This window comes from Pelodiscus sinensis, chromosome 9 (genome assembly GCF_049634645.1).
Source record: "Pelodiscus sinensis isolate JC-2024 chromosome 9, ASM4963464v1, whole genome shotgun sequence".
Classification (NCBI taxonomy): Eukaryota; Metazoa; Chordata; order Testudines; family Trionychidae; genus Pelodiscus; species Pelodiscus sinensis.
In genome coordinates this window covers 1,588,072-1,870,870 of record NC_134719.1, presented here as the reverse complement: position 1 = coordinate 1,870,870, position 282,799 = coordinate 1,588,072, and the positions used below count along the sequence as shown (strand labels likewise).

Genomic DNA, 282,799 nt, shown 5'->3' with positions numbered 1-282,799 from the left:
TGGGCTTAAATTGCAGCAAGGGAGGTTTAGGTTGGACATTAGGAAACCCTTCCTATCAGGGTGGCTAACCACTGGAATAAATTGCCTAGGGAGGTGGTGGAATTGCCATCCTTGAAGAAACTTAGATGTTTATCCAACCTGCTCTTATCAGGGATGATCTAGTGCCTGGTCCTGCCATGAGGGCAGGGGACTGGACTTGATGGCCTCTTGAGGTCCCTTCCAGTTCTAGGATTCTATGACTTCATCTCACTCCCCTGGTCAATCAACACCAGGTGAATAGCACAGCTGAAGTCAACATACTTCCGCAGTGTTTTCCATATGGTAAGGTCAGCAGGAGCTGTGCTCCTGTTGACTTTAGCTACTCTTCTCATCCTGGTGGAGTACCCAAATGGACAACGCTTGGTGGTCAATTTATTGGGTGTAAGCCAGTGTTTCTCAAGTGGTCCATGAAATCACTTTGAGAAACCTGGTAACTGGCCACTCGGGGGGGGGGAGGGGGGGGTTTACTGGCACTGTGGCCATGTAGCCTCACTGCTCCCTTTGGCTGCAGACAGCAAACCAGAGCCAATGGGAGCTGAGAGGCACCATGGCACCAGTAAATAAACACACCAGAGTGGCCAGTTTGAGAAACCTGTTAAGTGGTTTTGTGGACCGCTTTGGGAAACACTGGTCTAAGTAAAAGTTGATGGTAGGGATGTCAATAGTTAACTGGTGGGCCTGGCCTGGCCAGAGCAACTTGCCATGCCACAGGCTGGGGGCCACTTAAGCAGTTAACTGGTTAGCCATTATGTTTAACTAAACAGGATTTTACCTCCCTAGTTGGTGGTCATCCTTTAAATTACCCACTTATAACATACATGTGCAATAGTTTGGTTAAATCCAGAGCTGGCATAGTAGGGTTATTGCTAGTACAGGTCAGGCTTCATTTACAAAGCTGTGAGGAATCTGGCAATATTAGCCCTTTTTCTTGGTTGTAGCAAATGCTGCAGATCCCAAACTTTAAGGTTAAATTTTTAGAATAACATCCAAGTCCTTCATGGTATATCTAACAATATATTAAGGATATTAATTATCAGAAGATTTACCCGGCATTGCTTGGGTCCTTAATGGAAACAAGTTTGTTTTTCCTTCATTTAAATCATTATTTTGGGGCACGGTTCATTCATTATGCAGATTGCCCCACAGAGGAGAGGACAACCTCAGCCCTCTCTCCAGCAGCATGGAGCCAGGTGGGAAGTACTTCTCCAGTACCACTGCAACTCCAGTGGGCACAGCTTGGGGAAGCATGCCTGTGCCCCGGCTGGGAGACACACACACACTCTGAAATATATAGTTGATAGCTTTCCCGTTTTCCACTCTTGCCCCCTTGTACTCCAGTGGGGTTATAGCTGTCCTGATCCCTTGCTGGCCTCCCACCCCCTGCCTCCATGGTCATTCTGCAGTATAACTCTCTCCTGCCAGACCCTTTTTTTTCCTAAAATGGAAAAGATCTAATTACACACACATCCCATTGTCCTGGCACAACCAAACCCTGACCTTGCTTTTAAATTTTTTATAACCGGAAGCTGCATACGAAGTTTGTGGTCCTAGCTCTTACCATTTAGGAGTTCTTAAACAGACTCTCGGACACACTTCTTAAATTCATAAGAAATAATATAGTACGATCTACTATGGAACTGAACATTTCATAACCAGAAAATACATACAGCTTCTAGATGGAGGTTAACGGTATACCTAAAGCAAATGACCTCCTGGTCTAAAGGAGAAACAGCCTGTTCCTAAGTAACTGTAACACACAGGGTGTCTCATTGTGCATGTTTGTACTTTTGAGACTAATGTAACTACCCAAGGAAGTCTAATGTACCCAAAGACTAACTTGTGTGTGTTTTTGTTGTTTTTTCTAGGAAAATATGTTGTGTTCTTCTTCTATCCCCTTGACTTCACCTTTGTTTGTCCAACTGAAATTATTGCCTTCAGTGACAGGGCTGATGAGTTTAAGAAACTTAACTGTCAAGTAATTGGAGCTTCTGTTGACTCTCACTTCTGTCACCTTGCCTGGTAAGAATCTGAGGTTTATAATTTTAAATTAATTGCTATACTGGTTTTGAGTTGAAACTAAATGACATATTGGGTGTCTTCCATCTTTCATGCTTGACTTTTATGCTAGGTTTTCTTCTACATGGATCATTTGTTTCTAAGGTTACTATCTTCTGCTATATTCATATCTACAGCAATGCTGGCAAGCAGAATGTTACTAACAGAAATGTTCTGTTGAGATCAATCCCAGTAAATAAAGCAATATTCTTGGGTCAGAAGCCAATCTCATCTACTGCAGTTACCTTCTTACCCCAAGTCATTAACTATGTAGTTAATTGTGATATTCTGCAAAAAAGTGTTTTCCACCCCAAAAGTGTTTACTGCACTCATGTAAATTCCGCCCCCCCCCCCCCAAACTATGTACTCTCCTCAAGATTTCCTCTTCCTTTTCAGGGTCAATACCCCTAAAAAACAGGGTGGATTGGGTAACATGAACATTCCACTGGTTTCTGATACAAAACGCACCATTGCTAAAGAGTATGGCGTATTAAAAGAAGATGAAGGTATTGCATACAGGTAAGGCGCCTGGCAGAATAATATCATGACTTTTGTGATCCACAGATTACTTCAAACAAAAGAGAAATATCTGGAATTTGTTTGTGTAGCTTTTTTAACTTGCATGGACTTGGGAGATCTTGCAAACTAAAAGTTGTTCGTTTAGCTTTTTTGCTGCCCTGCACACAATTTCAATATGCTTTCTTTCTCAGACATGTCTGATGGGTTTGGATGCCAAAGGCCCCCTTTCTCAAATGCGGGGACTTGCCTTGGTTTCTTTCCTTAGCTAAAAGTTACTTTCCTAATGTCACTACAGGGCAGTGTACTGGCTAGCTGCCACTCATCACTATGGAAACATTCAGTGAAGCACTCTCTAATCCCCAAAGTGCACAAGACTTGCCAGGATAGCTATAAAAACTAACCTAATTAGAGTAATAGCTAGTTAGGCATGTGTGTGAACTTCCTGTACACACACGCCTCATGACTACATTTTAGGCTAAGGAACTGGAGATCTAACACATTTAGAAAATTGACATTCAAAGTATATGGTAAGGCTAGAAGACTGCCACATTCTTTGTGGCCTTAAGCAACAGGTAGGGACTTTTTTTTTGTGTGTGTGTGTGGGGGGGGGGGGGGAGAACTGACCTGCAGAAAAATCAGTGGGAGGAGCTGCACACATGTGAAAAGCACCCAAAAAAATAACCCTTTCACATTCTCCACTCTCCACATTCCTCTTGCACACCAGAGCCTAGGGTGGCCCAGCCTAGTAGCCATGGTGGGACTAGGGAGGGCGGCTGGAATGTCAGTGCTCCTCTCCAATCTTGGGGGTGGGCCTTAAGCCTTGGGGGCTGGACCCAGGAAAGCCAGGGGCCGTATCTCACCCATGGGCCTCTGTTCACCCCTGCAAACCATTCAGAGCTTTAACTCGAGTCTTTATTTCAGTGGCCTCACCTCTGATGATCAGCAGGTATTTGATTGCACTAATGTAACTTTGAAAGGAAACTGGGCTATGGCTTCATTTGGTCAGACATGAGTGTTCTGTTTATCCTTATGAAAGGAACTTCCTTGTCTTTGCTGCCTTCCCCTATTCCCTCTCCGCTCCCCCATATGGATCCTTAGGCAAGGAAGGCTCTACTTTCCTGGGTATGTTCCATATGGCAATGGGAGTTGTAAATGATCTCCAGATGAGAACTTGTTCTCCTGTTTCCTCTAGCTGGCGTTGAAGATGAGCATACAATGTAGCATTGTGGGAGAAATCCTTGTTTGACTATTATGTGCAGTGGATAGTATTATGGTCAGAAGCTTTTTGAGAAACTCAGTTACTTAGTGTTACACTTTAAAAAAACAAACACTTGCAGTGCTCCTGTGTGTGTGTATTTTTTTTCAAAGTTCATTCTCTGTCCTGCATTGCATTCAAAACTGCTTTATCTGCTTTTTTGCAGAGGCCTGTTCATCATCGATGATAAGGGAATCTTGCGTCAAATCACCATCAATGATCTCCCTGTTGGCCGTTCAGTTGATGAAACTCTCAGATTAGTCCAGGCTTTCCAGTTTACGGATAAACATGGTGAAGGTAAGCTCTCGAATCAGTTGACCTGAGGCATATAAAATTACCCTCTCTTCCTCCTGTGAAGAGAAATAGCCTTATCAACTGAAAGCAATGTCACTTAGTCAGGGTTTTGGTAAACTTGGGGCACTTGGATGTTTTTGGATAAAGCGTTGTGTAAAAACTTAGTTGGAAGTAACTTCAAGATGCACCTCAAAACAAATCTTACTTTCTAAAAGTCCTCTTCTTAGCTATAAAAATGCAACAATATTCTTACACCCCCCCTACTGTAGTTAATCTATAAAGCATTGCTTCATCTAGTATATAATCACTTAGAAATAAGTCTGATTCTAGCATTGGGCACTTACTGGCTGTGTCTACACTGGGCCACTTATTCCGGAAAATCAGCTGCTTTTCCGGAATAAGCTGCGAGCTGTCTACACTGGCCCTTGAATTTCCGGAAAAGCAACGATGCTCTACTGTACAAAATCAGCCGCTATTCCGGAAAAACTATTCTGCTCCCGCTCGGGCATAAGTCCTTATTTCTGAACACTGTTCCGGAAAAGGGCCAGTGTAGACAGCCCAGTCTTTTCCGGGGAAAAAAGCCCCGATCGCGAAAATGGCGATCGGGGCTCTTTTCCGGAAAAGCGCGTCTACATTGGCCACAGACGCTTTTCCGCAAAAAGGGCTTTTTCCGGAAAAGCAGCCTGCCAATATAGACGCTCCTTTTCCGGAAAAACTGAAAACGGAATAGTATTCCATTTTAAGCATTTCCGGAAATTCATGCCAGTGTAGACACAGCCACTGAGTAATATCAAGCAAAGTCAGTAGTTAGCAATTGCTTGATCTAGTTCAGTGGCTTACGCCTTCTAACATTTGAACAAACGTACTGCTAACCAGTGGCTGTACAATTTGTCCTCCCGGGATGAAGTAGACGTATTGATGAAAATACAGTTAAGACATACTGATGAAAAGTACTATGCAAGACATGGGTGATACTGGAGTGGTCCTTAAGTTCCTGCAGTGGCTGCATTTCCCACTGGGTTTTGTAGGACACCCTATAGAAAGGCTTGGGGAGATGGTGCATGGCAGCTCTCCATGCCTCTGCCTCTTCCCCTCCTTGTAGTCATGGGGCAAGTCAAATTAGGAAGGTCAGAAGAGCAACTGGCTAGCAGCTCAAGGCTTTCTTGTATTCAGTCCACAGGTTCTGTGGTGTTGGAGGTTGGAATCTGTTGCACTGATATAAACCCACTGAAGAACTGCTAATAAAAACTTGCCATTCTGGGAGATAATTACATGATACTCAAGACTATTGAGTTCTTTCCAACCAAACAATTGCTACTTAATGTCATATGCTATTAATTATGGATGGGGTTAATCATTTACCTCACACTTTCCATTACAAGATGTGAGCTTAAATGGCATAGCATTAACGTTAGCTACCCATTCTGCAACTTTCATTCCAGGTGTCCCCCTCAGGCTGAAGCTTTGTCTTAAAGATTCTCCTCTAAATATGTCCGAACACAATTAGGGAAAACTACTGTTGCCCATAGTAAATTCCTCCAATCATTTAAAATCACTAGTGCCTTTATGCTTTAGGGCAGAAACACTGGCAGGTTGAGTCTGCCCTGGTTTAAGGTATGTTGCCTTTTCACTAGAACAGCCACATTTTGAGTGGATTGCTAAGCTAGAAGGCTCTGAAATCAGTTGCTATAGGCTCAGATGCTTATTGTTGAAGTCTCCAAAAATTCTGCCTGTCCTGGGCATGTGCCATTGCAGCGCAGTTTGTGCTGACCAGGCTGTGTCTGCATCTCCAGAAACTGAGCCGTACTTCCGCTGCACGTGCTCCTCCTAGCCCCTGTGGACTAGTGGAGCCAGGCACTAGAACTGAGCAGGAAGACTGTCCTATGTACTCACTAGCCCTCTGGTGGTACCCAGGCCATGAAAAAAGAAGCAGCCTGTACTGGAACTTTGGGGGAGGGGAGAGAAGCAGAGGAACAGAGCCAAAATGAGGACAAAGATGTAAAGTCACTAGAGTAGCAATTCTAACTGGTGTCCATGAAGGAACTCTGTGAGGGTCCATGAGCCCCACTGATCATCTTCCCCCATCCTTCCAGTGTCTCCTGGGGCCCAGAGCTAAGGTAGGTTCCCTACGTGTCCTGTTTTGGTGTGGTTCTTGGAAGCAGCTGTCCAGTCCCTGGGATGGCTTGTAGGCATAGGGCTGCCCCTGCAGCAGCTCAGCTGCTCCCATTGGACAGGAATAGCAACTGGTGGGAGCTGCAGGGGCTGTGCCTGTCGGTGTGAGGGCAGCACGTAGAGCCTCTGGCTGCCCATGCACCTAAGTTGGGGTAACTTGACAGCTGCTTCTAGGTCATTGTAAGTAGGTCCCACACTCCCTCCTGTGTCCCAAACCACTTATCCCTCGCCCCACCCCAGATGCCTGCATCCTCAGCAGAATCACATCCTAGTGAAAGTGAGTAAGGGTGCAGGAGAACAGGATAGAAGGAGGGGGGACTGAATGAGTAGGGGCAAGCCTTCTGACAAGGTGGGGCAAAGGGGCCCCAAAAAAGTAAATCAAAATGAGGGTCCTAAGCTTGTTAACGTTTAACTGCATTAGAGTACGTTCCCCTCCCAGGATTCCTGAATCAGCAAATAGCTATAAACGCATTCAAAAGTTAGGAAATGTCAGAATTAAGGTTGTCCATAGCTTCCTTGGGCACTGATAACTGAAGTACAAAATAGAAGTAAATTAAATCAAACAAAGGTGAATAGGAGTGACAGTTGCTTATTGCTGTAATCATATTGTGTATTTGTAGTGTTCATGTGAAATGCTGGCGCACACTGTTCTCTGGGGGGGGACGGACAAAAAAAACCTGTCTTACAGAAACTTCTAATAACTTGTCTTTCAGTTTGCCCAGCTGGCTGGAAACCTGGGAGTGAAACAATCAAACCTGATGTTCAGAAGAGCAAAGAATTCTTCTCAAAGCAGAAGTAAATTTGTACTGTCTGTGCTCTACTGTGTTAATCTGAGGATAGTCGTGTCTGAATCCTGGATAAGAACAGTGTCAAGTGTGTTTTGTATTTTTTTGGTTAACTTTCTGGCTATTTAAAGATTGTATACTGTAAGTTAGGAGAAATCTTGTCAAATAGCTGACTTGGTGTCAACCATCCTCTGTACTAGTTTTACTGACCAGTACTTTCATATGAATCCTACTGATCAAACACTTGTGCACCACGCCCTTTTGACTTCAGTGACTATGGCAGTGTAAGCAGTTGGGTCAGTGTTGCAAATAGAACAGCTGTCTGACATTTTGCAGCGTTATTAAACTCGTGGAAATAAATAGTGTATTGTTTTCTCTACACTTCAGCAGTGACTGAGGGATGTGAAGTAACTCTGGAACATAACCTTAGGTTTGGTCAATAGTGCAAGTGATGAGACTCTTTTAAATTAAATTTGTCTCTGTTCCAATCCCTGGTTTCCCCACTTCGGGCTCATCTCATTCTTTAAACCTATTGAGCCCTTTCTTAAGTTTCATTTTGGTTCCCTTGCACAGTCAAGTCTAAGTCAAGTAAGCACATTTTCCCCTTGAGTCAGAATAGTTAACTTCTTAATGTATTTGTAGACAAGACTGTTTCTGGTATTCATGAGAAGATCCTGGTATACATGAGGAGATCACTTCTTGACTGCAGTGTCTGGGAGGGGAGTGGGGATATGCATAATGTAACAATCCATATATTTGTCCACACGGATTTCATTTAGTCATTGACAAGGAATTGGTTTTTAGATATGGGTATAAGATTCTTACTAAAATCATCTGATGTGGAAAAAATTACTAACCCTACCTTTTTTGTTAATGGATCTTGTGAAAGTTGACTCAGCTCTACTGAGCTGCCCGACAATTTGGAAATTTGCAGGGTCTGCTGCTCTTTGAGGAATGTCCCTGATGAATACTAGTGTAATGAGCTCTAATGCCTAGACATAAACATGTTCATTCTACAGTAGGATGATAGCCACATTACTATGTACATATCACTGACCATTAATTTCAAGGTGTCAATCCAGCTGTCTTCAAATAGCTTTCTCCAAGTGTAACTGTACATGTTTCAGATGTTTTTACTGTATCAAAGCAAAGAGATTCTTCTGCGCAGGTGGAATGCTGAAATGCCTATGGGCAGAACCTTGGGATAAGTTATGAAAGAAACAGAGCAGAGCAAAGCCACAGAGCACGCGCCGCTGCCCGCATGTTCCGCCGCTTTGCTTCCTCTCCCTGGTCTGCTGGAGACCAGGGAGAGGGAGGGCCCCGTTCGTAACTGCGGAGCCGACGTAAGGCGTAACTCGGGGACTGCCTGTATTATCAGCCGATTTGTTGTTTGTTTTTCCTGTTACAGACTGGTTTGGCTGTCCCTTTGAAACATATCTACCAATAGCCTCTTCCCCTCCCCCCTTCCCTTATTTATTTTTGGTTCTGGACTTCCAACACTCCAGTCATCTGAAGAAGTGGACTGTGCCCATGAAAGCTCATGATACCATCTACATGTTTTGTTGGTCTTTAAAGTGTTACTAGCCTATTTGTTGTTTTTCCTGTTACAGACTCTCGGCAACCCCTCTGATACTTCATAAAGGCTCACTCCTGCAAGCCAAATAAACCCATGTGCCCTGTTACAATCTTCAGCAATACAGTAATGAGATATTTCTAAAACAAATTTTAAACTAAGGTCCTGCAGACAACACAGTACATTCAGAAACAGAGGGGCTGGCAAATGCCTGTTTAATGGCTTCATTACTACTTGAATGGTTTTCACAGATTCTGTAATAAGTTTGGCAGGTTTTTCACTTTTAAGTTAACTAGATCCTCTCTGGAGGAAGCAAAGCCACAAAATATGGACAGGAATTGGTAGGTAGCTGGACACTAAGATCCAGTCGTGCCCTAAATCTTAGTGTCCTATCCAACTGTGTATGGATTAGGAGGGCTCTGCTGTTCATGCTCATACACCCTCTTATCCCATGACAACTTACTTTGCTTAAGAGCCTTTGTTTCCCACTCTGCCCTCTCAATCAGTCCCCTTGAGAATCTCTCCCTAAAGTGGAGAGCTGAGACAAGAGATCAGAAATAGTCTTCCCCCAGATATGTAACTGGACACTCTCATGCCTGCTAACGGGTTCCATTCCTCAATCTGATCCTAGGGTCTGCTTTTCAGGAGAGAGATAAGAGGAGTCCCTTAAGAATTTCTCCTTTCATAAGGACTACCTCCATACACGGCCTTGCCCTAGAGCAGTGGATCTCAATGAGGGGCACATGTACTCCTGGGAGTACTCAGCACTGTTCCCTCTACTCTTTTCCAGCCATATGTAGTTTTTTTTCCCAATCCATGTATAGAATAATTTTATGTGCACTGAGGCACAGGCAGTGGCAGGGTGTGTGTGTGCATGTAGCCGATAAGATTAACCGATAAGCCAAGGCTTATCAGTTAATTGTGTTGTGGACTACATGTTGCCATCCCTAATAAAAACTAGCAAAGTCAGTACAAACTGAACTTTTATACAGTGCCCCATTTATACTGCTCTATATACAGAATCTTAGAAGAATAATCAGGATATTTTGGCCAAATAAAATTTCCAACAAAGACCTATTGTCTCAGTGTAAACAAGAAGACATGGCCACTATAATTATGAAAAGACGCTGGCGATGGATAGGTCATGTGTTACGAAGAGAAGACGGATCTATTATGAAAATTGCACTCCACTGGAAACCAGATGGGAAGAGAAAGAGAGGAAGACCAAAACCAACCTGGCGCCGAACGGTAGAACAAGAATTAAAAGACCATCATCACACTCGGGGAACAATAGGCGCTTTGGCCTGCAACCGACAGAAGTGGAAGGTCTTTGTTGCTGCCCTATGCGCTTGGCGTAACGGGCAGTAAGTAAGTATATACAGAACACCTGGTCATAACTCCATTTGGTCATACGTCGGAAATACCCTTATACGCACTGCCCATGCTGTTTGAAAAACTTGGCGTACGTGGTTTTCAACTTGAAAATATTATAATGGGGTTAATGGGAGGTTGGGCGTAAGTCGGTGTGTTCATAAGTGGGGGAGTGGCTGTACAATGACATGGAAGTACAGTATATCTCAGTTGAGTTATAATTCTATGGTTAAAAATGCAATCCTATGCAACTTTTCAGGCATAGTGTGCTGGGCCACTTTGGCATGTTATGTCTGTGAGTAGTTTTGAAGTGAGGTGAAACTTGGGAGCGATGCAAGCCACAGCAGCATCCTGAAGGGTGCCAGCAGACTGGAAAGGTTGGCAAGCACAGCACTGGAGAGCAGAGGCGGGAGAAGGGCTTTAGGTTCAGGGAAAGGCTTTCAGGCGCCTCCTCTTCCCGCTTAGGAGCCGAGAACATCTCGGTCCCCAGCTGTTCGGCTAACTAAAGGGTTATTTTTTAATTAATCGTGCTTGCAAATCTCAGGGTTGGTTTGTTTTCTTAACGGGAAATTGCAGGGGGTGCATGGGCTCCAGTAGCAGAGGTTCTGCCTCCCTGCACTCCTCCCCTCACGCTGCGAGAAGGGGGAAGAGCCCGCGCTGTTTCCCGCCTTTTCTCTGCGGCGCAAGCGCCTCTCAGTCCCCCCGGGTCAACAGCCGTTCAAGAGCCGTTGGGAGCGGCTCGCGGGCGCGCGCCCTGCAGCGCGCAGGGGAAGGAAGGGAAGCGCTGCGCCTCCCTCCTTGCTGCTCTGCAGCGCTGCTGAGCCTGGGTGCATGGCCCCCAGCAGAGTTGTGGGCTGGGCTCCCCCATACAGTCACTTTGCAAACCGCCCCGCCCAGCTGGGCTGTGTATGTTAATGAGCCATTTAACATTCAAATGGCACTGTGGGGGGGCAGTTTGTGTGGTTTCATTCGATTGCAATTTCACTCAGGTGCATTGGCATCCAGTTGCAACTTGCCACCCCCCTCCATTCAATCAAAACGTGAATTGCCCAATATTGGGGGAGGGGGCAGGATTTAATTCCATTTAAGTCTGGTTTTAGAGCTGCAGATTGCACTGATGCTCACATGAATGCTCGTTTTTTTTCTGGAGCTTCAGCGGGTAGCAGAGTTAGTCTGTTACAGAAAAAAAACCCAAATGGTCTGGTAGCACTTTATAGACTAAGAAAACATGTAGATGGGATCATGAGCTTTCCTGGGTACAGCCCACTTCTTCAGACGACCGGAGTTATGAGTAGGGGATATGAAAACTCAAAATAAATAGGAGAGGAGAAAGGAAGGGGGGAGAAAAAGAAAAAGGGAAAGGGGTGGAAGACAGAGCATCATTAAGTAACTGGAAAATGGGTACGGATTTGTTTTGATGAGGTTAAAAGGGTTTTTTTTTTAGTGACCGTGTTGTTTTGGGTGAAGTTGCTGTTGTTTTTTGAATGTCAAAACCTGTATTGAATGTCAGACATTACAATCCAGCAAATCTCAATTAAAAACTCCACTTCTAATTAAAAAAAACAACCACCCAAAACAGGTCAGCCCTAAACAACTCACATTCCCACAAGTGAAATTAAACCTGTATCAACATTGAAACAAAATATGCAATGTTCTAATTCTAATTTCTTGCCTGAAGCAGGAGGAAAAGTGTTTTGTAGTCCCAGTATGTGTAGTAGGTTTGTTATTTGAAGCAATGGGATGCACCTGGCACTTGGGAGCGTTTGGTGATGGTGAAATTTATGTTAGTCCTTAGACTGTTCCAGGAGGAGGTTGTTTCACATAGGGAGAGGGGAGTTCAAGCCCATGAGAAAGCAAAGACAAGCTTTTTACCCTTAGGCTATGTGTACACTACAAGGTTTTTGTGCAAAAACAAATCGGCAGAGCGTCCACACCTCAAGCGCGTTTTGCGCAAAAAATCCAAACCAAACCAGTACATTGACAGGACAGAGGGCTTTTGCCCGTATAGTTATTCCTCTCCCCATGAGGAATTAACTCCTTTTTGCGCTACAGCTCTTGTGCAAAAAGGCATGTGTGGATGCTCTGCAAGGGTTTCTTGGGCAAAAAGAGATGATCAGAAAAAGCACAGATGCTCTGGTAGCCATTCTAACGGCAATCAGAACTTTCTTGTGCAAGAGTATCCATGCAGTGTGGATGCTCTCTTGCGCAAAAGCACATAGCTTTTGAGGTGTGGACATGCTTTTGTGCAAGTTTTTGTGGAAGAGAACCACCGGAGAGTGTGTACTACTCCCTCAGCCTCTGAGGGTGGCCACTATGCCTTACTATACCCCTGAAAAACTGTTTTTGTTGTTGTTTTTTAAACTCTGTGCCTGTTATTGTTAGGGATGTGACTAGTCGACTAGTCGCTTGCTGGCTCTGTTACAGAGGTACCAAGGGGGGGTACCAAGAGCCGGTGCTGGGGGAAGCCAGCTTAAAAGATGGCTCCGCCCCAGCACCATCTACACAGAGGGCAGGGCAGGCAGAGGTGCAGCGGGGAACCCACGCTAGCGGGACTGAAGTGGTCCCGCTGGCATGGGGTTCCCACTTCCGTGCCTCTCCCTTTGAAATGTACATTTCAAAGGGAGAGGCTCAGCAGTGGGGGATCCCGCGCCTCTCCCTTTGAACTGTACAAAAGTCCTGGGCAGCTCTTGTACATTTCAAAGGCAGAGGCACAGTAGAGTGCCCCCCTTATTGACTTATCGAGTAGTCGATGGAAATTCCAATTAATCGACATTTAACATCCCTAGTTGTCATACCTTGCCTGCATTCCAACTCCTTTCATCTTTCACATGCAAAAACTGTTTGCTTCAGATGTGTAAATATTTTCAGTGTGTTAAAATCACAATGGTCAGTTCTCGGTTAAGCATCTCAAGCTCCCCAACAAATTCACTATCATGTTGCTTACATCAAAGTACACTCAATACTCAGGACGACTATTTAGACATTTCTAAATTTCATTAACTTAAACAAAATATAGTGATAAATAAGTTACAAAAAGCAAAATACAGATGAATAGAATAGCATTAACATTTAATTAGTTATATTCAACACAAAGTTTTCAACATGGGCAAAGGGATAACAACTCGATCAATAAACCAAAGCCTGATCACAAAGTGGTAAATTTATCTAAATCCGTTGTATATTATTCCAGTTGAGTGGTCTGAATTAGTAACGGCTCTTTAATATGAGCCATTATTACCATTATATTTCAGTTTTATGGCAATCAACAAATAGAAGGAGCATTTGTAACAGTTCAATCAGAAGTAACTCCGAAGTAAAAAATGTAGAATTTAAATAAATACTCATAATCCCACGACCACACGATTAGTAACAGTCAAATTGCTCTCTGACATATGCAAATATATATTAATATAACTATAACCTCAAATATGCAGAATGATTCCAAGGTGCTTCTAGTGTCTCCTGAAGCTCACCAGAAAGAATATCTAGAATTATTTTGTAACAGTCAACTACAGCCACTAAACCTGTCCTTGTTTTTCTTGTGGAGAATCAATGAAGGGCCTAAGGCAGAAGACAAGGCAAACAATAGTTTGTGATCTCGGCCTACACCAAGTATGCAAAAAACTGACCAAGAACTTATTTGCAATTCCAATCTTAAGCACTATGAACTTAAAAGAAATTAGTGTTATAATAAATGCCCGTAAAGCAAATTATATTAACAGCATTCACTTACGGGCTCTGCTAAACTATGTGCTTCAGTATGTTACTGTCTCAAATGTTACTTGAGGTGAGTATCATTTCAACAATTAGTGTTAATCTTCATTACTGAAGATTAATGGTCATCTTGGGAACGACTTGGGATGTTTCCCAAATGAATGGCTGGGGAAGACAGGTATAGGAAGGTAAAGTGATTTGTCTTGTGCAAGAAAGCTGATGGCAGAACACTGTGATTAGAACTTGGGAGTCCCTGTCTCCCACCCCCAGACTTTGTCCACCTGGGCTGTTCAACCTGAGCCCTGAAATTGGCAGGGCTCCTCATTATGACTATGCCTTTGACACACACTTGAATCTAATCCTCCTCTTCAATATGAGTAAGGATTTGATTTGTAACCAGGTGACTGTAGGCAAAGCTCACAATCACTGAACTAAAATGACTGATAAAGCAGACACTGCTGGGAAGTAGAAGGATCCAACTCTTCTAGGCTGCGTGAAGAAGGGCAGAGAAGCATTGAAGCGTCTAGCACTGCCATGAGAGGACCTAGGGTGAGCAGAAGATCCTGACTGTGGATGTTAAGTAGCAAGTAAATGGCTAATCATGTAATCAATACAATTTGTATCAACTACACGATTAGTTGATAAGGGGAGGTGCTCTGTCCCAGCTCACACCAGGTCCAGGAGCTATCCCTACTGCAGCTCTGCAGTTTAAATGTAGTAGGAGCCAGGCGCACAGGCAGCCCAGCTCCTACTACATTTAAACTATAGAGCTACACCAGGGGTAGGTCTTGGACCCAATGCAAGTTGGGACTGAGCAGTCCGAACTCGCGTCGGGTCCGGGACTGCTGCAGCTCTGCATTTTAAGTTGGCTCCCCACCAGCACTGGCTCCTGCTCCTCCCCTTGCTGCCTCTGTATCAGAGGTAGCAAGGGGGGGGAGGGTAAACAAGTAGTCGAGTAGTGAACTCAACTAGTTGCTTATATCCCTAATCCTGACAGAATACATTAAATATCGGCTGTGCATGACCTGGGTGGAAGGCCTCAGAAAGAAGAGTAACACAGAAGCAAGATGAGCTGGAAAGACAGAGAACTTTCTGATCCAAGCAACCTAGCAGGTGAGCATGCTGACTGCTCTATTTAGAATAAAACTCATTCTGATCTATGACAAAGTTTTCTACTGAGGACAACTTAGGCCTTGGGCTCCAAACAGTAAGCAGTACAGAACTACAGAACAAATTACAAACTAGGGGCTTGACTCTGCAAGGTGTAGGTTACTTCCATGTTCCTTCTTACGTCAACAAAAGGCGAAGGTGGTCAGCACACCTTGAAGGATTGAGCCCAAGAAGTTAGCCTTTCAAGTTGCATCATTAATTGTGAATTTACCATACAAGATTCTGGCCTCATAAATGATTTCTAGCTAAATCAGTCCCTGAAAGACATCTTACCTAGTGATCCAAGTCATTGGTGAACATTGTCAGTCCACCAAAAGCCCAGCCCCCCAGAGCCAACCCTAACTCCTAGAGCCCCCCACCCCTCCACTGCCAGGCACTGACCCAAGTCCCCTACAGCCAACCCACCCTGTGCTTGCCTCCCATCCTCAGAGTCCCCCAGTGCCAGCCCCCCATCCCAAACATCTCAGTGCCAGCCCCCATCCCTTAAAGCCCCCCCCACCAGGCCCCCAGTGCCAGTCTCCTGTTTCTAGAGCCCCACTGCAACCAATCCCCGCCTAGAATCTCCCCCAGTGCCAGTCCCCAATATTAGCCCCATCCCCAGAGCCCTCCAGTGCCAGCCCTGCCCCAATAGCCCCCCACTGCTAGCTCAGCCTCAAGAGCACCCCAGCACTAGCCCTGCTCCTGAAGTCCCCAGTGCCTCCCCCCCCCACCTAGCTCTGCAGAAGAGCAGTTTGCTGCGTGGCGGGGGGGGGCCACACAGCGCAGGGTCCCCTCCCAGCGGCGGAAAAGCGCTTCCCAGCACGGCAGGAGGGTTGTGCGGAGCAGCTCTGTATGGCCCTCTCACCGTGTAGCGAAGCGCTCTTCCATGGCTGGAAGGAGACCCTGCTCCTGCCTGGTGCCGGTTGACTGAGAGGCAGGGCAGATCATGCCTTTCCTAACAGCTAGGGGGAGAGCAGTGTACCCCAGCCCCCAGAGCCTCCATGGTCCAGCAGCCAGAGGTCCACAGCCCAACAGCGGCCTGGTGGTTGGGAACTGCTGATCTAACACCTCTGATCACTGTAAGAGAAAGATCAGAGAAAATCAAAATCTCTCCTTTTCAGCAGGTTTACTCTACTTTTATCAGCACTTCACCTATGATCAGCTTTGCAGATTTACCTTCTCATTCACTTTTCCATCTCAGCTTTTTCCCCTCTCACACAATGTGGCAGTAGCAAAAACCTGAAAAGCTTGAACTTTAGCTTAACTTGATCTTGATTGAAAAGCCCATTCTGCACAGACACAGCACAATTGCTTTAGCATCATTTGACCGTGTCAAGTTACAGCTGAAACACGATCCGAACATCAGACTAAGCGTGTAGAACGGTCTACATCAGTGTTTAGTGTTTTGGTCTGTTTGTGATGGGGGGAGTGGCAGTAAGAGGGGTTTTCAATCAAGTTAAACCAGCTACTTTTCCTAGTTTGAGTGAAAGAGACTAGATTTGAAAATAAGTGTCTTTTAAAACATTCAATCCTCTGAGAGACTGCATCGCAGAATAAAGTGTTTGAAAAAGTCTGTCCTCTCAAAAAGGCAAGTGATTTCACATGTTGGTTGTAGACAATTCAGTAAATCCTTGTTATTAAATAGAATAATAATAACCTTTTTTTAAAAAGTAAGTCTGACTAGAACACAAATAATTAGTGTTTCTAAAAAGCAGACTGGATTTCCCAGCTTCAAGGAGAAATGGTAACATACAAGGAGCCAGAGGGATATATCCCTAATCAGCTATAACATGGAGCAGACTGTAACCATCTTTCTCTATAAATACGTGGCCAGACTACAAACCCCAGCATCTTGATCTATGAGGTAGGCTTATGGATTGAGATGGAGCATATGGAATCTGCCATCACTGAACCATCACATACCCCTTCATCACCGCTATGAAGGATGAGGGCATCTGTGAGCTGCCCTCTGTTCATTCCTTGCCCCATACTCAGAACCACATTACTCAGTAAAATGCACTTTTCTGGACAACTCCTTGCAGTTCTAGCAATTTGAATCTTTCCGCTGGAGGAGCTCCAAAGTAGGCTCTCTGCTCCTCTGAGTATCGTTCCTTCACTTCAATGATGTCCCTGTAGCTCCAGTCCCGCCAGTGGAAATTGAACTTCTCCAGCAGCTCTATTCGCTTCTCCTCTGAGGCCACACAATCAACAGGGGCAACTTGCTCCAGGAATGGCACCTGAACATCTGGGAATATGAGAAGACCTCGGATAGCAAACCAGCCTCCGTATTGGGGATGAATACAAACACCATAGATCTTCTGAAAAGAAAGAGAACTGGTATGAGAGTTGCTGTTTTATTTCCGGGGGTAGCCTGTCTCTAGCAGTGCCTAGTTTCTGGCACTTGGAGAGAACCTCTAATGCACACAACCAACTCATGAAGCTCAGTACGAGCAAGAAAGATGATTTTCCTCCTTATACTTGGAAGCATGCTAGATTTGATTCCCCTTATTTTGTTCATGCACATGCATGCGGACATAGCCCTCTGCTCACATCCTCCAAACATGATGTGCTGGAAAGTGGATCTTGTGAGCCTCTTGTCAGAATTCCAAAATAAAAAAATTGAAGACACTCAAGTAAAACTTGCACTAAGGATTGCAGGATTTAACCCAGATAAATGGAAAAGACCTATCTGGTTCTCTAATCCATCACTTCTGTCCTCCACCTGGATTTTTCCCTATGCCACATTTCCCTGTGCTTTTGTCTAATCTAGATTTAGATGTCCCAAGAAATTGGTCTTCCTCTTTTTCCCTTGGAAGTTAATAAATCTCATTAATCAGGACATTTCCCCTCCAATTTAGCCTACATTTTCCTCTACTCAATTTAATCTCTTCTCACCTAGTTATGCCCATTGTCCCACTCCAAAGAATTACCCAATTCCTTAGTAGACATATTTCAAATAACTATCATTTGCACGTCATCATCTCCCCGAAGAAGAAATCAGTGAGTCAATAGAAGTTTTACATTCATAGAATCATAGAATAATAGGACTGGAAGGGACCTCGAGAGGTCATCGAGTCCAGCCCCCCTCCCTCAAGGCAGGGCCAAGCTCCGTCTACACCATCCCTGACAGATGTCTATCTAACCTGTTCTTAAATATCTCCAGAGAGGGAGATTCCACCACCTCCCTTGGCAATTTATTCCAATATTTGACCACCCTGACAGTTAGGAATTTTTTCCTAATGTCCAATCTAAACCTCCCCTGCTGCACTTTAAGCCCATTACTCCTTGTCCTGTCCTCAGAAACCAAGAGGAACAAATTTTCTCCTTCCTCCTTGTGACACCCTTTTAGATATTTGAAAACCGCTCTCATGTCCCCCCTTAATCTTCTTTTTTCCAAACTAAACAAGCCCAGTTCATGAAGCCTGGCTTCATAGGTCATGTTCTCTAAACCTTTAATCATTCTTGTCGCTCTTCTCTGTACCCTTTCCAATTTCTCCACATCTTTCTTGAAGCACATTCTGTTGCTTCAGAGAGGTTCTTTGGGCTGTAGTTTGTATCTCACCTTTTCTCCCCAGGGATCACACTTCACATCCTTCCTCTGGTAGTAGTATGCTGCTCCGGCCACATGGGCAGCTGTTTGTGCCAGAAACTTGGGCTTCCTGTTTGGCAGGATCTCATAATCATAGATAACATCCATCCTCTGATCAGAAAGATTCTGGAGAAAGAAAAGTATCGACCCAGAATTACTGAAAAGCATGAATTTGAAGCACTCTCTCTCCCTTTCCGACCCTATAGTGACAAGTGCATTACTAATGAGTTTCATTCACTTATAAGTGAGTTAGTTCGTATGTCCCTCTCCTTGTCCCTTCCCAGAATAGAGCTCAGTACATCTAGTGGACACCAGAGAACTGGGAAACTTCTGACTGATTTTATTTTTTTAATAGAAACATAGAATCCTAGAACTGGAAGAGACCTCAGGAGGTCATCAAGTCCAGCCCCCTGCCCCCTTTTATGAAAAGTTATCTATGATTCAGTATCCCCTCTTACCTTGTATTGTAACCTACCAGGCATGGGATTAATAGCTTCTTTAAATCAGAACAAGCAATGCAGTAGCAGGTCAGACCTCACAAAAGCATGAACAAACTATCAGCCAGGTGAACTGAACTATCAACCTGTGAACTTGAACTATAGTGTAAGCATATGCAAAGATACTATTAGCTTTATAAATATGTACTTGTCTGAGCTGGGGGCATGGAAATGGCAGGAGTTTCTAATCTAGAGGAACTAAAATCACTGGAGGGCAATTAATGCAAATCCTTGGGCAAGTAAACAAATCTGGAGAGGCCGCCCTGGGGGAATGACATATCCTGGTATAAATGATTGAAGGTGGCTAGCAAACAAAGAAATGAGAATAGCTGTAACCAGCCTCTCAAGGGGAGTGGTCATTCTCACTACATCCAGGAACTGATAGGAGACAAGGGACAGAAAAAGTCTGAACTAAATACTTTGAAATCTACCAAGGTCTTATGTGGTAGACACCTGGTAAGTGTGCGTGTAAGCCATTACACATCTGTCCTGTTTTCTCTGTAAAGCTTTCTATGCTTTATTGCTGTTGTTCTGATCAAATACTCCGCTTTATTGAGGAGAGCTGGTCACTGATTAACACTGTCATTGCCCTCCAAGAATAGGTCTACAAGCTGCATTGAAGTCAGACTTGCTAAGCTGATCAGGGTGAATTGCAGGAAAAATAGAAATCTAAATCCCTGGGCTCACCTGAAATTAAGTTAGCTTCTGCAGCGGAAATGCTAGCATCCCAAAAATGGAGGATTAAGGTGACAAGGATTATAGAGTAAGACCTGCAGTCTTCCAGTACTGTATCACTGAATTACATTTAAAGATACTGATGAACAACCCCTGCAATATGATTAATTAGCGATATTTAGCAGGAAAGTTTTAAATTATTTTTGTAAATCTCCATCCTGAAATCTTCTGGCACTCCTTGATCTCTGAAGTCATAACGTGGGGTGTTGCCTATGTAGTTCTGAGGATTTACAATGTCTTGATTGGGGTGTGCAGTGGGTGTGGAAGTCGAAAGAAAGGCTCTGATGACCTCTGTCAGCAAGTTCCCTGCTGTATTTATGGAGGTATTTATTTATATACTTGCATGATATGTTCAGCAGGATGATCTCCACTAAGGGACTGTTCCAAAGCCCAGTGATGTCAGTGGCAAATTAGCCACAAGGGTCGTGGGGCCTGTGTCCCAGGGTGTTTGCCAATCAGAGTGGGTGGGTGGGCCCCCAAAAAACCAGCAGTTGAACCCCAGAATACTGGCCACCAGGCAGGCGGATGGGGAAACCCTCGTGCCCCAAACTGATTCCATGGCAGCAGCACCAGGCACGGGAAGCCCCCACTCCCTAATCCCCGATGGCAGCAGCACTGGGTGGGCAGGGGAAGACCCAAACCATGGGACAGGGGAAGCCACCCCCATGCCTTACAGCCTCCAATCCATCCCTGGCAGAAGCTATGACGAGTCAGGGGCCTGGAACTGGAGACGTTCTCACTCCCCGCTGCAGCCCGTGGGCTCTGGCACAGGGACAGTGCTCCTCTGGTTATGGGGCTGAAGTGGAGGCAAGGGGCAGAAAGGGGTGGCGGGGCTGCAGTGGGGTGTGAAATGGGGGAGACCCTGGGTGAAACAAGATCTGGCCCTGGGGAAGGGGCAGAAAGGGTGGGGCAGTGGGTAGAGTCACAGGTGAAAGGGGTGGAATGAGGGCAGGACTGCATGGAGAAGGGTGGTGGAGGGCCCTCTCCAAGATCTCGGACTCCTGCCTTGAGCTTTTTGAAGCTTCCACTCCTAACTCCTTCTGGTCCATTCCCTTCTGGTGGGGCAGACCCAGGCTGACCTTGTATGATCCAGTGAACAACCTTCAACCACACGGCTGCATCACCAGTCCCGCCCCTCCAACACCTGAACTCATCCAACAACAGCTTTTCTTTTCAATCCATGCCCATAGAGCACCATGTACATATAAAGATTACCACGATAACAGAGGCTGCATGCGAGTTCTTACCTCCTTCACAAGGGACAGATGATAAGAAACACATTGATCCACTGGGTCATTCATTTTTTTCAGCAGCTGTTTGTTCACGAAGGGTTTAAAGGCCTTGTCAAACATTGAAGGGGTGCTGAGGACAACGAATGCGAGCGTGTCCTCAGAGTACTGGAGGTGAAAGGATGGCTGAAGAACAGCATTGTACCACCCAACCTTCGGCAAATAAAGACAAACATCCCTTAGAGAAAAGACACCTCGATTTTATCCCACTGTGGCTGCGCAGAATTTCATAAAGATGAAAGAGACTGCTGCCCATCTTCATATGTACCATAGATGTGCAGAAGGCTAGATCCCAGAAGGCACTACCCCCCGTGCAAGTCAAGGAACGCTGCTGTGGAGAACATTTTTTTAGTCCAGGGTCACTGACCCACAGAAAAGTCAGTCAGGAGCCACACACAAGCTTGGGGAAAAACAAACAAAACAGAAGACCTCACTGATCTGGCCACCAACTGAAAAGCAAGGAGAAAAAAGGGACACTCACCAAGTCTGGATTAACTCTTCTAGGGGCGTAGGGCTAGTACATTTTGTGGGGCCCCCTAGACTCTGGGATGGGACCAAAATGAGGGATTCAGTGTGTGGGAGGGGACTGCTAGAGAACAGGCTGGTGGTGGGGGTGCAGGGTCTTGGTGGAAGGCAGGGTGCAGAGGTAGGCTGGGGGTGCGAAGTCCGGGGGTAAGGGGGAGGGGAGGAGGCACACAGGTCTCCTGTTGGTGCTCCCTGGGCCTGGTCTGGGGGAAAGTGGGGCCTCAAGCCAGTGTACTATAAGTGATGAGAAACTAACATAATAGGAGGCGGGATGGGGGCATTGCGGAGCATATTTCCTGGCACTTTTCCATTCATGTGTTGGAACCAAGCTATTCTGCGTAGACTCCACTGCCTCTCTGGAAGGAGTAGTGGATACTATCTGGGATTCTCTGATTGGTGTCCCCTCTGGATCCTTTCTTTGGACCCTCTGATCTGATTCCTGTTCTTGGATGGGTGTGGGGTTTTTTTGTGTTGTGTTGTGTTTTAGAGAGGTAGCTGTGTTAGTCTGTTTCAGCAAAAACAACATGGACTCTGGAGGCACTGAACTCCTTGTTTTTGTTGTATTTTGTTATTAGTCCCTCACTGTTTGGTTGCTCCTTGTCTTTTGCGGCCTCTCCTTTTTGTCAAGAATGGATTTTACAAGGATCAAATTAGTGTGCTCAGTCCCACACACTCACCCTGCCCCTTGTGATGTCATAAGAGCCATGGCAGACTGCTGGAAAGAAATCCATATTTCTGTTCAGTCACGTGAGAGGCCACATTCTTTTTCTTCTCCAGGCATAAACATTTATTTGTGAAGAAAAACGACATGATGCTCCCAACAGCCCAGTAATCCCTCAGCGGAACATTAGGTGCATCACACACATTATGACGCTCCCAGATTTCAAGAGTTACCTTCATGGCTGGATGTGTCATAATGCATCCCAGCTGACAGTATGAGAAATTAGGGAGCAGATCAAGCCAAGACAGCAGGGAGATGTGAGCAGGAGAAGAGAGACTCAGCCCCAGGAGTGCTGAACACAGCCAGGTAATAACTCAAAAAATCCTAGCCTAATCGATGAACAGCAGGCTATACAACTTGAATACACAAGGCACATTTATTCTCTCTTACAGGCCCCTATGATTTCATAAGTGTCTTGCAGTTTTGCCTCCTGGGAGATCTTAAAGGCCAATATTTACTGTCCCTTAATATGTTTTTTGGAGAACTATATTTTTAATATACTATGTGGAGTTTTTCATCAGGAAGCAATAGGGACCATCCCACATATAGACATCTTGTATGTTTGAGTTTTTACAATAATAATAAATTAAAACTGCATGATTAGCCATGCAGCATGCTTCTGTAGGCATCTAGGTTATAATCTGCAGATCATTACTCCTGGTTGCAGATGGAGGCATAGGAAAGGGTATATAATTTTCTGTCTAAGGAAGGTCTTCAAGTTCCCCAGAAAAATTGTGATAAGACCCCGTGCAATTCCTTGCATTGTCAGGCCCAGGACCTGCAAACATGAACTTTACAAGGAGCAGTCCCTTTGAACCTAGAGGTAGAGATAGAGACAGAAGAGCTATTTCTTCTGTTCAGTGCTAAAAACTTGGCGAGGCCATGGCAGCGCCATCTACTGTCTCTTAGTAGCTATGGCCCTGCACTAGTACTCCCATAGACAGGCTCGAATGCCCCCTAAAGCGAGCACAAATCTTTCTGTTGGCTTTCCTGAAAGCAGGACTGGGCCAGTGTTTAGTCAACTGAAGCCTGTGCAAGCTAAGAATGCAAAGGACCTTCTCAAGAGACACTCAGCACATTTTATGAGGTGCTCTCATATAGTAAACAACATACAAAGTTAATGAGAGTACAATCTCTAGCATGCATGAATTGCTTTACATGCTTCTGAGAGCTACACAAACATTAATACAACACCAAAGGAAGGGAAACAATTCCCATTCCCATTTCACAGTTAAGAAACTGAGGAAGTCAAGGGATGTCACCACATCATTAGAAAAAAAAAGCTTGATCTGAAGTGTACCTATCACCTCCTAGTCTTTGCTCAGTCCAGGAGGCCAAACTACCTAGTAGGGATGTGAAAGTGTAACCAAGAAAACGGTCTGAGCTTATCAGTTAACTTGTGTAGACAGCGCCAAACTGTAAAATGAGGCACTATTCCGACAAATCCCTTACCTAAAGGGATGCCGGAATAGCGCAAGCGCTATTTCAGGAAATAGCAGGTGCTTCTAAAGATGCGGTGTTGCTATTTCGGGATACTTCCCGTATCCTGAAAGAGTAATGTACTCTAGACGTACCCTATTATCTCTCCTAAAATATTAGTTTACAAAAGATTGGTTTCAGAAATGTATAGTTTCAAGGAGGAGATTTCTGATGAAGGCTTTCAAAATGTATGTTGGCCCATACTGAACTTGAAGATCAACATTCACTGACTCTGACAGCAAACCTTAGTTTCACCTTTGCCTAAGTTAATATTTAATTCTTGGGTCAATAACGATTTTACTTCTTATAGCGGTCAGTTTCTAGACTATTGTCAATATTTAACTTTCAAGTCATACAGTTTGATGTTAATCTCAACAGAAGTCAATTATCTGATTACTATCATTTTGTGTAGCTCATCTGTGAAGTTATATAATCCCTTCTCACACTTTCCTCCAGTTTTTATCTCCCATTCTTGCTATTCTCCAGCCAACTACTCTGAATTTTTCAGCTTCTAATTTCCCTGTTCCTTTCAACAAAATTACACATACTGCAGCATATATGGAGAACATTTTCCTACGTATTTAAAAAATTGCACATGGCCTCTCTCAAAAGTCTACCAGTATCAACTGCCACAAATAAAATACTGTCCCATGATGCACTACACAGAAAACAAGGCGGTTTTGGAAATAATCTGGAAGAGTGAAGATGCAACACACTTAGGAATTCTCAGACATCCTCCAGGGGACAGATTGTTGTTTATGGTAGGACTAATGGCACTGGGTGCAGCTTTCAAAAGGCACGTGGCTTCTCACAGAATCAGGCCCTTTAGAAAAAGGCATTCGTGCCAGTTTTAAAGCATACTAGGCACTTCACCTGCCAGCTAACATCAATAGTGGGATTAGATATAACGAGACAAAAATAATCAATGGGAACAAGTGAAGGAAAAACAAGCATCGATATGCTTTGAGCATTGGTCTGCTAAACCCAGGGTTGTGAGTTCAATCCTTGCAGAGGCCATTTGGGGCAAAAATCCATCAGGGATGGTACTTGGTCCTGCTGAGAAGGCAGGGGACTGGACTTGATGACCTTTCAAGGTCCCTTCCACTTCTAGGAGCTAGGCAATCTCCATTATAAGATATATGGGACAAACTCAGTGATGTCTGGTCAGCAAAATGCAGTTCAGGAAAAGGAGTTACAGACTGGTGAAGGTTTCTGGGTGAGAACCTACCACATCTTGCGGGTTGACGCGTCCCTGCAATGCTACCTTTTTGGCCGTGGTGAGGCAGGAACTGGGCCGTATCGTTTCCTGGCAGGGTCACAACATGCACTGGCGGATACAGCCTGCGGGGATGGGGTGTGGGTGGAACCACGTGTCCCACTGGTTCCCCCACCTCACCCCTCCAGGACACGGCCTCGTGTGGGGCGCCTGCAGGCAGCACCAGGTAGGAGCCCGGATCCACTGGGGCCCCCCCATGACACAACGTATCCGGCAACCGCTGCCCCCCCCTCCCCTCCTGGCTGGCAGGGTGATGTGATGTCACAGGGCGGGTGCGTGATGTCACAGCCCCGGTGTGATGTCACAGCCCACGAGGGGAGGAGTCTGGGGGTGGCCATAGCAGCCCCCCCCCCCCGCGGCCTATGTACCTTGAGGGGCGAAATCTCGAAGCCCAAGTCGCACAGGCAACCGCGGACCCGCCTCTCCAGCGCCGCCACGCTTAGCTCCATGAGGCCCATCGCGCGCGGCCTCACGGGAAATGTAGTCACTCGTCCGCCATGGCTGCGCGCGCGGAGTATCATGGGAAAGAGAACCCCCCCCCCCCACCTCGCGGCTGCACGCTGGGAACGCTGGGCCCTGTCCTCCCACCGCTCCCGCGACATGGCTGCGCGCGGTGTCTCATGGGAGGCGTAGTCCTCGCCGCCGCCACTGGCCATTGGCGCGGGGGCACGATGGGATGGCAGGCCGGCCTGCCCCTCCGCGTGCTGGGAAGTGTAGTCCTGAGGCCGTTGCTCTCTGCGCCAGGCCGCGCCGGCTGGACTCCATCCCCCAGCAGGCCCCGCGGGCGAGACGGCGCGGCGGCGGCTGCGCGCGTTTGAAACCCGCAGAGCGACAAAGGGGGCTGGAGCCGCGCGCCAGGTGCGGGAGCTTGGGGGGGGGCCTCTCCTCGCGCCGAGCCGGTATCGCCGCCGGCACCCCCCGGGCCGGGCCGGGCCTCGGCCCCACAGCGCTACCGGGTCCGCCCCGCACAGAGCTCCGCGCCCTGCCCCCCTCAGCCAGCCCCCCCCCCCGCCCTGTACCCGGCACCCCCCTCAGCCAGCCCCCCCGCCCTGTACCCGGCCCCCCCTCAGCCAGCCCCCCCCGCCCTGTACCCGGCCCCCCCTCAGCCAGCCCCCCCCGCCCTGTACCCGGCACCCCCCTCAGCCAGCCCCCCCGCCCTGTACCCGGCCCCCCCTCAGCCAGCCCCCCCCGCCCTGTACCCGGCACCCCCCCTCAGCCAGCCCCCCCGCCCTGTACCCGGCACCCCCCCTCAGCCAGCCCCCCCCGCCCTGTACCCGGCACCCCCCCTCAGCCAGCCCCCCCCGCCCTGTACCCGGCACCCCCCCTCAGCCAGCCCCCCCCGCCCTGTACCCGGCACCCCCCCTCAGCCAGCCCCCCCCGCCCTGTACCCGGCACCCCCCCTCAGCCAGCCCCCCCCCCCGCCCTGTACCCGGCCCCCCCCTCAGACAGCCCCCCCGCCCTGTACCCGGCCCCCCCCTCAGCCAGCCCCCCCGCCCTGTACCCGGCCCCCCCTCAGCCAGCCCCCCCGCCCTGTACCCGGCCCCCCCTCAGCCAGCCCCCCCCGCCCTGTACCCGGCCCCCCCTCAGCCAGCCCCCCCCGCCCTGTACCCGGCACCCCCCTCAGCCAGCCCCCCCGCCCTGTACCCGGCCCCCCCTCAGCCAGCCCCCCCCGCCCTGTACCCGGCACCCCCCCTCAGCCAGCCCCCCCGCCCTGTACCCGGCACCCCCCCTCAGCCAGCCCCCCCCGCCCTGTACCCGGCACCCCCCCTCAGCCAGCCCCCCCCGCCCTGTACCCGGCACCCCCCCTCAGCCAGCCCCCCCCGCCCTGTACCCGGCACCCCCCCTCAGCCAGCCCCCCCCCCCGCCCTGTACCCGGCCCCCCCCTCAGACAGCCCCCCCGCCCTGTACCCGGCCCCCCCCTCAGCCAGCCCCCCCGCCCTGTACCCGGCCCCCCCTCAGCCAGCCCCCCCGCCCTGTACCCGGCCCCCCCCCTCAGCCAGCCCCCCCGCCCTGTACCCGGCCCCCCCCTCAGCCAGCCCCCCCGCCCTGTACCCGGCCCCCCCCTCAGCCAGCCCCCCCGCCCTGTACCCGGCCCCCCCCCTCAGCCAGCCCCCCCGCCCTGTACCCGGCCCCCCCCCTCAGCCAGCCCCCCCGCCCTGTACCCGGCCCCCCCTCAGCCAGCCCCCCCGCCCTGTACCCGGCCCCCCCCCTCAGCCAGCCCCCCCGCCCTGTACCCGGCCCCCCCCCTCAGCCAGCCCCCCCGCCCTGTACCCGGCCCCCCCCCTCAGCCAGCCCCCCCGCCCTGTACCCGGCCCCCCCCTCAGCCAGCCCACCCGCCCTGTACCCGGCCCCCCCCCTCAGCCGGCCCCCCCCCGCCCTGTACCCGGCCCCCCCCCCTCAGCCGGCCCCCCCCCGCCCTGTACCCGGCCCCCCCCTCAGCCGGCCCCCCCCGCCCTGTACCCGCCCCCCCCCTCAGCCGGCCCCCCCCGCCCTGTACCCGCCCCCCCCTCAGCCGGCCCCCCCCGCCCTGTACCCGGCCCCCCCCTCAGCCGGCCCCCCCCGCCCTGTACCCGGCCCCCCCCTCAGCCAGCCCCCCCCCGCCCTGTACCCGGCCCCCCCCTCAGCCAGCCCCCCCCCGCCCTGTACCCGCCCCCCCCTCAGCCAGCCCCCCCCCGCCCTGTCCCGGCTCCCCCCTCAGCCAGCCCCCCCCGCCATGTACCCGGCCCTGGCCCCCCCCCTCAGCCAGCCCCCCCCGCCCTGTACCCGGCCCTGGCCCCCCCCTCAGCCAGCCCCCCCCGCCCTGTATCGGCCCCCCCCTCAGCCAGCCCCCCCGCCCTGTATCCGGCCCCCCCCCCTCAGCCAGCCCCCCTCGCCCTGTACCCGGCCCCCCACCTCAGCCAGCCCCCCCCGCCCTGTACCCGGCCCCCACCTCAGCCAGCCCCCCCCGCCCTGTACCCGGCCCTGGCCCCTCCCTCAGCCAGGCCCCCCCCGCCCTGTACCCCACCTCAGCCAGCCCCCCCCGCCTCGGCTCCCACTCAGCCAGCCCCCCCGCCCTGTACCCGCCCCCCCCTCAGCCAGCCCCCCCCTGCCCCGGCCCCCACTCAGCCAGCCACCCCGCCCTGTACCCTACCTCAGCCAGGCCCCCCTCTGCCCTGTACCCCACCTCTGCAGAGTCCCCCGCCCTGTATCCCAACACCATCCAGAATCCCTCATCCCACTCTTCTGCCACCCCCCCATTCTGATCCTCTGCCATGCTCCCACCTTGCTGCCTCAACAATACCTCCCCATAGCTCCTCTTTCCCCATCTGCCCGGGCCCCAACACCTCCCCAGGGACCTCCCCTCACCCTCTGCCATGCACCCCATCCCACCCCTCACCCTACCCATTCACCACACCCTACTGGCAGCCCCCCACCCCACAGTAGTACCTCTGCAGATCCTTCTGGAACCTTATGCTCTGTGGTGGGGAGGATGGGGATGGGAGATCTACCCCCCAACCCCAAATACCCTGAAACTGGCAGACTTCTGTTGTCTGTAGTGGTGCAGGTGGTGGGAGCCGTGGACTCCGCCGGCTCCTTCGAGGGCGGGGCATGACCCTGGCCTAGAGTCCACTTCATGCTCATACAAAGTGGATGGGGGAATATCTGCATCACTAGTGCTGTGGCAAGGTGCTGTGTTTTGCCCCAGGGGATGGTCCACATGGAAGTATGCTTCTGCTCTGGGGTCTGTACTGCTCTGTTATAGTACTGATGAGCCTCCAGCAGAAGGCCTACCTCATGAGATCCATTCTGGATGTGAATTTTGTAGGAATCTCAGAATTTGTGGACTCTACTTTGTCCTCGGTGTATGACCTCCCATTTATTTCTCTTGCCCATACATGTCTGTGATAGACGTATAGGTTTATGAAGAGAAAATCTCTTTGCTGCTGCTTTTGCAGGTGAATACAGCTATCTTCACCCCACTGGGCTCTGTTCCATCCCTCTGCTTTAGACCCAAAGGGCTGATTCTAAGGTGACTTTGGAATTGGTAAACACAAGCACCTGCCTACCAGACACATGAACTGGGACACACAACTCAACTCCATACTGACTGCAACTGACAGCAACGTGGCTAAAATAAAGGCAAGTTCAGATGCATTGTCATCTCTCAGTTGTTACTTAGACTCTCACTTCAAGAGAGTCCTGTTTAAACAAATGATGGATCCCTTGATTCCTTGAGCTATGACAGTAGCATTGCTGTAGGTGCAGTCACTAGATAGCTGCTTTGGCTGGTATTGTAACTGTTGCAGAGTTCCCTTCCTTAAAGGCTGATTGAATGTTTCATGCTGACAGCTGGATTCAGTTGATAAATGACTTTCACACAGGTCTTTCAGTGCTAGACTGGAGATATCAAGGTTCCAGAATCCCTAGAAGGGATGAAAATGGAAACACTTCTGCAAATAATTCAAGGATGTAAATAGCAGGGAGGGGGAATGAGTCTTTGGGATGATCAAAGGCTCTGTAAGAGAAAAGGGATGAAATGGGATACAGCATGGATAACATACAACTGAGAGGAAGCACCTAATCCCTATGTAATAGGCAGCTTCTAGAATTTGATAGGTGTCCACTGTTTGCTAACATAACAGTCTGGTTACTTTACCAAAATAAAATCTACTTCCCTGTTTACTGCAGATACATATGGAAATTATGTTCTCAGGGTCTTCAGTGAAGTGAGATTCTCTTTTCTTCCCCAAGAAAGTTGAATCCTTTGTTGAGAGGCATTATTCTATCAACTCTGCAGAACCTTTGTTACACAACAATTCAGAGGAAGGGGCGTGCTGTTCTGGATTAGATGCAAGTGGCCTTGCTGCAATCTTTGCCCTGTAAGAGCAGGGATTGACATGGCAAGGGAGTCAGTTTGTGGATAGTATGAAGTGCAGCTCTGAGCTGTATTATTTTATTGTTAGAACCAGGGGAGAGGGCTGTGCGATAGGAAAGGCAAGCAGTAACATTAGGAGTCTAGTGCTTAGGAGTCTAGTGCTTAGCATGGGGGAACTGTGCTTTGGGATTGCTGAGTTTCATTCCCATCTTTGCCCCTATTTCCTGTTTGGATGAATATCTGAACTATTTTTTTCCTCCATTCTCACCCATCTATGAAATGGAAGTTTATGGGCTATAGAGGGTGCTAGAGGTACACATATTGTTTTAAAACTACCGGGCTGTGTCTAGACTGGCATGATTTTCCGGAAATGCTTTTAACGGAAGAGTTTTCCGTTAAAAGCATTTTCGGAAAAGAGTGTCTAGATTGGCACGGACGCTTTTCCGCAAAAGCACTTTTTGCAAAAAAGCGTCCGTGCCAATCTAGACGCGCTTTTCCGCAAAAAAGCTCCGATCGCCATTTTTGCGATCGGGGCTTTTTTGCGGAAAACAAATCTGAGCTGGCCCTTTTGCGCAAAAGTTTTGTGCAAAAGGACTTTTGCCTGAACAGGAGCAGCATAGTATTTCCGCAAGAAGCACTGATTTCTTACAGTAGGAAGTCAGTGCTTTTGCGGAAATTCAAGCGGCCAGTGTAGACAGCTGGCAAGTTTTTCCAGAAAAGCGGCCGATTTTCCGGAAAAACTGGCCAGTTTTGACACAGCCCTGGTGCTGCTCCTAAGTAGTCAGTCAAGGTGGAAGGGACCCACTTAACTCTGCAATTTTAGCCTTGCTAGAGATCATACAGAGCTTGAGGAATGCTGGTTACATTTTACCAAGCTTGATAATTATTCTGATGTACCTAATATGGTAATTGTCTCTCATACTTAAAAAAAGTATTTTCTGAACATTTTTCATAGATGTAAAAAGTCAGAAGGGGGACTGCTTTGATAATCTAGTTTGATTTCTTGTATAACACAGACCATAGGATAGCCCTGAATTCCTGTTTCAACTATTTTCCCCCCTGCATTTGCCCCACATACCTCACCCCGCTGCTTCCCTGTCCACTCCTCACTTAATCACTGCTGTGGCAACTTATTGAGGGGTCCCCATTGAGAACAAGAGGGAACTTCCTAATCTTTAATGTTAACACCCCATTCTGCTTTGATTTGAAGAAAGATCCTCTGTGAAAAGCAGTGAGAGGTACCCTACCATACCTTTGTGTGTGTGCAATTGATCCTTTGTGTGAACATGTGAGTGTTGGTGTCTTTACCATGTAATGTGGTTTCTCTTTCTCTTTTACAGCAGCGTCTGAGCACGACAAGCATCTCTTCCAAAGGTAATAACCTGTTTGTCTCAAGTATTTCCAAAAGCACTTGCTACTAGGGATGTGACTGGTTAATTGGCAAGAATCACCCTTACCAGGTGATGCTTACTGGTTCGGGTTAACCGGCAGCCCGGCCAGACTGGAGCAGCCCTCTGCCCAGCTCATGCCCCAGCTGGAGCAGTCCCCACCCATAGCAGGCCAGGCCCCGCCTGCCCCCTTTTAAGCAGTTAACCAGTTAAACATAACACTTAGTTGGTTATCTGATTAAATGGGATTTTATATCTCTACTTGCTACAGTAGCATTGAGGTTCTGTAGAAAAATCCATTGCATTGTACAATCATGTGTTGTTGCAATGTCTTGAAAGGATGATTAGACCTGTCTTTAGCTTGATTTTCTAAGAGCTGTAGGTGCCCTGGATTTAAAATCCAGGCAGCTTCTGTAACCTTGTAGCAAAGCAATGGCCATTTCAAGCCCCTGTTATTGGAGACTGGTTATCTGTACAGCAGTTCCAGAGTGGACAGACCTCCTTGTTCTCATGACTATCCATGTGATTGAGTAGTTCAAGCAGAGATAAGAAATAATCTAGTTTCTGCTTTTTACAACTGCAGTTTGGCCTTTCCAAGTTTCCTGTCTTGGGCACTAGCTGAGGCAAGTTTAATGCTGTGGCAGACAAGTCGATTCCCTTCCCTGCCCCCCTGATAACTCCAGTTGCCTTTGATCTTTTAGTGGATTTGCTGCTTGACAGAATTAACACTGAGAACGTAGCATTTGATGAGTCTCTGGCTGGATCTCGGCAGCTGTGTCCTACCTGCCCAAATCTTCCACACTGTAAGATGGCAACAGAGGAGCTTTCAGCCATCAGCAGTCAACTGCTTTCTCAAGCTAAGGTAACTACAGAGCTCCAATGACATTAGCCCTCTCCACTAAGGGGAAAGAGACAAGTTTCACTAGTGAGCTTGAAATACATACAACTTCCATTGGATGCCCTGCACTGTGAAGATTCTTTCTGTCACATGTTGGGAAAAGCCTGTTGGTCTTTGAGACAGCTAGGAAGGTTTTCACATGAAGATTTGAAATATTCCCTTCTCTCTCCATCACCTTGGTTCAGAGTGTTGCTTCTGGAGCACCCCTGGTTCATGCCAAGCCATGGCTGAAGCTGCAGGGACCTTTCACATGGCCTGTGAAGCAAAGTAACCTGCTAGGATCATTTATTTATCCCTTTGAGTGCTGAGTCTTTTACCCTGTCCCTCATCACAGCCTTGATCTTTCCAACAAGGAGGGTCATAGCGCGTTCTGTGGGAACCCTGCTATCCTGCTCAGATGAATGCAGTTGCTTTAGAATCCGTCTGTTGGTGCCCCACCACATTCCCAGCTTCTGAAACTGACCTAACTTGCACAAAGCAACTGAGTTAGTCCCTGCGCTAAATTATTTCCAAGTGAGACTTGTTCTCGTCCTGCTCTTCCCTTCAGGTCATTGAGTCCCTCACCCAGTCTGTAAACCGACTGAAGCAGGAGAAGGAGCTCCAGCAGCAGCGGATCCATAATTTGGAAGGTATTGAAAAATCACTTGGCTTTGCAGTCATTCTGGGATGTTCAGAGATTTCCCTCCTCTGCCTGTTTGGGGTCCTGTTGATGAGCCAACAGGCTGTGAGTGCAGCATGTCAGCGGGGCACATTCCAGTCCCCTTCTCATAAGAACGGCCATACTGGGTCAGAGCAAAGGTCCATCTAGCCCAGTATCCTGTCTGCCGACAGTGGCCAATACACATGCCCCAGAGACAGGAAACACAATAGGTAATCATCACCTGATCCCTCTCCCTTCATCCATTTCCAGCCTCTGACAAACAGAGGCTAGGGACACCATTCCTACACATCCTGGCTAATAGCCATTGATGGATCTAACCTCCATGAATATAGCTAGCTCTTTTTTGAACCCTGTCAAAGTCCTAGTCATCACAACATCCTCTCGCAAGGAGTACCACCGTTGACTGTGCGCTAAGTGAAGAAAAACTTTCTTTTGTTTGTTTTAAACTTGCTGCCTATTATTTTCATTTGGTGACCCCTAGTTCTTATATTGTGGAAATAAATAAATAACTTTCCTTATTCCTTTTTTCCATACCAGTCATGATTTTATAGACCTCTATCATATCCCCCCTTAGTTGCCTCTTTTCTAAGCTGAAAAGTCCCAGTCTTTTTAATCTCTCTTCATATGGGACTGGTTCTAAATCCTTAATCATTTTTGTTGCCCTTTTCTGAACCTTTTCCAATGCCAATATATCTTTTTTGAGATGCGGCAACCACATCTGTACGCAGTATACAAGATGTGGGCATACTATGGTTTTATACAGAGGCAGTAAGATATTCTCGGTCTTATTCTCTATTCCTTTTTTAATGATTCCTAATGAACATATCAAGTTCCAACCTAGGTAGAGCCCTGGTGTCCCACCTCTTAGTCCTTTGCTCCAATACTCTTACAGAGCACAACTTCTACATGGCTCATATTTGAACTCTTGGTTTATATCTCAAACATGTTCTACCCAAGAACAAGGAGGAGTCCTGTGGCACTTTTAAAGACTAATAGATTTATTTGGGCTTAAACTTTCGTGCGTAAAACCCACTTTGTCAGAAGCTTATGCCCAAATAAATCTATCGTGCGTCTACCCAGCACTGTAACTGGAAATAAGATATGCAATTTGAGCTATGCAAATTGCATATCTTATTTTGGTGCTATTTCAAAATCGCTGATTTTGTCATTTGGTGTTTACACAGCACCAAATTTCGAAATAAAACGCTATTCCGAAATGTCCCTTACTCCTCGTAGAATGAGGTTTAGAGGAACATCGGAATAGTGAGCCTGAAATAACGGGCTTGCTATGAAGACGCGGGATAGCTATTTCGGGATACTCCGGTATCCCGAAATAGCGTTGCAGTGTAGACGTACCCTTAGTCTTTAAGGTGCCACAGGACTCCTCGTTGTTTTTGCAGATACAGACTAACATGGCCATCCCTAAGGACTTCTATCCAAAACTATCAGTTCAGAATAGACTGAATTCCCCTCCTGCCCTTGGAGTGTGGTTGCAGAGTGGTGAAGGGAACATTGAGTGAGCTGGACCTTTACAGAGGATCAGCAGAGGCCCCCAATGTCCTGGGCTGTCAGTCCAGAACCTTACATAAGCAGTGAACTGACTTTTGAGACCATCATACTGTGTATTATCCATTCTCACCCTTCCCCTTTGCAGGCTGAAGCTTAATCATTTTCTGCCCTTTTGCTTGCTGTTGCAGAGGAGGTTAGTCAATTGCAGAACAGCCCTCACAGTGGCTTGGAGTCCCTGCTGGGGCGGAGAATGGAAGGGATGAAGAGCGAACTTCGTAACCTGCGACAGCAAGTGTTTCACCAGCCAGATGGAGATTGCACTCCAGATCTGTATCCCAGCACCAGCGTCATGCAGGAGATGCACGAGAGGTCAGCTCAGGGGCTTTGCGGCCATTTGGGTCATGAAATTGAGGCTGTTGCTTCCTTTCCCTGATGGTAACCCCCTCTCTCTTAATTTAGGAAAAGGCTCCTGTGGCGAGAATATGAATGTGTGAGGAGAGAGGTGGAGCAACTGAAGCACAAGCTTAGTGAGTGCAGCTCTGCATTGCTCCCGGTTGGGGTTACTTCTCTATGGACCTGAGAGATGACTGGAATGGGGAGGGAAGCAGCCTGCAATTGGGAGCTTCATGTTGTTTGTTGTAGTGGACACTTTGCTGAGGAGTGGAATAGTAGGGGGTACTGTGGTGAATCGGCAGAATTGGAGAGGACGTGTGGGAGTCTGCACTGGGGATGTAAAATCCCGATTGATCAGTTAACTGGTTAAAAGTTAGGTTAACTTAATGGTTAACTGGTTTACCAACTAAGCAGGATCCCGGGCTGGGGACTGCTGCAGCTCAGCTGGAGCAGCCCCTGCCCGTGGGGCTCCTGCTCCCAGCCCTATGCAGGGCTGGCTGCTGGCTCCCAGCCCCAGCCAACTCCCAGGTCCAGCCATCAGCCATGTGGGGCAGGCTGCTGGCTGGCAGCCTCACATGGGGGCCCAGCAGTGCTGGAGCAGCCCTCTGGCCACAGCAGGTTGTGGGTAGGATGATGCTTACTGGGTAAGCAATTAACCGGTTACTTGTTTGTATCCCCAGTCTGCAAAGGACTTGCTAGCTCAGTCAGACTCTCACCAGGGCATTGGCAGAGCTGTGGGAGGGGAGCATGCACAGGGTCTCCTCACTCTGACTTTAGCATTGTGGTTCTTTGAGAGATGAGGTCCATTCAATGAACGGTTGGTCCTTTGCAATACCTTTCTGTCACTGTTTTATAAACGTCAGCCCCATCCTATCCTTAGAGATAAGGATACTGATAATGATACTGACCTCCAACTTAAAGTGCTTTGAGAGCTACTGCTGAAAAGTGCTATGTGAGAACTGGCTGGCACTATTGTTACTGAGCCTTCCCCAAGGATGCTATGGGATGTCAGTACCTTGACTAGGCAAAGGCCAGAGATAGTCCTGAAAATACTTGGTTCTAGAGATTATCAAACTATGTCTATCTTCAAAGCAACTGTGAAAAAATGATCCCTTCATACTCCTAAGCCACCCCTCAGTCAGATCGTCTTTGTAGTAGCTAAGTTTTAACTACTTCACTCCTAGTGGGGTGTAGAGCTGACATAACCGGGGAAGAGGGAGCTGGATTCTATTCTGGCTCATAAATCATAAACAGGATTTCCAATTATGGGCTAAATTCTACTCTCCTTGTACTGCAGCAGTTCTGTGGAGGCATTCAGGTGTCTCGCATGAAACTGAGGGCAGAATTTGAGGTGCAGGATCTTTGGTAACTACATGAAACAGAAGGAACCTAGCTTGATTGTCAGATGCCAAACTGAGTTTTCTGCAGCAGCTCTTCTGCATTCCAGTAAGGCTGAAAGTTCCCAACCAAGATCAGATCCCCATTCTGCAAGGTGTGGTATAAACACATCCCGAGAATCAATCCCTGTTCCAAAGAGCTTGTAGTCTGACTAGACAATACACGGAGTGGGGGAAAGGAACATAACCACCTTTTTACTTATAATAAACTAAGTATGTAAAATATAGTAATTGAACAGCAATAAATGGGGAACTGCCAATGTCATTTTCACAGTCATCTGTCCGAGTAGAACTGTAGGTAAAGGGCTTTCCGATTTGTGCCCAGTATATGTCTGTGAAAGTAATAGACCTGGGCACTGTATATGATTCCCACGGAGATCTGACAGCTGTTCTCATTGTTCATGTGAGTTCCTCAGAAGAATGTTGTCCTGGCATGAGAGGGTGCCCACTGTGTTTAGACTGAACATGCATAGAGAAAAGTGAATGCTGAGATGACTATTACAAATCAGGCACCAAATAGAAGTAGATTCTGCTAAGACTCAGCTCTGTGCCTGAAATAAATACAGTTCATTGAGTAAAGTTACATTGCTTTCCTCCTTAGACCAACAGGGGGAGGATTTATTCAATCAGATGTCTGAAACTGATGAAATGAAGAGAACTCAAAGTCGATATTGCAAGGTACATAGCTTTAAAGGTTTACCTTCCCCAGGCAAAATCATTACATGCATTTTTAAAGCATGCGATGGTTTGATAATTTGCGGAACTCACTGCTTCCAGATAATAGGAACATTGTAAGTAAAATTCTTAAAAGGGGGATTAGGCACATGTATGAATAGCATCTGCAATGCAAGGAGCTATAGTAGAAATGCTATGGGCTATTGACCTGTATGCTTCTGGCATATCATGATCATCAGCTACGGGCAGAAAGACTATCTTCTCTTTGGATTGTATTGAAAAAATATCCAGGAGATTCATGGGAGTTTTATATCCTCCTCTGAAGGCTGGTGAAAAGACAATGAAATTGGTGATCTGTTTCCATATGGCAGAGCTGTTATTTCTCAGGCTTGCTGCATTAACATCATCTAAAAGGTTCATGGGTGCTACATTAATAAACATTGGGATATTACTGTGTATTCCAATGTGCTTCATATTTCACTATTTATTCTTTAGGGTAGAACCAACTCCTATTTTACCTGGAATTATGTAATTCTGTTTATAAGGAATCTTGTTAATGAAATTAAACACTGATATAGTGAGGCCCAATGTACGTATTTCCTCTTTCCTATGTATTTTAGGTGTTTATCACACAATACTGGCACACACACAGTATTTCTAAGACACCTGTCGTGCATAGCTAGGTGTCATGTAGAAAATTACGATCAGGATGGTTATAGTCTGCAGAGGATAACTTATTTGTATTTAATATTGATATTGTAGTAATGCCATTGTGCAAGTTGCTGTACAAACAGTTAATGACCCAAAGAACTAACAAGCTAAGAAGAAAGTGATATATGAAGGGTGAAGGAGAAGGGCATACTCAAAATATACACAAGTGTTCATGTTCGCAGAAAAAAGCAAGTAGATATAGCTAAAAGTTTGATTGTCCCTATTATAACCATCAGGGCATGATTGATTTCTGGGTGTCACAGTGGAAATTGGAGGGATTTGGAACAAAAGGTGCCCTTATGGGTAACTTCAGGGAGGGCATCTCATGTGTAAGGTGTGAAGATATTTGTGGTTGAGGCTGGCAGAGCAGAGGGAGAGACGGGAAAATGCGGACCAGGTAGGGAAAGGCAGAGTTGTGAGGGACCTAAAATACAGTGGAGCCAATGACCAGACCTGGCTATACCTCTCAGCTAGCAGCAGCCCTCGAACCCTTTTAGAAACTTCCTGCTTTATAGCGCCTCTGGGCAAGTGGCTCCCATAACCTTGATTCTGGGGGCACATTTTTCAAACTGATTAGTGTGTTTAGAGATTATGGTTGGCCTAAATCAGGGATGTGCCAAAGGGCCTCCACAGGCTGGATCCGGATCCAATTAGGGCGAAGCCTCCTCCCACCCTGCCAGAGCACATGGCGCTTTGAAGCGCTGCTCACGGGATGCGGGGAGAGCAGAGGAGGCTTTGCACGCTCCCCCAGGCCCTAATTGGCCAAGGGGCAGGGGAGTGAGGGAAGTCTCCTGCACCAGGGGCATGGGCACATTGGAGGAACATGGGGTGGGGGCAAAGGCACTCCCTCACCCCCAGACCAATCATTGTCTGGGAGTGGGGAACCTGGAAATATCTTGGCCCTGCCCCTTCTGCTCGATGCCCTGTCCCTTCCTGTGCAGCCTGGGGTCGCTTCAAAAATTTCTGAAGTGGCCCCCGGCAAAAAATTATTGCCCACCTCTGGCCTAAATGCAGCCTGAGGGGCAAGTATGGACAGTAGAGATCTACAGCGTGGCCCTGATGTCCAATAAGGAGGTTGGTTTACGGGGTACAGGGGCCAGTGTGCTGCATTGCACACCAGACTGTAAAGGAACATAAACCCATAGTTTCCTGTGCTGGGAAGGTGAAGTGCTCATTGCCATAGATAGCATGATTTGTGTTGGCTGTGCTTTCCAGCTGTTCCAGGCCCATACAGAGAGCAAGTCACACATGCATGTTCTGCTGGGCTCAGCACGGCTGTGAGGAATCAGAAGCTGTCTATGGGGAGCCCTTTTGGCAGTGACTGACGGTCTCTTTCATCCACAGCTGCTGGAAGATTTGATGAACAGTCACAAAGCCCAGTCTGATGACTTGGACAAAACCAGGCTGGAGGCACGGAGCACCCAGCAGGAGCTTGGCCGCATCAAGTAGGGGAAATGCACCTTCCAAGGGTCTTGTGGGAACTGTGGCACCACGTGTGTGCATTCCCCATCATGGCTGGCAAGGTGGGGTGCATTCCCCACTCAAAGGAGCTCAGCTCATCGGCTGCAAGTGCAACTCATTGTATATCCAAGGGATCTTTTATCCCAAACCACATTGGAATGACACAAGGGTGTGTGCTGCTGTCGGACCACTGTTCAGTACCCATGTGGGGAATATCAGCTCTGTTGCTAGTGGGCAGGTCCCACATCACAGCTAGCACTAACAGACCCTCTTGGCTTGTACCCTCAGAGAAGGCAGAGCTGAATTCCCCTCTTGCTGTTAGAGGGGGGCCCCTGCAGGTCATGACTGAGGCCTGTTCTCGAAGACGTGTGAGGGAAGTTGTCATGACCTGCTTGGTGGATAGAGAACGTCCCGTTTTTAAATGCATAAAGTGCTGATGTGCGAGCCCTGGAGGTTCCAGTATATGGGCAGCTGCAGTTCAAGTTTGCTTGGACAGGAGCCTTGACTAAGGGTCGATGGAGCGTTCAGTCTCCAAGGGCCATTCAGTTGTTGGTCTCTGCTGAGGCAGCTAAGAAGGGGAGTATCTGTGATGGAGACATTTATATGCTGGGAACTAGACTGAGTATCCCAATTCACTTCACACAGGCCAGAGTAGCCAGCCAGAGTGAATTACTTCCTGCCATTCCTATTCTGGGCTGACCCTAGACTGTTGACCTGGAGATGAAAGGCTCCATATCTGAGGGTGTGTCTAGACTACAGAGTTTTGTCGACAAAACTATACCTGCGTCTACACTACCGCTGAGTTCTGTCGACATAACGTCGACAGAACTCAGCAGTTTTGACATAACGTCGACAGAACTCAGCAGTTTTGTCGACGCAGGTAAACCTCATTTTACGAGGCATAACACCTTCTGTCGACAGAGTTCTGTCGACAGAAGGTGTTATCGCATGTAGGGTTGTGTCTAGACTACAGGGTTTTGTCGACAAAGCAGCTTGCTTTGTCGACAGAACTGAATGTGTCTAGACACTCTTTGTCGACAGAAGCTTTGTCGACAGTATCTGTCGACAAAACTTCTGTCGACAAAACCCTGTAGTCTAGATGTACCCTAAATCACGGTGCTCCTGTGCCCTCTAGTTCCTGTGGAAGGTGTAATCAAGCATGCTCATGTTCCCCCTCCCCAAATCCTCTGCCATGAACACAGGCTGACGTCTGTAGCTCCTTCTCTTGTCAGTCCCTGAATGAATCCACTTGGTGGCATTCAGAAAGTGGTGACTCTCTCGTTCTTTTGCTTTCTGTCACGTCTGCAGGAATTCCCTTCTGCCTGGGGCCTCTTCTCTTGCAGAGATGCTCACTTGTGTCCCTTAAACCTCTGCCCTTCCATGTATCACCCACTCTCTTCTTGCAGGCCTGTGCTGTCATATTCCCATGAAAGAACACGGTGAGAAAGGAAACTGACTCCTCTTCTTGGCTGTGATCTCCACTCAGCTGGCCCTTGCATGCTCTGGCCTCTTCCCTGGCGAGGATGGTGACATTTGAGCTTCCCCTTCAGTGATCCTTAGCTCCGCGCTATTGTGTCTCTAACTGTGTCCTTGTCTTTCCAGTCCTCCTGGCTCTGGGGTATCAGTGAGCATCCTAGCTGACTTGGGCTTAGCTGGGGATTTTGTATCACTTTCCCACACACCCTGGAGCCATAATGATGTACAGAGCCAGTCAGCCTGAAGGATCTCAAAACACGCGCAGCACGGTGACACCAACGATCGCGCCACCCACCTCTGCAATGTGTCACTTTCAGCATAGCACATGGTAGGCTCTTTAACAGCCAACAGCAGCGCTGGGCAGGGTGTGAAGCATAGTATCCGAGGAGCCTCGGAAGACAGTATAACTATTGCAAACAGAATTGAGCCAGGACCCTGGAGACACATGCATGGCCCCCGCTGGGAAGAACTCTTCACATCATGCGGCAGTGCCCCATCTGACGGCACTGGTTGGCTCTGCGAGGAGCTGTGTTGAGCTCTCTCCTTGTGATTCAGGGCCTTTGAGGTACACTGGTGGGGAATGATACTACAAACATGATGCATTCCCTAGAGCTTTCCAGCCAAGGGTCGCAAAGCCCTTTTCAGACACAGTTCACTTCTGCAGTCTTCCTCCTCTATCACCGGTGAGGTGCATGTGACAATGTTTACCACCCATGTGACAGATGGAGAAAGAACAGTAACAGAACTGGGATTGGAATCCATGTGTCCTGACTTGTTCTCTCTTCTGATACCTCTCTTAGTCCCTTGTGTTCTCGCTTGCCCTCAAAAATCTATAAATAACGTGAGTGTTCTTAGTGGAAAATATTGGTGAAATCATCCATGGTCCAGCATGGCTCTGTTGCTAGAATCGCCTTCATGAATTTGCTCTGACATCAGAAACCAAACTCACCTCCTGTACTAATAACTCACCATGGAGGATGTTATGGGAACTTGGTGAGTCATCTCCAATAATGAGCTTTAATTGCAAGTTGTCCTCTAATTAAGTATTGATTCTCTTTCCCTTTCTGTAGTAGCCTCAGGTCTTTTCTGCCTCCCCTACCACACACCCTGCATCCAATGAGTTGCTCAGCAGAGCTGAATTCCCTTTGAACCACGAGTTTAACAAAACACCTCACTGCAGAAAACGCCATGAATGAATTTTGTGTCTCTCCTGGTAGGCGTTGCAGTCCCTGGAACTAATCAGTGGTGTTGGTTTTCTTTCAATCAGATCCACAGTCACTGACCTGAAAGATCAAATGAAAAACCTGCCCTTGGAGAAGCCATACACTAAGCCCATAGGAAAGGAAAGTGCTCATGGGAGTAAGTGATGCTAGTTCTCTCGGGTAGAGCTGATTGGGAATTTTCTGACAAAATAAGAGTTTTGTTGCCAGTGGCTGGCTTGTTGAACCTGAAGTGTTTTGTGGAAACATCTTAGGTTTGACAAACATTCACTGAATCACAGACAGTTACTAGGGAAATCTGATTTGCTGGTGGGCTGCTGAGGGGAGCCCAGGACTTCCAGCATCTGTGGCTCTGGGGTAGCTTTGTCTGTGGATTGCCTGGGGGCTAGGGAGCAGGGGGTTTCCAAGGTGTGTGATTCTGGGAAGTACTGCAATGTTAAGGCTTCTGGGCTCCCTGCCTGAAAATCTCAGAAGTCCTGGTTCTCACAGGCTCAGTTCCCTGGTTTGCATCAGAGAGCTGCGAAGTCCAGAGAATTCTAGTAATGTCACTTCATGGAACTACTTGCCTTGGGAAGAGATTATGGTTTGGAGATAGCCAGGGGTGTGGCTGGCTTCTCTGTCTCCTTCATCTCTCCTATGGTCCTGCTTCGTTTGTCTTTAACCACAACGGAGTCAGAGATGGGAGAGGTCGGTGCAGGTGTTGCCTCCAGGACACGTTCAGCATGTGTCCAGTGCAGGTCCTGTCTTGGTTTACTTGATTCAGGGCCTGGCTCTCCATCCCTTTGCTTGGCAGAGTAGGTGCCAGAGACTGGGAAACCAGAATGTATGTATTGCCTTGAAGGCAGTGAGGAATCAGGCCTGTGGTCTTTAACCATGAGCTCAGCTCTCGACTTACCCTGCTTGCTGGCATGTTTCTCATAGAGGAAGGCAGTGATTTGTTGAGAGAGGAGGAGACACTTTCTTCATCCCTGTGTGAAGAGTCTGCCTCTGAGCTCAGTCTCACAGATGTCAGCTCGGATGAGCTCTCCAGCTCCACAGAGAGTAAGGAGCTTGAAGGTAAGAGGAGTATGGCTGGCTTAAGAGTCCTTGATGCCCTGAGAGTATAGTTGTCAGTGGGAGTGTGGATGGTAGTAGATGTGTGACTGCCTTGGGATAGGGGTCAGGGATCTGTCTGACCAGTCTCTGTTTGGAGTCCCTAAAAATGTTTCAATATTTGTGATGCCCTAAGATCCCACTCACTTGACTAGAGCCCTAAGGCTGTGTCCAAATTTGGTGTATGTATTTGGGAGGCAGCATGGTCTAATGGTCAGAGCATTGGAATGGGAGTCAGACTTCTTGAGTCTAATCCCAGCTCTCCGCTTGTTAATCGATTTACTTTCCAGAGCACCTTGTCTGTATGTTGTCAGGCTTACTCAGTTGGAAGGTGCTATGCCGATACAAGTGTTATTTTGCATAAAACAGAGCAAACTGCAGCCTCTTACACCTGTATTAAGGGGCAGCCCAGAGGAGGGAGGGACATCATCTCCCAGCATACAGTGTTCCAGGGGCCTTCCTTTGCATCCTGGGAGTCTAATATGTCCACGTGGTATACTAAAGATGGAGGCTGTTTGAGGTCTGCATTGTAGAACTGCACTCTCCCCGCCCCCACCAAAGTACCTTGTTCTCTGATCTGATAAAGGGACTCTAGACTGCTGGCTATGATACTTTGGGGACTCCAGCTGCATAGCTTGTGACTTGACTAGTATTGTAAAGTTGTTAAGAAATGTTTGTATCATGGAATACCTTTGTGTAAATATCTGGTATCCACCACGCTTATCAGCTCTCTCCGGCCCGGGGACAGTGGTGGGCAGCTAGAATGTAATGGCTGCCTATCTAGGGGAAATGCCTGAATGACAGTGGGTTAGTTGGGAAAGCATCTTCTGGCCTCAACTTGTCTGCAGGGAGGGAGGGAGGAAGTGGAGACAGGAAAGGACAGAGACAGGAGTGAGAATGGAGTTTACGCAGCCTCCGAGAGCCACACAGGCGGTTTTGGGCAGGGGAGGGGAAGGAGATAGATCAGCCAGGGTCAAAGAGGTGAGGTGGGGAGAGAAGGCTTCGTGTGTTGGAACACAAGCCATGCACTGCTGCAGAAGGACCCTGGATGGCCCTAAAGGATTCTGATCCTGGCCCAAAGAACTGTGTCCAGGGGCTGGGCAGCAGGCTGCATTATGAGAGTTCCCAGGCGGGTGTGCTGGATAATAGAGCTGCACCCGGAGAGTGAGCCCAGAGGCCCCAACATGGGGACAGTACTGGCTTCGATTCAGACTTTGGAGGCTTAAAACAGGCTGGTGAGCGGCCAAGAGGGGCGCTTGACTGGGCCTGTGACAGTAGCTTCCAAAGCACTTAGATCACAGTTAAAATTGTGGTGCCTGTAGGCAGCATTTCCTTGCCAAAACTGGCTCCTCCCTTCCAGTCTTGGTTCAGGATAACATTAAGCTGCAGTATGAGGGACACATATTCCTGCTGTTGATAACACTCAGCATTCCCCAGTGGTGCCAGGGGGTCAGTTTTTAATGTCACTCCCAGTTTGGTTAGGTGCTGGCATTCAACCAGTGAGGTGGAAAAAGGAAAATCACCTATTTTCAAAAGTGTCATCTTCCAAACTGTATAACCTTTGGCCTGCAGCATTGCTTCAGGATGAAGACCCTTTCATTTGCATTAACACTTGCATTAGCTTTGGGGGAATTCCCAGCTCCAGGAACAAAGGGGTTAATGTTCTTTTAAAGTAAATTCATGCCCTACTTCAGTAAGACGCTTAAGATTCTTGTGAATGGGGGCTTTACAGGCATATAAAACTGCCTTGTGTTCTGGTTTTTTCTAAATACAAAATCCCACTGAGTCGGTCTTCACTAGTAAAGCTGCTACAATTAACAGCTTTGCAGATGCAGTTATGACATGTCCAGTTGCTGTTAGGATGCTGCTAGCCATGACTCATCATAGGGAAATTCTCTTCTCCTGTATAACTTGCAGGCACATGCCAGGGACGGACATTTGATCAGCAGAGCCCCGTGTTAGATAACGTGCCTAATTTCATAATTGGAAACTTGTTACTCTATATTAGTTACAGTAAACATTTATATCCTGATAGAACCCATAGGCCAGGATCGGGATCATAGTAGGGGTGCCCAAAAGTTGCTAGCAGGCAAGGGACTACGATTAAAATATATATTAGTCATTGTGTTTGCTTGTACTTGTGTCTGCCTCAATAGATGATGAGTTGGCATTGCTTGGAGTTCTTTGGTGACTCCAACCCAGCAGATCGGCTTTGGTTACAGGGAGGTTGTGCTCAGGGGCTGAAGTTTACCCTTGGGCCATTTTTCTTGGTTGATGATGATGACTTGCGCCTCAGAGTCCAGAGCATAGCTAACTCCTTGCAATGTGTCCATAGGCTCCAAAGACATCTCAAGCCTGGAGCTGGAGGAAAACTCCACCAGGGAGGAGGCTGGAAGCATCTCAGAGGAGGAGAAGGACCTCAGCAGTGACCTGTCTGACAGTCTGCCAGAACTTAATTTGAGTGATCTTTAATGCACAGCCACAGAAAGGCCCCTTCTGTCACATAAGAAAACAAATTAAAGATGGAGAGGGAATTGGCATCTCAAAATGGACAGGTTCCTTGTCCGAACTGTCAGCCACTTAGGTGGTTGGGGATGGAGGGGTGTTGCAGCGTCTCAAAGTGATCCCCTTGCTGGGAAACGGGCTGCTACCGGGCCGTACTCTCCAGAGGAAACCTATTGGGTTGTAAGGTTTGTTCTTTGTTAGCTACAATGCTGGGCATGTTTATGGAGACGTGTTCTGCCCTCTCTGTGTGGGTGGGGAACAGTGCCCTAGTCGGTCAGATAAGGGCCAAGAAGCCTCTAAGACTAAGTGGCAGCTGAGTTTGCCAAGTGCTGGTAAATCCCTTCCCACTCAGGCAACTGAAATGGCTTAAAAGGCTCCATTCCTGGAACAGTGTTTTCATGTCAATCATAAAGGGAAATTTGCTTTAATGCAGGAGAAAACGGCTGAAATGGAGAGAGGCTACAGCCTAAAATCCTGCCGTTCCCATTCTTTGGGCCTTGCACATCCGAGGTGTTTAAATAAAGTTTTCCTAAGTAACGATGGTGATTTTATAACAGTTACTTTATGGTGGGGGAATGAATGAGTGTTAGATGAAAGTTGGAGAGCAACGGTGGAGAGCTAATGTGCTTGACGTTCCAAGCCCAGCGCTAGAGAGGTGCACGAGAGGGAGGAATCCAAGGGTCTGTGTGACTCTTTGGGGGGAGGAGTCTAGTGCAGTCTGGCAGAGTCCAGTTGGGGCTCTGTTTGAACTGCCAGCAAAGGAAATAAATATCTTGTTAATGAAATTCATTGTGGTGCTAAACTAGCAGCAGCAGCTAGGTCAATCATTGAGGACAGGTAGATCGGGGCCATGGCAGAGAGTGCTCCAGTGTCATGGGGGGAACCATGCCCCCAGTTCCCACACTCCAAGGGACAGAAAAGCTAGATAGCAGTGACCCTCATTGCCATGGGGGCTACGTCTACACTGCAGGCTTCTTGTGCAAAAGTGCGTCCACACTGCCATGGATGCTGTTGCACAAGAGAGCTCTTATTGCCTTTCACAGAATGGCCACCAGAGCACCTGTGCTTTTTCCGAAAGGGGTGTCTTGTGCAAGAGACCCATTGTCCGTCCACACCTGCCTTTTTGCACAAGAGCTCTTGTGCAAAAAGGCTTATTCCTTGTAGAAAGAGGAATAACTCTTGTGCAAAAAGCGCTCTCTTCTCACGATCTACTGTACTTTTTCTGGTGCAAAAACGTGCTTGTAGTATGGATGCTCCACGAGTTTTTGCGCAAAAACTCTGCAATGTCAATGTAGCCCTAGTGTGGTGAGACTTGCATGACTTGCAATAGCGATCATTGTCAAAAAGGCTGGTGCAATCGCCATACTGAGTGAGTGGTCGGTATCTCCGTACCAGAACTTTATTCCCCATCTGCAGGGAGTCCAGAGAGGAGCAATGGAAATGAAAAGGGGCTGCAGGGAGTGATGGGGGGCAGAGTACAGAGTAACTCATTTACCTCTTCCTCTACTTGAGCTGTGCCTAGTCAGGCAGGGCTGGGCCGTGAGATGGCCGAGGGTGCAAGGTGGGAACTCTACAACGTACCTCCTACTGCGGCAGCTTCCTCCACTCTAGAGATTAGGCGGAGAGTAGTCAGCATCTCCTAAATGGGGAGTAGCTGCTTCCTGTTTGCCCAGCAGCCAGGCCTGCTTCCTTGGGAGGACCCCAGTGTGTGAATGACAGCCATGAGATGCTGCTGGGGGTTCCAGAGCCTGCCTGGATGGAGATGACTTTGTTCTCGCCAGGTTGGGACATGGTGCTGTCTCAGGGCCTGGGATTCCAGAACCTAAAACGGGACAAGACCCTATGGAACGATTGTGCCTTGCCCAGCACCTGGGCTCGCAGTGCTCGCCTACAGTGAGGCTGCCTGAACAACAAATGGCGTGATTTTTCCTGAAAGCTGCACACAGTCCCTTTTGGAAGATGCCAGATTCCCCTTCCCTTCCGCTGAAGCAGGCGCAGGCAGCGCTGTATGTCTCACCCACTGAGTTCACGCTGCTTTACAAAGGCAGGCAAGAATTTTGACCCCTCCCCCCCTTTTTCAGATGGAGAAACTGAGCCATGGAGCGGTTTACTAGTGAGTCAGGGCAGTGCAAAGATTAGACCTGTGGAAATCTATACTAATTTCAATTGTTTGAAGCTGCGCCCACTAAAACACTTAATGAGCCTCTGAGGAGTAGCCATGGTAGTCTAACTTTGAAAACAACATGTGGTCCCGTAGCACCTTAAAGATTAACCAAAATCTAGAGAATCATGAGCTTTCGTGGGCAAAACCCACTTAATGAGTCACGCTAATGTCTTATAGCAAACTGAGGGATGCATTCCAGTGTGCAAGCTGCCTCTTGTTCCAAGCAGAGCCTCTCACTTAGCACCCAGAGGGGTTTTTTTTGGCACTGACACAACAGTGAGTTGTTAAGACATCAGATAGGGCTGGCAGTGCTCATCTCCCTTCCTGCAGCTCCTGGGGATGCCTCTGTGCACAGGATGCTCACTCTTGTCAGCCAGAACTGTACAGGGCAACCAGCATGTCCAATTTCAGAGGAAAAGTGCTTTAGAAGGCGAGAGGATTAAAGTGTGGAGGAGGGGGAAATTAGCCTGCGGGAGATTAAGTCAACAGATGTTGTATTACAGTTCAAAGAGTTGGCAAGTGGCCGTGCTGCAAAGGCATATTAATTCTGGGCAGTTCCTACCAGACCTGGTTTACAGCTGGGGGAAGTACAGGGTAACTCATTTACCTCTTCCTTTACTCGAGCTGTGCATTTGGGGCTGGAGCTAACTGCAAGTTCAGAGGAACTGGAGTTCTGCAGAAATTGTCTCTAATCTATGATCAGCACCATGCCCAGGGTGCGTGCTGGGCTGATTCCCATATTATTTACTAGTTAGGGCCTGTTGATGTTGCAAAATCAACCCCAGCAGGGGATCTAATCCCAGTCTGGGAGTTCCAACCAACATGAAACAGGATTCCTGTTGTACAATGAATGGGGCCGACCTTCTCAGGTCTCTCTAAAGTTAGCAGAAGTGGGAGCTAGCATGCCCTCTTTAGCGGAGTGCAGGGAGATGACTGAATTCCTTGTGAGACACAAGGGCTACTGTGTCATCATTGACTTACAAGATTCTCAGTAAAAAAAAAAAAAAAAATCCATTCCCATTGATCAGACTGAGCGAGCATTAATTGCCTAACCCTGAATGCAACGCATGAGCGTGGGCTTTGGTACTGATAGGGCCCATTCTTGGGCAATTGTATGTCTCCACCTTTCTTTTATGTTTCGGCACCTGGTCATTTCCTGGGACATCAACATGGTCACGGGTTTAGGGCTTTTTTGCAGATGATAAACAATTCCTTTTCTGTTTTACAGGGAGTGAAGGGAAGAGCAGCCTCTTTTCCCCTGCTGCAACTGACAAAGTGATATCAATTATAGACATGGGGGGGGGGGCAATCTTATTTTCCTGAACCCACACGTGTAGGTGACGTAGGAAAAGGGAACCGTATTGTGCTGCTGTCCCCAATTTCCCTAGTGGAAACTACAAACTAATGCTAGGAATTGTCCATGCTCCAGGGGAAAAAAAAATTTGAGTATGAGCTCAGATCAACTCGCTGCTGATGGCCTGGTTAAAAAGTCCTGCGTTTCATATGAATTCATAGCACCTAACAGCAAAAGGAAAGTTCCCAACTTTCTCTCTCAATCTGGTTAGTGCTCCAGCTCCCTGAAACAGCGGTTCTTGGAAAAACAGGCAGAAACCCTTTTAAAGTTTCAGCCTTCAGCATTGATGAGTGACTACAGCTCACAGGAGGAAGACTGTATACTTGTGATACTTGATCACAGAGCAATAAAAAAAAGAGGTTACTCACCTTGTGCAGTAACTGTAGTGCTTTGAGATGAGCTCTACTTAAGTGTGTGCACACCTCTCGGGCCTCAGATTTTCGGTTAAGTTTCCATTTGCCTCCCCCCCCACGATCTTATGTAGACACAGCTGTGCAGGTGATGAGCCCTCAGTTCTTTCTCTATCCAAACATCCAGCAACCGACAGTCAAAAGCATAGGGCAAGGAGTATGGGTAATGGTGCACCCACAGAGGGACACGTTTTGAAGAACCACAGTTCCTGCACAAAGTGAGTTACTTCCCAAGTCTTGTCCCTGTGGGTGCTCTGCTTTCAGGTGACCTGCAAAGGGAGGCAAAAGCTTTGCAACTCAGTCCAAGACTGAAGACAGGACGGCAGTACCAAGCGCTCCGTCCGAGCTGACACCATGGACCTCGGCAGTACGCGCTGTGGCCATGCAGCACGTCTGCATAGCTCCGAGATTGGAGTGCTCTCAAAGCTGTGGCAGAGTATGTTCTTCTACCCTGGGGTGGGGATAGGGAAAAGAGTGCCGTCTGCGTCACCGCAAGTGATGAAACACCCAGAGAGGCACTCCTAAGTCTCTGTGGACCCCTTGGATCTCTCTCTGGTGGAGATGAACAGACCGGGTGATTTCTGAAATTGCTTGATCCTATCTAAAGGCTCATCTACTATCTCAAATACAACAGATGGTTTTGTGGTGAGATTTATGTGGTTTAGGGAAAAGTAGTGGTAAAGGGATGGCCTAGTAAAGAGATAAATCTAAGAGCACTTGTGGGAAGAATTCAGAGTCTGTCCATAAAGAGACCCGGTCCTTGAAAAATGCCATAAAAGAGGATTCTGTCATCCGAGTCCCCAACCTGTGATCGTAGAAAAGCCGTTTTCATAGATAAATGAAGCGAGTGCTGTAGGTTCAGATGGAGGTTTCCAAGTACCATGCTGAGATCCCAAAGACAGGATCCTTAACCTTGGAGGTGAGGTTCTATAATCCCTTAGGAAATCTTGAGGACACTGAGTGAGCATGCAGGGAAAGCCCTTCTAGGAGGGGAGATGCTGATATCATACCCTGATGAATCTCAATAGAGCTCATGGATAACCTGATCTTTTCAGGTTGTTAGAGCTCATATTGAAAATCAAAATGGAGTTTGTGAACTAAGGAGGACTTTAACATGGAATCCGAGTGACTTTGCTGCCAAAACATCATTTTGCACATGGCTATGCTCACGACACAGTCAAGGTGCACACGGCACCAAATCTGCACAAGGCTCCTATCGTGTACTTGTCACGCTACGGCTTTGCACTCGGGACCTTTAATGTTTTCCCGCCTTAGGTTCTATAAAACCTCAATTCCTGAGGGGATCGGGTCGGCAGTGTTTCCTGTTCCACCTGGAGGAGAGTCGCTCGGCGTCGTTATCTGGAGACCATGGCGAAGGCCGGGATCGGCCCAGTGACGAACCAGACCCTACTCTGCTACCACCAACAGGGTGCTCTGGTCCAATTGCCCAGCCAAGTGAACCCCAGCTACCTGCTCCCACACTACCAAATCGTGATACTACACAGACCTTCGTTCTGTCGGTTGTGGCGAATGCCCTCCACAGCACCGTCTACCCCAGTGGTTCCCCAACCTTTTTGGCATCACGCCCCCCTTTTTGATTTTTGAAAAACCCTCCTGCCCCTCCCCCCAAATAGCAGCAAAACTTAAGTAAAAAAACAAAAAAGGAAAAAAGCAACTGAACAACAGGGCAGCAAAACTTGATGGGGGGGAGGCTGGGTCGCCTTGTGCCCCCCCCCGGAATTTCTTCATGCCCCCCAGTTTGGGAACCCACGGTCTACCCTGTAGTTCCTGAACAGTTTAGTAGTCTGTTGCAAAAGCAGGGACTGATTCCAAACTGAACTGTTTTCCTCATCATAGGCAAGTCACTAGTTTGAAGGGGAAACCCTTCCATGGTCCAAAAAGTCCCTTTGCCCTCGTGGCAGCCTACTGGGCCTGGGAAGGGTTGGGGGGAACCTGGTCTCACCCACTTACTGTAGGTTCCAGCCCAGGGTCCTAGGTAGCAGCCACAAGTGGAGCTCCTGCCCTTATCCCCACAGAATAGCAGCCTCTCCCTGGGCCAGTTCCCCAACCACCCCCCAGCACCTTCTCCCTGGCATCTAGGAGAAAACTCCTCCTGCTTCCTTCGCTCCAGTCCATCCTTCTCCTTCCCCCGCCTTACCTGAGGGGAAGCCTTTTCTAGTGGTGCAGCAGGCCTTAACCGGCACAAGGTGCCCCATTAGCCTGCTGCTGCAGGCCAGCTCTTAATGAGTCCTAAGTGCCCACCTGTCTTACTTGCTGAGCAGCAGTCTCTGGCCGCTGATGCAGGGAACATAAACCCACACACCGAACTGTCTGTGTACCTGCCCTCCACCAAACTCCTGCAGCCTACGGCCTTGGGTCTGCCACAGGGGACAGACACACCTTGCTGCTCAAAGAGGGCCACTTCTGGAAGCCCCCATCTTGGAATATCCCATGAAGGATTTGAGAGTCCAACTCCACGTTCCTATTCCTGGGAGAAAAACGTGCTGAGCACATTGGCGGTGACAGTCTAGGCTCTAGGAAGGTAAATGACTCAGGTCTGAATCTGATGGGCTACACACCAGTCCCATAACTTTATAGCGCTGGTGCACAGGGAGTGGGAATCTTGCTCCTCCCTGTTTGCTGATACAGAGACCAGGCAAGCCACATGGACACTGATTCAATTGCCCCTGATCTGGGGAGAGAACTGAAGGCAGGTGCCCCTGCCTTCCAACTGGGGGATATGGAAAGCAGTTTCCTTGCAGTGACCCTCTGCCCGGAGTGGCAGGGTATGGAAGCATGCTTCCCAGTCTAGTCAGTTGTCAGGTGCCTGGAAGGGACGCTGACACACACACAGAGGTGACTGTTCCATCCGTCTACAGCGCTGTTCACCTGGAGGAGAACCGTGGACCTGTTTTGTCCAAGCTCTTTCTGACTGAGGCCTGGGTCCTTCTGAAGCAGCAGGGGTGCGATCTCGCATGTTCTTTCACAAACTTGCAAGCTGCCACATGATCCCACAGCTGTAAACGGCTCCTCACTGTAGTTTGGGGACTGCCTTGAATAGGAGTATGACCAGCTTTGCCAAGGTCCTGACTCTCCATCAGAAAGGCTCTGGCTGCTGCTGAATTCAAGTACGCCCCCTTTAATTCTCTGTACAGGAGCTCACACGGATTATTTTATATTTAGCTGGAAACCCCAGCACTGGGAGAAAGCAAGAATTTCTGGGCGAAGGTCAGCACTGCTCCGTGAGATCAGCCTTCGTGTAGCCTGTTGTCGAGATACTAGAATGCTAAAATTGCCTCTTGCTAGAGGTAGGCATCCACTGCGGCTGGAACTCTGGAGCACTCCCTTGGAGCTGGAGAGAGGCAGGAGTGCTCAGTATTGAAAATGCTCCTGTCCCAGGGTAAAATACAGTTATTTCCTATGTGCAGGATAAATTGCTGCTTGGAAACAGATATCCTGTAGGCCAGAAAGCCATCTCCTGCCTTTAGAGAAGTCAATTTAGCTGCCAGAATCACCAACCCGACCTTCTGAGAGTGCAAATATGTTCAGTCATCTTAGGTCTTCCTCCACGTCCTCCACTGGGGCGTCCCAGCGGAAAAAGGAGACGAGTCCTGAGGTACCAGGAAGCAACAGTAATCCGGAGACCAGGGCCTCCATCACGTTTGAACATAAAAGTGGCCAGTCTGACATCAGACCAGCTGGCCCAGTGTCCTGTCTTCCAATACTGGGCAGTGCCAGGTGCCCCAGTGGGAGGGAACAGAGCAGGGAATCATCCAGCGATCCATCCCGTCGCCCATTCCCAGCCCCTGATAAACAGAGCTAGGGACCGCCCTGGCTAAAGCCATGGATGGACCCAGGCATTCAGTACCTGTAAGCAGTGAGGACTCTGGCTGGGTAAAACTGACAGGCCAGTGGTGTAGCAGAATTCCTGCGCTTAGCAAGGGAGGTGTAGAGGAGGGTGGCACCGTTCGTCTGGAGCACAGAGATGCTGGGACTTCAATTGTTCCTAGTAGTAATGGTGCCAAGTGAGAGAGCAGATGTAAGTCTGATGCAGACTAAAGGCATGCGTGTCCTAGGCCTCCTGGTATTTCACAGATGGTACCAGAGGCCTGCTGGTGCTGTGCTTGTCCAAAGCATTCGGGGATCTCTCGGTCCTGCCAGTAGAACCCTTCACTGTATCAAACCAAGAAGTCGAGGCCTTCTACACCGCGGATGTAGTGACTGATTGGGGCTTTTTGGGAGCCTCCCTCTTGTGGTGGAAAACTGAGCGCCTCTTTGGAGATTCCCCTAAGTCCTCTGAGGGGAGACATGAGCCAAGGTGGACAGGGCACCGGGTTGGAGACAGATCTATGGGGCTTGAGGCTCTAGACCGGACTCAGACGCAGGGAGCGCTCCATCATCAGGAACCTCTGTTTGGTCTCTTGATGCTTCTGTGTTCTAGCTCAGCTGTTCCCACACTGGAGTCCGCAAGGGTACTCCTGGGGGGTCAGGAGTCATGGGTTGCTGCCCTGCTGATCAGCTCCTCTGCCTAGTCATGGAACAGCTGTTCAGCAGCATGCCGGAGGCACTGAGAGGGTGGGATAGGAGCAGGAAGGTGTGCTCAGGGAGAGGGTGGGCAGAGGCGGGGCAAGAAGAGGTGAGGCAGAATCGAGCCTTGGGGGGAACAGGTGGAGCCGACGCAGGGTCTGGGTCTAAGCAGCCATTGAGTACCCTTACAAAAAACTAGAAGCTTCAGGCGGTAGCCAAGTTAGTCTGTACAGGATAAACTTAAAAAAACCCAACAAATGGTCTGGTGGCACTTTAAAGACGAACAAAACACATAGATGGGATCATGAGCTTTCGTGGGCACAGTGGGTCATCTGAAGAAGTGGGCTGTGCCCACGAAAGCTCATGATCCCATCTCCACGTTTTGTTCGTCTAGAAAGTGCTACCAGACCATTTGTTGAAAAATTAGAAGCCAGCCTGGGGATCCATGAAACATTTTAAATCAAAATGGGGGGAGTCCTTGGGTTGCTAAAGTTTAGGAACCGCAGCTCTAGCTTTGAGAGCTAGGAGAAAGATCCAGTTACACAGATATCAGACGCTGCCTAGCAATGGATACGCAGACCGGGATAGCATTTGGCAGGAGAGGGAACGTTTGGCGAGCCAGGCCTGCTCAGCCAAGTCACAAACTTCCTGGAGAAAGGAAGCGGGGAGGCCCCAAACTGCTCACTGTGTCTATTTCTAGACTGGCAACTACACCACAAAACGGAGTAAAACAACTGAAGAACATGCTCTGGCCCAGACAGCGCTCCCCCAGGCCGAGGCTGTAGAGAAGGAACTGAGGACACTTCGCCTGTGCAGGTCTAGCTACCCTTGTGTGGCATGAGTAGCACAGGCAGAACCCACCCTGTCAACAGAAAATCTCGGATGAAGGACTCAAGCGTCTGCCCATTGGGATGCGACTCGAAGAGCCTGAATTTATATCCCTTTTCATCTGGACGAGTTTTATAAGCTAGACACTGTGAGCACCGACACCCAGAAACAGGAGGTGGAAAACAAGCGTGACTGTGAATTGTACTAGACAAATCTACCACTTAACATATTTTAACTTCTTATAATTTAGTAGATCAGCAGCACTAGGTCATTCCTCCCATGTATGACCAGGGCAGGATTGGTGTTCCCTGCAACCTGTTAATAGAAAAGTAGGGCCGGAAGAGACCTTAAGAGGTCACTTAGTCCAGCCCTCTGCTGTAGCAGGGCTAAGTAAATCTAGACCCTCCCTGACAGATATGGGTCTTAAAAGTTTTTAATGATGGGGATTCTACAACCTCCTTGGGAAACCTGTTCCAAAGCTTAACTCCCCTTAGAGTTAGAAAGTTCTTCCTAATCGCCAACTGAATCTCCCTTGCTGCAGCGTAAGCCCATTACATCTCCATTCACCTCCAGTTTCTCTTAACAGACTTGAAGACGGTTACCACAGCTTGGCCGGCCTTGTTCCAAAAGTGGACTGTAAAGCGGGGGAGAATTGCAGAGGTGCCAAACACTAGCCCTAGCATTATCAATGCCTGGGTTCTCTAGGGAGCCTGGAAACCTACACCCTGAGTCCCAGCACCGTGTCCATGTACAGTGGCTTGCAGGGGGCTGTTTAAAGGGCATCTGGAAGCGCAGTGGAATTGTGGGAGCAGAGGTCAGAGTCCCCTAACCCCTGCAAATGGCAGCCACGTTTCTCTCACTCCATGCCAAAGCGTCAGAGAATGGGGTGTTTCTGGCCATTGGGTCAGGAGACCGAATTTCATTATCCCCCGTGTTCCTGCGCACTCCCTGGGCCAACCACAGCATCGGGTGTCACGGCCTCGTTTGGGGCCATTATTAAAACAAGGTGAGTTGCAATCACAGGTGGGAGAACTAGTGAGAAGTCGTGCGCTACAGGATCCCAGGGCTGATGCTTCCAGGTAACCTAGTGCCAGGACCATGGAGCACACTAAGGTAATGCAGACCAGAGCAGCCCGCCCCCGCAGGTGTAACCAGGATTCTGGGGACCATGAAGGGGAGAGCCAACGGTGAGCTAAGTTGTGGGTCTTGCCTACCTTAGCATCGCACGCTGCACGCTAGCACACAGACCAGGATTTCAAGCTGGGCACAGTCAGGCTAGCCAAGGTGTAACGGTGCTATTCGAATGCTGCATGCTTGGCAGGGTAGGACATAATAACTAGGACTGTGAATGGTTAGCTAGCTAACTGGGGGGTTGGGGGGGGGAGGGGAGAGAAACCTGGAGCAGATCTCATCTACGGCAGGTCCAGCCCAAGCGTGCTGGGGGAAAGAGATGCTCCAGCCCAGCCACAGCAGCCTGTGGGGGAGGGGGAAGGCGCTCCAATCCAGCCACGGTGATTGGGGGGCTGCTCCAGCACACCCAGGCTGCCCCCGCCCACCCCCATTTAATCCGTTAATCGGTGAAACTTAATGCATGACTGGTTAACTAATTAAACACAATTTTACATTACGGAGGTCAAACCCACCAGCAGAAGCCTAGGCCCGGACAAGACAGACCAATTCATGGCAGGCAGACACTGAAAAGGTTCCCCCCCCCCGCTGGGCATGTGGAAATGCTTCACCGCTCCTGCTGATCCTGCCTCACTTAACAGTGCTGATAGGACTTCCAAAGACACAAGGGGCTGCTGGGTGCCCACTCCCACTGGCTCTCCCTCGTCCCCAGGCCTCTACAATCCAGGCTCTCTTTAGCTTCCTTACGTTGACGTCATGATGTTGAATTGCAGATGCCATTTAACCATCACCGGGTTTGCCGTGCAACAGCAGCCCTCCTCCGCCCGGTCGCTAGCGCTACGTGTGCTCCGCACGCACGAGACTGTCAGCATCCGGAACTTTATTGCAGAAAAATCCACTATTAACATATTTTACAGAGGAAGTTGCACTTGGGTGAGTTCTCCCCCCTCCCCCGGGGAACGACGCAGGAGTCGGTCCTTGCCACTCACTCCGGACAACACAGCCCCACTGACGCCAGCTTGCGCCCGTGTTGGCCAGGAGAAAGTTCTGCTCTTTCCCGCACGCTCTGTACCACTCTGGTTGCCAAACATTGGCAGCCTCCTCTCCTCCGGCTGCGGAAACAAAGGTGAAACTTCTGAAGGCCGTAGCGTTGGGCGTTTTACCCCTTTGACAACTGCCCTCTAGTTTTCATACAGTTTAGAGAGGGGGAAAAAAATCAAATACGTTCCCTGCTGCATGTACTTCTGGGCGTGTCTCAGCACCGTAACAGACCCAAGTCCACAGCCGACAAACAAACATCAACTACCGTGTGATCTCTCCCCAGCTACAGCCAAAGGCCCACTGCAATGCAGGGAGTGGGGAAGTCGCTTCTGGTTCCTCTGTCCCGGTTGCAGAAGACCAGTTCTCCAGCTGCATGGCCTGAATCGTCGCCATTAAATCCAGCGGTAGGACTTATCTGGGTCCTGCTAGCGGGCAACCACTCCCTCCCAAAGGCTAATGTGGTAACTAGCACAGCTGGGCTGCTGTGCGTCCAGGGGGCAAGGGCCTCACCGGCAGATTGCTAAGCTAACAGCCCACCAGTCCCCTAGGCTGTTCTGGCAGTGCGCACAGGCTGCCTTGGAGCCAAGACGACTGTCCGAGCCCTGAGAAAAACACGGCTTTTATTTGATACTAACTCCCCCAGCATCACGCTCAACAGAGAGACCTCGCCAACGTCCCTGGTAGGGGCTGTGCCCAGGCACAGCTGAGCGGGACACCAGTGAGGCCTTCAGAAAGGCGAAGAAGATACAGAAATAGGCACGAGCCGCGGTATGGGAAGGGAGAAGACCTAGAAACGGGCATAGGTGTGAGGGAGAGAACGGGGCAGGAGGTAACACCGAACAGAAAAAACCCACACGGCCTCTGCACACATGGAACAGACCCATCCTGCCCCAGACGCCAGCTTCTGTCCCCAGGGAGCCCAACGGCAGCTGGCTGGCTCCAGCCCGGCGTCTCTCTGTTTACTTATTATGCAGCCGCAAAAGCGCTCGGGCGACGCAGGTGCAGAGCTGTCAGCCCCTGGGATTGGTCGTCAGAAGCAAGGGAGCCCCGTAGGCTGCCCTTCCAAGGCTCGAAACAACGGCAAAGGCTCTTTGGAGGGAGGAGGGGGGACAAAGTGCCCTACCACGGGAACGGCCCCCTGCCCACGGAGCAGAGCAGGCGAGGGAGGTCACGGCCCAGTCCGGGCAGGGCAGTCTCCAGCAGCCGGAGCTCAGAGCAGGTTCCAAGTGCAACAAATGACTCTCCAGTGGCCCGGACACGGGCTTGCACGTTCCTTCTCCACGCTGAGGCTACCCTGGCAACGGCCCAGCCTTGGGAAATGGCTTAGGGGTGTGCTGCTGCCCACAGGGAGAGAACCGGAGATTTGCTTTTGAGACAAACAGGCAATCCCCTCCTCCACCCCGGACAGTGCTACACGAGCCCCAGGTACGTGGGTCCCCTCCCTCTGCAGCGTGATGAAAAGCCTCCCCATTACCCCCACCCCCGCGACATTCTCCTCCCGCAGCTACCGGGCAGCTTGCCCGGGTGGGCAGAGGCGGGCTGCCGTTCACCTCAGTCTCTGGGGAGCGAGGAGCCGATCCCAGCCCTGCAGTGGAGAGAGGAAAAATGTGCAAAAAACCCACAAAGCAAGAAGGAGCCAGCGGGAGCCAGGCTGCTCCCCACCCTTGTTTCCCAGTGGGAAGTAAGGTCCTTTGCTCACGCTGTGCAGACCAAGACCGCATCCCCGTACTCAAGCCCTGGCCTGAGAGCAGCGCTGCTGAGACTTCCAGGTGAGTCCTCTTCGGAGGCTGTCGGCAAACCGTCAGCTCAGCTGCCAGGCTTAAGACGCAAGGTGAAACACCCGGCGCCCGTCTTCTTGGTGTCTGGAGGCGGTGGGGATGCTCGGCGCACAGAGCAGAGGGAAGGGCCAGAGCTGGGCTCTCGCTGGCCCCAGCTCTCAGAATAAAACTTTAAAACCAAACGTTTACACAAGTTTAAAACAAACAGGCCAACCCACCCATCTGCTATGAGTGTTTCAGTCAAGTGCAAAAATCAGAGCCACCTTCTCCCTCCCCCATCCCGTAGGGATCTTCCTGGGCCAGATCCTCGGGGGCCGACTGCTCAAGGAACTCCAGAGCTCCCCCAAACCTGGATGGAGGGTCCTCTTCTGGCTACCTAGTAGCTGTAGAGGGAGAGGGGCGTATCCTCCATCATGTCGTCCTATGAGCAAAGGAAAAAAAAAGGGACCATTAGCATCTGCCAATTCACGGGCTGGAGGGGGACTGGTCCAGATCTGGGGCACGGCTGCACCCAAGGATGTGGGATCCAGCCAGTACCAGGCCCCCAGCCCTTCTAGTCACAGTGCAGCTGTTTTGCCATTTCCAGCCCCTGAGCTCCCCAAGCAGCGTCCTCAGCAAGGGATCGCCCTCTCTGGAGGAGCTGCCTTGCTTCCTCCCATGGCCGTCGGAAGGGGCCGGAGCAGGCACAGGTGGGAACTAAGGATGTTAACGAACGAGTAATTTACTAGTCGAGTAGTCGATGGAATTTCTATTGACTACTTGATTAGTCGATCGGCACTTCCACATTCCTCCTCCGAAATGTACAGGGGCCCCCCCGCTGGGGTTTTTGTACATTTCAAAGGAGGAATCCGGAACTCCCCGTGCGGCTGGGGGACAGCGGGAAGGCCCGCTGACTCTGGGCTCTACGAGGGCTCCTACCCTTTGAAATGCACAAGAGCCCCCGGGGTAGATAGAGGCAGTGGGGGAGGGTGTGGAAAATCGACTAGTTGTTAACATCCTTCATGGGAACACGGCTGGGAGATTCCCTTTCCCCACAGGCCCACTCGTGCAGCTCAGATGGCAGAGGAAAGAACTCTGGAGAGGTCCTGTCCTAGCTGCTCTCCAGAGGTGTTCTGGGACCAGGATCCCTCTCCTTCCTCCCACCACCACTCCAGCCAGGCTGGTCTCCCGTCCGCAAGAGTCAGTCCAGCGGAAGGGCGAGGTGCAAACATCGCATCCCTCCCCACCCAAGCCGTGCGGTTCTCTCTGTTCTTCTGGGGCGCCGCGAGGCAGGACAACCGGTACGGAACATTCGCTGCAGCTGGTTCCTGGAGACGCGAGGCAGCCGTGTGTTCCACTTGGGTCATGCACACCCAGCCCACAAGAGCTGGGGACATCTGCCTAGCAGCTGTAGAGGAGCAATGCTCGTGCCTTGTGGCCATAGCCCTTCCCCGGCTACAGGAAGGGCCCCTATGAACGCCAGGACCTGAGTCCTGCTGGGATGGTGGGTGGGCTGTGGACTGCACATCAGAGCCAGTTACAGAAGGAGACCCCTTGGTCGCCTCTGTGTAGATGTGGGCATGCAATAAGCAGTACCTCCGTCCACCCCAAGAGGCAGGGCTTAGAGCTGACCTCCTCCTACTAGAGTCTGCATTCACCCTGGAAGGTGCCGTTATGGTGTAATGTGAATGTACATAACGATCCCCACGTTATGTGCCCTGCAAACACCCAATACAGAAAAGCCACCAAGGAACGTTATGGACGTTGTTAGTGCCGGAGCAGAACGAGCTCACGTCTCCCGAGGGGGCAGAGCAGAAGCTGTTTATTTTGCTGTCTTGGTGCAGAAAGTTATCCGTTTGGAGACTGCCTGTGAAGAGACCATGTGACCTTGTGTGTGATCTGCCTGTAACACAGATAGGCCAGGTGAAGCATGAACCGGCTGAGTCTGGGGTGCAGCCAGAAGGCTAGATAGACATCACCTGACCCCTACGGTATGGAGACGGTGCTGAATGCAGCTTAGAAACTCACACGGGTAAATATTCCCCCTGGTTCAAATGAAACTGAGAAGCCACTTAAGACTGACGTTTCAGATGCGGTCGTAAAGTTACTCTGTCTTTGGAGAAGGTGTACAAGGCTCCTCTGCCATCCGAGCCTGCAACTCTCACGCACGCCTTGGGGATCTCCTCAGGGCCAGGAACACAGTGTTCTAACACCAGAGTGGGAAAGGGCGAGATGCCAAGGACTCGACCAGAGGTCTGATTAAGGCCACGAGGACGGAGTTAACGTTCCACAGAGGAATGGGCCCTGGGACTGGGGATTGTAGAGGGAGTAATTTTAAGACTCTTCCATTGAAGAAGACTGATCTTCCTTGAACGGGGGCGGGGCGGGGGGGGCATGAAATGCTGCTACTGCTGCCTGATGCTCTTTCAATGAGCTAAACGCAAGCTGCAGCGGCTGAAGTTACTGCAGGTACTTCAAAACATCCCGGACAGACGCCAGTGATGGTTGGATTCTCCAAGCTAATGACCATACTGAAAAATCGATTCCATTTCACTGACTAGGCCATCCTGGTGGAGGGTCTTCCACTGTTCAGGAGGACTTGGACCACACCAAATGCTGCTCTTTCCTCCCCTTCCACCACGCAGCAACCACACTGTGGGATCCAGGGAGCCGAGCACTGGGTGCAAGACGCCGCCTTGGCTCTGAATAAGCTGGGATGGGGATGTAGTGGCATAGGAGGCCAACTCAACAGTGCAAGAGGGTCACTGAGGCAGAGTGAGGCCTCTTGCTCCAGCCACAATCTCTGTCCTCTCCGCACTCAAAGATGACCCAATCCGACCCACCCCAGCAGGGAGGTGTCGGTAGCAACCAACCTGGTGGCCCAGGGCTAGACAAAAGGAATAAATGTCATTGGGACACATCCCCCCTGCAAGGAATCCAGGCGCAATGCAGAAAGACACACCAGTCTGTCTAGAGGGGGAAGAGTCGGACAGCAGACTATCCTGTGCCACATTTAAAGGGGGCAAAAGCGTAACCTCGCAAAATCGGACCACCTGAGTGCAAAAAGACGTGTCTGAACCATTGTGGGAGACTGAGCCTGCAGACCAAGGCAAAGATGGGACATTGTCTGAAAATGGTCAGTTGGAAGAAAAATTCTCAACATCACGGAATCTAATAGGGTCCCAGTGAACTCCGTTTTCTGAGTGGGAGTCCAGGTTGACTTTCCAGTGCTTAGAAATGAGACCCAGATGGAGCAAGCACACTGTGATGCTGACATGAACGAGAACTTCCTGTCTGGATCTGCCCCTCAGTAACCAGCTGTCCAGATGCAGGAAGGTGTGAATTCCCTTCTTCCTGAGAGATGCTATAATCACCACCAAGCATTTGGTAAAAATCCGGGGGACAGAGAAGAGGCCGAATGGAAGCCCTGTGTACTGAAAGCGGTATGCTGCCACAAACAACCTTTCTGTGGCTTGGCAGAATGGCCACATTTAAATAGGCATCTTGAAAGTCGAGAGCAGCAAATGAGTCATTCTGAGACAATCGTAGAATCACAGAATACTAGAACTGGAAGGGACCTGGAGAAGTCCTCAAGTCCTGTCCCCTGCCCTCACGACAGGACCCAGCACTGTCTATATCATCCCTGATAGATGTCTATCCAATCTCCAGTGTTGGAGATTCCACAACCTCCCTAGGCAATTTATTCCAGTGTTTAACCACCCTGACAGTTAGGAAGTTTTCCCTAATGTCCAACCTAAACCTCTCTTGCTGCAGTTTAAGCCCACAACGCAGGGGAGAGGAGTCAATAGTCACCATTCAGAACCTCATGTACCAGATAGATTTGTTGAGGCTGTGAAAGTCAAGGGCAGTCCTACTTGTGCCATGGATTTGGGTACCAGGAAGTATTGGGAGCACAAGCCATGACCCTGGTGTTCCAGCAGAGCCTCCTCTACTGCTCCCAAAGCCAGCAGAAAATGGCCCTGCTCACGGAGCAATATCCCGTGAGACCGGTCCCCGAAGAGGGATGGGGAGGGCGCGTGCGGAGGAACTGGATAGCATGACCCAGCACGAGAGTACTTAGGACCCACCGCTCGGTAGCAACGGAGCCCCAGGCACTGTGAAAACGAGCCAGCGTGGGGAGGGGCGGAGCTACAAGCGGAGAGTGCCCTGGAATCGAAATGGGCACCCGACGGTTCCGGGGAGGGAATGAGGAATGGCTCAACACCGAGCCCCCCACTTCCCTGGGGAGGACACTGCAGCGGCCCCCCTGCACCGCCCGCCTGCCATGACAGTTCTGTCCAGAATGGCATCGGGCTGTCCAAGGCCAACTCCCCAATTGCGGACGGGACACTGGGCGCCAGGCCTGAATTCTGCAGCCTCCTCACAGCGCTCTTCCACGAGCTCAGCCGCAGGCCGTACGCAACCCCGCCTGCTCCAAAGGGCCTGAGCTGGCTGAAGGGGCGTGGCGCTGCTGGGGAGGGGCAGACGGCTGCAGGGTGGCCACCCATGCGTGCGTGTTGTCCCGCAAGAGCTGCACTTGGATACCGAGGGAAGCAGCCACGTGCCACCAAAAGTCTCGGTTTGCCTTAAAATCCACCAGGATCAAGGGGAAGGGGGAGCCAGGCAGCACAGCATCATCTGGTGACGAAGACGTGGTCCTCAACCGCACCAAAGCTGGGCCTTGTTAAAGACCACAGAGGTTACGCTGGTGCCTGGGCCTGCGGTGGATTGACAGTCACAGAGCCGGCCAGCGATTCTGTATCTGAGTGAGACAAAGCGGGACCTCCGCAGGGGAGGAGCGTCCCATGGATGTAGCAGGCAAGTAGTCACCAGGCCGGAGCCTCTGTCTTGGCTACGAGAGGAGCACAGTGCTGATCCCCATAACTGCCCGTCAGCAGCCCGCAGTGCTGGTCAGGTGGCGGGGAGCGGCAGGAGGACGACCCCGACTCAGGGGATAGGGGTGGAGCGAGGCCAGAAGCAGCGAGTCACCAACGCATCCGTTGCCCAGAATGAGGCAGGAAGTGGTGCTGCTGATGGACGCAGCACGGTGGCAGCCGCATCACTCCCAAAGCCGGCAGCCCAACAGGCGTGTTTGACGGCACTGACATCAAGGGAGGCGACCGCCGCCAGGGAAGCATTTGCTGGGCCGACATGCTGAGGAGACGCCCACGACCAGATCCCCTGCACCGATTCTGGTCCTGGCTCTGCTCCCGTACCCTGCAGAAGGGGAGCGCAGGGGTGCGGATTGGCAGAACTCAGAGCTCAGTGCCTCGTTCAGTCGACCGACAGGGCTACCGGGGACACAGCCCTGGACCAAAAGGGAGGTCAGGGCCAAGAGACAAGAGCTGCCTGGTCTGCTGCGGACATGGAAACAGTCAGAACTTGCATCTCCCTCTTCAGTGCCAGACTCCGCGCACCTGAACCGGCATCAGCTCCCTACTCGGAAGAGTTAGCGGAACTCGCGCCATCCCATGGGGAGACCGACTCCGTGCCAGCTCGCGCGTTTCCTGGGGGAGGCAGAGTCACCACCGAGATCTGGCGCAGAACAGCTTGCCAAGACGAAGGCAGCATAAAACTACTGTCGGCAGGGAAGGGCTCTTCTGCTTCTTTGGAGAGGCAACGGCCCCGAAATACGAAGCCGCAGCGCTCGGAGTCCGAGAGATCTCCCGCCCGAGAAGGGCCTCGGGACGGACGCAGGTCCCAGGCCATGTCAGCCCGTCTCTTGTAGGAGCGGCAGATCACACAACACTCTTCCATGGGCATCACCCAGGGGAGGGGACTGCGCCCCCAATGCAAAGGATGATGTTTCAACCCCAGTGAGGGCATCGTGGAAGCAAACAAACGAGTACCACGCACCCGCAGGGTCCTACCACGCATGTACACACCCCAAGGGAAAAGCAAAGCTCCTCGAGAGGTTGAGCTCACAAAACTCTGATTCCAGCCACGACAGGTGATGAGGAGGAACCGAGAGGGGGCCAGGGTAGTATTGCCTCCTGTAGCCCAGAGGTGGGGTTATGGCTGGGGCTGTGCATGCTGCTCCTGGATACACCTGGCAAATTTCTCTGCCTCCGGTGCGCCAGGCGTGCAGACCCCAGCAGAACACACGGTGCCATCTACTCCATGGAGAAGTTTGCAGCCCAAAGGCTAAATAGTGCTCACCTCGCCCACTGTGGAAATGCAGCCACTTCTGGGGGGAGGGGGATGGCAGCGGCATGACAGCCACCCAGCACCACTGCCTGACACAGCAGGGCAGGGGTGGGGAACGCCAGGAGCAAGGAAGTGGGGCGCTTGGGCGGCCTGCACACTGTCCGTCTTCTGGAACGGGGACAGCAAGGCGCAGCCTGCCTCAGTCTCCCGTCACCCGACCTCCTGGCAGCGAGCCTTGGAGGCGGGTCTCCAGATCTCACCCCAAGCCCCCCTCCCCTGGCGTGAGGGGCGACCGGAATTCCCTCGGCGCGGCTCGTGGCCCTCGCTGCGAGCACAGCCGAAGGGCAGCTACAGCCCAGCCTGACCCCACAGCGGGGAGCCAGCCCTGAGCTGAGCTGGCGGGGCGGGAGGCATTGCTCACCATGGGCAGGTCCTGCAGGCGCCGGAACTCCACGCGGCTGTTGCGCTGCCGGTATCTCAGGAGGCCCACCAGGGCGAGGATCCCCACCATGACGGCAAACATGGAGACCACCCCGATCACCAGAGGGTCGGCTCCCATCGTGCTGGCTACGGCGGAGCTGGGCAGGTCTGCGGGGAGGAGGAGACGGTACAGAGAGGGTAAGGCCCTGGGGCAGGGCCCAGAGCTGGAACAGCCGATCCCCAATCTCGCCCAGGGCTCCCCCAGCTCCGACCCACTTGTCAAATTCCTCTCGCACGTCCCTAGTCTTGCTGCCTTTGGAATAACCCGGCTTGGGGAGCAGAGGGGGGGGAGCACGTGGGTGGGGCCTGGAGGACACGTACCTTGAATATCGTCGTCTCCCACGTCCAACACAGAAGGCTTCTCATGCACGGGATCAGCGGATGGCTCTATTCTGGCGGTGGTAGCTGCCCCGGTGGTGGGGGAAGCTCCGGGGGTTGCCACCGTGGTGCTGGCGGTGGTAGCTGCAGGTGTGCTCCCTGTCGTCACGGCAACGGGGACTGTCGTGGGCCCTGCAGTGCTCTTCTCGGTGGTGCTCTCAGGGGCGGTGTGTGGCCTGGGATCAGGGGTCCCTGGCCTGGGCTCCGAAGTGTTGAATGCAGAAGACTCCAGCTGGGAGCTGCCAGTTGTGGCTGCAAAGAAAGAGGCCGTTAGGTGAAAGCCTGAGTGTGCCCCCCCCCGTCCCCCACCCTGCCCTGTGCAGCCTGGAAGGGCAGCAGGGTGGGAGGCGACATCGCTGGCCCCTAGGGGACACATCCAGCCCCTCGTGGCCTGGCACAGCCCAGCACAGCAGCAAGCGTGAGCAGAGCCAAGCAGTGCTCTCACGGAGACATCACTGCTCTGGACTGATGCTGGGGTACAGGAGACCCGCGCTTGGCCCTGGGTGACGGTGCACGTACTTGGGAAGGAAAGGGCGAATTCGTTGTCCTTTTGGGGAAGAGAGGGTTTAGCAGCGAAGGTTTATAACTCTGCCCTTCCCCTCTCCAGAGACAGCTGGCTGATGTGGTACCGAGCGGGGAACAGCCTCCCCATCTGCAAGACTTTGCGGGGAGTCAGGGCACCCAACCCCTCCATGGGGCCGAGCCCTATGTCCCCAGGTGGGCGGTGCTGGGGGAGAAGGTTCTCCCCACGCGCGGGAATAGTAGGAAGCCTCACCCAGCGAGTCCTTTGGTGGCAGAAGTGTTGGAACCACAGCCGTGGTGCCAGTCGGCTCCGTGGTGCTGGAGGGCTCGGTTCCTTCCTGGGCGGGCTGGCTGGCATTTGTGGCGTTGGCCGCCGGAGCCAGAAGCTCAGCGCTGCTGTTGGCCGACAGGTTCTTATCCCGGAGCCCGGGCGTCGTGTTCTCGGCGATGGCTGGGGCAGGCGTGTGCAGCCTTCCGTCTGTGGCGCCGGCAGTGGCGTTGGGACTGGGTGGGACGGGGGACTCGTCCAGCCGGAGAGTGCTGTTGAAACGGGGCTGCGCGGTGGCCGCGTTCTCATCAGTGCTAGTCGCAGGAAGGGCAGTCACCTCCCGGCTAAAGCCACCAGCCTCACTGAGCGGAAATGAACCTGGCACCGTGCTGGGCTGAGCTGTCAGCGACTTCTGCCCATCTCCTAGTGCTGGAAAGAAGAGAGAGAAATGCTGAAAGGGATGATGTCCCTGCCACATAAGCCAGGGGCCCCAGGGTGTATGGAGGCTTGTGTATGGAGGCTCGGGCAGGAACCAATTTCCTTGGTGCCAAAGGAGGTATCTGGCCAGCAATCCTGCCCCTGCAGCAGCAGGCGCTGGTCTCTCCCTAAGGCAGCGCCACGGTCACACCTCACACTCCCATCATGGTCTGGAACCTCTCCACTCGCGCCTCAAAACTGGGAGTTCATGAAGGCCAAAAAGCCACAATTCCACAGTCAACAAAAAGGGTGGCCACAGAACAACGCCCACCCCGGTTCAAGTGGGGGAAGTAAAGTTACCATTTAAAAATAAAATAAAAAAATGCCATCCCAAAAGGACAAAAAGGGTAAGTAGACAGCAATCCTAAATCGCAGATTATAAAAGGGTAAAATATTGATAAGGGAAGCTAAGGACACCAGGACAAAGGAAATTAAAAAAAAGTGTCTACATTAGAAACAAAAAGTAATGTTATTGATAAAGACTCATTACTAGATGAAGATGGTAAAATAGTTAATGATACAGAAAAGACGGAAGTGTTCCACAAATATTTCTGTTCTGTGTCTGTAAAGAAGCAGAATGATGTAGTTATAGGAGGATGATTACCGAGGGACTGGGAAAGTAAGTATTTAACTAAGGAGAACGTTAGACAGCATCAGTAAGCAACAGATACTTTAAAATCAGCAGGCCACATGCCTGGCACCCAGGAATTCCAAGAGTTGGCCGAGGAAATTATTGGTTCTCTGATGTTAATGTTTAATAAATCTTGGACTGGCAGGGAAATTCCAAGACTGGAGGAGTGCTAGCGGTGGGCAAATACCATATGCAAAAAGGGCAGCAGGGATGACCTGGCTTACTGTATGTCAGTTAGCTATTTATTGAATGCTGCACCAGCTTTTTGATTATTTTGCCCAGGATTGACGTCAAGCTAACGGAAATATAAATAATGCCAGTCAACATGGTTCTATGGAAAATACGTCTTGTCAAAACAACCCCGATTTCACTTTTTGATGAGATTAAACATTTGGTTGATAAAAACAACCGTGTACATGTAGTAATATCTTTTGTACTGCATTTGATTCAGTACCACGCATCGCGGATTACAATATTAGCACCCCGCAATATCGACACACATGGTAAAGGGATGGAGAACTGGCACACTGACAGATCTTAAAGAGCAGCTGTCCATGGAGATCATGGGAAGGGGGCATGGCAGGGATCGGACCAGAGCTGACGCTATTCAATAGTGTCACCCGTGATTGGGAAGTAAATATAAAATCGCTGTTGATAAAAGTATGACGCAAAGGCTGGCAAACAGTGCGGAGGACAGGGAAGTCATGCAGAGCAGGCTGGATGACTCAGTAAGCGGGTCTGTTCCAATAAAAATCAAATGTGATTTAATATAGTGGAGTGCAAACGTCTACTTTTAGGAACAAGGAGCAGAGCCATAGCTACATAACGGGGACTGGTAGCTTGGACGGCAGTGCCTCTGAGAATACTGCAAACACTCATGCCTGTGCTTAAAGTTAAGAGCATGACTAATACCGTGCATGTCAAATACACGTACGTATCTGCAGTATCAGGACCATCGAGGGGAGCCTCCGCTGGTGCACCTTACACAGCGAGAGGCCTACACACACATGGGCCTTGCCCCAATTCCAGCCAGCAGTGGCTGGGCACAGGTCCAAGTGCCTAGGGTAGGGAAAGCTCGCTGCAATCTGCATTGCTCCAGCGTAGCACCCCCTCACCAAGCGGGCTCCTCTGGAACACTGTGGAGGAAGGCTGCCCGCATCATGCTGGGACCCCGCGTAAGTCCTGAGACGGCACGGTGGCGGGTGACACCAGGAGAGCCCGCCCGTCCAACAACAGCGGAGATCTCAGAAGGGAGAGACGGAGGGAGCTAAGTTTATTCCGGCTCACGGAAAGGGTACCCATGGGGTTGTGAAAGCCTATAAATCTCTGAAGGGAAAGACACAGCCAAGGACTAAAATCTAGTAGCAGCAGGGGTTCTGGGGGCTGGCAGGACTGCTAAGCGCACACTGTGTGAGGGTCTGAGACAGCCCAGATGTCCCCCGACAAGTCAAGCTGGGTCTGAGGTGTTGTGCGCCCACCCCTACCCTGCCCTACTCATAAGCGCCGGGGCCAGCAGCTCTCAACCATCCAGCCTGGGAATAAATAGATTCTCCCACGTCTCTCTCTCCGGGCACACGCTGAGAGGCTGCCCGGTAAACAGGAAGTGCTTGTATGGGGCCAGAGAAGGGGACCGGTGCTGCTGCAGGCCCGCAAGGCCTGTTCCCCCGTGGGAGCTGCTCGGCACAGATGCTCACCCAGCTGGCGAGCTGGAGAAGGGGAACCGGTGGGGCAGGGGCAGCCTGACAGGGCAGCGTGACAGAAGAGCAAAGCGCCCCTTCCCGCACGAAGGCGTCAGTGAACCCGCCTAGACCAAAGCAGGGTGCGGGGTTAACCCAGGACCTCCCGCCTCAAGGTGCGGCCCTCGGCGCTGTGCCGGGGGTGGAAGAGGCCGGAAGGAGGGACGCCAAGGAAGGGCTGAGCTCCGGTTTCAGGGGGAGGCAGAGGCCAGGAGACTTGTGCCCTCGGACCACACAGGCACGATGCAGGCTCGCAGAGGCTCTGCGCCTCAGAGGAGACTGGCTGAGCCCTTCTCAGAGCAGGGAAGGCCTGACCCGCTGCGGGTTCCCTGGCCAAGGGGAAGGGGAACAGCTGGCCCCCTGACATACCAGCTCCTCCCCTTTTTCAGCCAGCTGCCAGGCAGCTGGCACTGGGGCTCAGGCTGGGGGCGTGGTTGACAGAGCTCCAGGGAGTCGGCGTCTCGGGGGTGCAGGGAGGGGCTCACCTATTCTAAGTGCCTGCGGGCTCAAGCTGCTGCCGGACTGGGGGCAGGCCTGTCTCCGAGATCGAGGTTGCTTGGGGGAGCTGGTCTCTGCCGTGTCCCATGGTGCAATCGACTCCTTCATCGGTCTCTTTGTATGCCCCCAATTGCGTGCTGGGCAGCCCCCCCAATACTGCAGGGGTGGTGCTGTGCCTAGTGTCTCAGCATGCAGGGAGAGAGCACCCAAAGGGGAGTCCGGGCCACCTGACCACGCCGAGGGAGCATTTGGCTCCCAGCAAGGCGCTGGGATGCTGTTCCCACAACAGCTGGGGGGCAACGGGGTGGCGGTGGGGTGTGTTTCTCTCCTCTCTCTGAGAGCTCTGCCTGCGGGCCCCTGCCTGCCGAGGAGAAAGGGGAATATGGAACCAGGGGGGTGTCTGGAGGAGATGGGCTGGACCAGCAAGATCACGGAGGCGTGGGGTGGCCCACGGGGATCTTAGCGCCACGGTCTTCGACGGACACAGTGGCTAGTAGAAATCTGCCCTGGGAGCTGTGGCATAGAGGCCCGATCCCGGGGAGCTGCACACAAGGCAGCCCATGAGGGTACTCGATCAGAATACCTGTTGCCGCTTTATCCCTTTGGCTGTCCCCGTGGTGCACACCCAGGCTCCCAGAATTTCACCCGGACAGCTGGGGTGGAACGCTGGGCCGAACCCCCTACCCCGCGCTCCATGAGAGCCTTTGTGCCAGAGCGCCAGCGCCAGAACCCCTCCCCCTGCCAAAATCCTGCTCCTATCCAGGGATGTAAGAGTTCAACCAGTGCACCGATCGGGTCCAGCGAACGGTTAAATGCCCGTGGGCCGGCAGCTGCCGGGAGCGCCCGGCTGTGTGTAACCGATGATGCGAAGAGAGGCTTATCGCCAGGATTGTAATCGGTTACATGGCTAGTATTTAGCCGTTTTTACATCCCTGCTCCTAACCAGCACATGGCTACAGCCAGCTCGGAGGTGGCTGAGCAAAGCGCAGCCTGTAAACTTGACTGGGGTACAGGCCACTAAGGCCGAGGCAGTTATGGGAGGAGGAGAAGAAAGTCCCAGAGGGCAGCTAGCGTCAGGGGGAGGGGAGCTACAGGGCTATCCTAGAGCTGGCATCAGGGGCTTTGTCGAGAGGGCAAGGCTGGCTCCCTGCTCTCCCAGCCAGGGATCCTCGGGCTGCCTTCAGTGGCAATCATAGGGCAGGAAGCCTTTTCTCCCCCCTCTGTCCAGTCCCTCCCATGGGGAGGGGGGTCTCTGGGGAGGGACCCAGCAGAGGGTGTAGCTCAGCCTTCATAAACAAGGAGTCTCTAGTCTCGTGTTTAACACTTCCATCATTTCCTGCCCCCTGTCACTGTTTCAGTCTCGCACATTAACAAGAGCCCCCTCCCTGCAGGGGTGGGCTGCCCTTCCAGCCCGGACCCCTATGGCAATGCCGTGTAGAACTGGAAGTCTCACGCTGCAGGTTCACACACAGAGGGTTTAACCAGTATTACCCACCTGTGCTAGGGATGTTAAATAGCGGCTAACTGAATAGTCGATTAACCTCATGAATTCTTATCGGTTAGTCGACTATTCTATAGTCCCCAGGGGTGGGCTGGCAGCCAGTGCGCTCCAGCTCCACGCCCAAGGAGCTCCCTGCCAGCCCGCGCTGCTGCCTCTGCATCAGAGGCAGCAGTATGGGGTGCCAGGCGGGAGCTGGTCCACGAGGGGAGCCAGTTTAAAAACCAGCTCCCCTCGCAGACCAGCTGCCTGTTGCCCCGTGCTGCTGCCTCTAATACAAAGGCAGCAGCGCAGGGTGGCAGCAGCCTTGGTCCGGGACAGGAGGGTTCTGAGCTCCCAGACCGGCACAAGCCGGAACTGAGCCAGGCTGCCTGCCTGGCTCCTAATACACTTTAAATGCAGAGCTGCAGCAGGGGTAAGTCCTGGACCAAGCCAGGACTAAGCCAGGCTGCTGGCCAGCCTGCTAAAAAATGTACTGGCAAAGGGGATGGGGGGAATGCGTATAGTCACAGTGGTTCCCAAACTTTTCGGCATCACGCCTCCTTTTTGAGTTGCGAAACCCTCATGCCTTCCTCCCAAAAAAATAGCAGGTGGGATTGATGGAGGTGTGTGGGGCTGGGTCGCCTCGCGCCCCCCCTGGAATTTTTCATGCCGCCCAGTTTGGGAACCCACTGTCTATACATTAACCTAGAAGCTTTAGCTTATTGGTTAATCAGTTAATCGACTACACGATTACATCCCTAATCTGTGCGTAAATCAGACATTTTGCTTTACAACATCAAAAGTTGCCAGCTTCCGGGGCTCGGAGCCAGCTGCACCACATCAGTCAGTAGCAGCTGAACTCCCTCTTCTCATAATGAAACGGTGTCTTGGTTGTTTGTGCTGATTAGCAGCAGTCACCCAAACACGACCCTGGAGCCTCCCCTAGCAGCCCTTCTCCAAACTCTGAACAAAGGGAAGGGCAGGCTGGCTGGCTGTCAAGCCAAGAGATGTGCCAATAGCACAAGGTGTGACCACGGCTGGATCCTGCAAATCCAAACACTCCCCCTAAGGGTATCCAGGTTCCTTAAGCTTCGAAGGAAATCACAGGTGAGTTGATGCCACCAATTCACGCCCAGGTCACCTCGATACAGCTATGGAGTCTCGCCTCGGCTCAGATCCAAGGCCGGTTCTAGAGGTGGGTGAGCCACGTGACCACCAATCTCCAGAGAGCCTGTGCGAGGAAGTTACCGAACATGGGGGGAGGGGGGTACGGAGAACCCCTCCCCACACCAGAGAAGTAGGACACGCTGCTCTCAGAACTGCAGCCTGGTTCACACGGGCGCTTTGCAAAGTGCTAGGGTAGCCTCAGGCTACGTTTGCACTAGCAACTGATCCACAAGCCTTTTGTGGTCCAGGGGGTGCTTAAACCCCTGCCTCCGAACAACAGGCGTTTTGCTGAGGCAAGTGCAATCCCTGCTTTGTCGCTCTCCTGCCAACGACGCGCAAGCTGCTCCCAGGGGCAGAAGCGCTTTGTCGGCCAAAGTGCCGGTGAACATCGTCCACAGGTGCTGAGTTTTAACGGCGGGGCTGTGCCGACACGGACTTGTTGCTAAAAGCTGCCTCGTGTAGTTGCCTGAAGGGCCCCAACTTCGGGTGGGTGGGCAACGTTGGGGGCGGGATTAAACCCCCGGTCCCCCCAGCCAGAGCACAGAGAGGTAAGCCCTGGCCCCGCCCCCCAGCCGAAGCAGGGGGTGAGCCATGGCTTACTCAGGGCTATGCCCCTGTAGTGCAAACGTACCCTCAGGGCGCCCACAATAGGGTGATAAACACTCAGCAGCTCCACGTGACCCCTCCAAGCCCTGAGCAAAGCCTCCCAGCTCACTAAATGCCACACAACTGACTTGGATCTTCCTCCAAACGCCAGGGAGCTGGAGGACGTCCCAGCAGTCGCTCATGCAGGTATTTCCTGCTCCCGTCCACAAAGCACCTGCAGCCGGGACAAACCCCAATGGAGCAAGAGTTAGAGAGTGGTGGGCGACCCGCGGCCCACCGGGGTTCTACGTGGGGCTCGCGAGACGTTTCATTTACTCTTGCCCATGCACGGGCTTGCCAGATTCCACGGGTTTCCATCCGCTATTGTTTTTCCTGCCTGCGTTACTCCAGCGACGCACAAGCGAAGTGTGAGCTGACTGCATGTGCCACTGATGGCGAGAGCCATATGCGTCCTCTGCAGCCCATCACAGCCCTGCTACAGTCCAATCGGCACAGCCCGCAAACTCTAGGCACGCAAGCGCACTCAGCAAAAACTACCCCAGCCCGGGAGACGCCTTGATCCCGACAATCTTGCGGCCCACTGGGATGAAGGAGGCCGCCTCCCCAGCCTGGGTTGCCCATCGCTGAGCTAGGGGGACTCCGACGTGTCTCTGTTACACAGCTGACAGATGATGGACATGGCACTAACTGGTCTGACGGGTTTATGGGACCTTTACTCCACGGCAGCATCTGCCTTGGCAGCATGAATGCGTCTCTCTCGTTCCGGGACTCGTGCCACGCTCTTCCCACTGGACTCGCTGCTGGTGAAAGATGCTGGCTTGCCCCCTTTACCCACCGAGCTGACACGGCCCAGGGCAAGCGGCCTCTCTGCTCCTGGGAAGGACCGTGCACGGGGAGAGCGAGGCAGCCATGGGCATGGACGCTGCCACGGAAGCCAGCGGGGCGGGGTTGTTAGACGGGACACCTGCCCGTCAGGCTTGGGCCTGCCCAAACAGCTCCCGACCCGGGGGCCTTGGGGAAAGCTTTCAGGCACGGCTGGCCTGGCTGGAAGTGAACGGGCAGCCCTGAGAGGCTGCCTGTGCCCTCTGAGCCACTGCCGAGAGGGGGTTAGGTCTGGAGGGTTTCAGCAGAAGGAGGTAGCACACAATGCCGCACCTGCAAGGAAGCAGATTCCTTCTCCGCCTCTACAGCAAGTGCAACCCCCCCACCCTCCGCTCTCCATAGGCTGCTGGGTACCTGGCCAATACTCGGTGGTCATGGCAGGGCTTGCTTGAGGGATCTAGCAGAGTGGGTCGCTGCTAGCCCAGTCCAGGAAGCAGGATCCACCCAGCCCAGGGAGCTGCTAGGACACCTCAGCTGGAAACCCTACCGCTAAAACCTCAGGAAGCAGCCACGCAGGAGCCTCGGCAGCCGGCCTTAAAGAGACTGTGTGTGCAAAGGGCTGCATCCCTCCTCCTCCCCAGAGCTCGGCTGCTCCTTCCACTGGCCGCTCTACCCCAGTCCTGGGGGAGCGGTGGAAACGGGGGGCAGCACAGGCAATCGTGGGGCTCCTGATAAGGGGTTGCGAGTGCGAGTACTGGGCTGCGGGGAGGGTGCGGAGAGCCTGGAAGACGCTGATTGCCTGGGCAGAGAGGAGTAAGCGGGGGGTGGTGTGGGGGGGGAGCTGGGTCCTGTGTCCGGCAGGTGCTGGGTTTCACAGCTTTCTCTGGCAGAAGATGACCCATGAGTCCATGCTGCAGCCCTAGGATTAAGGTTCCTCTCAGAGAAACCTACTGTACTTCAAGGCTCGGTAAGTCCCCCCGGCACTTCCTGCAGCCCGCGGTAAACGCACCGCTCAGCGGAAGTGGGGAAAGCACAGCCACGCCGGGGAAACCAGCGTCCCGACGACACGCGCTGGCACCCTGCCTCCAGCCACCCCTGACATGTTCCAACCTGACCCCGCTTGCCCAGAGGAGGGTCCCTGCCAGTGTACGTGCACAGCCTGCCGGCAGGAAGCATAACCTGGCACCGGGGGTGGGGTGCCTCACCTCAGGCTGCAGGCCCTGCTCCCTGGGGAGCTGGGTGGAAGTGCTCCGAAGCCACAGCCCAAACCAAAGGCACAGGTGGGTGGAAGAGCAGGGAGGCACTCGGATAAACCGGCACGCTGCTCGTGGAATTACCCCTGCAAACATTTGAAGACATGAAGACCAGGCTAACGAGCCACTCCGAGCCCTAACGAAGCAGACACAGAGCCTGCACTCCGGGGCAAGCCCGAAAGGCGCCGACGTACCAGGCTTGGAAGGGAGAGAGCATCCAAATCAATGCGGCGGCCGCTACTGGCAGGGACAGTGGGGAGCCAGGAGCCGTCTCCTGGGACCACGGCAGGAGGAAACAGCCTGGCTGCCCCCGCGGGCGCTGACGCTCCCTCCCAGGGAAGATCACACCACGCAGGGGGCTGGAACAATGGCTGCCGAGAGCCACTGAACCCAACTGCAAATCCCACAGGAAACTCCCCCATCCCCTCGCTCCGGAATCTGGGCGAGCAACTTCCCACAGCCGGCCGGGTGCCGGTGGGCAGCCATCGCCCCACTCCCGGAGGCTGCGACTGCACTTGTGTAGCTCACACGCTACAGCGCATGGGCTCTCCTCTCCACACGGCACTGCTGAGCTTGCCCGCCGGGTACCCACCCTGCTGGGATTTTAAAGTTTGTTCTCTGCTGTCTCTTGCAATCTTAATACATCTAAAAGCAGCTAAGACCTGGCTCCAAATCTTCAAATACAGGAGTCAGAGCCACCAGCAAGAAAGCAGTGGGAGTGTTACCAGAAAACTAACCTCCGAAGGCCCATGTGTGTCAGCAGGGAGGCCAGACGGCTCCCGAATGTGTCCACATCCCACCCGCCTCGCCACAACAAAACCAAACCCCGCCAGAGGACTGGGAGGATCCAGACGGCAAGGGGACAGACTGCAGCATCCGTCACGAGCGTCCGATGGCAGCTTGGGGACAGGTGGGAAATGAGCTGGTGGTTTTGTAAAGGGACAAGCGTCCACATCACAAAACCTGTCCCTCATATCTGGCAGCTTTGCTGGTGGTGCCCGTGATGGTGGCACAGGAGCCATGGAGATGTCTGACCTCAGCCTGTCTTGTAGCATCACAGGATGGGGCCCTGGCTCTCCCATCTTACTCTGAGCATCTTTTTTCTTCCCTCTTCAGCACCGCTAGTTCCCGTCACTTCCCTCACTATGACAGGCCTGCTGGGAGCGGACGGGGAGGGGAGCTGGTTGTAACACAGACGCCTCCCAGCACTGAAGCATTTCAACCTCAAAGGAAACCCAGGTCGCCCTTTCTACGAAATCACAATGGATCGATTCGAGAGCACCAGAGGGGTCACTGCAACGCCACTCGCATCTCCCACCCACCGCATCACAGGCCCCCTCTACTGCCTCGGGAGAAGAGTCTCTCTGGCAGAAATGCTCCTGCTGCCCGCGCGCCTGCTGGGGGACTGCTCTCCAGGGAGAGCGAGGGTACGACGTGCATGGCCACTGTGCCTCTCCGAGGTGACCCTGTTCGACTGCAGGGAGGGAATTAGAGGAGGCCAAACACTGGCAAAGATGCCGCACAGGCCAGCGAGGGAACAATGGGGCAGGTACCCACTGGGGAAAGCCCCCGGCCTGACTAGCAAGGCTCAAAGCAGGGTTACTCAGACCTGAGAGACGCCGAGCTGGGGAAGAAAGGGAGGGCTCGGCGACTGGCGGACGCAGTAACTGCAGCCTCGGGCCACAGGTAACTGGCCTGACTAAGGCTCCCCTAAGAGGAAATCAATGGGCCAGCCAAGCCTCCGACTTCCCCGCACCCTGGAGCGAGTGGCGCTTTGGTCTGAAGGAGCTGCCGGAGGCCCCTCAGCCAGCTGCTGTCACGGGCTCCTGGAGGGGAAGGCTGGCAGGTGCACACTCGGGCCTGTTAGTTCAACACAGCTGGTACACAGGAGGCTGCAGCCCAGGGAGACAGCCTACGAGCGATTGTGAGCCTCCCCGTGTGGATGTCAAGGAGCTGGCTTCATGGGCTCCATTTCCTCCCTCCATGGTAAGTCTTCTGTCTAAGCTGGGCTGTCAGCTCAGGCTCAGTGTTCCCTGTAAACTGAGCACTTGGGCGGCCTCGCAGGAGAGATTCAAATGCCACACAGCTGATTAGCAAGACCCCCACAGCCAGCAGCATGTGCTTCTACTGGTGGTACACATCTGCACATGCCTCGGTGCACAGAACACAATTTATTCCGCACATTAATGGGAGGGAATAGAGGGAACACTGCTCAGGCTGTCTTAGATCACAGGCTTTCCACCTCACTTGCAGAGCTGGCAAGATGAGCTAACGGTGCCTGCTGCATAGCGACTGTGCACACTACTCTTCTGTGTGTGTCTAAACCTTCGGGACTGCCATCAGACAGCCCGGGAGGGAGCCGGAGCCGTGACAATCCAAGCTTTATGCCTTGCTGCTGCCCCTCCTGCCCAGACTAGCAGAGACTTCTATCCCGGGAGAAAAACAAACAAACAACGCAACCCCAACACAGCCCAAGGAGCAAGCCTATGGACCAAAACATTCGACAGATTTATTTTTGGAGTCACGGCCAGCGCTGCCGAAGGAAGTGGATTTCCAAAGGCAGCAAAGAAAGACACTATTGAAAGCTGCTAAGGCAGGCAAATACTCGCTCCCTCAGCCGAGAGCGAACGGACGAGTTACAACAAATGGCATGTGGCAGCCGGAACGTTTCCAGAGGGATCCTCCCAAGCCCCTTGGTTTTTTTTAAACAAAAGAAAGAGGTCTTTAAATGGGTGTGCATGCATGTCTCTGCCACTTTACATACCCATCACCGAGCAGACTTTGCCAGGCTGCAATGATGGGGCTAGAGACGTACACATTTTCCTATCGGTGTTAGCAACTTTGGAAATCTCCAGACAGACATGCTGGCTGCTCCCAGAGCCATTTTTAGAAGTGTCATGTCGCTGGGTCTGGGGGGGAACGGGGACAGGGGGACATGTTCAAACATGACATCAGCTCACACAAAACTTTGTAGTGGTTTAATTCTCTCAGTTGGGGGGGACTTAACTGAAATACATAAACCAGTATAAGCCATAATGTGGACACAGTTCCATGGGGGTAAAGGTGCCTAGCACAGTAGAGTTTATTCTCCTTGCCACACAGGAACAAGCTATGCCAGTATGAGGCAGTTTATACCAGTATAACTTAACCTATGCTAAACCTTGTACCGATCTAGTTAGAGGAGTAGAACTCCTGTGGCCAGACAACAAGTCAAAGTCTTGCTGAACTCCAGGAGCTGCGTAACGTCTGCAAATGGGCAGTAAAGACTTGCTGCCGCTGAGAATTTCTGTAAGTTTCCTTGGTGGAGACAAGGTCTCGGAGGCCAAGGGGTTCAAAGGATGTTCCAGAAGTCCTGACTTCTACATGACTCACACTCACGAAGAAACTACGTTAAAAGAACATGAACGTTGCACAAACAAGAACTCCAAAGTTAGGAAGAGTCAGGGTTAAAGCTGCCCCTTCAATTTTAGCTCCCCAATGCAGATGCATTATGACCCAGTCTTCAATATTACACCATTATTTTATCCACGGAACTTCCGCCTCTTTCAGGGAGCAAAATGGATGGTGCAAAATGAATGAATAGCTATTCAATACGGTTTCCTCCTTATTCTTGGGGCTGGGCCTTATTTACTATGCACTGGGCAAACCCTGCTCTGAAGACAACACGATCAATTTCCTTGTGGGCTCTTCTATGGGGCTCCCTCTGCATAGTATCTTAGTGCTTCACACGCCACAATTACTTTCCCTGGTCCCTGTGAGACGAGGAAGTGCCATTATCCCGATTAGAGAGAGAACTCAAAAATAGCAATTAATTTTGGAAGTGCAGTCGGAGATGCCTGGTATGATATAGCACCGGGTGTGTTCAAAGCCCCTCTCCCACTGCCGTTGGGAACGCTCGGCCCTTCTGCAAATCAGAGCCCAAGCTCTCAAGCCAGTTACCCAGAGAATGAGGAACCCCCAGCTACTGACCTCCTGTGAGAAGTGGGGTTTAGGGTGATTTGACTGGCAGTGTGATGCTGTGACAGAGGCAGAAGCCAGTTCTCCAGGGAAGCACTCCCCTGCCTTAACTATGTGATCCTTTTCCTTCCTGCGTCCCCTGCCTCCTCCTGACAGATCTTCCACCTTCTGTAACAGAGGAGGCAAGGATCCTCCTGATAAAAGCCTCCTTCACGCACAATCCTGCTCCACTCCAGAGCAGGGCTATTCTGCACAATCAATGAGATCCCATGGGAAAAACCGCACACAACTGTGTGATTAAAGAGCGGAACATAAAGCATAAATTATGGCTGCAGGGACAACTAAATCAGCAATATTGACAAGAGAATGTTGGGGAATATAACAGCCTACGCTACGGGTTTTGCAGGGACAGCGGTGGCAGTTCCCTAGGTGGCGGATTTTTTTTTCCACGTTCCCAACCAAAGCCACAACGCCCGCAAAACCCTTGTGTGTGGGCTGGGCCTGACTTTCAAGCTCACACGGGAAATCCATGGCAAAGCAAGAATTGAACTGTTTCCCCCAAACCCAAGGCCGGCGCCTGAACTACTGGCATGTCCTTTTTCTCATTCACCAGCTGTCTACGAATCCTGCCTGGTGTAACAATAAACCTCCCTGTCCTGCAGCAGAGCGGTTAGAACCAGGAAGCAGCCTGTACACGGCGCAGCCGCATGGTTAGGAGGCAGGTGTTAACATGGATCAACGTTAAGTCAATCAAGTTGGAAATTCAAGCTCTGCCTGCACAGGCCATGCACAGGGATCGGAAGCCTGGCCCAAGCACTCACATTAGCTCAGGCTGGCTGTAAATATTCCCACAGCAAAGCCACCCCCATGTTCCAGCATCCTCCCATCCAGGTATGTTGGGGGGGGGCACTACAATGAGGGCCGACGAGAAGAATTACGCAAATCCAGGGTCAAAGTGGCTCAGTGGAACATGGTGGCTTCTAAATTCAAGTTTCGGAGAGCTCTGCCATTCTACAGTAAGTGAAAATTAAATGGGAAGGGGGGAGGTTCTCTCGCCTGGACAACAGCATACACGTCATGCAGGGCACGTCCCAGTGTTACACCCACAACAACAGGATCATCCTTGGTAGGTTTCTCCTTCCCGAGGACCCAGATGCAGAGGGACTCTGCATCAGCCGTAGTGCACACGCCTACTCTGGCAGGGGATGCACGTGTCACCTTTGGGGCAGGGTTAAGTCATACGCAGATTTTAACATAGGTCTAGCAGGAGGTATGAGAAAGGTGTCACATCCCTCCTGACAGCGGATTCTGCAAGATATTGCCAACGAAGTCCCAGGCGCTCCCAGGAGTTGAGGGCCCTTGGTACTGGTCAGGGCTCTGCACACTGAAGTAGCGATGAGCGGAGCCTGATGTGCAGCTCCAGCAAGAGCTGGCTGAGCCACAGCAAAAGCCAGCAGGGAGCTATTGAAAGAGCTGGCAGAGACCCGTGTTACACTAGGACAGTGCCTGTAAGAAACCGTAAGTTACTTTCACTGCAGGGCCCGAGCTGCAAAGAGGTTTGGACCCCTAACTAGAGCTTCCCCAAAGTTCCAGGGATTTGCTCCTTGGATTCTGGTGAAGGATCTAGGAACACAGAAACGGCTACATCACAACAGACACCGGGCAGACCAGCCCAGCCTCCAACAGAGCCCTGGAGCAGACAGCCAAGAGAATGGAGAATGCCACACACTGTGGCCCAGCAGTGGAGACTTTCTGATTCGCAGCTGGTCACACCCACTTACCCCTTGAAACAGGTTACCAGGGGATAGGGGAGGAAAGGAGCCCCCTATGAGGGGGCGTCCATCCCACACTGGCACAACAAGGGTTAACCTGCAGCTAAGGCACCCGGTTACAGCTGGAGGGAAGGCTGGGCCAGGCCCATCTGAAGAGGAGGCTCAGCTGCAGGAGTACAAAGGGAGAAAGCCCAGGGGGCAGATGACTGGTGCCTGCAGAGGGAGGCCCACCTGGGGGCACCCCATTTAGCAATTAAGATTGGTCTGAGGGACGATGCCTGCAGCCTCCGATTGCTAGAGAGGGAAGGGCGGGCCCAGAGGGAGGCAGATGTACCCTAAGCAGGGGGGGAAGAGAAGGCCACAGTGGGAAGACATCAGGGAGGCAGTGCAGAAACACCCTAGCGGGGGGGGGGGGGAGCGTTGCTGAATCAGGAGCGGGATGAGGGGGCAATTGCTCAGCGCAGGGCCAGGAGACCAATCCTGCGGACGCGTGCCCTGCTGGGGCTGAGGAGATAGACGGTACTGAAATCTATCAGCCCACATGGGTCAAAAATCTGACCCGGCTGGAGGGCTGGCATGAGAAGAGTCTTATCGGTCCAGGGCCCTCGTAGATGGTGGAGGGGCGGGCACCAGATGGGGGGGGGAGGCTGCCATGTGATGCCCAGCCATGAGGGGAGGGAGGGTTGCTCCAAGGACAAGGCAACTGATCCATGCCCCCCTTTTAGTGTGACATGCAGAATATTCTGCCTGGCACGGACTGACTAGGTCCAGCTCCAAAAGTCAGATTTTCCCCTGATTTCACTGGGGTGGGGATCAGGCCCTTGTACCTCCCCATCTCTGCTGCTTCCTGTCTCTGAAGGCGCACAGAGACCACACTCTTCTCCCACTCATCTGCCCCCCTTGTCTGTCATAGCTCCCAAGTGTGCCAGGGCAAGGCTCGAACCCTCGACCTCGCCTGATTACTACGGCAGGAGCACGAGCGGTGCCCTGATGCTGTGGCAAGGAAGGTTCTCTGAATGTTCCGGTCATACAGCCAAGGGAAAATCCTACCACTGAAATGCACCTTCAAAAATGATTCTCCCTTCCGGGATAAGGAAACACTTGAACGGGATCAGTATCGGGCCAACTTATTCCGTGGCATGTGACGTCTCGCAGCGACGGATCTTTCACAGGGAGTTTTGAGAGTACCCAGTATAAACTGCAAGAACCTCTCTAATCATACAAATTGAGCACTTCTTTCAAGTCAGCATTCCTGTTTTCTATCCTCCCCACCCCAGGCCTAAGAGCTACATGCAAATCTGAGCAAAGAACACCAATCGCTTTTCCAAAGGGCCGAGTTCACGTTACCCCAACTCTGTGCTGGGAAATGGTGGGTACGATATCTCCATAGAACCTTTAATCCAGGCTTCAAAGCACTTTGTGAAGGTGAACCACTCCGCCCTGTTCAGTGGGGCTGCGCTGAGAGTTCAGGTCTCCTAAACCTGCCATCCCGCCTGGCACCTTAACTTCAAGAGCATCGCCCCTTCCAGCGCATGGAAGGGGACACAGGCTGGTTTGGGAGGCACTCAGCTTCAGATACTGCACGTTGTCTTAGCTTTGCTGATCCCCTCGAAACATTATTTGATCTGAGGAAGTGGGTCTGGCCCACGAAAGCTCATCCTCTAATAAACCATCTTGTTAGTCTTTAAAGTGCTACATTGTCCTGCATTTTGCTTCCTCGAAACAAGTGATTTGTATTTGACTGTAGCACTTAAGAAGAGCCTGATGCATGGACCAGGACAGCACAGCGCTAGGCGCCGAACCGACACCGAATCATCCCTGCGCACAGGCGGAGAAGCAGCCGACAGCAGCGGTGACTTGTCCGGCCCTCGAGGGCGGGTGTTCTAGGGAGCCTAGGAGAGCTGCAAGCAGCAGGGGACAGCACCCTGGGGCACAAGGCAAAATCCAGGGTTGAAGATTCAGGACTTGGCCCCAGCCAGGGAGGCGCCCCCCAGCAGCAGGCTCGCTCTGTGCCGCCAGCCCAGGGGGTCTCGTGCCTTGTGCTGAGCACGCCTGGGCAGGGCGCTGCAGGGCCCCACCTGGGACGGGTGCAAGGGGGGGGCCCAAGAAGTCTGGACACCGCGGATCGACAGGAGGGGGGGCGTCGGCACCCGGTGCAGGGCCGCTCTCCCGGGGGGGGGGACAGGAAGCCCTTTGCTCTGCCTCGTGGCGGCTCTGCCGGGGGGGCGCCCCCCCGCAGCCCTGGGGGGCCGGCCCGGGCAAGGGGCGAGCCGGGGCCAGGCGCCCCCAGAGCGAGCCCTGCCCGGTGCCAGGCTGCAGCCCCCCCCCGCGGACAGCAGCGAGCGCCCGGCCCGGCCCCGGCGCGGTACCTGGCGGCGGCAGGAGCAGCCCGGGCAGGAGGCAGCAGGCGGCGGCGAGGCGGAGCAGGGCGCGGCCGGGCCCCTCCATGCCGGGCGGGGGCTGCAGGTCCCCGGGCGGGGCGCGGAGCCGTCGCGTCTCGGTGCCCGGCGCGGAGTCCGGCACAGGCGGCTGCTGCCACGTGGGTCGGTCCCCGCACGCTGGGCGGGGCCCCCCGCCCCCCCCGTTCCCGCCCTCTCGTTCCCGCCCACGGGCCGCCCCCCCCCCCGTTCCCGCCCTCTCGTTCCCGCCCACGGGCCGCCCCCCCTCTCGTTCCCGCCCACGGGCCGCCCCCCCGTTCCCGCCCTCTCGTTCCCGCCCACGGGCCGCCCCCCCCCCGTTCCCGCCCTCTCGTTCCCGCCCACGGGCAGCCCCCCCCCCGTTCCCGCCCTCTCGTTCCCGCCCACGGGCCGCCCCCCCCCGTTCCCGCCCTCTCGTTCCCGCCCACGGGCCGCCCCCCCCCCGTTCCCGCCCTCTCGTTCCCGCCCACGGGCCGCCCCCCCCCGTTCCCGCCTTCTCGTTCCCGCCCACGGGCCCCCTCCCCGTTCCCGCCCACGGGCCGCCCCCCCCCCGTTCCCGCCCTCTCGTTCCCGCCCCCCCTGCACACCGCCCCTCCTTCTCGCCCCCGTTCCCGCCCACAGGCTGCCCCCCCCTGTGCACACCCTCCCCCCGTTCTTACACCCTGTTCCCGCCCTCTCGTTCCCGCCCACGGTGCACCCCCCCCCCTTTTGGTCCCCTGTTCCCGCCCATGGGCTGCCACCTCTGTGCACCCCACTCCCCCTCTTCTCACCCTCTGATACTGCCCACGGGCCGCTCCCCCCGGGCACACTGCCCCCTCCCGTTTCCTCCTTTTGCCACCTCCCTGTGTACACCTCCCCCCCCCCCCCCCCCCCGTTCCTGCCTTCGGCCACACCCCTCTGCTGCCCTCCCCCTGTTCCCGCACCCAAGCCGCTCCCGCGCCCCAGTTTCCCCCACCCCTCGCCGCCCCCTTTCCATGCCCCGCAGGCTGCCCCCCAGGCCGCACAGCGCTTTCTCAGGGAGATCTTCATCCACTGGCAGGGCCCCATGGAATCGTGCCGGAGCCTGGTTTATTCCCAGCTCAGCAGACTGGCTTGGGGCAGCGAAGAGGAGGTGGTGGGGTGGGGTTTTTCACCCCTTCTCCCATCAATTGGGACAGATCTCAGCCGGGTCCTCCTTACCTGCAGCCAGGCTTTTCGAAAGTGCGCAGCCCCTACACGCGGAGATCCAGGTTCCCAGAGAGGCACCAAAAGGCGTGAACACGCGTGTCAAAAGGGTGCTGCACATCTGGGGCGCAAAGCTCTGGCAAATCCAGCCACGGAGCATCGCCATGGAAGCTGGATCCAATCCCAGGTGAGAATACTGGGAAATCTGCCCCTAAGGCGCTTTTGAAAACTGGCCTCACCTAGTCTAGTTAACGTTTCAAACTAGGAAAGACTCTAAAGCCAGGCTGCCAGCCTGCTGAGGTGGGCTTGGACTTGGCATAGTTCAGTTCAGATAACTCAGAGAAACAATCCCAGCCTACTATGAAATTTGCCCTGTTAGCCACCACAATTTCACCAATGGGTGGGTGTGACCTGGCCCATGCCAAGTAGTACTAGTGCTTCTCTGATGTCCTCTCAGCTTTTGCAGACTCAAAGGCTACGTCTAGACTGGCATGATTTTCCGCAAATGCTTTTAACGGAAAAGTTTTTCCCTTAAAAGCATTTGCGGAAAAGAGCGTCTAGATTGGCACGGACGCTTTTCCACAAAAGCACTTTTTGCGGAAAAGCATCCGTGCCAATCTAGACGCGGTTTTGTGCAAGAAAGCCCCGATCGCCATTTTAGCCATCGGAGCTTCTTTGCGCAAAACAGTTTTTAGCTGTCTACACTGGCCCTCTTGCGCAAAAACATTTCCGAAAAAGGGCTTTTGCCCAAACGGGAATGTCAAAGCATTTGTGCAAGAAGCACTGATTTCGGACAGTAGAACGTCAGTGCTTTTGTGTAAAATCAAGCAGTCAGTGTAGACAGCTGGCAAGTTTTTGCGCAAAAGCACATGCTTTTGCGGAAAAACTTGCCAGTCTAGATGCAGCCAAAGATTTTATTTTAAAAATAAGTTAAGTTTCAAGCCCTTGCGGTTATGAGGGAAACCTCACCAATGGGACATAATGCAGTCTTCTGCTGGAGTCTGCAGACAGGCACCTGGAAGCAACAGATCCAAGAGATATGAACTTCCCTACTGCATCTCAGTGGGGTTTTAACTCTGAAGCCTAAATCTTAAACTACTCTGTTTTGGATCACCTAGCAGATACAGCGAGCTGTCCTGATCTTTCTAATGGGCAGAGTTTGGGACTGGGGATTAATGGAGCTTGAGTGTAGTCCTCTAGTATCTTCCTTCCTCACTCTTCAATCTGACCCTAAACGGGGCCCAGATAAAAAAGGTGGAAAACTAATTTTCCCCGAATGGTTTTGCCCTTATTTGCCAAACACTTGGGCTGTGTCTACACTGGGCCACTTATTCCGGAAAATCAGCCGCTTTTCCAGAATAAGCTGCAAGCTGTCTACACTGGCCCTTGAATTTCCGGAAAAGCAACAACGCTTTACTGTACAAAATCAGCTGCTATTCCGGAAAAGCTACGCTGCTCCCACTCGGGCATAAGTCCTTATTCCGGAACACTGTTCCGGAAAAGGGCCAGTGTAGACAGCCCAGTAGTCTTTTCCGGAAAAAAGCCCCGATCACGAAAATGACGATCGGGGCTCTTTTCTGGAAAAGCGCGTCTACATTGGCCACAGACGCTTTTCTGGAAAAAGGGCTTTTCCAGAAAAGCAGCCTGCCTTTTCCGGAAAAACTGAAAACGGAATAGTATTCTGTTTTAAGCAGTTCCGGAAATTCATGCCAGTGTAGACACAGCCTTGGGCTGTGTCTACATTGGCACCCTTTTCCGGAAATGCTTAAAACGGAACAGTTATCCATTATAAGTATTTCCAGAAAAAGCGCATCTACATTGGCAGGATGCTTTTCCGGAAAAGCACTTTTTCCGGAAAAGCGTCTGTGGCCAATGTAGACGCGCTTTTCCGGAAAAAAGCCCCGATCGTCATTTTTGTGATCGGGGCTTTTTTGCGGAAAAGACTACCGGGCTGACTACACTGGCCCTTTTCCGGAATAGTTTTTCCGGAAAAGGACGTTTGCCCGAACGGGAGCAGCATAGTTTTTCCGGAAAAACACTGACAATTTTACAGTAGATCGTCATTGCTTTTCCGGAAAAGCAAGCGGCCAGTGTAGACAGCTAGCAAGTTATTCCGGAAAAGCGACTGCTTTTCCGGAATAAGTGGCCCAGTGTAGACACAGCCTTGTACAGTTCCGCCAGTGGGCCCTACAGTGTGGGCAAGGCACATGCCTTGTGGTTTTACTATCATGTCCTTTAACTGTGCTCTGACAGGAGTTAGATGACATACTAGTTCAAAACCACCCAAGTTCTATTTGCAGTGCAGCTACCGCAGGACAAGAAACAATGGGCTTAAATTGCAGCAAGGGAGGTTGAGGTTGGACATTAGGAAAAACTTCCTACCTGTCAGGGTGGTTAAACACTGGAATAAATTGCCTGGGGAGGTTGTGGAATTTCTATCACTGGAGATATTTAAGAGCAGGTTGGACAGACATCTGTCAGGGATAATCTAGACCAGTGGTTCCCAAATTTTTTGGCATCACCCCCTCCCTTTTTGATTTTTGAAAAACCCTCACGCCCCTCCTCCAAATAGCAGCAAAACTTGTTGAGAAAAAGAAAAAAGGAACTGAATAGGGCAGCAAAACTTGATGGGGGGAGAGGTGGGGTTGCCTCGCGTCCCCCCCTGGAATTTCTTCATGCCCCCCAGTTTGGGAACCCATGATCTAGACAGTGCTTGGTCCTGCCACGAGGGCAGGGGACTGGACTCGATGCCTCTCGAGGTCCCTTCCAGTTCTAGTGTTCTATGATTCTGTGATTCTATGAATGCTGATAGATTTTCTTCCATTGAGTTGTGAATGGGATGGAAATTAACACAGCTCTTATGGCTTAACAGCAGCTGAAACTATTATTGAAACAACTTTGTCCTCAGTGACTATGGACAGAGCTTTTGGAAAGATGTTTGGCAGCTCTTCATAGCAGCGGAGCCACTGACAGCAGTACATAGTGGTATTTATGGGGCTCCGATAAAAACAGAAGTAATTGTTCTTCTTCTAATTTCTCAGGAACTAGGTGGTAATCTCATTTAGAAATCATCGTCAGAATCTGGTAAAAAGTTAAAACAATAGAGAGAACATGTTTGGGGCGTAGTAGCAGTGAGAGTGTATATTTTAATGGGGAACAAAAGACAGGACTATACAGCACTTTAAAGACTAACAAGATGGTTTATTAGGTGATGAGCTTTCGTGGGCCAGACCCACTTCCTCAGATCAAATTCTGGAAGAAAATTGGCATGACCATATATACCAAAGGAATACAATAAAAAAAAAGTGAACACAATATAAAATTGACAAATCAGATTTTAGAACAAAGGGGATGTATGGGGGGGGAGGTTAGTGTCTATGAGATAATGATATTAGGGGTGATAATTGGGGAAGCTATCTTTGTAATGGGTAAGGTAGTTAGCATCTTTCTTAAGGCCCATTCGTAAAGTGTCAAATTTAAGCATGCATGACAGTTCTGAGGTTTCCCTTTGTAGTCTGGTGTTAAAGTCTCTTTGGAGCAAGATACATGTAGTGGGGGTCGCTCTTAGGAGCAAGTTCTGTGTTTCTACACGGTCCTAGCACCATGGCGTTCCAATCAGATGTTACTACAGTACAAACTCTGGCTACTCTGCGTCTCAGTTCAGGACAACGGCATCCGGATGCTCCCTTTTGGGCCCCCGAAAGCACCCATACTAGGGCCTCGGCTCATCAGTTCCTACGGCTCTTGGGTAGAAACCCAAGTCCGTCTCCCCATCCTGACCAGGGTTTTCGCAGGCTGCACAGTTCCCTACACCGTGATATACCCAGCAAGTTAGACAGCCCAAACTTTGCTGTTTTTTTGCAGGCTTATGAACAGCAGAATTACCAGCCATTCTATGTCACTACCCTTTCCTGAGGTAAAAGCAACATACAGAAAACCTATTAAAACACTCAAAGATCATACAGGCATGCTAAAAGCTTACCAGAGGTTACCCATGAATCTTAGAGGTGCCAAAGACCTTTCCAGGAAGGATTGGAGGCCCCCTTAAACGGAAAGACCTTTCCATTGACTGGATCAGAAATCAGCCTTGAGTCAGTTTAAACTCAACTATTCATCCAAAAGTCCTTCCTTTGTCTGTTGCTCTCTGGAGAATCCAGTGTGAGCCAGTCCAGGCAAGTTTCTCCAGGTGGTAGTGAAATTGCTTAATCACCTCCCACTATTCTTAGTCCCTGGAGAAGCTCTGGTTCCCTTCCCCCATGCTATCACATACAATCCCCAACTCACAATGATACACTTCATACAGTAAGATCTCCAGAAGATATCACAGGAATTTGCCCTCTTATGCCATCTGTGTGCACTGCTGACCTCTACTGGATATAATCGGAATTGCTCAAGTTTGTGTTGTACATAGACCCTTTATTGCCAACATCAGCAGGAGATTTATCTTGTATATTAAAGTAGTTTGTACTTCTGGAATGACAGCATCCACATTTTGTCTAGCATAATATTCTGTGTGGTCATATTGTGCAACATAAGGACATCTAAGTAGATAGAAGTATGAAGGCAGCAGGTGGGATTGAACTTGTGACCTTAGGGGCTAAACCCATGTGCCTCTACAGCACGAGTTAAAAGTCAACTGGCTCTCGGCTAAGGCTGTAGCGCACATTTCACGCTCTCTTGTCAATGGTCTCGGTGCCTCTGGGTTACAGATGTAAGATTCATTCAAGGGCAGCTTTTTCCAAGCAAGTCATTGACTATATATGAGCCATTGCCTCTTTGGTCTCTAACCCCTGTTTGAATACGTGCCAACGTCTTGCAAGATCCTGACTACTCACTTCTCAAGAAGGTGGTCTCTCTGGAGATACTGAAACTGTATCTGTCACAGCTGTCCTCTGGCTCAAGAGGCTTTCGGTTGTCAAGGTTACTCATTCAGTTGCTTTAATTAAGCAGCGACGCTTGGTATGAGATATTTTCAACAGCACACAGAGATAATGGAGAGCATCATGCTGCTGTCATGCCCTAGAGGTGGGTAGCAAATATCCAGAAAAATCTGTGCAAATGAGACCCCCTACAGGTCACTGCTGTAGCTTACCCATTCTGCTTGTTATTAATTATTATTAATAATAGAGCACTCTCAGTATGTTCACATGTAGAAAACAAAGTACATAGGAAGCTACTGTATTGAAGTAACCCCACCTTTGTGATGACACTCTTCCACCACTGAAAAATAACTTTCTAATCGACTGCATTATGGCTGCAGGGATAATTATTGTGATTCAATTACATTGCCATGAAATGTCATGAAACAGCATGGTGATCTGCAGAAGAGACAAAGGAAGCTACCGGGAATCTAGTCTTTCATTCCATTTAGCAGAAGTCTTGAAGCTCGCACCCAGAAGTACATAGAACCACCATGAATACAGGGTGAAAAATGTCACATGCTATCCACAGCAGCTTCTGAAATAAAGTTACGCACACAGTGATCAATGCAGTGACTCCTGCCAATGTCATGGTCTGGTTTGCAATGTGCGTTAGCTTCTGTCCTCTTGTTTCTGGCAGACAATCAATGTGTGGACCAGACCAGAGACCATAATAATGATGGTGTAATTTAATATAAAGGAAGCAGATACACCAGGGGAAAACAAGGGAATTAGAAAGAGATGGGGAGAGAGAGAGAGACTGCAATCTTACCATCCTGAAAAGAAGTTAGCGTATCACTATGGAAGAGACACATAAGTACAGTGATGTGACCTTGGTCTATACTGGAGAGCTCAGCTGTGTCACAGGTCCTGTACAGCTAACAGCAAAGATCTTTTGTTTCATCACAAGCAGAGCTGACAACTGAGTACTATTCCCACTGCTGTCGTGAAATTCCATGTGGTCACTGAGCGCAACACAGTGACAACTCTGAAGTCCTCGGTGGCCACAGATTGGTTGCACTGCAACACACAGGACAGCTGTTCAGGCATCAGTCATGAAGATGACTGGGCCAGGGCCAAGCTCAGGATAGGAGGCTGCACGGGATAAGTGGGGAGAGAGAACAAGGACAAGGAGCAGGGGTGCCAAGCTTAGGAGATCTACAGTCTCTTTTTTGTCTCTGTCACAGATCTGCTGCATGACCTAGGGCAAGTCGCTTAATCTCACTGTGCCCTATATAAACAAACGAAGGTGGTTCTGTTCTGCCTCATGTGCTGTCAGTGAAATTAATGACTCCGTTCTGATCGCTGAATGGTTGGTGATGATCAGGATTCCTCTTTGGTCAGGCAGATAACGGCGGGCATTCTCCTAGGGCTGCTTTCAACCTAGAGTGCTACTCAGAAGCTGGACTGTTTATAGCTGAGTTATAAACCCTCTGCCACAAACGGATTCTCTTACCAAAGGGAACATTGCTCGTATCAGAATAACAAAAGCAGAAAAGATAGCCTGGGAGATTTTTTTTTTTCAGGGTCAGTGCGTAAGACAAGAGCAAGTTTTGATAAATGGCAAATCACCACCCGGGGAGAGGAATTTGTCAGAGAAAGGAAGATGCCCCCGGGGCACTGACAGCACCCTAACAGGGAGCGTTTGCTCTGCATTTTTTTCAGGCCATGACATCTCCACTGTCATTTTCTCCGATGTTGAGAGATGCCATTGATCTATTTTTGATAATTGTGACGCAAGCAGTGAGCCTAGCAACACAGCTGGAGGTTTCTCGTCTATCCCGCCTCATTCATATTTTTCCCTCCCAAGGACTCTGCATGGCTGCGTACCTAGGCGGAAGGAAGGGGTAAAAACAGTTAAATCAAAGAGATCAGACAGAATAGCTCCAGAGCTGGAGTAGTACTTGGAGAAATGTAACAAGCATGGTGGCTCTGCTGAATTAGGACTCTGACTAGAACTGGGCTAAACACCTGGCAGGCTAGGGTACCACCAGGTCCGGAAACTTAGACACAAACAGGGTCTCCTTTTCCTTCCTTCCCTTCACTCAGTTTTTCTTCACTCAGCGCACAGTCAACCTGTGGAACTCCTTGCCAGAGGATGTGGTGAAGGCCAGGACTTTAACAGGGTTCAAAAAAGAGCTAGATAGATTAATGGAGGGTAGGTCCATCGATGGCTATTAGCCAGGATGGGTAGGAATTGTGTCCCTGGTCTCTGTTTCTCTGGAGGTGGGTGACAGGGGAGGGATCACGTGAGGATTCCCTGTTCTGTTCCCTCCCTCTGGGGCACCTAGTATTGGTCACTGTAGGCAGACAGGATACTGGGCTGGATGGACCGTTGGTCTGATCAAGTATGGCCATTCTTATGCACCCTTAGGGTATGTCTAGACTATATGGCTCTGGCGACAGAGCCATGTAGATTAGTTTACTAGACATACCCAAATGAAGCGGCGATTTAAATAATTGCCACTTCATTTAAATTAAAATGGCTGCCGCGCCAAGCCGATCAGCTGTTTGTCGGCTCAGCGCGCTAGTCCGGACGCTCCGTGGTCGACATCAAAGGCATTTGTTGACCACCCCGGTAAACCTCATCCCACGAGGCATAATGGGGCAGTCGACAAATGCCTTTGATGTTGACCGCGGAGCATCCGGACTAGCGCGCTGAGCCGACAAACAGCTGATCAGCTCGGCGCGGCAGCCATTTTTATTTAAATGAAGCGGCGATTATTTAAATCGCCGCTTCATTTGGGTATGTCTCGTAAACTAATCTACATGGCTCTGGCAACAGAGCCATGTAGTCTAGACATACCCTTAGTGAGGAAGAGCGGAGAGTTCTGTTAAGGAATCGCTGTGTGCAGCTTGCGAGGACTCAAACCACAGCAGACGGTTTATGCAGACAACCACCGAATGCGTCTGAGGCAGCTAACATTGGGTCAACCGGGTTTGGATTCGAGAAGTCCGTGGCAGTGCGGCCCGCCGGCTCCTCTTTCAAATGGCTCTCTCCTTCTAAAGAACCTCTGCCTGCAACAGGGACAGGAAAGTCTCGAGCTGTTGTGGTTGCAAAGAAAATGCAGTGAACGCGAGGGGAAGGCCAGCAAAGCGGAGCTGAGCCTAGGGAGGTGTGAGCTGCCCCTGTCATCACCGAGAAGTGCTAATTCAGCTGGTCCCTGAAGAGCTGAAATGTCAACACTCTTAACGGTCCCATTCCGCCTGTAGAAAAGGAGGAGCAGGAGCCAGTTGGCATCCTGCACTGGGACCGACCTCTCAGAGCTTGGTGCCACACGGCCTTTGGGAGATACTGGCACTTATTTTCTTTCCTCCAATCAAAGCGGTGCCAAGCCCAAGAGCCCGGCGAAATCCATGGGTGTATTCAGGCCTCCCAGAGTGAAGGCTCTGCTCGGGGAACCCCGTGGAGCTTGAGGAGCTGTGTGAGCTTCCTCTGAACATCCGCACAATCGATTGCAACTTGCACGGCAGCGCATGGGTGGAGCTTGGCCGTTTTCCCTCCCGTTTGACCCCGGCGTCGCACAAAGATGCTGCCCTGAGCTGCAGGAGTTTGGAGTCAGCGAGTGTGGCATGGCAGGGCCAGGGTGAAGAATGTTCCTCTTTGTGCAAGGTCTCTCCTGCAGGCGAATGAGGAGGAGGGGTTGGGGCCAGGCCCTGGCCACCCCACGTCCCTCAGTGCTCACAGTGGAGGTGTTAGCAAAATAGACAAGTCTATGACCCTGAATAGGCTCCAGATAGAGGGAGAGGAGGGCTGTGCCCTCATGAGCACCATGTGGTTGCACCCAAGCTGGCTCATGGTTATCACTGGACAGGCGCTCTCCTGCTGGGATGTGCCGCTGTCCCGGGCTGAGCAAAGTGCAGACAATCAACCGCCCAAATGGGGCGACGCAAAACCTGCCTTTTCTCACTCTGTCCACCGAGCTCATCTCCGGGCTCATTGGTAAGAGCATTTCAGATTTCTAACCTGAATGTGTCCCATGGGATGGCATGGGAGGGGAAAACACAGTGATCGCAGCCCCTGTCAAGAGTACATTGCCTCAAGCCAGCGGTTGTTATTGCATTGTGACATGCTATTTGTATTGTAATGTCTAGGAACCACAACTCCCTTGTGTCAGACCCCACGGACAGAGGATCCCTGCCTCAAAGCCCTCACAAGAATAAGGCAAGAGACAACAGATGGGTATGACAAAACACCCAGGAGGCGCACCAGGGAACAGTGAGCAAAAAGCAGTGCTCACAGCACACCAGCTGCCTAGCCAGTAATAGCCATCTGCCTAGTTAGTTCTTTATTTGGTCCTAATCCAGGCGTTCCTCATGCTGCAACAAACCTCCAGCCGCTCCGCACAGGTCTTCACAGGGAAAAAAACATACCTCTTACGGCAGCAAATCTCAGAGCTCGGGTCAACTGACTCGCGCTTGTGGGGCTACAAATACCCACGTTGAAGCTCTCCCCCTCGCTGGGTTTCAGAGCCTCCGTACTAAGTCCAACCCAGCTGTCTTTACTGCTAGTTTTAGCTCCACAAACAGGAGCCCAAATCAATGGACCTGGACTCTGAGGGTATGTCTACACTGCGGCTCTATTTCTGGATACTTCCGGTATCCCAAAGTGGCTATTCTGCATCTTCTAAGCAAGCTCGTTTGAAAAAGCTTTCAAAATAACAGGCTCGCTATTCCAACGTCCCTAGAAACCTCATTCCATGAGGTTTAAGGGACATTTCAGTATAGCGGTTTATTTCGAAATTTAATTGCAAATTAACTAGCTGCAAATAAGCTATTTCGAAATACACTCGAAATAAGCTACGCAATTTGCCTCACTCAATTGGCCAGATAGTCACATGTGGCTAGTGGCTAGCGTATTGGACACCACGGACCTATGCCAGCAGGGAAACTCCTCTGGACCATCAGCATAGGTAGCATCTTCGCTGATGCACTGAAGTGGCTGGCACAACCACACTGGTTTTGAGTATAGACAAGCCCTTAGCATTTGCTGCTTTGGCTATACTAGACTTTTCCAACATAGTAGCTAACACCTTCTCTCATCAGAGCCGCAAATCCTCATCTATGCAAGGCTCACAGAGGAAAGAACTCAAATTGCCAACACTCAGAATTGATCCCGTGGCTAGTAACAGCGCTGTACCCAAGTATTTTTGCACCTGGGGAAAAACATTACCGTAAAATCGTGAGTATAATGCGCACCTATGTATAATGCGCAGCTGCCTTTTAAACGTCAGTATTCTGGAATAAACTGAACTCTTATATGTAATGTGCACCCCCATTATACTCACGATTTTACGGTATATATAGGAAGGAAGGGGCTCACGCCTGCCGCAGGGGCCCCCTACCCAGCTGAGCTCGTGCCGCACTGAGCTTGCATCTGCTGCGGGGGCCGCCAGGCGCAGCCTGAAGGATCACCAGGTAGGCAGCAAGCCAGGGTGCTTCAGCCTGGTGGCACAGCCGGCTCCTTGCCTTGTCTGGGAGCCTGGCATGGCTGTGGACCCTGTGCCGCGCTGCAGCGGGAAAGTTTCTGTGCAGAGGGGAGGGGGAGTTTAAAACTTTTAAAAAATAGCTCTTATGTATAATGTGCACCCCGGCTTTGACCCTAAAAACCTGGGGAAAAAAGTGCACATTATACTCGAGATTTTATGGCAATTATGCGCCCCCTCTTCTTAGGTTAGCACATGTCACGCTTTTTACTTTTGCAGCTGATTCTTTTTACTTATTGTGTCTTTGTGCCCGGGGCGAGCACCCTGCTTGCCCCACCCTTGTTACGTCCCTGGCTAGAAACATATAAACATTTTAAGATAATTAGGCAGAGTAAGGAGGACCAAGTCTTGCATCAGCTCTTAGCTCTACCACTTGAAAGCAGAGTGGGAATTCTTTGTCTGCAAATAAATCTCATCTCATCTGAAAAGCCCACCTGGAATCACATCAAGGGATGTGGAATGGAAAAAAAAATCTTCCAGATGAGCCCATCAAGAAGCCTTTTGAAATCGGTTGCTGAAACCCGGGAGGCTTAATTCCCCATGCTGCTCTATTTGATATTCAGCAAGGACAGCAGATAGTAAAGGGACAATGTCAAAACACTACAAAATAGGCAAAACCAGACAGTCAACACACAACATGGACCAAATTCTACACAGTTGCCCAGATGTAAATCTATTGGCTTAAATGGAATTACTGCAGATTTAAATTGGTGCAAACAAGCGTGGAATCTAATCTATTACATTTAAAAATAAAATATTTTTAACCATGCTTGTTATACAGAAGCTTTTTCCATAATTAAATCATATCAAATGTTGATTTTTCACTGCTGAATGCCGTGGTGCCTCTGTACCGCTTATGTCCGACTAAAGGTTTCTGCTTAAGAGCAAGGTGATTTTCGCCTTTTGTTTGCTGTTTACACTTCCCTTAACTTGAATACTGAAACCAGGTTAGGCTGTTTCTAGTCAGTTTCATTTTTATGATGCACCTTCACTAATACAATGCTCTGGTGTGGTGGTTGCATACATTATATGGGGATAGTAAAAACCTTTTTCTCCCACCAAATCTGTCTCTGTTGGGAGAAAGAATTTTCATTAAAATGTGTCTGATCTTATTAGGTTGTATAAATATTCCATTTGTAAATTGCTTAGTACAATGGCTTTGATCTCTGGGATTATTTGGCCCTATCGGAACAGAAATAATAAACAGCAATATCTTTTGGTTCTAAATGATTTTACAATGTCTGTTTAACATTTTTCCATTGAATTGGATTCTGTTTGCTTCCAGGAAATTTGTGAGACATTTGAGTGACATATTGTCCCCTTCTGTGGAGAAGTCCAGGAATAAATTCCACGGGTAACTGAGTTTTTATTCCTAGCTTTCCTACATGGGGAGGTTATCTCAGTATAAGGTGTAAATTTAGAGTATAATTCTCTATGCAGACATTCTTATTCACATTTACAAGTGACTTTCTTTTCAGGTTAGTTTAGGTTGCTTTGGAAATGCTTTGAGCTAAACTGAAAAAAACAGAACTCTCTTAAACTGGACTAAAATGTCTACACTGGGGCTGCGTCTAGACTGGCATGATTTTGCGGAAATACTTTTAACGGAAAAGTTTTTCCATTAAAAGTATTTCCGCAAAAGAGCGTCTAGATTGGCACGGATGCTTTTGCACAAAAGCATCCGTGCCCAGTATAGACGTGCTTTTGTGCAAGAAAGCTCTGATGGCCATTTTAGCCATCGGGCATTCTTGCGCAAAAAATTAAGGTGCCTGTTTACACTGGCCCTCTTGCGCAAATATTCTTGCGCAAGAGGGTTTATGCCTGAGCGGGAGCATCAAAGTATTTGCACAAGAAGCCCTGAATTCTTACATTAGAACATCAGTGCTCTTGCGCAAATTCAAGCGGCCAGTGTAGACAGCTGGCAAGTTTTTGCGCAAAATCTTGCCAGTCTAGATGCACCCTGGGGTTATACTGATATAACTATAACTACCAACTATATAGTTTAGAGAGTTTGTGCGTCTGTCTGTCTGTGAATCCATTTGTTCAAGAACTCCTCCTAAACAGCAAGGGCTGGGACCACCAAATTGGGTAGGCAGCCTCCTCTTATCTTAACGTACAGGAAGGTCAGGGTTTGGTTGTGCCAGGAAAACAGGACGTGGCTGGAATAGGATTGTTTTCCGTAACATGGCAAGAGAAGGCACTGCTGGGAGGGACACTTACACTGCAGAGTGACCACAGTGGGGCAGCTGTACCTACAGGACAGTAGCTGGCTGGGGGAGGGGCTCTGAATGTTACTGTCCACGGGTAAGGTTCCTGTGCTGGTGCTGAGCATGGTTGTCCCCTCCCCGGCGGACCCCCATGCCCAATCCTCTGCTCCCCCACCCTCGGCCCCAGCACCGGAGAGGGGGAGGGGAGAAGCCCGAGCAGGCAGCACAGCCCCCGTCTCCCCTCCTTTTGCCCCAGTGCTGGGCAGCTGCCACTAGTGTGGCCCCGGGTGTCCTAGGAAGCTGCCATTGAAGGACCAGTGTGGTCCCAAGAAGCCACCATTGCTGGACCAGTGCCACCCTCTCCACTACAGGCAGCTCCAGTGAGCCCTCCACCGCCCAGCCCCCTGCCAACTCCTGCACCCTCCACTTCCTGCCCTGAGCCCCCAGTCCCTGCCCTGACTCCTGCACCCCCACTCCCTGCTCTCAGCCCTGCGCACCTCCCAGCCCCCTGCCCGGACTCCTGAACTTCCACCCCTGCTCTGAGCCCCCACACACTCAGCCCCCTGTCCTGACTCCTGCACCCCACCCTGAGCCCCCAACCAAACCCCACCCTGACTCCTGCATTGCAGCCCTCATTCTCTGCTCTGAGCCCCCCCAGCCCCTGCCCTGACTCGTGCATCCCTCTGCTGCCCTGAACCCCCCACTTCCCAACCCCCTGCCCTATACAATCGTCGATAGCTGTACTATAGGAGAGGTGTCCGTCACAGAGAACACTTGAGAATACACGGCTGGAAGACTTGAGAGGTTTCTAGAAAATGCCAGAAGGAGTGAGAAATGATGAGACGAGGGGAACCCTGCCCTGTGGCAGGAGTGGGCGCAGTGGCGGGTGGCCCAGTGGGCCGGGTTGGCCAGGGCACAGCCAGGGCCCCTCTCCTTGGGCTGCCATTGGCACCTGCCCAGCAAGTGGCCGGTGGGTGCAGCAGGGAGCCGATGGCTGTGGTGGTACCATGCAGACTTGTGCCTGCTGGGGTAGGCAGCTTGCGGGCCAAGGCCTCACGCTGCTGCTGCACCCTGGGGGCGGCTTGTCCGGCGGGGGGGAGCAGCGCCTCGCGGTCCATCCAACAGCTGCTGTTGTGGCACAGTGACTTCTCCGAAGGGCACATCAGGCCCAGGGACAAAGAGAAGCAGGAGATGCTGCGAGCGGTGAGACCGGTGGTAAGACCCTGCCTGTCATACTCCACCCGTCCCTCCTTTGGCCTCTCCAAGCCGGTGCCACCCTAGGTCTTCCCACCCTCCTCTGCGCCTGCTTCCATGATGCCCACTCGCCCGCCTCATCTCGCCGCCACATCCTCCCGTCTCCGCTGTTCCTCCGCCTGCTGCATGCAGCCATGAGGTGGGGCTTAGCTACTGTAAAGGAAGAATGTACATTTTTCTCAATTTCCAACCCCCCCTAACGCATTGCTACAGCTAAGGACCTGAGCAATAGCTGGTGTGTCTGCTAGCACTGATATAATACAGCAGTTACATAGATAAGCCAGAGCTAGCGGTGCAGTTATATCAGATGTAAACTGACATCTCTCTTGTGGGGAATGAGAGCAGAATTTAATTGGAACGAGAAGCATTCAAGCCACTAATTATAACTAAATATGACACCCCTCCCTCCAGCCTTCACTATAAACATTCTCCCTTTTTCAGGAGCTGAACAAGTTCTTTTAAGTTTTCACCCAATTTATTGTCATTTTTGTGCATCCCCCCAGTTTCTGGTACCAAGGCAGGGATCGTGGGATTTCTCCATCTGCAGGGAAGTCGAAAGTCCAAGAGGCCTGGATTCAGGTTTGTTCACATGATATTTCCAACCAGGAGGAACCAGGAAACAACAATGAAATACTGCATCCTTGGGACAGTGTGGGTTTGCAAACCAGAGAGGCTGGCAAAGCACTCAAAATATTGGTGCTTATCTAAATAGAACTGCCAACCTTTTAGGTGAGAAGTAAGTGGGTGTGCCCTGCTGCTCAGCTCCAGCAAGAGCTGGGTGAGCTGCGGCAGCAGGGAGCCATTGAAAGAGCTGGCAGGGATCTGGGTTGCAGTAGGACAGGGCCTGTAAGAAATTGTAAGTTACTTTCACGGCTGGCTGTGCTAGTCCATCATATACGGACCCACGGGGACACTCTTTTTGAAGGAAGGTTGGAGATCAAAGGGAGGTGAAATGGTCCATGTCCAGAGTAGGGTCTGTGAGTCTGTTTCTAGCTCTACCACCCCTCGGCTGTGTGTTAGTAAATCAAGGCCCCTGTTTCTGCCTCAGTTTCTCCACCAGCAACACGGGAATACTTTCCTGCATTTGTAATATCTACAGGATATTTATATGAAAAGGTATTATATGAATGTAAAATAATGATGATTTTAACAAGTCCATGGCTACTGATGACTAGTTGCTAGGAAGGCCATTAGCACTTTGGGACAACAGCAAGGATAAAGAAAACCTCCTAATGCAGCATTGTAGGTATCTGCCATTTAAACGAAAGGGAAACTGCATTCGCCGTTTGTGCTATCGGAGCAATCATGCAGTTGAGCAGGTCTCCCTAGGAGGGAGCAATTCTGACCGTTATTGTCTCCTTGTCATTCCCCCGTTGCTCTGTCTGTATCCATCAGTTGTCTCATCTTAGATTGTCAGCTCTTCGGAGCACAGCCTGTCTTTGCGGTCAGTGTTCATACAGCCCCTGGCACAGCGAGGGCCTGGGCTGTGAGACAGAGCAGCTGAAGCACACTGGCCACTGGCAACCCAATGAGCTTCTCCCAGAGTGTCTGATTCAAGGGAAGTGGGGTTAATGACAAGATCAGCCTGACCTGGGGAGAGCTAAGGAGATAATTAGCCCGTTAACGGCAGAGGAGGAAAGGGAAGGCCATGCAGGAGAGAGAGGCAGGGGGGTTCAAGTGAGACCTCTGGCAGAAAGCAGTGATGATTGAATGACTGCAAATAGAATTGCTGCTGGGCACTGGGAAAGGGAGGGTGGTTGATAAAACATAAATAAAGTACACAACCATGGCTACAAACCAGAGGCGTCAGAAGAAGACCAGAGCGGAGGGCACTGTGCAGCGTTCCCTCTCATTTTTTTTCTGCCCGTGTGTGGCATAAAGTTTGTTATGTGTACACCAAGAGATGTGCACCGCCAAGAGAAACACATGCTGCCGGCTGTGGGCGCTCTGCTAATCTGAATTGCTTCTGGGTGGCTGCTCAAGCACTCAGCTTTCAGGGAGCGCTGGCGGAGGGCCATGCCCCTCCCCCAGGCTCCTGTGTAGTGCAATAAATACATATAAAATATAATACTAGTTAATTTACTATGGATGCGATCTCACAACTTGCTGAGTGCCCTGGCCGCTGTCCAGCAAAGCACTTACACAGGTGTTGAACTTCAAGTGCATCTTAAGCACTTAGCTGGATCAGGCCTGGCTGCATCATTTACCCGAAGCGGGTTTGTGATAACATATGCAGTGATTAGGATGTGCTGTCGGTGCAGAACACCCCAAGCTGAGATGCGGCAAGTACCAGAAGTGACCTCCTTATATTAAGAGATTTTCAAGGCCAGAAGGGACCATTACGATCTTCTTCTTTGACTTCCTGCATGTTACAGATCCGAGGTCCTCACCCAGTGGCTCCACATCACGCCCATCACTTGTGGCTGAGCTAGAGCGAATCTTTTTAGAATGCAAAACTTCAGGTGATGGAGAACCCATTGCCACATCCCTAGGTAAGTTATTCCAATGGTGAACTCCCTCACTGTTAAACATGTGCCTCTAATCTCTTGGGGTATGTCTACACTTGCACCCTCTTTCAAGAGAGGGATGCAAATGAAGACATTCGAAATTGCAAATGAAGCCGGGATTTAAATATCCCGTGCTACATTTGCATATTCACGTTATGGCACTATTTCGAAATAACAGACGCTGTTAAGACACGGTTATTTCGAGAGAAAACCCTTCTCTCGATATATCTGGTAAACCTCATTGTATGAGGAATAAGGGTTATTTTGAGAGAAAGGTTTTCTCTCGAAATAACCGCGTCTTAGCGTCTATTATTTCAAAATAGCACTATTTAAAAATAGTGCCTGTGGCGGCGCTTCGGGGTTCTCCCGACTCCTGCACCCCCGTAGTGGCACGAACAGGTTCCGCCAGCCAGTAGAATAGAGGGAGTTTATTGCTTCTCCAGGATACAGCACAGCATAGATGTAATCTGGTTACAGGGCAGGCCTAGGATGCCTCAGCCCCCCTTGAGATGGGGAGACTGGGCCCCTAAAACCCAGTCCCTTGCTTAGGCTGCTTCCTCCATGATTCCAGACAGAAACTAAAACTCTCTTCCAGCCCTGCCCCCAGCCAGGTGCTGGTCTCCGCCTTCCTTCCTTTGTCTCCCTCTCTGGGAGGCTCAGCCTGGTGTCTGGGTTAATCCACATTTGGGAGAGTCAGTGAGAATCTCCCATCACAGCGCAGTGGGACCACGGGTCACAGAGCAAACAGCACACCCGCTACGCCACAGCACCATAACGCGAATATGCAAATGAAGTGTGGGATATTTAAATTCCGGCTTCATTTGCAATTTCGAACGTCTTTATTTGCATCCCTCTCTCGAAAGAGGGTGCAAGTGTAGACATACCCTTGCTTTCATTTGTCTAGCTTCAGTTTCCGGCCACTGGACTTGGTTCCGCCTTCATCTGCTGGACGGAAAGTGCCTTTTACATCAGAAATGTTCTTCTCATTTAGGTACTGGGATCAAGTCCGTTCTTAAGCCTCTTTTTGTTAAGCGTCTTGTATCTCTCACGACAACGAACATTTTCCAGTCCTCAGATCATCCTTGTTGCTCTTCTCTAAACCCTTGCCCCTTTGTGAAACTTCTTTACAGGCTGTGGACCACGGGACTGAGCACAACATTCCAGTAATGGTCTCAGTAATGCAATGGGCCCCAAATTTTTGAGGGCCATGCCCCTCTTCATCCCTGTTCATGCCTCCCACCCCTGCTGGGCCGGGAGCAGGGCTAGGGTTACCAACTTTCTAACTGCACACCACCGAACGCCCCTTCCCCTAGACCTGCATTCCTCACTCCATCCTCTTTCCCTCCACTGCTTCCTTTTTCCCACCCTCGCTCACTTTCACTGGGCTGGGGCAGGCGCTTGGAATGTGGGAGGGGGCTGTGGGCTCCAGGTGGAGCCTGAAATGAAGGGTTCATTGTGCAGGAGAGGGTGCTGGACTCGGGCAAGCAGCTGAGGAGGGGTAAAGGTTCCAGCTGGGGGGGGGGGTTCTGAGGTGGGACTTGGGGTGCAGGAGGAGGCTTAGGGCTGAAGCCGGAGGTTGGTGAGTGTGGGGTGCAGGAAAGGATTCTAGATTGGGGTGTGTGAGGTGGCTTGGGTTGCAGGGTTTCGGCAGCACTTACTGCAGCTCCCGGGAAGTGCCACCCCTACAACTCCCATTGGTTGCAGTTCCCACCAATGGGAGCTGCGGAGCCAGCATTTGGGATTGGGGAAGCACATGGAGCCTCCCTGAGCCTAGGGGCTGCAGGGAACTCGCAGCTACTTCCTGGGAGCTTCATGGAGCAAGGGCAGGCAGGGAGCCTGCCTTAGCCCCAGGCCCCAAATGCACCCCTGACCGGAGTTTTAACAGCCCAGTTGGTGCTGGTCAGACTGGGACTGCCAGGTTCCCTTTTTGACCAGTGGTTCCAGTCAAAAGCTGGATGCCTGGCAACCCTAATTGGGGCCATGGCTGGGGATGGTGATGTAGACAGAGGTAAAGGGGCCAAGGCTGGAGCCGTAGCTTGGGGGTGGGTCTGGGGCAGGAGCAGAACTGTGGTCCAATTCCTGGACACTCCCGGCCAATTCTGAAAGGCTGGCAATCCTAGTGGACCAGAGGAAAGGGGGCTGAGGCTGGAGGTGAGGGTGGGAGCAGGGCTGTGGCAAGAGGTTGATGCTGGAAATAGGGAAGGAGCAGAACTGAGGGTGAAGAAGGGCTGGGAGGTGCTCCCCTCCCTGTGAGAGCTGACCTGGACTGTGCCAGGCCCCCTGAATGTTCCTCAGCGTGGAGACCTCAGCAATAATACACTCCTAGACAGCAGTAATGACACTTCCCTACTCTGGCTTAGAATACCCCCTGCTTATGCATTCATGTTAACAGCCTGAGAGTTGTCCGAGAGTTGATCATTTGTAAAGAACAAACGTCCTTCTTTCAATCCACTGTCCCAGGTGCATTTCAGATGCTCGGAGGCAGGGAATTCCTCTGCTGTCTCCTATCACCAGAGTTCTTTTTCTCTCTGTTCAGTGCCACTGGGTGTGTGAACCATTGGCTGCTCTTTGCAAGGCCTGTGATAAAGGAATCTCTCTGGGGAAGGCAGCGATATTGAAAGCAGAAAAGCGTCAACCACAAACCACAGAACTGTTTTCTGGCGCATTTGATCTTGAAGCTGGACAGTCGGTACAACGGCAGCACGACGAGAAAAGGGAGAGTACCCCTAACGAAGAGAGCTTCCTGTAGTGGTGTGTTCAGGATGTCTGACTGTTGCTTGCGCTTCCTGGAGGCAAGCAAAAGATCATTAACAAATGAAACAGCAGTATGATCTCGGCAGACCTTTCTCTTTAATCTCTTTCCATCCAACATGAGTTTCCCTCCTTCCAGGAAACAATGGAAAGCTCTATAAGCAATTCACCTGCAGGCGTGAGGGCCAGTTTTGCAAGTGTCGCTCATTCCTGTTTGCCGGGGGAGCTGCAAATAGTCAGCATCTAACTTGGGTTTCCGACAAGGCTGTATGTGGACATGTGTGTCATCAGCTAAACTCGTGCTCTTCTGCTCCAGGCAGGGGCGGATATAGGGCAGGGTGAGCGGGGTGGCCGCCCCGGGCCCCGCGCTTCAAGAAGCCCCGTGCATGTGCCGTGTCAAAGGGGGGGCCCTGCGAAATTGTGCTGCCCTGGACCCCACAAAATCCTCATCTGCCCCTGGCTCCAGGCCTCTAGCAGTTGAGGTAATGAAGAGTTTCCCTCATCTGTCAGCTGTATTGGGGATCCAAAGAATACCCTCTTTCAGCCCTCTCACAAATGTGGCTCATTTCCTCCCATAATTATGAGCATGTCACATAGGATGGGCTCATTAAAACAGAGAGATGAACAGTGTTTCCATAGCGAGTTATCAACAAATGAGGTTTGTGATTACTACATTTTACTGGCATAGGGCAGTAATGTCACTGAACACCTCCACTCCATATAAATTCCAGCACACGAAAGGTGCCAGCAAAGACAAGGCATATTAGAGATTAGGGATGTGAAAGGTTAACCGATGACCTAGTTAATGCTCACCAGTTCTGGTTAACTGGTAACCGGTGGAGGCTGGAGCAGCTCCCTGCCTGCTGTGAGGAGGGGGCTGCTGCAGCCCCACTGGGGGCCTGCCACGGACAGTGGCTGCTCTCATCTGGAACAGCATCTGTCTGCTGGGAGCCTGGATGCTTCACTGGAAGGGGCCAGGACTGGCCTTACCATGAGGCAAACTGAGGCTGCCACCTCAGGTGCCAGACTGGGCGGGGGGGAGGCGCCCTAGGACTCAGAGTGTAGAAAATTGTGTCTGCTGCTGGTGCATATGTATTCTCTCTGCTCTAAGTGCACAGAGCTGGTGGAGTGCTGTGCTGGAGGAAGGAGGGCACAAGAGACATAACAGGCAGGCAGGAGAAAAGGTGGCATGGGGGCCTCATTTGAGCTCCCCACCTCAGGTGCCAAAATATTGTGGGCCGGCGCTGGAAGGGGCTCCTTCCTGTGAAGCAGTCTCTGTTTGTGGGGGCCCCAAGCTTGCTGCAGATAGGGGCTGCTCTGGCAGAAGCTGGCAGCAGCCCCAGTGCAGGGCTCGGGGCAGGAGCCCCGTGGGCTGGGAGCTGCTCCAGCTGGGCTGAAGCAATCCCCAACACTGATCCCACTTTAGTTGGTTAATTAATTACATTTTAGATCAACCTAAAGCGGAACTGGTTAATTGATTAACTGGGATTTTACATCCCTATTAGAGACACACACAGATTGAAAACATGTTGAAATGCAGAAACTGGTGACATTTTTGGAAGCACAAGAGTGGGAGAGAGAATGTTTTTGCTTCAGTGTAATAGGCATTCTATCCCAAATAGTTGGAATGGTTACCACAAAGTGTCATCATGGAGCTAGTTAATAACTGTATTTACAATACCAACTGGGGACTAGCTATATTCAGAAACAAGTGTTGCAGTTAGTTTCACTGAGAATGAAGCATCAATCAACACTTAATTCTAGAGCATTCCCACCTCAATGAATAGTCACAGTCTGCAACCTGTACATGAAAACACTGAGTTCTTTGAGAATTTAGTTTATGGAATCTTTAAATTTTGCTTGAGAAGGAAATGTTCGAATAAACGGCACTTGAATGTAAAGCTCCAAAATGCAACTTAAAGGAATTTCATTTGAGTTAAAAGGGCCATTCTCTAGCCCATGCTGTCAAGAGGACAGATGCTTGTGGTTTTGCTACAGAGGCAGCTACCCACAGAGGGTGAGAAAACAGAAAGCAGGCGACAGATCTGAGCAGTTCTGTCTGCTTTATTAGGGTCTGATGAATAAGTTCATAATTCTCTATATGCTTAATTGTAAAAGTTGGATAATGCTCTGTGGATGAGAAGAGACACTGGGGCATGTGGGGAATGTAGGAAGTTTTAAATTTGTGGTAACAATGGATTTTTTTAAAGCTAAACGATGCCAAAAGAAAAATGGGGAAAAAAAGAGAGAACGCTTTTAAAAATGTCTCCTCAGCAAAAGTTAGTAAAGAACTTTTCCATTAAATGTACATGGAAGACTCAGTTGACAAGTTGTGCAAAATGTGGAGACTAAATTTAGTTACTAAAGCACAAAACAGTCTTGAATCATACTTTAGTGTAAATCTCAATGCAACTTGGTCAATACAGAGTTGCTACTGATTTGTCCATGATGAATGTGAATCAAACATTTTTAAAACTAAATTAGAGAGAAAATATCTTATATTCTGGGCAGAACTGGTTGCATTGCGATAGTTAAGATTGCCTGACATTAGGAGATGCTTTTTTAAGTTGCCCATAACTTTGCTAACCTTTAACTTTTCTGGCTGGAATTTTATGTTGTTTATGCATCAAAAGCAATTAACTGAAGCCTGGGATAGGTAGGTCTTATTTAAGCGGTAATTAAGTGACATTTGTTGAGAGACTAGCCCTGGAGAAGTCATTAAAAAAAAGATGAAGAGGTTTTTGCAGGCAGTTTTTCCTTTGTTATAGATGAGTGTGTTTGTTTATAATATTTTGCCTTTCTGTCTAAGAACATCAAATCACTTTTTGGACAGTCATGAATTAAAACTTACAACCCACTGTGAGTTTGGTAAATGTTATAATTCCCATTTAAGAAATGGGAAAACTGAGGCTAAGAGGGCTACATTTCTCCCTGTTATAACTCCAGTGAAGGCCAGGGAGGCAGGACTGGGGGAGAGCTACTCTTCATAGCATCATGTCCCCACAAACCTGAACAGATTAATACAGTTCAAGCTAGTACAGACACCGTATTATTCTGTGCATATTTCCTTTCGATGCACAAAGTGCCCACTTCTAGTTTGGTATATACAACATTTCTTCCCTTGCTTTGTGTGTCCAATTACTCCAAAAAGGCTGAAATCATTACATCCCTCTTGGATTTGCCGATATGTGACCTAACATACTTTTCCTCTCTATTTTCTATGTAATTTCTGTCACTACACATGTTTATCTGTTTGAACACTAGGTGTCACCATAACTTAATACACGGGTCAGGAAGCTTGGCACACATGGCAGGAGTAAATACCCTCGAACAGGGACATCTAAATTTTGCTCACATAATGGAACCATGATAACTTGCCAGAAGCCCAACTAAACTAGTGTAAAATGGATGAGACTGCAGATACTGATATTTAAAGTAGAGGTACCGCCCAGTGGAGACAACAGGTCCTGGCATGCAGAGTTCTATCTCAATCTGATTGGAGATGTGGCCTGTAGAGAAGGCAGGTACCAACAAGCCATCTCAATACTTCTGGCTTAAATGCATCTGCTTATGCCTTTAGTAGCTGTCTGCAACAGGGATAACAGCCTGCTACCAGCTCATAGACAGGGAACTCTTTAACTGAGCTAGGAGAGAGAGATTTTTGGGAGCTGAATGATGAATTCCATCCCCACTGGTCACTGTGATGTCTGTATCCAAGTAACCAAAGGTGATTTACAAGGTGCCCTAGCAGGAATGTAAATTAGTAGGAACCTTGGGGCCATGTTCTGGGGAGCAATATGTGATACACCTGGTGTGTGTGGCTATGCCCTTAGGGCTGTGTCTACACTGGCAGCTTCTTGTGCAAGAACATCTTGTGCAAGGGTTCTTGTGCAAGAAGTCTTGCGCAAGAACACGTCCACACTGCCATGTGTGAGCTGTGCTTTTGCGCAAGAGCACGCATGGCAGCGTGGACGCTTTCTTGCGCAAGAAAACTCTGATGGTCATTTTAGTCATAGAGCTTTCTTGTGCAAGAAATCCCTGCTGAGCGTCTACACTGCTCTCTTGCGCAAGAGTTCCTGTGCAAGAGGGCTTACGCCTGTTAAAAAAGAGCATAGCTCTTGCGCAAGAAGCCCCCTCTTACTATGCCATACTGTAAATTTCCTTGTGCAAGAGCGGGTGTGCAGTGTGGACGCTCTGCGGATTCTTGTGGAAGAACGGCCATACTTGCGCAAGAAGCCGCGAATGCAGACATAGCCTAGGACTATAACTACTCACTAATTACTAACACTTATAGGCTCTGTCTAGACTGGCCAGTTTTTCTGGAAAATCAGCCGCTTTTCCAGAAAAACTTGCCAGCTGTCTACACTGGCTGCTTGAATTTCCGCAAAAGCACTGACTTCCTACTGTAAGAAATCAGTGCTTCTTGCGGAAATACTATGCTGCTCCTGTTTGGGCAAAAGTCTCTTTTGCGCAAAACTTTTGCGCAAAAGGGCCAGTGTAGACAGCTGAGATTTGTTTTGCGCAAAAGCGCGTCTAGATTGGCCACGGACGCTTTTCCGCAAAAAGTGCTTTTGCAGAAAAGCGTCTGTGCCAGTCTAGACGCTCTTTTCCGAAAATGCTTTTCACGGAAAACTTTTCCATTAAAAGCATTTGCGGAAAATCATGCCAGTCTAAACGTAGCCATATAGTTCAGGTGCTACTCAGGCCTGTGCATTTAGAGATAAAGGTCACAGGACTGAGTTCGGCTGACACCTCTTGGTGCTTAGCCGTGGCCAGATACACTTATAAACCAAGCAGAAGGCATCCGTGTTGTCTGAGGCATAGTGCCTCTGGGCTCACTATCTCCATTAGGAGGCTGTCCGAGTCCACTGCCTCCATGGGCTAGCTGGGTAGAAAACTGCCTGCTGTGGCTTGTGGTTTCCCTAGGGATTGGGATGGAGGAGGGGGCAGAGAAAGGGTTGCAAACCCAGCATAAATAAATAAATAAATAAATAAATAAAAAATCAAGCCAATTACTGAGGGATGCAGTTTAAGCACCTTACTTTAGCTGCTGCCCCCACAGTATGACAGACCCTTTCCATCTTTGGTGGGAGATGCTCCCTCTAGCTCAGGAGTGGGCAACAATTTTTGGTTGGGTGCCACTCCAAGATTTTGGAAAGTGGTCAAGGACCTCACTTTTCTGTGGAGTAGGTGAGGGGACTATGACAGAGGTTGGGTGCAGACGGATGCCAGGGGTAAGGGAGTGGGGTGCAGGAGATGGTGTGAGGTTTGAGAGGGAGTTTGGATGAAGGAGGGGGTTGTGACCTGGGTCAGGGGATTGGGATGTAGGGTAAGGGAGGGAGTCTGGGTGCAGGAGAGGATTCTGGCTTGGGGGAGAGGTGTCAGCGGGTACAGGGCCTGGGAGGGAATTGTGAGCTGGGGCAGGGGGACGCAGAGGGTTTGAATGGTGACATTAGAGAGAAGGAGGGGCGGGGTGCCAGAGGCAGGCTTTGGCTGGGAGGCACTTACCTAAGTATCTCCCAGCCTGCAGCACCCCCAAGGCAGGGTAGACTCCCAGCCTGCTGCAGCCCCAGACTACTTAAAACTGCAGTTCCTTCCTCCAGGGGGCGCTCAGCTCTGAGAGTGGGCAGAGATTTGCACTGACCCCATCCTCCAGGCCAATCGTTCAGCTCCTATTGGCCGTTTGTTTCTGGCCAATAGGAGCTGAGAGATTAGCTAGGGTCAGTTCCTATTGGCTGTTTATTCCTGGCCAATAGGCGCTGAGAATTGGGCTGGAGGCGGGTGGAGGGGCTCACCAGAAGCCTCCCCTCCCTCCGGAGCAGAGTCACATGGAGCAGCCTGGCGTTTAAAACAGCAGCTGCTGCTCCGTGCCTGAGGGTCCCGGCAGGGGGTCCGCGGGCCCTGTTCCGCCGCAAGGTCTCTTGCCCACCCCTGCTCTAGCGGCTTGAGGTATTTACACAGCCATCGTCACTGCTGGAGCTGAGCACTACACCACTGTGGACAGCTGCCATTTCCCCTCCTCACCTTCCCCAGTTCTCCTCTGGTGCGCCCCACCAGGACAGGCCCTGTCTTGCCCTGTGGGTCCCCCATGCACCACCCATCTCCCCTGTGTGCCTCCAAGAGGCCAGGGTCCCCCTGTGGGTCCCACCCAGACAGGCCCTGTCACCCTGTATGCCCCCCTTCAGCCAGACCCTGTCTCCCCCCGTGCCCCTCCCCCAGCTAGTCCCTGTCTGCCCTATGTCCTTCCCCCCCCAGCCAACCCGTCTCCCCACCCCGTTCCTCTCCCCCCCCAGCCAGCCCCTGTCTGCCCTATGTCCTTCCCCACAGCCAGCCCGTCTGCCCTATGTCCTTCCCCACAGCCAGCCCGTCTGCCCTATGTCCCCCCCCGACAGACCCTATCTCCCCCCCCACACTCCTCCCCCAGCCAGACTGTCTCCCCCCCGTACCCCTCTCCCTCCCCAGCTAGATCCTGTCTTCCCCCTCCCTCAGCCAGACTCTACCCCCCCCGTACCCCTCCGCCAGCCAGACCCTGTCTCCCCCCGTGCCCCTCCCCCAGCTAGTCCCTGTCTGCCCTATGTCCTTCCCCCCCAGCCAACCCGTCTCCCCACCCCGTTCCTCTCCCCCCCAGCCAGCCCCTGTCTGCCCTATGTCCTTCCCCACAGCCAGCCCGTCTGCCCTATGTCCCCCCCCGACAGACCCTATCTCCCCCCCGCACCTCTCCCCCAGCCAGACTGTCTCCCCCCCGTACCCCTCTCCCTCCCCAGCTAGATCCTGTCTCCCCCCCCCCCCGTACCCCTCCCCCAGCCAGACCCTGTCTCCCTCCCCTGGCCCTTAGAACGGGGCTGCGCAGAGCCTGCTGGGTCTCGTCCCCCGCCCCTCCCACACTCTCCTCCGCGTCTTAGATGCACGTAGCCGTGTTGACAGCTTCACGCCCTCTCCCCTCAAAAGTAATTCTTAATTGGCTTTCCCGCTTGTCACTCACAGTTAGACTCACTTTCATTGGCCACTTCTTTATTTACACTCCGCCTTCAATTGCCGCCCAATCGGTTTGAGGCGCCCCTAGCAACGCCCCTCTCGCTAGTCCCTCCCATCCAGTCCTTTCCCTCACTTCCCAGTGGCTCCGTCTGTTGCCGGAGCTTTGTTGCATTTCAGAGGGACCGGCCGAGACGGCTGTCAATCAAATAATGTTAGCCAACCACACGGGGGAGCTCTTTGATTGGCCGAGCTGGCCTGTCAGCGAGGCAGACGGCGGCGCCGATTGGGCGCAGCGGGCCCTCGGCCGGGCCCGCCCTCTGTTGTGGCCTGGCGGCTCAGACGCAGGCGGGCGCGCTGTGGCGCTGAGGCGAAGGGGGCCGGGCCGGAGCGAGGCGGGAGCAGGGCTGAGGGCGCGCAGCAGCCCGCCCCGCATGGCCCCCCCCCGCTGGCGGCGGACGCTCCCCTGGACGCTGCGGGGCCCCGGCTGCCTGGGCGGGACGCGGCCATGAGAGACCTGCCGGCCGGCGCGCGGGCCCTGCTGCCGCCCGCGCCGCGCTCCAGGTGAGGCGGGGAGCGCCCGCTCCTGTCACTGCGGCGGCGCCTGCGGACACCGGGGGAGCGGGGTTCCCGGGGCTCCGGGCCGGCCTGTCGGGGGGCGTGGGAGCATGAGCGCGGGGGGGCGTGCTGTCGGGGGGGGCGTGGGAGCAGGAGCGCGGGGGGGTGGCTGTCGGGGGGGGCGTGGGAGCATGAGCGCGGGGGGGCGTGCTGTCGGGGGGGGCGTGGGAGCAGGAGCGCGGGGGGGCGTGCTGTCGGGGGGGGCGTGGGAGCACGAGCGCGGGGGGTGGCTGTCGGGGGGGCGTGGGAGCAGGAGCGCGGGGGGTGGCTGTCGGGGGGGGCGTGGGAGCAGGAGCGCGGGGGGGTGGCTGTCGGGGGGGGCGTGGGAGCAGGAGCGCGGGGGGTGGCTGTCGGGGGGGCGTGGGAGCAGGAGCGCGGGGGGTGGCTGTCGGGGGGGGCGTGGGAGCAGGAGCGCGGGGGGTGGCTGTCGGGGGGGGCGTGGGAGCAGGAGCGCGGGGGGGCGTGCTGTCGGGGGGGGCGTGGGAGCAGGAGCGCGGGGGGGTGGCTGTCGGGGGGGGCGTGGGAGCAGGAGCGCGGGGGGGTGGCTGTCGGGGGGGCGTGGGAGCAGGAGCGCGGGGGGTGGCTGTCGGGGGGGCGTGGGAGCAGGAGCGCGGGGGGGCGTGCTGTCGGGGGGGCGTGGGAGCAGGAGCGCGGGGGGGCGTGCTGTGGGGGGGGCGTGGGAGCAGGAGCGCGGGGGAGGCGTGCTGTGGGGGGGGCGTGGGAGCAGGAGTGCGGGGGGGGGCGGCCTGTTGGGGGGGCGTGGGAGCAGGAGCGTGGGGGGGTGTGCTGTCAGGGGGGCGTGGGAGCAGGAGCCCGGGGGGGTGTGCTGTCGGGGGGGGGATGTGGGAGCAGGAGCGCGGGGGGGGCATGCTGTCCGGGGGGGGGGCCTGGGAGCAAGATTTTGGGGGGTGGCTGTCGGGGGGGGGGGCGTGGGAGCAGGAGCTTTGGGGCGGCCTGTTGGGGTGTGTGTGTGTGTGGGAGCAGGAGGTGGGGGGACGGACACAGCCTGTTGTGCAGGACATGTTTGGGAGCAGGAGGTGGGTGGTAGCTTGTCAGGTGGGGGTGTGTGTGTGGGAGCAAGAGGTTGGGGGAGCAGGAGCTCGGGGCAAGAGCAGCTTGCCAGGGGCTTTGAGGGGGGCTAGGTGACTTTTGTTTGGGGGAGCAGGAGCTTGGAGGGAGGACCAGCTTGTTACAGGGTTGTACTGTTGGTTATTTTGAAGGTTGTGAAAAGCAGCAATACTGGGCTTGATTAAACAGGTGCAGGTAGGTCTTTATGCTCTGAGGTTTTTGGATGAAGGGCGCTATTAAAATCCGTAGCATTACAGTGGAAGCTCCTTAAGCAGCCACCTAAGGTACAATGACAAATCCAGTCACACCGGCAGGGGAGGGTACATCGGAGCTGTCGTTGTTACCACTGCATGTGGATACGGTATTTTAAAATGATCATTTCAGTACCAGAAGAAGGGCTGTGCTTGGTTCAGTTTCACTATTCCTTTCTGTGGCACTCCACCATAGTCATCAGCCTTGCATTAATGACAGACTTGGTTATGTAGGTGTTTATGGCATTCAGATGAAAGGTTCTTTTTATGTTTAAATAATTCTTCCTTCATGGCATCCCATTTAGCCATAGAACTGTATTAGCTTTTAATATGGGACTTTCCAGATCAGTGTGCAGCTAAATACTTAGCTTTGTGAAGTGAAACAGTTACAGTTGTTTGATGGAATTGTTTGTGTATTGTATATTGAGTCCTGTCAGTTTATTTGTATTTGCTGTATAGTAATAGGTTATATAGTATCCTAAACAATTGTTATAAGTTTAAACCTATTATTTAAAATGAGTTTTTTATATTCCCTGACGTAATAATATTTTTTTTTGTGATCAGAAATCATAATTCTAGCATCTCCGTCTGCAGATCAGTAAATTTATACACATTGAATGAGTCTTTGAAATTTTTCACTTTAGAAAAGTGTTTTGTGGGAAGGTTTGACATGCCAGTGGATGTTACATAAACACTTCTACTACATTTTATTTGCTTGAAAATTGGTGTAATGTTATCTGCTAGGTCAATAGAAGGTATGTGACACTGTCTGGCCACAGACATCTGCTGTATAATTCCACTTGCACTAATTTTTGTTCTACCTTCATGTAAACAGCTGCATATAAAACTTGATTAGTTTATAGTGCATACAGAAGCATCTTTGTGGCATTTTCTAACACTTGATGGAAAGTGTATGCTGTCTTCTTAAATTCTCTGTGTGCAGCCATTCTTGAATCAGTGTCACTTGTTTTTCCACCTTGAGGGATAGGGAGGGGGGAGTAAGATTAAAAATGAGGAAGGGTATTGCTTCAGTATATAATATAGGCAGGCACATGGGGAGGGAGAGGTGGGAAATGAAATTAGCTAAATTTGAAGGTGTACAGCACCTATAACTTAAAACATTATTCTTTATAATTAATGAAAAGAGTTAAGGGTGGGGGCTCTTCCACCAAGCATACAAACAGATCATAATTGTTGTTGATTTTCTATTTGCTTGTTTGGTTCCTTTTTTTTGGTATGACTTCTGTAACCCAGGATCTTGCATATAAGGATGTACAGTAATGAGAGAGTACTATTACAGTACACTGTTTTGCAAATGAATGCAAAAATGATGGGGGGGACAGTCATTGTTTGTGTAGAGTTTGAAAATTTATATTATGTAAACTGATCTCTGCTCTGGTCTTCATTCTGTCTTCAGGTTTTAATATATTATAAAAAAGAACTAACAAAATGCATATGCAGCAATAAATATATCTCGTGATCTGGCACTTGTATCCCTCCTACTGTCCCCATCTGTTGTCTAGTCTTCCTATGTTATGTCTGATTTAGATTGTAAGCTTCTTGTCACGTGGACCTGTGCCTTTTTTGTTGCACACCTACAATGCTAAATAAACATTATATTTTTATATATGAGTTGTAAATAGTTAATACGCGGAACTTCTGTGACCTCTGTAGCTACAGCCACAAGATAAATAACTATGTTGATTGTGCTTTTCAAGGCATGCTTTTGAAGGCACACTTTATATATTGTGTGAGTTTTATAAATGACATACAAAAGCCAAGTCTGCATTGTTGTGACATGAAGTAAAATCATCTGTTGTTTCAGTGAGGTTCTTGTTTTCTCTGTGGCTGAAATGTTAGGAGAGATTTTAATCTTATGTTTCTATTCTGTAAATTGAAAACTAAAAGTAAAGACGACTCTCTCTCTCATGAATGGCAATAATGTATGAGAGACTGGGTTTTTTTGCCCTTTTTACGCTCAAGGATACATACGTCTCATCTCTTCTTTGTATTTTTCCTAGCACTTTTTATCTTTTATTCCTGCCTTTGTTGGTCTGGATTCTTGGTTGCCTTATGGCCTGTTTGCATTGGCTGTGCTCATGCGAAGGAGCTGCAAAGCACTTGAAAACTGCTCCCTATTTCCTGTGAATACTCCAAATGCAGAGGGGGATAGCCCCTAATGAAGATGTGGCAAGGAATATGGCCAGTGCATTCCTAATAGGGATGTGAACGAATAACCATGTGAAGTTAACAGATAAGCCTGGGCTCATCAGTTGACATTCATGGTTACATGCATACTCCCCCACCCCATTTCCTGGGAGCTGCTGGCTCTCCAAGAACAGGGCCAGCAGGCAGGAGCTGGTTTAAAAGCTGGCTTCCTGCGCACATCAGCTCCTGGGGGAGCCGGCTGCCACAGCATGTGCATGTAACCTCATAGTTGCTGGGTTTTTCATTGGTTATGCAACTACCCGCTTTTTAACATCCCTCATTCCTATGCCTTGGCTATTGCCATGCTGATAGGAATCTTGGTCTCTAGGACATTATTTAGGGCTACCCTAAACTGTTAGGCCTAAGGAAGCCCAAGCAACTCAAATCCAAGTGGTGAAAGACACTTTCCTTCAATATTGCTCTGGGGTCTGCACAAGTGTAGGGACAAACTGGGGTCATTAAAGCCCTCCATACAACTTGTGCTTCCTGTCTCTCAAAAGGGAGACCTTGCCTGAAATGGATTATTTCAATACAATAACCATGTGTTGTAACAAAGCCAAAGCAAATCACATACCTGTCTTTATGCTAAGCAGGCTAAGATCTTATGTATGCTAAAAAGTGGAATGATTACAAGCAGATTAGGGAACTAGCAGGCTGCTACAGGCCCTTTAATAGGGTTACCTTAAAATTAAATTGAATGGACCTTAGAAGTTATTGGCAGGAACACTAAGGATATAAAACTTAAGTATTTCAGGGTTATTATTATATTCAGATCTCCTGAATGAGTATTAGATTACAAAAGTTTGTGACCACTGTGTGTGGGGGTTTAATGACCAATCATTCCTTTTTATTTATTTCAGACTTTATTGCATTCATAAAATAGGTGAGGTGTTTTTCAGTATTCCTCTTTGAAAGTCACAAATTACCACAAAGTTCAGCCAAGTGAAGGTCTCTGGATCAGTGTAGCAAGGGTAATAAAGTCAGTTCCGAGAGACGTAGGGTATGTTTCTTTTTGTGGAAAGCATACATTATGATAGCAATGGCTAGGAAGTGGCACTTTCAGGAACAATAAAGATCACAGAGAAATATAATATAAATGTAAAATGAAGAATTCCCTGATTTTTAGCATTTGTAGCTCAAAGATCCTGAGTTCATCCATGCTGAATGTCTGATGTCCTACAAAGCCAGTAATGGCACTTGTGTATATTTATGTTTTAATGGTTGTTCAGTGTTTTTAAAATAGAAATAATTCTCACAGCCTCCTGTAGTGGAGTACGGTAGATATTATCATCACTTTACTGATTTGAGGATGGGGAGAAAGGAGACAGCAGTTACTTGCTGAAATGCTGCATCCAGGCAGTAGCCATGCAAGGATTAGCTCTCTTGAGCTCCTGGCTTCTAGTTTTATGCTGAATCCACTACACTGCACAAGCTTCTGTAGCTATACAGTCAGGGGCTGCCTGTGGAAATTAACTTACACTGGAGCAGTGTTCTGAGTTCTTGATGTTAATTCTACCATATTTCCAGGTTTCGTGTGCAATTAATTAACTTTATTAATAGATGTGTTCTAATAATGTGAACCATGCTGAAAAGTTAAAACCTGAAAGATTTTACCATCTGGATTCTCAAATAACCCATTGCTTCATGTAGACAGCTAAAGCTAGTCTGATTTCTAGACAGTTATACAGTGTAAAAAATATCCAGGGAAATTGCTAGCGTAAGGACTGCATTAGCTTCATTTTCTTACTAAGTTTGTACATGCAGCATCAGAAAGAGGAAAATTTCAGATAGGAAGCATTCCAAAGAGGCCTATTGTTATTTTGGCCAATTAATCTCTGGATGATTTAATTGAGAATGTGATCATTAATATAACTGACTATCAAGTCAGTCTGAGGTACTTTAATGAACCATAACAAGTAGTAAATTAAAGTGTACTTAACAGAATCCAAAACAATCCCGTTACAAACCCTGAGCATTTTTAATATTGAAGTTCAGCTTGGAAAACTGTTCAACTGTGGTTATTGTTTTTAATAGGCTATTGAGCATTCTGCGGGCTTTCAAACGCCTGACTTTGACATTTGTATACATTTTGTGTGGGTAAAAATACCCAGCCAAGTCAGTGTCTTCTAGATACAGAAATATCTATAATATGTCTTCTAAAGTGTTTCCCTGACTTATCAGATCATTAATAATTTTGCTAATAAAGACATTGACCAGGTTTATGAAACTATTTTTTAAAAATATGCATCAGCTCAAAGTCTTTTGGGAGCCTGCACTGATGTTTTTTTTAATAACTAAAATGTTTTTCTCTACTGCATGAATTCAGCAGTGTATTAACATAGGATGGCTTATAAAAGACTAGCAGATTAGGCCTGCCATTGATAGGGCAAAGTCATTTTGCGTAGATTACACTTATAGGAAAGTTCAAGGAATGAAATATATGTAATAGAATTTTTTATTGCTGTGCTTGCAAAAGGGAAGTAAAGGAACAGTTTTAAATTTGTAAGATTTCAACTTCAAACATTTTTCATTTTATCGAATTATTACCATACATAGTAAATTTGAATCAGAAATTCATAAAACTTCCATTGCTCTTTCTATAACTAATTTGAATTATTTTGTGATTTGTAACGGTAAAAATTTTCTTTGCACTATAGACACACCTGAATAGGCGACTCGATTTTAATTTTGTTACCAAATATTTTTTATGAACTCTAATCTGATGGAAAAACAAAAATAATTATTTAAACCAGTGTTTCTCAAAGTGGTCCGCGGATCCACACTGAGAGAGCTGCTACCAGGTTGCTCCAATTGGTTTACTTACCAACTCTGCAGCCTCTCAGCTCCCATTGGCTGGGGTTCGCTGTTTGAGAAGCACTGATTTAAACCTTTCACCTAGCATATTCAGGTGTAAAAAGAAGTGCATTCAGCTAATTTAAGTGGCAGGATTGTTTGTGCAATATTTGGTATCTATAGGTAATCACAAAGTAGGACTTTGTGGATTTGTGCAAAATAAACTTCAAAATATATAGTAGATTGTAGCATGTCTCTGTATTTATTTATAGATAAAAGCATTTGGTTAAAAAACATCAACAGACAGAAAAGTCCATTATGTCACATTGAGTTATCTCCCAAGCCACTGATTGGCAGTTCAATAAACTATCTAATCTAGTGCTTTGCATTTTATTTCTTTTCAAAAAGTTACACAAATAGGTCAAGTTTCGGAGCCCCCACCTTAAGAGTCCCTTTAATGCCTCAAGACACAAGTCAAACAGTCTCTTCCAAATAAACAGTTTCAGGCCTGTCTTTACTACAAGATTCAGGCAAGCATGTGCCCATTGACTTGTGTGTGTAAATCTCTAAAAAGGCAATTTGTACAAGAAAATTGCTTGCTTTCTATAACTATACAGCAGCAATCATTAACGCTATGTTGGTATATTACACATACACACAGAGGATTTGGCACTAGGCATCTAGTCTGGAAAGAAGCCGATCTCTGGGAGGTGCATGCTATTAATTTGGAAATGTTTTTCAAAGAATGAGATGCCCAGGCTTTGACACAAGACACGTTAATCATTCAAGCTCACAATTCTAAAACTGGATTCCTGATCCAGCAGGTGTCATTTAGCAATGCTATCTATAAATTCACCCTCATCATCTAAGTCAAAAGAACACAAACTGAAGTGCAGTATTTGTTTTGAGGATTTTGGTTCCCTAAATCTACTAGAGGGGGAAGGAGGTAAAACATAACAGGCCAGAATAGCTCAGAATTCTATTCCCAGCAACTCCCCATATGACAGTAGGCAAGTCATTCTCTATTCCTGATATTCCCAGTATGTAAAATGGAGGAGATAATGGCCATCTCAACAGGGGTGGGGGGAATCAGTCAAAAGTTTGTACAGCAATAAGGACTTACCCAACTTCTACACAAGTCAGTGGGAATCTGTAATGGGAAATAGACTGGGCTTTATAAAAATTAATTACACTAGAGCCTGGTCTACACTAGTCAGTTAAGTCAAAGATAGCCGCATTAGGTTGATTTTTATAAACAATGAGTCTACGCCACCAAGCCTGTTCCACCGACTTTAAGGAAGGGATGCTAAAATGAGTGTAACTTGTTAACCATGTAACTTCTGAAAATGTCAGTGGTTACACATTGGGCGGCAGCCAGCTAGCCAGGAGCTGGTTTTTAAGCTGGATTCTCGCATGTAACCAGCTCCACCCTGTGCTACTGCTTCTGATACGTAGGCAGCAGGTGGCTCCTGGGACCAAGACTAGGAACCACGTGCAGCGGTTTGGGTAACTGATAAGCTCATGCTCATCAATTACCTGTTTACACAGCTACATTTTTATATTCCTACTTTAAGGGCAGTTCAAGTCAATTTCTGTACTTTTCCTTGCTGAGAGGAGTAATGCTAAATGTGACCTTGCATTGTCAACATTGTGATAGTGTATTTACAGGGAAATTACACTGGGTTAGTTGACATGATTTAAAATGCACCCGATTTTGCATTGTAAAGATCAAACATTCTCTAGCCCCGTGGTCACCAACAGGTCGATCGCGAGCTACTGGTTGATCTCAAGGCCTCGACCAGTCGCTTGCGAGGCATCCTGTCCGCCCCGCCCCTATTTCCCTCCCACCCCCCAGAAGCCCCACTACTTACCTCAAGAGAAAACAGAGGTAGTGCGCTAGCTGCTCTGCCGGTCCCCTGCGCGGCATAGGAGGGGTGAGTCAGCCCTGCGGGAGGCGTGCAGGATGTCCTGGCGCGCGCGGGGGGGGGGGAGGTTGGCCCTGGGGCAGGTGTTCGCGTGGGGCTTCCCTGCGCAGGGGGGAGGGGGATTGGCGGCTTGGGCAGGCGCACGCGCGGGGCTTTCCTGCACGGGGGGGGGGGCTGGCCCTGGGGCAGGCGCACGCGCGGGGCTTCCCTGCGCGGGTGGGGGGGGTCGGCCCCCTGGGCAGGCACGCGCTGGTTTCCCTGGGGGGGGAGAATTCTGGGAGGAGGGAGATGCAGGGGACTCTCTGCCTCCCCTGTCGCCCCCACTCCCCTATCCCCAGAACGCCGTCCCCACTCCCTGAACTCTGTCCCCGTCCCCACTCCCTGAACTCTGTCCCCACTGGCACCCTGTCCCTAGTTGCAGAAACCTGTCCTCTGCCCTCCCAGCACCCTGCCCCCCTCCCCTGCCCCCAGCCGCAGTGCTCTGTCCCCACAAAATGTATAATTATAAATGCTTCATTTTAGATTTAAATAGCATGAATAAAAAAGACCATTTATTTCATAGCTATAAACACGTGATTTTAATTGTATGTATCGCATAATTTAAAAATAAACTGTTTATCAGAGTGTGTACGTAAGGGCTGGGGATAGCAAGTGATGGACAGGAGGAGAATAGAGAGGGCGGGGCTTCAAGGAAGGGGCGGGGCAGTAGATCTTCGCCTGTTCTGAGAGTTAAAAAGTGATCTTGGGTGTAAAAAGGTTGGAGACCACTGCTTTTAGCCAATATTGTTAATACTTTCTCTGATTTTTTCAATGACTTAGTCAAGTAAGTGCAAGAGTGTTTGAATGATGCAAAATTTTTTATTCTGTAATTGATTTTTCCTCCTTTTTCTTGTGAGAATAACCTGAATGTTATTCAGCATTTCAAAGTAAAGAGTGCAATTGAACAGAAAAGGGGGAGTACCATCTGTTTTCTTGGCATTTTAGGACAAAAGTAACATCTTTTATGAAATAAGACATGCATTGCATACAAAGCATGCTCATTGCTATGTGTCCAAGGGACAGCTGGTGAGCCTCTGTTTCTGGAAATGCTCTTTAAAATTTAATACACTATTTTTAATTGGCATTTGTAGCTATTTCAGGTTTAAGCAGGGGCGGCCTGTCCAAATAGGCGAACTAGGCAGTCACCTAGGGCGCCAAGTTAAATGGGGCACCAAATGGTGGCGTAATATCATTGAGGGGTTTGGAGGTGGGGGTGCCGATTGCATGGTTCGCCTATGGCGCCAGTTGCTGGCAGCTAGTCTAGGGCTGCCCTGGGTTTAAGGTTCCTACCTCTGTGTATAGAAGTATAACTGCCTCATCTGTTCCTTGCCTCATTACTGACTTCACTTGTCCACTTTTCAATATATATCACTGTGGCTTTTTTTTTCTGCTTCAGGATCACCTTTTTTCCTTCTCTTCACCCTTAAAAACCTGCTCGTTCTGTGATGAACTCAGCTTCTCCAAAGACATATTGAATTGCTATAAATGAGCAGTTTAAATATGAAAAGATGAACAACCGAGTGAGCCTTTTTTTTTTTTTTTTTTTTTTTTTAAATAAGCCACCTGTCAAATTTGCCAGTACTGTACAAGTTTGGTTTGATAGGCTCCAGAGTTATCCTGATTACTTCATTGACCCGTTTAGAAAAACCCCATCCCTTACTGGTTGTTGTTGTTGTTGTTGTTGTTTTGCTTTTCTACTTGGCAAATGTTGTTTATTTTCTGTATTTTGAATTGACTGGAAATTAATGTAGCTTTAACTAAGCAAAGAAAAAAGAACCCCCAAACTACTCTGGAATTTTACTTTCTGTGGTAACATCATTGATGTTCTAATGGCTTTGAGGTTAAATCTTCAAATGTTATAGCTCTGACTTCAATGGAGCTGAGCATTTGGCCCTGAAATGGTCATATATGGTAACCTGAAAAAGGATGTTGGGTGCTGCTACTAGTGACAGATAATAAAAATTGTCCTTAATTTGATTTTGATATGCTCTTTTTGGGTCCAGGGATTGTCAATAAACTCCTATTGCTGAGTGGTTTTCTTGTATTGGCAGCAGAATTATGAGAGTTGTTCCTTAACTGTTACCACAGTAAGGTTGAAGCATAAAACATTTTCTTGTTGGGTCCATAAAACTAGTATTAAAAAACCTTAGTGAATTAGAGAATGTATTTTATTTGTCTAATACAAAAAACTTAATGACTAGGAGAAGGATTTTTCTTACTGTGTTTGGATCCCAATACTTTGTGTGTTTTATCTTATGGCTAAAATACATTTCTGGAATCTAAAATTGGGAACAGTCATTTAAAGTGATCTGGTCCATCTCATTGCCAATACTATGTTATTCCCTTTTGTATGCTTAGTAGGATCTGATTTTTTTTCCTAATGAGTTAAATTTGTGAGGCTAAAGAGGTGTGAATGATGTGTTGGGTTCTTTTTGGATATGTCCCTGATGCTAGCAGCTAATGAAGTTTATGTAATTTTTCTTTTTGTTTTTTAGCATCCCACCAAAGCAGAAGAAAAACTACTCAAGCACCTAAGATGTGAGAGATCTGTTTTTCATAAAGAACCATTTAATTTCTGAAATGGATCGAAGTAAGCGGAATTCAATAGCAGGATTTCCACCACGCTTGGAACGCATTGAAGACTTTGATGGGGGTGGCGGAGGTGACGGGACTGTCTCTCAAGTGGGGAGAGTTTGGACCTCTTCGTACAGAGCCCTGATAAGTGCCTTTTCCAGACTTACACGTCTTGATGACTTCACCTGTGAGAAAATAGGCTCTGGTTTCTTCTCTGAGGTTTTCAAGGTGGGTGATTAACCTCAGTGATTTTTCAAGTTGATAATGCTACAGTTCCTGCAGAGGCTGTGTCTGGGTCTCTGAGAGCTTCTCCTGATTTGCTAGTTATCTAAAGTTCTTGGACACGTTTTGCTTCGAGTGAGTGAGTGGTGGGAATCTTGGCAGGTAGAATATATGCTTTCCCCAACTACTTACAATATGGTGTGTCATTTATTTTAGGGAAGTTGCTGAAGAGGTTGGTGGCAATGGTGGAAAACTTTCGGATTGGCTCATCTATGTTTTATTAAATGCATGCAGACATTAAATATGTATGTTTTACACTGTATTCAGGGTAACCCATGTTCTGGATGTTTCCCGTTTGGCTTGGTAATTGGGCCTGCAGGGCTGCACTTGTCTCTTTAGTACAGGTTGTTGATCTTTGCTTCCTACAGGAGAAACAGATATGTCTTAACTTTGGCATGTAATTGTGGAATCTGCAACAATGTATTTCAAGTTTACTGCACAACACAGCTGTACCTTCCTCCTCTTTTCTGTTTCCATCTCTTCCCTTCATTCCCAGCTTTCTTTTTCTGGTTCCTTTTTTCAGAAAAACTAATCTTGTATTCTTTGAGCACATCTGGGGTTGTGGCGCTGACCTGCTTCTTGTTAGTATTTGGAAAGTCAGCAAATGCTGTAAACTGTAAAGCAGAGATTGTGCAATCCCAGGTTTGTGTCAGCGGTGTTCCTGCAGTTCTGGCTCTTCTAGTAAGGTTAATAGCAAAAATCAAAATGGCTAGGTATTAAACCAAGCAGAATATTTGTATAGCTTTTAATTTTGTTATAGGGGAATAGATACATGCATTGACTTTTAGACTTTAGGGTGTTACAGAGGTTATTGGCTTACTTTCCTGATTTTACAGCTATGAATAAAATCATACTCCAAATCATATTTTCATTTCCGAGACATGAGATTTAGCATTTCCAGATGTTACATTAATGATGTAACATTTCAGGTAATCTTTTCTACTATGTATTTTAAAATTGTAAAAAAAAAAAAAAAGTTAGTCTTGTGAATAAGTGCTTAAATTACAAATTAAAATAGAGGTTATATTACATAAATTATTTTAAAATTTTGTTTACACCTCTGCATAAAAATGTTCAACACTCCATGTGTAGCTATCAGTTTTTGGTTCTCAGGCACATTACTGCTTGGAGTAGCCTCTTGTTAACTAGAGAAAGAGAATTGTTCTAACAGCACACAGGATGATGCTATTCATTGTTTGCATTTCCAGGTTCTACTGTAGCCTCAGGCAGGCTGGTCTTGTGCATGCTGTGCAAACAGGCTTTTTAGATTACATTGCTCATTCTTAATCTGCCACCTATTACTCATGGATTTAATAGGAAAAGTTTCATGTGGAGAAGGTAGATCTTCCAGGTAGAAGAGGCAACATAGAAGAATGTCAGGAAACAAAAGGTTTTAGTGTGAGCTGTTAGGAGCCAAGTGTGGGCAGAGGAAAGCTGTATTACCAGCATATGTACTAGAACTGCTGCTTTAGTTTTCTAGATGAAAAAATGTTACCATGACAGGCCACGCAGAAGATCTTTGCTTTCATATACAGTTTAGTGAAGACAAATAATGACTCCTACCTGAGCAATCAGTCTGCTTGACATTCTAGTTAACTTGTAAGTCCACTTAAGAATCAAACTATTGAATGTGTGTTACACTAGGCATGAATTTGATCTGTAATGATGCTGTGGATTTAAAATGTAATATCTCTGTAATTTGTTCCTCCAGAAATTAGATTTGTTGTACCTCAGTGTTCTGTTCCTCAGTACCTTCTGTGGTTTGAACTGTCAGTGTCAGCGTCAGCTGGTCAGGGTTGTCTTGGCTCGCTCCTGACAGGACCTCTATTTCGTCGGTGATTATAAACTTTTGGCTGCATGCATAACAATTGGTGCTCCCTTTATCTAGAGTGTTAGACCTCGTGCACTTGGGTCAACACAGGAGATCTGAGAGGCCCCGGAAATGACAGATGCAGGCAAGTTTTGAAATCAGTCAAGCAGGTTTATTGTCAAATGCGAAGCTCTACCAGTTGGTAACAGAGATCAGTACAATGTTACACCTCTGGGCACTATGACCCGCGTTGACAAGGTACCAACACCGAGCAGGCCTATTGCCGTATAACAGATATTAACAGCAGTCAATCAGAGTTAAGCTACTGTGCATTCTGTAAGATTAGGCAATGACACCTGCCATTCAGGCGCCTAGTGTGTCCCGTCCTGTCTCCTTCCCCCCCCGCCTCCCCATGGTCAGCTGGAGAGCACCCTTTGCAGTGTCCTTTTATAGACAGGTACAAACAACTTACATCACTTCTTTACGTACCAGGTTACCCCCCTCTGTTGCCTAGTTACCACCCCTCACCTTACGGAAGGGGGGCTTGCTTACTATGCTTCATGCTGTCAATCTCGACCCGGTCCTGAACCTAGGTCGGTATGTACATTAGTTTTTGGGGAGTCTTTGTACTAAGACATTTCTTATTCAGATGTTCCGTTACTCCCTTTGGCTTAGTCTGTACTTGGTGCTTCCCTGTGTCCTTCCATGTTTCACGTAACTTACACAATTATACAGTTACCAGTAGGGCCTCTTTCTTGGATCCTGTGTTCCTGAACCAAAGTCTTGCTTACTAGATTCTAGGCCTGTTGCTGCTTTCATGTTACAGGCCTCTACTCTGTAGAGGCCCTATTGGCTGACTCCATGTTACTGACCCTCATTACATAGATCATCTACAGGGAGCAGGGGATGCCCAAATGATGGAGTCTAATTCGCATTTCCCATTCCTCTCCTCTATCTGTAGGACAAAATTTTGTTTCAGTTACTGTAGAGTAAAAGGGGTGAGAGACGTTTTAAAATGCTGTCCTGTGATGCAATTTTAGTGCTCTTTGGATAAGTTTGTGCTGGGCTATGATGTCAGCATGTCCTTCTATGTGATTAACTCTAGTTCACTGATGGTCTGATTTCATATGTAGACAACTTCATGGTTCAGTAGACTTGAGATTAATCTTGGTCTGCTGCCTCTATGCTGGAGATCAAAGATAAGAAAAGTCCAGAATAGTTTGAGACCTTTTTTCTGAAGCAGTTTTGTGATGGGGCAGAAAAAGGTAACTTTCTAGATTAGTGAAATTATATTAAATAAGTTTGCCAGCAACATTTTGAAATATGTCTAACATTGAATTAATAGCCTTTGTATCTGTAAAATAACCAAGGATACTTTGAAAGGCTAACTTATTGCAACATAATTGATTGTATTTTATTTGTCTGTTTTTTGTGATTATCTGAAAAAACTCTTTTCCAAGTACAATCTTTCACAATGGATGTAATTGCTAGCAGCTAAGTTGGGGGTTGTCATAAATACTAGTTCAAAATAAAGGACATTTATGTATGACCACAATTCATGCAGAATCATGGCAAAAAAAACTCAGAGTACAATATGTGGTGTGTTTTGTTCCTATTAATTGTTGTCTGCCAAGGCAAATCTTAAAATGCATGAGAACAGGGGTTTTCAAAGTTGGGGTGACGGCCCCCCCCAAGCTTTATGAAATGGACTTATGGACATAAATATACATAACTTGAAGATGCTTGGGACAAATTGCCTCCTGTAACCTATCAATCTTAATGTCTTAACTCACTGGGTCTGTATAAATCTTATTTTGGTGTAAATATTATTCCTGAGTGTAAAGTATGTATGTATGTATGTATTGTAAAAGTACAAATGAAAGCCATCAAGGGTGTTTCCAATGCTGGGGCACCTCAATGTCTGGGCAATCATATGTAAACAGCCCCTTTTGTCCTTTAAGTCTTAGCAGTGGTTGGTCATGTGACCTCCCTAACTGGTAGGGACTGGCCAAGTAACTTCCCATGTAAAAGTGGAATCGATAAAACATGGGAAACTTAGGCTTTGTTTTTGGCTGATGTAGCACACCCAAGAGGATGATCCAAAGACCCCAGCGAAAAGGAACTTCCCTGGTTTGAAGGCTTAGCTGGAACAAGAATAGTTTGAGGGTGAGTTTGTAGTGAGTTTGTACTGAGGTGTTAGTTTTAGAATTAGTTAAACGTTTTCTGTTGTTTTGAGTTTTTAATCTTCTCATTTATAACCATTTAAATCTTACTGCTTGTACTTAATAAAATCACCTTTATTTACTATCAAGCCCAGTGTAAATAATTGTTACCTGGGGGAGCAATCTGTGTGTACATTGCCCCTTTCATTGTTAAAGGGGGCTTACCTAAATAATTCATTTGGGGTTCTGATCCCATTTGGTGAGTGGTATCCTGGGAAGTTGGGTTCTAAACTGCATTTTCCTTGGACCTAAAGAGTCTGTGTCTGAACTGCTCCTCGAGGGGGGGCAGGCAGTGATCTCAGCTCTGCGCCGTGGCTGGGGGAGACCAGGGAGCTGGCCCAGCAGAACAGGGTAGTAGTGAGAAGCCCCAGAGAGCAGAAAGGCAAAAGGCAGTGACCTTTTCAGCACCCTGGGAAGCATCCCCAGGGATCTTCTGTTGACCGCACCTGTCACAGTTGGGTCACGGGCCCACCTGGGTAAGCCACTGGGTGGCCACAAGAGGCTTTGTTTATCTAAGTGTCCACAGGGATGGAGCCTTCCAGCTCACATTGGCTGTGGTTTGCCATTTGCAGCTAAGGGGAGCTGTGGGAAGCAGCTGCTCAGCCCAATGGGAGCTGTGAAGCTCCATGCCTCTGGATGCTTAGATTAAACAAAGCCTCTTGTGGCCTCCCAGTGGCTTATCTGGGCAGGCCTGTGACCCAACTTTGAAAACTCCTGCACTATAGAATTCTTGTTTTGCACACTTCCTGTAATAATTACAGGTAAAATTCCTAGTGGAACTTCAAGGTCTCTTAGTGTAGCAACAGTTACAAGTTACTTAAATCCAAATGGATGCTTTTTGCAACTTACGCAGCATGGAGTATTAATCTTCCATATTATTAGACAGCAGTGTAGCATTTTAAACCTGGAATTAGAGCTTAATATTCTCCTGAGCTTTCATTGTAGTAGCCAGCATAGTTAGAAGCAGTTGGTTGTTAATTGGTTTCTGTCTTAGATTCCAGAGGCCTGTGCAGAATATGCAGGACTGTTCTCATATTGAGCTAGGCATGAAATCTTTTATTAATATAACAAAAACTTTGTCTCCCGCTAGGAAACACATATACTGCAAGACTTGCAGGTACTGATAGAGCTATAATTAATGTGGGGGAGATGTGCGTCAGATACTGAAATTAAATATCACTCTATGAAACACACACTCTTCATTTATATAATACAGTAAGACTGAACCAAATGATTAATTTGTTTTTTGTGTAGAATTCTTTCTGTGAAAAGCCTCTTGGGCTATTAGCTGTATACAGGGCCTTATGTACTCTGCAGCAAGCTGTACCTAAACTCTGTGACAAGGATCCTGAATTCTGGAAGAGACTGGAAATTCTTCAGCCATCTTGGGTGGATTTTAAAAACAGGCTTTTTTATGATCAAAAGAGGATCAATACAGTCAGCCCAAAATTTTCTGTGGTATTTGTTTTAATATTGATGGTACAGGCAGTCCCCGGGTTACGTACAAGATAGGGACTGTAGGTTTGTTCTTAAGTTGAATCTGTATGTAAGTCGGAACTGGCGTCCAGATTCAGCCACTGCTGAAACTGACCGCCAGTTCTGACTTACATTCAGAATCAACTTAAGAACCCCAGGCGTCCTCAAGTCAGCTGCTGATGAAACTGATCAGCAGCTGATTCCAGGAAGCCCGGGCAGAGCAACTCTGCCTCGGGCTTCCTGTAGTCAGCGCTGGTCAGTTTCAGCAGAAGCTGACTTGGGGATGCCTGGGGCAGAGCAGCTGGGGTGCTGCTGGGTTGCTCCAGTAGCGCCGCTCCTCGGCGCTACTGGACCAACCCAGCAGCACCCCATCTGCTCTGCCCCAGGAGTCCTGATTCAGCCGCTGCTGAAACTGACCAGCAGCGGCTGAATCAGGACGCCTGGGGCAGAGCAGCTGGGGTGCTGCCGGGTTGGTCCAGTAGCGCCCAGAGCGGCGCTGCGGGACCAACCGGCAGCGCCCCAGCTGCTCTGCCACAGGCGTCTGGAGAAAAGCCTAGTCTGCTGGGGGGGGGGGGGGGTACTAGCTGCGCCCCCACCGCCCCACCCCAGCAGACCAGGAAGACGCGGGCGGCGGACCGAGACGCACCGCGGACCGAGACGCACCGCGGACCGAGACGCACCGCGGTCCCGCCACCTGGGTCCTCCGCGGCTTTGCTCCCCATCTCCCTGGTCTGCCAGGGAGACGGGGAGCAAAGCCTCTGAGGACGCCAGCCGCGGGGCTTCCCCGAGGCTTTGCAAAGCCGCGGGGGGGCTCGGGCAGCGAGGCAGCCCAGGCGTGCCTGGGCTGCCTCGCTGCCCGAGGGGGGGCCCCTCCCCACGGCTTTGCTCCGCGTCTTCCTGGTCTGCAGACCAGGGAGACGCGGAGAAAGCCCCGGAGTACACGGGTGGCAGGACCGCGAGGTCCCGCAGTCCGTGTCCTCTGGGGGAGCCCTGTTTGTAACTGCGGATCCCACATAAGTCGGATCTGCGTAAGTCGGGGACTGTCTGTATTTAATGTATTCTGGCCATGAATTTTCAGTTTCAGATGTCCTGAAGATTTTTGTATTGACAGCATAGCAGACGATCTCATGAAACCCGTGACGAGGGATTCTGGAAGTTTTGGCAGTTATGAAGGGACAGTAGAGCGTTGTAGAAGCCAGAAAGGAATGGGAAGCGGGTTAGGGTTGTGGGATAATCACACTAGCTGGGTTTCCTTGCTAAAATGATCTTCAGTGAAATAGTTAATGTTAGCAGTTAAACATCTTACAAAAGATGAGCTGTCTTAAGATGCAGGGCAAGATACTTTGTGTTTATGCTGTCATTTCCTTAACTGTAGTATCTTCATGATCTTTCGGTCGTAGATGGGAAGTGGTTTAGAACAGAACTGGTTTACCTATTTAGGGAGTAATTGTCTGGGGTTTTTGCTTTTTTACGATGGACACCTTTTAAAATGAAAAATGTCTTAATGTAGAAATGCACAATTCATATACTTGGCAGTTAAATTTTTCCTTCTTTTTGACAACTACGTTTATGCCACAGTCAAGAGGTTATAGTTCCTTCCACAGCTTTTCATTGTATCGAACTATTCAATAATTTAAAGGCATTTGTAACAAAAATTATACTTTTGGAGGTTTGCTTGAATGTGACTGATCTCTCAAGACTGAGGAGCGATTTCAGAGGTAGCTTTGAGTGTTTCAGAAACACCAACAAGGAGGAGTACAGTGGCACCTTAAAGACTATTTTATTATGGCATAAGCTTACTTGTGTTGCAGATCATTTGGTCAGATGCCTCAAATGAAAGAAAAAGAAACCACTCTAATGTAACACTCCCATCCCTATATCCCAACTATCTGTTTCTTTTTCTTTCACTACAGGCATTTGACAAAGTGAGTTGCAACTAATGAAAATGTAGGCCATAATAAAATAGTCTTTAAGGTGCCACCTGACTGCTTGTTAAGCTTGAGGAAGACCCTGATTTCAAACGATTACAGCACAAATTTCAGTGCTATTCATGGCGGAGAGAGGGGAAGACCAAATTAAGAGTTTATTTTGGGTGGGAAGGGAAGATGATTTCTATTCTTAAATCAAAACAGTACCAGCATTCCTACATTAAACATTTTTAGCACTTATCAAGTGGTAGGCCACTTTCCTTTGATCCTGTGCTGACTGAAGCTAAAATTCAGTGCTAAATCTAAATTTCACTTAAATGAAGAGCATTCACAATTACTTCCTCTAATTCTAAGTTAATACTTACTAGATACACACAGTGCTGGCCGGCTACATGACTTCTTCAAATCAGACAGAAAGCTTGTCAATATTTGACAGCTCTCTTATATGTAGAACTAAAAGGAAATTAAAATATTCATACTTTATTTTTGTATGCATAGATAGGCATATTCTTGCACTTCTTACTGAATACATGAATAATACTCCTGTATATGCTTTGAGTGAAAGCAAAGGAATAATCTCATTCACTTTCTCATTCCATGATCTCATGAGTTCGTACTGTTCTTTTGTTTTGAAAGTGAAGTGGCCATATGATCTGGTGCCGGAACACACTCAGATGCCATGATTATTGTTGTGGCCAAACTTGAGACTTTTAGCTTCAAAATGAGAGTTCTCTAACACCCAAGCTTAATAGACTTTCCAATATTCAATGTGTGATGTTCCCTAGAAGGCTGCCAGCTCAAACTTAGGCTAATTAAATTTTGTAAGCTGCCTAAAATATTTTAAATAGGTGTGATAAAAATATTTTTTAATAAAATAAATAAATAATTCACTTGCGTGCTAATAGAAACAAAAGAAATGTTAAAAGGTCCTAGTGTGTTCAGGTCAATTCATTTGTTAGAATATAACAAAGGAGGATGTTATCATATTACATGTCCATGACACATGCCTGAGAATTATATTTGCCCTAAATGTTAATATATTCACTCATGTGAACCTTGTCGATTTACATGGCACTTAAATTCTCATTCTCATGCCTTTTCATTTAGAGCTATTTAATATGTACTACTGCATGAAAACTAATGATTGTTTCTGGCTATTTCTTTGATCCTGTAAACTCATGAAAGTTTGGGTGGCAGGCTCTAAAAATATTACATACGTGTCTATAATTTGGTAACTGGGACTGAAGCCTTGGAACTGTAAATGAGAAGAATGCTAAATTCAAAGCATGGGTTGTTACATTCAGTAATGGGAAATTTAGAAACCCCTGCTTTTACAAATGCTGTGATGGTAACACAGACGTTACATCTGTGTTACCAATTGGACTTTAAACTCCTAACCCACCTGTCATATATTTTACCTGCTGTAATCTTTTGTTAAATCTCATTTATTTTCTTAGGTAATAAGTCATTGGTTTATTGCATTGACTGAATTAGAGTGAGTGACTGACCTTTTGGGGTTGGGCGAGCCTGTTGTGTGGTGAATTTTGGTAATAAGTAACCTTTCATCATAAAGTTTGGGTTTTTTCCCCCCGGATGATAGAGGGGTTGGGGAGTTTGAGGGAATGGTCCATGGCAAGACTAGTACAGGAGTTACTGGCTTGGTGAAATCTAATTATAGGATATAATTTAATTTCTCGCCAGGAAAACACTGTTTAGGGTATCTGCTCTGTTGTTTGAGAGTCTGACCTGAGTTTGGCACTTTTAGCTGTAAGCCATGCCAGACACTATGACACAGAGTGTTAACAGAAGTGAGACTCTGCTCTAGATTGGATGGTAGATTCCTGTATATTTTTGTCTGGAAACGGGAGGGATCACGTGAGGATTACCTGTTGTGTTCCTTTCCTCTGGAGCATCTGGCATTGGCCACTGTCAGCAGACACGATACTGGGCTACATGGACCATTGGTCTGATCCAGTATAGCCGTTCTTATATTCTTTATGTAGAAGGTTCTGGGTTTAATAGTTACTCATGCGCCTGGTGTCTTTATTCCATCTTTTTGTTATAAATGCATAATATAAGTACTAAATATTACTCATTTGTCAGGAGTCTAACATTTTGCTATAAAGTGCATCTGTTTTTAAAACACACTTTAAGAAACCCTCCAACGCTCACCTATTAAAAGCCTTAAACCATTAACTGAATGTAATGCTCATTTATGTGCTGGATCGGGGTGGCCAACCAGTTAGACACAAAGAGCCAAAAGAGCTGTGGATAGTAATGCAAAGAGCCACACGTCCCTCCCCCAGAGCCAGGCATCCCCAGCCGTCCCCGTCCCCCCCCCGCTAACCCAATGCCCTCCCCCAGACCCCTGCGGCTCCCCGCATTCTAACCCAATGCCCTCCCACTCCCCCAGACCCAGGCACTCCCAGGCCCCTCTCATTCTAACCCAATGCCTGGGTCTCAGCGGAGCTGCCACAGCCACATATTTCTCCCTCTAGGAACTGGGGTGTGTGCACAAAGGGGGCACGCGGCTCTGAACAAACCGTAACCCTGAGAGCCGCATTTCTGTGAGCAAAGAGCCACATGTGACTCAAGAGCCACAGGTTGGCCACCCTTGTGCTGGATAGACAGTCAAGCAGTCTTCTGTTCTTAGCACTCATTATAAACTTCTGTCCAGTCTCATCCCTCTTTCCTTCCTCTCTGATGCCCTGTTAACTTATTCTAACCCTGATTTTTAAGGGCCATGCTATATAAAGAAACTTCAGTGGAAACTAGTTTGAGCCACACACATAATGTAGCTAGCTCTAGAAGCAGCTCAGACAGCAGACTGCTTTCAGCCCAAGCTTCTTTTTTCTTGATGTTCAGATCAACTGTGCAAGATGCCAATAGATGTCCCCAGCACTTGCCCCTTTCCAAAATCAGTAATATGACATTCCTGTTTTCCTGGTGAGAAATAAAGGAGTCACCAAGTGTGAACAAATATTGGGGAGGGGGGATAGAAATGTCGAGAATAAAAAAGTGAGGTTAGGGAGGGAGAAACAAAACAAACACAAATAGCCAAAAAAGGGCAAGCAGGAGAGAGAATGGATGGAAAAGAGGCAGCATTAAGTGAACTAAAAGGTACAGTACAAGAAAACATAGGTGAGAGGATATGTAGCCCTGATTTAGTCAGAAGAAGTAGGAAAGAGTTGGATGCCACTGACTTGGGACATTTCAAGGATCATGCTGCAAACCTCGGATCTTAACTAACCTTGAGTGTCAACAGGTAAGTAAACTATTTGAACCTTCAGTATGTTTTCAATATAAATAATAAATCTAAGTCTTCACGTTATTGACAGTCTCATCAGAAAGGCGAAAGATGGAACTTATACGGAAACTCAACTGCACTTTCATTATTGTAGGTTGTCACATTGGCTTGGTGATAAAGCTTTCACTGTCGCTTTCTGTGCTGCACCTGTTCATTCTCCAGAGTGGTTAAGCCAGAACCTTTAAGCTGTACTGAATTAAGGGCTTTAAAGAACCAACTACTAAAAAGAAGGAGATTCTGAGAGTTCAAAGTAAATGTATCATTTCTGACTTTTTAAAAATAATATTTAAACTTTAAAACGTGAAAAATAAAATCCTAAATATTAGGATTGTTACAGCATTTGAAAACAAACATGTTAATGCAAAAGCTAAAATGTAATGAGATAAATCTACATAAGAACGGCCGTACTGGGTCAGACCAAAGGTCCTTCTAGCCCAGTATCCTGTCTGCCGACAGTGGCCAGCACCAGGTGCCCCAGAGAGGGTGGACCGAAGACAATGATCAAGCGATTTGTCTCCTGCCATCTCTCTCCAGCCTCTGACAAACAGAGGCCAAGGACACCATTTTATCCCCTGGCTGATAGCCTTTTATGGACCTAACCTCCATGAAATTATCTAGCTAGTGTAATTGTAACTGATTTAAATGAGATTATAGGATAAAATTGGCCCAGTGTATAGCACGGAGATGTATGATTGTATGTATCCGAACAGTCTCTACCATCTGCCCTCCACTCCCCTTTTGTCTCTGCATTTGAAGCCATGAGTGTGTTCTTTGAAGATGGTGGTGATGCACACAATCATTAAGTAGAAAGTACTTATGTGCAATTTTTGCTTTAAAGGTGAAGGCAGGAAAAATGTTAGTTTTGAGCATGCTAGACATTGGGATATGAGGTTTATTGATTGTCTACTTGTAACCACAGCTTGGTTCATGCTGCTTATTATGTAAATTCATATTTTTGGTTTCAGGACATGTAGCATACTAAGCAGACAGATTTTTTTTTTCTTCCTGTCCTATTTTAGTACAGTAGATACTCCTGTATTTAGTTTCTTTTAAGAACTGGACTTTGTATTGACTACTTGATATAATAGCTCTTTTCAGTTTTGCCTTTGCTATGTATTTGTTTGTTACAGTCTTAATGATAAAATATGCTTTTTTTCCATCTCCCATGGTCATTGTAAATGCAGCAGATGATCTATCTCTTGTACCTCTTTTGCTTCATATCTTCCTTCCAAACTAAAATAAAACCTTGTATGGCACACCATTGGGCTAAAGAGGCTTCCTAATCATTTTTCATCATTTGTTGTCTAAACTCTTACTTTTTTCTCTCTTTACAGTTGGTTCTTAGTTGCAGCTGCTGCAACAGTGCAACACAGGTGAGGCAGTGGTTCAACTATTGAGGGAAGATTCCCTTATAGAAAAGAAGTAGTGACTGAAGTCACTATCTTGGAAGCTGATTCTAATAATTAACAGTGAATGGAACTAGTGGGTTTTTCTCTTTCAGTTTGTAGTTACTGAGCAGAGTCATATTTGTATGTTATGAAGCAGTAGAATATATGCATGCACTTGACTTTGTGGAAACCTTGAATCTGCAGGCAATTGGTGGAGTCACATAGGAATGTTAAGACACCATGTGAAGGGGACCCTGCATATTTTCTCTGGTGACCTCTCCATGCTTTGTCCTACTTGTGGAAGTCTTGGTGATTCTGTCAGAATGTTTGCTGGAGTGGTCATGCAGATCTCCAACAGGAGATTGTGTTTTGCTTTCAGAGATACAGGTGCAACATCTGTAGGTTTCCTTTCAAACAAACTAATAATCTACAAGGAAACATTTCTAATAGTGATTAAAAACATTATAAAAGCAGCACTGCAGTAGAAGTCAGCTGATAATATCAGCTAAGTCAGCTAAATCACACAGGAAACCTCAAACCCACATCTGCCTCTTCTGCTTATCTACCACTTACTTTAAAGGTTCTCGTTAACATTTTCTGATATGTCCTCATGAGCAGTAGTCTGTACTAGGAAGATGAATTCGTCAGTTGCATTAAGGAATGTTCTTTGAGTTAACAGCCTTACTTAATGTAACTGGACTAAGCAGTAGTCAAACACTGCTTAAAATTTAGAGATGAGGATATACAATACACTTGATATTTGTGAGACCTGTGTGCATCCATTAGATGACTGGTGTGTAAAAGATGTTTGTTTTGTTGTACGTAGATTGCTATAAAGTTGGCACTTGTTCACATGCTGTTAATACCCTAGCCATAGGCTGCTATTTGTGATGAATCAAAGTACTAACCTACCATGTGCTTGTCTAGTGTCTACATTTTAAAACCTGTTGAAAAATTGTAGCAAGAGCAAACAGCAGCCACATAAATCAATTGAGGATTGATACAAAATTTATTAAAATGAGGGACATAAACCTAACACAGGAGCTTCATCAAAGATGGAGAGATGGCATGGTTCTCAGTGCCCTTCCACCCCCCTTCAGAAACCTGCCCCCTGGCACCCTGCCCCCCCCTGCAGAAACCAGTTCCCTTTGGCACCCTGTCCCCTGCTGCAGAAACCTGTCCCTTTGCTCCCCCCTGCAGAAACCTGTCCCCTGCTGTAGAAACCTGTCTTTCTGGCACCCTGCCCTCTCTCCTCTACCCCCACTGGTACCCTGTTCCCTGCCCCAGAACTCACTAGCACCCCTCACCAGTACTGTGTCCCCCGCTCCCGAATGACTTTTCTATGGGTCAGTGACCCCTGACTCAAGACAGGTTCCCTGCCATTCTCATAAATAAAGGCAATGCAGAAACTTTTTGTGTTTAATATAGTATTTTATTTAAAAATGAGGCCTGGCCAACAAACCCCCAATTGGGGCCAAGCCCCCATCTGGCCACAACCATTCCTGCATTCTCCCTTCCCCAGACCCTAGATCTGAGCCTATCAAACACTGGAACCCCCTGCCCGAGCCCCTACATATCCCAACCCAAATTCCTGCACCCTCACATCCACAAGCCTGTGGCTTGCTTAGTACCCCAACACAGCCTGGCCTGAAGCCCCCTCCCCGAGCCAGTATCCACTTCTCCACCTCCTCCTGCATCCAGATTTCCTCCCAGAGCTTACACTGCTCACCCCTTCCCACACCCAAATCCCTCATTCCCACCCCAGAGACTACATAGCCTGTCTCAACCCAGTGAGGGTCCGACTAGACTGCAGGAGTTTTTCAAGATTCTGGAGATATCCCAGAAAAACTCTTCTGCATCCAGGGTTGCGTTTGTTCTTCTGCTTTTTTAGTGGAAGATCAAACAGGCTCTTTCGGTCACCCCTATACTCCTTTTTTCACAAGGAATAAGGGGGCTTCTAAAAGAAGGGTTTTTTTTTCTGACATTTGGTCTAGTCTAGACAGGCCAAATGTTGGAAAAACCTCTTCCTACAGAAGAATTTTTTTTTAAAAGCAGCAGTATGAGGATTGGGGATAGCAGGTGATGGAGAGGAGGAGAATTGAGAGGGCGGGGCTTGGTCTGTCATTTAAAAAGTGATCATGGGTGTAAAAAGGTTGGCGACCACTGACCTAGATGGTGTCTGCACTTGAGTGAAGTGATATGATTTTTTTTTTTTTTTTTTTACATTTGTGAAGCGAGTTGGGCCTTTGCTATGACCTATGCCATTGAGAGTCGTCTTTATTGTGTGGTTTCCTAGTAGAAAAGCAAGTGCCAAGTCTAGCACAAAAATACGTTTTTCATCTTAGACCTCACAACTTTTCAAGCACAGTTAAAATGATCTGTTAACTTTCTATTCTTCTGAGATCTGTATTGGGCTGGCTGTGGGAATTTTTAGTGTTTCTTGTATTGTCACTCTACAGCAAGGTAATAGAATGCCTCTCAGATGATAAATTTTGATGGTTTGTGACTAGTGACTGTCTATCTCTGTGCTACTTACTGAAATCAGGTATAGAAAGGAAAATTTCAAAAACCATTGCAACACTCTCCTTTTCCATCCTAAATACTTACCTTTTGACCTTGACAGTGAGTGTAAAGACGATGAGGGGCTGGGAAGGAATTCTTACGGGTGGATGAGTGTTTGAAGATCAAGTAAAGGTGTGAGAGAGGACAGATGGTTCTGATAGAAACTGTTCTTGGTATGTTTGATCATCCTAAAACAGCAGATTGTGTCTACAGGTGTATGTGTGCTGGAAAGAGGAATGTTACACATCAGATGAATGTTATGGGGACATTGATTGGAACTCATGTAGAATGACTGCATCAGTGTGGTAGTAGCAATGCACTTTATTTCCTCCTGTTGCCAGTGTGCAGTACAGAGCACTGGAAGGTACTATCCCAAGATGTTCATTGGCATATTCTGTGACTTCAGATATTTATGATATTGAGAGATGTGTAGCTAAATTGTGCCAGTCTGCCAGGCATACTTTCTTCTTGGAAGCTTTACCAATAAAATACTTAACATCAAGTTGTAATTTATTTGTAACTTTTTAAACTTAAAATGTCATTGTGGCATTACAGAAAAGCCTTCAGGAAGATGCAAATGTAGATGCATCAAACCTACTATCAGTGACATGCTCTTCCCTTATATGCCATCTTATCATCTGAGGCACCGGTGAAATCCTTTATCTGTATTTGTGTTAGTCTGTTCTCGCTATAAGTCCAAGATATGTTCCATAAAACTTAAACTTGTAGCAAAATAACTTAATTTTTTTCTGCAGCTGACTTCCATTTGCATAAATTGGGGGTATTTTGCGCGACTTAAAAGCGGGGAACGGGAGGACTTAAAATGCATCGGTTCCTACAAGTCAACGACTTCGGTGCAGAACAGCTGTATACCGGGGCAACTTATAGCAAAGACGCTCTGTATCAGTTACTTCTGTAGCAGCAGACAGATGTCCTAAACACAAGATCTTGACTTCGCTGCAAGCTCAAAGAGGCAGGAGAAGCTTTATTTAAAAAAAAAAAATGTTTTTGATGAGTAAAAAGGAAGGTGGGGAAAATGCTTTCATAGCAAAACTTTTTTTATAAAATGTTTCCTTTTTACATTCCCCATGCAGATTCTAAAAAGGAAATCAACAAGTTAAACTATTTTTAGATACTTCATGATTAGCAAGTTACTTATGCAATGAAGAGAGATGATGATGGTGTGGATATGCAGCCAGATTTTATTCCATGACCTATAAGAGACAGGATAGCTTGTGTTCTGTTATCAAAGTACTGACACACAAACTGAGCTGTTTATATGATTAATAAAAGGCAAAAAACATTTTAGCTATTCTTGATAAAAATCAGAACAATGAAGGGAATATTTAGCAGATGCTTTAACTTGGGTGGGGAGATATTGTAAATTCACGTCTTCAGAATGTTCCACAAATGTAAAGTTATCAACACCCTAGGCAGGTAGGTAAGTTAATCATCCTCATTTTGGTAAAGTGTAGAGGTGAAATGACTTGCCCAAAGTTACTCAATGAGTTAGCAACAGAGCTGACATTAGAATTTGGAAATTGGGCTGAGAGTCAATCATAGAATCCCTAGGGCTAGACGAGACCTCAGGAGTCGTCATGTCCAACTCCCTGCCCAAAGCAGGACCAACCCCAACTAAATCATCCCCACCCGGGTTTTATCAAGCCGGGACTTTAAAAACCGATGTTTTCCTTGCCTTGGCTTTGTCATGACATGTAGTAAAATGGAAAAATTAAACTTACCCCCTTGGTTTCTCTTCTATTCCTACACCCCACCCAATTGCCACTTTTAACTCTGAGTTTTCTCTAGAACTTCCAGGGCAGTTTTATTTAGTAATATTTTGCTGAAGTAGATATAAAGTCAACTTTCTTCCCCTTCACCTCCCAGGCTGTGCCTGTTTATATCTGATGCCAAAGTCTGGACCAACAGCCATCTGATCAAACTGAGTGCTTTCTTTCAAAATAAGATGATAGTCTCTTTGCTTTCTGAATTTGACCAAGAACAACCTAGTGATGGAGAAATATTGTTAAAAATACTCCATACCTACTGTGTTATGTGCTTTGGTTTTAAAATTGCCGTGCACTGTGGAAACAAACATAACATTAACAGAAAAATTAAGTCTTTTCTTAAAGCATATAATGAATAGATTTACAAAATAATGGAAACTGTACTGCTTTTGAATTAATTGTAAAATTTAGTTTGATTGCCACAGAAATATTGAGTAAAACTTATTTGACCTTCAGTGTAGAATATATCACAATAATTGAAAACTCCCTGCTTCGCAGAACCAGCTATGTAGTAATATTTGAATGGCCAAACTTGGGTTTTGGTTTAGTTCCTAGTGTAGTACTAGAGAGTGTCTCTGGGGACAAAAAGGTGCCCACAATTGTGCATTTTTGTTTCCCAAAACAAACATTTCTGTAACAGACAAGTGTAACAATTTGAATGGAGTCTCTTGCTCTTGGAATTATGGGCTTTTTTTACTGCTAAATTTTTTCGTCTTTGGAGTCCATACTAGAGTCCTAGTGATACATACTTACTGGTTCTTGTTGGCAGTGTTTATTACACTCTGCATATTTCTTTCTCTCTGACAGAATCTAGGGAGTAGTGACGTTATATAACTGATAATCCATGTGAAAATGGCCATGACTTGATCCCATTCCTTTAGTGATTGATGCAACAGCCTAACTTCTGGCATAATTTATTTTAATAAAGTTTTATTTAGCACCATAAATCTTCCAAGTGACACACTATTTTACAAGGTGAATACTTACTTACTGGGCTTTAAGAATTTATAATCTAACATATCTATGATCAAATAAATGTCAGTGGCTAGAAATACTGGGAGGACACCTATCATTTGTAGAGTTGGCATTTCGCAAAATCAGCAGAAACATATTGGAGGATGCCATAGTTTTGATTCTAGAAGGAGTTTTAGGCAATAAAAAAATTGAATAAGCAAGGTTTACATATACTTCACAAATCTCAGTGAGGGATGCATTTGAACAGCATGTACAAATGTAAAGAGAAGTTTGCCCATATCTGAGACATGCACTCTGCTCCCCTTGTTTAGACTGCAGTTATTTATTTCTTGAATCATTCTGCTGCCCTCATCACAGGGAGGAATTCTCAGAAATATGGATCTTGCGTCATAATCAAAAGGTGTTCTAACTCAAGTTTGATATCCTATAGTTCCTCAAAAGCCACTGCACTGATTAAAACATGCCCTCAACTCCTTTGCCTCAGTTGGGGCTTTAATGGCCAAGATTGTGTAGAGGAAAAGTAGTGTGGACAGTCTCCTAGAAAGAAATGGTCCCAAAAATGACTGAGTCCTGGCAGTTAGAGAGCTTCTCAGATGAGGAACCTAGATCTCGAATCCTGCCATCTGAAAGAAGACAAAGGGTGCATCTATACAATAGGGCTGTGTCTACATTGGCGCGATCTTGCACCAAAGCGGCTGCTTTGGCGCAAAAACATGCTGCCTGTCTACATTGGCGGGGAGTTCTTGTGCAAGAACACTGACGTTCTAATGTGTGAAATCAGTGCTTCTTGTGCAAGAACTAAGATGCTCCCGCTCAGGAATAAGCCCTCTTGCGCAACTGTTCTTGCGCAAGAGGCCAGTGTAGACAAGCAACATGAATTTCTTGCGCAAGAAAGCCCGATGGCTAAAATGGCCATCGGCGCTTTCTTGCACGAGAGAGCGTCTACACTGGCACAGATGCTCTTGCACAAAAGAACATCTTTTGCGCAAAGGCATATGCCAGTGTAGACGCTGTCTTGCACAAATACTCGAACGCAAAAACTCTTGCGTTAAAGAGTATTTGCGCAAAATCTTGCCAATGTAGATGTAGCCCAGGACTTAATTCGAAATAAACTATGTAAATTGAGCTACGTCAGTTGTATAGCTTATTTTGAATTTGAAATTGGGAGTGTCTACACAGCATTTATTTCGAAATAGAGCACTCTTCCTCCAACATCTCTTACTCCTTGTACAATGAGGGTTGCAGGAATTGAAGTAAGAAGTCCTCTAGCTTGACAGTATTTCAATATTATTTCGAAATAGCTGCCTGCTGTGTAGACGTGGACTAAGTTATTTTGAAATAATGCTAGTTATCTTGAAATTATGTTTCTTAGGGTAGGTCTACACAGCAACATTAGGGAAGACACTGAGAAATCAAGTGAAAGAACTTGTGTGGAGGGATAACAGGAGTTATTGATGTAATGGGGACTTGATTAAAGTTAGGATTGGAGGGAGAGAAGGGCAATGATATTGGCCACAGGTTTAGGGAACAGAGCACAGTAGTAACTAAGCTTGTGTGAGAGAGGAAGAGACAAATGGAACAGTAATTTGAGAGAGCTGTTGGTGGCTGTTGAGGAGGAATCAGTATAACTAGGTCAGAGACTGGATATGGGCGAGGTGCAAGGAGGTATCCATATGGTGTGTGAAGAGTTCCCTAAAATTACACTATCTGGTGAGGTTGGAAAATGGGTCAGAGTGGGAAGCAAAGGAAAAAGAATTGAAAGGTAATTAAATTTCATTTTTGAGACCAGATGTGTAATGAGAAATCAAAGAGGAGCAATCATTGATAGCTTGAGGTGGTTAACCATTGTTTTCTAGTAGCAAAAGCCTTCTCGATAAGTATTAGATGACTAGCGAATAGTGAACGTACTTTATTTAGAGAAGTACTCGGTTGAAAATAAAAATTCTAAATGTCTCAATCAGATGTTGTAGGAAATGTTCTTGATTTTTTTTTTTAAGTACACTCTAAAAATAATAGAGTTGTTAAAATGTGTGTAACTGCTGAAAAATTCATCAGTTACACACAGAGTTGGGTAGGTGGCTCCTCTGGAGTGAGTGCATGCAGGAAGCTGGCTTAAAAGCTGGCTTTTCGTGCATACTGGGAGCCTGCATGTAACTGTAATGGTTAACCAATGAACCCAGGCATGGTTACACTTTCATATCCCTAGTAAAAAAAAATACAAGTTAATCATGTGAATTAGCTTGGCTTTCTGAAAGGTAAATCAAGTGAGACAAATTAAATTATTTTCTAAATAAATCCTATAGGTCTACATAGAGTGGAAGCAATCACTTTAATGTTTGGGTTTTTCAGAAAGCTTCTACATAATGCCTTATTTTACAAATGGTTAGTAAACAGTTGCCCAACCCATATTTAAATAGGTGAGGAATTTTTCAGTGAATTGAAAGCAGAGAATTGACAATAAAGGTCTATTGTCTTTTGTGCTGGGTTGTAGGAGAGGATTCTGCAGGGCTTTGTGTTTTTAATTAGCTCACTCCTTTTTAAACTATGATGAAAACCCTACACCAAAACACTCCCCAAGCTTCAACAAGTAAAATCACTAAACTTAAAGAATTCCAAAAAGGGGGTGGGGGGGGGGGGAGAGAAACTCAGAAGCTAGGGTGTAGTGGTTTTACAGGGTACCGTATTTTCCGGCGTATAAGACGACTTTTTATGCTAAAAAACATCCCCCCAAAATTGAAGGTCGTCTTATACGCCAGGGCTTTTCTCGCCCCGGAGGACACAGACTGCGGGACCTCGCGGTCCCGCCGCCCGTATACTCCGGGGCGAGAAAAGCTGCTCCGCGTCTCCCTGGTCTGCAGACCAGGAAGACGCGGAACAAAGCCGCTGCTGGCTTCCCCCGCGGCTTCGCAAAGCCGCTGCCGGCATCCTCAGAGGCTTTGCTCCCGGTGTCCCTGGTCTGCTGGAGATGGTCCCCAGCAGACCAGAGGCACCGGGAGCAAAGCCGAAGCGACGGCGGGGTGCCGCGCTTCTGAGGCTTTGTTCTGGCAAAGCCTCAGAGGCGCGGGACCCTGCTGCTGCTGCGGCTTTGCTCCCGGTGCCTCTGGTCTGCTGGGGACTGTCTCCAGCAGACCAGGGACACCAGGAGCAAAGCTGGGGAGGCGGAGGGGTCCCGTGCCTCTGAGGCTTTGCTCTGGCAAAGCCGGGGAGGCGCGGGACCCCGCCGCTGCTGCGGCTTTGCTCCCGATGCCTCTGGTCTGCTGGGGACCGTCTCCAGCAGACCAGGGACACCAGGAGCAAAGCTGGGGAGGTGGAGGGGCGCTGGGGCGCTGCCGGTTGGCCTCTTAAGGGGGGGTAGTCTTATACGGAGAGTAGAAGACTAAAACCTATCTTTTAACTAATAAATTAGGGGGTCATCTTATACGCCTTATACGCCGGAAAATACGGTATGTAATAGATGTGGTCATCAGACTGAGGTGGCTTATGAAATGTAGTATGTGTAAGTCTAAAGTTATGCGCTTGGCCAGAAATCCTGTCCAAACCAGGTTGTAGTTAAATGGCACTGAACTAGTTAATGCTGCATAGGAAAGAGTTTTGGGGGTTTCTTGGTCAAGCGTATAATGGCTGTAAAGCCTGACAGGATGTATAATGATGAGTGGAGGGTGTTATTGAAGGCTTAGAGTTTTATGCTATTTATAAAGCATTGATTAGACTGCTTTTGAAGCACAGTGTCCAGTTTTGTTTGCATTGCTTCAAGGAAAAATTATAGCAGAATGAGTGAGAATATGCTTAGGGCATCAAAATTAAGGAAAGTAACAGAACTGGGGTTATTGGTTATTGATGACCTTTTTATAAAAGTATTTAAACCAGCTAAAGTGTGTTGTGAAGCTTAAGATTGGTGAACTGTTTGGTTATGAGAGCAGAAGTTTTTATGTTAATTAATAAATATAATATAACTTCCTAAAATCTTATTTTATATAAATAGTGGATAAACTGAATGGTCCTCCAAAAATCGTAGAGAAATCGAGCAGGATTTATCTAAATGGGCTTTGTCAATTTACACTTGCCTTAAAATTAATTGTATAAAACCAAGTTATAATTAAGTCTGAAACCAATAGAAATATTTCACAACTAATTTTAATTTCAATGCAAGCAGTACTTAAGCAAACATTCCCCTGCAGTTGTTGAAAACTAAACATTTGCTGCAACATTAAGTATTTGAAAGTGAAACTGATTTTCATTGCCCAACCTGAGAGAGAGATATGAAAAGTAGAAGCATAAATGCTAACAGTCTCAATGCATTTGTCGTCATTTACTCTTAATATCTGCTGTGTAGTGACATAGGTAGACATTTGTTACAACTCAAGATTTTTACCTCGACAGCGTGCCAATATTAGCAAATGAGCAATGGTTTTGGAATTGATACTATAAAGGATAATTTATGTATTGCTTAGTAGTAGCTTTTTTGGGGTGTGCCAGGAAGAAATACATGGCTAATTATGCTTTTCCACTCCCATGTCTGTTTGGCTAAGGATTTTGTGTGTTGTGCAAAAAAAAAAAAAAAGGAAAAGCTTAACCCTTTTCAAAACTTCTGTTAATTAGATGTGGGAATGGAGCCAAAATCGGGGGAAGGGAGGAGGTATTTGTGAAGAGGAACTCTTATAACAAGATGGAGCTGCTTTATAATATAAATGAAGAGTCCCTCTCAGGGTCTTTGTCCTAATGTCCAAATACTTCTGTAGGGTTGGCTCAAGCTACCTGCCAGATCACCTCTGTATCAAGCACCCTGATTTCCATGACAGCAGCCTCCCACAGGTACAATGAAACTCATCCCTGGTGGAGGAGGAGGAAGAAAGGGGCTTTTGTGTATTGCATACAGCTTTCATGGGATTTACAGTGTGGAACTGTCTTCTGCAAGAGACTGAGTAACCATGGAAATAAATATATTTGGAACAAAAAATGGTTCTTCAGTGTACCTTTTTCAGTTTCTTTACACTTGTTCATACAAATATGACCAAGTAAGCAAATCCTCTGAATTTACCAAGCTTTTTCTCCTACAGATAGTAACAGAAGAGGGAGAAATGGTGACTTTAAAAATACTTGGGAGGTATTCCAGCACTCTGGTAATGGAAAGCCATATCCTACTCTAGAGATGTTTCAGACACAAAGGACTTGCTTTTATGCTACTCTTTTAATGGCTCCATGACTTTACATTTCCTATCATTAAAATGTCATGCACTCATTTTGCTTTTGTTCTGTAGGTGAGACACAAAACTTCAGACCAGGTGATGGCTTTGAAGATGAACATGCTGAGTAGTAACCGAGCGAACATGCTGAAAGAGATTCAACTCATGAACAGGCTCTCTCATCCAAACATCTTAAGGTACTGCTTTTTTCTTCTGAGTATTAAGAGTGCAAGGGAGGGCTTCCATTTGCCTTTTTTTTTAAAGGGTTTTGTATATATCTGGATCTTTCTTGGCTCCAAAAGATGGAGAGCCTTTAATTTTTAAAATAGGATTTTTCATTCTAGAGCATATTGCCTACCTAGTTTGGCATTTTGCATCCAATAATAAGCAATAACTATTTCTTGAGGAACGTGGAAGTCTTCATAGCTTAATTGTCCCTACAATCAACTGATATGAAGGAAGAGGTTTGATTTTTTTTTTTATACTTACTTTTGTGAACGGTCACATAATAATATAGCTTCACTATTTTGATAACTACCTATGAGGGGTGGGTGAATTTTACAGGTTAACTAGTTGTATTTCTTCTGACTTGTTAAATTTATTGCCCTTCAATTTTGAGTGGTCCCTTGTCTCACAAATACAAAAACAAGATAAGAAGGATCAAAGACTAGAAACTTCAATTAAATTAGACCGCTCTGATTAATACTTGTCTTTTTAAAGGCTAAATTTTCCAATAGCTTGTCATAGCTCATTTTCAAATACTTCTACACATAGTGTGTGTGTGTGTGTGTGTGTGTGTGTGTGTGTGTGTGTGTGAGAGGGAGAGAGGCAGGCACTGATTTAGAATAACATTATTAGAATCTAATGTTATGATGATTATCATCTATACAGTATACCCAGGTAAACTTTTTTTCCTCTCTGCCTGCTGCTGCACAATCGGCAGACATCCTGACTGAGCTATAAGATGATACTGAAGTTTTTTCTTGGGAAGTCCATCAGCCTTGGAGCCAGTCAGTGTTTGTATGAAGCATAGACTCGTGTTGCCAATGCGGATTACGTCATGTTAATTTAGTGAACCATTAATGTGCAAAATTCACCAGAATGGTTAGATAGGCAATGTTTACTAAATGGAGATGACAGTTTGCTCTTCCTCCATATTTTTAAATAATTCAAGTCCCAGTATCAATCCCTGGAATATACTCGCTGCTGACTTTCCTGTTTGCTGGAACAACTCTTAAGCAGTTATTAATGCAAGGCAATATACTTTTACCTCTTTTGTTTTCCTAAGTAGTAATTTATAAGGATCCTTATCAGAAGTGTTTGAAAATCCACATGAAGTACCCCACCAGTTGAAGTCAATCTATTTTACTATTTTTTCCAAGTTGCAGTTGGGAGAGGCACAGTTTTTTCTTACAGTAACCATGCTGCTTTGACCATACCAGATAATACTTATCCAAGTGTTGTACCAATCTTTCCTTAATTGACTCTGTTGGTTTTCCCTTTACCGGGGTAGGGCTCTCAGATCTAATTCCCAGCATTTCCATTGTTGTCTACGCCTTTTAATTTTTTAGTGGCATCATGTGGGCAGCTTGCTTTTGTTCAGGAACAATAACTGGTATAAAGAATATTCCTCGCTACTTTTCATTCTGAAATGTGTGGCATGATGATGTCTTCCTGGGTAGCTGATTGAGCTCCACTGGAATACTGTTGGGAAGAGACGCCAACAGTAAAACAAAGTATCTCCGAACACTCATCTTGTTTTGCAAACTTGATACAGAAAGCAGTCTTACAGACTTTCTCAGAGTCAACCTGTTTCTTTTTTTGGCATGTGCATCATCACCAGTAATAGAGAATCTATCGGCCAAATGCTGCGTTCAGTTACATCTCCAAGTAGCCTTGCTGCTTTTAGTGGGGTTGCAGGGATCCATGAGAGCACAAGTTATTTGGCCTAATACAGAGGTAACTGGATGAAATGTATTGTCCTGTGATATAAGACTTCAGACTAGATGATGTGATGTTGCCTTCTGGCCTTAAGCTCTATGAATTTATGAATGATTTGAAGACAGTGGAATAGCACGGATGCCCCTGAAATGGAGCAGTAATTCTATTGATTATATGTGAATCCAAAGATAATCTGTTTGCTCTCCTAATGGTTCTGCAGGGCTGACAATCAATCTTTGTTTCCTCCTACTCACCTTAGGTAAGGAAATACAACTCAGATGATGTAAATAGACCCCTTGTTACTTGGCTCACCTGTTCCTTGCACGTGTTCACTTTTTCGGAGTATAATTCACTTGTTTTCCAAATTGCTTAATTTGAGGCTTGTTCTTTAGGGAAACTTCATTGTATTTTAAAATTGCTGATCTTTGTCTTCCCTATTGAATAGCGCCTCCTGAAATAGGATTTTCTTCACTGTCAACAGTGTTAAAATTGTATTTCACTTTGCCAGTTTTTCAATCTCTCACACTCCATGCTGATTGTTGCTGCTTCTTTCTATTTTAGGTTATTGAGATTGTCCTCTTCAGTTGTATTTCAGAATTGAGCTCTACCTGGCATAGTGCATATTTCAGTCTCTTTAGGATGGCTGCGGCAGGATTTCCACCTCTTAATGGTGCCCCTTTCTGTACCCCAGCTAATGACATGAAGTGTTTCCCTGTTTATCCATGTATATTTTACTTTATTCTGTTTGTTAGCCCTGATGTACACCAGGAGCTTTGTCAGAAATAACCCCCTCAGGTTTGAATTAGTAAGCGATGTGGAATTCAAACTCTGTACTCCTGCTTTTCATGAAGAGTAATGCTGATTTCGAACTTGTAAATCTGAAGTAATGTTAGCGTGGATGCTCCACTACCTCTAATTCAAACTAATTGGCCTTCAGGAGGCTTCCCACAGTCCTTCCTGGGGCTCTGAGTCCCGGGTAGCACGTGCACATTAACAGTTTGCCTCGGACTAATTTCAGTGCTTCCCCTTAGTGAGGACACGCAAGTTTGAATTTGTTAAATCGGGAGTTCTTAAGTCAAATTTGGTAATTTCAAAAATTTTCTTAATGTGGACATGGCCTTATATATTTTTTAACTGAGGACTTTACATAATATGTGCCTCTAATTCATTGTTGTAAGAAAAGAGCCTATACTACAGGCTGACAGGCTGCTAGTTGTGTTCATGAAAACTTTTTTGTTTGTGTGTTTATATCTGATATGCATTTGCTTTTGCAATGGATAATGGTGAGGGGGGAGAAAGATATGCATAAGTCTTGGCTAACTGGAACCTGGAGCACTATCAGGTATTGATCCTCTCATTAGGAGAATGTTCTCTAATAGTATAAAAACAAGTAGTCCTGTGGCACCTTGGAGACAGGTCTACTCATTGTTTTTAAAGTTACAGACAAGCCCTCTGAGACTGTTATGGTATACGTATGTTGAAGGGTTTTCTGGAATTCATCTACAGGCAGTCCCCGGGTTACATACAAGATAGGGACTATAGGTTTGTTCTTAAGTTGAATTTGTATTTAAGTCGGAACTGGCTCCAGATTCAGCTGCTGCCACTGAAACTGACCAGGGGCTGACTACAGGTAGCCGGAGGCAGAGTTGCTCTGCCCCCAGCTTCCTGGAATCAGCCTGATCAGATTCAACAGCTGCTGAATCTGGAGCCTGGGACAGAACAGCTGGGGCGCGTGCTGCCCGGTAGGTTCCCACAGGACCAACCCGGCAGCACCCCAGCTGCTCTACCCGAGGCGTCCCGCAACAAAAGCCTGGTGTGCTGGGGGGGGAGGGGAGGGCGCACTGCGCCCCCTCCCCCCCAGCACACCAGGGAGACCCGAGCAAAGCCTCACAGGCGGAGGGACCCTGCCGCCCGTGTGGCTTTGCTCCTGTCCCCCTGCTCTGCTGGGGGGGTCCAGCAAAGCCGCTGGACTCCCCCAGCAGACCAGGGACACCCGAGCAAAGCCGCTGCCTGGGACACCCGAGCAAAGCTGCTGGACCTCCCCAGCAGACCAGGGAGACTGAGAGAAGCTTTTCTCGCCCCGTTCGTAAGTGCGGATCCGACATGAGTCGGATCCGCGTAAGTCGGGGACTGCCTGTATTTGGATAAAAAGAGAGCTGTTCTTTCTTAATATGTAACTTTTCCATTCCAGGGATTTTAACACTTTTTGTCATCACTTAAAAATCTGTCCTCTAAAATTCTCTTCCTTTGTCATTTCTAGAGAAGTTATTCTCTCTCATGATATTCATTGTGCTGTGGTCAATGTTTGACTAATGCATATTCTTCACTTGACTCTGAGGTGAACTCTGGTCTTACATAATCAGTAAATATAAGCCACCTCGTCTCTTATAAGCTCTGATCAGCTGTAAAAAGCAATTGTTTTATGGCAGTGGTTTCAAAACTCTGATGTGGACATCACCAGTTGGCACCATTTCTTGTATTCTGCAGACTGAAACCGTTTTTATGTGGTTGGGAGGATCCTTCTTCTAGGATGTGGTTTGCAAAACTATATCTGTGTCTTTCTGGTGTAGATAGTAGCCAGGAACCTCTTTATCTCATTGATGTTTGTTGATGCATCACGTGTCTGACACTAAATTAGATGGCTTCTTTTCATGAACATTCCTGTTAACCCACACTTAACTTTTATATTAGAATATTTAAGCTACTTGTATTTTTATTAATTGAATCACTGTCATCACTAAATTATTTAATTAGCTTCATTTAGTTGAAATTCTACTTTTGCTTGTCTGCTGTCTACATTGCCTTATCCTTTTTGCTGGAAATTCCTGCCTAGTTTCTTTCTCGTAATCCACAACCTCTGACAGCTTTGGAGATCTGATCTGAGTGCATCTCAATACTTGATGGATTTCTTTAATTCATGGTATTATGGGGATTTATTTAGTTTTTTGTTGCTAAACATGTAGTTTACTTGCCCATCATCAGAGGGGTAGCCGTGTTAGTCTGGATCCGCAAAAGCGACAAGGAGTCCTGTGGCACCTTACAGACTAACAGGTGTATTGGAGCATAAGCTTTCGTGGGCAAAGATCCACTTCTTCAGATTGCCCATCATCTTTTGCTATGCCTGTGGGGTTTTTTCCTCCTCCTTATTCCAAAGTCATATTTAGGCACACTAGTTTCAGGATGTTCTAGTTTTTGTTTCCCAGGACTTACTTTGTATTAACCTCTGTTGCTGTCCTTATCCAAGACTTTTAGGATCATTTGTTGTTCCTGTTCTGGGTGTGGAATAAGTAGTCTAGCTGTATTCTTTGTCTTGCATATCACCACCAACCTTATAAGACTCTGCTGCTCAAATTCTGCCCTCAGCCAGCCAGCTGCAACTGCTGTCTTAGATGAAGTGGAAAGTTTAAAACTGGGTCTCCACCTTTTGGAGATAATGCAGCTCACGCTGTCTTGCTGTCCTCCCTAGAGGCCTCATGTACATGTTGAACATAAGAATCTATAAATAAAATCTTGTGGTTTGCAACACAGATATACCCTTGAGAAAAATGAGGAATTGCCAGTGTTACCCTATGGATTATCTCTGTGCACACACAAAAATAAAAAATAGGGCCACTTTCTCCATGAATGAACTGAACAGGGAATCTTAACTTGACCCCTCTCCTGTCACCTATTTCCAGCTTCTGACGAACAGAGGCTAGAGACACCATTCCTACCCATCCTGGGTAATAGCTATTGATGGACCTAACCTCCACGAATGTATCTAGTTCTTTTTTGAACCCTGTTCAAGTCCTGGTCTTCACAAGAACCTCTGGCAAGCTGTCATTAAAGTCAGCAGGCATGACTCTGAACACACACTGGGAGTAGATCTGTTGACTAAGAAGGTGCCATTTTTGCATCATCTTTTGGGCCGTAACTTAACTTGAAGCCACCTCTTGAACAATGTAAGCCTTCAAGATTGCTCTTGTACATTGTGCTATGTTGTTTGTATGCATTGTATCCAGGAGCTCTTGCCCAAGGCGATCCACAGGACTCTGATCCTTGTGAAATCAATGCTTTTTGTCCTGATAAGCCAGTCCCTGACTGTGTTGTAAAGTACTCACTAATGGAGCAGTATGTTAACTCAGGTCCTTCCACTTTCTCAATGACTTAACCACCTGCATTCTGCTACAAAGACCTTTTACATCTGCACTTGAAAGGGAATCCTCTGAACTGTCATTCATGTTAAACTTCGACACTTTCCAAAAAGGACTCAACAAACATTTGAACTGTCTCACCCATTATCAAGATAGCTTCCCCAATTATCACCTCTAATACCATTAACTCACAAACATCCCACTCTCCCTACCTCTAATATCATCAATTCACAGACACTTACCTTCCTTCTCCCCCCCCCTCCCCCCGCATCTCCCTCCTGTTCTGCAATGTGATTTGTCCTTTTCATATTTGTTAATTTTTTTTAATTGTATCCTTTGGTATATATGGTTGTGACTACTTTCTTCCACTATTTGATCTGAGGAAGTGGGTCTGGCCCACGAAAGCTCATCATCTAATAAACCATCTTGTTAGTCTTTAAAGTGCTACATTGTCCTGCATTTTGCTTCAGCTACCCCAGACTAACACGGCTACATCTCTATCACCGTCCTTCCACTCCTGTGCTGTCTTTCAGATTAGTGCATTTTCAGTATGCGATTGAATTTCAGTCTTTAATATCACTACTGTTTGCATGAAAAATGCCTCTTTATTTAATAAGTACTTTAGGGACCATTTTATATAAAAAAATGTTCTGTACACAGAAAGTCTTAGCTCATGTCTTAAATGTTCTCATGGGAGCACTCTGAAATATTGCTCTGTTTGGCAGAGAACATACAAGTAGATTGATTCATTGATTAAACCCCACCATCTGCAAATGTAATAAAACTAAAATCAGGTCTGTGTGTGTGTGTCATTTGAGATTTCTTGAAGGAGAATTTTTCATCTGCTCTCACATGCAAATTCAGCATCCTTGAAATATAATATCAGTCTGTTTTCTTTTGCTGCAGTTGGTCCCCTGTTGAGCCCTCCCATCAGTGGAATAATTTGTGATTTGAGTATTTTATGAAAGTATGACTGCTGGCATTGTTTTTTATCACCCTTAGTATGTTTATGCTGAACAATGGTTTGTAGTTAACAAGAGTCAGAAAATGATTTGTTTTTTTTCCTATAACCTGGTGCCTCAGAATAATTATTTTAGAAATCGTGTGCACATACTGGTGTAAATATATCAAAATGCATTTTATTTAAGTTTGTGTAACACAATTAACTATGGAACAGTAGTTTTAGTGCAGATTTAATAAAGTCATTTCCTGTGTCCATTGTCTCATTTGGGGACCGGTTAGAGTTTGTCATCTCCTGACCTGTTATCCTGGGTGCCAATGCTCTGCTACAGTAGCTCCCTTATCTGGACACTCTCAATAAGCGTACAGACATGCACTGAGTGTGTCTGCTGTAATTCTGATTCCAGCAGCCTGTTGGTTACACCACAGCCACACTCTGGTCTCTGCCAGTCTTGGTTACTGCTAGCCAAATGACCCTTATATGGCCCCAGTCCTGAACTTCTCTCAAAACTGCCTTCCTTGAAGTGTCTAGTCCTCTCCTGTACCCCTCAGAGAAATAATGAGATTAGCTTGCTGCTTTAATGAGACAGCAACCAGCAGCTAGCTTACAATATTTGGAGTCAACAATTTAAACACAGCACTGGGTTGGTGTAGGTTAAAATAAAACAAGTTTAACAGGACATAGGCTTATCAAGTAAAAGAAATAGTGAGAAGTGGTTACAAGCAAGTCAAAGTAAATTTTAGACTTTCAGATGTGTGTTTTCAATCTCACAAGGCACAGTCTTTGTTTCTTTCACCAATTACACTTGGTCCAGCATGGCTGGCTGACTGTCAGGGCCTTCCATAGAAGATGCTGAATTAGACTGGGAGGGTGCGTTGAAAGGATTTCCCAGAGGTTGAAAATATGAAACAATCCTATCTCCAAGTGTTAGCAAAGATGCCAACTTCTCCTCTATCGTAGGGGTGCTTGACTCTGCCTGCAAGCCCTGGTCTCCTGCACTGCTTCTTCCCACTTCCTCCCCGAACATGCCCATCCCCACTCCTCCTCGCCCTGCATGCTGCAAAACAGCTTTTTGTGGTAGGCAGGAGGACTGGGAGGGAAAGGGAGGACTTGATCAATAAGGCTGGTGCTGGGGGGAGGAAAGGCAAGGAGCTTGACTGCTGGGGACTGCTTATCGCCAGCTGATTGGGTGTTCCAACCCTGCAGTGCCCATGGAGTCGGTGCCTATTAGTGTTAGTAGTAATTTTCCAGTACAAATGCTTCCATTTTCCTCTCTATAGAAATGTATTCCTTAAAAATTGCTAGTATTTGGCAGTTGACCAGATTGGCTTACTGGGGAAATCCTCGGTGAGCTTAAACACAAAAAAGAAACTTACAAGAAGTGGAAACTTGGACAGATGGCTAGGGAGTAGTATAAATATTGCTCGAGAATGTACGGGAGTTATCAGGAAGGCGAAAGCACAACTGGAATTACAGCTAGCAAGGTATGTGAAGGGTAACAAGAAAGGGCTTCTACCGAGCATGTTAGCAATAAGAGGTTGATCAGGGAGGATGTGGGGCCCTTACTGGATGAGGGAGGTAACCTAGTGGCAGACGATGTGGGAAAAGCTGAAGTACTCAATGCTTTCTTTGCCTCTGTCTTCAGACAAGGTGAGCTCCCAGACAAATGCACTAGGCAACGCAGTATGGGAAGGAGGTGGTCAGCCCTTAGTGGGGAAAGAACAAGTTAGGAACTATTTAGAAAAGCTAAACATACACAAATCCATGGGTCCAGATTTAATGCATCCGAGGGTACTGAGGGAGTTGGCAAATGTCATTGCGGAGCCTTTGGCCATTATCTTTGAAAACTCATGGAGATAGGGAGAGATCCCGGATGACTGGAAAAAGGCAAATGTAGTGCCCATCTTTAAAAAAGGGAAGAAGGACAATCCAGGGAACTACAGACCAGTCAGCCTTACCTTGGTCCCTGGAAAAATCATGGAGGGGATCCTCAAGGAATCCATTTTGAGGCACTTGGAAGGGGGGAAGTGATCAAGAATAGTCAACATGGATTCACAATGGGCAAGTCATGCCTGACCAATCTGATTAGTTTCTAGGATGAGGTAACTAGCTCTGTGGATATGGGAAAGTCAGTGGATGTAATATACCTTGACGTTAGCAAAGCTTTTGGTACGGTCTCCCACAGTAGTCTTGCCAGCAAGTTAAGGGAATATGGATTGGATACATGGACTGTAAGATGGATAGAAAGCTGGCTAGACCGTCGGGCCCAGTGGGTAATGACCAACGGATCGATGTCAGGTTGGTGGTCAGTTTCTAGCGGAGTGTCCCAAGGATCTGTTCTAGGACCAGTTTTGTTCAATGTTTTTATTAATGACCTGGATGAGAGGATGGATTGCACCATCAACAAGTTCACAGATGACCCTAAGTTAGGGGGAGAGGTAGATATGCTGGAGGGCAGGGGTAGGGTCGGACAGATTAGAGTATTGGGCCAAAAGAAATCTGATGAGCTTCAGCAAGGACAAGTGTAGAGTCCTGCACTGGGATGGAAGAATCCCAAGCATTGTTACAGGCTGGGGACTGAATGGCTAAGTAGCAGTTGTGCAGAAAAGGACCTGAGGATTACAGTGGATGAGAAGCTGGATAGGTGTCCACAGTGTGCCCTTGTAGCCAAGAGGGCTAATGGCATATTAGGATGCATTAGGAGGAGTATTGCCAGCAGATCCAGAGAAGTGATTATTCCCCTTTATTCGGCTCTAGTGAGTCCACATCTGGAGTACTGTGTCCAGTACTGCCCCCCCCCATAGAAAGAATGTGGACACATTGGTGAGGGTCCAGCAGAGAGCGACCTAAATGATTAGGGGGCTGGAGTGCTTGACCTATGAGGATAGACTGACGGATTTGGGTTTGTTTTGTCTGCAGAAGAAAAGAGTGAGGGGGGATTTGATAGCAGCCCTCAACTTCCTGAAGGGAGGTTCCAAAGAGGATGGAGAGAGGCTATTCACAGTAGTGACAGATGGCAGAACAAGGAGCAATAGTCTCAAGTTATAGTGGGAGAGGTCTAGGTTGGATTTTAGGAAAAACTATTTCACTAGGAAGGTGGTGAAGCACTGGGATGGGTTACCTAGGGTTGTGATGGAATCTCCATCCCTAGAGGTTTTTAAGTCTTGGCTTGACAAAGCCCTAGATGGGTTGATTTAGTTGGGATTGGTCCTGCCTTGGTCAGGGGGGCTGGACTTGATGACCTCCTGAAGTCTCTTTCAGCTCTGATTCTATGATTTTGGATGACTGTCCAATCAGGGCCTCTTCTGGAGCAGTTGAAGTATAACCTGCTAGCTTCTGACCTACAAGTACATCTTGGCACTCAAGACAGTGCATCTAGCCATGAGGAATAATCCTTTATGGCTCAGGAAGCATGTCTGTTTCCTATCCAGAGAAATGGAATCTCACTTGAGGCCAAGAATGTCTAAATCTACCTATGTGTGTTCTAAATAGCCACTGCCTACATTACCTTCAGCACTAGTATTTTTCAGCAATATTTGCGTTAGCCGGTATGTTCACTGTTGCCTAATGAAGCACACACTGGAGCAGGTGATCCAGGAATTTGGATTGGTGGAGCTATGTCTTTTAACTGTGCAGTCCAGATTTTCAGAGAAGGTAGATTCTTTGGTAGTGTTTAAATGATACAATTTATGTTGTTTGTAAGCATATTAACAACACCAATCTTGGGTTTTTTTTGCTTGCGTGGCAATTTTATTAGTGTGGGATTTTAGAAACGTGTCTGTCATCTAGCAAATAGCTCATATCTTGTTTCAGTTCTATTTAAGGGATAGAAACACCTGTATTTCCCGGACAGAAAAGTAATATTCTCATTATTGTAAATTTGTTCTTTGTTACTGCCTTAAGGTTTAAATGGCTGTCTGTTCCTGCAGTATCTGAGTGCTCAGAGTAGTCACTTTGGCTGCAGAATATGGCATCTTTTTCTATCTATTTCTCTCTGAAACACTGTCATATCTTATTGGCCTTATCTCATTTTAGCTTTCATGCCTCCTGAATGAAAAGATACAATTAGCTATTTTTGGTCTCAGTTTTTGTCTTATTTTTAATAAAACTGCAGGATGTGACAATAGTATCTCAGTGCTTCATATTTACTGCTTTCTATTCCTCGTCAACCTAGACACGGTCACAAGAATACCTGTTAATTGGCTCAGAAGAGTAGCCATGTTAGTCTGTAACTTTAAAGAAAATGAATAGACCTGTAGCATCTTAGACTATAAATATATATAGTATCATGAGCTTTTGTGGGTAAAACCCACTTCCTCAGATGAGATGGTGGGTTTTGCCCATGAAAGCTCATGATACTATATACAGGCAGTCCCCAGGTTACGTACAAGATAGGGACTGTAGGTTTGTTCTTAAGTTGAATTTGTATGTAAGTCGGAACTGGTACACATTGTAGGGGAAACTCTAGCCAAACATTTCTCCAGAGCTCAGTTTTATTCTCCCACACCTCACTTCCCTCAGTCCTTTATTCTCAAGCTGAGGTGTCTGCTGAGAAAAGCCGCTCCGCGCCTCCCTTGTCTGCTGGGGGGACGGGGACGGGGACGCTAGCTTCTCGTCTCCCTGGTCTGCTGGGGGGAAGCAGCTAGTGCGGGGTTGCCTCACCCCGTTTGTAAGTAGGGATCTGATGCAAGTAGGATCCATGTAACCCGGGGACTGCCTGTATATGTTTTTGTTAATCTCTTCTACTCTTCTTTTCCCCATTAATTGGCTATTTCATTTACTAATGGTTTTAGTGTTTTTAAAAAAGCTTTTTTTCCCAGAAGTGTTTATCGGTTACTCTTCTTAAGTTAGAATACTTTATTTTTTGCTCTAACAAATGTGGAAAGATGCATTAAATAAGACAATTTGGAGTGAAATAATTTGCTGATTCATAGAGACACTTTGTATGGACCAAGATACTTAGCTGACAAAATTTACAAATTCCACCAGAACAGGCTAACATCATTGAAATTTTTGAATTCTACCTACTTTTTGGTCAGTTATTTTTCTTCTGTGGCCTTCACAAGTCCCTTCCACAAAGAACAACCTTGTGTCACAAACATCTTATGTTAACATGAGAGTTTATTGTAAATATAAACTAGAAAAAAAATCCAAATGACCTTCATGTCTCATGGATTTAATTCATTCTTTTTTCTTGAGGATCCTTCGATGGAAGTTCTATATTTTAAACAAATATGTGAATTTGAGGCACAAAGTAAAGTTGTCTGGATTTTGTGTCTGAGTTAGTGTGAGTGTCTCTTGGAAGCTGTTTTACAAATTTAACTATAGAATTGCTACTGCCAGATGTATAGTTTGGAAGACAATACAGTACAAGTAGCTAAAATTGGTACTTTGATTCCAGCTTTTGTCAGTATAATGCATAAGCTATCAGATTTATGTTCTTACTGCACACCACTTCTTTCTTGTCTCGAAAGAAAGTATAGATTATTTTAGATACCTGGTCTTATTGAAATGTTCATGTATGTACTTGCCACAAGGTTCAACTTTTTCAACTGAGCAAAAATGTTGCAATAATAAACTTTAACAACAGCAATAGATCATTAGTCGTCCATTTCACAAAGGATAAAATAAAATGTTAGGATCTCAGAACTTGTGCAGTAGTGAACAGCCCCTGCAATCTGGCATCTAAATGTTCCAGAAGGTCAGGCCCACGTATCACTGTTTTGTGAGTGAGGTTGTAATTTTGCATTGTGTTGCCCCCGAGCTTTAGTTTAAGCAAGTGTGTTTTGGAGTTTACCTGCATAATGTCAGTCACTTCTTGAACATAGACTTTATAGACTTTAAGGTCAGAAGGGACCATTATGATCATCTAGTCTGACCCCCTGCACAGTACAGGCCACAGAATCTCACCCACCCCCTCCTAGATGTATTTTTGACCTAAAGGCTTTTAAATATGAATGGTCTGTTTACCGATTTCATTTTACATAATTGCCCTTTGGAGAAAGAGGCAGCAATTGTATAGACTGGATATCCAAAAGTCTCTTTCTGAAATCATCATAGTTTTGCATTATGTGGAATGGAGCATTTATATTTTCACTTTCATCCATGGTAAAGAAAAGCTATTTTAGGGGCAAGAGTAGAGAGTGTAAGATGTTATGGTACCAGTTTCATTTTTTTCTCCCAGTTACAGAAAACAGATTTTCACAGCTCAGCTTGTGCAAAGGCCCTTATCTATATTCTTTCTCTTGTGTTGCATATAATTTACCAGTCAGCTGTTAGCCAAGAGAACAGTAGGGATCATTCATTTCTTCAAAAGCAGCTTAGCTTAACTAGTACTACATGTCCCTTGCATCATTTTGTTTTTAAATACAGAAGTGTTTTAGGACATGTGTCATTTCTACAAATCAACCTTCACAAGATTCCTCTGCCACATCCAGAATGGTCACATTTACTGAAATAATGTATTTCAGCTTGTACTTTTTTTTGGGGGGGGGGATGAGGAGGAGGAAGGGGTAGGATCAAGAGTGTGGAAGAATTTTTCAGGCAGCCATTAACACAACTTAATATTCAATATGTTTTTGCCCCCAAGTGATCAAATAGTAAATGATATCAATGAAAAATGGTTGTATTATGAAGCTTTTCCTCCTAATACAGTGATATGGGATCAACTGTGCACTTGCAGAATCTATATAATGAGTAAAAGTTAGGCTTTGATGAACTTTCTTATGGGAGACCTTGAATTTTATATTCTGCTCTACTAATCTTCATATTTTGGCACACCCAAAGTAAAATTTTCACTTGCTGTATATGACCGTGCAGGAGAATATAGGAGAATAACATGCTTCCCCCACATCTTTCAATAGTAGCCAGTACAGCTTAGCCAGTACAGAAGGGGAAGTAATTTGCTCTCTTGATTTCAGTAAAGTTTTGTTGCATGACCTGCTCATAAACAAAGTAGGAAAAGCCAACCTAGATGGAGCTGATATAAGATGTGTGCAAACCTGGTTGAAAAAACATTCCAAGAGTTATCAGTGGTTCAGTCATGCTGGAAGGACAGAATGAGTGGGGTCCCTCAGGAGTTAATTCTGGGTCCAGTCATGCTCAAGATCTTCTAAATGATGCTTGGTCCTGCCATGAGTGCAGGAGACTGGACTTGATGACCTCTCAAGGTCCCTTTGTCCTACGATTTATATTGGTTTGTAGCCAATTACTCCACTTGGCTGTCCCTCCCTGAGTAAGTGGGAAGCAAGGTAATAAATTGTGATGCTGACCCTGTTTCTTTCCCCTGGTGAAACCTTTCCTGAAGGCTTAGAGAATATGATCACTTACCCCTTAGTGCATAATTTTCTGCTTAAGTTGAGTCTTCTCTTCTGAGCGCTAGTGAACTGGGCAGTCAAAATATTGTACCATCACCCCTCACTAAATATTTCGACCTGAGATACGGAGTTTTCAATAGACTCGTTATTGCTTGTTTCTAATGCTAGAATATTGAACCATCTCTCTTCTTTTCACTTCTGTTGTCCTTATATATTTAAAAATCTTTTCTATGTTTTACAGGTTTATGGGTGTCTGTGTACATCAAGGTCAGCTGCATGCACTGACTGAGGTAAGACTGTTTATGTTCAGTACTGAACTGTTTGTTGTGTACACACCTGGGGCCAGATTTTACATTTCATGCAAGAAGTCCCACTGGCTTTGATAGGATCACTCATTGTAAAGTTTACAGAATCAGGGTTCTGAATTGTTTCAGTTATAGATTCCTAACACCCAGCTTTCAAACACTGACCTTTAACAGAATGAAAATTCAACACTTAAGTTTGTAAAAAAGGCCATTAATAGAGTATCTAAATGAGATTTCATTGTATCTTTAAGGTGCCTTTATCTGAAAATGTGTATGACTTTCTTCAAGTGCCATCATGTTGCCATTCAGCCTTCTTACTTGATGCTTTATTTTGTGTGTGTGTTTGTATTGTGTGTGAGGGGCATGTTCTTCTTCAAAATGTTTTCTTCTTTCCTGGGCTCTATGGTGTTGTCACCCTCCATACAGCAGATGTAGGCTAGGCCAGAGTTTCCTAAATATTTCTTGCTGCATATACCCGAGATACACCAGCTGCCTGTGTACCCTTATGCTTCTCATCACTGATCCTTTTTGCATTGTTCTTAATAGTACCTGTCTTGAGGCATCTGTCCGTATTTCTCTGTTACGTGCCCATATACTTGTAGGGTGACATACAACCAAAACACAAACCCGGACTAATTTCTGAGCTCAGTAGAATGGACAATTGCTGTGCAAGGGAACACATGCTGTGCAGATTGGAGGTGAGGGCTCTGCATGTCAACCTCTGTCTGCTTCTGTGTTCTCATTGTAACATTTTGAAGTAAATTAACACCCATATTTTATATAACAAATTCCAACTGACTTGTAAAGCTTTGTCTGAGTCAACTTGAAAATGCAGTAGATACAATTGATAAAACCCACTGGTACACAGTTCTCCTGCACACTCCCCAGAGGTGTCTTGCATATCCCCAGGGTATACTACCATGTTTTGGGATGCTGGACTAGACTTCACACTGCCTGAAGCTCAGCAGTGTTTTTGAATAAGCCAGGGTGAGCTCTTGCTACCTTTTTGGTGTTCCCAGTTCCTATTGACTCAGTAAGGAACTAAGTCAATCTGAAATAGTATGATCTCCTGGGCAATAGCACATTGTACAGCTGCTACACTGACATTCCTTGCGTGTGATAGGATTTTAATGCAGTTGTAAGTAATGTCCCTGATTGCCCAAGCATGTATTAAGTGTTGTATCTTAATCTATTGGAAAAGGACTTGTTCAATAATTCATACCAATGTACTCCTTGGGCCTCTGCTTCATAAATAAGTTGGAGCATACAGCTTTCACCCGGGAAGAATTGGGAGTTGATCAACTTGTATGCTAAAGTATCTTCTACCAAAGTAGGTATTATAATAAAATTGGACATGAATTCATGTATGGACTCAGATAAGTTTCTACATTAGATATTGCAATTTTTTCTTTACACGATAATGTGTTTTAAAAATAAACTAGTACCATATATGATTGCAGATACACAGCTATCTTCATAAGTTTTGCTCCTTTTATACATTGATTTTTGTTGTGCTGTTCATTTGATGCTGAAAAGAAATGCACTTAGGTCATTTTTCCCTTTAGTGACAGAATTTTCAGAAGATATTTGTTTCACTATGTCTTTCTGTTGAGCGTTTTGATGAACTCATACAATAACTAGGTTTTTATTATGCAAATAATAAAACAAGTTTTTTGTTTAGCAATCTTGCATGAAATTCAGTACTTTTAGAATATTTTTACAGGACATGAGTTATTTGAAACTGCCGAAGATGAAAACATGTAAAAAGTCACAATACTGTCAAATCAACTTAATTTGTAGCTTTGTATTGCTAAAAAAAAGTGTTACTTTGAAAAGTTGAGATTGAGATCACCTTGAATTATTATTTACCAAAAGGAATCTGCCTACCAAAAACATTTATGAAACTTGTATTTTTAGAGAATGCAGGCAGTTAGCAGAGCACAAAAACATTTTAAGATGCATGTGATTCTGTCAATGAATAAAATGAGGAGGAATATCTAATACATCAGTTGGCTGTGAGTGCATAGAACTAGACTAGATATAGGATGTTATCCGGTAAGCATGCAGCTTATTGGCCTGCTTACAGGGTAACCAGCCAACCGGCCTTGCGGGCTGCTCCCCACCTCCTCTGAGTGGGGGATGCTGCCCATGGACTGGTGGCTAACCGGTTAAACAAATCATTTAACTGGCTTACTATTGTAGGAGGTTTTCACATCCCTAATATGAACCTCTCCTGAATGGCTGCACAAGCACACAGCTTACAGGGAACACTGATTAGCAGATTTTAAAATCTGTATTTTCACAATGAAAAAAGATGTTTTTAAAATGAATACTTAGACTTTTCAGAAAATTGCAAGATGTACCAAATTTCAGAAGAACTTCAAAATGTGAGAATGAAAACTGCCCATCTCTGATATTCTTTAGTACCCAACTAAGTTGTTTTAAGATTTTTTTTCTCTGTTTGCTTAAGTAAAACTTATTTGTGCCAATTATCCAAGCATTAGTGCTTGTCTCTTTTGGGGGGCTTTGATCAGGCTAAGCAGAGCGAATACTCTCTCCTTCCCTCTAAATGTGACCTAAAAGTGAAGGGACTTCATTATGCACTACTAAAATCTTGGCAGATACTACTGGTCATGCTCAGAATTGACATTCTCTTCCTAGATGCATGTCATTTAAACACCCCTTCAAAAAACAAGCAAACAAAAACCAAGAGAAACTTCCTTATAGAGAAGTAGTTAAGTTTTGAGGTGCTTGCTTTCTTCAGCAGTTTCTGATTTTTACGCAGGCAAAATAGACATCTTTTGTGTGTGTGTGTTTGTGTGGGGTGTGTGTGTGGGGGGGGGAGGGGGTTTGTTCCTTCCCCTCCCCCACTAGTAATACAGAATAATAGAGAGTATCCGGAGTCTTTCACAAAACTTTACTTTTGGATTGAGGCAAAAAGTGAGATGTTACGGGCTCAAGCTGATGAAATGTTTGTTTTATGTCCAGACAGAATAGGGGTGCTATGATGGAATGTTGTTTGTAACTTGAATTCTAGCGTTCGCTACTGCTCAAGTGAGAAATAAGGGATTTAACTAACAGCCTAAGTAATAAAATTGGCTTGCTGCATATGGACATTTGCTCATAGAAGCAGTGAGCCAGATGCAGGCATTCATTTAATGCAGTAGCTATTTTGTGGTTTATTAATTCGTACTTGTACAGTGCTCTGAAAACGTAAAATGCTATGTAAGTTTAAAGTAATATAATTAGTCCAAGTTTTGCCAGTTATACTATCATTTTCCCTTCTGGAATATTGTGGACATAAACAATATTGGCCACAGAGCTAAATGGAGTTTCTGGGGGTTGGAGAACTGGTAGTATTTTTTTACCTCTAGCGCCACCAGTTCCATTACAGCCAACGGTGACAGTAGTGACCAAAACTAAACTATCATCTGGCAGCTGTTCATTAGCTTGCGTGAAAGAAATGGGTGTCATTCCTTTTTCTTAGTGTCACACTCAACAAAATCCACCAGCGTGATTGAGTCTAATCTCTGTCCTTACTGGCACTCCCAGGAGAGCTGTCCAGGGCTGAACTGGCCACAGAGGTTGAACTACCCTCTCCGAGGCCACTGCTTTCTAGAGTGTGGTTGAGGCAGTGCAAACAGAATCTTGCATTACTGCAGTCTAGAGTTACCACTTTTCTAATGGCTGGTAATCAGACACTCAAGGTTCTGCCTCTGCTCTGCCTCCACTCCTACACCCCCAATAAAAAAAAGAAAAACAGGGGCATCAGAACTTGTCAAATGGTATCTGGCCATACAAATGAAAACCCCGAGTGTCTGGATGAAAACTGAATGGATGGCAAATATACCGTAACATGGATTGGACCTGCTCTTTGGATAGAGAGAGGTCTTTGGACCTCTGACAGCACTGAAGATTTTTCTAAATTAATTGCATAGTTTTTAGACTCTAAAAGCGGCTTAAAAATAAATTTCAAATTTTGTTTGAATGTGTTGAAATCTCCTTAGTACAGAGAACCTGCATTTCTACTGTGGTTGGGAATAATTATATTTTCAGAAGGATAACAGTTTGAGATTTGAAATTAACACGCGAATAAATACTTTCATCCTGTCTAATATATTCTTGTATGTGTTTATTCCCATGACTGTTTGTAATCTAAAGAAAGCTGAGGACTTCTAACAAATGTAATGTATTGTACATTAATTTTCTTGAGGCATGCAAATATATTGAGGAAAGTAGCCATAAAATCTCTGAAAGTAGCTCTAAGAATTTGAGAAGTCGTCATCTGGCTGTTCAGGATCTGTTACCAGTATCAAAACACTCTATTGCTGGCAGGTGGCATATAGAGAGTTACATTTAACAAAACTTTTTCCATATGTCTGAGCAGGCAAAGATCTGCAGGACATAAGCTGTCTGCTTGGGGAAAGTGTTGACGTTCCGGTGCTGGGTTTTGTTTTCTTTTCTTTTTGGCAGCATTTGTACTAGTTTTTAATTGTCCCCTTTCAGAAATAGGTTTTGTTTGAAAACTGGCCAAGAAACAGCTAGTGCATGTTGCTTTCAAATAAAAAAGTGGAATGAATTGGTTTGGATTGGGACTCCGGGTATGTTGTTGTTTCACAGCATGATCAATATTGAATGTGCTATTCAGATAGGGAGCTGTGGCACATCTCTCCTTTTGAGCAGCAGAACGGTATGTACTCTTGCAAGCACACCATGAAAACATTTGTAAAGTGGAATTGATGCTTTGATAAAACAGGTCTGTAGAGTGCAAAGGGGGAAATCTGGATTTGCTTCATTCAGTAGGTAGCAGCCACTTACTAAGCGTTCACTATCCTTGTGCACCTTGTTCCCGGAGTCCTTGCAATGATTCCTCTGAGGAGGCTCTGAGCAAGGGACTGGTAAGTTTGTATATAATGCTTTTCAAGTGGATGATATTTGAAACCTTTCTGTGTACTGTCTGAATTTTATATACTCACATTACAGCATTGCTGGAAGGGAACTGAAACCCCAGCATCCTTGTGTATGTCCAATGAAAAAGCATTTCTATAAACTGTCGGTTGGGACATCTGAAGCTTTGCAGTGTCTGCACAGTGCCACACAAACAACACATGACTGCCATCCCCAGGCATTTTTCAGCTATTCATTGTGCAGGATGGTAGCAATATGGGGCTTTAGAGAGGTGGAACCCTGGTTAGTAACACCAATTAACCAGTTAAACCATAGGTGGAACAGTCCAGAGCTGGAACAGTCTGCCGTGGGCAGGGGACTACTACCTGGTACAGGTAAACTGGTACTCAATACGCTTCACTGGTTAAGGGGGATGTTTACCGGGTAACCGGTTACCCATGCCCATTCCTATCTGTTACTACCAGTCCCCAGTGTATAAACATTTCTCCCCACTGTGGACATTGTGTTGTCATTCAGCCAGTTCTTGTAATTCCCGCTTCCAGTGCTTGGGGAAACTACCTGGGAGTCCCTACTGTTAGCATCGGTGCAAGGCCTTGTGAGTTACATGTTTCAGGAATCCCTGATCAATGGTGACAACCATGGCTGTAAGGGGTGGGTGTGTGTGTGTGGGGGTGGGTGGGTGTGTGTGTGTGTGTGTGTGTGTGTGTGTGTGTGTATTTTACAGTCATGAGAAGAAAACTCTGAGAGGCACTGAAGAGGAAAAGCAGGGAAATAAGCCTTTGAGTGCAGTTGATGTCCCTTCACTGGTTTCCTGTGTAGACTCTGCCTCTCTGCTCAGCAGTTCGTCTCACCAGTCATGGTGTGTAGTATGCCTTGCAGATGTTGCACTCTCAGGTTCCTGGAAAAGTGTTGAAGTGTGAAATGCTTTCTGTGTCTTCCAAGTGCTACAGCATTGCTGTCTGCTGCAGTATGTGCTGGCGGTCCTGTAGTATGAAAAGACAGGACATTAATGCGCATGGGTGTGCCAAAAAGCATTACAAGGGAAAATCTGAGCGCGGCTGTAGACATTTAAAGAAAAAGAAAACCTAAAGGGATTAACTGAACCCGTGCAGTATCAATTTAAGGAGGTGTTTTTTTACAACTGAGTATTAAACTTCAGGAAAAACCATTTACAATGCAAATGTTTCCAGACATGTTAATTTTCATCTTGGACAAGGGGATTTCTTTCGGATTGTTCTAACGATACATTATATTTGAATAGCTTATTGAGCAAGACACTGTGTCTTTTACTCCCAGTCAATCATAATCTTAATCGGAATGATTTTATGTAGCAGTTCAGAATCTCCTCCCCCCAGCTCTTATTTTATATTTTGTGTTCAGAGTTCCAGGTAGTGCAAATGGATGTTTTTGTTGCTTTGGTAGGGAGATTTTTGTTTGTTTCTAATATTCTTGGTTTTTATTGACTTTCCCTCCTCCTCTCCACTTCAGCCAAATTGTAGATGCAGTCAGTGAGATTTGAGGTCTTTGGGGATGGTTTTATTTATAGTACTTATAATTTACTCTTGAAGCCAGACCACGATTGGGAGGAGAAAATAGAAAAAACTCCCAGTTCCCAGAATTGTTGTTAGTTTACAAATTAAGCATCTAATAGCCGAGGCTCCATGCTCTTCTCTGCTTCCATGAGCAAAGATGAACCTGCAATTGATTATCCTTCTCAGGCAGACTGCCACCTTCCTTTGACTCTCTGGAAAACGTTGAATGAGGTTGGGGTTTTGGCTCTGGTTGGGGAGACAGCTAGGCACCACTTGATTCTCCTTCACTCCAAATTCACAGGCTACATACAGTGACAGGTGATACAATTCTTAGTGATCATTATACATCTCAGGTGGCTTTGAAAGCTCTGAGGATCATGCAATTTATTACTTTCCTAATACATCAGGATTTCAAGGAAAATCTACTGATATGAAATCCTCTGTGGGTGTGCACTACTTCCAGGGCCATTCCAAGAGGGGTTCCAGGGCATATTAACGTCCTTTTCTCGGTGATCAGGGAGATTGGCCTGCCTAGTCTGATGTCCAGATGAGTGGATTTGTGATCCTTTCTGAGGCTTCCAATGCTGGTCACCCACATCGCTGCTGCAAAAGAACCTGTCCACTGGTCTCTTGAGTGTTTTAAGGCATGCTTTCTCAGGGTGCAGATTCTTTGGCACCTCATGCTGAGACCTGGAACTTGCTGATCAGTTGACTGGACCTCCAAGCTCAATGGGTGACCCTTCTGATTCCCTGTCACTGAAATGTACCCTCTCCCAGAACTCCACCCCAAGGTGAGTGTTTACTGTTCAACATTCTTCAGGAGGCATGTTGCAAGTATACACATAACACAGACACGCTGCACAGCTTCTAGCACCATTGCTGTATTATAATCAGGGCTCAACAAATAATGCAGTCTACTTGCACGTGGCGAATAGCTTGCAACCCGGAAGAGCCAGGTTCGGGTGATCTTTGCATGCACAGAACGATCTGCGCATGTGCAGATCGCTGGACAGCGCGGCTGGCGAGTGGGGCTCGCCATGGTTCAGCGAGCCCTGATTATAATCCTATAAAGCACGAGACAGTACAAGTTGAATCTCTCTAGTCCAGCACCCTTGGGACCTGACTGGTGCTGAGCCAGAGAATTTGCTGAAGTTTGGGAAGTCAGTATTGTCTAGCAGCATTGCCAACACTCTATAGCTTACTGCGCTTTTAGAGGACATTTAGGGGTAAATTAGTGCTGAATAACAGCACAGAACACTGAGAACCAGGACTCGTAGCTGTAAACAAACTTCCTGGGACTGTGGGAAATTTGGCTACACCCATGGATAAGTGGACATCCAGCAATTAAAATCATGCCAGACCACAGATGTTGCCAAACCAGAGTGTACCGGACTAGAGACGTTCAATCTGTACAAATAATCTAGAGAACAATACGCCTCCTAACTGTAATATCCCTCTTAAGCACACCCTTCCCATGGGATCCTTGGGGACCATCTGGGCTCAGGCAGGCAAGAAGAGCTCCTTCTGTCTCCAGGCTGCATCAGGGCCTGAAGTGGCAAAGATCCCAAATAGAACTCTTCTTCCTTTGTAGTCCTCTTTTAGACTTCTCCATTAGGTGACTCCATTTTCAGCTTCCCCAGATGAACAGAGACCCCAGCCCAGATGACGTTGCTGCCGAGGCAACCTCTCCTCTGACAGACCTGTACTAACAGGTGTTACCTTGTTCTCTAGAGCAAGTTAATTTCAGTTGTGGAGTCAATTACACTTCTTTCGGTTCTGCTTTTACTGTTTCAAAACAATGTGGAAGCAAATAGACAGTAGAGAAAGTGAAAGGCTGCGCATTCAAAATGGAGCTTGCTGTTTGGTAAAGATGCATGCAGAGTTCACACACAAAGTACAAGTTGTACAAACCACTTCCCTCTTTCCCTTCATGTCCCTATAGCCAACTGGTCACCCAACAGTGGAGGTTTGTACTGTGAGTATTTCTTCTGCAGTACTGAAAAAGCCTCTCCTTCAGGTTGCCAGTAGTTCTTCAAAGCGGGTGGCAGTGGTGTTTCTACAACAGAAGAGATTAGCAGTAGTCCCCTACTTCAGTGAGGTTAGGCAGCAGTATTGCAGTAATAAAAGAAAGGAGATACCCAAATTTACCCTGTTTGAAATATGGTGGTCCTTAACAATCACACACTAACAGCTCCATCTTCAGCAAAACCAATAGAAGAGAAGGAAGAGAGGAGGGCCCATCACTTAACCATGTAGTAAAATTAAGCTTCTAGATGTTACCCTTTTAAAACTTTCTTTTGTTCCTTTTCTCCCTCTCCTTGTGAAGTACTGTGCTACTCTGACATGGTTTTTTAACAGAACCCTGACTTATTAAATACATCAAAAAGCTACCATGTTATTGCAATAAACACAAACTTCTCCTTTGGCATGAATTCTCTTTTTAGATTGTGCAAGTCGTCTTTTTCCAATGATCCAAGTGCTTAGTAGTGAAATCTCTTGAGATACTTTAGCACATTTCTTGCAGCTATTTTAGTAACTGCCAAAGCCATTTGAGAAACAGGAATCTGGTTTTGGCAGTCATTCTCCACAAATGAATGATGAGTTTGTTACTTTTTTTATAGTTTTTATACATGGCATTGATTCTTTCCCCCCTTGCTATGCCTGCCTACAGCTAGCCTGTACTGATATAAAAGCTTGCAAACTAGAATTACGACATCCATTTGTGTACCTTGGTGTCTTCTACTTTTAATTAGCCAAATGACTTGGAATCTTTAGTTGGAGTACACTGGTTGGGGGAGTTGGACCTGGTTTTCTATCAAGGCATTTATACCATGTATTCCTCAGTTCACTGACTGAGCCCGTTTCACAGGGAAACGTTCTTCCATTTTCATGTATATTTCCCCCCACTGGTTCTGGTACCCTACTTTGTTCTTCTGAGCTAAGTTTTTAAATGAACATTTTTACTATGTGTACAAGAATATAACTTTATAAACTGTGGTGGTTTTGGAGGCTTAACCACAGTGGCAGGATGCCTCCTTTGGGACATCATGGATTTTTCTAATTGTTGTGGATTTAATTAATCCAAGTTCTGTTCTCCAGCAGGAATGGGAAAAGGGACTGTGGAAACTTTCTTTTGGAACTTTTTGCTGACTAAACTATGAGAAGTTACCTATTAATCCTAAACTTTCTCAGTTTGATTTAAGGGAGTGAGTTTTGCAGTCGTGTTCTAAAAGACAAAAATTCTCTTTTAAAAAGGCTAAGAATAGCGTACTATGCCATTGCTATAAGACAGTTTCTGGCTTTTTAAAAAAATGCCACCCATTTTTGTGATGCCTGAGAGGAACTGCTATATGAATTCTATAAGAACTCTTTATGAGTAAAATTCTGTCAATTAAATTTTGTATTAAAATGAACCCTATGATCTATAAGCCAATACACAGTGGCTACGTCTACACTGGCCAGTCTTGTGCAAGAACATATATAAATGAGGTGCAGTGATGAATATCACCATGCCTAATTTGCATACTTAATGAGCCACCATTTTTGTGCAAGAGCCCTTCTGCCTGAAATTAAGTGGCAGAACGGTACTTCTACAAAAGCCCCTTGCGCAAAAATATTAAGTATGCAAATGAGGCGTGGTGATATTCATCACCACGCCTCATTTGCATATGTTGCACAAGACTGGCCAGTGTAGACGTCGGCACTGAGAGTTTTGGATTAATAGCCTAATCTTTATTTGCATAACCTATTCTTTTTTTCTTTGGTTCAGTTCTTGCTAGGAAGTTGCAATTTATGTTGGTGTTTTGTTCTTTTATTTCTATTATTCACATAAAGGTTAATAGATAATCCCTGCATCTAGTATAGTACCAGTGTCCCAGTGGTTGGGTGTGTGTGGCATAGACCAGTATCTATAAGAAAACTAGGCCATTCCATATGTGAAACTGAAAAGCCTGCGCACTGCGATACCAAGTAGATGGTATCGGTCTGATAGATTAGGTATTTGCTAAACATAATTTAAAATATTCTCTAGTGCAGTATAGCTACCTTGTACTGCACCTCGGGTGGATCCTAGCAAGTGTATCTAGTCCCATGAGGATCCTGCCTATGAATTGGGGATCTTCTGGTGGCACAAAGCTAGAATTGCTGTTCATATTCTCCTACTGCTGCTTCCAGCATTGGGCTGGAGAAAAGCAGTTTTGGCCAGAATACTCTCGTGTGGTGTCAGTCCTCCATTGCCATTTTATTCCATTAACAGCTTGTGTAAGAGAGAGCAGCGCTCAGGCAGCTCTAACTCACATAATGCTCCAGAATCAGACGGTGTACTTTGGCTAGACCCCAAGGGCTGTAGTGAGATGAATGACAATGCTGCAGGAAGCAAAGTAGCTATCGTGTCTGACAGCACTAGGATGGAATATGGGGACTGCAATTGAGACATTCTTGTGCAAGTTCCACTAGGCCTCCCCCAAACTCACATGTGGCCCTGTCACAACCTGGCCATAAGTGAAGAAATGAACAAACCAAAGAGATAACACAAGTGTGGGAGAGAAGGGCGAGGAGTAAGTTCACTTACGTGTTCTGAAAGTAACACATTTCTAACATTTAAGAGATTAATTTAATATCTTTGACTGTTTTCCATGCTGTAAGATAGGATTAATGCCTTTTTCCTGTGGTGCTGGAAAAGTTATTTCATTGTTTTGTAAAGCACACTGCACTTCTTATAGCACCTTCCCACTGAGGATTTCAGTATTATGATTATTGCAGTCCTTTTTTAAAAAAAAAGGACCCATTTTTTATGTTGCGATAAACGGACATAGATATTAAGACATCATTAGTTCTTTAGTCATGTTTTATTTATAAACCAGGAGGTATTTAATTTTACAGCAGGGGTTGCAGAAAAGAGGAAATGAACTCGCAAAGTCATGGTGCCTCTGTTACCAAGTACTTGCTAAATCTGTCCCGTGTGAACAGTTGTACATTTAGAATGTATTTTCACCTCTGTGTTCACCACTTCCGGAGACAGTATGAGTGCATGAAGAAAAACCCGAGTAGATCGTGTGTAGTGCTACTGAACCCAGAAATACAGAAAGTGTCTAAATACTTTTAACAGCAACTAAGAACTTTTCATGTGACCAAAAGGTTATATAACTTTTGTTGTATTCAAGATTAATCTGATTAAGTTTTGGCTAACCGTGAAAAGAGTCTTTAATAACCCGTAGCTTTTTTTGACACTTTTAAAAAAGGTAGATATGACTCTTCAGGTTGATCAGCTCAAGAAAAAACTCAGGCTTCTTTTAATGTCCTCAGTTTGATTTTCAGATTGAAGTGTATCTGAAAATTCCTTTTTGAGTGTGTCAATGTGCATCCCTCTGCAGATGCTCATGCACGTGAGAGTCGTGTATTTTGAATTTCAGCGCATGACTTTTTGACCTGAGCTAGAGTGATGCACTTTCTATATCCTGGAATCCTCCCTCCCTCACTTGTGGGAACTGGTAGATATTGCACTTCAGAAAGAGGAAAAGATCCCTAGTCAGACCAGTGCTAGCAGAAGGGGGGAATACCAAGAAGAGCTAGACTTAAGGCCAGAGCAACCACATTATCCTGTTTTTTTTTTCCCCCTAAACATCTTTCATCTTTGTTGTTTGATGAAGAAGCTCCTTTTGCATTGGTACTAGTGCCATAAGTAAGTGTCATGATACTTATGATAATTGGAGAGGGAGACACCCACACGCATCTGTCATGCAAGAAAAATCTCTAGGTTGCTGTACACACTGCCTATTTTTAACCTGGACTGGGTCGGACTCCCAGTAAATGACAGACTGCTTGATCCTTCTGCTGGGGCCTGGTGTCAAAAACCGACTGGAGAACCACCAACCATAAAGAGGATAGAGAAGAGGTACTGAGTCCCTCAAAAAATGTTCTGTACTCCAGACTCCCCAGTGTCAGTGTCCTCAATCCCAGTCAAGACAGAGAACAATATTATCACACTAGATGACGTGGAACTCAGGCAGTGAAAATAACCTAGGTACAAAAGGACTCAGCAGCTGTCTTTCTCCTTCGTAATGAGCCCTGCTCTCGCAGCAGGTCACCACTGAGGGGACTGTTGGGAGCCACATTAGAACCAGTCAACATAGCGAGACCTTTGGAAGCTTCCCCACTCTGTCCATTAGGCATAGTCTGCCATGGGTCCTATGGAAGTCCTCTCCAAGGGCTATCCTCATCCAATAGGATTCTTTACCTGCCCTGTCCACCCTCCTTACCTCTCACAAAAAGTGGCTTTGGTGCTTTGTCTAGGTCCCAGGGGGAAGTGCCACCAGCATTCCGGGGTAAATTTCTATTTTAATATTTACTTATAGAATCATGGGAATGTAGAGCTAGGAGGGACCTCAAGAGGTCATATTGGTTCATCCTGCTGTGCTGGGGCAGGATTAGGACCATCCCTGACAAATATTTGTCCAACCATTTCTCTAAAAATCCTTCAGTGACTGGATTTCTGCAATCTACTTTGATGCAATCTATTCTAGTACTTAAACTTCCCAGCTATAAGGATAGTTTTCCTAATGTTGAACTTAAATCTCCCTCTCAGTAATTAAACCCATTACTTTATGACCTATCTTCAGTCAATAGCATCTGGAGAACAACTGGCAACCTTCTTCTTTGTAACAGCACTTACCACCGTTGAAGACAGTTTGCTGGTGCCCCCTCTACATCTTCACTCACGACTAATTAATTACGCCCTGTTTTTAACCTTTTCTATAGATCAGGATTTCTAAATTTTTTTATCCTATTGGTTGCTCTTCTCTGAACATTTGTTCACATGCACTTTGTGCACATTCTCCTTACGTTTGTGGGGCTTGGAACTGGACACAGTACTCCTCCTGAGGCATCACCAGTACCAAGTAGAACAGGATGAATAACTCCTGTGTCTCGTGTACGACTGTCCTGTACAGGCTTGCCGATGGGGAAGGGCACCTTGGCCGTTCAAAGGGGCACGGGGCTTCTCGAAGGCCAGAGCCCTGGGCCCTGTAAATAGTCGCCAGAGCATTGCACCTCTTGCTCTGGGCAGCTGTGAGGGCTTGGGCAGAAGGGGCACTGCGCTCTGGGCAGTGCAAAGGGCTGGCTAGCTGTGCTCCACCCCTTCCGCCAGATGCACTTCCCGTTCCTGGAGTGTGGGTGTGCCCTCCCCCCACCTTGTCCAGGGGCCTGCAGAGGCTGCTGGCACCCCTGCTCCTGTTAATACATCCCAGGATGCATTCAGTTTATGATCCACTATAGCCCCCGATCCTTTTCAGCAATACCACTGCCTAGACCGGGGTTGGCAACCTAGGGTTCGCAAGCCAAATACAGCTCGCAGCTGAAGCTCAGCCCCCCTTCGCCTCCCCTGCAATGGGGAGCGCACACTGGCAATCCAGCCTTGCATCCCCTGCAAGATTGAAGACTGCTCCAGCTTCCTGAAGAGGAGACAGGGATGGAGAAAGCCATCAAGCCCCAAGCTTCCCTAGATTTTAAAATCTTCTAAATCTAGGAAGAGCCTCATCTCAGAGGATGCGAACGCCAAGATCATCTGGCGAGTGCAAGATCAGCGAGTGCATCTGGCTGTGCTGGATGTGGTGGTGATACACTTTGAGCACGCCGGGGCTTGACGGGGAGAGTGGCTAAGATGCTGGTGGAAGATCTGGGCTTTGGGGATGAGTGGCTGGATTTTCTGAAGGAGCCCTGGGGGGGCTCTTGTCCATTTCAAAAGCGGAATCACAGCAGAACCGGCAGGAGCGGAGACTGCTTCAGTCCCCACACGCACCATTTCCTGCTGTATCTCTACCTCCCCTGCCCCCTGTGGCGATGGTGCTGGGGGAAAACGGCTTTTAAGTGGCTCCCCCCAGCACCAGCTCATGCTCCCCTCCCTTGCTGCCTCTCTCTGATACTCCGTATCACTAGTCGACTATAGAATCACAGAATACTAGGACTGGAAGGGACCTCAAGAGGTCATCGAGTCCAGTCCCCTACCCTCATGGCAGGACCAAATACGGTCTAGACCATCCCTGATAGACATTTATCTAACGTACTCTTAAATATCTCCAGGGATGGGGATTCCACAACCTCCCTGGGCAATTTATTCCAGTGTTTTACCACCCTGACAGTTAGGAATTTTTTCCTAATGTCCAACCCAAACCTCCCTTGCTGCAGTTTAAGCCCATTGCTTCTTGTCCTGACCTCGGAGGCCAAGATGAACAAGTTTTCTCCCTCCTTGTGACACCCTGAAAACTGCTATCATGTCCCCCCTCAATCTTCTCTTTTCTAAACTAAACAAACCCAATTCCTTCAGCCTTCCTTCATAGGTCATGTTCTCTAGACCTTTCATCATTCTCGTTGCTCTTCTCTGGACCCTCTCCAATTTCTCCACATCCTTCTTGAAATGTGGTGCCCAGAACTGGACACAATACTCCAACTGAGGCCTAACGAGCGCAGAGTAGAGCAGAAGAATGACTTCTTGTGTCTTGCTCACAAAACTCCTGTTAATGCATCCCAGAATCATGTTTGCTTTTTTTGCAACAGCATCACACTGCTGACTCTCATTCAGCTTGTGGTCCACTATAATCCCTAGATCCCTTTCTGCCGTATTCCTTCCTAGGCAGTCGCTTCCCATTCTGTATGTGTGAAACTGATTGTTCCTTCCTAAGTGGAGCACTTTGCATTTGTCTTCATCCTGTTTACCTCTGGGGGAGAAGGGAGGTGAATAGCTACTAGCCCTATGGAAACTGAAGATATTTCCAGATCTTAAAAATGTATTTTAAAATAAGAACAACCTATTACATTTTTCTCTTTGAAGAAGCGCATGCAATTTGCATGGTTTTGCCCATTTGGAAATTTGCAGGGTGTGAATTATATAACTGTGCTTGTTCCCCTTAATAGCACTTGTAAATATCAAGGAGGTGAGTTACCATCTGTCTATGATTTATCTCACAAGAAGTACCGACATAGACAGTGCTTGGGGAAGTTTGTTATAAAAAAGAAATAAGCCTGGTAAATACTTTGGCTGACTTAATGTTTTGTCACTTTTTTCTTCAGTGCAGTAGATAATCAGGCCCTCTCAGAGGTCCAGAGAGGTTCAGGCCACTTCCAGCTTGAGGCCCAATAATAATAGTTAATAATCGACTCATGAAAACAAAATAAGGGCCCAAAAGAGAAACCTATTTTGAATATTTTTAATTTAACATTCCTTCCTAGCCTTTTTCTGTGAGAATGTACTAATTGAGGAAAAATCTAGCTTTCATTTAACACGTGTCTAAACTTGAGGGCCCCTTTGAGCTTGAGGCCCAGGCCAAATAGCCCTCTTCCCCGGCCCTGTAGGTAATACCTGTTTTTTAACCTCATTTCCTCACATCGTTAACTGTGCAGTATTTGTTTAGCCCGCAGGTGAAGTTAGTGGCACTGTTCATGGATCTACGCCATGCTGGATTTTTTTGGGGGGGGCAAGGGGAACGGATATGGTAATTAAAATATGTATTCTTTTTTTTTTAGGTGAATGTTGGAGCATTGTACTGCAGGTTGCACCTCTGTAAACCAGGACTTTCTGGTCTGCAAAAATCTGTGATCTGGCAGGACCACAGATGTTCCAGAATCAGAGAGTCTGGTAAACTGTGGGTGGTGAGGTGCTGGGAGGCCAGTGTGATTCAGGGTTGTGGGGGCAGGAACCAGGTGTGTGATGCAAGGGGGTGGGAAGTCCAGCACGTGGCCCAGCTGGGCTGAGCTGGGAAGCTGCCACACTGCTGGGACTGGGAAGGCCCAGTTGGCTGCGGGGGTACAGGAAGAGGGGGCAGGAAGCCTAGCGCGCAACCCAGCTGGGCTGCCCAGGGGAGCTGGTGAGGCTGGCAGCAGCAGGCCCAGAAATTACTTACCCTGGTTCGGCAAAATCCCTCATCCGGGACCAGACAGGTCCCGAGGGTGCCGGACCAGGGAAGTCCAACCTGTAGCCCTTGAGAATTTGAGTGAGATTGGCAAAAGACAGAAGAGAAGCTGACTAAACTATTCTCAGTGAGAAATTCAAACATTAAATCTAAGCATGATATACATGTACTAGATTTGAAAACATCTATTCAGTTAAATAATGTATTATTAATTCGTATTCTACCACCTACGAGCCCTAGATGTGGATGCAGGACCCCACTGTGTTGGGTACTGAACAAAAAGCTCTGCCTGAAGGAGCTTTCAAAGTATAAAATAAGAGAAAATGGATAGACAAATGCATCAGGGAAGGGCAGACAAATAAGCAGTGGCAAATTTTTAAAGTGCTTGTACACAAATGCTAGGAGTCTGACTAATAAGATGGGTGAACTAGAGTACCTCGTATTCAAGGAGGAGATTGACATAATAGGCATCACTGAAACCTGGTGGAATGAGGAAAATCTGTGGGACACAATCATCCCGGGATATAAAATATATAGAAAGGATAGAGCAGGCCGGGTGGGTGGCGGAGTGGCACTGTATGTGAAAGATAATGTAGAATCAAATGAAATAAAAATATTAAGTGAATAAACATGTTAAATAGAATCGCTATGGATAGTAATTCCATGCTCCAATAATAAGAAATTAGCAGTAGGGATATATTACCAACCACCTGACCAGGACAGCGATGCTGACATTGAAATGTTAAGGGAGATTAGAGAGGCTACCAAAATAAAGAACTCTATAATAATGGGGGATTTTAATTACCCCCATATTGACTGGATACATGTCACCTCAGGAAGAGAAATGGAGATAAAATTTCTCAATGGCTTAAATGACTGCTTCTTGGAGCAGCCGGTGCAGGAACCCACAAGGGGAGAGGCAATTCTCGATTTAGTCCTGAGTGGAGCGCAGGATCAGGTCCAGGATATAACCATTACAGGACCGCTTGGGAATAGTGACCATAATATAATAACATTTAACATTCCTGTGGTGGGAAGAACACCTCAGCAGTCCAGCACCCTGGCATTTAATTTCAGAAAGGGGAATTACACAAAAATGAGGAGGTTAGTTAAACAGAAATTAAAAGGCACAGTGGCTAGAGCCAAATCCCTGAAAGCTGCATGGAAACTTTTTAAAGACACCATAATAGAGGCCCAACTTAAATGTATACCCCAAATTAAAAAACATAGCAAGAGACCTAAAAGAGAGTCACCATGGCTTAACCACCATGTAAAAGAAGCAGTGAGGGACAAAAAGGTATCTTTTGAGAAGTGGAAGTCCAATCCTAGTGAGATACATTTTTACACTTGATTTGATATTTAATAAGAAATGCAAAAAAAGATTTTGAGGAACAGCTAGCCAAAAACTCAAAAAGAAATAAAAAACATTTTGTTAAGTACATTAGAAGCAGGAAGCCTGCTAAAAAACCTGTGGGTCCCCTAGATGATCGAGCTATAAAAGGAGCAATCAAGGACGATAAAGCCATTGCGGATAAACTAAATGATTTCTTTGCTTCAGTCTTCATGGCTGAGGACGTTGGGGAGATTCCCGAATCTGCACCGTCCTTTGTCGGTGATGAATCTGAGGAACTGTCCCGGATTGAAGTGTTGTTAGAGGAGGTTTTGGAACAAATAGAAAAACTTAATGTTAACAAATCTCCGGGACCGGATGGCATTCATCCAAGGGTTCTAAAAGAACTCAAATGGGAAATTGCTGAGCTATTATCTGTGGTTTGTAACCTATCGTTTAAATCAGCTTCCTTACCTAATGACTGGAAGGTAGCCAACGTGACACCAATATTTAAAAAGGGCTCTAGAAGCGATCCTGGCAATTACAGACCGGTAAGTCTAACTTCAGTACCGGGCAAATTTTTTGAAACAATAGTAAAGAATAAAATTGTGAAGCATGTAGAAGAACATAATTTATTGGACAAAGGTCAACATGGTTTCTGTAAAGGGAAATCCTGTCTTACTAATCTGTTAGAGCTCTTTGAAGGGGTTAACAAACATGCGGACAAGGGGGATCCATTAGATATAGTATACTTGGATTTTCAGAAAGCCTTTGACAAGGTCCCTCACCAAAGGCTCTTGTGTAAATTACATGGCCATGGGATAAGAGGGAAGGTCCTTTCTTGGATTGAGAACTGGTTAAAAGACAGGAAACAAAGGGTAGGACTAAATGGTAAATTTTCAGATTGGAGAGAGGTAACTAGTGGTGTCCCCCAAGGGTCAGTCCTGGGACCAATCCTTTTCAACTTATTCATAAATGATCTGGAGAAAGGGGTAAGCAGTGAGGTAGTAAAGTTTGCAGATGATACCAAACTGTTTAGGATAGTCAAGACAGAAGCAGACTGTGAGGGACTCCAAGAGGATCTCACCAAACTGAGTGATTGGGCAACAAAATGGCGAATGAAATTTAATGTGGATAAGTGTAAAGTAATACACATCGGGAAAAATAACCCCAACTATACGTACAGTATGATGGGGGCTAATTTGGCTACGACAAATCAGGAAAGGGATCTTGTAGTTATCGTGGACAGTTCTCTGAAAACTTCCACACAGTGTGCAGCGGCGGTCAAAAAGGCAAATAGGATGCTAGGAATTATTAGGAAAGGGATAGAAAATAAGACGCAGAATATCTTACTGCCCCTGTATAAAACTATGGTACGCCCACATCTTGAATACTGTGTACAGATATGGTCTCCTCACCTCAAAAAAGATATTTTGGCCTTGGAAAGGGTTCAGAAAAGGGCAACTAAAATGATTAGGGGTTTGGAACGGGTCCCATATGAGGAGAGGTTAAAGCGACTGGGACTTTTCAGTTTAGAAAAGAGGAGACTGAGGGGGGATATGATAGAGGTCTATAAAATCATGAGTGGTGTGGAGAGGGCTGATAAAGAAAAGTTATTTATTAGTTCCCTAAATAGAAGAAGTAGAGGACACCAAATGAAATTAATGGGGAGCAGGTTTAAAACGAATAAAAGACAGTTCTTCTTCACACAGCATGTAGTCAACCTGTGGAACTCCTTGCCAGAGGAGGCTGTGAAGGCTAGGCCTATAATAGAGTTTAAAGAGAAGCTAGATAATTTCATGGAGGTTAGGTCCATAAAAGGCTATTAGCCAGGGGATAAAATGGTGTCCTTGGCCTCTGTTTGTCAGAGGCTGGAGAGGGATGGCAGGAGACAAATCACTTGATCATTGTCTTCGGTCCACCCTCTCTGGGGCACCTGGTGCTGACCACTGTTGGCAGACAGGATACTGGGCTAGATGGACCTTTGGTCTGACCCAGTATGGCCGTTCTTATGTTCTTATGACACAGGCCTACAGGGGAGTATAAAGGAACAGTGAGAAAATACTGGTCAGCGTGGGAGGCAGTGGTCTCCGTGCAGCCATAGCCTAACTCGTGTCAAGCTCTCTTGGATATAGCCATTGTGACAAAGCAGTGTTAAGGAGAGATTTGAAAGAGAACACTGAAGTAGTGTTGCTGATGTCTTTGGGGAGGGCCTCCCCGGTTTGTGGGACAACAAGTTCAAAACAGAAAGGTGACTGTTTGAAAGTTTTAAAACATGGGTGATGAAGTCTGGCATCACAAGCTGATTGCAGGGGAGAGATGACATAAGAACATAAGAATGGCCATACTGAGTCAGACCAAAGGTCTGATTTTAGTTGACATCTTGATATTGAATGGGAATGGTGGGTAGGGTTGATGGTAGGCTGTGAAGGGCTTTGAAAGTGAGTCAAGTAGCTTACATTTGTGACAGTGGAAAGATGCAGACATGGTCGAAGTGATAGGTTAGATAGAAAAATGATCATTGCAGCAGCTTTCTGAATGAATATAAACAGGGCAAAATAGCTTTTTGCCAACATGAGAGTTGTGCGGATTGATAGAAGAGGCTGCATCTTAGAGATGTTAGGCAGAAGGATTCTGTTGCACAAAATTTCAGCACATCCTAGATGTGAGGACCTAAAGAGAGGTCAGAGAGCCAGGAGCTGAAGGGAGAGAGATATTAAGAGGCTATGGATGACTAAGATCTTTTTAGTGAAAAAGCAGGCATTCCAAGACAATGGGAGTGAGGAGTAGGAAAGGGAGGGAGGCATGTGGTTAGAAATGATGGTGCAAGAGGAGCAGCAGTGGTGATGGGAATGGCTGAGAGTGATGGAGGACAAATGTCACCAGAGGTGAGGCGGCGCAGAGGATGGTTTGAGTGAGGGATCTGGCTTTGTGCTAGGAGGATGGGGGAAGTTGAGTTGGAGGGGGCAAAGATGCGGCGAGAGATGGCGGGAACTCTAGCAGGATGAGGATAACCAGGTTGGGGAAGGGGAGCAAATTGGCAGGAGGTAGACACATGTTACCATGCAGAAGAGGGCTGTGATGAGCTATGGATCAGAAGCAGAGGGACAAGATTAATTAAATAAATTTAAGGTCATGATTATAGGGACTGCCACTCACACCCTGCCAGCGATGGGGGAGCAATGTGGCTGGACTCTCTATCTATTGAGAGGATCTGGTGTAGGACAAATACCAGAATGAGAGAAGTTCTTTGGTGTTTGTAGAAGTGCCCCCACAGGTAGCAAGAGTGCATTGTCCCACCCACCAAGGAGGGGTATTGGTAGTGCACAGGTACTGACAATTTATTGGAAAACATCACTTTTAAAACCCAGCAGTGTACTGTTAAATCTTCGACTCATTTTGCAACACACAAGCGCCACAGCATGTCCAATACAGTGAAGGTTTGTTTCATAGAAGTTAAGACAAAGTACTTATTCTCTACTTGTTTATATTAATTTCCTTGGAAACCAAATATTTTGCGAACTATTTAAAAGAAGTTGGTGTGAGAGACTTCAGTCCCCAAATACAGCTTGATACGTTCCACGTACCAAAAACATCCGTTTAACACCACATGAAGTGTCCTGGCTTTACCTAACAAAAGGCAGGAAATTCAGCATACTGGTTGAAACTCTGTCTTCAGTTCATCCCCTAGCACCCCAATGTTAGTGCATGAACGTAATCCCTGACCCTGCAATTCTCATGCAAGCAAAACTGACAGAGGTTATCTGGCAGTTGTAATTAAAGGCTTTGCAACATTGCTATCACCGAGTGTTTCAGAATCATGAGTCAGGCCCCCCAAAAGCATGAGGTTGGTTTCTTTAAAGAAAAACCCCCATGATTTAAAAACAAACAAAAACAGGTTAGTGGTTTGACTTCAGGGTATGAGCTCTTTACACATGGATCCTGTTTTTCCAGCTTTTTCTACGGTTGTGAGGCTTACACATAATTTTTCCTAAAAATGAAAGTTAAAAATCTCAATTACAAGTGTTGAGGAGCTGGGCCTTTAAGAAAAACCCCAAGGACTGCACAAGTTGGCCACACTGGATTGGGCCCATGGCTTGCAGAATCACTTGTTGCTCAACGCTCCTATGGTATAGTTATATGGGACCTGCTGTGCTTGGTCACAACACTGATTTTGAGGATAGAAGGGAGTTTTAGAGCTTGTCTGTACTTAACAGTGCTGCAGTGGGGCAGCTGTGTCTCTGTAGAGTTTAGTGAAGATATTACCTAAACTGGCGGGAGAAGTTCTGTTGTCATAGGTACTCCGCCTAAGAGGTGATCACAATGTTGACATAGCGCTATCTACACTGGAAGCTTGGTCAGTGTAACTGCATTGCTCAAAGTGCCACATCCTTGAGCAATGTAATTATACTGATAAAGATTTGTAACATAGATTAGGGCTTAGTCAGAATTCTGAGTTTCCTTCTGTTTAACTTAAGTCACATTGTTAGTGGTATTTCACCTACAGCACATGTGGGAGAGTTTCCTTGTGGTTATCTTGATGTAAAAAAATCATACAGAATTGTATGAGACTCAATACATTTTGCAGTGTGCATTATAATCAGACTATTCTTGTGAAGCCATTGGTTCACAGTGCATCTATCTTTTTGTGATAGGATGAGGGCCTTAAACTGTTTAAGCTTATTTGCAGGCACAGTCATTTCTATGGGACTATGTGGATGCTTCAAATTAAAAACTTGTATAAGTGTTTACAGGATTGAGTGTATTGTTTGAGGTTTCTTTGGGGAAGAAAGAAAGTTCTAAGTTCCATCTGTATTTTCTCTTTAATTTCTCCTTCTGTCACATGACATGACTACATCACTAATTCATTCTTCCTCAGAAAGCAGGAGGCTATGAATAGCCTGCAAATTTAACAAACCCCAAAACACAAACTTGGCAGTCCCATTCTCCTACAGTGGAATGTTCTGTGTTGGCCTGCAAAGAACTCCAGTTTGTCTTGTCATCTGCTCCTTGCGTTCACAGAGAATCTGAGCACTGTCAATTCAGAAAGCGATTGAGGAAAGAGGAATTCCTACTGTCAGTCAGCAGTGACCAGCTGTTTGTAAGGCATAAAGGGACTGCAAAGAGTTGTATATAAACTCCTTGTACAAAAAGGATGCAAACCATGTAACTGGCTGTTGAGCATAACCGTAGAATGGAAGGTACAAGGAATCAGTGAGGCTCATGCAAACTTGCAAGACCTGGCTGGGAGAGTAGAGAAGGATGTAGATTATAAGAGGAAAGCTGCTTTAAATCTAAAATGACATGGAACAAAAGCATTATAATTGGACCCACTAAAATAACACTGACTTGGGAACAGAAGCCAAGGTTTTCAAAAATAGGGGTCTAACTTTAGGCACCCAACTCCATATTTAGACAGCTAAAGTAAGTGGCCAGATTTTCAAAAATGTTGAGCATCCATTTACTTCAGAAGGAGCTGGTGGGTGCTTAGCTCCGTTCAAAATCTGGCCATTTATGTAGGTGCCTAAATATGAACTTGGAATCCTAAAGTTAGTCTCCTGTTTTTGAACATCTTGGTCAAAATGTATTGGATTTACTTAGTGAACTTGCTGCTCTGTGAGGGTTTGTTGGTAACTTGTTTCCTCAGTTTCTCTGTAATTCTGCATGAAGGACCTTTTTTGGAGACTGTTTTGTATGTAAATAAACTGTTTTGTAGCAGGCCAGCTAAATGTGCTGCTAATGGTAAATTCTGCCTACTTCCTGTAATATTTTGGTGCTGAAAGATATTCAGATAAGCAAATAAGAGTTGAATTGTGAACTGCAAGCTCCATTGTATATTTTCCCCCTCTTATTCTAGTTTAAGATATTTTGGTATTCAACCTTTTGAAACTAAATCCAGTTCTTGGCTTATCAGACCAGTCAGTCTCATTTGTGTCAAAGGACAAAAATCCATCAAGCTCATGAAGAAACTTGTACAAGTACAGACAGATATAATCTTTCTCTCCAAATGCAAATGGGTGGACATCATACCAAATGGACTGAAAGTGAAAAATCCATTGCAATCAACATAGACTATTGTGAGAGATAATGCCATACGCACTCAAAGAAACTGAGGAACCACCTGATCAGCATCCTGTACAGCAAACAGGAAAACATCAAAAAAGAGCTCTCCAATCTGGTGACTCCCATTAAAAAAAAAAAAAAAAAAAAAACTTCCACATGGCTGGACTTTACTAAAATAAGACAGGAGATTTATATTACACACTTCACTTCTCTACAGAGGAAAAAGGACCGTAAACTGTCTAAACTCCTACCTGCCACATAGGGCCAAAATAGTGGTACCCTTAACTCACTCAGCAATATCGTCAATCTATCCAACTACACACTCAGCCCGGCAGAAGAGTCTGTCCTATCTCAGGGACTCTCTTTTTGCCCCACCACCCTCACAAACATGATACAGTTCTGCAGTGATCTGGAAGCCTACTTTCACCGTCTCCAACATCTTCATCATCTGGACCCATGGGAAGGAGGCTCTGGAAGAATTCCATCATGATTTCAACAATTTCCACCCCACCATCAACCTCAGCCTGGACCAGTCTACACAAGAGATCCACTTCCTGGGCACTATGGTGCAAATAAGTGATGGTCACACAAACACCACCCTATACCAAAAACCTACTGACCTCTCTGCTTACCTTCATGCCTCCAGCTTCCATCCTGGACACACCACACAATCCATTGTCTACAGCCAAGCACTAAGGTACAACTGCATTTGCTCCAACCCCTCAGACAAACACCAAGATCTTCACCAAGCATTCTTGAAACTATGATACCCTCCTGAGGAAATAAGGAAACAAATTAACAGAGCCAGACATGTACCCAGAAGCCTCCTACTACAAGGCAAGCCCAACAAAGAAACCAACAGAACACCACTGGCCATCACCTACAGTCCTCAGCAACTCCATAAAGTTTGTTTACAGCCACCAGTCCTGGCTCTCAATGTTCTGTCCCATTATTTAGCTCTAATTTACCCTAAATGTTTTCTGAGAGCCCAGTAAGCAGTGGAAATGTTGGTAATGCGGCTAGACAATATTGACTTCCTGTGGTTCAACAAATTCTGTGGTTCGGCACCAGCCAGGTCCTGATTGTGCAAGACTAGAGAGGTTCAGCCTGTACTTCAGACATTGGCTGTCCCCCAATAAACACTATGTATAGTTAGGTTAGATACTGGAGCATGTTTGCACACAACTGCAGAAAGTATTAGTTCTTTGAGAAGCTAGTGGATTTGGGGGTTTGAATTATCATCCTGCAACTTGGTTAACATAGCTTGGTCCTAGCAACATAGACTGGATTAAACTGTAATAACTTGCGAAGGGCATTGTTGCATTTTAACAGGCTTTTACAATCTAGACAGATTCTTTATCACACTCACGTTGCAGATGGGTAAACGGAAACAGGTGGTTTGAGTAACGTGCCTCATAATTTCACATAAGTGGCAGATACAGGAGTAGAATCCAGGAGGCTTTACACCTAGTTCTTCTCTTGAGTGGAAATGCTCACGTATATAAATATATTTTGGTGTGGTGATGGTGGTAGTGTGCGTATATGTACGCGTATGATGAATATAATGTGTAGAATCGGGGTAGAATGATTTAAATCAAAATGATTTTTAATCAGTAATTTTAAATCGTGATTTGTTAGCAGATGGAAAGTGTTAATTTAACTCAACTATGCAATCAGCTTTCTCATTTATATGGCAGTAACTTTCTAAAGAAAATTTATTCTCATTCGTTGATATAACTATTAAAACATTGATTTACAACTTAATATATCTTTTATACTATCTCTTTGCGGTACCTATTTTTGCTACCTAGGAGGGTATGCTATAACTGTACATTCGTCAAACAGTTGTATAGCTTAATACTTCCAGATTCTTATTAACTGTAACTTTTAAATATTTTTATAATTATTTAATATATAATTCACTTTGTGTTCATCACTTGTCAAGCTGCATAGGGATGGTAGCTAATTTAATTAAACATAAATAGCATATAAAATTCAAGCAACATTAAATATTTTGGATACACAAACTTTACCTTTCAGAATGTTTCACATTTATGACTAAATGATGTATTAAACAGAGGGATTAACTGAAATCAATAATTTAATTTATTTCAGGTCCACCTGGGTCAAATATGCCTAAATGAGGGTGACTGAGTCTTAAATTCCTACTTTAAGTCTTTTGAAAATGAGACCGTTTCCTAAGTTACTTTAACAATTAAAAAAGGTCCAATTTTAAAAAATCAGTATTTTAATTTTTTTCTTCAAAAAAAATCTAATACTTACCTATCCTAGTAGAAATTGCCAATAAGACTTCAGAGCAAAAATTAAGTCTTCCTCTGTTTGTACAGTGCAGAGCACAATTGCTGCTCAAGAATTGATACTAGCTAGTGGGAATTAGTACCCTCTGAGGATACGTCTACACTGCAAAACTATTTTGGGATACCGGAGTATCCTGAAATAGCTATCCCGCATCCTCACAGCATGTGCATTATTTCAAGTTCACTATTCCAATGTCCCTGTAAACTTCATTCTATAAGGAGTAAGGGATGATTCAGAATAGCGCTTTATTCCAAAATTGGTACTGTGTAGACAGCGCCAGATGACAAAATAAGCTATTTCTAAATAGCATTGAAATAAGAGATGCAATTTGCGTAGCTCAAATTGTGTATCTTATTTCAAGTTACAGTGCTGTGTAGGTAGACTCACCCTGAGTGTAGACATTGGACTCTGCTGCTTCTGAATAGATTGAGACTTCAATGCACAGTTGCTCTTGCTATTTCCTGTGAGAGACGACAAAGTATCGCGTTGCTTGCTTCCATGCATTTGCAATAACTAAAGTTCCCATTTTCATTGTGTTTAAATCTGGTTGTTGTGTGGTGCATGCAAATTATAAAGTTTGCTTTTGTTGGCTAGACTTTTTTTCTTTCTATTTTTCTATTAATATAATTACAGGAAGAATGGTTATCAAGGTCAGTTGCATTAATACACTGGGAGTGTTTTCCGGCTCCAGCAAAATAAACTCATTTCCTGGAATATTTCAAGCATGTATATGAATATGAAGTGAATTTCTCAAACCTTTCTTCAAAAATGTACATTGCAGTAGCGCACTTGTTCTTACCATACACCTGCAGCTGAAATTTACTAGTGTATAGTAAATTTTTTTAGCAGTAACTGAATACACACAAATTTAGTTAGATGGAACATTATGGAAAAGTAGAAAAGATAGAATTGGAGAAATCTTGACCAGAGAAGATATTGGAGCTCATGAGCAAGGTGTGGGAAAACCCTTTCTCTTCCCCCTACTCCTTCCCTTCTTTTCCCTTCAATACTCCTCTCTCTTTTAAATTGTGGGTGCTGACAAATGTTAAATATCACTTCACAGAGCAATGCAAACTGATTTGTGATCCTTGTAAAGTAGATCCCCTCCTTGAGTGGGAGTACTACCTCCTTTAGAGATGGGCAAAAGACTCAGAGCCTGTCCCCTGACCAAGGCCACAGGTGAATTGCTGGAAGAGCTATAGGTACGTCTCTGGATGTGTTCTGGATTTTGGTTCTGTGATCAGCCATTAGGTGACATTATCTGATCACACTAAAAAGTTTGGCTCACCTATCATAAATAACTGCAACTTCCTAAGGCGTGCTAGGATTGTGGGGTCAATTTTTTTTAAAAAAATCTCTTAATTGGGCCCCTCTAATCCCTTGTGCAGGGTCTCTTGAGCATCATATTTGTGATGCTTGCTTGCTGCACACCATTGCTATGTGATCTGTTACAGTTCTTTTCATGACTTCCACATAGGTAGCTCCATCATCTCTCATGCCCTGCAATGTACTTGTGTAGGTGTGGGGCCCCCTTCCTCCTCCCACAACCCAAATCAGACAGCCAGTGTATGCTTTTCAACTTGGATTATTTACTGCCAGCGTGGTGCCAGCAGTGTGGTCGGCATATCTGACACGGAAGAGATCAGCTCGCTGTCCTGAGCAGCTTGGACTAGATGGCTTACATACACATTTTAGTTTTAAATTGTACATTTCTTAAATAGTAATGCCCAACATTTTCAACTAACTTTTAAAACAGTGACACTAACCCTGTAATCTGAGCGACAGTGTAATATGATCTGATATCTGAGCTTATGCTAAAATAGTGCTTTGGTATGCCAAGCCTGCATCTTTGGAGCTGATAAAGCAGTTATACAAACTGGTAGGTGCCCTGTCCATGGAGCTAATTATGCCTGCTGGGACAGAAGGATTGGCTGGCTGGCTAGAATAGCCTGGTTGTCTTGCCGACAGGAGTCTTGAGTCTCGTCAACCTCTGACTAATTTGAGGGATATGTGGTTAAAATATGGGCAATGACCATAGTGCCCTGTCTGCCTTTAAAATGAGCAATTTAAAAACTTTTTTTAGATATGCATAAAGCCCTGTGTGTAAAAAGAGCTGATGTTACAATTATTATTAAACACAAGGGTTAATTTTTACATGCCTCTAGCATTAGGAATGATGTAGGTCTCCAAGCTTCTTACCCTTAGTGCTGCCAAAATCTTGGGTTGTGCGCTTGCAGATGAATGCTTGTACTACTTTGGAGGTATTACACTTGCTTGCGCAAAATAACATCTCAGTGGTGTTCCATATCGTGCAGTCAGGCATTATCTTTAACATCCCCTTCCATGTTTACCATCTTCAGCTTGTAAGATCAGCTTTATCACTGAATCTGGTACCTCTCTCCTCCCCAACCCTTCATTCAGCATCTTGCTTTTATTCATTCTGTACCTACTTTAGCTAAATGCTTTTCTCGTAGTTCCATTTCTCTAGAGCCTCCCATTCTTCGCTTCTCTCTCTCTCCCAGTTCATCATTTTAAATGTCCTTTCAAAACAGATTGTCCTTTTCCCCATCTCCCTAATGCTAGTGCTGTAGTGCATTTCTACCAAATAGGAAAGATTGTGTTTGAGCCATTGCTTGACTTGCTGCTCTGTTTCCAGTGTAATCCTCACCCAGTACTTCCGTAATTAAGGCGTTATGTACATAAAGTGTGTTGACAGAGTTGTGTAGCCTTGTTGTTCCCAAGATGTGGTAGAGACAAAGGGAGATGAGGTAAAATGTTATATTGCACCAACTTTTGTGCATCAAATGCTTCAGCAAAAAGTCTGTGTATGAAATCAGACAATTCCTATGCTCTTGAATGAACTCTCACAGAAAAACAAGACACACAACACACACTGTAAGCCATGGGCAAACGCTTTTTACAAGGCAATCACTCCATATCTGACCTCTCAGCCTTTATTTTCAAAGGAAATCTGCATAATACCTTCAAAAGATGAGCCTGAGCATTTAAATTCATAACTCTGCTGGAAACTAAAAATGTAGACTTCAAAGGCACTAGTTGTATGGCTCATTACAACAATTTGTAACTCACCTTGCTACCTGCTATCCTTAGCTGCCCACTGCAGTGAGTGTGAGCCCCTTATCTTGAACAGTCCTTCTCGACATCTATTTAGCTCACTTTGGGTACTTTCCCCAGTCCTAAGGAAGAGCTCTGTGTAGATCGAATGCATGTCCCTTCCATCAGTTGGTCCAGTACATGATATTACTGCACTTATCTTGTGTCTAATGTAACTAAGGTATAACATAAGGTCATAGCTAGGTGGGGAGTGTAAGAGTATCTGGGATGGCCTGGGGTGAAGATGACTTAACTGAATTGTTCTGTCGACAAAGGGATCCTGAATTCATTTCTTGGACTACGGAGGGGATGAACAGGGTAGCAGAGGACAGTGTGGAAACAGATTGTGCTGATTCCTTAGCTGACATGCATGTTGAGTATATTTTAGTGGGATTATATGGTGTGTTCATTTTTGCTTTCCTGTGTGCATTCTGCTGGATTACTTTTGTGGAATCTGAATCAGGCATCCATGCTGCTCTGCAAAATGTTGCCAACTCTTTATGACTTTATCCAAATCTATCAATATTGGTGTCATTAATAAAGCCCCAGCAGGAGTCATGTGATTGCAGTGCTCTCTGTTCTCAATCTATTTTTTTTCCTGCTTCGTGTTCACAGGGAAAGACCTTGAAAGCCTACAAGCTAACAATCAAAGAGGTTCTATTGATTTGCCAGCACTTAATATTTTTCAAACACTCATGGCATTTTTGGGTCTGACTCATGACTTCAGAATGCTTGCGGTGGACAATATAGCTATAGATAACCTGTAGGGAGTCGCAGCTACTTAAACTGTGCTCACGTTGTAACTGTGCTCACGTTGTCTCTTGCTGCAGCGGTTGCTTCGTCATGTAACATGAAGCTGCGCTATTGCAAGCCTGGCCAGGAATTTACGTTTGAGCCAGAGTGCTCACAGGCCTGGTCATGCTCCTACGCAATTGATCTTTCAAGAAAGGCTACCCTGCTGGGGTTGGCATGAGAGGAGCACACTAAAAAGAGGTGTAATATAAACTTGGTTCTGTTGAACCAGTGTGCTTAGCTGTTACTTTGGCAATAAGATCATGGCCAGATTTCACTGTAGATAAATGTGGAGGAACAGGATATTTTTACCTTTAACTGCAATACTAGGATCTGTTTCATGCCAGTGCTAATCTTGTTGCATTGAGTCATGGAGGAAACACATGAAACTAAAAAGTAACGTCTTTGGATAGCTAACAAATGAATTTAATAGAACTCTGCTCTCTAGTTACTGTTAGTTTTGTAATCCAATTATGAGCAGTATCTATTGCACTGCAGGTGAATGATACAGAACTGGTAAATCTGTTATGAAAAGGTCTAGATCTGTGTGCCCAACACACTAGCCACATGTGGCTATTTGGCTGGTTGAGTGTGGCTAGTTCATTGTAGTAGTAGCTACTATAATGGTTACTGCTTCAGAACAGGTGGGTCTAGATGTTCCTTAGTTGTGCTGCGAGGTCTCTTTATGAAACTTTCCCCAGTGTCATTCTTGCCTTTCATGCTCTCATAGCCTGTCCTAAACTGTTCCCTGCTTCAGTGTACACACATAGGGTATATGTCTGCTGCAGTTAGACAGACATGGCTGACCTATATCGGCTGTCTGGCCGTTTAATTGCAAAGCAGACATCTGGGCTCTGGTGGGAGCCCAGGCTCTTGGACTGTAAGGGGTGGGTGTCCCAAGTCTTGGGCTGTGTCCCAAGCTGAAATGCCTGCTGCAATTAAACAACCCTGCAGTTCAAGTCAGCTGGCATGGGTTAGCCCCGGGTGCCCAGCACAGACCCACCCATTCAGTGCCTGATCTTGTTCCCCTGCAGTATTGCTTGGAGGCAGTGCTGTGCTACAGCCACGCTCATTTTGTGTTGGAAAGTACTGGCACCCAAATGTTTTGGGGACATAATGAAGTCCAGTGTTCCTCAAGTAAGGACTTTCCCTCCTTCAGCATATTCTTATCATACAGAGCTTGTTTGTAGCTGCAGCAGGATAAACAGCGGGTCTCCGGGACAAAGCTTCCTTTTCTTTGGTTGCTCTAGCAAATCGGATGTAATGTTTGTAATTCTTTGAGTGTGCAGCAGACCAGCAGATAAACACTGAAGGCTAAACAGAGTTGTTTAGAGATGACCCATAACTCTTGATGGTGGGGGACACAATTTAAACATTCTGGGTCGCAGGAATGTGACCCCATGCTTCCCCTCAAGGCTGAGAGCAGAACCAGGAGTGCCAAGGCGGTGGTGAGCGTCTCATGGCTACCAGATTCCATGTGCAAGCGGGGCCGCCAGGACAGACAAGAGCATGTTGGGGCACAGATCCGAGCTCTCCTGCCTCCCTTACCTGCAGAGTGCCAGCCAGGCCAGAGAGGGCTGCGGGGCAGCCAGCCAGCACTATGGCCCCCACAGTGCAGAAAGCCTGGGCCAGACAGAACTGAGCGGCTCCCACCAGCTTTTGTTTTGCCGCCTGCTGGCTGGAGACAATAGTTTTCAAACTTTGGGAGGCTTTCCAGTCCCAGCTGTGCTCTAGCTATAGGAATTATACCATCTACAGGCAGATGTAAAGATGCATGACTGAAAGGGGCCATGATGGGGACTCACTGCAGTGCAGGGTCAAAATTAAGGTGCTTCAGAATGTACCCCACAGTTGTGCTAAATGAAAGGCCAAAACCTTGGAGGGGAGGGGTAAGGTCATATACCTGCTCACCCCCCTACTTGGTTAAGCGGCCCAGAGTGCACCAGTCCAAATCTCGTGATGAGTGCCACAAGTGTGGTCATGCTGCTGTGCTGGCAGCTGACTGGACACACAACAGCAGTTTCCTGACTTCTGAGCAGCTCTGTAATGGACAGCGCTGTTCATCTGCCAGTGTAAACATAGCCGAAGTAGCATTACTCCAGTTTGCGCACAGGAAAGCTGAGGCACAGAGACTGAGTGATTGTCTTAAACGGGCTAGGATACACAACAAGAGAGTAGGATCAACTGGTCCATTTTCATCTTGGCAAAAGGCTAACTGTGAGGGCCACAAGGCACCATGAATGCTAAGTCCAGTGTTTTAATATATTTTAGTGGTCTAAAAAGGGGGTGGGGAGTGTTTAGTGAGCTAGCAAAATTTGCAGATGACAGTTATTTAAGTTCTCTTATTCTGAGAAACTGAGGATCTTGAGAGAATGAGCAACCAGATGGCAAGCAATTCACTACCAATAAATGCAAAATGTACATTGGAAGGGAAAATGTAAACTACTCCAACACCTTACAGAATTCTAAATCCACTATATCAGGGCTACTCAACTTTGGAAGCCCCAGGGACCACAATGATACTCTCAGTGCATGCTGATGGCTGCAAATTAAGTGTGGTTGCACATACATGTAAATATATGCAAATCGCTTTTTTACACTAATAGGCATGAATACAAAGATTAAAGCAAAGGTGGCCAGTGGCCGCCAGTCAGCACCTCTCAAACTTTACCCACAACACTAAGCAGCCAGCACTTCCCACAATGACCCAGCACCTCCTCCATAGGATCTAGAAACGCCGACACCCTGTACCCGTCTGAGCCCTGCGTAAACCCAAACCGCCCTGCGGGCCGCAAACAAACAGCCCATGGGCCTCATGTGGCTACGTGTTGAGTAGCTCTGAACTATATCCACTCCAGAAAGGGACTTGGGTGATGCTGTACACAACTCTGTGGCAGGGATGTTAGTTTGACCAATTAACCATTTAACCGATAAGCTGCTGATTATCAGTTAAACTCAGCCAGCCCCTGGGGAATCAGCTTCCCTGTGGCAGGGAAGCCTTCCTAGGACCCAGTCTGACGGGCTGGCAGCTCCGCTTCTGGGGCGGTGTTGCTGTGTGCTCTGCAATACAAAGCTAAGCTTTATACTTCAGAGGCTGTAGCACGTGTAACTGCTAAGATTTTTACTGTATTAAACAATTTGTAACATCCCTACTCAGTGGAAACCTCACCTCAATGTGCTGCCATGGTAAAAAGGAAAAAAGACTAACAAGCTACTAGGATACATGAGGAGTGAGTGAGATGGTGACAGTTACTTCGCTTTATCTGGAATATCTTAAAATAGAATTGCAGAACTAGAGGAAGCTTAGAGAATGACTAATGGCCTTAGAAAAATTGTCCTATGAAGAGAGCAATCCAATTTTCCACTCCGATCTTAAAAATGAGACTGGTAAGAAAACGTGGTAAAACCATATAAAAAGTATGGTGCAGAAAAGGTAGATTGGGAACGTCTGTTCTGCTTGTCTCAACATCATTGAATGTCCTCTTGCTCTATTGTTAACAAGGGGGAAACTCAATATGGAGTTGGGGGAGAGCGGGGGTTATTACACTTCCTTTGAAGCGTCTAGTGCTGGCCCGTATTGGAGATAGGACACTGGACTAGATGGACTGTGGGTTTGAGCCAGTCTGGCATTTCCCATGTTCCAAGATAATACAGAAAAATCCTGTGTGGGCTGTGACTGTAAAACCCAACTGCCTTCATTCAAAAGCTTCAGAGCGGGAGCTGAGTTAGTCTGTACAAGATAAACTTAAAAAACAACCAATGGTCTGGTAGCACTTTAAAGACTACCAAAACATGTAGATGGGATCATGAGCTTTCGTGAGCACAGCCCACTTCTTCAGATGACTGGAGTGTTGTATGTCCAGAACCAAAAACGTACAACACTCCCGTCGTCTGAAGAAGTGGGCTGTGCCCACAAAAGCTCATGATCCCATCTCCGTGTTTTGGTAGTCTTTAAAGTGCTACTAGACTATTGGTGGTGGTTTAAGTTTACGCCTTTATTCAGTTTGCTTTTCTAGCCACTGGACCAAACATTTTGCCCTTCTGATGTATTGTTTTCACTTGTACTTCCAGCAATATAGGATGCATTCTTCTATGAAATTGGTATATACATATCGTGAATGTTTATGTAAAATTCACGTGACACTTCTCCCTTCTTAGCTCTTGATCTTTCTTTTTTGATGGTGTCCAGATATTAAACCACAGGTACTCTTTGCCTGTTTGGTCTGGAAAAAATAGCATTCCTGGGAAGCATTCTCCCTTGCCTTTATACTTGTGTCCCTGTCCACAACTTCTAAGTCCCTTTTTGATCCGTTCTTGGGTACATTAGCACTCTTTTTCTGTTGGCAGCATTAGCAATCGGAGGTAAATAAAATTTGCTTTCCCCACGTGATGAGAAGACCTAAATTGACAAAAATCTGTGCCCTAGACCAGCAGTTCCCAACCGCCAGTCCGCAGAGCAGTGCCAGTCCGTGAACCAGGACGCAGCGGCTGCCGGAGCTGAAGCCAGTAGTTTGTGGCGGCTCCAGACACACTGAGAATAGCCAGCTTCAGCTCTGGCAGCCGCATGCCAGATAGCAGCTGCCGCAGCTGAAGCCAATTGCTAGGCAGCGGCTCTGGGGGTTGGAGATGCGGTAGATATTTTGGTGGACCATAACGTTTTATTTGCATATTCATTTGTTCCAGTCTGCCAAAAGTTTGTGAATGGATTTGCCAGTCTGTGGTATAAAAAAGGTTGGGAACCGCTGCCCTAGACCAATGCCATCAATGGCAAACTGGTCCCCTTTCGTGTTCTGTCTTGGAGTGAGAAGATGGGAAATCAGTGTGGACTTCCATAATCTGGCCCAAATTGTTGGGCAGGAAGCCAGAGAACTTCCTTTCTTTTATTTGTTTTAAAATTCGTTTAGTTAGGTCGAAATGCTAGAAAATAACCTCTGGACTCACGCGTAATTGACGGCGTAAGAGTAAAAACTAATTCCAAGGTCAATACATGATGATGCATTGGCACTTAAATATGAACCTTTGTCAAACATATTTCAAGGAGAGAGGAAATGCTCGGGAGAGAATATTGGGCGTGTATTCATGCCAGGTGCAGGTGGATGTCCTGACTCACAAGGCATAGCAATGCAGCAAAATTAGTTGGCATTGTTTCTGTGGGGACTTGCATCCTAGCCTAGTAGTAGAATTTGAACTGCCATGTGCCATTCTAAGTCAGTTTTTTGGCTCCAAGAACAGCTAGATGTATGGGGTGTATGTGTTTTAAAGATACAATCTGCCTCTCTGCCCTCCTCTCCCCCCCCCCCCCCCCAATCTTCTAAATTGAACTGTTAACATCTAGGTTACTTTAAAAAAAATTAATGGCAAATCTTTTGGTTTTTTTCAGTACATCAACTGTGGTAATCTGGAACAGCTATTAGACAGTAACCAGCATCTGCCCTGGATGGTGAGGGTGAAATTGGCATATGACATTGGTCTGGGAGTCTGTTATCTTCACTATAAAGGCATTTTCCACCGGGATCTTACATCAAAGGTATCAAGTATACAATGAATGGAATTATTTAAGGGATATATTATGTTCTAAAAGCACCACTCAGTTGCCTGGTTATTTACCCCCTTCCAACAATGAAGCTCTGTTACATAAAATGTCATTTAAGGGCTTGTGAGAGAAAGTTGAAACAGTTTATAGGATTAAAACTTTTTTACAGAACAAATGATCTTGAGAACAGTTTGTCCAGAAGCCTTAGAAATAACTAACGTGAAGGGAGGTCACTTGCAAATGAGTTGGGATGAGGGTTTCTGAGGTGGCTGCAGAGTTCACATTTTAATTCATAATTATTTCCAGTAATTTATTGAAAACCCTGGGCATTTAACAATAAAAATCTAACAATTGGAATTGGATTAATATCCATATAATCGAATTGAGTTTATTATTTGAAACCCATTTTAAAATCTCCCTGCTGCTTTTATTTCTTCTTTTCCCAGGCTGTGTCCACTGGAGAGAATAATACATTATTGTTCTCACCAGAGCTTTAACCTTGGCTATCTTCTTTACATCTTATTTTCAGTCTCCCCTTTAGGGATATGAACAATTAATCGACTCTCCGATAAGCAAATGCTTATCGGATAGTCGACTAGTCACTTCCCCTGCCTCTATCAGAAAGAGGCAGCAAGGGGGGGCACTTCAAAGTGGCAGTGCTGCGTGGCGCCCAGGTCAGCTGGGGATTCCTCCGCTGACCCTGGGCTCCATGTGGTGCTGTCACTTTGAAGCACCGTGGAGAGCACCAGGCCAGCGGGGGACTGCTTGAGCCCCGTTTCTGTCCAGCCTGAAGCACAGTGGAGCTCTCAGGCTGGCTGCTTGTCTGCTGTGACTTCACATTGCGGCTTGACACTGCTTCCGGAAGTGGCAGGCTACTACTGCCATGTCCCTACATGCCCCTGATGTGGGAGGGAGCGGGTCTTTCTACGCTGTCCCCACTAGCACTTTCCTCACAGCTTCCCATTGGCTGGACATGGTGGCGGCTTCAATCAGCTGCTTTCAGGAAGCAGCATGGAGCTGCAGCATGGACACACAGCAAGCAGGCAGCTTGCCTTACCACACCGCTGTGCCAGAGCTGGGAGCTGCCAGTGATCAGCGCTCCTGGGCAAAGCTTGCACCTTACATCCATGGGTGACTGGTATGCTAGGTGGGGTCGGGGAGGCTGGGACCACACACCACCCTCCCTCCTCGTGCTTCCCATGCTGTGGAGGGGGGCATGGCATGCTGCCCCACCTCCCTGTGGTGTGGGGGGGAAAAATGTGGCTTGGCTTTTGTGGGGGTGGAGCCTCAGCAGAAGGGGTGGGACTAGGGGCTTGCCTCCTCCAACCCTACCTTCTCCCATGACCCCAACCCCCTCCTGCTCCCAAACTCCCTCCCAGAACCTGCACCCCAATCTCCTGCCCCCAGCCCAGAGCTTCCTCCCAGATCCCACACCCCTCCATTAATAGACTAGAAATGTACAGCCCAGGATGACTTACCGAAATTCATGGAGTGGTTTGAAAAATGAGGAGTAACATTAGTTCGGACTAAGGGCTTTAGTCCGAACTAACGCGTCCTGGCGCGCACTTCCTGGTTCGAATCAGCTGTGATTCGAACTTCGGTCGTCTCCATTTGCATCCCTAGTTCGAACTAGGGATGCAGTGTAGACGTACCCTAAGAGTTTTGTTTTAGTATTTCCTTGTCATCCCAGTTCATAGAGCTTTAGCTCCCATGCTCTGAAACTCGTTTTGGAGAAGACAATGAGGCCTAGGAACGCCTTCTATTCCTTCTTCTTTCTGTCAGTCAACTAACCAACCAACGTAATTTAAAGAGAATATGTTGTATTGGCATTCAGATCCAACAACCATGCAGGCATAGTTAGTTACATGAAAATCCAGTTTTCAAGACTTTTGTGAATGCTCTTAATTGTTTTAGAGCTTTGCATAACTGTTGTTCTTGGTATCTGTTCTTGGTAGCTATCCTATCAGCACTTCAGTGCTATCGTTGAATGGCCTATATCAGTGGCATGCCTCGATACCTTTAATTATTTTGAGGCACACCCCCATATTTTTTTCATAATCTAATCCAAAACACGACTGGTAGGGTTAAAAATCAAAACAACCAGGGAGGTTAACATTATACTGTGATCTGTCTTTTGTGCCAAAATTAACGTTTTTAACAGTGGAGACTAACATTAAAAGTAAATGTAAGAACTCTGGACAAAATCATGCTCCGTGGAGAAAGTGACGTCTACTTGAGAAGAATATTTTGGCATGTCAAGCAGTTGATAATTAATCATTTCTTCTCATTCCCAAAATAGTCCTCCCAAGGGTGTGTAACTGTTTCCGCTGGTTTGAAATGCAATATAACTGTCACACTCATAGTAGTGCCAACCTCAAGAGACCAAAAAATGAGTCAGACCCCAACAAATCAGGAGATTGGCTCTCAAAAAATGTGATTACTTGCAGAGAGACTGGTGAATTGCCTCTGCTCATCCTAGAGTGTTAATGCTGCCTGTGCCCCAAAATGTATTGGGGACCAGGATTTTGGCCCCTGCTGCAGGAGTTTTCATGCCCACGCCTGTCTGTCCTTTGCCCAGCAGTAAAATGCCTGCCCACCAGTTCTGCCCCCACCTCACACCCAGCTGTCAGTTGAGCCCAACCTGCCTCACTACTTCCTCTCTTGGGGTTCTTCCCTCGCCTAGCACTAGGGGGGCTGCAACAGGGTCCCTGCTCCCCTTCCAGGCTGGGAAGGGGGCAGCTCCAAGGACTCTTCCTCCTGCCAGTGGCGGGAGGGGAACAGTAGCCAACCTGTTGCTTTCAGGATGGGGTAGAGGAGGAGAGGGAGATCAAGTTGTGATTGGTGGCTTTGTTTGAAGGAGGCGGGGCAGTGAGGCAGATGACCAATCAGAAGGTGGCTTCCCCCTTCCTTCCCTTTCCTCTACTCTGCAGGACTAAAATTTTCCATCTTAATGTTGCTTTGGGGAATGGAATGTGCTTAATATTTGAAAGGGGCCTTATCCCAAAGCGCAAAAGCACAGAGTGCAACCAGCTTGAACACTAATTAAAACACAAGGGGAAGGGGGTTTTGTTCTCACTTGTTTTTACAAAAATTCTGCAGCACACCTGTTCTGTCTAAACAGGTCTAAATCATCATTTACAAGTGTATCACTCCAGGGAGAGTCTGATGTTAATTAGGGATGTAAGTGACTAGTCAACTATGCTGATCAGCTAGTCAAATAGTGACTTGACTAGTCGCTTCCTCCTCTTTTGCTGCCTCTCTCTGGGGAGGAGCAGGAGCTGGTAAAGGGGGAGCAGGCTTAAAAGCTGGTTCCCCCAACACAGGAGCAGGGGAGGCAGAGGCACAGTGGGGGGACAAGGTGGGAGCCAGGAATCAGCTGTCCCAGTTCATACTGGTGTCTGCCGCTGATTCTGAAATGTATTAAGAGCCTAGCAGCTCTTAATACATTTGAAAAGCAGAGGCACAGTCTCTGGAACCATGTGTGAGCTGGGAATCAGTTAATTCCCGGCTCCTGCCCAGTCCCACTATGCCTCTGCCTTTTAAATGTATTAAGTACCTGGTGGCTCTTAATACATTTAAAAGGCAGAGCCACAGCACGGTTAGCTCTGGGGGCTGGGAATTAACCCCACTGCAGCTCTGCAATTTCCCCCCAATCGACTAATCAGTAGTCGATGGAAATTCCATCTTCTACTCAATTAGCTGACTAAACGCAATTTAACATCCCTAGTGTTAGTGCAACAGTAAATGATGGAAATGGTGATTGTAAAACATCAGAATTGATCCACAAAAGCCAGCAGGGGGGTTTAAAACACAAAAGGTAACATTCATTAATAGGTCACAATCTGGACTGGCCCAAGGGGAGCATGCGTAAGGGGCAACCTCCCCCCTTCTCACCCCCACTCCATGCTTTGTCCCAAGGCCTGCCCCTGCTCCATCCCCACCAGCCTCTTCGTGCCCTCATTGCATCCCTTCCCCAAGGCCCCTCCTCCAAGCTACGTGAGCAGAAGCTTAATGGGGGGCCTGGTGCAGGATGGCAACGGGGGTCGGACTCCGCGCACTCACTAGTGGTGGGAAGTGGAGCGTCCTGGCCCTGGTCATTCCCCTTCCTTTGCTCTCACTGGTGGGGGGTGGGAACAGTCCTTGCTGCTGCCCTGTGGTAGGCCCCCAAGCTGCCCAGGTCCCCGTGGGCTACTATCAAGATGCAAGGCTGTCCCATCCATAGGACAGTTGGGGTGGCCCCAAAGTGTGGGGCCCAGGGCTGCAGCCCTGAACTGTCCTGTGGACAGGTTGGCTCTGGTCACAATTAGGGATGTAAAATCCTGTTTAATCATTATGTTTAACTGCTTAACCGCTTAAACAGAGGCAGGCAGGGCCACCCAGGCCGCCGGTTAACCGCTGACATCCCTAGTCACAATGGAAGTTGTCAGGCTAAAAGCCTGAGCCAATTGTTGTATTGTGACCAGCTCATCAGTACAGTCTCCCCTTTTCCTCCAGTTGCGTGGTGAAGGGGGTGGGAGTCGTATAAATTCCTAGACAGGTTCCTTGTCTTCTCTGCCCTTTGGAGGGGAAATATACATTATTCCTGCTCTCAAATGGACAGATACTTGTGTATTTCAAGACAGTGGCTTTTTTGTGTTTACTGTATTGTTATGTTGGTGAAAGCTATTTTAAATTGCAACTTAAAAGTTGTGAAAGTGATTCTTTTGAATGTGCACTGTGTTGGATGAGTGAACTTTGCTTTGGAGGAGGAAGCTGTTCCCCACTCTGGCACTCCGAATGCAGAAGATGGGGGCCCTTGAGAGCTTCAAAACCTTGCCTCTAGAGGCACTGGTTACTTCCCCCCTCCAAAATCCTAATACACAGATTTTGGAGAATTTGCTGACACCATCAAGTGCTTTTGATCCCTAAAAAAAACGGGTAAACACTTGAAACCACCCTCGGGTACCCCAGCTCTTTTGCCTCAAAAGAGCTTGAAAAAGAAAAGAGGAAAAACAAGCTGCAGACTGGTAGCGGACCTCTCAGTCAGAGGCATGCAAATATAGGCAGACAGACCTTCCAGTACACAATCAAATCCTCACCTTTAAAAGAAGTGATTTTTATTACAAAACAAAAGAGACTTGATAAAGCAGACTTGGTTGCTAGATGTACAGCACAACTAAGGAAAACAAATTAAAAACCAGAGGGGAAAAAAGTCTTGGTGCAATGCTTAGATGGAAGTAAACGGGAAGGGGAGGCAGCGATTCACACACAGCCGTTCAAATCAAACCACAAAATAAAGAAAAATTACCCTGAACGTGACTGGACTCTCATTCCCTGGTACTCACTTTTGATGTTCTCTTTGTTCAGTATGCTCCCATGCCCTGAATTCTGTGGGAGCATGGTCGTCCTGCCTGGGTTTAAACCATTCTGTCTGTGTCTCAACTCCTGGTGTAACTCTCCCACACAAAGAAAGCAGGCAGGGAACCTGTATCCAATTAAAATTTCAACCCTTTATCTTGATTGGCTCTTCCTGCCCCCCGGCCTGACACCTTTGCTAGGTACCTGAGTTACCCCTTAGTCACCGGGTGCTAGTCAGCACTCCCCCTATTCATGATACAGTTAAAATGCCTAACTGCAGCAGATGCACATCAGCCTTTTGGCTACTGCATGGCTAACATCCTGTGATATTTAGATGACTTTGGAATAGTGCCAGGAATAGGCATCCATACTAATGAGTAGGGTACTGCATGATCAGGAAAGATGTGACATGCTTTAGCCTCCGAATAGAAACCCCATAGCATGGCTTACGTTGCGTATACATGGGTTGAGAGAGAGCACATTTTTAACGTTGTTTTTAATTGTTCGTCTCTCCAGCGCTGTGTTCTTATTTGGGCATGATGATCCGTATACGTTAAATGAGGATAAAGACAAGGGATTCAGAATGTTTACAAACACCCAAGCAGGCAAGGAGGATAAGGGAATGCGGTTTCCAGAAATCCACTGGAGTCTGCTGTGAATAAGATTACACGTCAGTTACAATGAAGCAGTTTCTTCTTCCTTTCCCAACTATGCTTAACTGGGGCAAGAACTCAGTGCAAAATATCCCACAAGAATTACTTTTAATAAGGCGGCTGTCTTACAGTAATGCTGAAGGAATTTGGCATGGGTGGATTCCCCTGCAGATATTTTCCTTGTTTTCCTTTTGGCAAACCTTAAATTCTTATTCCTTTCATAGTGTGGAAATCAACATAGATAGCTACATGTGGTTCACTCCATTGAGTCTGATAGCAGGAGCGTGAACTATTCTGGCAGTAGTGTGGTGTGTGGCAGTATATTAATCCTGGTAAGCCCACAAAAATGGAGTGAAAATATGGAATTTTTTAAATTACATTTTAAAATGCAGGATTATTTATGCTCCCTTCCATGTACAGAGTGGGAGAAGCCACAGAACAGAACATATCTCCTGGAGGGAGATTCAGAGTAGGGAGCTCAGTGCTGTGTGCAGAGAGATGAGCGAGAGGCAGATTTAGGACAAGAGTTTCACTTGAGCTCCCTCAGAAGTTAGGAGATCAGAGCAGCAGTAACCCCCTTCCTCTCTCCCAAGCTGTTTTCAGATCGTGGCTGGAATGTGTGAACATGAGAGAGGCCAAGGCAGAGTATAGAAACATGAAAAGCCCATAGGGCTAATCTCCATGCATGGCTATTGCAAGCCACTCCCTCACCCAAATCTATACCACTGCAGCGCTCCCTCTCACCTGCTCCCTCCTGTGCAAGGAGGGCAGGCGGCACCACGGAGTCAGTGTTGGGGGGGGGGCAACTTTTAAGCTGGCTCCCCCCAGCACCAGTGCCTGCTTTCCTCCCCCCACTTTGCTGCTTCTGATACAGAGGCAGCAAGGGAGGGGGGGGAATGTGATCCTAATTTGGACTCCAACACTGCAGGGGGAATGTTCACACTGAAAGACAACTCTGTGCATGTGAATATTTCTAATAATTGTAGCTTTGGTATAATCTTATTTAAATGCAAAATGTTATTTTTGGCTCCGTTGAAATTGTCCTTTGGAAAACATGCTGTAATTTTAAACATTGTCTATTGTATTGGGACTTTACACTTCAGGGTGAGCATTGACATTTTTCTGTTGTTGTTGTTGTTGTTGGTTTTTTTTGATACTGACAGAATGGCTTTTTAAAACCAGCTGACATCCAAATTGGCTTCTTAATATTTTTAACTAAGTAGCAGTCATCATAGGGTTGTGAATGAGTAACATTCCTGAATTTTTCTATATGTACTTGACTCATTCTATGTCAAAGTGAAAATTAAATGATGGAGACATTTGCTCCGAACCACTTAGTTTTAACTCTGAAGTTTGTGAATCTCTTCCCATAAATGTTTATGAAAAATGGCAAATAGAATGTTGTATTTGCCGTTGTAGGATTGTGCTATGCAAAACAGATATTAACCTCCTGTAATAGACAAAGGAGCCTCTGTATTCTCTCACATCTGTCTCCGCATAAACAGCTATGTTAGCCCTTTTTGATGTAGAGTTCCTTTCTTTTATTGAAGTGACTGTCTCAGCAAGGACTGAAGTCTCCCCATTAAAAAAAATAATTAAATCTGGTGGTGTTGGGTTGTGTAAATCACCAAAAGAAACAATGTGTCTCTTGATGGAGAAGTCCCACAAGAAAACATAGAGAATTTGTTTTATTGCATTGCATCTGACACAAATAGTGGTAGGTTGGAAGAGTTTTCTTAAAGGCCATATTGTAAAGCTGCCTGGCATTTGTTTCACTGGCTATTTCTGCTGTCAGCCTTTCTATTAGAAAGGGGTTTGAACTCTGTGTTTTATTAGTGGAACTTGGCATAAAAGTTCTTCTCACCGATGTGATTGCTTTTCTTCGCCTACTCCTGAGCAGTCACAGCTTGCTCAGTTGTTAGAGTAAGCGCACTCTGCGGGTGCACTTTCCTTTCCTACAGTTTCTCTGTTTTAACTTAGTCATTTTTCCCACTGCGGGCCCATCCTACAGACTTCCTCCTTCTGGTTCCTGTATCTTGTGTTTATCTTAAATTAATTTGGAAGTTGAGTGCATGCAGAGGCACTGCATTCAGAGTGCACATCACTCCATGCTTATTATTGTGGTACCTGCAGGAGCCTTTTAAATAATTGCACCAAAGGTCTCATGAACTATCTTGCTCGCAGTGTGGACTGCCTCTGCAGCACACCAGTTCCAATGATGGATGAAGATGCACTCAGTGGTGCTGAGAATATTCCTAACATCTTGTCTGAGGTCTGGCCCCAAGTATGAAGGCACAGAGTGAAGCATATCAGTGAGGATGCTGGTTTTTTCAGAAAACCATTTAGTTGTTTGACATAACACCATTCAATTCTAGGGGTGAAATCCTGGCTCCATGGAAATCAATAGCAAAGTACTCATTGATTTCAGCAGGTCCAGATTTTCACTGCAGGTGGAGTTTGAAGACTCAGGGCTTGCCTACAAACAAACTTGCACAGGTTTCAATTAAACTATGCCCACCCCCAAATGAACATTCTTATTTTGGGCTGAATGTCATAGTTCACTTGTCCCCAATTGACTTAAGCAGCACCAAAAAAGCCAGTTTTGTACAGAAATAAGTGTGTTCATATGAGTTGAACTGTAGGCATGTCTAGGGATGTTAAATATCCGTTAATTGAATAGTCTATTAACCTCATGAATTATCAGTTAGTCGACTAGTCTATAGTCCCTGGGGGTGGGGCTGGCAGCTAGTGCGCTCCGGCCCCATCCCAAGGAGCCTCTTGCCACCTCACGCTGCTGCCTCTGTATCAGAGACAGCAGTGTGGGGTGCCAGGCGGGAGCTGGTCCATGAGGGGAGCCAGTTTAAAAACCAGCTCCTCTCGCAGTCCAGCTGTCTGCTACCCTGTGCTGCTGCGTCTGAGACAGCAGCATCAGCGTGGAGTGGCAGCAGCCTCTGTCGAGTGGGGAGGTGGGTCTGAGCTCCCGGACCCAGTGCAAGCCAGAACTGAGGTAGGCTGCAGTAGGGCTAGGTCCCGGACCCAGTGCAAGCTGGAGACTGAGCTGAGCTGAGCTGAGCTGCTGGCCAGCCTGCTAAAAAGTTTACTGGCAAGGGGCTGGGGACAAATGTGTGGAATCTAGAGCATTAACCTATACGCTTTTGCTTATCAGTTAATTGAGTACACTATTAAATCCCTAGGTATGTCTCCACAACCAAAAACAGTGTGGACTAACCTGAGCTGAGAGAACTTGGGTTAAAATAACAGTTGAAAACATAGCAACTCTGCTTTCAATGTGGTCAAGTGGTTTGAGTACAACCCTGGCAGTCCCATGTGCTTGAATGTGGGTTGCTAGCCCAAGTTAGAACTTGGGTTACATTGGCTTCTCTGGTATTGCAACCTGAGTTAAGAACACACCTTTTGGGCAGTGTAGTCACACCTGTCTTGTGTAAAACTACCCCTTAGGTCTACCAGCGCTGCTTTCCCTGCTAGAGAAGGTCTTGGACTTCCACCAAAAGCAAGGAAATGTAAGAGTTCAGAGTTAACCCTGAGCAATGCAGTGTAGCAGCACAGTTGATGATAAATGTTTTGTTTGTAAAATCTGAGACCTCAAAATACTCCTAATGTCTTATGTACTGGTTCACCCACAAAACTGTCCAACACAGAGCTGAAAGGTGCGGCTAGTGTCTTATAGTGCCTGCCCCGCTTCCCTTTTTAAAAGGCCCCTGTCTCAAAAAGCCCTCTGTGTCAGAGGACTCAGTCTGCAAGTTTTTGCAGCTTGTGCCACATCAATGTGGGTTTATAGCTGTGTGACGTAGTGGGGGTACTTGCTGGGCTGTGGTGACCCCTGCTGTCTGGAGCAAGACCCAGCAGGGAAAACCTCGCTAGGCAGAGGTAATGCCAAACTTGTTGAGCCAGGGGCCAGACACCCCCCATGGAGAGGAACAAAGGAAGGTGGAATGCTGCCCTGGCTGGGGGGCAGGGCTGGAAGTTGGTTAGTTGGTTGGTGGCTGTCTGTGAGGATGGATGAGACAGCCTAGGGAGAGGAGCTGGAGTTTAGGGGCCCAGTCTCCCCCCAACTCAAGGGGGCCTGAGGCATCCTAGCCCAGCTCTGTGACCAGACTACATCTGTGCTGTGCTGTATCCTGGAGAGGCAATAAACTTCCTCAATTCTACTGGCTGGTGCAGTCTGTGCCATTTTGGGGTGCAGGAGACGGGGGACCCCAACGCGCCGTCACAAGCTGTAAACAAACATCACCTGCAGGCTGTTCTGTTACGTGTATCCGATTATGTATGACCCATGCGGCTGATAGGTAATCATTTAATGTTGCACTTGGGACTTGAGGTTGATTAAAAATGCTTGTACCTCTTCATTAAGTAACTTCCTTAAACTGAGAGTTAGTAGATATTTTGGTATAAGGACTGGTTGTGACCAGGGCAATGAGGAATTTACAAAGGCGCCCTGTTATGTTGGCATTGACCTGTGGTTTAGGGTTTTTTGGTTTTAAAAGCAAGTTTTTGCAAAACCTAGACTCAGTAGAAATGTTTCCATATATTTTTAATTCCAATGAAAACAGTTTTTGTTCGGATTCCATGTTCTCCTGAAGTATTTGAAAATTGTATTTTGGTGCATTGTGCTATTGCATGAATGCAAGAAGGTGAAACAGATTAATCCTTTCTCACTGACCAAATAGTGAAATGCAACAAGGAAAAACAATCGGTATTGATGGCAAGAAGCAAAAACTAATTTTAAAAATTCCTTTACTGTGAATAATTGAAATGGTTAGAAGACTTGTTGGAATGTCTTGAATACCATTTTTTTAAAACCTGACATTCGTTTTGAAATTTGATCTTTGAATATCTGATACAATTCAAGCGTGACATTTCATTGCATCTACCTTGGGAAGGAATTGTACTGGTGAACTTTGTAATGTCAGCACATGCTTATTTCTGTTCAGAATACAATGAAATTCCACCTCAGCTTGAATGTTTACAGTAAAAGTTGAGAAATGTTTTATCCCTCTAGGGTTTAAATGCATTTTACAGTAAACAAATGTTTAAACGCAGGCTAGCTGAATGAATGTGTTCTTTGATAGGTGATAACAAAGGCCACAGCTGAGACTCTGTAGTGCACTTTGGGTCAGTGTGGTTCACTTACACTTGTAAAAATGGATGAATCTCAAAGCAAACTTTATTATACTTTAGTCAAGTTAAACAAATAGGACTTTGGAACTAGGAATCTAAGGTGCACCGTTGAGCATTTTCACTGCATGTTCATGAGAGCAACATATTTAATCTTTTAATCAGAAGGAGGAGAAATGTATTTACTTTATGGACTGGGCTAGTGCCAGCTCTGAGTATGTAATCAGTGGTGACCTGGACTCAATCTTTCAGACCAGGAAATCACTAGAGCCTTGTGCAGATACAAAAGTGGTATCTGCATCTGCAAAAACTATCCGTGTCTGCAGATATTTGCGTATATAAAGTAGACAGTCACAAATTTGCAGGATTCTACATACAAAATTTGTATCCACATCTATATCTGCAGAAATGTGCATGCGGGTATCTGTGGTACATCAGTTATTCCCTCAGACAAGATAATATGATGGGGGTCGGTGACAAGTTTTTTGTGCATCCAAGCACTATAAAGTTAGCAAAGTGAGTTTCCTGATACTAGCTGATACTGCAAGGTGCCACGCTGGGGATTTCGGCAGAGGCATTGCTAGTTATTGCTGCCCAGTGTATCTTTCTGTGGGTGGGACCAAACCAGGAATGCAGAAGTGGAATACATTTTTCTGCAGGGAGGAAGGCAAAATGAGGTCAGAGAAACCGAGGAAAAAACAGAAATCAGTTGGAAATTCTTTCTTTGAAGAATGAGGAAGATACCTTGCTGATTCTTGCATTCATTTTCTCCCCCAAAACACTGCCTGTGCTGCAGTGCTACAGGTCCTGCATCAGCTAAGCACTAGGGATGTTGATATTGTGTATTTTAGTAGTCATGTAGCTACAACCATTTTTAGTGGTTACACGGTTTCTAAGATACTCTCCACGGCAGCCAGTGAGCTCCTGGCTCCACTCCCAGGGAGTCACCTGCCACTCTGCGCTGTTGCTTCTGTATCAGAGGCAGTAGCATGGGGTGGCAGGTGGAGCCTCTCCATGAGAGGAGCCTGTTTAAAAATCAGCTCCCCATGCAGACTGGCTCCCACCTGCCACCCCATGCTGCTTTCTCTGATACAGAGGCAGCAGTGTGGGGCAACATCAGTCCCTGTCAGCAAGGGGCCTGAGCGCTCCACAGACGGAGGCTGCGCTGGCATCCCGCCCCCCCTTCCCGCACTGCAGCCTCTGATAGTGGCAGCAGTGCAGGGTGGGTGGAACAAGCGGCTCCGTGGTGCTGGGGGGAGGACAGCTTTTAAGCCGGCTTCCCCCAAGCACTGGCTCCAGCTACCCCACCCCAACTTGCAAGGGTTGCCAGATAGTTTCACAAAAAATACCAAACATGGCGGGGAAAAAATTGGTTGAGCAAAAAAACCCTAATGTTTTACGTCTAGTATTTTCTGTTTTTTTTTTTTTTTACCAGACAGAAGCTGCAAATACCGGACACCTGCCAACCCTAAGTCTTTCTGTCTCTGATACAGAGGCAGCAAGGGGTGGGAAGGTTGCGTATAGTCATTTGGATTAGGCTTATGGATTAATTGTTTAAATGGCTATATGCTAACGTTCGTACTAAGCACAAAAGAATCACAGAATATGAGAACTGGAAGGGAGCTCGAGAGATCGACAAGTCCAGTCCCCTGCCATCACAGCAGGACCAAGCACCAAATAGAGCATACCTAGATGCTTAAATGTTTTGCTCAATGGGGATTTTAGGAAGGAAAAGATGCTAAGTCCCTGATTAGTTATTTCCAACCAACTACATCCTTTAAATGTGCAATGGGACTGACTATGTATTTGACTTTATTTGAGACTTAGCACATTGTTTCCTGTATCTAATTTTCAACAGGAAACTTATAGTGTAAATCAACCAGTACTTTTAAAATACAGTGTTGTAAGTGGTTAATTTAATCAAAATTAACCATGAAAATATTTAAAGATCATGCTTTTCTCATGTACTTTAAACTGTACTAATCGGTGTTTGTGTTAAAGTCCTGGCACACACTGTAGAGAATTGCAAGGGAGTTTGTGTTTATTTCAGATTTTAATGTTTATTTCAGATTTTACTGATATAGGAACGAAATTATATTAGCTCTTGCTGAAGCCTAGATACTTGCTGCCCCTGGATGTCTGTTGCCTCAGCAAATTTGAGGAAATTATTAACAAAATATAGGGCTGGTTACATCACTTGTATCATTGACTGGCAAATGCCTGACTTTGGTGTATAGTTGGGCACAAACAAAAACAGTCTTTCACAAATGAGTATCTTTTAAAATAAGCTTTCAAAATCTTGCTGCAAATTTGAAAACAATGTGGAATTTAAACCCAGACAATGTTAAACTTTCCTCCTTTCTCTTTACATTTAGAATTGTTTAATAAGGCACGATGAAAATGGTTACTCTGCAGTGGTGGGAGACTTTGGGTTAGCTGAGAAAATCCCTGATTACAGGTATGTGGATTCTTCAGTACTAATTACATTCAAGAGTAAGACTGTGCTGCCTAAAGATGACTATGATCTAAGGAGCTGAATGCCCGAGGGCACGTTGTTACGTTTTCTTCTGATTTCAGTCTGCAGCTACAAGCTAAATGGAGATGGGTAACCACTCTAAGTTCTTAATTACAGTACACAGCTTTGATTGATAGTGGCACTTTTTCTTTCAATGTTCCAATGATGAGAGCTTGCCCAGACATTTCAATAGGTCTCCAAAGCAAGTGTTGAATTTTTATTTGGATTTTTTGTAAAGAACTGCCCATCATTCTGAATCTGGGTTATTTGTCTGAGTGCTCTCTTCAGTGAGTCCAGCTGTTTTAATCAGCTGCTTCTTACAGTCAGTGTTCAAAAACATTACAACATGAGTCTCTCTTCGCCTTGGACTAGTAGTTGCAATTCAGGGTTGTAACCAAGAAGCATTTCCATCTGATAGTGGGTTGGCCTGTTGTGGAATGAGATAATCTCAGTGCATTTGAGGAATGAACAAGGGACTGAATCTCACAAAACACCATCACAGTTGGCATCTTGCCTGTTTTTATACACATCTGGTATAGAGGCCAAGGATTTGATGGAGCTATTGCCCTATCTGTATGTAGTCCTGTGTCTCCCAGGATTCTGGGGCCATGGAATTTGCCAAAAAATTATGCCTCCGAATCTAAGCTTTTAACTCAAATAGCTTCTAGCCTATATGGCTATATGAAAAACGTCATGAACGTGAACAAGTACTGTCTTACTGAGACTGCAAACAATCTAAAACAATAGCTCAGGGAATTGTGAAGCTCCCCATTCATCTCAATCAGGTGCTGACTCGGAATATTATAAACAGCAGTTTAAATGTCAAGGCTATTAATTTTTTTTCTACTGCTGATAAATTCAGTGGGAAAATCCTCTGTTTATTTCCCAATCCCACACTACCTCCAATTCCTTCAGGTGCTAAAAGCCTGAGCAGACTATTACCAAATCACCAGACTTCAAGCTTCTCTTGCTCTTTTCAAGGTGGTGGTGCAGTGATGTTCTGTCAGCACACATTGTTTTGAGATGCACTGAAAACCAAGAATGTAGGAATAGCCTAAAATAAATGCAACGTGTAACTTGGTATCAAAATAATTAACACAGCAGTTACTGGGTGGATTTCAATATTCATTTTTAATTCAAACTCTAGTTTTTCAAATGTGAATGATGCAGCCATGTAATGTCCCATTTACTGACTGCTCTGCCCTAAGACTCCAGAGGCTGTGCCACAGAATGTAGATCTCACTTGCCTCCAAGGCTCAGTTGTTAGAAGTGGTTCGTCACAATCAGCATTACAGCAAGCTTGTGCTGCTGCTGTTTGTGTTCATCGCTGGACAAGACTGCGGTTTCCATCTGCACGGAAGTATTGTAAATCAGAGCAATACAAATTAAAATCACCTCTATTGACGACGACTCCTAGCTTTTGCTCAGCGGGGGGATTTGCCATATAACTGCACTTTGTGAGGTTTTTGAAATTTTTGAAATAATTTGCAAGGATTTTAAGGATTTTGCTCTTATTTATTGTGTGGGTGTGACAGACCGGGCTGTGTCTGGGCACAGCAAAGGGCGTCCACTCAGGGCGAATTGCTCAAATCCGGGGCTCCTTACAGCCCCCAGACTGGTGACCTCTCCAAACAGGCCACAAACCAGTCCCACAGGGCGCTTCAGCTGCCTGCCTGAAGCCTCACGAGCAAAACCCCTCCGACACCCCAGCAATATCCGTGCCCCAGATGTCCCCGGGCCTCATACTCAGGTGTGGGGTCTTAGCACCCAATCCCACCTACCCCGAACAAGTTCTGTCCAGTCCCAAGAAACCAGCCACAGATCCCTGGTCAATTTACCCTTTGGACCTTACCCACAAATCACGCTGGGCCAATCCTTTAGCATCTAACATCTAAAGCTTTATTATTACAATAAAGAAAAGCAGGAGAGTAAGGTTGTTAAAGGAATAGTACATTACATGCATCGAATCTCCCCGTTCTCAATGCAGGCTCTAGCAGAGATGTTACAGCTGCTGGTTTAAAAGTTCTTGTTGCGCATCCTAGGATCAGGATGGGTCCACAGGTCTTTCGGGCTCTTCAATCCCTGCAGTGCTGCCTCTGGGATGAAGTGCTGAGCTGAAGACCAAGATGGCGTCGACCACATGGCCTCTTTATACATCCTTCCTGGTCTCTTCTTGGCTGCAGCAGGTCACCTGGCCAGCGGCCAATCTCTGTGTTCCCTGCTGGCAGCTCTCAGGTGTCAGCCCTGATTCTTTAGGTGTGTCCTTGGCCCATCGAGTGCCATTGTCCCACAGGGCCTCGCTAATTAGTATGTCCACAGGCCAGGCCCTGCCCAATGCTCAACCACATGCAGGGAAATATTCAGTATCCATACAAGTACATGCTTATAATTGCACACACAGACATTATACAAACACATGAACAGCATACATAGGATCAGCAGACAGTAAGCTCCTATTCAACACCCCACATGGCCCCCCTTTTATACCATTTTTTGGGGCCAGCACCCCCACCTATGGGTGCAGCAGTGATCTGGCTGCTTCCCTCAAATTCAGTAACGTGACAGTGGGCCTCAGACCAGACTGACTTCTTTCTGACTGGTGAGCAGAAACTTCCTAAATCTTGACAGCCAGTCAACATATTGTCAGAGATGAGATTTACCAGGTGGAATATCTTTCAGAATGGCTCCCAGAGAGCCCTCCAGTCATGCAACAGGACAAGAAAAAAGTCTTTCCCTCCTTGACGATGTACTTGAAAATGAAGATTTCTATGAGCTCCAGCAGAGGTCAGAGGACCTATTCTGACAGCTTGGCTGTTGAGCGCATCCAAAGACTTCCGGCTATTGAGTCTAGAGCTTACAGAAAATGAAATAAATAAAAGCTGTTTCAGCAAATAGCAACAGAAACTATCTGCTATTTCAGAAACTGTCCCTAGATTCTCAGGTCCTTTCTGTGTGTCAAAGAGCAGAATCCAACATGAATGCTATGGGAACCACTTGCACTATTTTTTGTATGCTGAAAGCTGCTCACGAAATGTTTTAACATTGAATTTTCTGAACATTCTCTCTGTCTCCCCCTTCTTCACTCCTCCACCTTGAATGTGAAAAGTGAGAAGCTTCCAGTGGTAGGGTCACCCTTCTGGATGGCACCTGAAGTTCTCCGAGATGAGCCTTACAATGAAAAGGTGGGTATGTTTAAATGAGTGTCATTAGCAGCTGTTTCTTTTCAGTGCAGCTTTTGGAGGTTTGGAAACATTAAGAACTGTACAGTTATCCTGCCACGGTGACTTCCTGCACTTCTCCTTAGCAGAGTTGGGTAAAAGAATGTTTTCTACGCTTGAAGCAAGGTGTCAATTCTGACAACAGCTCAGTAGGAACCTACCTAGAATTAAGTGGTCCTTGTGTACTTATGCAATTTGATTTTGAATTGATAAATAAAAGATCTACCTTCAAGGGAGAAAACTAATAAGAGAAATGTTTGTAAGTTCCCTTGTTTTGAAACGTTGGGAAATGGCTCTGTCAAAGGAGATCAGTGGAGAAGAAGTGGCTGAGGTCTAGAAAACAATATTTTCAGTCAAGTTTTGCTTAGTACAGCTTTATCCACTTGGCATTGTAGAGATTCCTGTTAGCTGTTTTCCCTCCCCGGAACACCACTCTGTGGTAAAGTCCACGCCCGACCAGCATTCAACACCACTGGGCCTTGTGTCCTCCCACCTTCTCCCAGTTTGAGAACTGAAGCAGCGGCACAGATATTAGCACGTCAAAGTACTGTCAAACTTCCAGTTCTTTAACTAGTATTTGGCTGCATTGTTTCTAATGTGGGCCAAGTGTCTACATGGCTGCAGCAGCACACCTGGACTGATGCAGCTGCGGCGCTGTAGTGCATCTGGTGAAGACACACGGTCACCAGATGCTGTCATTGATAAAAGAAAAAAGCTGCCAGCCACTCGCTAAGGTTATGTTGGTGGGAGAAGCGCATGAATGCTTGTATCAGTGTCGCTTATGTCACACGGGGTGTGGAATATTCAAACCTTGAACTACGTGAGTTTTGCCGGTGTATGCAGAAGCGTAGGCATAGCCTAAGAAGGCCACTTCACCTGATCTCTTTGGGGCAAAAAGTGCTAACGGGGAAGCAATTGTAAGTTAGCTTTCCCACCAGTGCAGCTAGAGCGCAGAGTGAAGGCGCTACCCATGCGAACAGAAGACCTGCTTCCATCAGCAGCTGCTGCGAGGTGGTAATGAAGTTGAGAGCAGAAGCCCTCCTGTTGACATAGTGCTGCCTACACTGGGGGTTAAGCCAGCTTAATGGCAGCACTCGGGGGTGTGGCTTTTTATGCCCCTGAGCAACGTAAATGTGTAGTGTAGATCTGGGCAGGGGCATGTGCGTGCTGATCCTGAACGGGGTGGCCCCTTGCTACTGCTCTGTAGACCTGGCTTCCATGTTTGCTCAAGGTTTATAATTTGAGCAAACAGCAGCTGGCAAGAATCTGTGAAACTTGGACTCCCTGTGAGCAAGTGATAAATGAGCCTGTCTTGTGACAGAACAGTGCATTGTGAAAGGAGAGCAGAGTTTCACTTGTCTGGACGCTGCCAGGGCAGCAGTGACTGAAGTCACATTTTACACTCCGTGAAGGAATTTTGTTGTTGGCCATGGTGCAATAGCAGCACTGGGAACATGTTTCCACAACACGAAAATGCAGGAAATATTCCTGTCGGTTATCAATCGTGAGGCTCTGCTGGTGGCTGGCTGCTCTGGTCAGCCTTTGAAAAACACCCTGTGGTCAGGAGAAACCTACTGGCAGATAAGAAAGCTTAGTGTCCATAATGAGCTATGTGGTTATTTTCCCTTCTCTCAGGCGGATGTGTTCTCCTACGGTATAATTCTCTGTGAGATTATAGCCAGGATACAGGCAGATCCGGACTATCTCCCCCGCACAGAGGTAAGTGGGGAGTGTGTGTAAGGGCTGTGGGAGGTGGGGAATGGTCATTAATAATTGCCACGTTGCTTCCAAAGACATGATGAATGGCTGTTACCGTTCAGGGGCCTCTAACAAATCATCTGTCCTTTGGCAGAGCTGCTCACAAAAGAATGGCACTGAGACCACATTTTTAGCACAGGGTTACTCAATCTTCCGCCAACTGCAGACTGCATTGGAAACTTGCCAGAAGCCCAAGAGCTGCACCTAATTGGCATAACATGGGACAGATGGCAGCCAGGTCCTGTGTAATACAGAGGGGCAGATTGAAGAGGATGCTAGTTGCAGCAAACAACACTCCATCCTGGATTACGCTGGAATGCTGCATGCTGGGACCAGCATTCTCTGTGGGATGCTCCTGTTTTATTAACGAGGCTGTGGATCACAATTTGACCCAATCCCTATTTTAGCTTTATCTGTATTAAGAACTATGAACCTGATCCAGAATCCTTTGGAGTCAGTGCAAATGCTCCCATTGACATTATTGGCTTTGGGTCAGGCTCTGTATGTTAGGTAGTTCTTAGTCACCTTTGGACAGTTGTGACTAACCCTCCCACTTCTCTAGTTCAGAAAAATTGACCACTGCTCAGAACTTAAGATGCTGTGAAGTACAGGGTCTGCCTTCAGAACTGGAGACCTTGTTGGGAGTGTTTTTAAGGGACCTGATGATTTTACAAGTAGTTCCAGAGCAAAACATTGCAAAGTTGACCATTTTGTCAGTTGGCTGTGATGAAAATAAAGTTTCCTGTTTCTTCACAGACTAAATATGCAATTCATTTACACGGTTTGAATAAATGGATGGGCAAACATTGTAATTATACATGATAGAGCTTGCAGAACCACATGACTATTGCATATGAAAAATTCCTTTGTATTAGTCTAGACAGCACCATTCTCTTTCCATGTGCCATAAAATCACCTTGTATAAAAAATGCACTGCAAAGCTGTCAGAGGGAGGGCCAACTCTGAAAAGTAGCGTGTTTAATTTTAAATATTGCCTCACTGGAACTACACGAAGCCAATAATCTTAACTTTAAACCCATAGACGTGATTCAAAACATTTTAAACAGGGTTAATTCTCTTCCCTGATCAGCTTTCAGGTTTTGGCAGTTGTTTCTGACCCTCATTCACTCTGCCTGCACGGTGTCCCCCAGCCAGACTTTCCCAGTCTGTAAACGCTTCCTGTTCTTTTCTTAACTTTCTTTCATTTGTCTGTTAGTTTTCTCTTCACTTTCCTCCCTTTTCGTTCTCATCTCCAGGCTCCATGTCCTATTGTCTTAATTGCCCCTGTTATGGCTGGGGTTTTTCTCCTTCTTACCTTTGTTTATTTCCTCTTCTCCATCCTGTGCCCACAACTTGCATTCTTGCTCTTCCCTGCTTCCCTCCTGTCTTCTTCTTTTCCCTGCAGTAAGAGAGACCGATTAGTTAGCAGCTTGTGCTCAGATCACTGTCAAAGGGCATTCTTCTGGATCCCTGGAGTTTTCATTGGATGTTGAGGGATCTGTTGAGTCACATTTTTAGTATTGATTGAAACCATTCAACCAGTCACAAATGAATCATGGCGTGACATTCCCTCGGGTGCAACCTGGACAGATGGACATCTGTGTATCCTCAGATCTCCAGCCTGGAGCGTCTTTTACATGGCTTCATTGTGAGAACAAGTGCTCCTGCTCCTGCTCTCACAGCCCCTTGTGTGCAAAATCCCTCCCAGATGAGTAGTATGAGTGGTCTGTCTAACCACTCATGAGTTACATTGCAGGGCAACACCAGTGAATTCCTAGTCCCAGGCTTGTCCCCAAAAATGTGTTTGCTGTGTACTGCTCAGCTCTTTCGTTGTGTGCAGTACAAGCGCGTAGAAAGTCTGTTATTTCAACAATAGAAGATGATGTGCACAAATCGTGTTATCCCAAAAGGAGGTTCCCAAATACTTCAAAGAGACAGTGGTTTGGATAAAACAAGACAAATTTACTAACTACAGAAAGAGATTTTAAATTATTAAAATGAGGCATAAAATTCAGAATTGGCTACAAAGAAATGCAAACTAACACCTAATTTAGCAAGTTAAGTATATTCAAAGCAAAAGCTTTTCTCACCTCATGAGTCTTTGCTGGCTGAAAGTCTCCTAGCCAGGACCTTCAACCTGTTCAGTTTCTTCGAGCATTGTTGTTTCCATGAAGAAAGAGAAATGCAGGAGAAAGGCGACATGTTGACTGTCCTGTATTCTTTTACTTTTCTCTCCTCTTTGAGGATTTCCTCCAGCTGAGGTACAGGCAACAGTCTGTCACACAGGAGCCCCCAGCTGTTTCATGGCAAAATGTAAATTTCTTGTTCATAGAATTGCCATTTTCCCAGGTAATTGTCTGTTTAATTATGCTGGCACCTGACTGAGGTGCTGACCAGCTTTTTGTCTCTGAGGAATTTGTTTGAGCTGCTTTTCTAACCTTGGAACATGTTGCGGCAATGATATTCAGTAAAATCTTACAATTTTCATACAATGCTGCTAGACAAATTTTACTAGAACAATAATGTTCAGTAGGTTATAAGTTTTTAAATGGTACTTTATAAGGCATATTTTGTACACAATTTATCATAGTCTTACAAAAGTAGTGATCGTAGAGGCACAGTCTGTCAAGTGGGTCTCCACGTAATCCTTTCTTGCTTTATTGCTTTAGTTGAGAGCTATTCAGTTACACATTCAAATTGTGCAGAAATTGCATACTAGATGGGAATTATGACTTTGTTCAGGAAGATAAATTCATGGAGGCTAGGTCCATCAATACTTATTAGCCAAGATGAGTAGGAATGGTGTCCCTAGCCTGTCTGTCAGAGGCTGGAAATGGATGACAGGAGAGGAATCGCTTGATGGTTACTTGTTTCTGTTCACTTCCTCTGGGGCATCTGGCATTGGTCATTGTCAGCAGACAGGACACTGGGCTAGATGGACCTTTGGTCTGACCCAGTCTGGCCGTTCTGATGTTCTTAAAAATAATGGCTTTGAAGTCAAATTATTCTCCTGAAAGCTTCTTCTACCAGATAATTCCCAGGGGAAATTTAATCTACCCATTGCAATACATGAGGTTTTCTCACCAATGCTCCTTTCTCTGTGGCTGCTCGCAGGGGTGGTGTTAATGGTTATTTCTGATAACTCTGTGTAGCAGCCTGTGAAATGAAGATGATTGGGTCAAATAGAGGGGAGATATGCATCAGGACCACTCTTTTTATTCTTTCTGTTTCTGCAGAATTTTGGATTAGATTATGATGCCTTTCAGCACATGGTGGGAGATTGTCCACCTGACTTTCTCCAGCTGACCTTCAACTGCTGTAATGTAAGTACCCTGCTCGAAGAGGAAGAGCAGAGCTGGTGCCCTTCAAAATCCAGAACTGTTTTTTTTTTTTTTTTTTTTTAAACAAACTACAGTCTTGTATTCACCCAGCTTCCTGAGCCTGTAGAGCGGGCATGCTGAGCAGTCCCTAGTCGACTGCCCACGTGGTCAAAACCACTTGTGCTTTACTAGCGTTTCTAGGCTAACGAACCCCTTAGAATCCAGCCACCATAGTGCATAAGACACATGGATTTATTAGCAATTAATTCTCGGATGTCTTTCCCTAAAGAAGGCAGGAAAAAAGCAGTGAGACTGCACTGAAATCTCTTCACGTTTCTTTCTGGCCTATGGTGGGAAGAGAACAGATGATAAAACCCTGATGAGAGCAGCTCTCTACGGGTACGTCTACACAGCACCCTAATATCAAAATAAGATGTGCAATTTGCGCTGTGCAATTTGCTTATCTTAGTTCGATTCTATTTTGAAATAGCTTATTTTGAAATTCGGTGCGTCTACAAGACCTTAACACTCAAGGAACAAAGGTTACAGGGATACCGACATATGCGCGCCCATTATTTTGTACCCTAACTGAATTGATTTAGGGGGATGGTGGGGAGAGGAACACCGTGCACCAAGCTTTCAGCCAGCTGCTGTAACAACACTTAGCTGCGAGGTGCCACTACACGTTTCCAAAGCACTTCAGAGACATTGACCGATGTTTACGTTCCACTCTCCAGTTTTTACAGCTAGAAAAATTAAGCACAGAGATGAAGCGCCAGATTTTCAAAAGTGACCTTTAAAACTTCTCTAACGTCCCGACACGTGTTCCATGTCCGGGTGTGCATGCATGTGCACTCCTGCTTGGAGACCTTGCCAGCAATATCCGCTGGTCCAGGCCTGCGCTCTAGACGTCCTTGTGGTCCAGTCTGAGGGGAAGCAGGGAGGGGATGGACCTGCTGCAATTCCAGTTCTGCTCAGCCACTTGCAGCACGAGATGGAGCGCTGCGGTGTCCTTAGCTAGCTATGCAGCTTGCTACCATTCTCAGTTCATCTTTTCCTTCCTTCGGTATTTTCTCTGAGTTCTGTTGTTTAGCACATTTTGTGCTTTTGAGAGGGAGGTGTTCCCCTTCCCCTCTTCACTTGCCTGATCTGGGCTTTTTTTCCCCTTCGGGCCTTGATCTGTGGCCTGGAATGCGGGTTATGCCAAGACCCCGAGCTTCAAAACCTGCTAAAGTGTGTTCCCTCCCCAGCAGTAGACACTCAGGCTACCTCTGCATCTGGGACGGACTCGTGTCCTGCTCAGGTTACAAAGGCACTGCTGTGCCCCCTGTGTGTCAGTGAGCTGTGTCCCACCCAGCAGCTTGGAGTCTTCTCCCCTCCTTGCATGCCCAGCTCCCTGGCTTTCAAGGTGTCCTTCCGGGCCTTGCGCAGTGTACCTGACATTCTGTGGTTACCACCGTAATCGGGTGCTGATTCCAGGCTGCCCCCTGCAAGAGCTGAGTCAGGGGGAGCTGCTCCGGCAGCTGTGAGGAGCCTAGGTCTCTCCACCAGCCCTGGGTGTGGGGGGGAGGGCTGTTTGGGCTCCTTGCCTATGGCAGGAGGGTCGGCCATGGATTCCCACAGCTGCTAGTGCAGCTCTCCTTGGCTTGGATTGGGCTGGGGGGGCGGGTGGCACTGGGAGCCATTCCCCGTGCAGAGGTGGTTTTATTAGAGCTGGGAGAGCTCTCTTCCAGTGTTGGAGTCACTTAATGTCGGCTGTGTAGACAAAAAGCCATTTCCGTACTGGCACCTCTCACGTCTGGCACCCTCCCAGAACTTCCCCAAGCAGAAGGCAGTTGGTCACATCCACTTCTTAGCGCTCAGAGCGGTTCATTGCACTTGCCAGTACTTCCCACCCCACATCAGGCGCCGCCTCTTCTGAATGTGGCTGGACAACGGAGCACCCCTGGATTGAGGAGGAGACACACCCCAGTGGATCTGGTGCCTGGTGCACCACCCAGAAGATCTCAGCAGTTTATCTACCAGGAGCACAACGCACAATGGTGGATTTCCTTACTAACCAGGAGCAGGGACTGAGCAAGGCAGCCTGGGAGAGATGTCTTGCCTGGGTCATCCGGACAGAGATCTTTGAGACACACCATCCTGCCCAAAGTGCAGGCGAGGGGAGTGCGTGGCCACAACTTGACAGATGCTCTAGTCATCTCTTGGCCTGACACTGCTGTATACTGACCTTCTCGCACCTTTCCTGCTCAAGCTCATGAACCAATGAAACCAGAAAAATGAGTGTCCATCCTCTTTGCGCTGTCCCGGTGGAGACAGGTGGGGTTCCCAGAGCTGGTTCATGTCTGTGTGTCGTAATCCCTTCTCCATCTTCCCGAGACCAAACCTCCTTGACTGGGAGTCAGGACATGCCCCACCTCAGGTATGGCTATTATCTGGCTCCCTGCTATTGAACACGCTGCTTGCCAGAGCCACAGACACTGCTGCTTAAAGCTAGAAAAGCCTCCAGAAGCGTGAGTGCTTCCAGACTAGATGCAGCCACCATTTCGGATCTCTGCCGAGGTCCTGACACACGATGTCCATTATGTGCAGGATTTAAAATCCAAGGTTAATTGCTGAGCTCCATTAAGGGTCACCTCGTGGCCATCACAGCTTTTCACCCCCTTTTCCCTCTAAGGGTTTTCGGTCTTTACCCCCCTGATCATTACAAGGTTTAACCAAGGCCTCTTTAACCTAGTCTGTCCTAGTAAGGAGCAAAGACCTCAACTTACTCCTCAGAGCACTGATGAAACCCTCATTTAAACCTGGGGTGGGGAGGAACCTGTTTTGTCTTCTGTTTGCCCCTTAAAACTTCACTCTTCATAGCCATCACCTTGGCCAGGAGAGAAGGCAGCTTGGAGCCCTAATGGCTGCCCCACTGGACATTTGTTTTCGTGTGAGAAGGTGACACTTTGCCCAGACCCGCACTTCCTACCTAAAAACCCTTTGGAATTCCACACACGAGCGTTTTTATGCCAAATCTCCCTTGTGGAGAGAAGAAATGAACCTCCATACACAGAACAAACCAGAGCTCTTGCCTTTTGCCTAGACAGGATGAGGCCTTAGTCACTGAGGTGTTTCATCTTGGTTGCAGAAGGAATGAAAGGGTAGACGGTTTCCACCCAAAGGCCATCTGACTGGCTTGCAGGATGCCTCTTAATCTGTTATGAAGCCTTGTTCCACCATGCTTGTTCCACCAGGACTCAGTCTACACTTGTAGCCCTACTGACAAACATCTCTGAGACCTCTGCAGGCCAGCCATCTGGTGCATGGGTTTCCCTGCACTGTGCTTTCATGCCTTCTTCCAGTGCCCATGCTGCTTTCAGGGACGCTCTTCTCCAGTCCCTACTGAATCCATCTCCTTGGATGAGAGACTGCTCAGGAATCTCCTGGTGTGGAGCCACCCGCCCGTAGGGACACACCTCCGAGAAGAGGTGACTTGGGACAGTCCCTGGAGAGCTTTGAATGTGCTGGCCCACGCACCTCTGCCTCGAAGTCTGTCGCTGGATTTTCATGGTGGAGAAGGAACTAGTGGCAGCAGGCCTGGCCCTTCTCTACATACTCCGGTACCAGGGTATCTAGGGTGCAGGCATAGACCTGCCAACTCTGCTGATGATTATCTCTGATCCCGAGTGCACAGACACGCATGGGCGCATGCATCTCAAAATCCAGCTGCCTACTGTGCAAGGTCAATAGCCTCCCCTTGTGGCGCTCTCATTGGTGCCAGCTTACCGTAGATTTTAGGAATGCTTCTGAGGCTCTGTGCTCCTGCATGAATTGAGTTGGAAATGGGGGGTGCTGCTAATGATTTCCATTGACGATATGGGCCCTCTGCGGCTTTGATAATCAGCTCCCAACAGCATCAAGCTGCACATCCAAACATAGAGGCCACTTGGGCAGCACTGCCTTAAGCAAGCTGTGTTAAGACACAGAACAAGTTAGTGCCAGAGCCAAAAGCAGCCTGGTCTAGGGGAATTGACGGGGGAAGGGAGTTGGGCTCCCCTAGATTCTGTTCTCGCAGCTGCTAGTGATGCTTTACCCTGTGACGACAGGCAGGTCCCTGCGCCTCCCTGCCTTGGGTTCCCCATTGATTCAATGATGAGAACACTTCATCCGGTGTTGCGAGGATCGATTAGTGTTTATTAAGTGCTTTGGACAGTTGAGGTGCACCATGCAGCGAGGGCTAAGTCGTTTTATTAGAGCTGGGGTTCCCCCAGTGTTGGGCTTAGCCAGTTAGACCATGGGGCATGATTAAAAGCACTTTCCCTGCACTCTGATGAAATTCGTAGTGAGCGAAGCTTTACTCTGAGAAGTGTTTCCTTTCTCTTGTGTGAGAATTAGCTGTATTTGCAGAGGGAGAATTGTTACATGGTGGCTAGTACCAAATGCGCTCCCCAGTTAAATGTTCCTTCCCTGAATGTGACAGTGGACCTACTGCAGCCCCGGAAGGTACATGGGAACCATTGGCCCACGGATTTAATCATTAACAAAATTCCTTTCCCTGTAAGCATGTTGTAATTCATTCAGCAAATCTACTTGGTGAAAGGGAACCCAGATAAGGTTTGCTTGTATCTTTACACACTTTGTGCTTTGCTAGTGAGTGATCTTATTGGTGTGAGCTCTACCTCCAGGTCTGCACTGCAGCTGGAAGCAGGCCTATGTCATGTTCTTATTATTTCCCAAGTCAGCAAACAGTAATGGAAACTGTGTGGCTCAGCATAATTAGCTGCACCATAAATATGCAGGGACGTGGTGTTTCCTGCAGCAAGTGACACCATTTAAAGACACAGAGAGCAGTAAAAACAAATCCAAGTTCAGGGAATTAAAAAAACTGTAATTCATCATTATGGTTGAGTGTTAAACATGGCCAAGCCAGGAAATCCAAGATAAAGGTCCCTGCTGCAGCTAGAAATCACGCCACACACAAGCTTACAAGCAAAACCATGTTCCATGTGCAGAAAGTTCCATGGGTATGCAAGGTGGGCTGTGAGAGCGGCAGTCTCGATGGCTGAATCCTCAGTAGGGTTGCCAGATGGCTTTACAAAAAATACCGAACACACTCCTCCCTCCCCCCAAAAGAAACACCGTGGAAAATTCTGTTGGGGGAGGGGAAGGGGGACACCAAAGTTGTTGAGCCAAAAAATGGGCACAGCGCCTTTAAATGGCCCCATGCTCCTCTCTCCCCCGCCAGACACGGCAGGGGAAAATTGTCCCTGCTGGGCTTCCGTCCGAGGGCAACAGGCAATATTGGATATTTCACATGTCCGGTATTTTCTGGGTTTTTTTTACTGGATGGGGGACCCAAATAACAGACAGTCCAGGTGAAAAGTGGACACCTGGCAACCCTGATCCTCAGTTGCTCCAGAGCAGAACTTAGAGCAGCTGAGGGAAGAGGCAGAGGTATCTCTTGGAAACTTCCTTTCCGTTCCCTTTACCCCTCGCAGACCCTAGCCTAAGAGCTGTTCTGATTTCTTACCGCTTGCAGTGCTCCCTCGGATCCGTTACATGGATAAGGCTCGCCAAAGCACAGAGCTGGCTATGCTGGCTTTATGCCACCCAGATCTTAGCCTGTCAGAAATACCCGGCTGCCCTCTGGTGCTGTTTTAAGCAGCCACAGTGGATTTTCAGCCTCATGTTGCATCCATGGCCAGTGATTTTCATTCTCCTGAGTCTGTTCTATCTCCTAGGATCTGCAGGGCAGTTTTGGGGAAGCCCTTCAAAACCTTTTACAAAGCCCTGCTGCCTTCTGAGCATTGTGTTGTGGGGGTGGGGGATCTGCTGGAGCAGCCCTGAAAGTGTTGCTTGCGAAGCTGCCCCGAAGCGCCCCCCCGGCAGCTTGCAAAGCCACCCCATGCGCCCCTACAAATGGCCCCTGGCTCCCTGTGCTCAGCAGCGCAGCAAGATGGCAACAGCCATCGGGAGCCTGATGTGACCACATAACCTAACCCATGGTTTTTAAAGGGGCAGAGCTTCCTTTTTTTTTTTCTCAACAATTCTGGTGTGGTTCTTCGCATTTTTTTTCCCACCGCTGTTTCGGTTCTCTTCATTTAATGGGTTGGCCACCCTTGTGCTGGAGGCCCATCACCTAGGAGGCAACTCTCCTCCCCCTCATTCGTAGTGGCCACTTGAAAGGGTCACCATGGTTTCCCATGTAGTTTGGTTTAACTTTTATCTAGAGACCTGTTTCTACTAGGCAACTGATTTTTGTTGGCTCATTGGTGGTACTGTCAGATGCTTTTCACAGTGCATTGACTTTATCTACCCATGCACAGTCTCGCTTCTTGTCTGCTGCAGGAATTCTGTAGTAGAGATCCAGGACCAAAACTCTTGGTATTAGGTGGAAATGAACAAAGTGGAAGTCAATAATATTTCAAGGTGTCAGATTCTTGTCTGATCAGCTAGGCTGCCTGGGGAGCTTTCCATAACAGGCATTGGTCGGTCAAGGAAAAATGTAAAACCTTCTTAAATAATGGCATGAACAGACAGATCTGTTAGCATTTGTACTGGTCCAGGCACTCCAGATGGACTCGTAATTATTTGGCAGTTACTGGGGTCCAGAAATTAGATTCTTGCACTGTGATATTCCCTATACAAATAAAAACACAGCACTCCCCCTTAGGTAGTTTAATTACGCTGCAGACTGTGTCTGCTACATAAGAAACCTGAGACCTCTCAGCTAATTATGAAGTCTTCAGTACAACTAAGCTGAGATTTACAAATGGACAGAGGCTTTGATGAATACATGCTGGGTTTCCCACTTATTCTTGCGCAGTTTGCACTGGGCATGGACTTGTATTGCACTTCCTAAAACACGTCCCCAACCCCAAAATAATCTGAATATCCTAAATTCCTGAAAATTGTCCCTTTATCTACACATCTCATAGGCAGGATGGCTTAGAGGAGGCTACTTGTTTTATTTGGCTTTTGCATACATTCGCAGATGGACCCAAAGTTGCGTCCTTCATTTGCCGACATCGTCAGAACACTGGAGGAGATTTTGAACCGCCTGAGAAACGAGGAGTCTGAAAGAGAGAGGAAGTTGCTGAGTCTGGAAGGCACAGAGAGAAAACCGATCTCAATTTCCAAAGGTGTGAATGAGGGGGGTGCACTTCTGCAGTGGCTGTTAGAGATGATTATAGTGAAGATAAAGTGCTTCATGTCACAAGGGACAGTTCCTTCTACCCACTTCCTGTGAAAAATATAAAACCAGAAGTAAGATTTAAGCCTTTTTTAATTTTTGTTCCCAGTTCCTTTAATGAACTCCATTATGAGCATTGTGCTGGAAAAACCCTGCCTCAGTATCTGATCATAAAGGGAATACGGTAGCTCCCGCTCTTAGAGGGACGGATAGTTTACCTAGACCAACACTATCTATCACTCGGGTGTTTCCTGCACCTAACAACAAAGTGCTGACGTGGCCCCTATACAGGAAGATGCTGTCCTGGTAGGTGCTCTTGTATCACAATGATCCTTACATCTCCTGCCACGGTACTTACAAGCCATGTTGTACAGAGAATGACTTGAGACACAAGTTATTGGCCCTTCTTTTACGTTTCCTTCCTTCTGTACTAAGGCATTCGGCTTTACCATGGGTCAAACTGTGCACAGGCCTTGGCGAGAGGATATTTTTTTAGCGCTCTCTCAGACTAATCCAGAGTAACTCCTGTTGTAGTTTGAAGCTCTCAAATCTTGCAAATAGCCAGAGCTGGAAGTAAGTGCTGCCTCCCCTTATAAATCAGTGAGGGAGTTGCAGGCCGGGACTCACAAGTTGCTGAGGGTTTGGGGATGGCCATATGAATCCTGGCAGCATTGGATTTGGAGACACAGTGGTGCATGATAAATGCAGTGTTTCATGGCTTGCCTGTGTGGTACATGGCTTGTCCCCACCGCACCCTGGTATAAATATGGTTCTCTGTATGCACACGTAGCACTTGTGAAGTGCGCTGGGACCCTTCAGGGCAAAGGGTACGGTCGATACAAGCTCTATCCCTTGCCCAGAAATGAGGTGAGCTCTGGAGAAAAGTGGAAACCCCAAGGTCAGCAGGAATGCCTTGCTCGCCTGGCGTGCCTTTCTGTGCAGTGTCCTAGTGCCACCTAGTGTGCAGACGGGATAGGAGTCGCTGCCGGAGAGTGAGAAGTCGGATTAGTTTGCCACTTTTATAAAGAGTTGGCTTTGGGGGTTGAAACCCAACAGTCCGCTTTCAAAAACACAGTTCTACAGTGCAAGAAAAGAGGGTGTGCCTGCCATGGCCGCACTTGGGGGGAGTCCTCCATGGTGGGGTGCAGGCTAGGAGAAAAGCAATGCCATGGGGAGCTCCCCATTTTGCATGTATTGTTTTCTTCCTCCTTCCTTCCCCAGGGTTCCCACAGCAATAGGGAGAAGATACTGCATAATATTCTTCAACTAACCTCTCTTTCTCTCTGGACCGGTGATGTCCTTCAGAGCACACTCTAAACTGTTGCAGGGTCAGAAGAAAAACTGAGGAATTTGTAAAAGCAGCGAGGAGTCCTGTGGCACCTTATAGACTGAGGAATTTGTGTGTCTATCTCCCAAACAAAAAGGAAATCTCCCACTTCCTACCTAATCAGTTGGCATTGCTCAGTGGTAGCTGAGAGAGACTTTCAGGGGCAGCATGTGCAAAAAGGCACCCAGCTCCAACAAAGTCAAGAGCTGCTAGGTGCTCACTCTCTGGCGTGCCTTTTAGAAATCTCCCCGGTTGTAACTCTTTTCCCATACCCTTCTAATGATGCAGCTTTTACTACACTGCATTTAAACAGTTCATATTCATCTCTCATTACAAAGTGCAACTATCAGCTCCCTTGTTTCTGCAGTGGATAATGTACTGTGTTAAGGCTCATGTGGAATTCAATCTCTCTGCTTTCAGAGGGAACTACTGATATTTTTGTCTTCATCTTTCACATCATGAGGGTGTCTTAGCTTTTGTGAAAACCTCCCTCAGCATTTTTGCATTAGTATTTTTTTTTAAACTGTAATCTTCCCTCACCCGTTCCTGCTCTTGGGTTCATTCTGCTAGTATATGGGACTCCAAAGAGACTGGGAAAAGAGAACAGCTAAAACTGTCCCCTCCCAAGACCAGCTCATTGGCCTGTCTGTTTACTGACGGGGGACTTGAAGGGTCCTAAAATGTAGGGTTCGTGTAACAATTCTAAAATATACTAACATTTTCATTCATATCAAAGTTTGTAAAACCGCCATCTCCTTTGGGTTTTTATTTCCCTGCTTTATTATAATCCCCAAAATAGCACTAATGTGGACAGATTTGACCTTAAATAATAGTGAAACTGACCAGCCTGAGTGAAATGCAGAAAGTAAAAGTACACCAGTGCGGAAAAGCAAATTCAGACTTCAGAATTACTTCACTTGGTATGTTAGGGGTTCCTAACACAGGGAAATGATGCTTTTAAATGACTATTTCAGTTATCCCTTGTAAATTAAAAACCCAGTGGAAGGATCTGGCTCCTTATGGGATCCCAGAGGTGTATTGCTCCATGTTCAGAGCACGCGCATACACTTGGGAGAACAAAATTTCCCACCATTTCTTGAATTCCAGGATCCCATGCAGGCACTACAGGTAACTCAAGACCAGGTGTTTGTGGAGGATGCGCCCTGTCAGAAAGCATCCTTTGTAAGTCAGGGTCTCTCCCTCCTTCCGTGCAAGGCTGGGACCCACAGAGTGAGCCGGAGCACCAGCATGTCTGGCTGCCAAACTAAAGGTGTCTGTCTTCTTCTTTTCAGGGCTGAATGAAAAAGCACAAGGAGTAAAACGTTTGAGTTCCCTGGATGACAAGATCCCGCCCAAGTCTCCCCGCCCACGCCGCAACATCTTGCTGTCACGCAGCCAGTCGGACATTTTCTCCCGCAAGCCTTTCCGGAAGATCAACGTACAGGACCCTTACTACACACCAAGCAAGGGAGCAGCACGGAAAGTCAACCCCTTCAATGCCAGAGAAGACCTGAAGGGGGGGAAGATCAAATTTTTTGACATGCCAAGCAAGTCTGTGATCTCCCTTGTGTTCGACTTACACTCCCCAGAGACAGGGAGCTGCCTGAAGACTAGCCAGCCCCTGTCCAGGCAGGTGTACAGCACAGACGGGCAGGAATTCTCTTTCCCCCCTGGCAGGCGCTGTAGATCTCTCCCAGTCTCTCCCGAACTTCTGCATAAAGAGTATGTCCCTTTTGGGGGTCTGTCCTCGATGATCAGCAAGTGCGACTCGACCCAGCTAGGGGCTGAGGTACGGCAAAAACTCCTGAGCAGCAGTAAGTACGGAGTGTCCGAGATCCCTCCATTTCAGGCCAAATCTCACAGGCCGGACTCTCCTTTGCCTCCAGAGCAAGAGGACATGGACTGCTCCGATGGGCTGGAGTCCCAGGAGGAAAATGGATTCTGTCCTGTTGGGAATACTAGCGAAGATCCAGGTTGTCCCCAGCTGCTAGTACAGGCTCTGCCTGAGTCCCTAAGATACAAGGGGCGCTCAGGCCAGAATTCAGGCAGCTCAGAGGAAGGCAGCTCCCCGACAGTGTTGTCGAGCTGTGCCGCCTCCGAAGACATGGAGGTGGAAGACGAGGTGCGGAAGAACTTACTGCCAGAGGCTTCCAAGTCTCCGTTCAGTGTTAACGTCTCTGTGGAACTGGGCAGAGAGACGTTGCCGTTTGAAGTGCTAGATATGGACAGCTCTGCCCCTCTTTCTCTGGCACCTTCTAATACGTCCGCATCTGGTGGCGTGCAGTCAAAATGTGACATTTGAGGAGAGGGCTTAAAACCCAGATATGTTCTTGTGGGGACAAATGGTCTCCATTCACTTAGTTTTTAACTTTTTCCTATAGTGCAAAGTCTTGGATATTACAGTGGATCAGAGAAACCGGCCATCAGGCTGCGAGGCGCCTCTGAAGAGACAGTGTTTTTTTTATTTTATTTTTACCCGTGTGCATCATCCCTTAGCTCACCACAAGAGGAACCTAGCATCAGGCAGGATGTCCACCTGGGCTCCCATAATCATTGCAGGGCTGCAGGCAGCAGGAGCTGGGAGTGCGGAAGTGATTTGAACCCTAGCACTCTGTCTAGCTGGGCACATCTGTTCCGTGGGGAGCCTCTGTCTAATACTGGGGGAGAGTCTCTCTCTTTTGGATAGTGTAGAAACGCCTTCAGATCTGAGGGCAGGGCCTACTGGTTCATTCCGTATTCTTGAACACGTTGATTTCAGAAGCAAGGAAACCACACGTCTTCTGAAATGGTAGCGGCGCATAGCTGCTGACTGACGGAGGGAAGCATTTTGCTGCATGTGCTGCCTGCCTCCTGGGATTCAGTTTCTGATACCATGATGTATTGTTCCAGTCCAGACACAGCAAAGGCAGGGACTTCATGTTTCTCCCCACCACCACCTGCATCTGTTACCCTGCCACAGAGGTGTTACTGTAGGTTTGCAAGAGGGTATTTCAGACACCAGGCACATTCATTCATTGCGAAACTGCAAATAACAGTTGTGCGTTGTGGACACTTGTCCAGGACAAACTGGATTGAGACCATCAGCGCTTTGCACAGCCACTTGCCAGACAGTGCTCTGAGAACAACTCGTCACTACTCCCCTTGGCCAGTGACCCAGAAACACAAGGGTCCCAGTTACCTTTCCTCAGGCCTGTGAGACAGCCCATTCCTCCTAATGAGGAGCTGTTGCCACTACAATCATGATCTGTCCCTGTTTAAACCAAGCAGCTTGAAAATGTAGAGAGACCCTTTGAGGAGGAGAGTAGGACAGGCTCACAAGAAAGGCGTTTGGCTTTTTAGAGACCCTGAAGAAAATCAATTTCTCCCCCATAAATTCCTTGCTGTGTATTTTGGCAAAAAGAAAGTTACAGACACGTGAATCTCCATTTGCCTCTGCCTGCAGGAGCTGTCTGAGTGCACTTTTCCACCAGAAACACTAGGGTGTGTAAGGCCAACTGGTGTGGGAACATTTGTGTGTGTGAATCAGGTGCTAGCCCTGCAGTAGCTACACACCCACAGCTTGTCCTGTGGCCCAGTTTGCACAGCGTCCTGAAAGGGGCCGTTCACCTGCACCTCCCCCCGTGAGAACGCGGGGTTTTGCCTGCATTGTCACTCCTGACCCGGGCCAGCGTCTGGAAGACTGACATGCACACTCAATAGCCCTGGCACTAACACACAGCAGCCTTGGGAGAACTCCACCTGGGGGTGGTAGAGGAGATATGAAGCAACAGGTCTCTAGATAGAAGTGAGGTTTATGCCTCTGCTTGCTTCCCCTGAAATAGAGAATGAGGAAGGAGGGTCTTACGGACCAGCCAGGAAGGTTGTTGGAGAATGAGCAGTGAACCCTGAGTTTGAGGAGCAGTAAATTGTCTTCTGGCCCATGAATTACTTAAGATTTCCTCTCTCGAAGTGAAAGTGGCCAGGAAGCTTGTCCCTTCCCATTGACTGTGAAGAAACAAAACAGGAATCCCTGGACATCCCTGATTTCCTTAGCACAGCCCTTGGGTGGCGTGAAAGAAACATTTTCTGTCTCCAGTAAGGTCTTTTAACCCTTCTTTGCCCCGGCTCTCCCACTCCTCCTCACGGGTGCCCATTTCTACAGCAGCCCTTTCTTTCTCTGCCCACCCCCTTATTTGGCAGGTTTTGTTCAGTCCTGTGCATCCTCTCTGTTGGGTTGGGAGTCTACAGTGTATGGAGCTTTGTGAATGGCAGGCACCATCCACACACCTGCAGTTTCTGTTCCAGGCTGAGTAACAATCCTCCAGCGGATGCCTGGTGTACAACTGTAACCTTCCGCAAAGGAAACCCTCCTCACCAGCGGCGGTTGTCACGAGGCAGGGTCAGGATTGTGACTTCAGGCACACGAGCGATACCGTGAAGTGTTTATTGGTGGGAGCATCACCGGGCTGGGAGGAATCTAACCCGCATCCTCCTCCTGCCTTCAGTCCCACTGCAAAGACTGAGCACAGGAACAGCGCCTCCTTGTGGACTTTTGTTTGCTCACAGAACTGAAAGCAATGATGCTGTTGCCACAGCCAAGATCTCACTGCAGATGCCAGTTGCACTGGAAACTCTGCTTTGCCCTCTTCGATTAAACTTGACCATGGCGCTCTCACGGTGATGGGCCCACCAGTGGTTCCAGGGAGTGACCGTTTCCGCCTGGGGCTGTTTCAGGTTGATTCAGGATCTTTTAAATTCTATGTTCCCCAGAGATCTAGTCCAGTGTATTTGGGGGGGTGGGGATATTCCACAGTGTAAACCGAAAGCCAGCTGCATTGTGCAAGACCCAGCCCTGTCGTATCCAGCCTTTGGTGCCGAGCCGGAAATGGGTCACAGCAATGGAAGTGCCAAGACATGGTGATGGGCTGTCAGCGTGAAGTCTGTCCCAAGTACCAGCTTACCTGGCGGAACTGGCTGTAGGTCTGGCTTTCAATGGATGAGTCTCTCACTTAAAACCAAGTCTTGTGGTGGTCTGATTCGGTTAACACTAATCATAATCTGGCCACCCAGAGCCAGACTCCATCGGTTAGATGGAGGTCAGTCCCTTGTCCCTCCACAGATGTTGTCCTATATGGTATTGCTAGTAGCCCATGTTGTGCGGCAGCTTCTCCCTGCTCTTTATACACAGCCTGCTAGAATGGAGTTCAGGCAAGCCCTTAGATTGCAAGTTGTTTTGTTCCGGTTGAGTTTTATCATGGTTTTGACTTTTTTTTTTTTAAAGGACACAATTCTCGCTTTTTAAACTATTTCTAGACACTGCTGTGTTCCCTGAAGAAATCTACCTTAAATTCACTTTAGATCTTTCTTTGTTGGATTCATTTAAATGTCTGTTATAAGCTATGTTTTGGTTGATGTTGCTGATAGGTGACATACAAGTAGAAGAGGACATACTGTCAATTGCTGCCCCTGAAAAGAAGCAGATGCCAGGCAAAGGGCTACAGCTAGGTGTATTCTATTTTGTTAAAAGGTGTTGATGTACAGAACGTTTCTTGCCAGTACAACTAAAGACACTTGAATAATTACTGTTTGCACTTAATGCTATTGTTATACTGCATGTCACTACATTTCTATGCAAAACTAAGTAATCTTTTGGGGCAGGTTTGAATAAGTTTAAAGATCTTTGCAAGATGATCTATTTTCATATTTATGAAGGAGTTTTATGTCTTAATATTTTGCAGTCTGTAAATAGCTAAACTTGTAATTAAAGGCTTAGGAAGAAGTTTGTAGCCTGTGTATAATAGTAAGTTAACACTGCCAGAAAAAAAAATCTTTGCAAAACAACTTTTCTAATATTGTGGATATTTATGAATTTGTAAAGAAAGCAAATCTTGTTTTATGTTGATTGATTTTCTGACTTTGATGTTTTTTGAACTATGGAAATGGTGTATGTTTTATTGGAACTGCAATAAGTAACCAAAGATGAATCTAGTTAAATATTTTCATAATTTTTTCTTGGTCAGTTTTTGTAATCTATTTCCCAACTTGCTTTCAAAATAAAAATAAAACAGAATTACTATTCTTGTGGTCAAGAGGAGAAAAGTAGAAAACTTTCTGCCCCACAACTCATTAAAGTGTTGGCAGTGCCTAGATGTGAGATATAGATTTGGTTTCATATACAGGCTGTCCTCACTAGAAGTCCAAGATACGTTCCAAAAAACTGGACTTATAGTGAAGCAACTTAAATCGGAATTTTTCCCCCATGGCTGACTTCCATTTGCACAAATTAGGGGCAGGGTTTGTGCAACTTGAGAGCGGGGAACAGGAGGACTTACAATGCATCAGTTCCTACAAGCGTCAATGACTTCAGTGCAGAATAGCTGTATACCAGAGCAACTTATAGCGGGACTGCCTGGTAGCACCTTTATTTACGAAGTGCTGAGTTACCAGGGAAAAACAACACTCAGACTTGCACCCAAGGCACTGTTGACCTCCAGGTTATGTATCCATGGCCTCTTCCCAAAGTGTCTTATTCTGCTCAGCATCAGCAACCCCTGGCAGACAGTGATGATGTTGCAAAGGGATAGAAAACCAGGCACTTGCATGGTAGTTTAGAGGAAATGAGACAAGGGCCCAGGCCCTCAAAGGTCTTTAAAAAGCCTCTAATTCCCATTGAGTTTGGCTCATCCTTCTAAGCACTTAACACTGAAATCAATGGGCGTTAAATGCCTAAATACCCCTGAGGATCTGATCAAAGTCTCTACCATCAAGAACTTACGCAAAAGAGAAGTAAAGCAGGGTGAGGGATGGGGTGTATGTGTACACATACATACACGGGGTAGTGATCACAGCGTTTTAGCTTTTAAAAATAGGCCCCAAAGGAAGTAGTGGAAGGAATGAAGCCTTGAGCCATTTCTCTACTAAAATGGACAAGGCGGGACCGTGTCCTTATCTGGAAGTGGGCTAAAGACTTAGCACTTGATTAGAACTTATCTACACTTAAAGCAAGGTCAGCTGGGGGCACAGAACCTCACCCACCCATTCCTGTGGCTGAGCTACTGAAGTGCTTAAATCTTTGACTTCAAGTTAGAGAATCCACAATTTACAATCCTTTAAACCTGCAAGTGACCCATGCTGCTGAAGGTGAAAATCCCCCAGGCTGTGTCTAGACAGGCCAGTTTTTCCAGAAAATCAGCCGCTTTTCCGGAAAAACTTGCCAGCTGTCTACACTGGCCACTTGAATTTCCGCAAAAATACTGACGATCTCATGTAAGATTGTCAGTGTTCTTGCAGAAATACTATGCTGCTCCTGTGCGGGCAAGAGTCCTTTTGCACAAAACTTTTGCGCAAAAGGGCCAGTGTAGACAGTTCAGGTTTGTTTTCTGCAAAAAAGCCCCAATCGCGAAAATGGCCATCGGGGCTTTTTTGTGGAAAACCGCGCCTAGATCGGCACGGACCCTTTTCCGCAAAAAGTGCTCTTGCGGAAAAGCGTCCGTGCCAATCTAGACACTCTGTTCCGAAAATGCTTTTAATGGAAAAGTTTTCCATTAAAAGCACTTCCGGAAAATCATGCCAATCTAGACGTAGCCCCAGTGTCATTGCCAGTCTGACCTGGGGGAAATTCCTTACAGATACACTGTTGTAAGGTATTTGATTTGCTTTGATTCTAAAATCAGTACTATAAAATTACTACGGCACATTCAGTAGGTTAAAACATGACTGAAGTCTCCCAGGGTACATCTGCACAACAGTATTAGAGTGCATCTACGCTGCCAGCCTTTATTTTGAAATCACGTTGGGCTGGAGGACTTCTTACTCTGACTCCTGTAACCTGCATTTCATGAGAAGTAAGGGCAGTCGGAGGAAGAGCGTTCCTCCTGTGACTTCCTGCTGTGTAGACAGCGCCAAAAGCTGAATTAAGCTATTTCGATTTCAGCTCCACAATTTACGAAGCTCAAGTTGCGTAGCTTAATTTGACTTGAGCCCGGCTGTGTAGATGTATCCCAAATATTTAATTATCAAATAGGTGTGTTCCTGTAGTGATCAGTGCGGTGCCCCATGCTAACATTTGTATTAAAGAAAACACAATCACTGAAAGTGTATGGATGGCACAAGTAATTTCACATGTATGAAAGCCCAGATGTTAAAAATGGCAGGAATAAGAGCACAGGGCCGATGCTAGCATGAGGATTGAGAACTACTATAGTCAGTCAGCAAGGAAGAGAGCAAGCTGGCTTTCCAACATGTGCAATGATATGGACATACACCCCTTTCTAGAGCCAGCAGGCCCTGCCTGGGAAGGGTTCAGGAGCCACATACACTGGGACAACTGACAATCAATAGAACTCAAGAGTAACATTTGCAGCTCTGCCTTACTTCAGGGTGAGAGTCTCTTTCTGTTTAAAGCTCCACTAGTCAGCATTCTTGAAGCAACACATTAATAGTTTAAAATCAGAAGGGGCTGCTGAACCTCACCCACCCATTCCTGTAAGACCTCCAATCGCTACTAGTGACCTCCTTGAATCTGGACTTCAAGTTGCATTGAATCCACAATTTACACTTTTAAATCTGCAAGTGACTCATGTCCCAGGCTGCAGAGGAAGGTAAAATCCCCCAGGGTCACTGCCAGCCTGACCTGGGGAAATTCCTTGCAAACACTAGTCAGACGCTGAGCATGTGGGTAAGACCCAGCCAGCAGACACCCGTACAAGAATCCTTTGTAGTAACTCAGAGCCCTTCCCTTGGGAGTGTCCTGGCTCTAGCCATTGTGGGGTCTTGCTCCTGCAGTCACCAGTGGCCCACAAGTCAATGCTGGCAATCCCATCTGTCCATCTTTTCAACCACTGCTCCCCTGGGCAAGCTGTGCCAGGTCACTCCTCCCTCTGCTGGTAGGAAACTGGCGCCCCGTGTTGAGACTCCAGTTGGAGATACCGGTTTATATTCACTTGTCCGCAGTGGTGCCTGACTCCTCTCCCGCCCTGCTAGTTCTCGGATGTCGTTATACAGAGCAAGCCCGTCGGTCTGGGCCACGCTAGAGTAACCAGGCAAAGTGCTTCTCGTAAGGAAGCCTCCATTCCTCAGATCGTCCTCGTACCCCTGCTCAATCTTGCGCATGGCGCAGCCGATGAGGTGTCCCTAGCGCGGTGTATAGTGGTGCTACCCCGGCCCTGTCTCTCCTGCGCGTACTGCGCCTGATGCACTCTAGGACTGCAAACCTCTTTTTATGACCACATCACACTTGTGGCTCCTAGGCCTACTGTGAGCAACCAATAGACCCCGCTCTGTCTCCTCTTCGGTCACTGCCATCTGACACACCTGCCCCCCACCCTGTTCAAAAAGAATGGGCCCATTCCATGCATGCCCTTGTACTTGGCACTATTAAATTACCTCCCATTTTTATTACTAGAGCCGGCTGACCCTGTAGAAGTCTGAGGCCGTAGGCCACATGGGCGAGACCTCCCAGGTTTGTCAGTGCAAATGTTAATAGCCTGTTCTCGCATTGTGCCAAGGCCAGGATTACAAATGATAAACAAGACTAATACCCGCCTCCTCCCCGTGTTCTTCAGTCCAGCTTGCACCTGTACATCCTGACTCTTCTTTTCAGCCTTCTCTTGCCTTTGCTCCAACATCTGCTCCAGCCCCAGGACGCTAGTTTCCACAAGCTTCGGAATTTCTCTTTCAGCAGCTCTATCCGCGACGCTTCGTCCGAAGAAAGCTCTTTGCAGGCAGTTACTCGGGGGTCACATACAGCCTGAGGCTTCCACGTTTGGTCTTCATGGTCTCTACCATTGCTTGGGTCACTACTGCTGGGGCCTCTGTAGCGGTCATCACCTTCCCGCCTAAACGCGTCATGGAAAAACAAAAACGAGAAAACCAAACTCCCATTTACAGCGGTGTGCACTGGTTCCGGTGTAGCTGACGTTGTAGGCCCCCTCATCAAGGCTCCGCTGCGCTCAGCCCACTGCCCCCTACTAATCTCTAGAAACTGAGCAAGGAAAGACCCCTTTTGTCTGACTACTCTGTGTGCCTCCGTTTCCGGTGTTGCTCAAGTGTCCAGGTGATGGGTGTCTGGCTGGTGAGTCTTGCCCACATGCTCAGGGTTTAGCTGATCGCCATATTTGGGGTCGGGAAGGAATTTTCCTCCAGGGTAGATTGGCAGAGACCCTGGAGGTTTTTCGCCTTCCTCTGTAGCATGGGGCACAGATCACAGCTGGAGGATTCTCTGCATCTTGGGGTCTTCGAAGTATTTGAAGGCTTCAATATCTGAGATATAGGTGAGAGGATTATTCTGGGAGGGTGGGTGAGATTCTGTGGCCTGCACTGTGCAGGGGGTCAGACTAGATGATCATAATGGTCCCTTCTGACCTTAAAGTCTATGGCTCCATCTACACTGGCACCCTTTTCTGGAAATGCTTAAAACGGAACAGTTTTCCTTTATAAGTATTTCCGGAAAAAGCACGTCTACATTGGCAGGATGCTTTTCCGGAAAAGCACTTTTTCCGGAAAAGTGTCCATGCCAATGTAGACGTGCTTTTCTGCAAAAAAGTCCCAATCGTCATTTTCGCGATCGGGGCTTTTTTGCAGAAAAGAAATCTGTGCTGTCAACACTGGCCCTTTTATGGAACAGTTTTCCGGAAAAGGACGGGAACAGCATCGTTTTTCCGGAAAAGCACTGATGATTTTACATTAGATCGTCAGTGCTTTTGCGGAAATTCAAGGGGCCAGTGTAGACAGCTGGCAAGTTATTCCGGAAAAGCGGCTGATTTTCTGAAATAAGTGGCCAGTGTAGACACAGTCTATGAGACTGTTGCAGAGATTCCAACAGGGCAAGTGTGACACTTGTCTGGCTGCCTGCAGCTGGGCTCACGCTGTATCCTGCCAACTGATGTCTGGGGCCCATTCTTTACAACAGTCAGGTGAAGAACAAGGTGAGAGGGATAGGTCAGGGGACCTGTGTGCCCAGGGAAAAGATGGAGGTGGGGCCCTGTGACTGAGGGCTGGACTGTGAGTCTCCTGCTTTGGGACCTTGGGGGGGGGGGGGGGGAGATGGGACTGGGGGGTTATCCCAGGCCCCTGGAATCCCCAAGATGGACTTTCCTGAAAGCTCCTCACAAGCTCTGTTCTTCACTTTGTTCCTGACTAGAAGCTCCTGTTTTCCAAGCTAGCGGAGTCCCTGCAGCGGTGGCGTGCATGGCAGGCTGCCCCAGGGATCCCATTCAGGAGGCTCACACAATCAACACGGGCACTAAGTGCACCAGAGCCAGGCCTGGGAGGTGTGGAGCCAGTGAGGCTTGCTCTGGTGAGTGTGCGCCCTGAGGGGAGACACGCTCCTCTGGGGTCCTGGCTTTGTTCCAGAGCACTGAGCCCACCAACTGAGGGCCTCCCTGCTCCCCCACCCCCTCCGTGCACTGACAGGAATGTGCAGGCCAAGTTTCAGGCCCTATGAGCAGGAAGTGGCTGAGAAACAGCACCTGGTTTGTCCAGTTTTGTTTGTCCTCAGCTGGGGCTTGCCCGAGGGCTCCTCTTCCCCTGGCAGATCCTGGCTTAGCGGAGCATCCACCCCTCCCTGTTGCTCTAGGCTCGCCCAGGCCCTGCAGGTCAGCGCAGCCGTGGTCCAAGCCAAACAGGAACGAAACATGCACGTGCAGCAAGACAGAGGCCTAATCGCTCGAGGACTCTCAGGAAGCCTGTGGGCCGGCTCCAAGACCCCTGCTCAGAGCAGCAGGTACCTGGCCCGGCCCTTGTTCTCTGGCTCCATGCTGCAGGGGAGTTTTTCAAAGCTCGCTCCCAACCCAGCAGTCGTGGCTGAAGAGCTGAACTTTCACGTGCTCTGAATGCCGCCTGCAGACTCGGTGCTGTCCCGGGAACTGAGCGCTCAGCCCCTCCCCCTGAAGCTAAGGAATTCAGGTCACTTGGTTGAGGGCTCCCAACTCCCCCCCCTTCCTTTCCCATTCGCAACCCTCTTGCGCTCATAGAACTTTCTCTGCGGAGCGAGGGGAACGCTCTGGGCAGGGGGAAGCTGCAGCCGTGGGGGGAAGAGTTAATGGGGGAGGGGGCTCAGGCCACAGAGGTCCTGTCTGTTTGAACAGCATCTCCCTTCCCTGCTCCTGGCGGGGACAGGGAAGGAACATGCGCACCCTCAGCGCACACCTTGGAGGACTAGGACACCTTGGGAGCTGAGCAGGCACATGGCCCCCACCCACAAGCAGAGCAGGAAGGACAAGCCCAAGCGAGAATCCATAGCTCAGAGCCGGCCTCTTCCTGCCCCTCCCCGGCAAGAATGCGTCCAGCTAGTGCAGCACCCTCCTCTTGCCTGCCCCTTGTGAAGGGGGCAGCCAGCTGTTAAAGCTACCTCAGGGACCTCAGCGTGGGGCTGTCGGTCCTTTCCAGGAACAGCCCCGTGCCGTTCATTGGGTGGAAGTCTTGGCAACAAGCAAGCACTCCCCTCCCCCCAACACAGGCGCTGCCCAGTGCGCGCTACCCTGAGCCCTGGGGGAGACCGACCAGATGGGAAGGCAGGTAGGGTGCCATTTAATTGTATAGAAATAAAAACACGACTTAAGAGCTTGCTCCCCTCCTGCCAAATTCTTCCTGAGCAGAGTCTCTAGCGGCCGGGGGACAAAGCGTCTCCTGGGCCTAGCCGCTCGCCCAGGCCAGCTTCATTTTCTGGCCGTGGGCTTTGGAGGACTTGGAAAACAAGCTCTTCACTATGTGAAGCGGCACCGATTTCCCACTGAGATACAGCTTGTTGTGGCAGTCTGGCAGCCAGGGCCCCGGGCCCCCGTCTCTGCCCTCCCCTTTCTTGAGCATCCAGACGTAGGCCATGATATAGCCAGTCATGAAGGCATCGAAGCCGGCTCGGTGAATGCCCCCCTCCGAGCGGCTCGCCGGGGGCTCCAGGCGCTGCCCGGCGGAGGACGCAGCGGTAGCCCCAGCACAGTTCTCGCCGTGGGCAGCTGAGCTTTGCTCCTCGGTGCCCACCTGCTGCCCTTCACCCTGGGCGCTGTCCAAGGGGCCTCCTCTGGCAGCAAGGCCCCCGTCTGACTCGAGTGGGGAGACAGCCGAGCAAGCGCTGCTCTCCAGGTCTGTGGCACCCCCCCCATCCTCCTCCATCTTGACGTCGGTCGCACTCTCAGAGCCAGGCTCCCGCTCCATGTCAATCGAACTCTCCACCTCCTCCCTGGGCCCGCTCCCCGCTGGCTCCGCGTGAGCAGGGGCCGTCCCGGCCGCCAGGCTGCCCGGGCAGCTTTGTTTCGGCGGGGGCCCGTCCTCCCCGTTCTGAGCCACCTCCATGTGCTTTTCCCTTCCCGGACTTCCCTGCTCAGCCTCTTTCGGGGGCTCCGCTGCGTTCTTCCGTCGCCTCCACCTCTGCTTCCGCTTCCTCCGCTTCTCCTCTTTAAAGCGCTCGTCCTCGTCGAGAATGAGGTCGATGTTGTGCGAGTGGGAACACTTCATCCCGTTGGGACACCAGCCGTAGGCCTGGCGGGAAAGGCACACGTCGGAAGCAGCCACAGGAACACGCTACTCTACCCAGTGGGGGTGGGGTGGGAGGGTCTGCCCTGGGCATTTCTCACAGCCTGATGCTCATGGCTGCCTCTCTCGGGAAGCAGCAGCAGAACAGGCTGTGGCCTGCGCCATCGGTGCTCCTTCCTGGCGGGCTACACAGCAGCTGCGAACCAGGATGTGGAGGGGCCCAGAAGGGGATTCTCCCTAAGAAGTGCTCTGCACAAAGGAAGCTGGACACACACACGTGCATGGGGAGCGGGGGGAGAGACTTTCTTAGAAGCCTCAGAACTGGCCATGGTCAGACAGGCCAGTCCGTGGCGTTACACCACGGAGCATAGGAGGCTGGACATCACCTCAGGCCGGCGGGCCACCCAGTTCAGCAGCCTGCAGACAGTTCCTTCTCCCTGCGGGAAGGTATCAGAAACCCTCCTAGAGGCAGCTGTCCTGCCCCCGAGAGTTCTCTTAGCCCCCACTAGTCAGAAATTGGCACGTCCCCTGAAGCAGGAGCGTTTCCATCCCCTCCAGAACAGCTTCCGTGATACCCCATGAGCCATACAAGTGTCCAATCCCTTTCAAAATCAACCGAACTCATGGCTCGCCCTGTGGCAGGGAGTTCCAAAGACTAACGGGGGGTTGTAAGAACGTTTCCTTTTCAGTGACCTGCGTTCTGCCTTTCAGTGTCATTGTATGAGGAGCCTGGGTGAGCAAAAGGTCCCATTCTCTCTTCCCCACACCGCTTATTTTGCATGCTTTCGCTTTTTACACTTGTGCCCGCAGGACCCCGGTGCTAATGCTACTCACCGAGAACGTTTCGCAGACCGGGACCTTATTTGTGTCGGCCACGTTGGGCTCGGTGTCTGCCAGGGAGCAGTAGCGATAGTCTATGTACGGAGACATGCTCGCGGGGTAGTTACAAAACTCTATGGAGAGGTGCTGGCTGCTGGACTCGCTCCGCTTGCAATTCTCTCGTTTGCTGGAACACACGAGGGTTTTGTTAGCTCTGTGCGGGGAGACGGGCGGTGGGAGATTCAGCCAAAGGGAACTGTGCTCAGAGGCGGCATTTCGCTATCTATTTTCCTCACCATGGGACATGTTCTGTCCTTCCCTTTGGACCGAGAGACGGCTCTTTCCATGCGCAGCAGTCTCCAGGCACTAGGCTAGCGCTGCTCAGAAGGCGCGCACACAGCCGTGGCACACACCAGCATAACCTAGGGGATCAGTGCCAAGTGTGGCTGACTCCCGCTAGCGCCAGGGGAGTGCTGGCGAGCAGGAAGAAGAGAGCCTCAGAAAAGAGGGAAGTCCCAGGGATGCGCTAGGGACTAGCCGGCAGATTCCCACAGTTCCTGCCTCCTAGTTCCCAAAACAGGCTTTGAAACCACTGGGTGAAGCTGAGGGGAGAGATTCCAACGGGCTGCACTACTGTCAGTTCAGGGCCAGAGTCCCACCGAAGCTGAAGCCTAGGTCAGGGTGTGGAGCCACGCAGCCCTGGGGCTGTTAGCTATGGCAGAGACAGGGGAGGGACATGGCTGCTTCCGACTCAGGCCTGCCAGGAAACACCCCTATCAGGAGATTCTGGGTGGGATGAAGGGAACGCTCACACCCCGGAACAAGGAGCACGCCCCCCTCCCGGGAAAGCGAGACCTGTCAGACCCCCGTGGGTTCAGGCCGTGGCACAGAAAGAGACCTAACACTGTAGAATCTGGCACCTGTTTGCAGGGCAGCCGAAGGGCCATCAGCAACCACTTGGATTTTCAACACCAACATTTCAATTTCACCTCCAGCTGCCCTGACTCCTCTGATGGATCATTTAACAAGGGGACTCTGCAGAGACCAAACCTGATGCTGCCATGAGCTTGTTTTGCACCTGGCTCTATGGAAATCGGAGCTTGTCCTCCTGCCCCAAGGCTGAGGCAGGAACATCAGGGGAGAGACCCAGCGCGGACCCACAGGAGCATCTCCGAGGAGACTTTCCAGGTGGTACGAGCAGGGTCGCGTAGGAAGACCCACAGCTGTGGGTGTCTGGAAACCAGCAACGTCTCTCCCAAGCCGTCCAAGTGCACGAGGCGTCACCTACCATTTCTTGTAGGCGTACTCCAGATAGGAGGCTACGAAGCGGGCCTCAAACTCCGAGGCGTACTTGGTATCGTAGATCCCCGCTGGGAACATCTCCGAAAGGTCGGCCGTGAAGGTGCCCAGGCTGTCAGGGAGGTGGGCATAGAAGCACTGGTAGAGGAACACCAGGTCTATCAGGCCGTTGTGCAGAATGAGGGGTTTCTTTGCTCGGATCAGCTCCAGGAAGAAAGCACGAACGTTCTGGCTCTGGTTCTCATTGCCCTGGCAAGGGAAGGGGTCCAGTTAGTGAGCCTGGATCTGCCCAGCCAGCCGCGCTTGCCACTGGCTCACCCCCCCCAACCTGGCAGCCCGTCCCAGCCTCGGTTACTGAGGCGAGACCCTGCCACTGCGCCCTCTGGACAGGGGGAAAGAGGCTCCCAGCAAAACACAGCCCCCTCTCCTAGTCCTTGGGATTAGCAAGCCGCCAGCACTGCTACTCAATCCACAAGGCATTTCTGTACACCTGTGCAGGCGCTGCAGAGGACTGTGGAAAACGGACGTCTCCCCATCCACTAGGACCTTACCAACAGCCCCCACTGCTGCTGGAAGTCGCTTCTGGGCTCACGCACGTCACTGTCACCAATGCAACTTCAACCCCCAAGGAAGCTTGGGAAGCCGAATGGAGCACGCAAGCAAATCACAAACTCTTCCGAGGCGGAAGATCCCTGGCTTCCCTTTCCCACAAAGCTCAGGGGCAGCTTCCGCACAAGCCATGGCAGCTGGGGACATTGGTGCACATTGTGGGACTTTGGTCACCTGAACCAGAACACGGGCCATATAGCAACTCAACGCCTGATATACGATATGAAAGCGGCACCCAGCAAGACACTCTGCTACTCCAGACGCAATTAGCTGGCTTAACCATTGACGTGTGAACGTACGGCTTTGTTGCTCTCCGTTTACACCAGCCACAAGAAGAGAGAAGTGCTTTGGGTCTCCTTACCGGAGCAGCACAATCCACCTCCGCCTCCCTCCCTAACGACAGCTCCAAACCCCAACGTTTCTCCCTTTCCGAAAGCCTGAAGCAGACAGGGCCGGCGAGGAGACTTCCTCCTCTGGCGTGGAGGGCTGTACCTGAGCAGCCATTAGAGCAGAGCTGGAGGACAAAAGGGGACCACGAGGAAGGGGTTCTCCCCAGTTCACACAGGTACCTTGTCGTTGCCCTTGTGGTAGGGAATCCCCTGTGCGTACTGCTTGTTGAAGTCAAAGCCGTGCTGCACCAGGAACTGAACCGACTGAGGCTCGATGACGTAGTCCTCCATGCACAGCAGGGTCAGGTTGTAGATCTGGGAGAGGTACGTGTTCTCGGACTGAAGAGACAAAGCAACAGGAGAGCGTTAGCCAGGCCGGTAAGACAAGTCATACAGCAAAACGCCAAGGCCTGGGGCCTCTGAGCAGCTGGGTGGGAGCTCACAGCAATGTCTCCCACCACTCACCTTCCACGGCCCAGTCCACCCCCGGACTCAGACTCCTGCAGTGTTCCAAGGGGCTTTGACTTCAATGAGAGCTGGTGCTGGGCTCCTCCTGGGAGCACCTTAAAGCTCAGCTGCCTACAGCAATGTGCCCTAGAACTGACCTACTGATCTCGACACAGCCAACCTCTGAGAGCCAGAGCAAAGCAGCACCCTAGGAAACCTTTAACTCACAACATAAGAACGGACAGACGGGGTCAGAGCAAAGGTCCATCCAGTCCAGTGTCCTGTCTGCACACAGTGGCCAACGCCAGGTGCCCTGGAGGGAGGGAACCGAACAGGGAATGATCAAGCGTCTCTCTCCTGCCACCCATCTCCACTCTGACAAAGGCTAGGAACACCATTCCTGACCCATCCTGGCTAATAGCCATTTATGGACTTAACCTCCATGAATTTATTTAGCTCTCTTTTTTAATCCCTGTTATAGTCCTAACCTTCACAACCTCCTCAGGCAAGGAGTTCCACAGGTTGACGTTGCGCTGCATGAAGAAGATCTTCCTTTGTTTGTGTTTAAACCTGCTGCCCATTAATTTCATTTGGTGGCCCCTAGTTCTTATATTATGGGAACAAGTAAATAAGTTTTAAAATATGGAAACAGAACTGGAAGGGACCTTGAGAGGTCATCAAGTCCAGTCCCCTGCCCTCACGGCAGGACCAAGTACCATCCCTAACAGATTTGCACCAGATCCCTAAATGGCCCCCTCAAGGATTGAACTCACAACCTTGGGTTTAGCAGGCCAATGCTCATACCACTGAGCTAGCCCTCCCTCCTTATTCACTTTCTCCACACCAGTCATGATTTTATAGACCTCTATCATCTTCCCCCTTAGTCTTCTCTCTTCTAAGCTGAAAAGTCCCAGTCTCTTTAACCTCTCTTCATATGGGACCTGTTCCAAACCCCTGATCATTTTAGTTGCCCTTTTCTGAACTTTTTCTAATGCCAGTATATCTTTTCTTAGATGAGACCACATCTGTACGCAGTATTCAAGCATGTGCGGTGACGTGCGTGAGTCCAAGGGGCTCTGGCGACTTCTAGCAGTGGTGGGGGACGTTGATAAGGTCCTAGTGGATGGGAAGACATCACTATCCTAAGTCACTAGTTCCTGCTGAGCCTTGTCCAGCTTTGATGGCAGATAGGAGTGGTTTGAGCAGGCAACGTACCTTGTCTGGGAGCTGTTTGAAACACGCGACTCCTAAAGACAGGACGGAGCGTGTCCTGGCAGCATTGCAGACAGCTTTGTATCTCTCCTCAATACATCTGCATAGAGAGAGGAAGAGGCGGTTAGCTGGTGCAGCAAGAAGCAGACACGTCGCAATGACCAAACAGTACTCTTCTCCTCGAGGCACAAACTACTCCTGATGGCAGCTACTTCCAACCACTCTGATGGCTTCAGGTTTGTGTAGCAGATTCTAGTCTCCTGGTCCCCTACTTTAATGAAGGGCCTTAATTCTGGGTCCTAATAGATTGCTGTTGCTGCTCCTGTCTCCCTTTTGCTCTGTACAAAATCTCTGCACCAGGGAGACCAGGCTATTCCCACTCCTTTTTCACAACCACAAGAAGCTCAAGGTCCAGGACGGACGAGAAGGTGAGTCCAGGTTAGCCCCTCTGCATTGTCAGGACGGGAAGCAGAACCGTCGCCCAAAAAGGCTGAGGACCTCTGGTCCTACATAGCAGTAGTTCAGTCAGAGCTTTCAGTTCTGTGAACTACACAGTAGCATATCTTGCATCAATCAGCAACCGCCACAATCACAAGGCTGAGGCCAGCTCTCTCCCAGCCTCACCATCTGGAATCCCGCTTTCAGCAGACTCTCCCAGTGACAATTTCCAGAAGGAACTGCGCTTGCAAGGTGGCTGCTAGCCCTGCTCTCTTCTACCAGCGGGAGAGAGCATGAGGGTAACAGCAGAAAGAGGCTCCTTCCCTAACAGCATGAATAAAACCAGTTTGGCACCAAGGCACCCTGGGAGATATTTCAAGTAGGAAAATGGATGCAAGTTTGAATACAGCGCTCCATCTAGGTCTGACATTCACTAACAGCATATCACTTACTGATTTAGCAGGCTCTTCCTTGCTCCAAGGCCACTTAGCTCCTGCAGAGAGAGGGGATTTGGTTAAGAGGAAGGAACATGAAGAATACTAAAGTCCAATGTGAAGATTAACATCTCCTCAGAGTGAATTAATTACCGTCCCACAAACTAAGAGGCAGCTAAACTAACTAGATGCCAATTTAAATCTTGCTGCACATTTGACATAAGAATGCTCGCCTTTACCTACAGACTCTGCTACATCACAAGAGACAGAAGAGTGCTTCAGATCAACCATCATGCCCTTTGGGATGCAGGACCTGAAAGGAGTTAAACAAGGATGGCTTCCCTGGGATATTGCGCACAAGTCTGGGCAGCATATTATGAAAAGGACAATGAAGAAGCTAGCACGAGTAGGATAAAAGATCTTATGGACTCCATGAAAAGCAGCTTGGAAACTGAGGTGTATATTCACTAGTAAGAAGATTGAGGTGGGCCCTTACTGACTGATAACCAGGGCATTCAAAGAAGAGAAAATCCTCCAAAAAAAACAGGCCAGCAAGTTTATATCAAGGAGAGGATCAAAAAGAAGCCAGAGGAGGGCTGGGTGGAATTCTGGAGCAAGAAGTGTGTAGAACTGATGCCCAGAGACAGCCACAAGCATATCATCCAGGCACAAGGACAGTGGGGGAAACTAGCTAGGATTATGCAGAGACAGCATCTCTCCTTCCATCCTCAAAGCTAGCAGTCAGATAAAGAGCTACACATCTTCGACTACTTCAACCTCGAAGTAAGGATCCTCATCCCGCTCACCGTGTCAACCGCGATGAAGCTAGAGGTTTTTATGGCCAGAAGCATGGACGGCCACAGCTCCTTGAAGTTATCATTCTGGACATCAATGACAGGTACTTTGGAGCAGGTCATCTTCAGGCAGGTCGTGCTGCTTCCAGAAATCAGAAAGAAACTGAAGTGACTTAAACCTTCAAGGAGTCATCGACCCAAGAGAACCGGCCCCCAGCAGAACAGGCTCGCGACGCTGAACGTTCTTGCGCAGACACAACCCCAGCTGTGCTCCCCACCAGGAACGCCGACCCCTTTCCAGCAACGGCGCAGCCCGGCGGAAACAGCCTCTCCCCTCCGTGGCGCAGCGAGGCCCAGCCCCGAACCCTGTGCCCAGAGGCCCGAGGGGGCGGCGCAGACTCCTCCAGGGCGTCCAGCAGCGCGGAGGGGAATCTCCCCCCAGAGCTGACTCCCAGCTGGGCTTTGACGGGGGGGGGCCCAGAGCCACACCCCCCCGCGGGTGACAGGCTGGGGCGGGGGGGGGCATTTCGGCCCCGCCAGGGCCAAGAGTCACCCCACCCCCCCTCCTGGGCTGTAAAGCCCCCGCTGCAGCCCCCCCGCACCCACCTCGCCAGCGCCCCTCCCCCCACCACAGGCAGCCCCCCCAGCTGGGATAAGCGCCCCTCCCCCATAACACCCCCCCGCACCAGCCCCCCCCCCAGCCGGGATAAGCGCCCCTCCCCCATAACACCCCCCCGCACCAGCCCCCCCCCCCAGCCGGGATAAGCGCCCCTCCCCCATAACACCCCCCCGCACCAGCCCCCCCCAGCCGGGATAAGCGCCCCTCCCCCATAACGAGCCCCCCCCCGCACCCACCTCGCCAGCGCCCCTCCCCCCCACCACAGGCAGGCCCCTCCCCCACAGCGCCCCCGCAGCCCCCCGCTTCAGCCCCCCCGCCGGGATAAGCGCCCCTCCCCCCACCACAGGCAGCCCCCCAGTGCATGCCGGGACCCGCTGCCCGGGCTCCCCGGCCTGACGCACCGCGCGCGCTGGCGGAAGGGGCCGTTGCTCCCTCACGGCGCCGCCATGGTCGCGCTTCCGGAGCTGCGGCCCGGGCGGGGCCTTCCCTGGGGCGGCGCGCTCGGGCTGCCCGGGTCGGTGCCTGTCTCCGGCCAACGCACTTTCCTATTCATCAGGCGGTCGGCAGGGCAGCCCCGAGCGCGAGCCGGGGCCTGGTGACAAGCCGGGCGGGGGAGGAGCCAGGTCCCCTCGGAGACGCTGATTGGCTAACGATCCCCCCGCTCGTTCCCGCGATAGGCTGTCCCAGACCGCGAGCCGGCTCCCTGCGCCCCTCTCTGATTGGCTCCTCCCCGGCCGGGAGCGGCTCTGATTGGCTCTCGCGGATGCCCGGGAAAGCGGGGCGAAGCTGGGGCGGTAAGGGACGGTCCGCGCGCCGGGCCCTGCTGCAGCGCCCCCCCCCCGCGCGCCCCGCTCCAGCCCGCCCCCCCCCGAACACACGAGGTGCACGCCCCCCCGGCTGCCCCTCCCCCCACGGGTTGCACGTGCCCTCCCCCGGTTACTCCCCCCCGTTATGCATGTGCCCCCCCCTGCCCGGTTGCTCCTCCCCCCACGGGATGCACGTGCCCCCCCAGTTACCCCTCCCCCACGGGATTCACGTGCCCCCCCCAGTTACTCCTCCCCCACGGGATTCACGTGCCCCCCCCAGTTACCCCTCCCCCACGGGATTCACGTGCCCCCCCCAGTTACCCCTCCCCCACGGGATTCACGTGCCCCCCCCAGTTACTCCTCCCCCACGGGATTCACGTGCCCCCCCCAGTTACCCCTCCCCCACGGGATTCACGTGCCCCCCCCAGTTACCCCTCCCCCAAGGGATGCACGTGCCCCCCCCGGTTGCTCCCCCCCGTTATGCATGTGCCCCCCGTTGCCCGGTTGCTCCTCCCCCCATGGGATGCTCGTGCCCCCCCCAGTTACCCCTCCCCCACAGGATGCACGTGGCCCCTGAGTGTCTGGGTTCCCCCCCAACATGCCTGGTGCGCAAGGGGTCCCTGTCCCCGTGGGAGGCCGCAGCGCTAGGAGTGGGGGCTGGTGCAGCTGCGAGGGTCCTAGCGGAGTCCCCATAACTGCAGCCCCTTCCCTCTCTCTTCCACAGCCTGGCGATGAGCAAGCTCCGGGCAGCAGCTGGCAGCGGGCGGGGGCTCCCGCAGGGCGCAGGGGAAGTGAGGCGGCCCCCGCGCAGGTGCAGGGAGAGCCCCTCGTCCCAGAAAGGTGACAGGCTGTAAGGATCTCATGGGGAAGCTGCAGCGTGGGTGACTAGCCACGTCCTGAGCACACGCCAGTGCCAAGGGATGCTGGCAAATAAAATGATATTTTGTAAATAAAGCTCCGTCCGCTGAGGCTGCACCTTATTCATTCTGACCATTGAACGCTTGCACTCTCTGCTGATCCTAACGTCACTGCTGACCTCTGGGTTCAGGCCTGCGCCTTCAGTGCCACTCAACCCTAAAGTGCTATTGTCAGGCTCCTTGTTTCTTGTCTCAGTAAGGACAGCTCAGCAGTGCTTTCTTTGGGATGCGAGGCTCAATCTGGGCTGTTTCTTCCTTGTGCACGGGGAGTGACCAAGATTTCACCAAGTGAGCTTGGTTAACAGCTTGGCTATGTTGTGTGAGCTGGGGATTGCAGCTGCCCCATGCAGAGGTGGGTGAGCGCTGCAAGGCCGAGAACAGGGTTCCCTGTAAGCTGTGCACTTGTGTGGCCACTCAGGAGAGAGTCCAGTGCCGCCCAGCTGATTAGCAGAGCGCCCCCACTTTTTGTTTCTACGGGTGGTGCACATTTGCACATGCCTTCATCCGCACATAACAAACGTGTTCCATGTATGGACGGAAAAGACTAGAGGGAATAATGGCTGAGAGCAGTAAAACTAGTTGAAAGCTTATTTTAGTCACTGAAATCAGATTTGCCTTTGATACACACAGCGAGCTGCCTGCCAGTCCCCTTTTCAGAGACACATAACACTTTAACCAAAAGCTTGTGCTGCCTCCTTTTTTCAACACTGTGGTTGCACTTCAAAAAATATTCTGTTTGGTTTCTGGTCAGTTTCTCAGCCTCCTCTGCTAGCCCCATGCTGTTCGGGCTTCCTCACCTCTGATATAACAAATTCTTTAGTAGGCATGATCTTTCTTTCTTTCTTAGCAGGAAGCTTGTTCTAGTTAATGCATCCCGCTGAGCATAGAGAACCCAGTCATAGACGTTTTTACCAGTTAAATGTTGGCATACCCCTTATTGTATGAGACACATGGAAAACCAGTCCCTGCCCTGGGAAAGGTACAGTCTGAGACAGAGTCAACTAGATGCAATGGGAGGCCCAGGTAAGGGTGGTAAATTGGAGGCTTTATTTCTAATCTTACACGTCTCTCCAGTTCTGTAAGGTTTAGGAGAAGAAGGCATTTGATGAGGGACAGTATTTGGGAGTCTGGTAGAAATGAGGCTTTGGGGGTGAATTTAGGATTGTAGAGCTGTGGCACACTGGGCCTGGGTGAATCCTGGAAACAGCTAATGAAAGCCTTTTGGGGCCACACACCCTTCAGGGTCCAGTGCAGGGGCTTGTCAAGGCTTTTCGTTTGTTTATAGTGGGCAAAATTTGTTTCCAAATGATGTAAAAACCTTCTTCGCCTCAGTAATGAAAGACCATCCCAGCCCTACACCCCAAGCTCCTTGAACCACCGGTCCTGTCTTCTGACTGGTATTTTAATGTCTCCTTGCAGACATGCCTCCTTCAGTGTCTGCCCAGCAGTCCGCGTACCATCTCTTCAGCCGCCCAGCTGAAATCAAGGCCTTTCGGAAGAATTTGCTTGCCTGGTACGACAGATGCAAGCGCGACCTTCCTTGGAGGAATCTGGTACGGCAGGAGCAGGTCACCGCAATACATGGTTGGGTTTCTCTCAATTTAAAAGGGTGCTGCTGTGGCACTCAAAGTACAGGCACTCCCCGGGTTACGTACAAGATAGGGACTGTAGGTTTGTTCTTAAGTTGAATCTGTATGTAAGTCGGAACTGGCGTCAGCCACTGCTGAAACTGATCAGTTTCAACCGCGGCTGAATCTGGACGCCAGTACTGACTTACATACAGATTCAACTTAAGAAACCCAGGCGTCCCCAAGTCAGTTGCTGCTGAAACTGATCAGCGGCTGATTCCAGGAAGCCTGGGGCAGAGCAACTCTGCCTCGGGCTTCCTGTAGTCAGCCGCTGGTCAGTTTCAGCAGCGGCTGACTTGGGGACGCCTGGGGCAGAGCAGCTGGGGTGCTGCTGGGTTGCTCCAGTAGCACGGCTCCTCAGCCGTGAAACTGACCAGCAGCGGCTGAATCAGGATGCCTGGGGCAGAGCAGCTGGGGTGCTGCCGGGTTGGTCCGGAGCGGCGCTGCGGGACCAACCCGGCAGCCCCCAGCTGCTCTACCCCAGGGGTAGGCAAGAAAAGCCTGGTCTGCTGGGGGAGGGGGGGGCACTAGCTGCACCCCCCCGCCCGCCCCCAGCAGACCAGGGAGGCGGGGGTGGCGGGACCGCCCAAGTCCTCCATGGCTTTGCTCCGTCTCCCTGGTCTGCTGACCTGGGAGACGCGGAGCAAAGCCGCAGAGCACATGGGCAGCGGGACAGTGCAGGCGCGCCGCGGCTGTCCCACTGCTGGCGTGCTCCGAGGCTTTGCTCCCCATCTCCCTGGTCTGCTGGTCGGGAGACGGGGAGCAAAGCCTTGGAGCACGCCCGCAGGGGGACAGCTCAAGTGCGCCTGGGCTGTCCCGCTGCGGGCGTGCTCCAAGGCTTTGCTCCCCGTCTCCCTGCAGACCAGGGAGACGGGGAGCAGCTTTTCTCGCCCGGGAGGACGGGGGCGGCGGACCGCGGCGCATCTGGGCGTCCCGCCGCTCCCGTCCTCCGGGGCAAGAAAAGCCCTGTTTGTAACTGCGGAGCCGACATAAGTCGGATCCGCGTAACTCGGGGACTGCCTGTAGTGTCCTTCCTTACGAACCTATCAGTTCATGTTAAAACCAAAGTGGCATCTGCGATCACATAGTGGAGGAAGATACAGAAGTGGCATGTTTTCTTCAACTTGGGTCCTGCATGTAGACGTGTGTGTTTCTATTCAGTATTTTCATCCTTGGCCCCATCTGTTGGGTTTGAGCAGCCAACGCTGCAGGGAGGTTTGCATTAATCCTTAGCCACTGGCTGCTTGCCTATTCGTTTGTCTTCCCTTGAGGTTGCACAATGTTCTGTAGTTCCCACTTTGGGTCAGCCCCAGCTCTCATCTCTGTCCTTGCTCAGCACGCTGCGGCAAATGCATTGGCTTGTTCTGAGCTGGAACGGCTACTGTGGTCAGAGCTGAACTTTCAGTGCTGTGCTGAGAATTGTGTGAGGCTACAGTAATCCCATTTAAACATTGACAGTGCCGGTACCTACATTCTGGAGGAAAGGGGAGGCTTTTGAGAAGGGTTCTCTGTTGGGATTCTATTCTTCAGGATAAACTTTTAGCTGGGGCGAGGGCTAAGAAAATGTATGCAATTCCCTCATGCCAAGATCAAGAGAGATTTGTTAATGGCTTTCAGTTGGTCAAACCAAATTCAGCATTAATGGAAACTTCTGGACCAGTCTTTTCTTTAGATAGTATCTAAATTATGCATAGAAAACAGGCTATTGTTCGCCTTTTTTATTTGCATATGTATATTTTGCATGCACGTATGTAAATGTTTCCTGAGCTGCTTAGGTCCTGTTGTCTGAACAGGCAGCCATAGCCCCGGCCCCCTAACCTGACTCGGCATCTGATCTTGCTAAGAAACTCGGCAAGAACAAAGTGTTTACCAGGAAAAGGTTTTGGGTGGAGTTGTTTACAGCTGGCCAGCAATGTTCCCTCTAATCTTTTCTATCCATGTGCAGATTTTTTGCATCCGTGCATGGTATACATTTTTATGTGCACTGAGGCTTGTGCAAATGTGCACCCCCAGGAGAAACAAAACCTAGCTGTGGGCACTCAGCTTACAGGAAACACTGGGGGCTAGTAACCGTTTGAAGCTGTGAATCCCAGATCTCTTAAGATTCATATAACGGCTCCATTTAAGGAGCTCTTATACTTAAGATAATTTTTACATGTATTTTGTCTGATGCCAGGGATCAGATACCAAACACTTCCCAAGAAAAGCTGCTTTTCTGCAAGCTCACTGGTGTCATTTCAAACACTGGTGGAGTCTCACTCAGGCTGAATTGGATGCTCCCTCTTTAGTACAAATGCCCCTATCCAAACAAGGTGTGCGGCCCTTTTCCTTTTCCCCACTGCTCCCTGGGCAGAGTCTGGAGCTAAGTGGCTCTGCCCTGTTCCCTGAAATTCCTCCTTCTTTCTTCAGGCAGCCAGCGAACCGGATGCTAACAGAAGAGCATATGCAGGTGAGACAGAGCGCACAGGCCTACTGCTCAGACTGCTTTTCTCTGGGGTGCATTAACAGAAATGTTGTGAGCATGACACATGTTGTGAGTCATTCTTCCGCTCTACTCTGCACTGATCAGGTCTCAGCTGGAGTGTTGTGTCCAGTTCTGGGCACCACGTTTCAGGAAAGAGGTGGAGAAATTGGAGAAGGCCCAGAGAAGAGCAACAAAAATGATTCAAGGTCTAGAAAACATGACCTCTAAGGGAAGGCTGAAGGAATTGGGCTTGTTTAGTTTAGAAAGGAGAAGACTGAGAGGGGATGTGATCGCGGTTTTCGAGTATCTAAAAGGGTGTCACAGGGAGGAGGGGGTAAAATTGTTCTACTTGACCTCTAGGTTGGACATTAGGAAAAACTTCCTATCAGTCAGGGTGGTCACACACTGGAATAAATTGCCTAGGGAGGTTGTGGAACCTCCAACACTGGAGATATTTAAGAGCAGGTTGGCTAGACATCTATGAGGGATGATCTAGAGCAGAGCTACTCAACTTTGGAAGCCCCATCGGCCACAAAGACACTCACAGCACATGCCGAGGGCCACAACTGACGTGTGGTTTCATAGACATGCAAATAGCTTCTTTCACACTGATGGGCATGAGTATAAAGATGAAGGCAAGACTACACAACACACCCATTTAAGTCAGTTCTGCTGATATTAATACAATGCAACATTTACCCGATTTCCACCCGTAGGACAGCACTTTGAACGAGCAGTGACAGTCCAGGAATTTAATTACAAAAACACATCTCAACTACTGACCACTTTTTTTGTTTTGGCTCCCACGCGTGGGCCGTGTGTTGAGCCCTGTGTAAACCCAAACCGCACGGCAGGCCGCAAACAAACGGGCCGCATGTTGAGCTGCCCTGATCGGGACGGTGCTTGGTGCTGCCGTGAGGGCAGGGGACTGGACTCGGTGACCCCGCGAGATCCCTTCCACTTCTAGTGTGCTACGTTTCTCGGCTAGAAAGTGTCTGTGCGCGATGTGGGCGTAGAGCATGCTGAGCTGGCAGGGTGCATTGTGGGGTTGACGGAGAATAATACTCCGAACAAATGACACCGCCCACCCCGAAACCAGGCACAGCCCAAAGCTCCTCCAGCCTCTTTCTGCAAGAGGCCAGCAGCGTGGCACAGACCCAGCATCACAGGGAGGACGCTGGACGATAAGACGCTGTTCCCTTAGGCTCACAGGGCTGGGTTTGAGAGATGCCTGGGAGCAGCATGATGCAAATGGGGGAAAGGTGGTTGCCAGCGGATCATCCGGGCAGTCACTGGGGACGCATTCGTGGCCCCAGTTCTAAGCCTGCTTCAGGAATCAGGAGCCAGTGCCAGCCACTGCCCAGAGAGACCTCATGCAAAGGGGCAGGCCTAGGGGTGGTGGGAAGGTGCCTTCCAGTCCACCCGGACACCCTCGCTTTCCCTTTGTGCCTGCAGTGTGGGTGTCGGAGATCATGCTGCAGCAGACGCAGGTGGCTACGGTGATCGACTATTACAACAGGTGGATGCAGGTGATTGTCCGCTGTTCCTCCTGTGCCCGGAGCCCTGCATTTCTGAGCACGTCTGAAACCTCGGTCATTGCACGCCTCGTGGCCAGCCTGCGGGTCCGCCCTGCACTCGTCACGCTCTGCGGGCCCGGGCCAGTGAGCAACCCCCTCTCTTTCCTTTGCAATGTAGAAATGGCCCACGCTGCAGGCCCTCGCCGGAGCTTCCCTGGAGGTGAGACTCTCCCCTCGCATGGGGGGCTGAAAATCCTGGGCCTGGGGCGACTGCTCCTAACCCCTGGCTGTGTGTCTTGGGAACAGGACGTGAACGAGCTGTGGGCAGGACTTGGCTACTACTCCCGAGGGAAGCGGCTGCAGGAAGCGGCACGGAAGGTACCCTGGTGGGGGGCGATTGTGGCGGGACGGGCTATTGCCCTAGGGCCTGCTGGCGGGTGCGGGGGAAAGCCCAGTGCTTGGGTCCGTCCCCCGGTGTGTTGGGAGGTGTCCGGTCTCTGCTGTTCCACACGGATTCCCCTTTACCCCCTCTTCCCTCAGGTGGTTTCCGAGCTGGGAGGTCAGATGCCCAGGACAGCTGAGGAGCTGCAGAAGCTGCTGCCAGGGGTGGGGAGATACACGGCGGGAGCCATCGCCTCCATCTCGCACGGGCAGGTGACGTGAGCCGGCATTGCCCGGGCGTCAGGCTGCGCTGGCCTTGGATTGCGGTGGGGCTCGTGGGCTCCTCGGCGGGTCTGGGGAGCGTGTCTCTCTCTGTGGCTGCTCTTAGCAGCTCGTGGCCCCTCCTTGCTCCAGGACAGCTCTAGTGCTGCTGGGCTCTCTGGGCACCGAGGGGAGCCTCGTGCTGCCGTGTAGGCACTGGGATCCAGTCATCCTTGCTGCACCGCCCAGCAGACCTGGCTGGGTTGGGGGTCGCTGGGCCCTGTGATCAGCCTGGCCAAATGCCCTCCCATGCGCACGCCCGTGTCCTGACCGCAGCTCTCCTGTCTGTCGCCAGGCGACCGGCGTGGTGGATGGGAACGTGATCCGAGTCCTGTGCCGGGTCCGATGCATTGGCGCCGACTCCAGCAGCCCGGCTGTCACCAACAGACTCTGGTAGGGGATTGTTCTCGTCCCGGGGGGCTGTAATACGCACAGCAGGGGGGATTGGGAATGGGAGGCAGCCTTTCGCCTCTGCTTACCAGGGCACTGACGCAGTCAGTCGCCCTGGGGCACAACCGAACAGCGCTAACCCGGAGGGCGGGAATTGGCCCCATGCAGGGAACGGGCAGCAATTGGGTCGGCCCTGGAGATGAAATTCCCCCTGCTGGTGTGTGCACCGGCACAGTCCCCTCGCCAGCATCGGAGCCAGAGCTTACATCGTGCCGCCTGGTCAACACCGCCCAAGCACCAGCGAGATCTGTCACGGAAGTGGCCATCTCGCCAGCTCGGGGCTGGGACTATTGGCCCATCTAAGCAGAGGAGCAGCCTGCAAGAGGCAGACGCCCCTGGCTTTCAGGAGTGGCTGATCAATCCTGTGCTCCTAAGGCCGGCAGCCTCTACCTGCTACAGAGCTTGGGCTGCTCCTCTGCACGGGAACGGGGGGTTCGGAGCCCCCCATCTCCATAGCCATCCCGGGGGGAGGCTGTGGGGAGCTCCTGGCCCTTTGACGCCCGCTGGCTCCTGTAAGTAGAAGGAGCCTAGAGCACTCGCCCAGCGTACCAGAACAGCAAGCCCCCCGTGGCTGAGAATGGCTCCGCCCTTGTCCAGCTGGTGTCAAGGTTCCGACCCTCTCCCCAGCTGCTTGGGTGAGTGGGTGCCTGCTTGGGGTGGACTGGGATCCCTGCTGGGTGAGTGGTAGGGATTGCTCCTGGGGCTAACCATGCCTGCCGGCCTGCCACTTCTCGCTGCTCTTCGTCCTAGGGATTTGGCCAACGCTCTGGTGGATCCAGCCCGCCCAGGGGATTTTAACCAAGCCGTGATGGAGCTGGGAGCCACGGTGTGCTCCCCCAGGGCCCCGCTATGCACGGAGTGTCCTGTGAAGCCGCACTGCAGGGCGCGTGGCAGGGTAGGTTGCATGGCGCTTCCCTGCGTTCAGCCCAGTCCCAGCAGGCCACCGGTCTGTATGTCGTCGGATGGTCTAGTCTGTGCTCCTTCCTAGCACTGGCCAGTGAATTGCACCTGGTCCCCCCTGCGCGAGCCCGCCCAGCTGTGTTTGGCTAAGGCGCGCGGTTATCTGAGCGCGTAGCCAGCTGCGCGGACTGCACTCGCGGCATTCAGGAGACCACGCGTATTGTCTGAAGACAAACCAGCACCGTCTGGAAGGGAGACGGGTGCAGCCTCCTTCCGGGGAGCGGCTCATCTCTCACAGCGTGTTCAGCCCGCGCGGAAGGCGGGCTTCGGAACCGTGCATTTAAGCGACCTGCAGTTCCCGTGCGGTTTGACGAGTTACAGAGTTCTTGTGGCACTAAAGCCCTGGCTTGGTTCTGTTCTTTTCCCGCCTCTCTCTGGGATGCCGCGGTTTAATCCCGCTGTCGGCAAAGGTGTGAGTGCTAGGATATAGAACAAACAGACCTTGTCTTTGGCAAGTCCGCTCTCAGCTGGTCGTTAAAATCTTGTGCCCAGTTTCTCATTTGAAACAGTGTAACCTCTTCTCACCCCCTTTTACATGGCCTTCCCCTCTCCCCTTGGTGTTTAACCCACTTGCATGTATTATGGCCAAATGCCAAGACTTGGTCCCGCATGAGCCAAGCTCTCTTCTGATGCGTGTCCGCCACGTCTTTAGATGGCTGCTTCTCGTAGCGTGACATCGGAGGGCAGCGTGTGGCTGGTGCCAAGTACAGTGAGCGCTGGGTCCGATCGACGGTTTATCTAGCCCAGTGTCCTGTCTGCTGATGGGGGGTGGAGCCGGGTGAGCCCGTGGGAATGAACAGAACAGGGCAGCTTTGTGTGATCCACCCCTGCCGGGTTCTGGCAGCCAGAGCAGGGCGTGCGCCCCTGAGCCTCGTGGCCAGTAGCCACTGGTGAACCTGCCCTCCGCGAATGGTTCTCTAATGGCGATGGGTTTCCGGGTGGGGAGTCCTGCCGGCCGCGGACCCGTCGCTGACCCTGCCCTCCTTTGCAGGTGGAGAAGGAGCTGGAATTTGCCTCCAAGAGGCTGCTGGGAAAAGCTGCCCCCAAAGGCTCCCCGGTGCCTGATGTAGAGGAGTGTGGTAGGTGCTGGCTAGGGATCCTGGCTGCGTGTCCGGCCCGGCTCCCGTGGCCCAGCCCAGTGGAAAGCGCCTCCAGACCCCTTCGCCCCAGGCGAGCGCCCCGTCTCGGGCCCAGAGCTCTGAGGGCAGCAGGCGAGAGCGGGAAGTGCCAGCAGGGGGCGCTGGGGTTCCTGGCAAACTCCCCTACTGGCCAGTGGGGTTGGGGTGCCCCACGTTCGGGCAGAGCTCCAACAGCTCGGGGCACCTCGTCCAGCTGATCCTGGGCCGACCCGGCGCCTTCTGGGGACCCACGTGGCGGAGCTGCCCTCGGCGCTGGGGTACATGCAGCAGCGGCGGAGACTCCCGGCCTCCTTTCCTCGTGCCGCGAGCAGAGCAGGGATGCAGCCCAGGGTCCCGGGTCGGATCGGGGCCGGTGCAGTGACTGACCCGGTGCTGCATCTGATCCACAGCCGCAGGCAGCTGCTCCTTGTGCCTCCCTGCCTCAGAGCCCTGGGACAGCAGCCTCGGCGTGGCCAACTTCCCCAGGAGAGCGGCCCGGAAGCAGCCCCGGGCGGAGCGCGCAGCCACGTGCGTGCTGGAGAGGGGAGGCCACCCCGGGGAGCCGGAGTACCTGATCGTGCAGAGACCCAGCTCCGGTAACGCGCGGCTCGGGCGTGCGTCAGGGGCGCTGGGCGGGGGGTCCAGCAGGCGTCTGTGGGAGCCAAAGGATGCTGCCCTGTGGGAGGGCCGGGGCCAGTGGCAGAAAACCCCTGCGCGAGCTCTGCCCAGCGGGTGCCTTGGCCTGCGGCACAGGGGCGATTTGATACGGGGGCTATGGCAGAATGGGTCCTGGCCGCAGAGCAGGACGGGTGAGCAGCGGTGCCGGTGCCCCAATCCGGCCACGTGGAAACGAGTCTGCACCACCCTGACGGCTCCAGCGCCTGGGGGCATCTATGGGCTCCTTCCTGGGCCTGACCCTGCTGCCTCTTCCCCTCACTCCCCGCCTCTCGGGGGCAGTGCCCGAGCCCTGTGCCTGGACTGAGCAGTGCCCTCTGGCACGTGGGGCACGCGTGTCTCGGTTGGGGGGCGAGGGGGAATCAGAGGGACGTACCTTTGAAGGGACGACATCCTGCAGCCAGGCGCTGGAGACGCGCTCTGCCCCAAGGGGCCTTTCCGAGCGCTGGCCCTGGCCTGAGCAGAGTCACGTCGGGCCCTGGGTGTGGCGAGGACCAGCTGCCGCCCCCGGCGCCCTTCGGAGATGGAAATCCGTGGTGGTGCCGCATGTGGCCTGGCGGCCCACGTCCCGTGTCCTGCCTCTCTCCCAGGCTTGCTGGCGGGGCTGTGGGAGTTTCCCAGCCTGCCCCTGGGGCCGGGGCTGAAGGAGAAGCAGCAGCGGGAGGCGCTGCTGGGCCACGTTCAGGCCTGGGCAGGAGAGGCCGTGGCCAGAGGGTGCCTGCGGCTCGTCGGAGAGGTAAATGGGGCCACGCTGGGGTGGGTGAGGGGCCGTGCGGGGCAGGGCAGGGTAGGTCGAGGCCCCACCCGTCTGCAGGCCACACTGGGCCAGCAGCCACCCTGCTGCCAGCAGCACAGACAGGGCCTGGCGTTAGCCCAGGCCATTGGGGGCTGGATGGGGAGCAGCGGCCTGCAGGGCTCTGAAGGGAGTCCCCTGTCTGCAGCCAGGAAGGTGACGCCCAAGCTGAGAGTCGGGGGGCGGAGCCCAGGAATGGCCGGGCAGAGGGCCCCTGGCACCCTGGCCTGGTTGGGTGTTCTCTGCTCCCCCCTTCCAGGCTCTCCCCAGCCCGGTCGCTGTGTGTGGACGGCCTGCGGCGCGCGGTGCAGCCAGAGGGGGGCGCCGTCACGCAGCCGCCACCTCCCCCGCCGGGAGCCGCAGCTCAGCCCGTTTCCCTCCGCGCTCCAGGTCAGCCACGTCTTCTCCCACATTCACCAGACGTACGTGGTCTACTCCCTGCTCCTGGGCGGGGGCGCCGGGGCGGCCTCCAGCAGGCGGGACGGGGAGCCGGGGCGGCCGGCCTGCCGCTGGGTGACACAGGCAGAGTTCCAGAAATCCGCCGTCTCCACTGCTATGAAGAAGGTATTTGACACCCCCCCTCCCGGAGTGGGGCGAGGCGCTCAGCCCTCTGCGACCCCCCAGACGCAGCCCCCTTGGGATTGCTGGTAACGGGGGGGGATTCAACCTGCCCCCCACTGGGGTCGCAGCAGAGGTGGGTGGGGGCCAGCCTGGCACATCCTCTGGCCTGTGGTGCTCCCTCCCTCTAGTGCAGCTCCGGGGGGCTAGCCGGCTCTGTCTTGTGCCTCCCCAGGTCTGGAAGGCGTGCGAGCGGCAGAGCGGCGAGGGGAGGGGGCCCAGCAAGGTGAGTGTGTCTGCGTCTGCAAGGGGACGGGGGAGGGGATCGGTCTCCCACCCCCAGCACCATATTCGGGGCTCCCTTGGCCCTTCCTGGGCTCCCCAGGCCAGCAGCCGTAACCCTGCACGTGCGTCCCTCTGCAGGGCCGGAAGCGGGGCCCAGATGCTTTGCACGCCGGCCAGCTGAAGGTGGACGCAGCCAGCAGCCTGCCCCGGAGGCAGCTCTCCCTCCACGCCTTTCTCACGGCCCCTGCTGGGGAATGAACACGGCCTCCCGCTCTGGCCGCACCCAACGGTGAGGCCCGTCTGGAGGGGAAAGAGGCTCCAACCCTTGTGTTGCTTGGGCTGCAGTGACCGGCACCCGGCTGTCGCCTGGGCTTAGCCCAGGGGAGCCAGAGACCCCCGCACTGTTGTTCCCTGCACGACTTTCAGCCACCCCACCCCCTGGTGCTCCCCCCTGCAAAGGGACCCCTGTGAGTTACTTCCCTTCCCTGGGCCCGGCCCCGCCCCAGCAGCGAGAGGGAGACCCTAGCAGGGATGTGGGGTGGAGTAAGGAATCCAGCAGCTGCCCACGCAGGAGTCCTGCTGGGGGCACAGCCTGGGGCCGGGACTCGTCCCCGGAGCACGGGTAGCGGGGGGGGTCGGTCTGTGTGTGAATCCTACAGACACGTCCCCTGAGAGCGGACAGTCCCCCCGCTGCTGAGTAACGGGGATGTGGGGCCGGACTGTTTCCAACAGCTGCCTGTCTCGTCCCAGCAGCCCTGCTCCTGGGCCACCGAGGGCCGGAGCCCCAGCGGAGCCGGCTGTCGGACGCTGCCGTCGCCCGGGGGATGTTTGCTGCTGGCCCAGCCCTGGACACCGGCTCCTTCCCGCCTGGTTTTACTCAGCCTCCCGGCTGAGGTTTTAATAAATCTCAACTTTTTTCTACAAGCTTTTAAAAGCGGGTTTTGGCTCCGTGTCATTGGCGCCCCCTCCGGCGATAGCGAAAGGGGAACGAATGGCATGGGGAGCCCAGCGCCAGCCGCAGGCAGAGGTCGCTGGGCGAGCGCTGGAGCCATAGCGCCGGGCAGGAGAGGCAAGTGCAGAAAACGTGGCAGCTGGGCCCTTGGGGAACAGGACAGGAGCCGCCTTTTCCTAAAGACCGTCATCACCCTGCGGCTCCATGCCCGGGCGGGCGGCCTGGCTACCTGGGATCGACCAGAGCAGCAAAAACTGACACCCATGGGGGCAGACGGGCTGCCCTGCCCCACGCCAGCCAGCATCCCACGCAGGGCTCTGCTCTGGGGCTGAGCTGCCTGGTAACCCAGACCTGGCTCTGCGTGGACGTGATCAAGTCAATGACACCGCCACGCCCCTCCCCCGCTGCCCGCAAGAGGACACTGAACCGGGAAAATCTGTTCTCCGTTTAATTAGTCGTTTCCAGTGACCCACCCGCCGCTTGCCCCTAAGAGCCGCAGGAGTGTGAGAGGGGGGCTGAGCGAGGGGGGAGTCCTGTGTCCATCGGACTGAAAACCCCTAACAGGAACGTGGGACCGGCCCCTGGGCGAGGGCGGGCGTGAGGGGGGCTGGGAGGTGCCGGTGGGCACGCGCTGACCCCCCGAGGGCGCCACGCTCACTTCACCCCGGGGCTGGGCCTGGCCGTTTGGGCCCTGCCAGCTAAAGCCCGGCAGGGCCCCTTGGGAAGCCGCCTCACTGGTGCTGTGATTTGGGGAGGGGGAGCTGTCCTGCTGCCCAGAGGGGAGGGGAGAGGGTGGAGCAGGCAGGACAAGGGCTCTCCGGCAGCCGGCCCCCCGCCAGAAGAAGGCCTGCGGCCCAGCCAATGGGTTAGGGGCGTGAAGAGCCCTGAGCTAAATGCAGAGCCCGTTCCAAGACTGGCCGGGCTAGCCGCTCCCAGGGACTCCCCGGCCATTCCCATAGACCAGGGGCGGGCCAAAGGGCCTCCACGGGCCGGATCCAGCCCACGGAGGCCCTGCTGCTCCCCTGCCCCCAGGCCAATTAGGGCACCCGAAGGAGCACATGGAGCTTTGAAGTGCCACACGCTGCTCGCAGGGTGGAGGGGAGAGCGAGGAGGTTTGGCACTCCCCCACCTCACAGCCAATCAGGGCAGGGGAGAGCGGAGGAGGTTTGGCACTCCCCCACCTCACAGCCAATCAGGGCAGGGGACAGCGGAGGAGGCTTGGCACTCCCCCACCTCACAGCCAATCAGGGCAGGGGAGAGCGAGGCGGCGTGGCACTCCCCCACCTCACAGCCAATCAGGGCTTGGGGGCAGGGGAGAGCGAGGAGGCTTAGCACTCCCCCACCTCACAGCCAATCAGGGCAGGGGAGAGCGGAGGAAGCTTGGCACTCCCCCACCTCACAGCCAATCAGGGCAGGGGAGAGCGGAGGAAGCTTGGCACTCCCCCACCTCACAGCCAATCAGGGCAGGGGACAGCGGAGGAGCCTTGGCGCTCCCCCACCTCACAGCCAATCAGGGCAGGGGACAGCGGAGGAGCCTTGGCGCTCCCCCACCTCACAGCCAATCAGGGCAGGGGAGAGCGGAGGAGGCTTGGCACTCCCCCACCTCACAGCCAATCAGGGCAGGGGAGAGCGGAGGAGGCTTGGCGCTCCCCCACCTCACAGCCAATCAGGGCAGGGGAGAGCGGAGGAGGCTTGGCACTCCCCCACCTCACAGCCAATCAGGGCAGGGGAGAGCGGAGGAGGCTTGGCGCTCCCCCACCTCACAGCCAATCAGGGCAGGGGAGAGCGGAGGAGGCGTGGCGCTCCCCCACCTCACAGCCAATCAGGGCAGGGGAGAGCAGAGGAGGCTTGGCACTCCCCCACCTCGCGGCCAATCAGGGCAAGGGAGAGCGAGGCGGCGTGGCACTCCCCCACCTCACAGCCAATCAGGGCAGGGGAGAGCAGAGGAGGCTTGGCACTCCCCCACCTCGCGGCCAATCAGGGCAGGGGAGAGCGGAGGAGGCTTGGCACTCCCCCACCTCGCGGCCAATCAGGGCAGGGGAGAGCGGAGGAGGCGTGGCACTCCCCCACCTCGCGGCCAATCAGGGCAGGGGAGAGCGAGGCGGCGTGGCACTCCCCCACCTCACAGCCAATCAGGGCAGGGGAGAGCGGAGGAGGCTTGGCACTCCCCCACCTCACAGCCAATCAGGGCAGGGGAGAGCGGAGGAGGCTTGGCACTCCCCCACCTCGCGGCCAATCAGGGCAGGGGAGAGCGGAGGAGGCGTGGCACTCCCCCACCTCGCGGCCAATCAGGGCAGGGGAGAGCGAGGCGGCGTGGCACTCCCCCACCTCACAGCCAATCAGGGCAGGGGAGAGCGGAGGAGGCTTGGCACTCCCCCACCTCACAGCCAATCAGGGCAGGGGAGAGCGGAGGAGGCTTGGCGCTCCCCCACCTCGCGGCCGATCAGGGCAGGGGAGAGCGGAGGAGGCTTGGCGCTCCCCCACCTCGCGGCCGATCAGGGCCTGGGGGCGGGGGAGCTGCATGATGTTCCCTCTGAGAAGCCTGCGACGCTACAAAGTGCCCCGTGCTCCTGGCAGGGTGGGAGGAGGCTTCTCACGCTCCCCCGCCCCCAGGCCCTGATTGGGAGGGGGGGGCTAGTGGGAAGGGGGGGCAAAGGGTCTTCCCCCGCCCCAGATCAATCATGGTCTGGGGGTGGGGTAGCCCTGCCCCTTTCCGTTTAGGCCCCGCCTACTTCAAACATTTTTTAAGTGGCCCCTGGGCAAAAATCATTGCCCACCCCTGCCATAGACTCTGCTGCCCGCCCAGCCATGTGGCTCTTGTTGCCATGCTCCACCCCAGGGTGGGCACCGGGGGTGCTGGGCTCACGATCCCTAAACCTAAGCTGCTGGGGTCCGAAGGAGCTGGATGAATGTGGGCCGTAACCCCAGCTCCTGGCCCGGGGACATGGGAGCGGGAGCCCAGCATTAGCCAGCGTGGGAGAGCGCTTGGGGGCTGAGGGTTGGCGGAGCAGGGCTGGGGGTGGGCCTGGGTTTGTCTCTGGAGTCGGAAGAACTGAACTTCCCCCTGAATCCCGCCAGGGCAGACAGCACGTCCCAGAGCCTGGGGGGTTTAGTAGCTCCCAACCTCCCCCTCTAACCGAACAGCTGGTCTGGCTCTGCCACCTCCCTGCCCCGTGGGGGGAGATGGAGCATGCTGGAGCCATGGGCAGCCAGCCACCCTCGCTCACGGCCCCCAGCAGGCCTGGGGGGGGTCTCTACTGCTGGCCCAGATAGGCCTGCACAGACCGCCACAGGGCCCGGATGTTGCCCTCCCCGAAGCCTGCGGCCCCCCGACGCTCAATCAGCTCCAGGAAGAAGGTCTCCTCCGGGAAGATGGGCTTGGTGAAGATTTGCATCAAGTAGCTCCTCTGGCCGGGGCTGGAGCCTCTGACGCCTCCCTCCCCTTCCCCAGCCAGCTCGGCGTCCAGCAAGATGCCGTGCTGGGACAGGAGCCGGGGGTCCTGCCCAGCCTCCCGGATCTCCCGCTCTTTGCCCGCCTCGCAGTAGTAGGCCCGGGGGGGCTCGACGAACCGCACGCCGGCCTCCGCCAGGGCCCGAGCCGTGGAGACCACGTCGGCGGCGTAGAGCCCGACGTGCTGGATCCCGGCTCCACCGTGCTGCTCCAGGAAGGTGTCCACCTGGTTCTTCCCTTGCCCCGGCAGGGACTCGGCCAGGACGAACTTGCAGTCGTCGGACGGCACGGCCTCGCTGCCCTTGCGGTACCGCATGGCCGTCAGCCGCAGCCCCACGCCGCGCCCGCTGATCCGGTAGCCCTCGGCTGCGTCCTCCTGCCGGTTCACCATGAAGCGCTGGAAGCCAAAGCAGCGCTGGTACCAGTCCAGCACAGCCCGGGTGCTGCCCCGCGAGCAGGCGTAGGTGACGTGGTCGAAGTGTGTGATCTCGGCCGGGTCCTGTGGCTCCTCGGGCACATCCCCCGTGGCACAGAAGCCAGGCAGAAAGGCCCCCCGGTAGCGGGAGCGATCCAGCAGAGTGTGGCTGACGTTCCCCACAATGGATCTCACCACGCAGTAGGTGACGGAGCCGCCGTCGTCCGTCACGTGGGTGGGTGGGACCGCCAGGGGGCAGCCCTGTTCCTGGAGGTGTCGGGAGACACCGTGCACGTCCTGCACCTCAAAGCACACGTTGGAGGCTGTGCTCACGGCGCACGAGGGGGCCACGTCATAGAAGAAATCCCCTGCGGCGTGGCCCAGCGTGGGCTGCTGAGCCAGAGTGGGCCAGACGGAGTCGGAGGGGGCCTCCCCCAGCCTCTCATTGACGAGGAAGACGGCGGCTCCTTTGCGGAAAACCAGCTGCCGGGCCCGCGCCGTCACCCGCGCCGCAAACAGGTGAAAGCGGAACTTACCCACCAGGTCACTGACCAAGGTGGTCCCAGTGGGGACATGGAAGGCAATGTGGGACAGCCGGCTCAGAGAGGTAGCCATGGCGTGGCAGGGTCAGACCAGGTGAGCTCTGCAAAAGGGAGAGAAACTAAAGCATACATCCCCGCAGCCAGGAAGGAGAGAAGGGGCCCCGGGCTCTCTATCACCCCCTGCTGGGACAGAATCAGTCTGCATTGTGCTGTATGGCCCTGGGCTCTCTGCCGCCCCCTGCTGGGAACAGAATCAGTCTGCATTGCGCTGTATGGCCCAGTGCTCTCTACCGCCCCCTGCTGGGACAGAATCAGTCTGCATTGCGCTGTATGGCCCGGTGCTCTCCACCGCCCCCTGCTGGGACAGAATCAGTCTGCATTGCGCTGTATGGCCCGGTGCTCTCTACCGCCCCCTGCTGGGACAGAATCAGTCTGCATTGCGCTGTATGGCCCAGTGCTCTCTACCGCCCCCTGCTGAGACAGAATCAGTCTGCATTGCGCTGTATGGCCCAGTGCTCTCTACCGCCCCCTGCTGGGACAGAATCAGTCTGCATTGCGCTGTATGGCCCAGTGCTCTCCACCGCCCCCTGCTGGGAACAGAATCAGTCTGCATTGCGCTGTATGGCCCAGTGCTCTCTACCGCCCCCTGCTGAGACAGAATCAGTCTGCATTGCGCTGTATGGCCCAGTGCTCTCTACCGCCCCCTGCTGGGACAGAATCAGTCTGCATTGCGCTGTATGGCCCAGTGCTCTCTACCGCCCCCTGCTGGGACAGAATCAGTCTGCATTGCGCTGTATGGCCCAGTGCTCTCCACCGCCCCCTGCTGGGAACAGAATCAGTCTGCATTGCGCTGTATGGCCCAGTGCTCTCTACCGCCCCCTGCTGAGACAGAATCAGTCTGCATTGCGCTGTATGGCCCAGTGCTCTCTACCGCCCCCTGCTGGGACAGAATCAGTCTGCATTGCGCTGTATGGCCCAGTGCTCTCTACCGCCCCCTGCTGGGAACAGAATCAGTCTGCATTGCGCTGTATGGCCCGGTGCTCTCTGCCGCCCCCTGCTGGGAACAGAATCAGTCTGCATTGCGCTGTATGGCCCGGTGCTCTCTGCCGCCCCCTGCTGGGAACAGAATCAGTCTGCATTGCGCTGTATGGCCCAGTGCTCTCCACCGCCCCCTGCTGGGAACAGAATCAGTCTGCATTGCGCTGTATGGCCCAGTGCTCTCTGCCGCCCCCTGCTGGGAACAGAATCACCCCTCAATACTTTTCAGGCCACCTGCAACACCAGTCAATGAGGGGAAGCTGATGTCTTGCCTGCTGCACAGAAGCAGCCGGTGTTGAGATCACAGGGAGCCGAGGCCCTCGCCTGCACTTCAGCGTCGGTGAGGAGAAGGCTGCCCTCAGTGTAAGTCGCTCACTGCACCAACCTACTAGCGCCACCGCCACGCAGGCGCAGCGCTGAGGTCGATGTTGTTAGGGGGATGCAGCGCCGGGTAGACGCTGTCGTGAACGTCGCCTGTCGGCACCACACAGCCTCACAGCTGTGAGCCCTGCTGGTCGGGGCTGTCGGTTCCACCCAGAGTCTCTGCCCCGGCTATCAGTCCCCCTGCCCCACCTCCCATTGCAAGCACTGTTGGTGAAGACGCGCACCACCGGCGGAGGGAGCGCCGTGTGGACGTGGCAAACCCAGTAATTACTGCCGTGGCTGGGCCCAGACTTAACACAGGTGGACTCAAGTGTGTGGTGGGGACAAGGCCGAAGTTTGCCGAGCGTGGGGGGCGTTGCACCGCAGGGAAGGGGCTGCCATGTGCTGGCAGGAGTGTTTGGGGGCTTGCAGCTGTTACGGGAATGCACACGGCTCTGTCCTGCACCAACGCGGTGAGAAATCTGTACGGCCCTAGGCAGGTTTCCTAAGGGGTGCGCCTGCGCAGGCGCACACCAAGAATTTGAGGCCCACCCACCTCAGAGGAGCCACACAGTGGCTGCACAGCTGCTCCGGACGGGGCTGCATGGTGGGCAGCTGCCCTGCCCCAGGTGCAGCAGGACGGCCGCCACACGGCCTTGGCCCTAGCTTCAGCCCTTCCCCAGGGCTGGAGCTCCAGGCCCCACAGAGCTGGAGAAGCCCAACCATAAGCGGTAAGTGTCACCCAGTAAAGGTGACGTTAACCATTCACATCCCTATTTTGAATAGGAGTTTCATAGTTGGGCTTTATTTTATACTGATTGTAGGGGGGGGGGTTGGTTTTTGTTTTAAACCACTCAGCTGGTGGCCTTTTTTCAGCTTTTTAAAGATTTTGAGCAAGAAGTATTACTAGTCAACCTGTGGAACTCCTTGCCTGAGGAGGTTGTGAAGGCTAGGACTGTAACAGGGTTTAAAAGGGAACCTCCATGAATTTATCTACTTAAGTCCATTAATGGCTATTAGCCAGGCTGGGTGAGGAATGGTGTCCCCAGCCTCTGTGTGTCAGAGTGTGGAGATGGGTGGCAGGAGAGAGATGGCTTGATCATTACTTGTTCAGTTCACTCCCTCTGGGGCACCTGGCGTTGGCCACTGTGGGCAGACAGGCTACTGGGCTGGATGGACCTTTGGTCTGACCTAGTGTGGCCGTTCTTATATTCTTATTATTTTTTGTATTTTATAGGAATACCCAGGGCTTGGCAAGTGGCAGCGAACCCGCTCGCCAGCCGTGCAGTTTGGCACGCTGCACATGCGCAGACCATGCTGCACATGCGCTGATCGCATGGCAGTGCCATGCCGGGCTAAAATCTACTTGCCACGGGCGAGTAGATTACCGTAATTGTCAAGCCCTGGGAATACCTATAGTTATTTTTAAAAGTTGATTATAATGATAATTTTTATTGTTTTAGTTTATTATTGACAAAGGGATTTAGGGTGTTTATTTTGGGTTTCATTTTTTATTTTCATTTATTTTATGTTTAATATTAATCACTTAATGTAAAAAAAAAAGTTAAACTTTGTGAGAGCATCAGAGCACTGGAAGAGTTAGCTAACAAAGTGACAGCTGTCACTAGATGCTCGCTGCCAGATGAAGAGCAGCTGTCCATTTGGCAACCTTGAATAAACATATTTGAATGGATTTTTAGTGGCATTTTTAAAAAACTGATTTATTTTTATATATCTAATTTTTAAAGTGTTGTTTGAAAATTGAGGCCCCTTGCTATGTTTGTTATGAGAGACTAAATATTTTAAACTTTCTTGGCTTACCTTTTACTAGCTGAAGTTTTGAACTTTTCTGTTTTTTAAATTATTTTAGCCTTTAAAGAGCTTTGGGGGGGCATGTGTGTAAATTGCAAGTTATGAACAAATGGCTCGTTTAAGTTGCTTGCATTTCTAAATTGCTATTCATTTGTATAGTTAAGCTTTGACCAAGGTAGCGGGGGGTTTCCAGCTGAGAGCTCTTTTGGCCTGGGCTTTGATAACTGCTGTATTTTAGCAGTTTAGTTCCATTTTTTCCTTCCGTGTTTCAGTTATCTCATCTGAACTAAATTTTTTACAGTGAACAGTGCTTTCGCTCCAGGGGAAAAGTTGTTGAGCTCTGACTGGAGGTGCCGGTACAGCGTATTGAGCAGTACCGTCACACACAAAAAACACCGATAGTTAAACAATTTAAATGGGATTGTTCTTGTACCTGCTGCAGCCATCGCAATTCATTATTTGCAGCCTTTTTTGTTGGGAAGCACCCGTTTCCTTCAGAATGACCGTCAGGCCTTCCAAGTTGCGTTTGGTGACAAGTCGCTTAGCGCAGGGGTGGTCAATAAGGAGACTGCGGGGCAAATACGGCACATTGACACATTATAGCGTCAGCTATAATAATAAGGATGTGTGGGTGAACGGTCTGATTTAACTGCTCTTTTTATTCTTTATGACTGCAAAAGGGCTGTTTTGCAATGGAGGCACACGTCCGAACAAGCGCACACGACCTCAGTATTGGTGCATAAGGCAAAACTCACTCCGCTCGTGGATGGAAAATCTTAGAGGGGACCCTGGCCCCAAGGACTGATTTCAAATGCAGGTGCAGCCCCCTTTGGAAATCTGAGACACAGTCTGTGAACCCCCAGGGTCCAAGAGCCACGGCCTGAAAAGCATTTGTGTTAGTCTCTAAGGGTACGTCCACACAGCAGCGGTATTTCAGAATCACTGACGTGATTTTGAAATAACACAGTGCGCGTCTACCCGACAAGCCTTTATTTTGAAATAATGTCGGGCTGGAGGACTTCTCGCTCCACCTCCTGTCACCCTCATTTCACGAGGAGTAAGAGACGTCGAAGGAAGAGTGCTTTTCCTTCGCCTTCCTGCTGTGTAGGCAGCGCCAAAGGAAGCTACTTCGACTTAAGCTGCGCAATTGACATAGCTGAAGTTGCGTAGCTTAATTCGACTTGAGCCCTGCTGTGTGGACGTACCCTAAGATGCTACATGACCACGTGTTTTATGTTTTTTAAGTTACAGGCCAACACGGCTACCCCTCTGAGACCGCCCTACGTGTTAGCCATGCGGGGCCCGTGACTCACAGTGGAGCAGTTCGGCTTCCGTCCAGCAGAGAGCAGCACTAGCCAGCCACATCAGCGAGCCAGAGGCCGAATCCCTCATCCTCTGACATTTACACTAGTAGTAACCTGCCCAGCCTAGATGGGAAGTTTTATTCATTTGTATTAGAGTAGGGCCTAGCAGACACCCCTGAGCCTTTCCGGTGTAGCCTCCAGGAGCAGCCACAATACAAATCCCACCCTTTTCCCGGCTGCTCTTTCCGGGGTCTCCTGCTTAGACTGGCAGCTCGCCTCGGTAGTGGGCTTCTACCGTTTTTCATGTGCAGACCCCCGGAAGTAGGGCAGCCCCTTTGGCCCAGTCCGCAAGGCAACCAGGCATGGGCGCTGGGTATCTCAGGCCGGGGAAGGGACTGCCTGTCCAAACTGCCTCGCCCGGCCCTGCCCGGTGCCCCAGGCCAGGGGTGGGCAAATACAGGCCCCCGGGCCAGATCTGGTTCACTAAGGTTAGCCCATGGTGGGCCGCCACCGCTGCATTTACCCGCGCCTCCACAGGTACGGGTGAGCGCAGCTCCCATTGGCCACGGATCGCTGTTCCTGGCCAATGGCAGCCGTGGGGGGCGATGTCCCGGTCTGCGCCGCTTCCCACAGCTCCCATTGGCTGGGAACAGCGCTGTGATCCCCGTACCTGCAGCTATGCAGGTAAGTATAGGTGCGGTGGCCCACCAGGGGTTAACCCTGGTGAACAGCTGCTCTGGTACTGCCCACCCCTGGCCCAAGCCCTCTCCCCCAGCCTGCTGCTGCAGCGCCAGGGGCCTGGGGCCACCTCTCCTCTGGCTCTGGGGCCATCCCGTGCTGGGGGTCGCAGGGAATGGGGGGGCTTGCTGGTCAGGGCTGCAGGGGGGGTACAGTCCCATCCTCCCTGGGCCAAGCCCGCTGGCTCTCTGGAGGCTGGGGGAGTCTGAGGGTGCTACCTTGGGGCAGGCAGGGGGCAAGGGGCAGGAGCCAGCAGAGGCCAGGGGGGACGGGGCTGGGCTCCGGTGGGCGTGGAAGAGGTGGAGCTGGGGGGGGGGAGGTCTTGCCTCCCCCAGCCTCAGGGTGACCGGGGTCACACAGCCCACCCGCTGAAAACCCGCCTCCTGGGGCGTCCGGCCCCGCACAAGTGACACCATCAATCCATAAAGGAAACTGATTCGTCCTCCCCACTGTGCCTCTTCCCTGCTGCTTCCCTCCCCCACCCCCAGCTCTCAGTGCTGGACCCTGCCCCTCCCAGCTGCCCCTGCAGAGAGCAGCTGTGCCCGACCACCCAGCCGCCAGCGCCCCCCCCTGCTGATTGCTCACCTGCTCGGAAATGGCTCTGCCCAGACACCGGCCCCACGTGGCCAGGCTCTGCAGGCGGAGAGGAAATGCCAGGGAAAGCGCCACTCTGCTGCACAGGGTGGGGGGGGACAGGCAGGAAACCGCGCTGGGGCGGGAGGCGGAGCCCCCCCCTGCAAGGAGATGGCTCAGGCCCCACCTTAAAGGGCTCAGGGTGCGGGGTGCTGGCTGGGGGGGGGAGGGGAGCTGGGAAGGAAACAAGGCCAACTCGTTCTCCCGGGAGCCTGGAGCGCAGTCTGGGAGCCGCCTGGGCCAGCCAGGACGCGGGGACCCCGCAGGACCCTTGCAGCCCTGTGGCCTGGGGGTTGTCCCAGACCAGCTGGGTTTCGGGGTGGTAACACACTGGGGTGCCCCCGTGCGAGGGCTGGGCGCGAGGCTGGAGAGCCGGAGCGGGGGAGCCAGAGACTAGGTGTGAGCCGGGGACGGGGGATCGCAGACCCGAGAGGGGACTGCTCGGCTGTGTGCTATAGACCCCACACTGCTACCCAGTCAGGGAGATTCCCCTTTCGCCCGCAGGGTGGGTGGCTTGGAGAGCCCAAGCTCTGCCGTCCCCGTGGTGGCAGCGGCACTGTGGAGTGGCAAAGGGGTTGGAATGGATGGTCCAGGGAGCCATGGATGTGCTGTTCTACTCCCCTGGGGTAGGGTGGCTGTCTGGGCTGCTCAGGGCTGGAAGCAGAGAGCCGAGGGCTTGCGCCCCCCATGAGGTGGGGCCAGGGGAGCTTGTTGTAAGGGCAGCAGGTACCATAGGGAGGGGTGAGCGGCTTTATTGAGAGGGCGCCAGCCCTGCTGAGGCCCTGGCTGGAGCTAGCTGGCTACCCCTGGTCATGCTGTGCTGCTGGTGTGTGTGTGGGGGGGAACCTGCACGCCTGGGCCGGGCCCCTCAGAGCCCCAACACCCCCGGGCCTGGCCCCTCAGAGCCCCGGCACCCCCGGGCCAGGCCCCTCAGAGCCCCGACACCCCCGGGCCTGGCCCCTCAGAGCCCCCGCACCTGGCCCCTCAGAGCCCCAACACCCCTCAGAGCCCCGACACCCCTTGGGCCGGGCCCCTCAGAGCCCCAATACCCCTCAGAGCCCCGACACCCCCGGGCCTGGCCCCTCAGAGCCCCAATACCCCTCAGAGCCCCGACACCCCCGGGCCTGGCCCCTCAGAGCCCCGACACCCCTCAGAGCCCCGACACCCCCGGGCCTGGCCCCTCAGAGCCCTGACACCCCTCAGAGCCCCGACACCCCCGGGCCTGGCCCCTCAGAGCCCCGACACCCCTCAGAGCCCCGACACCCCCGGGCCTGGCCCCTCAGAGCCTCAACACCCCTCAGAGCCCTGACACCCCCGGGCCTGGCCCCTCAGAGCCTCAACACCCCTCAGAGCCCCGACACCCCCGGGCCTGGCCCCTCAGAGCCCCGACACCCCCTGGGCCGGCCCCTCAGAGCCCCAACACCCCTCAGAGCCCCGACACCCCCTGGGCCGGCCCCTCAGAGCCCCAACACCCCTCAGAGCCCTGACACCCCCGGGCCTGGCCCCTCAGAGCCCCGACACCCCCTGGGCCGGCCCCTCAGAGCCCCGACACCCCTCAGAGCCCCCGCGCCCCCGGGCCTGGCCCCTCAGAGCCCCGACACCCCCGGGCCTGGCCCCTCAGAGCCTCAACACCCCTCAGAGCCCTGACACCCCTCAGAGCCCCGACACCCCCAGGCCTGGCCCCTCAGAGCCCCCGCGCCTCTGGCTTTGCCGTGGCAGTTATAAAAGTAACAAACATTGGCTTGAGCCCAGGCCGGGTTTCGTCACAGAGGAAGCTCCCCCCCCCCCCCCGCCTGCGCTCAGCATGTCCCCAATGGCGCTGAGCTCTGATCCGTAACACCCCCCTCCCCGCCCCTCGCCTTGGACCCCTGCCCCTTGCCCAGGCTCTGTTTGCCTTTGCAGCCGGGCCCTTCCCCCGCTCCCGGTGGTTTTGCAGAGCCCCCTGCAATAAGCTGCTCAAATATTTGCTGAGAGGTCACCGTGTGCTTCCCTTTCCCAGCGGCCAGGCGGCAGCTTCCCCCTCTCGTCCCATGCGCCGCCATCGTTCGGTGGCCCCGGGGCGCTCCCTCGCTGAATTCCCCCGCCGGGGAGGAGCACCAGGGCCGGGTTTAAGTCAGGCTGCCTAAGGAAGGCGGCTGGTCATGGGGCTAGTAAGGGCAGCAGCAGATCCACGTTCTAATCCTCTCTCTGGGCCACGGCTCGTGGGACAGCTCACAGCCCCCCTGCCTCAGTTTCCCTACCGGAATAGGGGAAGAGCGAGGCTCCCGGGGGGGCACTTTTAGATCCTTCTGGTGCAGATGGGGAAACAGACCTCAGAACTGTGCTGTGAGTCGTGTTGCCAGGCCTGAGTCCCCCCCCCAGGCCTTCAGCCTACCTGGTCCCTAGGCAGTGCCGTCCTTCCCCATGCACAGAATACAGTGGTGTGGGGCACCTGAAAATGTGGGTCTTAATGTCGTCCTCTTCCTGTCCCTGTTCTGTGGCGCTGCTTCCTCTGCAGGACTGACTGAACTGGGGCCTGCGTGTTGTGTAGTCTTGCCTTCAGTTTTGTATTCATGCCCATCCATGTGAAAGAAGCTATTTGCATATATTTGCATATATATTTGCATGTCTATGCAACCACACTTAAGTTGAGGCCCTTGGCATGGGCTGGGAGTATCACTGTGGCCCCCGGGGCTTCCAAAGTTGCGCAGCCCTGGTGTTAAGCCGACAGGACCTTAGTTTAGCATTTGCTTTAAAATAGTTCATTAGCGTGTTGCGGGAGGTTATAAAATCACACCTCTACAAAATCGTCTTCCCCCTCTCCCCGCTGCCATCGGGTACAGGGGCACCCGTTCAACAGCACTGCGGAGGGCCCCGTCGAACCTACGGACGGCCCTGTCACTGGGCCGGGGCTTCTCCTAGCCAGCTGGTCTCCTCCCTGCTAGTAGCGTCTTCCCCAGCGGGCAGGCGTGTGTCTGAGCAGGGCTGGGCCAAACCAGCGCCCACGCCTTAGCAGCGCTCCAGTTTTCCTGCACCGGGCCTGAGGGCAGAGATCCCTGTCGTGCAGCCTGGCCAGGCAGACCATGCCAGCCACGCCCAGCAAAGTGCCAACAGACCTTTTTTTCCCCAGCCTGGGCGAGAGCCGAGCCCGGTACAAGCTGCATCCAGGGATCCTGTCCCCCACCACCGCTGAGCGAACCACAGCAGCTGTTTAAGGGGGAGGTGGTGTCCCGCTGATGCGTTGGGCTGTCTTGTGTGTTACCCGGGACACCCCTACCCCCGGACGGGCCAGCTGGTCCCCTCTCAGCCCGGGGGTATTTAATTAGCAGCCTTTAAAGCGGGATTTTGTTTTTTCCCAGCTGCGCAGCTGGGAGGGGCTCTATGCCAGAGGAGCTGGCTCTGACTGCCAGGCCCAGCTGCTGGGGGCGCCTGGGAGGGACCCTGGAGTGAACATGGAGGGGGCTGGTAGCTGGCACCAGTAAAGGCCCTGCCTGGCTTGCGGCTCCCTTCGGGGTGGGGCGGCTCTGCAGCCAGCCCCAGCCCCCTGCCTCTCTCCTGGGCGGAGCCGGGGAGGAGATAAAAGGAGGCCGGGGCTGGGGCAGCGGGGAGGAGAGCGCAGGGTGAGCCCCGGCCACTGCGGCACCGGACTGCGGCCAGAAGGCAGAGTATCTGGTCTGTTTCCGTGCGGGGGGCTGAGGGGCCAGGCAGCTCTGAGGACGCGGGGGTGGGGGGCCTGCTCCGGGAGGTGCACTGAGTTCTGCTGGGATGAGGCAGGGGCGGCGCGGGACAGGCCGTGGCTGGGGGGCCGTGGGGCCGGGGAAGGGTTTGGGGCATCGCGAGGCCAGCAGAGAATTGGTACAAAAGGGACGTTCGGACAAGTAGTCTCTGGTCTCATGCCAGTGTCGGGGGGGGTCACATCAGCCGAGGCTGGGGTGACTAACGGGCTCTGCATTCAGTGTGTTTGCACAGTGCAGCAGCACACACACAAAACAACGCACACATACACAAAACACACACAGCACATGGACCAACATATGCACACACACAGCACACACCACACCCGCACAACACATTTACCCATACACAAACACGCACAACACACGCGTATGCCCAGCACACACAACACTCACACAACGCATGCACCCACACAAAACACACATGCATACTCAGGGCACACACACCACACGCACACAACACATTTACCCACATGCACCCACAAAACACACACATGTATACACAACACACACACCACACATACACATATACCACAACACCCACCCACAACACATACACCACAACACACCCACCCACAACACATACACCACAACACCACACACCACCACACACACACACACTTCTAGTAACTGTCAGACAATAATGTGCTGCGGATGCACCTGTGTCTGGGGACTGGTGCTCCCGGTTGTGGCCGGCTGGCTGCGTGAAATCGCAGCCGACTCAGTCCGCTAACAGTAGCTGCCCACATTCACTGGCATGAAGGGCTGACGGGGAGGATGACGGGGCAGCTTTACACACCAGGGGCCGGGCGCACGCTCGGGAGGAGCTGTGTGCGGGAAATGGTCATTACTGGGTTAAAGGCCTTGGGACGAGCCTGTCCGCTCTGGGCTGGCGTCCCAGGGGCCGGGAAGGACAGTTTGCTCGGAACGGCTTTGTGTACCTTGCGCTTCCTGCGTGCTGTGACTTTCCACGGCATTACTGGCATTCGTTCATTTGCTTCCATTTCACAGGTGGGAAACTGAGGCACGACGGCCTGTCATTGGCACCCTAACGTGACAACAGGTAAGCCAAGAGATCTACCCAAGGTCACATAACAAGTCACTGGCAGGATTTGGAGCAAACTCCAGGAATCCTGATGTCAAGGTCCCTGATCTAACCACTAGACCGCACTCGCCTTCTGGAGATTGGACTAGAAGCCAAGAGTCCTGTTGCCATGGGCGAGCCATTCGAACACTGCCCTGCATTCAAGCAGTGCATTGGACAGCCTCCCGTTTGCATTGCGCCCCTGAAAGTCAAAGCAGCTCTGTGCTGCCAGGCAAACGTTGCCAAAACCACCTCGTGCTTTTAGCTGGTGCACACAGGGACAGTCTTGCCACTATAATAGACAATGGCGGCGCGTTTGTGCCAATGGGCTCAGCTGAGCCTTCACAACAACATCGACAGTGCGAGCAGGGAGCCTGGCCCTGGGTCAATTGGGTTTTGTTTGGAAATGGAAACTTTCTCTCCACCCCTGAACAACTGTGTATGGGGTGAGGGAAGAAAGGGGTTGATTATCTGTGGATCTCTAGGTCTCTGGCAGGATCCCCAGAGAACAGATTGGCTGCATCTAGACTGGCATGATTTTCCACAAATGCTTTTAACGGAGAAGTTTTTCCATTAAAAGCATTTCCGGAAAAGAGCATCTAGATTGGCAGGACGCTTTTGCGCAAAAGCACTTCTTGCGGAAAAGCGTCCGTGCCGATCTAGACGCGGTTTTGCGCAAGAAAGCCCCGATCGCCATTTTCGCCATCGGGGCTTTTTTGCGCAAAACAGTTTTTAGCTCAAAATACATTTGCGCAAGAGGGCTTTTTCCTGAACGGGAGCAGCATAGTGTTTGTGCAAGAACACTGACAATCTTATATGAGATCGTCAGTGTTCTTGCGCAAATTCAAGCGGCCAGTGTAGACGGCTGGCAAGTTTTTCCGTGGCTGGTAGCCAGAGTGTTTCTTTATGATACCTGCACGTTAACTTGTGGGACTCCCTGCCAGTGGATTTTATATAGTCAAGTAACTTGCTAATATATTTTTTAAAACATCAGGGTCCTTTAAAGATAGATTACACCTCACTGACATCAGCTGGGTTACAAGCGACTGGGACTATCAGCCCAAAGAGGGCTGATACAGCAAGGGCCTCTCTGTGGAGTTGGTGTTGACTTCAATGCCCTGGCCTGGCTTGAGAGGGTGTTGTGCTGCTGGAGAGGCTGTATTTTGGCTGAGAATTAATGTAGAGATTCCCCAGCAGTCCCTAAGAGGAGGAGTGTTTGCCTGAGGGGGCCAAGCCGACGGGGAATTAGACTCTTCTCTTTCCTCTGGCTGTGGAATTCTCCCCTTCTGCTGAGGGGCACTGCTGTGGATCACAGGGGCTGTGTTCCACCCCAGAGGTGGCTGCATTTCAGAGTGCGTGTCTGAGCTACCCTGGAGCTCTGCTGGGGGAAACACGGCTGCATGTGTCTCAGCTGCGGCCCTTCTGCTTGTGCAAGAGCGACGCCCCCCCATCTCTAACACGCCTCTTGCTCCCCAGGCTTGGGAGCGGGCCGGCGAGGATGGGGCTTGCTGCCCTAGCCATGGCCACCCTGCTGGGGCTGGTGGTGGCCACGCCGGAGGACGTGGCCGAGAACAAGACCCGGATCTGCCAGCCGGCTCCACAGTGGGCGATCAACGGGACGGCCCCGATGAAAAGGGAGCTGGGGCGGGTGACGGTGGTGGCGCTGCTGAAAGCCAGCTGACAGTTCTGCCTGAAGCAAGCCCACAGGTGAGCCGGGGCGGGGCCGAGCACTGCACAGAGGCGCCGGGAGGGCAGGAGACGGAGCTAGCCCGGCCCCAGGGGAGTGGGAGCAAACAGCGCGAATTATACCTGACCCCTTTGCTGGCAGACGCTATGGGGAGGCCCAGGGACCCCTTTCGTTCCCTGGGGCAGCAATGCGGGGCAATGCCATGTCCTTCCTCTCTGGTGCATGTGCTGGAGGTGCCAGGTGGGGCGGGGGGGGGGTTGTGCCACAGAGCATTAGCAAGAGGCAGACCCCGTGGCCCTGTGCCTCACCCTCATCCCCCCCCAGCCTCGGTGGCTTGCGGGCGAAGCTGTCCCGGGACGGGCTGACAGACATCAGCTACATGATCGTGAACGAGAAGGCGGCGCTCTCCAGGGCCATGTACTGGCAGCTGAAGCGCCAGGCCCCGAAGGGCGTCCCCGTTTACCAGCAGGAGCTCCTGGAGCCGGACGTCTGGCAGATCCTGGACGGGGATAAAGATGACTTCCTCATCTATGACCGGTGAGCGCCTAGGACCCGGCCGCCCCTCCTCAGGGCCCCACCCCCTCGAGGGCTTATCCCAGGTCCTGAGCAAGGCAGAGCTGTACAGAGCACATCCTGCCAGGGCGCTCCAGGGACCTGGCTAAACCCTCCAACCAGCCAGGGCGAGAGCCGGGCTGGGAGGAGAATGTAGCACAGGGACACCCACAGGGAAGGAGCCGTCAGGATTCCTGGGCTCTATTCCTGACGGGCAGAGGGGAGTGTGGCCTAGTGGTTATTGGCCTGGGAGCCAGGATTCCGGGGTTCGGTTTGCAGCTTCGCCGCTCGCGTGCTGAGTGCCGGTGAGTTCACCGCTCTGCCCCTCAGCCCCCCCTCGCTGCGGGGGACGGGCGGTTAGCTGGTGCCAGGGAAGTGCGCCGGGATGCTGGACAGAACTAGAGCAAGGCCAAGCGGGGGTGATGTCTTATCCCGCTGCTCACGCGACAGCCGCTGCGCCGACATGGCCACGTACCCGCTGGCCGGGGGTCGAACCCGCCCGTGGGCACCAGCCCCGGCTGCTTGCCCTGTTTCTGAGAAACCAGGCCGGAGCCGGCCGCGCCCTCCACGGCGAACGCCCGGGGGGAGGGGCTCGTTATTGGCCCTCCCCTGTGTCTGTGCCCGTCCCTCTCCCCGCAAGGGCCTCCTTTTCCCGGCTGCTCCCCTGCCCAGCTGGGCCACGGGGCTGTGGGTTGTGCAACCTGCTCCCGCGGCCGCCGCGTTGTCCCAGCTTGCCGCTATCGCCTGCCCCGTGGACTCTGGCCAGTGGAGGGGCCGGCGGGGCAGCGGGGGGGTGCTAATCACACAGCAGAGTCAGCAGCCTGCCCTGGGCTATGCTGCAAGGCCGCTGGAGGGGCTGGCAGCTGCCCGGAAAACAGAGGGAAGGATTCAGCCTTCGAAGGTCGCAAGCCTTGGGGAGAGGATTTGGGGGGGCTCCCCCGTGCCACATCTTTGCGATGTCCCCGATGCGCCCTGGAGCTGCCAGTCCCCACGGGTCTCTGGAGCCGGCCTGTGCTTCTCCTCCCGTCAGACCTTTCCCTGAGTCGCCGAGGGGGGGCCAGGTCCGCAGCCCCCAGCGCAGTGCTCCCTGCCAGCTGAGCGCCTGGGCGGCCCACTGAGTAGCAGAGCCCCCGCAGCCTCCTACTGGTGGTGCACATCTGGGAATGCCCTGGTGCGCAGAACACACCTTATTCTGCACATGGAGGGAAAATATTAGAAGGAACATTGCCCCAGCTGCCCTTGTACCCCAAAGGGCTTGGCAGTCCTCTAGCTCAGTGGTGGGGGGCCCTTGCGTGCTTCAGAAGAGGTGTTAGCAACACTCCCTCTCCTCCCTCCGTTCCTTCCACCCAGCCCCCCCACCACACCCCACCTGTGACCCCAGCCTGCACGGCCACAGGTTCTATTCCCAGCCCTGCCACTGGTCTGCTGGCTGGGCTGACCTTGGGTGAGTCACTTCTCTCGCTTTGTGCCTCAGTTTCCCCATCTGTACGCAGGGATGCCGAGGCTGCTCTCCTTTGCAACCTGCGGAGAGAGGTGTGAATTTCCCAGTGTGGTTTGGAGCGGGGGGGAGAGGGGGGCAGGAGATGTAGGGAAAGGCCTGTAGGAATAAGAGCCAAGCTGAGTTTCTGCCCTGTGCGTCTTTCTGAGCCACGAGGCTCACCCTGGGCCGCCAGCCTCCGTAGCTCATCCCCAGACTTCGCTCTGCAGGTGCGGCCGGCTGGCTTTCCACATCCCTCTGCCCTACAGCTTCCTGCACTTACGCTACGTCGAGTCGGCCGTGCGCGTCACTCACGCCAAGGACTTCTGCGGCAACTGCTCCTTCTACTCCAACAGCACCCAGGAGGTAAGGAACCACTCCCGGGGCAGGCGGGTTGGAGGCCTCATCTGCCCCATCCCGAACCATGGTCGCTATGCTGCACCCCAGAGACCTCAGGGCAGCAGCAGGAAGATAGCACAGGCACTGGCTAATGCAGTAGATGAAACTCTCCACTCTTGGTTGGCAGTATAGGGTTTATGAGAAGGACATAAGACCGGCCGTATTGGGTCAGACCAATGGTCCATCTAGCCCAGTGTCCTGTCTTCAGGCTGGCGCCTGAGGCTTCAGAGAGAATGAACAGGACAGGGCAGTTTTCAGGTGACTCATCCCATCATCCACTCACAGCATCCGGCAGTCAGAGACGAGGGACACGCAGAGCACAGGGCTGTGTCCGGGCCCATCCTGGCTAATAGCCGTTGATGGACCTAATCTACATGAATGTATCTAGTTCTTTTTTGAACCCTGTTAAAGTCTTCACCAAATCCTCTGGCAAGGAGTTCCACAGGTTGACTGTGCTGTGGGAAGAAATACTTCCTTTCATTTGCTTTAAACCTGCTGCCTATTAATAATTAGTCAAAATTAGTCATTTCTTTTCTAAATTCAACCATCCCAACTTTTTTTAATCTCTCCTCATATGGAAGCTCCTCTATATCTTGCCTCCTTTTGTGCCCCTTCTCTGCACTTTTTCCAATTCTTTTTTTAAGATGGAGTCACCAGAACTTCACACAGTATTCCATGCCATGGATTTACATAATGGCATTAAGATATTTGCTGTCTTATTATCTAGGCCTTTCCTAATAGTTTTCAACGTTCTGTTGGCTTTTTTGACCGCCGCTGCATGCTGAGCAGAGGTTTTCAGAGAGCTAGCCACAATGACTCCAAGATCTATCTCTGGCGTGGTAAGAGCTAATTTAGTCCCCATCAGAGACTCTCCACTCCCTGTTGACAGTATAGGGCATATGATACCACTCTGACTGACTGTATCCAGTAGGGGGCGGTGGTGACAAGAACTCCATGCCAAGTCATTCCAGTGCAGAGTACACGCATGTCTGTCTGTGTAACACACCCGCCCTGATATGACCTTCCCAGGCAAACAGCACGGCAGAGCCACATAAAAATGTCACGCAGCTTCCCGAGGTGGAAGAGACGCTGTCTTCTCATGACAGCGTCGCCCATCGCCCGCACGACCACGGAGCCGGTATCCACAGCCATCCGTGGACCACCACCTCTGCCCACAGCCACCACCGAGACCGTCGCCAGGCCCGTCACCAGGGGCAGCAGCCTGAGGTGCCCCCGCGCCAGGAGGAAGAGGAAGGGGAGGTGCCATAAAGGGGACAACCGGAGGGCTCGGCACATGTTCCCCATAGCAGGGTGGCTGGTCTCGTTCACCAGCATGGGTCTCTGTCTCCCAGGCACCTCCCATGCACAGCCCCCCTGCGCAGCGCCCCCCAGAGGTGGCCCATGGTGTGGCGCTGCCCCGTCCCAAGGAAGCCCCTTTGAAAGTGCCGCTGCAAATGCCGCCCGAGCCCCTTTGGCGCGAGACACGGCCCCACGAGGCCCCCGCTCCCAGCCCCTCCTCTCCACGCCCATCCCTCTACTGTCTGAAGAGAAGACCCCCCCACATGGAGGCGCCGCGGCTGCCCGGCCCGGGGCTGATTCGGACCCTGCCCTCCACCGATCCCGCCTGCCTGCGCTCAATGAAGCCCGTGGCGCAAACCGGCCTCCCGGTCACCACAGGCCGACGCTGCGCAGAAAAGCGGGTCGGGGGAGCGGGAGTCAGAGCCGGCCTGTGCCGGGGGGCGAGGGGCTGCGGGAAAGTGCTGGGGGGGCGGGTCCTGTAACCCAGGGCCCCTGTCTGGTCCCCCCGCCTTGCTGCTGCTGCCCAGGCTGTCGCTGAGGGGAGGGCGTGGGGCCGGTGTGTGTGTAAAGAGCGGTCGCGCAGAACAACCCTACAAATAAAGGTCTCTAGTGTGAACTGGGCCCGCCTGGTTTCCACGGCGCCCGGGCACAGCTTTCGCCTGAGCCCCCAGTCCGGGATGGAAGCCTGGGGGGCGGGCTGCCCCCACACACGCAGGTGGGGCGCTCGTCTCTAGTGCGTTCAGGCCGATGCTCCACTTCTCCAGGGGCCCTTCGAATTCCAAATCTGAACTCCGACGCCCAGTGCCAGCCAGGGCCAGCCAGACCCCCTGGGCTTTAGGGTTTGGAGAAGCCCATTGAGGCTGGGCGCCAGCTGCTCCCGTGAGTGGGTCTGACGCCCCCGGCAGAGGGCCGGGTTCACAGACCAGGACCTTACGCGGCAGCTGGGACTGGGTGTGCCAGCCCCGGCTGGGAGTTCACCTGGCACATCAGCCTCTCTGCCCCGCCTGCTCCACACATAACTCCTGCCATGTCGTGTCCGACGGGCCCTGGGCCCGCGTGTTCCAGACACCTGCTCCTCTCGCCTCGGTGCTGGTCGTGACAGAAAGCCCAGCCGGCCAAGGCTCTGCAGGGCACAGAACTGTCTAGTCTCCTTGCCCGCTGCCATCTTGGCAGGAGGGCGACAGTTCACCCTTGTGGCTTCTCAGCCCCGTCTCCCCATCCGCCACGGGCTTCCTCTCTCCCTGCTTCAGAGCGGGTCCCGTGGCCTGTGCAGGGAGCCCGAACAGACACCACTTCCCTGGACTGTCCACACCCCACAGCTGCCCTGTGGGATGGGCTGAGGCCCTGGGTTTCCTGGTCTGAGGAGCCGCCTGCCCTCAGCCCTTGGTTCCCCTCCTGCCCTTTGAAACATTTCTCAGCCTCCCTCCCCTTGTTCCACGGCCCCCACGCCCACGGGGACACCAGAGCATTTGGCTTTGTCCTTAACGGCACTGGGCCTGGCTGGGGAATGGATTTCTGCAGGGCTAGTCCTGGAACGGGGCTTTCCACCTTCCACAGGCCTCGGTTGGCACGACAACCAGGAGCCCCCGGACTGTGGCTGTGGGCCAGGCCGCGAAGCCCCGTGGCACCAAGGGCAGCAACCCAGCTCCCTCTGTTGGTTCACCCACCCGGGGATCCCTGCCCAAGCGCACAGGGTCATTGGCCCCACGTCGACAACGTCCTCAGACGCTGCTGATCGCTGTGCCCTGGTGTACGAACGATGGGACGGATCAGGAGAAATGTGGAGCCATTGACCCAGAACTCCCTGTGATGCCAGCCAGTATCCCACAATCCCCTGCAGCCAGCGTGCTGCCCCGCACCCTGGCACGAGGGGCCCCGTGCGAGCGGACACCAGAGCCTTCCCCGTCGCACGGGATGAATTGACCCAGCAGAGGCGCACGAGCCCTGCGAGATGGAGGCAGAGCATTTCCTGCTCCGGCCCAGTTGGCAGCCGATCCCCTGCCGCAGCGAAGGTATTCAGACACACCAGCCGTGAAACGAGCTCCTTCCTCCCCCTGGATGGAGCTGTCCGAACCCATCCGTGTCCGAGTCTCTGCCTGCCGCCGTGCGGCACATACCCACAGCCCCCAGTGCCGCCTGCCCGGTGCAAGTCTGCCACGGTGCACGCTGCTGGGCTGCCCAGCCCTGCCTCTGCGTGTGCTCCCGCGTTGGCTCCCTGTCCATCACTGCCGCTGTCTTTCCTGCTGCTTCCTGGGCTGGGCTCCTCCGACTCTCTGCCTGCCCAGCCCTCGTCTCTTTTCTCCTCCAGGCCCCTCGGAGAGACCCACTTCCTCCACGGCTCCCCTGGAGCAGGAGTAACCCCCTCGCCTCGTGTGGTCACTGTCCTATGGAGGGGCACGCAGACCACTTACAGCGCGTGGTACGAACAAGGGAGCTCTACAGCCTCACCTGAGAGTCAGCCGGCTTTATTGCTCCAGCTGTAGCGGCTCCTACACGAAGGTCCCAGGTTCAGATCTGCCCAGTGACAGTTACATTATCTGCCCGGCGCATCAGATTGGCTCAGGTCTTGTCCCTAGGGATCTAAACTGGGTAGCAATCTGTTTAGGCTTGAAAA

General features: G+C 49.3%; 9 protein-coding genes across 27 annotated transcripts in view; 5 read left to right on the top strand and 4 right to left on the bottom strand.

Annotated features, from left to right (window-relative positions):
• PRDX1 (peroxiredoxin 1) overlaps positions 1-7,479 on the top strand; it is a 12,483-nt gene extending 5,004 nt beyond the window's left edge. The window contains exons 3-6 of the mRNA XM_006117318.4: positions 1,905-2,058; positions 2,491-2,613; positions 4,035-4,165; positions 7,048-7,479. Coding sequence (XP_006117380.2) covers positions 1,905-2,058; positions 2,491-2,613; positions 4,035-4,165; positions 7,048-7,133 — 494 coding nt within the window. The 3' untranslated portion in view covers positions 7,134-7,479. The remainder of the gene's footprint in view (positions 1-1,904; positions 2,059-2,490; positions 2,614-4,034; positions 4,166-7,047) is intronic.
• MMACHC (metabolism of cobalamin associated C) lies at positions 4,081-25,829 on the bottom strand. 4 transcript variants are annotated; one of them, XR_012905826.1, is made up of 5 exons: positions 25,406-25,829; positions 20,995-21,189; positions 18,489-18,641; positions 16,850-17,244; positions 4,081-4,218 (listed from the first exon to the last, which is right to left on the bottom strand). XR_012905826.1 is itself a non-coding variant. In XM_075935877.1 (4 exons), exons 1-4 carry the CDS (start codon positions 25,691-25,693, stop codon positions 16,933-16,935), a joined length of 948 nt encoding a protein of 315 aa, XP_075791992.1. In that variant the 5' UTR covers positions 25,694-25,829; the 3' UTR covers positions 16,536-16,932. The 4 variants fall into 4 exon arrangements, 3 of the variants coding, with proteins under 3 accessions (XP_075791992.1, XP_075791993.1, XP_025037568.2); XM_075935877.1 differs by lacking the exon at positions 4,081-4,218 and having other exon boundaries at positions 16,536-17,244; XM_075935878.1 differs by lacking the exon at positions 4,081-4,218 and having other exon boundaries at positions 16,536-17,241.
• LOC102453128 (uncharacterized) lies at positions 22,452-45,816 on the top strand. Of its 8 annotated transcripts, none has more exons than XM_006117316.4 (12): positions 22,452-22,588; positions 28,973-29,156; positions 31,233-31,266; positions 31,982-32,142; positions 32,726-32,807; positions 34,537-34,717; positions 34,808-34,875; positions 36,740-36,816; positions 38,869-38,969; positions 41,729-41,820; positions 42,603-42,737; positions 45,109-45,816. In XM_006117316.4, the coding sequence occupies exons 2-12, from the start codon at positions 29,091-29,093 to the stop codon at positions 45,243-45,245; spliced, it is 1,134 nt and encodes a 377-aa protein (XP_006117378.2). In that variant the 5' UTR covers positions 22,452-22,588; positions 28,973-29,090; the 3' UTR covers positions 45,246-45,816. The 8 variants fall into 8 exon arrangements, with proteins under 8 accessions (XP_006117378.2, XP_025037567.2, XP_025037566.2 ...); XM_025181781.2 differs by having other exon boundaries at positions 22,485-22,588; positions 29,026-29,156; XM_075935872.1 differs by lacking the exon at positions 22,452-22,588 and adding an exon at positions 25,759-25,895.
• Positions 45,817-56,552: 10,736 nt separating this feature from the next.
• LOC102459215 (uncharacterized) lies at positions 56,553-83,279 on the bottom strand. The gene is made up of 5 exons (XM_075935871.1): positions 83,051-83,279; positions 66,268-66,711; positions 65,436-65,744; positions 65,056-65,222; positions 56,553-58,929 (listed from the first exon to the last, which is right to left on the bottom strand). Exons 1-5 carry the CDS (start codon positions 83,127-83,129, stop codon positions 58,885-58,887), a joined length of 1,044 nt encoding a protein of 347 aa, XP_075791986.1. The 5' UTR covers positions 83,130-83,279; the 3' UTR covers positions 56,553-58,884.
• Positions 83,280-110,686: 27,407 nt separating this feature from the next.
• Positions 110,687-231,412, top strand: TESK2 (testis associated actin remodelling kinase 2). Its single transcript, XM_075935868.1, has 11 exons — positions 110,687-110,922; positions 121,756-122,062; positions 144,830-144,951; positions 159,347-159,395; positions 194,751-194,897; positions 208,405-208,487; positions 211,651-211,726; positions 213,398-213,481; positions 216,757-216,843; positions 223,820-223,967; positions 226,637-231,412. Exons 2-11 carry the CDS (start codon positions 121,841-121,843, stop codon positions 227,644-227,646), a joined length of 2,028 nt encoding a protein of 675 aa, XP_075791983.1. The 5' UTR covers positions 110,687-110,922; positions 121,756-121,840; the 3' UTR covers positions 227,647-231,412.
• A 4,661-nt stretch (positions 231,413-236,073) lies between these two features.
• TOE1 (target of EGR1, exonuclease) lies at positions 236,074-246,399 on the bottom strand. Of its 3 annotated transcripts, none has more exons than XM_075935861.1 (8): positions 246,255-246,399; positions 245,247-245,373; positions 244,459-244,499; positions 243,572-243,668; positions 242,090-242,248; positions 240,901-241,160; positions 239,628-239,799; positions 236,074-238,799 (listed from the first exon to the last, which is right to left on the bottom strand). In XM_075935861.1, exons 2-8 carry the CDS (start codon positions 245,355-245,357, stop codon positions 237,957-237,959), a joined length of 1,683 nt encoding a protein of 560 aa, XP_075791976.1. In that variant the 5' UTR covers positions 245,358-245,373; positions 246,255-246,399; the 3' UTR covers positions 236,074-237,956. The 3 variants fall into 3 exon arrangements, with proteins under 3 accessions (XP_075791976.1, XP_075791977.1, XP_075791974.1); XM_075935862.1 differs by having other exon boundaries at positions 245,247-245,376; positions 246,255-246,390; XM_075935859.1 differs by lacking the exon at positions 246,255-246,399 and adding an exon at positions 245,513-245,661.
• Positions 246,400-246,465: 66 nt separating this feature from the next.
• On the top strand, positions 246,466-259,664 carry MUTYH (mutY DNA glycosylase). 4 transcript variants are annotated; one of them, XM_075935866.1, is made up of 17 exons: positions 246,466-246,647; positions 247,384-247,499; positions 248,996-249,129; positions 251,614-251,653; positions 253,124-253,197; positions 253,364-253,405; positions 253,492-253,563; positions 253,726-253,839; positions 254,183-254,280; positions 255,088-255,232; positions 256,289-256,376; positions 256,826-257,011; positions 257,681-257,826; positions 258,304-258,447; positions 258,677-258,727; positions 258,865-259,015; positions 259,459-259,664. In XM_075935866.1, the coding sequence occupies exons 2-16, from the start codon at positions 247,391-247,393 to the stop codon at positions 258,982-258,984; spliced, it is 1,563 nt and encodes a 520-aa protein (XP_075791981.1). In that variant the 5' UTR covers positions 246,466-246,647; positions 247,384-247,390; the 3' UTR covers positions 258,985-259,015; positions 259,459-259,664. The 4 variants fall into 4 exon arrangements, with proteins under 4 accessions (XP_075791981.1, XP_075791979.1, XP_075791980.1 ...); XM_075935864.1 differs by having other exon boundaries at positions 258,274-258,447; positions 259,480-259,664; XM_075935865.1 differs by having other exon boundaries at positions 258,274-258,447; positions 259,477-259,664.
• Positions 259,665-259,790: 126 nt separating this feature from the next.
• On the bottom strand, positions 259,791-270,075 carry HPDL (4-hydroxyphenylpyruvate dioxygenase like). Its single transcript, XM_075935867.1, has 2 exons — positions 269,927-270,075; positions 259,791-264,187 (listed from the first exon to the last, which is right to left on the bottom strand). Exon 2 carries the CDS (start codon positions 264,157-264,159, stop codon positions 262,933-262,935), a length of 1,227 nt encoding a protein of 408 aa, XP_075791982.1. The 5' UTR covers positions 264,160-264,187; positions 269,927-270,075; the 3' UTR covers positions 259,791-262,932.
• Positions 270,076-273,515: 3,440 nt separating this feature from the next.
• LOC102452367 (selenoprotein Pb-like) lies at positions 273,516-280,801 on the top strand. Of its 4 annotated transcripts, none has more exons than XM_075935858.1 (7): positions 273,516-273,625; positions 274,699-274,750; positions 276,248-276,478; positions 276,783-276,995; positions 278,718-278,853; positions 279,614-279,725; positions 279,818-279,921. In XM_075935858.1, the coding sequence occupies exons 3-7, from the start codon at positions 276,270-276,272 to the stop codon at positions 279,904-279,906; spliced, it is 759 nt and encodes a 252-aa protein (XP_075791973.1). In that variant the 5' UTR covers positions 273,516-273,625; positions 274,699-274,750; positions 276,248-276,269; the 3' UTR covers positions 279,907-279,921. The 4 variants fall into 4 exon arrangements, with proteins under 4 accessions (XP_075791973.1, XP_075791972.1, XP_014426080.2 ...); XM_075935857.1 differs by having other exon boundaries at positions 279,815-279,921; XM_014570594.3 differs by lacking the exon at positions 279,614-279,725 and having other exon boundaries at positions 273,519-273,613; positions 279,916-280,801.
• Positions 280,802-282,799: the final 1,998 nt, after the last annotated feature.

Excerpts from the sequence above, each read along its gene's own strand:
- TOE1 (XM_075935861.1), bottom strand. The coding sequence starts at position 245,357 with ATGACCTGCTCCAAAGTACCTGTCATTGATGTCCAGAATGATAACTTC. Across the intron at positions 242,249-243,571 it reads TCAAACAGCTCCCAGACAAG|TCCGAGAACACGTACCTCTC; the intron begins GTACGTTGCCTG and ends TTGTCTCTTCAG. Across the intron at positions 239,800-240,900 it reads GAGTACGCCTACAAGAAATG|CAAACGAGAGAATTGCAAGC; the intron begins GTAGGTGACGCC and ends CGTGTGTTCCAG.
- LOC102453128 (XM_006117316.4), top strand. The coding sequence starts at position 29,091 with ATGAACTGGGACACACAACTCAACTCCATACTGACTGCAACTGACAGC. Across the intron at positions 31,267-31,981 it reads GACAAGCATCTCTTCCAAAG|TGGATTTGCTGCTTGACAGA; the intron begins GTAATAACCTGT and ends TTGATCTTTTAG. Across the intron at positions 32,808-34,536 it reads GCGGATCCATAATTTGGAAG|AGGAGGTTAGTCAATTGCAG; the intron begins GTATTGAAAAAT and ends TTGCTGTTGCAG.
- HPDL (XM_075935867.1), bottom strand. The coding sequence starts at position 264,159 with ATGGCTACCTCTCTGAGCCGGCTGTCCCACATTGCCTTCCATGTCCCC.
- MMACHC (XM_075935877.1), bottom strand. The coding sequence starts at position 25,693 with ATGGCCAGTGGCGGCGGCGAGGACTACGCCTCCCATGAGACACCGCGC. Across the intron at positions 21,190-25,405 it reads TCGAGATTTCGCCCCTCAAG|GTTGGGTGGTACAATGCTGT; the intron begins GTACATAGGCCG and ends TATTTGCCGAAG. Across the intron at positions 17,245-18,488 it reads GTGATCCCTGGGGAGAAAAG|AAGATCTATGGTGTTTGTAT; the intron begins GTGAGATACAAA and ends CTTTCTTTTCAG.
- TESK2 (XM_075935868.1), top strand. The coding sequence starts at position 121,841 with ATGGATCGAAGTAAGCGGAATTCAATAGCAGGATTTCCACCACGCTTG. Across the intron at positions 144,952-159,346 it reads TCTCATCCAAACATCTTAAG|GTTTATGGGTGTCTGTGTAC; the intron begins GTACTGCTTTTT and ends TATGTTTTACAG. Across the intron at positions 211,727-213,397 it reads ATGAGCCTTACAATGAAAAG|GCGGATGTGTTCTCCTACGG; the intron begins GTGGGTATGTTT and ends CCCTTCTCTCAG.
- MUTYH (XM_075935864.1), top strand. The coding sequence starts at position 247,391 with ATGAGCAAGCTCCGGGCAGCAGCTGGCAGCGGGCGGGGGCTCCCGCAG. Across the intron at positions 253,406-253,491 it reads TCGCCGGAGCTTCCCTGGAG|GACGTGAACGAGCTGTGGGC; the intron begins GTGAGACTCTCC and ends TCTTGGGAACAG. Across the intron at positions 256,377-256,825 it reads GCCTGATGTAGAGGAGTGTG|CCGCAGGCAGCTGCTCCTTG; the intron begins GTAGGTGCTGGC and ends TCTGATCCACAG.
- LOC102459215 (XM_075935871.1), bottom strand. The coding sequence starts at position 83,129 with ATGGAGGGGCCCGGCCGCGCCCTGCTCCGCCTCGCCGCCGCCTGCTGC. Across the intron at positions 66,712-83,050 it reads GCTGCTCCTGCCGCCGCCAG|CACTAGGAGATGGGCAGAAG; the intron begins GTACCGCGCCGG and ends TCTTCTTTCCAG. Across the intron at positions 58,930-65,055 it reads GCCTGCAGGACCTGCCCATG|GACGACATGATGGAGGATAC; the intron begins GTGAGCAATGCC and ends CTTTGCTCATAG.